Source organism: Mauremys mutica, chromosome 1 (assembly GCF_020497125.1).
Source record: "Mauremys mutica isolate MM-2020 ecotype Southern chromosome 1, ASM2049712v1, whole genome shotgun sequence".
NCBI classification, from domain to species: domain Eukaryota; kingdom Metazoa; phylum Chordata; order Testudines; family Geoemydidae; genus Mauremys; species Mauremys mutica.
The window spans coordinates 53,955,346-54,243,703 of NC_059072.1; the positions used below are offsets into that span (position 1 = coordinate 53,955,346).

Consider the following 288,358-nt stretch of genomic DNA (forward strand, 5'->3'; position numbering starts at 1 on the left):
CTCAGGGAGAAGAGAATGAGGAATTGAGTCAATGGTGGAAAATGTACAGAGTTTCCCTTTTTGAGATATTTTCTAGAAATCTTATTTTGCTGAGAAAACTAGGAATTTTTCATCTCTAGTGTGCATGTTTGTTTTGCTCTAGAATCAGGATGGCTGGCATTTGATCACCCAGGAATGACTGACTGAAAAACCTGTGTAATACAGAAAAGTGAAAACAAATAGCTTGTTCTAATTCACAGGGTTGTGCATTCTTTCCTCTCTCTCGTAGTTGTCGTAGTTAGAACTGATACAGTTGAGAATGTCATTATTTGCACCAAAGAAATAAATTTTTTCACTAGAGGTTTATTATTCAGCAAACTAATCACGCCTAGCTAAATCATGCTGTACAAAATCTGGTCTATTTTAAAATCAGATTTTGATAAATGTTTAAATTGTTTTCTGTTAAGCTGTTTTCAGTTGAAACGCACTTAACTGTGACAATTGTCCACACTGCAGCTCTTTTGGGCTTTTTTTAAAATTTAGTGCAAAGAAAGAGTAGAGTTCTATCTACTATCGCCTCTTAGAGTGTCTTTGGCCTCCTTTTGCTAGTCTAGATCTTAAAGTCTATGTCCAGCTAGGTATCTACAATTGTTCAATCGCCAATTTATCCTGGAGGGCCTCTGCGGTATGCAAGGAACACAGTCTCCACAGGTCCACTACTAATTCAAGTGGGATTCCTTCTTTTCTGCTTCTTCTAGCTCTTAGCTGTGCCTTGGCCAGCTCAAATTGATGCCTACATCCAAACACAATGTTATGGTCTGTATGAGGTCTGGATAACTTGTTCTGTTGACTGGGGCTGAGTTCTGCAGCACTGTGAGAACTGTGCCACTCAATTTGGCTACTGGAAACCCATTTTCTGTCCATCTTCCCAGCCATCCATTTAGGATATAATGTTGAACTGTGCCAAATAAGCCTCCCAGGGAGTTTTCCCCCAAAGTTATCATGTCTAGCCTCCTGCATTGAGGCAGGACCATGTAAACCTAGACCATTCCAGACAAGTGTTTGTCTAACCTGTTTTTGAAAACCTCCATTCATGGTATGACATTCTGGAGTGTGCAATCCAGACTAGTGAGGGGTTGTCACCCCTGCCCTGCCCTGCAACCCTGGATACCGCACAATATGTTGCTGTTGTAGCTTCCAACTTAGGTTGCTCACAGATAGCCTGCCAGCATGCAGGTCATGCCCTGAGTGTCTGTGTATAACTACAGCCCTGGTCCAACAGATCTGACCCCAAAGGCCTGTCAGCGCACACAAGTCACATTCTGGCTTTCTTATTACTTGCTGGGTGACCCCAACACACTCCAGTCCTGAATTCAACCCTTCTCCACCCCCCCCCCAAAAAAGGTGTCCTGTACTGTCCAGATATCTCCTGGACAGTACAAAAATTTAGGTCTGTTGTCCCTGTAAAGGAACAATATACAACAACTTACTCATTTCAAATGGAGTTACCACACAGCCCAGGTTAACCACAACACTTGATTAGTTTTGATTAAAGAATAAAACAAGTTAGGATTTTGAGCGAGTACAAGTAATGAGGCATTAAAGTTAGTCAACGGTTACAAGTCAAAAAAAATAGAACGCTTTCTAAACTTCACCTTAAACTAAGTCTAATTTAAGTTTTACCATATGTTTTCAGTATATTGCTGACCAAGTTTCAGATCAGAATCTGCTCTGAATGACCAACAGCTGTTTTTTTTGGTCATTTTAGGTGAAAAGAGAGAGAGAGGTGGACTGGGAGAGAGAACTTGGGGTGGTTTTGCCTCTCATTGTTATAGTTCAATTACCCTTTGAAAAGTATTTTCTTGACCATGACTCCTAGTTAAAGTTCTTTCCAGCTGAGAGCAAGGAGACCTGGAATCTGGAGGAGGAAGGAGGCCTCATGCTGCTGCTTTTCACCTGTGTATGCTGAAATGCAGATTTTTTTGTCTTCTTTCTTCCCCCTCATGCTGTCTGAACTCTGTTTATCTCAGGTTGCACATAAGTATAAATACACATCCTTTTGTTTAAGATAGGCCTGCTTGACAAGTTCTACCTAATTGGAGTTTGAAAATGTACCTTTAATATCGTACAGGGGGAATTTCATAACTTTACATATAATGGTGCTACATACATCTCACCATGATATTATTGACCAGCAAGTTATTAGTTTTCAAATGATATCTCACATGGCACATTTTGTACAAATATTATTACAATCATGCGTAGGGTGTGGATACAGGGGTGCATTTGGTCACAGCTGGGGGAATTCCACAACCTCCTTTGGAAGCTTATTCCAGAGCTTAACTACCCTTATAGTTAGAAAGTTTTTCCTAATATCTAACCTAAATCTCCCTTGCTCCAGATTAATCTCATTACTTTGTATCTTATTATCAGTGGACCTGGAGAACAATTGATCAGTCTTCTTTATAATCCCTTATCATATTTGAAGACTGTAACTAGGTGCCCCTTCAGTCGTCTTTTCGCAAGAATAAGCATGCCCCATTTTTTAATCTTCTATCATTTTTGTTTCTGGCCTCTGCTCTCTCCAGTTTGTCCAGGTCTTTTCCAAAGTGTGATGCCCAGAATTAGACACAGTATTCCAGCTGAAGCCTCTCCAGTGTTGAGCAGAGCAGGACAGTTACCTCCCATGTGTTACATACAACAATCCTGTTAACATTCCCCAGAATATTAGTCTTTTTCACAACTACGTCACATTGTTGACTCATATTCAATTTCTGATCCACTGTGTTTACCCTGTTTTGGCTTCCTTCCTTCCCCACTGTTAATATGAATTGTGTTGAGTATCTGGTCACCATTAACCTTTTTAGTGAAGAGTGAAGCAAAAGAGGCATTAAAGCCTCAGCTTTCTGGATGTCATCAGTTCTCCTTTCCTGCTAAGTAGAGGGCCTAACCTTTCCTTCATCTTTTTCTTGCTCCTAATGTATTTAAAGAACCTCTCCTTATTGCCTTTTATGTCCCTTGCTATGTGCAGCCTGTTTTGTAGTTTAGTCTTTCTGATTTTGACCCTACATGCTTGTATTTTTCTTCTTTACTCTTCCTTAACATTTTGTCCATGTTTCCACTTCTTGTAGGATTCCTTTTTGATTTTTATGTCATTAAAGAGCCCTTGATGGAGCCATTTTGGCTATTACTGTTCTTCCTATTTTTCCTTCTCATTGGGATTATTTGCAGTTGTCCCTTTAATATTATCTCCTTGAGAAACTGCCTGCTCTTCTGAACTCGTTTTTCCCTTAGATTTTCTTCCCATGAGACCTTATCTAGCCTTTCTCTGAGTTGGTCTGATTTTTTTGAAGCCCATTGTCCTTTATTCTGCTGCTCTCACTCTTTCGTTTCCTTAGACTGAAATCTTTCATTTCATGATCACTTTCACCCAAATTGCCTTCAACCTTCAGATACTCAACCAATTCCTCCCTGTTAATCAGAATTAAGTCTAAAATGGCTATGCCTCTGGTTACTTCCTCCACTTTCTGAAACAAAAGGTTGTTCCTAATACATTCCAATAATTTATTGGAAATTTTGTGCGTTGCCATATTATTTTTCCAACACATGCTGGGGTAGGTAAAGTCCTCCATTACTACTAGCTCTTGTGTTTTGGGTATTTCTGTTATTCAAGAATGGCTTATTCACCCCCTTCTTGATTTGGTGGTCTATAAAAGAATGCCTTGATGTTAGCCCCATTTTTAATCTCTTTTATCTTTACTTGGAGGCTTTCAACTGTTCTGCTTCTCCTCCTTCGGAACCAGTGTATATATTCTTGATGGATAATGCAACACCTCCTCCCTTTTTATCTTGCCGGTCCTTCTGGAACAAGCTGTACTCCTCTATACCAAGATACATCTTGGCTCAATTCCACATCCAGGTGGCTGACTTTCACTTAGATTTCCTTCTGGAGCTCAATTTTTATCTCTTTCAGTCCTTGCTGCAACTCATCTTGGTTAGCAAGTTTCAAACTGGCCAAAGCCTGCTTGGATTCTATTATTTTGATGGAAAAACTTCCAGTCTATGGCAGTCAGGTTACTGGTCACCTCATCAATTCATTTTATCTTTCCAGTTTGGGAATGTTACTGCTAGGTTTCCCAAACTATCTGGGCACTTTGTAGTTGTTGCTTCAACAGAGTTTAGGAACAAGTCATCCCTGAGCCCTTTCTAGGAAAATTCTAGCCCTGGCTTTAGGGCTTCAACTTCTGTTCTAGGTCTTGTTTCAAGTCATTTTGGCCATCTTTGAGTTCTGTGAGCGTTGCCGTTATTTGTTCCATCTTGATTCAACAGCAATACCAACTCACAATTTCTTTCATTGGAAACTGGATCCTATGGCTAACACCAGTGTTCCCTCTTTGACCCATACAGCTAGTCAAAATTCAGGGGTATGTGGGTTGTTCCAGTTGGGAGGAGAAATTAAAGATGGAGTCTGGTACCTTTTGATGCAATCTTATTTATTTACAAAGAATGTACAAAGTCTAGTTTCCCTAAAAAAGAGACTGCACCAAAATATCTTTCAACCATCAATTTCCCCCCCCCCCCAAAATGCTTTCTCTATAGGTTTTTTTCCAGGTTTGTCCTACCAGCTTCTTGTTCAGACTCTCTCTCTCTCTCAGTAACAGCCCCCAATACACACTTACCCAAAGTCAAATACTATCCTGTGGAACCTTCTGCCCAAATGGTCAAAATTACTGGGTGAGCTCGCATACCCCCCTTGTTTCAGGTGGGACTTCTTAGCTGTATCTTACAGATATCTTTAAATGAGGAGTGGCGCTCACAGCTGTTTAAACAAGATTTATCCTAACCCACAACAATCCTACAGCATCTGTCTTGTAACTACTGATTCTTTCATCAAGTATTTTAAATTTTAAAAAAAATCAATATTAATACTTAGCAGCATCTGGTTTCACACTTTTAGTTATTGGACTGATAAGTAATTTATGTTTTAAGCATTTTCTTAATAGCCGTTTCTAAATACACAGTAACAACCCTAAAAAGCTGTTACAGTTTAAGGCCAATTAGATCAATAATAAGAAACTTTATTAAAGACTCCCTAAGTACATTTTTGCCTAATGAATATGGACTTTGAAGGAACTGTTTGGCTCCATGATGTCAGTTATATGAATTTTTAACTGTCTTCTGTTGCAAATGCTTCCACCCAGCACACCCTGGTCTTTTAATCTGTAACATGTTAGGCTGCCAGCAGTCTGACTCACATGCCATGGCCTTATACTCATTTGAACATAGTAGTTTTTTGAATCCACTAAAAGGTTTTATAGGATCTTTTTAATTGATGGAAACAGCAAGTTACCACACACTATTTCAGAAAAGAATGTGACCAAATTAATGAGTTCTAAGTGCACACTTTAGTAATACAAATGTAATAACAAACTAAAATTATTTTTAGACACTTCTAACCAACAAATTCCTAAAATTTGAGAGTTGAAAACTCTCACACTTCTAGACTGTTCCAAAACCTAAGACATAGGTGTAGTGAAGCGGCCTGGTTCCCTGGGGGCCTGAGCTACTGACTTGTTGTTGCCCCATCCTGATCCAGGGCCAGGGCTTGCTAATATTAAACTGTTCGCTCAGCCCCTGCCTGAGGGCTTGAGATGCTGCCTGTTTGCCGCACAGCCAGGCTAATTTCCCGACTCATCGGACCCAAGTAGTGAAAACGAGGAGCCCAGTAGCACCTTAAAGACTAACAGATTTATTTGGGCATAAGCTTTCGTGGGTATGCCCAAATAAATCTGTTCGTCTTTAAGGTGCCACTGGACTCCTTGTTGTCCCTATGCAGAAGAGCGGTTTGATCCACTCCACGATCCCACAAGGAACAGGTCACTGCTGAGCCTGCAGAGAACACCATGGAGACAGAAGTTGCCCTACAGTCTGGTAAGTGTGTGACTCAAATTAAAAATTTATTACTACAGTAATGGGAGGGATTTTTGCTGAAAGAAACAATGCAAAAATAGTAAGCCCTGGCTACCAGTGGCTGGTCACTGACGGTGGATTGTGGCATGCCCCACCCCTTCCTGTCCACATGGAGATCAAAATGGTAACTTGGAATTTCAAAGATTCATAAACAGCTGTAAAGGTTATTTTAACTGTTAAGTCACAGAGGTTTGCTAGGGTCATTCTTTTTTTCCTTTCAGTAATTAGAAATTTGCCATTCTTTAACCACTCCCCCTGTGTCTACACAGCTGCCTGTAAACAGTGAGAGAGAGAGAGAGAGAGTGTGTGTGTGTGTGTGTTTGGGAAACAGGAGTCTGTTTCTAAATCTAGTGCATTTCAGTTAGAGGTAATCTGTGCAGTCTGTGGGTCACAAAATAATTTTCCCCAAGAACGAGTGAGGTGTCAGTTTTTTTCCCAGAACAGTGCAGGGTCGAGTAAAGCTGCAGATTTCAGCGAGTTTGCATGCAGCAATAACAGGGTAAACCATGTGTGAGCTAACACAGCATCATGTTAATTCTACGGTAGATTCTGACCCAGTCCTGGCTGCTGATAGCTGCAAACTTTTCCTGAACTAGGAACTCCAAATAGCTAGTTACATTGTGGGGAAGGACATATTTTCCAGGTCCCCCTATATAGCTGATCAGTCCACTCCACTCACAAATGTACTGTTTGGTCATTATTCGTTCAGTATACTGCAGGTTTTCTTCCAGCAGTTTGGAGTAATATCTTCCTTTGCCAATAGGGCATCACAAGGACAGTTATGTTTCCAGAATATGAAAGGCTGACATGACAGAAAAAGCCTTTTGCAGTGAGAGCACTATACACACCTGTCACCCCTCCATGTGGCAACTAGTTATGATTTTTTTATGAAACAGAATAAAGCTTTTATAATTTTTAACTGACCGTTGTTTCTGCACTTCTGTAACTGTGGTTAACAAGGCTGTGTCCAGAGGCAGTATGAGGACTGAAGCATCCCCTCCACAATAGATGTTGGTTCACTTTAGAGCTGTTACATTTTATGTCCCTGAGATTCCACAATAATTAATTCTGTGCTCTTCTGCGTTAGGCAATAGCCCTATGTTTCTTGTCCTGTTTTCAGGACCCTCAACCTACACTGCCTGCTTCAGGAACTGAGTCCCTGGCACAGTGTTCCTTCACGGACCATTGCAAAAGGAAATGTTTCTGTTGCAAAGCTATTATTGGTGCTCTTGAGAGGGCATCCCAGTAGGTCCAGTACCAGAAGAAAAGGGATTAGAGACTGGAATAACAGCATGCTGACAGGTTGGAGGAAAGGTTGAGGCTCGCCACCCAGGTGGAGAACTGAAGGAAGAGTTAAAGAGAGAGAGAACTGTTTCAGCAGCTCCTGTCTATAGTGGTTGCAAGAGCGCTGGCTCCTGCTGCCTCCCCCACACAACACTAACACCCTGTCCAGCAGTAGCTTGGACAACTCTGTATCAGGGCCAACTAGGCATTCAGGACTCATGAGCAGCTGGGCAGGGCAACTAAACTCCGTGCAGCCTTCCTCCTTCCACGTCTCTTCCTGCCCCTCATCCCCTGCCACCAAGTGAGAGGAAAATGTGTAAAGATGGGAGAACATGGGACCAGGGGACATGTAGTGGTATGCGTATTGTGTCAGGCATGAACTATTTCCTGCCCTTTTTTTTTGGGTGTGTGCTTTTGTAATGGCAGCTGTCCTGCCCTAGACCATGTGAGTGGTTTACTGTATTAAGGCATGTTTACAAATAAAGCATGTTATGTTTTCAATAAAGTTTATTGCTATCAGTGCATCACATCATCCAATCATGATTTGAGGTGATAAAGCTAAAAACAAGTTAGGAGCAACTAAGCATTAGTAAGCAAATAGTATTCCTCTCTGTAGCTAGATACTGGGGGAAAGCTGACAGGTGTGGAGGAGCATGTGGTTTGGACAGAAACATCCCTTAGGGGAGGATCTATTAATTGGGAGTCTCTGTGTCCTAGTAAGAGGGAAAGGATGGAAGATAGGATCTGATGAGAAACAGTCAAATGAAAGAGTCCCATTTAATTACATCATGCAGTGGCAGACAGCTAAAAAGTGTCAACTGTTTGAAGTGCTATTATACAAATGCTGAATAATAAGATGGGTGAACTCGAGTGCCTCATATTAAATGAGGCTATTGACATAATAGGCATCACAGAAACTTGGTGGAATGAGGATAATCAATGGGACAGTAATATGAGGGTACAGAATATATCGGAAGGATAGAACAGGTGCCACTGAATGATTGAGATGCTAAAGGAACTCAAGGACGATAAGGCCATTGTGGCGAAACTAAATGAATTCTTTGCATCGGTCTTCATGGCTGAGGCTGTGAGGGAGATTACCAATTTGTTCCAAAACCTCCTCTAATGACACCTCAATCTGGAACAGTTCTTCAGATTTGTCACCTACAAAAAAAATGGCTCAGGTTTGGTAAACTAAACAGTAATAAGTCACTAGGTTCAGATGGTATTCACCCAAGAGTTCTGAAGGAACTGAAATGTGAAATTGCAGGTTACAAACCACAGTTAGTAGTTCTATCATTTTAAGTCAGCTTCTGTACCAAATGACTTGAGGATAGCTAATGTGATGCCAAATTTTAAAAAGGGCTCCAGAGATGATCCCAACAATTACAGGCCAGTAAGTCTGACTTCAGTACTGGGCAAACTTGTTGAAACTATAGTAAAGAACAAAATTGTCAGACACAGAGATGAACATAATTTGTTGGGGAAAAGTCAACATGGTTTTAGTAAAAGGAAATCATGCCTCACCAATCTACTAGAATTCTTTAAGGGGATCAACAAGCATGTGGACAAGGGGGCTCCAGTAGATATAGTGTTTTTAGATTTTTAGAAAGCCTTTGACAAGGTCCCTCAACAAAAGCTCTTAAGCAAAGTAAGCAGTAATGAGATGAGAAAAGGTCCTCTCATGGATCGGTAACTAGTTAAAAGATAGGAAACAAATGGCAGGGATAAATGGTCAGTTTTCAGAATGGAGAGAAGTAAATAGTGGTGTCCCCCAGGGGTCTGTACTGGGACCAGTCCTATTTAATATATTCATAAATGATCTGGAAAAAGGGGTAAACAGTGAGGTGGCAAAACTTGCAGATGATGCAAAACTACTCAAGATATTTAAGTCCCAAGCAGAATGTGAAGAGCTACAAAAGGATCTCACAAAACTGGGTGACTGGGGAACAAAATGGCAGATGAAATTCAATGTTGATAAATGCAAAGTAATGCACATTAGAAAATATCCCAATTATACATATGAAATGATGGGGTCTAAGTTAGCTGTTACCACTCAAGAAAGAGATCTTGGAGTCAGTGTGGATAGTTCTCTGAAAACATCCACTCAAAGTGCAGCGGCAGTCAAAAAAGCAAACAGAATGTTGGGAATCATTAAGAAAGGGATAGATAAGACAGAAAATATCATATTGCCTCTATATAAATCCATGGTATGCCCATATCTTGAATACTGGAAAAGATTCAGAAAAGGGTAACAAAAACCATTAGTGGTATGGAATGGTTGCCATCTGAGGAGAGATTAATAAGACTGGGACTTTGCAGCTTGGAAAAGAGATGATTGGGGAATATGATAGAAGTCTAAAAAATCATGACTGGTGTGGAGAAAGTAAATAAGGAAGTGTTACTTACTCCTTCTCATAACACAAGAACTAGGGGTCACCAAATAAAGTATTTTTTTCACACAACACAGACAACCGGTGGAACCCCTTGCCAGAGGATGTTTTGAAGGCCAAGACTATAACAGGGTTCAAAACAGAACTACATAAAGTCATGGAGGCTAGGTCCATCAATGGCTATTAGCCAGGATTGGCAGGGATGGTGTCCTTGGCCTCTGTTTTCCAGAAGCTGGGAATGGGTGATGGGGATGGATTACTTGATGATTATCTGTTCTGTTCATTCCCTCTGGGCCACCTGGGATTGATCACTGTGACAAGACAGGATGCTGGGCTAGAAGGACCTTTGGTCTGATCCAGTATGGCCGTTGTTATGTTCTTATGTACAGCAACTCACATTTCAAAAAATTCCATCTGTACAGCCATAGGGATCCCCGCCCTTCCCCACAACCAAATTCATTATTTATCATGACATTCAGACTTGCATTGCATGGCAATCAAGCCCACCCTCCTCTCAAGCACTGCTCCCCCAAATAAATGAGACCATTTCCCCCCACAAGAACATTTATACAGGTACTATTCCCCCCCTTCCATTGGGCCATGCAATTCGGTAATATGAGAACACAAATCATCCCTGACTTCTGCTGCCTGGATGCGACCAGCTCCTGCAATGATAGCTGCACTTTCTGGCTGAAAGTCCAGATCCAGTGTCCCCTTGCTGTCACAGGTCCATTTAGGGGGAAATGGCTCGTGTGGCTTCACAGAGATTGTGAAGAGCACATTAATGTGAACAGCACTGATGACACTGGCATTCAAATGGGCCTGTAGATACCTTCAACGTGATTTTAATCTACCAAAAGCATATTCAACAGTTATTCTACACCTGTTAAGAGTGTAATTAAAGTCCCCCCCAGGGCTCCTGAAATAAGGATACAGTTTCATAAACCAAGGTAAAAGGGAGTACGTAGGGTCCCCCAGAATAATGGTGGGGAACAGTAACATTGCTTATGTCAATGCCATTTGGTGGGAATAGTGTCCCAGCCTGTCCATGAATGTTGACTGCTGAGCGGTGAAAAACTCTGGCATCATGAACTTTTCCTGTACAGTCCACATTGACATTCATAAATCTGCCTCGGTGATCCACTAGTTATGTACTTGTGCTCTTCGAGGAGGGCAAACTATGGGCACGTGAGTCCCATCTAGCCCTACCACAGTACGGACACCCCGTTCTCTCAAAACCAGCAGTTACCTCCAATGTATCTTTAATGCCTGCTGCTTTGGGTAACCACATGCCTGACTGCCTCAGAAACCTCTGCCACTACTTTTCCCCACAGCCAGCTTTTCAGCTCCAAACTGGTTGGCAGTGGATCTGTAACAGTCTGGGTTAGCCAGCTTCCAGATGATTTGCTATTTCATTTAATAATGAGTACACACGTGAAGTGCTGTATGTGTGCATTTTGGGAACATTATGAATAGTTTTGTTCACTAGTGTATATTATATAGTTGATCTTATTTTTTTTTAAAAAGCAATTTAAATACATAGCTGAAGTTTGTTTTTGTTAAGGGAAACCACTTTGAGTGTTCAAACAGTTTTGAATTCTCTATCTGGTGTATGGTATGGGGTGATGCTATGATTATAATTGCACTTAAAATTTAGGATTGGAAAGTTTGGCCTTTTCATGTGTGTGTGAAGAAATAACATGAGCAATCTGACATATACTTTAATGAAGCTTTTTGACTGGGAATAGTATATTATCAGGAGAGGAGATGGTGTTCGTTTTTTGTATGTGTTGGTATAACAAACACACCCACTTTTAGTTTCTCCAGATACTGGAATAAGATTTTTATCTTGTTGCTTTCTCTGGTAAAACTAGGAATCTTCAAATGCTGAAATATCATACAGGTGTTCTAGGCACGTAGAGGCAGAGCCATTTGGGATTCACTGTAAGCCAGATTCCCAATCTGGTCCTGTCTCTGAGGACCAGCAATCTTTTCTCCTTTTAGCAACATCAGGACACTGACTTTTCCTTAACATGTCCAGAACCTCAGGTATAGATGTAGAAGTTAATGGAACAGACACAAATAATAGTGCAGATGGAAAAATGTATCTTGAGCTGAATGTGTTAAGGGAGTCATCAGTTAGTTGAAGGCGCAGTGGATATGGCTTGGTATTTGAGAGAGGATGCCCTTACCAATCTGCCAGTGATGTCATCTGATTTTAAAAGCTAAATAGGATAAGCCTAATTAGTACTTGAATGAGTGATCTCATGCACTGCTGAAACCTAGAACTGAAAGACTTGTTACTTCTCCTTTTGTGTGGTGCTCTGACTCCTGCTGTTTTTATTGTGCTCTTTGCTCTGTTTCTTTTAGTGGTCAACAGAATTTTTTTGGAAGGGTGCTAAGTTGACTCTCAGCCCTGAGTATGGGGAGACATTTAAATTTGCCATCCCAGGAGGAGCTCTGGAACGGAATTGTGACTCAAAGGCATGTTTCAGAGTCACACTTCCTCATGAATGCCTGTATTGCACACAAGGTGCGCTCTTATTCCGTTACTAAATGCAGCATACTCTTCTCTCCAGCACTCTACCCGGCTAGCTGTGCTGGCTGGGCCCAAGGGTGGGGAGTGGAGGGGGGGAGCAGAGAGCTCTGGCCCAGCCTTGTTCCTATTTGCACCCTCCCTAGCTTCTCCCAACCCACTCCCTCCTGGAATATTGGACATGTAGCGCCTGCCTTCTCCCATGCTCAGATTCAAGATCTGGGTCGCTTCTGTTCTGGCCATGGGCTAAGAGTGGGTCTTATGACCTTTGCGTGACAATGTAGTGCTGAATCCCAGTCCAGCTCTTTGAGATAAACTGCTTTTAAATTCAAAGCTTTCTTTGCAATGGGACTATTACTGACAGGCAAAGACATTCTTCCTTAGTGCAACAAGGGCCCAATCCACAAGGTTCTGTGTACCTCTTTCAAGGCTCTGAGCATCATTTTATTTAATTTCAGTCAGTAGGAGCTGAGGGATCTCCGCACCTTGCAGGATTAGCCTTCAGAAACCCAGTTGCTTTCGATATCTAGATCTCCAGTTCAGTCCTCTGGTGGAAAGATTCTTTGTACACAAGGATAATCCTTCGTTTGATGTTTATTTCCTGGGTTGCCTTGCTGAATTACATAATACCCATATCAGGATTTTTAACTTGTAAGCACTTTTGGAGACCCTTGGGTGAAAGTTGCTATTTATAAGTTCAAAGTATTAATTATTCTTGCCAGAATGTAGGTCTACACCAGCCACTTTATTGTTAATGTGACTGCTACTACACATAAACTGTTGTGTGGTTGGATACTGAACAGTGCTGCTGTCGAGCAAAAACAGTGATAAGTTAAACATTAAGTTCCATAGATCATCTGATACTGTAGTATATGAAATCATCTCCTCTTCCATCCTTTTATAAAAAAAAATCAAACAATACTTCCACACTTTCAGCTTTCATACTTTTTAAATTTTTATTAAAGAAAATTATATGCGAAGAAACGTATGTAATGCTAAGTTTAAAAGTGGAATCCCTTCCAAATCAGAAAATTTTAACTTTAACTTTGTCTTATTGCATGTTTAAATTAGGGTTGAATAGTTCATGATGGGATCATACAGAACTCAGCCATGTTGGGGTTGTAGTGGTCCACAAATGGAATTTGAATAGTCAGTGTGATGCAGCTGTAAAAAAAGGATAATATAATTCTGGGGTGGTATTAACTGGGAGTGTTGTTTGTACGACACAGGAGGTAATTGTCCTGCTCTTCTCAGCACTGGTAAAGCCTGAGCTGGAGTGTCCAGTTCTGACCACCACAGTTTAATCACTTATAGCACAAATTGAATATATGTATCATCATTTTGCATTGGTAGAGATGGGGCTGGTGGCACTGCCTATTATTAAGGTTGCTTGGCATGTTCCATGATAAGACCCTGTTTTCAGTTGCCTGTAATTTTGCAAAACTTTAGCTGTTTGGGCTGAAATTGTACACGTCGGGTATCTGGTTTGGGCTGAATTTCTCTGGAAAATTCCAGTCAAAACAGTTCAGCTGTTTCCAGGAATGAAGTTGGATAAAAGTACATTGTTTTACCTTTGTTAAAAAATTCTGACCACCTTTCTTGGAGAAACTAGAGCATACCTATGCTTTGGAGCCTGAACTCAAAACTTGGCAGGGATGTGCCATTTGCCACCCAGGGGAAAATCTGGCCAAATTTGGCTGAGTTAAAAGCTTTTGAGAAATCATAATTAGCACGTGCTCAGTAGAGACTTCTTAGAGCTTTGCAGCTACATTTCCCAAAGATTCTGTCTGCCCCGACCGTGGTCCAGATCAGTGCTGCAGGAGACTAAGTACGTCTTTTTCTGCAATTGCAGGTCTGTAGCCTGGTCTACACTAGGCGTTTAAACCGGTTTTAGGAGCGTAAAACCGATTTAACGCCACACCCGTCCACACTGAGAGGCCCTTTATATCGATATAAAGGGCTCTTTAAACCGGTTTCTGTACTCCTCCCTAACGAGAGGAGTAGCGCTAGTATCGGTATTACCATATCGGATTAGGTTTAGTGTGGCCGCAAATCGACAGTATTGGCCTCCGGGCGGTATCCCACAGTGCACCACTGACTGCTCTGGAGAGCAATCTGAACTCGGATGCAGTGGCCAGGTAGACAGGAAAAGCCCCGCAAACTTTTGAATATTTCCTGTTTGCCCAGCGTGGAGCTCCGATCAGCACGGGTGGCGATGCAGTCCGAAATCAAAATAAAAAAAGAGCTCCAGCATGGACCATGCGGATGTGATCGCAGTAAGGGCAGGCAAATCTGTTCTATCAGCGCTCCGTTACAGAAGACGAAATTCAAAATCATTTTTAAAAAATCTCCAGACAGACGCCATAGCAGGGACTCAGCGCACTGCTGCGTGACAAGCGTAACGGAAAGCCAAAGAATCAAATGGACACTCATGGACTGGAGGACTCAAGCCATCCCACAGTTCCTGCAGTATCCGAAAAGTATTTGTATTCTTGGGTGAGCTCCAAATGCTTCTAGGGTCAAAAACAGTGTCCGCGGTGGGTCAGGGCATAGCTCGGCAATTTACGCACCCCCCCACCCACCCTCAGAAGTGAAAGGGAAAACAATCCTCTCTTGACTCTTTTACATGTCACCCTATCTTTACTGAATGCTGCAAATAGACACGATGCTGCAGCAGTCAACACCAACATCCTTGCTCCCCCCTCCCGGCCATGGGTGGCTGATGGTGCAGTAAGACTGATACCCATCGTCATCATCAGCCTATTGGCACATGGGGCAGTGCAAAAGGACTGGTAACCATGCCGACTAGCATCCGTTAGGTCTATCAAGGGCGCCTGGCCCTAATTTTTCCTGGTAGATGGTGCAGTATGGCTGGTAACCGTCCTCATCATAGCAACAGGGGGCTGAGCTCCATCAGCCCCCACCCTTCATGTGTAAAGAAAAGATTCAATTGCCCCTGGACTAGCAGCGCGATGCTGGGCTCCTCTCCTCCACACTGCTTAATGTCCTGTCTGGACTATCATAGCAGCTGGAGGCTGCCTTCCACTCATTTCTCACTAACAAGTCACTGTGTCTTATTCCTGCATTCTTTATTACTTCATCACACAAGTGGGGGGACAATGCTACGGTAGCCCAGGAAGGCTGGGGGAAGAATGAAATCAACAGGTGGGGTTGTTGCAGGAGCACCCCCTGTGAATAGCATACAGCTCATAATTTCTGCTGGATCTGACACAGAGCAGCTGTGCTCTCTGGTTCTATGATACAGTGGTTCTCTAGTACTCTTGCCCATATTCTAGACAGGACTGATTCTATTTTTAGATACCAAAAAGGAGGGATTGACTCAAGGAGTCATTCCCAATTTTGGCTTTTGCGCCCCTGGCTAAGAGCAGCCAGGGGCACTTATGACAGCAACAGATGGTGCAGTGCAAAAGGACTGGTAACCATGATCATCTTTTTACCAATTTATGGATTGGTAGATGGTACAGTATGGCTGGTAACCATCTCTGCTGTCATGCAAAAGCAAAAGCATGCTGCTGTGTAGCGCTGCTGAATCGCCTCTGTCAGCGGCATCTAGTACACATACGGTGACAGTCACAAAAGGCAAAACAGGCTCCATGATTGCCATGCTATGGCATCTGCCAGGGCAATCCAGGGAAAAAAGCCGTGAAATGCTTGTCTGCCCAGAGGAAGGAGTGACTGATGACATTTACCCAGAACCACCCGCGACAATGATTTTTGCCCCATCAGGCACTGGGATCTCAACCCGGAAATTCCAAGGGGCGGGGGAGGCTGCGGGAACTATGGGATAGCTACGGAATAGCTACCCACAGTGCAACGCTCCAGAAGTCGATGCTAGCCTCGGACCGTGGACGCACACCACCGATTTAATGTCTTTAGTGTGGCTGCGCGCACTCGATTTTATACAATCTGTTTTACAAAACCGGTTTATGCAAATTCGGAATAGTCCCATAGTGTAGACGTACCCTGTGCTGCTGCAGGCCGGGCCAGGCACTGGAACTGAAAGCAAGGAAACTCTCTCCTGTGCTCTGTGTCCCTCTGCTGATGCCCAGGCAATGTGAAGGAGGAACCTGGCTGATTCAAATGCACAGGGTACAAGAGCTGGACCTGGAAGGGGCAACAAAAGGAGTAGATTGCAATAAGGAGCAGGGCTCTGGCTTGATAAGGAGACTAGGATGGGTGTGGGAACCCTGGGCCTGGCCAAGAAAGGTGAATGGGAGTCAGTGGGGGAGGGGAGGGAGGAGAGACTGAGATCAGACAGAGAGCTCTGAGGGTGAGAAGATTGGGGCTGAGATGAGAAGCCTGGGGATTTGGTATTGGACAAGGAGCCACAGGTGGGGAAGATTCATGACTGGGACATAGAAAGGTAGGAGGGAACAAGCTTTTGGGAAATGCACAAGAGTCTCTGCCCCCTAGAAACACTCCAAGCCCCCTCCCCCAAGCCTGGGGTGGAACGCAAGATTTCTGAGCCTCTGCTGTCAGCAGATCTCTATGAAACGCACTGTGAAGTGCATCTCATCCCTGTTTAGTGCTGAACTACATAGCGATGACAACCTGCTACAGCTATCTGTTACTCCATTAGCTCAAGTTGCAGAGGTCTGTGCAGTGGATCTAAAGCAGTGGTCCCCAAACTTTTCAGGATCCTGACCTCCCTTACCCTTGTCCACACCCCCAGGAGCCAGGGCCACACAGACAGGGATAAGGGGGCTGGGGCCTGAACTGGGGGTGGGTCGGGCTGGGAGCATAGCCAGGGGCCAAGGCTGAGGGTGGAGCTGGTAGCAGAGCTGTGGCTAAGGGAGGAGCGGGGCTGGATGGCACTCTCTGCCCACCCCTCATGGGGGATGGCCTGCACAACGCTGTGCCCCCTGCTCTGAAGACAGAATTATTAATTTAATTAATGGGTTTTTCCATAGTGCTCATCACCATAGTAGCTGAGTGCATCAGAAACATTAATTCAGTTTATTATCACAGTATCCTCATGAGATGATAGGCTAGTATTGCCATTTTACAGCTGGGGAATTGAGGCACAAAGATTTAGGTCAAAAGTATCCACTAATTTGAGATTCCTTGGACCTGATTTTTCAGAGTACTTAGCATTATGTAGCGCTTTATGTGGTCAAAGCACAAATGACAATTCCAGCTATGGGTGCTCAGCACTTTTGCAAATCAGACTCCAGGGTCAAGTGTCACCTAGAAAATGAGGAACACACCATTAGTTACCATTTGTAAATAAATTGGTTTAAGAGACTTCTGTCTAGCCCAGTGTCATGTAGGAATTCTGTGGCAGAGGTAGAGTAGAATTCAGTTTTTCCTGGGCCACATTCAGCTCTCATAATCGTGAGACTATCCTTTCTCTTCCTGCCTCATTCACTCTGCAGCTTCCAATTCTTCAGCAAATGATGCAGGCATCTAACAGACAACAGCTTTTTTACTACAACTCTAATCCATCCGCTGAGCTGGTCCATCCTGTGCACGGAATGAGGCAGGAATCTGGTGGAAAAATGTGATCATGTGATTAAAGACTGTCTCATAATGTATATGCTCAAGGGCACTGTATTAAGTTTCCATAGGCCACCTTAATTCTGGCATTTCCTAACTTTTACATGCTTGACTTTGTAACCTTAATATTCTTGTAATGTAACTTTTTGTGTATATACATATTTTGTATGATGTAACAAAAGATCTTATTGTAATATATAAGGATCAACATTAATCTTGCTATGGGAAACTTAGTCAGATACCAAGTTCTATGTGATAAAGATGAACTTTAAGATAGTTTTTCACATATGTAATGTGTATAAGGGGTGTGCAGTTGGTATACAAACTGAAATGTAAACCCAAGCCTTGAGAAATCAAAATCCTGTCTGAGAAACATGTTACAGAAACACATTTCTCAGGCTCAAAATCTCCCTCATCTCAGCATGAAACATTTCATTTTTCTATTTTAAAGTATTCTACTGATAGTTTTATAGGGTTATTTTTTTTCCTCCACTGTCAGCCCTCCAGCATGAAGGGTTCTGCAGCATTGTTAAAATCCCAGCTCTTTGTCTTGGTGACACAACACATTCATTGTTAAGATTTCAAATGCCCTGTCAGCTCTTTTTCTGTAAATCAGTAGGGGATTGAAATTGACAAAAAATCTCCTCTCTGAAGTTTCATAGAACAAGAATCTTGTCACTTTTAATAACCTGCCAACTCACAAGAACTTCTTTTTGGGTTTTCCAGCCTTGTGGCCAGGATTAGCTTCTTGAAGAGCTAAGTTTTTTCACTAAGTGGGGGACACTTAGTTCAGGGGTTCTCAAACTGGGGGTCGCGAGGTTATTACATGGGGAGTCGTGAGCTCTCAGCCTCCACCCCAAACCCCACTTTGCAGCCAGCATTTATAATGGTGTTAAATATATTAAAAAATGTTTTTAATTCATAAGGGAGGGTCGCACTCAGAGGCTTGCTATGTGAAAAGGTCACCAATACAAAAGTTTGAGAACCACTGCTTTAGTTATATGTTTAATATATTCTATTTTTATATAAATAATTAAAATAAAAGTTGGGAGTTAAGGAAACTAATATACATTTTTGACTTGTCACCCTGTCCCATGCTTCTTATAGTAGCAGCCAGGTGGCCTCCGGATTACTCACCATATCAAGCGGTGAAAATTAATTTAATACCCTGCAGCTTTTGTGGATGTCATCTTTTTGTGTCATGCTGCAAACATAGACACTTGCAAATGCAAACGTGGCTAATTGTTACTGTTTTATTGTCATTTTATACATACTATACAAAAGTGAGGAGTGAAATGTTACTATTTCTAGCATGGACATTTTGAGTGGAAGCAGCTGATTAACTAGAAAAGGTTCTGGCTCTCCAGATATCTGATATAACTTCTTAGGTTGAGATGCATTAGCCACTTGCCTTTCAGCATCGTTCCACAAAATTAAAGGGAAAGAATATTAGGGGATGTATCCTCCTTCTCTGGATTTCAAATTTTTATTATTGATGTTAAGCTCATACAATCTGAAAGAGCATTTCCAGGCCTTTGCTGATAGTCAGCAGCTGAACTCTTAAAGTGTCAAGTCTGACAGTCATTTCCCCTTTTAAATATAAATTTGTTCAAAAGGAAGTTAGAAGGGCAAAAATTAAAGTTGAAAGGTAAAAGGAAGGTTGGAGTTCTTCTTTACCTTATTTTTTCTTTCCAATACCTATTTCCACACAAGCGGAACTGGGAATCTGAAACTAAGTCAGTGCGCATGACTTCTGAACTGTCTAATAATTAAAATTCTGGGGAAAAATATTAATTAAGAATTGTTTTGGTTTTAAGGGTCTTCATGGTTTTATAAAATGGAAACAAAGACAGTGAAAAAATATACAGACAAGAATGTTAAAACCCATTTATCATGTTTCAGATACAAAACAATTTTTAATAAGAGTAGAAACATACTTGAAGCAATGGTACTGCTTCCAGGTGAAATAAATGACAAAACTCCCATTGACTTCAGTAGATGCAGGAAAGGGTCTCTCATTAGAGAGAGTCGCGAAAGAATTGTAAACTATTTTGGGGTAGGTATTGTCTTTTTTGCTACCCCACTTGACACAATAGGACTCCAATCTTGGCTGAGATCTCTAGGCACCACTGTAAGGAATAATTATTTAATAATATCTAGTTGCCCAAGTACAGGACTGGGAACTCAGAACTTTGGAGACCTAATCCCATCTTGAACTTTTACTCCCTTCTAGTCTTTAAATGATTTAAACTGTCAGCCTCATCTGTAAAATGAGAATAACACCTTGTGACTAAGGTATCTCAAAGGGTGTTTGTTGTGAGGAAGTTAGTGAAGTGAAAATAAAGTGCCACATCAGTGCTAATATTCAATTATCCTTTTAACTCTCACTTCCCAGGTGAATGAAGGTACTTGGAGTTCAGATTTTTGTCTCATATCCATATGCCTCAAGTGTGTTATCTCACATGCAGTCCCACTGGAAGGATGAGCGGAAACGTGTACCCCTTCCTTCCCACAGACAACTTTCCTCTACCGCATGATATTGCCCTCGTCATTGCAATTTCAGTGGTAGTTATATGGTCAAATTCAGACGGACAGGGCCTGTAGCAGGGATAGAGCAAAACAATGAGAGAGAGGTTTTAATATGTCACTCTCTCCAGATTGGCAATTTATAACACTGGTTTTGAGTTAGCCCCTAGTCAGGGCCCTAATCTATCCAAAATCTCACCTAATTTCATTATTGTTTTGCAAAAATTGACTTAAAAAAATTCTAATGTGCATCTTTTCTGAAGGCAGCTTTAATACATTGTATGGGGAATTCTTTGAATAGATTGTGTCAGCTATATGGTAAATATATGGAAAGTAATTTTGTACTAAAATATTTTTGAGGTTTTATTTCTAAATGATGTGAGATTATTTTATGCATTTGAGTTGACATATTGTAACTATGAAACAAAAAGTGTCTTGATGGCAGAGTTCCTCGAATATTTTCAAGGATCTAGAAGATGAAAGTTTTGGACTTAATACATTAAACTTAAGTATGTGCTAAAAGGAAAGTTTAAATGCTCTTTGATGTCACAGTTACTCATACCTTGTGTCGCATATTTTGATGAAATAGACATCTTGTCCTTTTTTAAGACAAAGTGACATTCAATATTTTTAATAGCACAATTTCAATATACCGTATCATGTTTTAAGCCTAAAAAGTCATCTGATTAGTTCAAACTGAACTGGTTACTGCACCTTCAAATAACTTTAGAGTGGAGCATCTGTAAATAATCTGATTTCTTGAGCAATCCATGCTGACTCTTTTCTGTAATTTTTGTGCATTGCAACGTACATATAGCTTTTCCTGTAATTCTTGTATATTCTTGATGAAACCAAATCCATTTAATCTGTTGTTTCACTTTTTAAGTGTAAATAGTTTTCAATTGCATTGCTTCGCATGGTATTTGTTAGAGTATTGCTTTTTTTATGATAGAGAGTACAGTACATACATGGCAACACTCTGTGTAGATGAACTCTCCAGCATGACAGATTACAAAACCATGGAAACAGGAAAAGAAACGTAATTTTAATTTAGGCAAGGATTCCATAGCAACAGTTGAATGAAATCATAGATCATAGACTTTAAGGTCAGAAGGGGCCATTATGATTGTCTAGTCTGACCTCCTGCACAACGCAGGCCACAGAATCTCATCCACCCACTCCTGTATCAAACCTGTGTCTGAACCATTGAAGTCCTCTAATCACGGTTTAAAGACTTCAAGATGCAGAGAATCTTCCAGCAAATGATTCGTGCCCCACGCTGCAGAAGAAGGTGAAAAACCCCCAGGGCCTCTGCCAATCTGCCCTGGAGGAAAATTCCTTCCTGACTCCAAATATGGCGATCAGCTTAAACCCTGAGCATGTGGGCAAGACTCACCAGCCAGACACCCAGGAAAGAATTCTCTGTAGTAACTCAGATCCCACCCCATCTAACATCCCATCAAGCTAATAATCAAAGATCCAATTAATTGCCAAAATTAGGCTATCCCATCATACCATCCCCTCCATAAACTTATCAATCTTAGTTTTGAAGCCAGATGTTTTTTGCCCCCACTGCTCTAGAAGGCTGTTCCAGAACTTCACTCCTCTGATGGTTAGAAACCTTCATCTAATTTCAAGTCTAAATTTCCTGATGGCCAGTTTATATCCATTTGTTCTTGTGTTCATATTGGTACTGAGCTTAAATAATCCCTCTCCCTCCCTGGTATTTATCCCTCTGATATATTTATAGAGAGCAATCATATCTCCCCTCAGCCTTCTTTTGGTTAGGCTAAACAAGCCAAGCTTTTTGAGCCTCCTTTCATAAGACAGGTTTTCCATTCCTCGGATCATCCTAGTGGCCCTTCTCTGTACCTGTTCCAGTTTGAATTTATCCTTCTTAAACATGGGAGACCAGAACTGCACACAATATTCCAGATGAGGTCTCACCAGTGCCTTGTATAACGGTACTAACACCTCCTTGTCGCTACTGGAAATACCTCGCCTGATGCATCCTAAAACCACATTACCTATTTTCATGGCCATATCACATTGGTGGCTCATAGTCATTCTCTGATCAACCAATACTCCGAGGTCCTTCTCCTCTGTTACTTCCAACTGATGCGTCCCCAGCTTATAACAAAAATTCTTGTTATTAATCCCTAAATGCATGACCTTGCACTTTTCACTATTAAATTTCATCCTATTACTTTTACTCCAGTGTACAAGGTCATCCAGATCTTCCTGTATGATATCCCGGTCCTTTTCTGTGTTAGCAGTACCTCCCAGCTTTGTGTCATCCGCAAACTTTATTAGCACATTCCCACTTTTTGTGCCAAGGTCAATAATAAAAAGATTGGTACCAAAAAACAATCCCTGAGGAACTCCACTAGTAACCTCCCTCCAGCCTGACAGTTAACCTTTCTGTATGACCCATTGTAGTTGGCCCTTTAACCAGTTCCTTACCCACATTTCACTTTTCATATTGATCCCCATCTTTTCCAATTTAGCTAATAATTCCCCATGTGGAACCATATCAAATATCTTACTAAAATTGAGGTAAATTAGGCGTTTCCTTTGTCTAAAAGATCTGTTACTTTTTCAAAGAAGGAGATCAGGTTGGTTTGGCATGATCTGCCTTTTGTAAAACCATGTTGTATTTTGTCCCAATTACCATTGACCTCAGTGTCCTTAACTACTTTCTCCTTCAGATTTTTTTCCAAGACCTTGCATACTACAGATGTCAAACTAACAGGCCTATAGTTACCCAGATCACGTTTTTTTCCCTTTCTTAAAAATAGGAACTATGTTAGCAATTCTCCAGTCATACGGTACAACCCCGAGTTTACAGATTCATTAAAAATTCTTGCTAACGGGCTTTCAATTATCTGGGCCCCCCCGATTTAGTCCCATTAAGCTGTTTGAGTTTGGCTTCTACCTCGGATGTGGTAATATCTACCTCCATATCCTCATTCCCATTTGTTATCCTACCATTATCCCTAAGCTCCTCATTAGCCTCATTGTCTCAATCTTTAAAGTATTTGTTTAGATATTGGGCCATGCCTAGATTATCCTTAACCGCCACTCCATCCTCAGTGTTTAGTGGTCCCACTTCTTCTTTCTTTGTTTTCTTCTTATTTATATGGCTATAGAATCTTTTACTATTGGTTTTAATTCCCTTTGCAAGGTCCAACTCTGAATGGCTTTTGGCCTTTCTCACTTTATCCCTACATGTTCTGACCTCAATAAGGTAGCTCTCCTTGCTGATCCCTCCCATCTTCCACTCCTTGTAGGCTTTCTGCTTTTTCTTAATCGCCTCTCTGAGATGCTTGCTCATCCAGCTTGGCCTACAACTCCTGCCTATGAGTTTTTCCCCCTTTCTTGGGATGCAGGCTTCTGATAGTTTCTGCAACTTTGACTTGAAGTAATTCTAGGCCTCCTCCACCTTTAGATCCACAAGTTCTTCAGTCCAATCCACTTCCCTAACTAATTTCCTTAATTTTTTAAAGTTAGCCCTTTTGAAATAAAAAAAAATGTAATTTTGGGAATATTTACTGGGCAGCTATAGTACAGAGTTAAAGTGATAGACCTGCCATGTATATAAAAACTCCCTGCATGTTCACGACTCATGTTTTCTTTAATCTTGATCATAAGTTTTTCTTCCTTTAAAAAAAATTGTTAGCAACACAGTTCAAAGAAAATCAGCCCAACTTTAAAAGCAATATCAATCAGGAATTAAAAAAAAAATTAGAAACTTTTAACTATGTATTTGAAAAAATAGGAAAAGCAAACTATGATCAAGATGAAGAGGGAGGTTTTTAGTTCTACATTTTATTTGTTGAACTTTGAAATTGAAAAGAAAAAAAAAAGCTGTCCTCAGAGATAGCTCAGTGGTTTAAGAATTGGTTCACTAAACCCAGGGTTGTGAGTTCAATCCTTGAGGAGGCCACTTAGGGATCTGGGGCAAAATTGGTCCTGCCTAGTGAAGGCAGGGGGCTGGACTTGATGACCTTTCAGGGTCCCTTCCAGCTCTATGAGATAGGTATATCTCCATATAATACATATTATATGACACAAACATGTTCATCAAAAGTTGAGTAGATTTATGCCTGGTTTTAGGCTGTCTAACTGTATTAATAGCCCACAAAGTTGTAAATACTATTTAGATTTGTAAGTTTTTCATCTTTGAGTTGGAATAGGTGCTGTTTGCAGAGACGTCTTCAGGAATCCCATATGCTGGTTTGTATTTGGATGATACATGCCTAATGCCAATGAATGAGTGTTTCAGCTATTTCCCCCCCTCACTGAGGTGCAATGATTTGTCAGTACATAGCAGATTTTAGGGATCTTATGCGGACACAAGCTCTCTCTTTGGTGTATACCCTGCAGCTCCCTTACTAGAATTTAGTTCTCTGAGGACAGACTCTAGAGCTTATGCTATTATGAAAATACCCGTAGTGGCAATTATAGCCCTGTTTCCATTGTAGGCTACCCTTTCTCCCTTTCCTGTGACTGTCTAACTCTGTCCCTGCTAGTCTGTATATCCTGACACTGCACTGAGTTCACACTCAGTTTGTGAAGTGTTTGGTCAGTCAACGAGAGGAAGCGCTGAGCGTGGCATATAGTACATGTATCAGTGTGCCACAACGGGAAGTATAATCTAATGCCAGCTCTGGACAGCAGTGGGAATTAAACACTATTTTTTCTCTTCTTTCCCAATGGACATAATTAAGGGGACCATACTAGATCTATCCAAATGCAAGGGAAACCCAGCAGATGTTCTGAAGTTTCCTGGATTAGATTTTTTCTGAGAAGGTGGTGGCAATGGGAGAAGACTTGAGAGGTCAGAAAAGCATATGTGCAAAAACAATGAGGAGTCTGGTGGCACCTTAAAGACTAACAGATTTATTTGGGCATAAGCTTTTGTGGGTAAAAAACCCACTTCTTCAGATGCATGGAGTGAAAATTTGCAAATACAGGCATAAATATATATAAGAGAAGGGAGGTACCTTACAAGTGGTGAACTCCCAATAATTGATGAGGAGGCGTCAATACCAAGAGGGGGAAAATTGCTTTTGTAGTGAGCCTAAATTGATCAAGCCTAAATTAACAGTGTTAAGTTTGCAAATGAATTGTAGCTCTGCAGTTTCTCTTTGAAGTCCATTTTTGAAGTTTTTTTGTTGAAGAATGGCTACTTTTAAGTCTGTTATTGAATGTCCAGGGAGATTGAAGTGTTCTCCTACTGGCTTTTGTATGTTACCATTCCTGATGTCTGGTTTGTGTCCATTTGTCCTTTTACGTAGAGACTATCCGGTTTGGCCAATGTACAAAGCATATGTGGAGAGTCAGATCACGTCTGGGAGCAGTAGCCACAGAGGAAGCAGGGGGAGGCTAAATCTCTGATTGGGCCTGAGATACAACATAGAAATGAAAGAGGTTTTCTGATCCAGTCTCTATTTCCTGACTAAATTCAGTTAAAGTTACATGCTGTGGCAATGGAACTATGTCAGTTTCATCTTTGACACTGCTTTGGATGCCTGTTCTGATCCTGCATATTTCATAGTCAAATGAACAAAACTACCTCTCTTTCCTCCTATACTTTCCTGTTGTATAATGCCAGGTTAAACCATTGCTGGAAATTAACTTAATATATAATAGTGATCTTCCTTTTTACTCCTAGCTACAGATTCCTCTCAGAGTGGTTTCATCTCAGTTCTCCTAAATACTTTCTTTTAATAAAAGTTTGCAGAGTAAAATAGTCAGTCTTTGCCAGTCCGTGTGTTGACTAAATGCTCCTGTCATAAATTTCAGCTGACTGTTTAGGACCAGGAACTAAGTCAGGATAATATACCAATGAGAAGCATTTGGACAAAAAACAGTCAAAGTGGTCTGAGGACTCACCTTGCTCCCTCAATCTAGCAGTCAGTAGTGAGCTTACAAGGGCTTTCATAGAAGAGGCAGAACCTTGGGCAAGCAATGTGAGCACCGTCTTAAATAAACATATACACATTCCTTGATAACACAGATACTTGTGATTCCTAAAGAAGGTTAATGCAGAACATCCCATTCAGGTACATGATTCAGCTCTCTCTCAAGTCAGTAGGAAAATTCTCATTGATTTCAGTGCTGCAGGACCAGGACTCTGTCTTTGTTCCTCTGCCCCACTGAGAATCTCAGAATGAGTTAATAATGATGACCATTAGGGTTTATCCAAAGAAATAAAAATATTGCACTGTGCCAGACATCTATTGGCTTCAAATAACTACCAGCAACCTGCACTCAGTGCTATTTGATGATGAATCAGCCTGTCATTTGATATGCTTTCAGGAGAGACCAGAATGAAATGTCTTCACACCCACCTGCTGCAGCTGGAAAATGACATAAATAGCCCAAATAATTGCTTGCACTGTTCAAATTTCCAGAGGCTGCTTTGTCAGTAAGGATATAAAATTTAAAAAATGTCCTGTCCAACAGACAGCATGCAATGTGTTGTGTGGGACAAGGGGGGAGTGGTCCCATATATAATTTAATTGAAACAGGAGTTTCATTTGTTAATGAGAAAAGGGGTGTTCAGTGCAAAAGATGGAGGAAGATTGGTTTTAAAAAAATAATGAACACAGTTTGCCAAAGTTTTGATGAGGTTTTTAAAAACATTTTTTGGCAATATTATGTAATTTTCTCCTTGGAGTCTTTATTCTTAATTTCCTAACTATATGCAAATAGGAGTAGAATAAAAACAAAGCCGCTGATGCTGAAAATAATTTGGAAGAATGGGAGATGTGTGGGCATAAAAGCTGGATGGAATTTTGATAAATTCTGTGTATGTCCCAATTTTATGGCTGTTGTGACAAAACAGTGATTAATACTAGTTTATTGAATAAAGCCAAATATCAATTCTAGTCGGGCCTTTAGATAAATTCCTCAAAGGCAAAAAGTCCATTCTAAGACCATAATTGATTACTATGTGTATGTGTTTTATAAACTCATCTAACTTGAGCCCTGAGGTTGCTTTAGTAATGTAAACACATTGTCTGCATTTCTGCAGGGATGTAATCATTTCTCTTGCTGAGGCAGATATTTATTGAAATCATACAGATTTCTGGGTCATAAACATTAGGACCTAATCCTCCAAGCCCTTTGCAAAAAACAACAAAACACTCGTTGGCTTTGTAGAGGGTTTGATGAATCTGGTTCTTCTGTGTTTTAGAAACTGGCCATTTATAAAATTCAGTTTTGCGTTTTCTCACAATTCTTTCCCAACGAAAATGATTGGCTGGGCTGGAGCCTAGTCTCACAATGACATAGGAAACTCCAACCTCCCCAAGTGAATTTGAGCCTTCTGATTGGTTGTCTGCTCCAGTTGTCCACCTCCTGGGATAGAATAACCAATCAGGGTTGCTACAGACAGAGCTCTGTTCTCCCTCTCCTCCTCTCAGCAACCTGAAGCTATTATTACAGGAGGGAAATGGGGAGGAGGGAGTTAAGGAGCCCAGCCTTTCAGGACTATGCTGCTCCCTCTTACCCCTTCTGTCCTATGACCACCAGAATGGGATAGCATGCTGCCTCTGCTCCTCTTCTAACTCTCCTGCAGCACCCAGACTGGGAAAGAACGGGGGGTGGGGGTGAAGAATCCTTGGACCCCCCCCCCTGCAAGTCTGCAAGGGGAGAGGGGATCCCACTGCAGCCTCCACCAGGCCTGTGGGGAGGGAGGGGTGAAGAATCTGGTAGGAGCAGGTGTGAGGTGTGTGTGGGGTGGTTTACTGCAATGGGGGACCGAACTGATGAGGGGCCTGATGGGGAGAGCTGTGGGAACAGAATTGATGTAGAGCCTGGAGGAGGAGGATTGATTTGGAGGTTGGGGGCAGAATTAATTGCTAGGCAGGGACGGGGCAAATGTGGGAGTGAGTGCTCCAGCAGTGGAGGCCAAAATCACCTTACTCAAATTTGGGAGAGTGGGCAATACTAATCACACACACACCCACTTTGGGGTGAGCAGGGGTGGGGGGTTTCCAAAAATCAAAAGACCAAAAATCAAAACATAATTTAAAAAAATCTCATGACTTTTGGGGTATGTCTTGTAATTTTTTATCTCTTGATTCCATGAACAAAATTGTCTTTAATATTTTCTTTTGATCCCCCGTCCCACCACCAACAGAAAACCTGAAAAGCAGAAATCTGATAATTATGAGACACCTCTTAACCGTACCCTGATGTCCACATAGCATGTCTCCACTGATAGTAACAGATTCTGCATTGTTTCAAAGAACTTCCTTCTGCTTCAGTGCTATATGCAATGTATTACTCTCTCTCACTGTACATCACAAAATTTCAATTATGGCCTCCCGGAGAACACAGCACACTTCACACTTAACTTGTGCATGTATGTGAAGTGTTGTTAGTGTTGTTATTGAGGATGTATTTAAAATGTGTTATACTCAGAGGGAGATTCATGTGTTGAGTGTATGTGTTTCTATATTAGTTGGAGACAGAAGGAAGTTCCTTGTGACAGTGCTGATTCCATGATCATCAGTAGGAATGTGCTGTGTGAGCATTAGGGTACCATTATGAAGTGTTCCAGAACTTGGCACTTTCGTGCTTTATTATTATTTATTAGTGTCACTGTAGTGCCTCAGTCATGAATCAGGACTCTATTATGCTAGGTGTTATCCAAGCCCATAACAAAATGATAGTCCTTACCTAAGATATCCTTACCTATACTTCCAGCTGGAAGGTGTGAATTCCAGCTTGAGGAGATATACCTGCACCAGCTCTATTAGCATCTTGGACGGATACCGATTTTTGGCTGCTAGCCCTTCCTGCCGTTTATGCTGCTGTTACTACAACTCTATATTTAGCGTGCTATCTTGATCAGAGTTAGTGTGGATATATCTCCTTAAGCTGGAATTTAAACCTCCAACTGGAACTATAGATATACCCTAAGAATAAGACAAGACAATAGTGGATGCAACAAAGAGACGGGGGACAAAGTAACAGTGAGATGATTATCAATAATGTCATAGTCATCCATCACCAGCTGCCTAAATATTATCATGCTTTTTCTTAGGAATCACATCAGAGATGAGTTTTAAGGAGACATTAGAAAGAGGACAATGTGGTAGCTTTGTGGATTTTTATGGAGAGCAATTTCCATGCATAAATGGTGTCATGGGAGAGTGCATGAAGTGGTGTGTGTTTGGAAAATTTAACAAATACGCCATCAAGTCTGGCACTGATGGAGGAATAGAGGAGGGAGTCAACATCTCAGTTGCATAAAAGAGGTGATAGCTAGGCTGTGGCATTATTCCCATTGAAAGCAATAGAAATTGAAAGATGGAGGCCTCCTTATTTGATACAATGACCCACTATTGCAGTAGAGGCTCTTTTTCCTATCGGCACAAGCAGCTTGTGTCCCAATGGATATCTTCAGTCCCAGTTTAGAAAAAGTGTACAGTTTAGAAAAAGGCTGACATTTTGAATAAGGAAAAATTGTAAATATTGGTAAGACATAATTTTGCTTTATTACAACCTAATTTCTTTAAAGGTCACTGGTAATACATTTTAACTGCACGGAAAGCTTGAAGTATAATAACACAAAACATTTTTTAGCCAAAAAAACTTGAAAAAGTCAGAGATTGGAGAAAAATGTCTTTAAATGTAACTCATAAAATAAGTAACAATTTTAATTGACAATCCACCAGAAAATTCAATCTTTACCCACGGATTCAAGTTTGGTGAAGATACACAATTCTTAATACAAAGCAGAGATTGAATCCCAGCTTTTAAGTGAAAAACTGTAGCCAAACTTACTTAATTATGATTATATCTCAAGACAAGACTTTTAAGCACGTAAGCTGATACATTGTAAAATCATATATGCTTTAATAATAATAAAAAGCATTTTTGGTCACAGAATCAGTGGTGGTAGATTTTCACCTTTTTAATTTCCTATTGCTAACTGCCGGCTCCCTTCTTTTGGGTTGTGCATTGTGGTGATGTGTAAAGTACAACTGCCATGTATGCCAACCTTACATTTCAACAGTCAAGTGCACTGGTATTAGAATTTTATGGAGACTTCTACAAGAATCTCATTAAAATTTGTTTATCTGAAAGTAAGAGAAGAGAGAGAGAAGAGGCATTATGAAAAAATAAGGTGACTGACTTTGGTTTAGGTTTTGGAAATAATAAACCTTTTTGGATATTTCAGATGCCTTTGTTTTGTTTTGTTTTGTTTTGTTTTATTTTATGTTTTTGATTTACAGAAAAAAATAAGGCCCCAGTCCTACATTCCTTTGTGCACCAAAACTCAAATCCAACGAGAGTTTTGGGTGTGAGAGGAATGCAGATTTGTGCACAGAGTGAAATGAAATTTCCTGTAAAAGTTCCACATTAAATAGTTGAATAATGACTGCATTTCTTCATGAATCAAACCCTTCTTTTTCCTCTGCTTTTTTATGCCCATACAAATCCTACAGCTTTTTTCCCTCCTCTTATATTTCCAAACTTCATTTACTTGGTGGAAAATTTTTTGCAATTTGTGTGGTTTAATTATTTTTAATCCTCTTTTTCATTATCTATGCTTCCAAATTGCCTTTGCTGTCTTAATGCTGCTGGTAATATATATATATATTATCTGTTGCCACAGAGATAGCAAGATTGTATGCATGTGGTTACTTTTTATTGCTCCTTTAGAAGATATTACATGAATGTAAACATGGAAAACATTTCATTCAAGTAATGTAAATATGGATGAGTAAGTTGGAACAACAAAGGTCTGCTTGCCATTATGGCAGCCTACAAAACGTGGATAAAGTGTACTTTATATGCAGAAGCTGCTGCTAATGTTATTGAATGGGGAAAAATGGTCTTGCTGTTGCCACCAATGTCAGCCGATGATGGAATGAGTATAAATATCAAATGTCACCTTTCCTTTGGTATTAATTAGTAAGATACATTTAAAATAATAAGACTCTGGGGGTAGGGGTGTATGGCTCAGGGATTTGATAATTAAATGTGGAGCCTTTTGTCTCCAGGTCTACAGTTCTAATCCAGTGTCATAGTTCAGGGGCAACTGCACCATATTCCCCTTTGCGGTCCAGTAAGCTCCTCAGCTGTCACATCTCTTGGGTGGGGAGCAGTCTCTCTCTCCCTCCTGACTTGGATATTTTCAGACTGCAAAGCTCCCTGCCAATACTGTGAACTCCTTGTCTCCTCAGAGATGGCAAACAGGGTACTTGCTACAGTTAAGTTACCATACAGATTTCTAAACAGGCACATCTATTCTTAAGGTAAAAGCATTACAGAGGCAACGTGTTAAAAACAATAAAAGAACCTATGTGCATACTAATAAGCTCACCAGAGATCCCCTCCTCACTTCCAACAAGGGCTCTGGTTGATGATTAGTCCTTCAAACTCCACACAGGTACAGCTCAGAACAAGCACCCTCATGAGTCAGTCAGCTACTCCATTATACAGGTTGCTTTTGAACTGTGCTCATGTAACAGATGATCAGAACAAAAGGTTCCCCTGCTCAGGGAGAAGCTTCAGAGACTGAGTCAGGAAGTGGGAGTTTGCAATTCTTTCCTCCTAAGTACTTTCGAGGAATTTCACTGTCACAAAAGATTTGTTTGCGCTACATTGTTGAACATAACTTTTTGAAGCTCACAGTACTTCCCAGAGATTATTCCTGGCTTGTTCCAAAAGATGTTCCATACAATCCCACAGTAGTACATAAACATTTCCATTTGTAATACAATGAACTTCTAAAATACTTAAATGTAATCCAATAAGGTATAACTTAATTCAGTAAGGTTTGTCCAGGATATTGCAGGAAATTGCCATGATTGTTCCTGAAAAATGCTGCTTTAAGCAAAACGATGTTACGTGAATCCAACTTCCCCATAAGAATTAATGTAAAGTGGTGGCAGGAGGTGGGGGGTGAAGTTCCAGGGAAATTTACTGTACACAGAAATGATGATTGTGAAGGTTGGTTGAGGTGGTGAAGTCAGAGGGTGGAACTGGGTGGGATATTTCCCAGGGAATGCCTTACTGCTAAGTGATGAACTAGCACTTGGCTGAGCCCTCAAGGGCTAACACATTGTTAATGTAGCCTCACACTCTACAAGACAGCAGCACCAATGGAGGGAAGAGATACAGCATGGCAGAGAGAGACAGAGACGCACACTGTGTGTGTGTGTGTGTGAGAGAGAGAGAGACACATACACCGTGTGTGTGTGTGTGTGTGTGAGAGGCGTGCATTGCCTCTCCCCCCACTCTACCCACTCTAAGTACACTGCCTTTTTAAGTAGATCAGGAAGTTGACAGTAGCTGCTGCCAACAAGCCACCTCCATCATAAGCCCTGTTATGTCCCCACCACCCCCAGTTTTGTGGAGATGGGGTACAGGAGCGGGGAGAAAGGGACACCCTGACATTAGCACATAGGGTGACCAGATGAGAGACATGAAATATCGGGACACGGAAAAAAAAGAGTCGCTGGAGCATAGGAAAAATTGGGGGGGGGGGCGGCTGAGCTCCCACTGGCAGCTCCCCACCACACCAGCTCACCTCCACCTCCCCTGAGCGGGCTGCCGTGTCCTGCTTCCAGCCATACAGTGCAAGCCTGGGAGGGAGGGAGGAGGAGGAGGAATGCGGCGTGCTTGGGGGAAAAGGCAGGGCCAGGGCAGGGATTTGGGGAGGGATCCAATGGGGCAAGGAGGCGGCGGAGTCGGGGCAGGGCCGGGGCTGAGTTGGGGGCACGAGCACCCTCCGCCTGTGCATTGGAGTGCAAAATATCGGGACAGATAAAACCGGGATGTCTGGTCACCCTATTAGGACCCCTCTTCCCCCTCTGCACAGAAAGCAGGAGGCTCCTGGGAGCAGTTCCAGGGCAGAGGGCAGGAGCAGCACACAGCAGTGCGGGGGGGGCACTTGAACTGCTGGGCAATTGATAGCCTGCTACGTGGCTGCCCCACAGGGAGCTTAGGGGAGCAGATAGGGGGGCTGCCGGTCCACCCTGGTTCCAAGCCCCTGCCAGCTAGCTCCAATGGGCTGCTCTTCCTGCAAGCAGTGAACAAAGCAGGCGGCTGCCAAACAATGTTATAAGGGAGCATTGCACCACTTTAAAGGAGCATGTTCTCTAATTGATCAGCAACATAGCAACGTTAACCTTGACAATGTTAAATGAGTAGTTACTGTAGTGGCTGGAATTCATTTACCATCAGACTTTCTGTGATGTTAATAATGGTCTCAGATCAGTTCCTGATGATGTACAAGTTTCTGCATCATAGCGGCCATTAACTGGCACTGTTGGTGATGGTCTCAGAATTAGCATGGAGACTGACTCATACTTTCACCTCTAGACTTAGTCCCTTGAGAACAGGAAGAAGGCATATTGATGGTGGCCTAGAAAAGCTTGCGCTGCTGCTGTTGTGCTGTATTTGGTTGAGTGCTTCAGTCCAGCACCTTTCAAAAGCATTGAATAAACACAAAAATCACCCTTGGATGTGGTTTGATGACACAGCCCCTGTGCAGGAATATTCTTTTAAAATGTGCGTTGAATATGGCAACTTCAGGGGGCTTGTCTATGCTGAGACAATGAACCAGGTTAAGAAACACAATGCTAAATACAGATTATCACCTAGTGCAGACAGGGGCATTCATATTTTAAAATGGTCGTGGTTCACCGTAGAGATGTACCAGGTATGTGAGGTAGCACCAGAAGTGTTTTGCTTTTTTAATTCTCAATTTCCTCACATCAGTCATTTGTAAAGATGCTAGTTTCTACCCTCAGAACATAAGAACATAAGAACGGCCGTACCGGGTCAGACCAAAGGTCCATCTAGCCCAGTATCTGTCTACCGACAGTGGCCAATGCCAGGTGCCCTAGAGGGAGTGAACCTAACAGGCAATGATCAAGTGATCTCTCTCCTGCCATCCATCTCCATCCTCTGACAAACAAAGGCTAGGGACACCATTCTTACCCATCCTAGCTAATAGCCATTTATGGACTTAGCCACCATGAATTTATCCAGTTCCCTTTTAAACATTGTTATAGTCCTAGCCTTCACAACCTCCTCAGGTAAGGAGTTCCACAAGTTGACTGTGCGCTGCATGAATTTTAAACCTGCTGCCTATTAATTTTATTTGGTGACCCCTAGTTCTTGTATTATGGGAATAAGTAAATAACTTTTCCTTATCCACTTTCTCAACATCACTCATGATTTTATATACCTCTATCATATCCCCCCTTAATCTTCTCTTTTCCAAGCTGAAGAGTCCTAGCCTCTTTAATCTTTCCTCGTATGGGACCCTCTCCAAACCCCTAATCATTTTAGTTGCCCTTTTCTGAACCTTTTCTAGTGCTAGACTATCTTTTTTGAGGTGAGGAGACCACATCTGTACACAGTATTCGAGATGTGGGCGTACCATGGATTTATATAAGGCCAATACTATAGTCTCAGTCTTATTCTCTATCCCCTTTTTAATGATTCCTAACATTCTGTTTTCTTTTTTGACCGCCTCTGCACACTGCGTGGACATCTTCAGAGAACTATCCACGATGACTCCAAGATCTTTTTCCTGACTCGTTGTAGCTAAATTAGCCCACATCATATTGTATGTATAGTTGGGGTTATTTTTTCCAATATGCATTACTTTACATTTATCCACATTAAATTTCCTTTGCCATTTTGTTGCCCAATCACTTAGTTTTGTGAGATCTTTTTGAAGTTCTTCACAATCTGCTTTGGTCTTAACTATCTTGAGTAGTTTAGTGTCATCTGCAAACTTTGCCACCTCACTGTTTACCCCTTTCTCCATATCATTTATGAATAAATTGAATAGGATTGGTCCTAGGACTGACCCTTGGGGAACACCACTAGTTACCCCTCTCCATTCTGAGAATTTACCATTAATTCCTACCCTTTGTTCCCTGTCTTTTAACCAGTTCTCAATCCATGAAAGGACCTTCCCTTTTATCCCATGACAGCTTAATTTACATAAGAGCCTTTAGTGAGGGACCTTGTCAAAGGCTTTCTGGAAATCCAAGTACACTATGTCCACCGGATCCCCCTTGTCCACATGTTTGTTGACCCCTTCAAAGAACTCTAATAGATTAGTAAGACATGATTTCCCTTTACAGAAACCATGTTGACTATTGCTCAACAGTTTGTTTTTCTATGTGTCTGACAATTTTATTCTTAACTATTGTTTCAACTAATTTGCCCGTTACCGACGTTAGACTTACCGGTCTGTAATTGCCGGGATCACCTCTAGAGTCCTTTTTAAATATTGGCGTTACATTAGCTAACTTCCATTAGCTACATTGGGTACCGAAGCCGATTTAAAGACAGGTTACAAACCTTAGTTAATAGTTCCGCAACTTCACATTTGAGTTCTTTCAGAACTCTTGGGTGAATGCCATCTGGTCCCAGTGACTTGTTAATGTTGAGTTTATCAATTAATTCCAAAACCTCCTCTAGTGACACTTCAATCTGTGACAGTTCCTCAGATTTGTCACCTACAAAAGCCAGCTCAGGTTTGGGAATCTCCCCAACATCCTCAGCCGTGAAGAATGAAGCAAAGAATCCTGAGTGGAGCACAGGAGCTGGTCCAAGAGGTAACTATGTCAGGACCACTTGGAAATAGTGACCATAATACAATAGCATTCAACATCCCTGTGGTGGGAAGAACACCTCAACTGCCCAACACTGTGGCATTTAATTTCAAAAGGGGGAACTATACAAAAATTAGGGGGTTAGTTAAACAAAAGTTAAAAGGTACAGTGACTAAAGTGAAATCCCTGCAAGTTGCGTGGGCCCTTTTTAAAGACACCATAATAGAGGCCCAACTTCAATGTATACCCCAAATTAAGAAACACAGTAAAAGAACTAAAAAAGAGCCACCGTGGCTTAACAACCATGTAAAAGAAGCAGTGAGAGATAAAAGTACTTCCTTTAAAAAGTGGAAGTCAAATCCTAGTGAGGCAAATAGAAAGGAGCACAAACACTGCCAACTTAAGTGCAAGAGTGTAATAAGAAAAGCCAAAGAGGAGTTTGAAGAACGGCTAGCCAAAAACTCCAAAGGTAATAACAAAATGTTTTTTAAGTACATCAGAAGCAGGAAGCCTGCTAAACAACCAGTGGGGCCCCTTGACGATCAAAATACAAAAGGAGCGCTTAAAGACGATAGTCATTGCAGAGAAACTAAATGGATTCTTTGCTTCAGTCTTCACGGCTGAGGATGTTAGGGAGATTCCCAAACCTGAGCTGGCTTTTGTAGGTGACAAATCTGAGGAACTGTCACAGATTGAAGTGTCACTAGAGGAGGTTTTGGAATTAATTGATAAACTCAACATTAACAAGTCACCGGGACCAGATGGCATTCACCCTTTGAACTTTGAGGTCCATCAACCCTCTATCTCACAAATGTTAATGTTGAAGTACCATACTGTATGTTTTACAACCAGGCATCTGAGCTGCCTATGTTACCAGCAAACAGCAGGCTGAATTGAAGGTGGAGTGTCAGCCTCAGCTTTCAGTGTCCTTGTGTGTATTGGTTCATTCTGCAACCTTATTGTTACATAGTAGTTCAGTTAATTTTTTTATTTAATAAAAAGAGAGATTCTTTACAAGCAAGTTTCCTTAGATTTTTTGAACACACCCACATCTTTTATGCTAGCAGTTTGCAAACTTTTTGAGCTGAGTCCCTGTTTTGAGTTAAAATTTTTGGTTGTGCTCCCCCTCCCCACCCAGACAAAAATAGACACATGCAAAAGTAAGCTTGATAGCCTACTCATAAGCCTAAGAGAGACCTTATCACAACTTTAATTACCTTACCTACACCTGTAAGTTTCAAATACACAGATTCTTATCAACAGCAAAGCCAAAGCTTCCTCAGGAGCGGGCTGCTTCTACCTTGCAGCCAGGCTGCATGGCATGGGCAGGGCCCCTCTGCCCCTTCCCCCTTGAGTTTTCAGGGTGGGGAAAGGCACATACGATGGTCCCTGGGGTCAGAAATCGGTGCAGACATAGTGGATGTAGACACTGATCCACAGGCTGGATGGCCCTTTGAGTTGAGTCAGGGGGTGGAGGTGACTATCTCTCCTCAGTCCCATGTGGGGGCTGGCCTGGGTCTGTGTGGGACGGCATGAGCTGCCTGGCATCACCACTTGGCCCCCTGAATGTTTCTCCACACCCCCCTAGGGGAGCACTCCACACAATTTGAAAACCTCTGTTTTTTGCTATATTATGTGACTCATAGGTCTTTTATATTAACTGCTGTACAAATCAACTGGTGTCTGGTGCTATGGCAACACAAGCCCTACCATATTAGTAGGGGCTCTGCAGCTACTTGTTATAAAGAGAGAGGGCTGCTGACAGGGCACCTGTTCTCTATGGGTACATCTACAAAGCCTGCAGCAGCAAGCCTCCCAGACCGGGCCAACTGCATAGATATTATGGCTTGGGCTGAAGCCCAGGCTGTGAAGCCTAGGAAAGGGGATGGGCTTTGGAGCCTGAGGTCCAGCACAAACTGCAGTTTCAAAGTAGTATCTACAGAGCTATTTTTAAATCACTAGTGCGAGCCTGAATCTATCAATCTGGGCTAGGAGGCTTTCTGCCATGGGCTATGTAGACATATCCTGTGATGGCTCTGGGACTCTGGAACTTTCTCTTGTCTTTGGTCCATAATAGCCTGAATTGGTGACCTTCCAGGCATGCTATAAAAGAAATCTGCTTAAAACGGTTTTCAGAAGGGACTGAGGGATGCTTCTCAGAACAATGAAAGCGTGGAAAGGCATTTTTGGTAGGTAGCTGGCAAGCAGAGTTCCTGTTTGAAACTGTTATTTTAATGCTGCTGGGATTTTACTGTATTACTAATTACTTGTTAGGGTGCTTAGGGCCTTATTTAGGCATCTTTTTTTATTTAGAAATAAAATGAATAACAAATACTCTTCACTGCCTCTTCAAGATCTGGAGAGTAGATGTTCAAATCCACATCTAAATTAAGGGTTGTTTGTTTTTTTGTTTCTTGGTATATCTGCAACTCTGATGTGGTTGTGTGAAAGGTTGCAGGACTTAAACATTCCTTCCTTCTTCTCCATGAACAAATTCAAATTCTAACAAATTGTAGAAACAGCCCTCAAACAGACTGACATTGAAACTGGAAAATAAGGTTTATTGTATCACCTGCTTTCTGACTGGCATCACTCTCCCACAGTGAGTAGGAGTATGAATAAACTGCTTGGGTTTCCTCTCCAAGGGTAATTTTTGTTTTCCAATATACTTTAATTTTGTCTTTGTTTTGAGTCCTATACCTCACTGAGTACCTTGTCAACAAATAATTAATAGTAATAATTGGGGGTGGAGGGGTTAGAATGTGTAATCGCCATTGTCAGGCCAGGAATTATACATGCAAAAGTGTGTGGACCAAACCTTCTGATCCCGGCCTCCCAACCAGAATGTCCCTGTGTCTCCTGCCACCAACAGCCTTTGGAACAGCTTCCCAGCAGATGTTTGGGAAGCCAGAAGGCGGTATAAAACATCCATGTTTACATTTTCCCTGCAGGTGTCTGGGGTGTACTTGTGTACAGGTGGAAGCCGGGATTTGGTCTAGGGATGATTTGATACCTTTGAAGATAACTAAACATGTTGGTGCTCCCCGAGACCTCTTCCATTCGGTGCTCCAAGAACTCAGTTCAACTTCAGTCTTGTTGCTTAGGTTCCTTTACTTAGCATACATCATGAGTTGATCAGACTCAAGTGTAGGTGTGGGTATAGGGCACACCACACATCCAAAGTTACACAACAAATCTCTTCCTTTATATACATTTACACATTACATTGCATTCACTATACATTGCATCACACATTTTGGAATTGGCTTGGTCACTTTGTAGGAACTAATCCCTGTACAATATGCACTGTCTGTGCACAACTTACTCTTTACCTCATTTTATGTTCCAGGATTATTTTATCCATTGTTATCTTGTCCTTTGTAAATGGTTCCCTGGGTGTTCCCCTTTATTTTAACTAGTATAGACATTCTGTTTCCAGCCTGCTGATCCATTTACCTTCCTAATCCTGTCTCCCAATAAATGAGACCTCATCCATGTCCAATTATTCATGTCAAGCGAGGGCTACAAAATGTTTTGATTCTTGTATGTCCTTCTGTCCCTGTTTGGCCAACTATCCCATACTCCGTAGAACTGGTCAGAGCACCTCTCTGCTCAAAGATAATGAAAACAGGGTAGAGTTTGAGTGTAAGTGAGAGATTTTAGCTGTTTGTCCTATTTACTTCCATTTTTCTGTCTGAAACTCGCATATTTTGGGCACATTTCATGAGCATGATATCTTACTAGAATAAATTAAGCCACTAAGACCCCTTAGATGTGTAGTCAGTAGGGAGCCATCATGTTACATGCAGTAATTTTACACATCTTTGAGCTAAATCACAGATCCAAATGGAAAACCCATCACTCAGGGACATCTTAGGAGTTTGTACATACACGGGGGACATTTGGTTCATAAACCAAAGAATGGATTACACTCACCCATATGTTGTTGTTTTTAATCTTTGACAGATACAATATGGATAATCTTCATTAAATGAGTAATCCAAGTATAATTCAATAAAGATTATTTATCGATTTGTTGTGGCACCTGGGTGCTTTGAAACAGTTGAATTATCACCACATTAGACAACATATAGATTTTTCATCTTAAATTACTCACGTTGAAAAATATTATTTATTTTAGACCTGATCCTATTTCCCATTTCAGTCCAATGGGCGTTTTGATATTGACTTCAGTGTCTTCAATTACTTTACTTTTTTTGCAATGTTTCCCTATGGGAGAACACACAACCAGATGGAATGACTTATCTAAATGTGACAGGGGATGGGAGCATTTTGTGATATCTGGCCCACCTCTCAGATAAGTGAAAGGAAAAGCATGACACACTTCCAGGTTAATATATACCTTTCACTTTGCTAAGGGGCATGATACAAGTTACGATTTTTCTGCAACCCCAAGTGCACTACATAGTGGGCAGGTGTACACTTAAGCTAACTGCAGTACTTAGTGTATTATTGCAACAGTCATGAACATGATATGAGAAAGGGATGAAGAGCATATATATGTATGTTTACATGTGGATACGTTTATTTTTATATCATAACACACATACTCTAGCTTGTTCTTTAAAGCCCACAGTTTCAGGAGGATTGATTGTTTATCTTCAGACTGTTGTAGATCAGTTGCTATGTTGGTCTTCATTATGGCCTGTAAATAAATGGCTAGGAAGTCTGTTACAAATTACGTAGCCAAAATATGGCACATAGTAGACTAAATTGCTCAACAAGACCTGTATGTAGTCAGAGGTAGAGCTGGGAGAAGGGATTTCTTGAGTAATATTAAGCTTTAAGGTACTAATAAATGGAGGTCTGAATATTTTCCTGATATTAGTTTTATTGTGAATTTAAATATTAGTCTTCAAGTGTATCCCTACTGTATGTTGTTTAATAATTTACTTTTATTACCAAGATGAATTGTCATGAAATAAATAATTTTGTTACCTTTCCTAAATAATACCGCTGCAAAAAATGTATCATTCCTGCCTTCCAATTTACCCAGCACCTAAACTAGGCTCCTGGTGCACAGTTTATCACATTCCTTCCCATCAGAAAAATAAACACAAAACCCCTTAGACAACTCAGCAGTCTCAAAAGAGTCCTACACATCATAAATAAGAACACTGTTCTTCAACCCACGCTCCCAGGTGGAAAAAATACATCTGGGCTATTCCTGAATCAGGAATCCAGTTTGAGATAGCAATTGCCTCCTTTTTCTCTGCTGACACAAATGGATTCCTTCTCAAATGGCTCCTTCTAATGTATGAGGCCAATCCAGTTTACTCCTGTGGGAGTTCTGCGCACAGTATTTTAAAATTCTGCAAAATTTATTTGTCAAAACAGTGCAATATAATCACACCGTTTTCAATTATTTTGGTAATTTATTTGAAAATACCTGTCAGCTAGAATGTCTGTAACAATACAGACAGCAAAAAAAGGTTTAGGAAATGTTTTTTGACAGTTTCCTTATTAGGTATATTAGCACATCTGTATGGCTCCACAGAGCAGATGGCAATACTAATATTTCCAAGGATGTCAAGCACAGAAGATTTTAAGGGTATGTCTACATAGCAAAGAAACACTAGTGGCTGGGCTACGCCAGCCGACTGGGGCAGAACTCAGACTGTGGGGCTGTTTCATTGCTATGCAAACTTCTGGGTTCGGACTAGAGCCAGAGCTCTGGGACCCTCCCATACTGCAGGCTTCTAGAGCCCAGGCTCCAGCAATGAAACAGAAAGACCCCAGGGCCCTGTCCCTCTCCACCAAGGGCACCGCGATAGTGACCACGAAGGACAGAATCTCGCATGCATGCCTAGACCTGTCCCCCAATCCAGGTGATTGGGGCTCAGTACAGGGGTCCGGGTATGGGAGGAATGGGGCTCAGCATGGAACCACAATTTGAGGACTTCAGTAACTCAGACATAGGTTGGGGTTTGTTACAGGAGTGGGTGGGTGAGATTCTGTGGCCTGCATTGTGCAGGAGGTCAGACTAGATGATCATAATGGTCCCTTCTGACCTTTAAAGTCTATGAGTCTATGAATGTCTGAGTGCAGGGGGGCTCAGCAGAGGTGGGTCTAGATGCTGGGGGTGTGGAGCTTGGTGGGATGGGGTGAGGGTTCAGGTGCAGCTAGTTGGAGCTCAGTGGGGTGGGGGCCTCAGCAGGGTGGTCCAGGTGCAGGGGAGTGGGGCTTGGTGGCATAGGGGTTTGAGTGTGGCGGGTCTCTGCCTGGGGTGGTCTAGGTGCAGGGCATCCAAATGGGAGAGGGTGTGGCTCAGCAGACGGGGGTCTGTGTCTGTGGTGTGAGTCACTCTACTTCACTTGAATGCATGTCCCCCCAGCCTTGTCCTTCATCCCAATTTACATCTCTGTCGGCTGCTCCAGGCACTCAAAGTGATGCGCCCGCACTGCTGGGGAGGAGTGCATGACCACTCTTACAGCTTCCCTTTGCTTTCCAGTCAGACATCATTTTTCTGTGGGGAAGCAAAGAAATCTGTGGGGGACATGAATTCTGCGTGTGTGTAGTGGCGCAGAATTCCACCAGGAGTACCAGTTGGGCTATTCACTGGGGAAGTTCTGCAGAGGTTGTGGGAAATAATGTCTCCCCTTCTCTCTTATGGCTATAGAGAAGCTCTGCTGCTGGGTAACCTCCACATACAAGGAGGAATAGATGATGGGTTTCACAGTAGCAGAACCACTGTTGCACCACACAGAGGGCACACTTTTGGCTCCAGGTATGCATACCTCCACACATTGTGCAGTGAAACTGTTCTAGGTACTGCAGTCAGGACCCACCACACACAAGGAGGAAGAGCAAAGGATTTGCCTCTTTGTGAAAAGCGTAAGAAAGAGAATAGCATTGGAGGTAATAAACAGTATATTGGAAGCTGATCATGAGAGTCTTAGCACCCACTTCAAAAAGTAATATGAAAGCAAAAGAGAAAACATAGTTCTATCAATTTATAGTAGCACTAAGCTATCTGCTTCAGCTGATAAAAAGTGATAAATACAGAGGAGTTTGAAGAGAGTACTACTCACTCCAGCACCCTGGAGTCAATCTGGGAATATGTAACTATTCTTAGAGACTCCTCTGTGTGATAAACAGCTTAAGCACCTTAGATGTAGGAACAAAGTCTCTGCCTCTGAAAGAATGAGTGAAATCAAACTAGTAAGTCTGCACTCCTAGAGAATTTTAAAAATGATTTTCTGCTACTGGCAAGCAGCCAGCTTCTCTTGGCCATCTCAATGGATGTTAAGAGGAAAACACACAGGAGAGAGTAGAGTGCAGGCATCATAATCACTGCATACATACATACAGCAGTGAGTATGGAGACAGAATTTAGTTATTCAGGTATAATGTCCATAGTGTCAGGATGTTTGGAAAGAAGGAGAATCCCCACCCTAATTCAGGCACCATAAAATGCACTGTAGAAGCAAACAATATATCCTAACTGTGCATGTGCTCATTGCTCTGAGACTGTTGTTATATACGAGTGATAATGCTGATTGACTTGCATGTTGTTAGAGCTGTTGGGGAAAAATGGGATAAAAATCACATTTTTCTCTATATTTTGTCACTTTGAAATTATATGATCAACTTTACTTATTATAGACTGTTGACATTGGATAAAAACTAAAATAATATCAGATTGATACCTAGCATTTACACTTTTAACATGCAAAACTATTTATAGAAGAAAAAGCTAGGAGCAAGTATAAATCTACTAACTGAAGACAGTGGGTTTAGTCAAAAATAGGTCCATGGGGTTTCAATTATGACAGCTATTATTAATTCAACAAAGGCAACTCCATGCTTCATAACTGTTCTTGTGCTTCACTTATATTAAAGTAATTATGTTATCATCTGTGGCATCCTATTGTGCATATCTTTATGTTCATAACCTCAGGACATCTCTACTACTTGATCATTCCATATGAATTGTCCTACTTTGCAATTTATTTACAAGATGGAAAAACATCTTTTCATTTTTAAACCTAAATTAATTTTTAAAAAGATTTTTAAAATAGCCTATATCGAGAATCTGCATATTTCCTATTAATGTATTTTTCATTTGTCACAATGTTTTATATTCAACATATAGTATCTTTCTAATTTATTATTAATCCTGAGAGGAGGTAATACAGAAGACACAACATACGCTTTTCCCCAAGTTACATTTTCCAATAAATCCAGATTTGTACATTTTTAACATCATGTGAGTAACATGGTATAATTGCATTTGAAATAAGTTAATATTTATTAATCAAGCTTTATGATCCAAATCCAGTATCTAATCCAAGTAGCTGTGCTGGGCACTTGGGAGCCAAATATACACAAGAAAAGGGAAATGGCTCTGGAATGACTCTGGAGCTGTTCCAAAGCTATTATTGCGGTAATAGCCCTAATATGGTCCTTACTCTAGTGAAAGGGAGAGTTGGATCTGAGTAGTAGAAATACGCCCAAGCCTACCTTTGCACCACCTAACTCCCTGTGTGCTGATGTTCTGGAGGCTACTGCAGAGCTGAGCTCTTCACTCACAGCAAATGTACATCTTCTCTCCTTCCAATCCTGCATTGCTCCTTATACTGGTTTCATGGCCAAAAACCCTCCTGTGACAGCTCAGCTAAAACAAATTCTAACATAACGCATGTAAATAAGTTGAAGTATATATTTTAATTGCTTACGTGTTAGGTAAAATGTGCTACCTAGATAATTTTTATCATACTCAATCCTTTTTTCACTCACCCTTAAATGTATCATGCATTATCAAGCCCAAGTATTCATACATAATTTAATGCTATTTCCTAATCTGTCTTTAATATCAACAGTTAATTTGCTGATTAACCATAATCTTATAGTTTAATATACTCTTAGGTTATTTTATCCAAATGTTAAAAATTGCAAAATTCATTGATTCAAAGTGTTATTTTAATATCTAAGATGCCTACAATTTAAAGTAGTATCATAGGAACCTTAATTTCCTTTTGCATACATGCTTTTTTTCTTTTTAAATATATTGTTGCATTTTGGACACCATTACTTATTGAAAGGAGTCATTCATGTTCAAATACAGCCAGACTCTGCCATCCTTCCTTACAGTGAATAGAACCTTACTCTACAAATTGCCACACTGAGAGTAATGAGAATAAAGATGGTGGAATGTGGCCCATAGTGTAGAGAATTTTCAGTGTCTCAGTAGTCTTAAACATTTAGTGATTTAAAATTATCCCAAGGACCTAGAGGGGAATTTTGTAAGTGAAACACACGTACATATTATGTAATATTGTACACACACACAAACTATGTTAAAATAACATTATTAAGGTTGCAACGCCAAGCACTAAAAAATCAGGAAATGCCAGTATTAAAGTTGCCAATGCAATCTTAATTCAACCCCCTTATTTATATGCATTATGATACAGTCTTTAACTGCATATCCACATACTATTTTTTTCCACAGGACTCCTCTTTCAGTACACAGAATGGATAGTGTTCAGTTAATGTGTGGCCCCATGCCTTACATACTGCACGCGATTCAAACCAAGCTCTGACGACAGAATTATCACTCTACTCATGGTTTTTTTTTGTAGTACTCATCCCTATAGTAGCCAAGGGCTTCACAAACCATTTATTTTCACAACACTCTTGTGAGATGTGATATTATTATCCCCATTTTACAGATGGGGAAATGAAAAATAGATTAAGGTCCAGAATGTCCACTTATTCTGGGTGCTGAATTTGGGACAGTTAGGACCTGATGATTCAGAGTACACAGCGTTATGTAGCACTTTATATTTTCAAATCACAGCTCCTATTGACTTCAGTTGTAGCTGTGAGTGCTTAGCATGTCTGCAAATTAAATCTAAGGTCTTACATCAGACACCAGGAAAATAAGGAACCCACAATTGGTGACCATTTGTAAAAAGTTTGATTTCCCAGTGACTTGCCCTGCATCACATAGGAACTCTGCATTAAGGTTGCACGGACAGCCTTAATTCTGGCATATCCTAACTTTTGAGTGCTTGACTTTGCAATCTTAATAATGTTCTTTCAACATAGATGTGTGTACGTGTGTGTGCATATACACAATTTACTAAGTTTTTAATAAAGCTAATTAAAAAACAACAACCCAGCAATCACATCGACACCCAGGAATGGGGTATCAACAGGGTTGGGACCTTTAGATCTACTACATAGACCTCTGTCACTTGAGCAAATGGAGTAACGAATAGCAGTAGAAGATTGTCATCTTCCCTGTGGACGTACGTGAAGCTATTTGCAGATAGCAGAGGAATGGTGAAATAGGAAGTTTTGGCTCCATTTCAAGCTCTGGAGGGCTCATTGTCCCCGCTCGGCAGCTTTACCCTTTCTGCCTCATCCCGTCCAAACTGTAACCCCAACTTCCAGTCTCGGGCTTCACGGTCAGTCCCAGTCTCATTCTTATTGCACAGCCAGTCTTAGTTCCCTCCATTCTGGCTCATTGTCTGTTCTTTCTCCCTTCCCCTAAACCCCATCTCTAATTGTCTGCCCCTCCTTTCTACCTACTTTCCCTGTCGGCTCTGGCTCACAGTCATAGTCCCGCTCCTTGGCCCCTCAAGAGATCCTTCTCTCCTCTCACCCACCTCCTTTCCCCAATTCTACTGTTTCCCAGTTCTGGTCTTCTATGCTAGCTCCTCATTTGGTCTTTCTTTCCCCCACCCACTGGCCAAAAAAAAAACCAACCCAACGTTTTTCCCAGAGTCTGTATCAGATACACCTCTACCCCAATATAATGCTGTCCTCAGGAGCCAAAAAATCTTACCGCGTTATAGGTGAAACCGTGTTATATTGAACTTGCTTTGATCCGCCGGAGTCCGCAGTCCCGCCCCCCTGGAGCAATGCTTTACCGCCTTATATCTGAATTTGTGTTATATCGGGTCGCGTTATATCGGGGTAGAGGTGTAGTTGTATTAAATGCATCTTATCTAAATCCCATACAACTGTGAACACCCATATTTTGTTTGAAAGTGCACCACAAATCTTATTTCCCATATCTATAAAATCCAGGCTTATACACTAGATCTGCAAGATACTTGGTTTCTCGGTTTTACAGAATCATAGATCTGCAGTGTGACACAACTAGATATTTTCCAACTTTGGAGTCATTGGGCATTACAGTTTGGTAGAAAAATCTTTTTGTTTGAATGTTATTCCTAGTAGTAGGAAGCATGACGGATAACATTTTAGTGTAGGTATGGGCATACATATATGTGCGTGTGTGTGTGTGTGTATGTATATGTGTGTATGTATATATATATATACACACACACACACACATATAATATAGACACACACACACATACACTATTAAAGCAAAGAGTATTTAAATATTTTAATAAAATGAAAAATTGTACAATGTGTGCAAGTTTTGTTGATCGGCAATATTAGAATTAGTCTAAATAATTCATTATATGAAATAATTGCCAAGTAGTGTAACATTATTGGTATGTATGCAATGAAATAGGACATTTCTAATGGCCATATCAGCTAGTAAAAACTTCCCAGGCTGCAAAGATTTGTAAAATAGGAGGCCATAGAGGATGTTCTGATGACTTAAAAATAAGCATATCACAACGAACATTTTCAGAGACATACATAGAGTGCTTTTGTTGAAGAAGTAATAGATGTCATGATTAAAAACCTTTTCCTAATAAAAATGTATTGCAAGGTAAGAGAATTAGTTCAAAGGACTCTTTTGTAACTCTCCGTCACAAAGAATCTGTTTTATTATGATAGCTGCCATCCTGGCAATCAAGTGACAGATTTTACTGTGGGTTTTCAAATGTCTGTTAAATATAGCGCCTCCATTTTTTGAATGTTTTGAGTAGCCCACTGTGTAGCTACTGTTTGAAAAGTAACGTGTCACAGTGGGAGGTTGAAAGGGAATGGGCCTCCAGAAGCATTTAGTGCTTAATGGGTCTACTGCTGTAGTGAAGCAGTGTGCAGAAATAATTCTGATTAGGCTTGGTCAATCAAGCTACAAAATCAGACCTGTCTCTTTTCCATTCAGCTCTAAACTACAGAAAACAATCATTGTTTAAAATACAATTTTTAAAAGTCCTTGCACTTTTAGTTAAAATACCATTTATTTCTTAGCATCATATGACTGATACTTATACCTCTATCAAATGTAGAGGGGATCAAATAGTTAAACTCGGAGAGGAGATTATTTCTTTCATTTGGGATTTCACTTTAAAAGGAATGAGTAAAACTATGAAAATAGTAATTTTGAGAATTGAGTTTTGCATGTATTGATACTAAATGTGAATAATATTGTACCACATTTGTAGTGTAATAAATAGCTAATTATTTACAGTTTCATGTCAGATAGTACCATTAAAAACTCTCGCACAGCCACATATGTGTAATTAAAAAGGAATAACTTTGAATGATAGGATTTTTGCATAATCATCATTATGTTGTTTTAAAGATAAGTATTTGGATAAAAGACAGACAAGACTTGGCTGTTAGCTTTTAATTTCCATTGTTAAAATGTTTTATATTTTTCAGCTAAATAAGTCATAGCTTTAGTAGTTGTGCAACATATGTGCAGAGGGGGCACAGTTAAGATACTCTGACTCTGTTAAGTTTAAGAGGTCATGTGACTGTGGTCATTGTTGAACCACACTGACAATATGCTTTGAAGTAGATTATATTACATGTTAGTTGTGCTTTTGTGAAGAAAAGCATTATTCTGAACTGGTCTTGAGAGCTAAATGAGTTTCAGTGGAATTGATAAATAGTTATTGTTGCAAACAAACTCTTTAACTAATGTTGACAGGATTTTTAGATTTTTATTTGTAAAATAATAGCAAAAGCCATGACGTTTTTTAACTGAAATTTTCTGCAGCTTGCATTGTTTGCTGTTTCAGAAAACAGATGAATGGTATTTAAACCAACATCTCCGATGTTCCACGTTTCTAAGGAATTATAAAGCTTGAAAAAGAATCGCTGTTCTGTACCTACATTTCCTAAAGGTAATTGCTTGAAAAGCAAAGGTGATTCAGGGATTCATGAGAAGTGACAAACCATGGCTGCCAGCACTATGTATGGTCCAGTCAGCTTTTCTGAACTTTCTTAGTTTATTTTTCAGTATGGATAAATTTACTTTCTGGCACTGGAATCCCATTTGTCATAAATAGAAGGCTTTGCAAGGATCCACATCTCAGGCATGGTGATCAGAAAATTGAGAGCTACTCCATTTGGCAATTCATACAGCAGAATGCAAGGGCAAAGTGAAAGCAGGTCTCTGAGTTAAGAGAAGCAAATCACCATCAGTTGCTTAGGGGAAAATAGTGGATGGGGGAAGATCTGGATGGAAATGCTTGTTGACTTAACTGGTTTTAGTATTTATGTACTGTGTAAAAGCAGGAGGAGCTAGAGAGATTCTGTTTTTTTAGGTAGAAAGTCAGTTACTGTTTAACCTTCCCTCCACCTGCCCCCAAGCAATGCACATCATTTTACATCATTTTAAAGGTTCAAGCAACTAAGCAGATTTTTGCTTGCTTTTAAATAAATACAGGGAAATGTTTAACCCCTATTGTATTGACACAAAGCCTGTGCTGATCACACAGTGAAGCCTGGGAGGTCCAAACACAATGTGATTGGCTGTTTAAAACTGTCCTCTTTTTATACGTTTCTGCACACAGTCCAGCAACAGCAGGGTTCAGCAGCACACAGTTTTGTCAGCAGGATTACAACGTGAGGGGGGGATTTTACCAACTTACCATTTTTTAATAAGAAAATGTAAAGAGGCAAATAATTACATCTGTAAGGTAATATTCTGCAGCTACCTTTTGTACACAATTTTGTTCCTCTTTGATCAATTTATTAAGATAGATTTGTGCATCTAAGTACTGTATCAGCTAGTTTGGTTTATTAAAATATGAGAAATGTGAGGAAGCTGAGTTTATAGCTCTGAGGATGAGGTTAAAAATCGCTTTTGTGCCATTAATTTTATATATTTGATTAGCTTGGTTAAATGTTCTAGAATTTGAAATCAGCACCACTCTAACTTTGTTAAATTGTGTAGAATGGATTGAAGTGGTAGCATAGTGAAGCCCAGATGTAATTAAATGCGGTGTGCTGGAAAGTCTTAGACTGATTTTAATGCTGATTTCTGGGAAAATAGATCCATTATTTTAACGCTTATATCATGTGGCATAGAACTGTTTCTGAAATATCATAAATGTGTTTAATTTTCTTAAAGGATTTTACAGTGCTGAAAGTTTACTTTCATGAAAAAAGGAATTTTTTTTCCAGTTACAAATTTACCATATTAGTTTAAAATGAGTTTTGGGGTATTCCCTGGTTATTATTCTTCCAGAATGAATATTTGAGGAGGATCTAAGTAACAGAGTACTCTGTGTACACAAGAAGAAAAAGTGTTATCACTCACTGATTCTTCTGCTCCTGTTTCATTAAACAGAGAGGAGCATGTTCACTCCTCTCTAAACATTGACATGTGACAGTTCTGTGATAAAATCCCTATAACGACTGTTAGATTTTTGCATATAATCCTCTTTAGAAAATGCTTGGGAAAAAATTCCTGTCAGAAAAATGAATTTTGGTTTTTGTAGTCTAGTGTGCTGTATCTAGCCTAAGAAATCCTGCTGTATAAATATCTGTACTAGTATATCCCAGAGAAGTGTGATTTTACTCGCACACTCCAAAGCAGGAGCAAAATATCTTTTAAAAACCAAAATAACAATTTTAGTCTGGCTCAAGTTTACTATACATTCAGATCCAGATAAGCAAAGCTGAATGTCATATTTTAAGACCTTTTCCCCACTGATTGTATCTATGCCTTTTTCACATGCACTTAAATCAGCTGAGATCTTTGAATTTTTTTTCTTTCTCTGTATTTTGGAACTTTAAAAAAAGTTTGAGCTTTTGTGTATATGTGTGTGGGGGGGGCGGGGAAAGGGGGAATTGAAATAGATATACTGTGCTGTATCTTAGCATTGTAGATCAAATTGCCGTCAGCTGATACTAAAATAACTATGAAATGTCGTTGAGTTTAACTGGGGTACTACATTCTCTGTCAGTTTCATTACAATCTAATTCATATAATAAAAGTCCACTATAAATGGGTGCCAATCTAATTTTGAATTGCACTAAGCAGGGGCGGCTCTAGGAATTCCGCCGCCCCAACCAGGGCGGCACGCCGCGGGGGGCGCTCTGGCGGTCGCTGGTCCCGCGGCTCCGGGGGACCTCTTGCAGACGTGCCTGTGGAGGGTCCGCTGGTCCCGCGGCTCTGGTGGACCTCCCGCAGGCATGCCTGCGGATGCTCCACCGGAGCCGTGGGACCAGCGGACCCTCCGCAGGCATTTCTGCGGGAGGTCCACCGGAGCTGCGGGACCAGCGGACCCTCCGCAGTCATGCCTGCGGGAGGTCCGCCGGAGCCGCCTGCTGCCCTCCTGGCAAAATGCCGCCCCAAGCACGCGCTTGGCGCGCTGGGATCTGGAGCCAACCCTGGCACTAAGTGGGAAGTCTTTTGGTCAGCTCATCATATATATTTCACTTAAGTAAAAGCTACTCTTTATAACAGATTTTCATTTGTTGTAACAGTTTACCACAGGGGTAGGCAACCTATGGCACGGGTGCCAAAGGTGGCACGCAAGCTGATTTTCAGTGGCACTCACACTGCCTGGGTCCTGGCCACCAGTCCAGGGGGCTCCGCATTTTAATTTAATTTTAAATGAAGCTTCTTAAACATTTTAAAAACCTTATTTACTTTACATACAACAATAGTTTAATTATATATTATAGACTTATAGAAAGAGACCTTCTAAAAACGTTAAAATGTGTTACTGGCACACGCAACCTTAAATTAGAGTGAATAAATGAAGATTTGGCACACCACTTCTGAAAGGTTGCCGATCCCTGGTTTACCGTTTGGCTCCTTTGCTTGATCATAGTATGCCTACCTTTAAAGTCTGTTATGTACCAAAAAGGATTGATTGGTTATTATGTTAATGCATTATTTGCAAATAGACCACTGAAACTTTGAAAACATTTATATTTAAAAAGTCATCAACATCATAAACATCATAAAGTAGTATTAAACTCTATCACACTCCACTGTTGCTCCATCTATAATTGAATGGGGAGCATACTCTGTGGTATCTGAGTGCCTCGAAAGTCCAAGATATACACCTTAACATACTTAAAACCACCTTCACCAAACAAGGACACTCATTGTTTCCACCAGAGAAGTAGATCGCATCATGGAATAGGCCACCCAAATACCCCTAGAGAACCAGCTGCAATTCAGAAATAAAAACGCCCATACTTGATGGGGACCCCATCCGCAAATAAATATTTCCTGAATTCCCACTTCTGGCCTTCAAACAACCCCCAACCTCTCCAAGCTCAACAGCAGACGCAAACTGCCCTCAGAGTAGGACGCACCAACTCACAGCAGCACCAGACCCTGTACAAACTATAAACGGCAAAAACTGCAGACACATCTCCACTGCTACAGTGGTCAACCCCCTCCACAACACACCTTTCAAGATCCATGAGTCTTACACAAGCCTATCACAACATGTGGTGTGCCTCATCCAGTGCACTAAATACCCCAGCAATAACTATCTGGGTGAAACCGGATAATCACTATGCTCTTGAATGAACTCACACAGGGAAACGATAGAAGACAAAAACACCCTAACACCTGTGTGTGAACACTTTTTACAAAGCTATCCCTCTACATCTGGCCTACCAGTCCTCATTCTCAAAAGAAACCTGCACAATGCTTTCAAAAGATGAACTGGGAGCTTAAATTCATAACTCTGCTAAACATTAAAAATCATGGCTTGAACAGAGACACTGGATTTACAATTTGTACCCCACTAACCCCCTCTATTTGTCCTATGACTGTAGATGTGTTAACGAACCACTTTACCATAAATGGTCCCTTACAGTATGTGCTAATTGCTTATGCTAAACAATCTGTCCCACCTTGTGTTTTGCTGTGACTCTGGAAGTACCTTTCTCAGATCTGAAGAAGAGCTCTGGGAGGCATGAAAGCTGGTCTCTGTCACCAACAGAAGTTGGTCCAATGAAAGATATTACCTCACCCACCTTGTCTATCTTAAACAAAACTGATATTTGAGCTTTAGAATCTAGAAAGCCACTTTCAAGTATCAGAGAGGTAGCCGTGTTAGTCTGGATCTGTAAAAGCAGCAAAGAGTCCTGTGGCACCTTATAGACTAACAGACGTTTTGGAGCATGAGCTTTCGTGGGTGAATACCCACTTCGTCGGATGCATGTAGTGGAAATTTCCAGGGGCAAGCAAGAAGCAGGCTGGAGATAACGAGGTTAGTTCAATCAGGGAGGATGAGGCCATCTTCTAGCAGTTAAGGTGTGAAAACCAAGGGAGGAGAAACTGGTTTTGTAGTTGGCAAGCCATTCACAGTCTTTGTTTAATCCTGAGCTGATGGTGTCAAATTTGCAGATGAACTGAAGCTCAGCAGTTTCTCTTTGAAGTCTGGTCCTGAAGTTTTTTTGCTGCAGGATGGCCACCTTAAGATCTGCTATTGTGTGGCCAGGGAGGTTGAAGTGTTCTCCTACAGGTTTTTGTATATTGCCATTCCTAATATCTGATTTGTGTCCATTTATCCTTTTCCGTAGAGACTGTCCAGTTTGGCTGATGTACATAGCAGAGGGGCATTGCTGGCATATGATGGCGTATATTACATTGGTGGACGTGCAAGTGAATGAACCGGTGATAGTGTGGCAGATCTGGTTAGGTCCTGTGATGGTGTCGCTGGTGTAGATATGTGGGCAGAGTTGGCATCGAGGTTTGTATTTATATGCATTATGATACATCGAGGTTTGTTGCATGGATTGGTTCCTGAGTTAGAGTTACTATGGTGCGGTGTGCAGTTACTGGTGATGCCAACCTCGATGCCAACTCTGAAAGGTTGCCGACCCCTTGGTCCAAGACTTCTCCACTGACATATCATTTGGGATGGGTGTTCTTCAAGCAGCCATACTGCTTGCATACTTGCATCCTCCTCTCTTAATAGTGTTTGCAAGTAACCCACAGTGGAATACACATAGGGACCAGCACTCAAGGAGGAAAGGGAAATTACTTACCCTGTGTAAGCGGAGTTCTTTGAGATGTATGATACTTACCTGTATTCTACTACCTGCTCTCCTTCCCCTCTGCTTTGGATTCTCTCTCATTCATAGTAAGAGGAGGAAATGGAGAGGCATCGGCCTACATTGCCCACTATACCTTTGGTACAGAGCACAAGAGGAGCAGCTGCTCCGACAAAGACCTATGGACACTACTTACTAGAAATCTCTGGTTTCAGGCACATGGAGTACATGCATACCCACAGTGGAATACACATAGGGAACACACATCATGAAGAACTCCACTTCTTCCTCGATTGCTTGCAAATGTCCATTCAAATGTAGATGCGTGCCTGCCTCGAGCATAGTTGCCGGAATCTGTTGGGTTGGCTCCAGTGCCCATAGCGCTAGTACAGGGGGCCCTGCCGAGAACACGCCCCTTCAGTTCTGAAAGCAGTGCAGGAGTAAAGGTGGCAATATCTTGACCCCCATATAATAACCTTGTGACCCCCCCACCCACGACCCACTTTTGTGTTGAGACCCCCAGTTTGAGAAACTCTGGTTTCTCCTGTGAAATCTGTATAGTATAAGGTAAAAATACACAAAAGACCAGATTTCACTGGGGAGACCAGATTTCATTGTTTGTGGCACATTTTTTATGGCTATGAATTTGGTAGGCCCCTATTCATGGCTGAATCTTAAAGAGCAAGCTTGCTTGGAGGAGTTTCATAGAGTTCTACTGGGCAGTAGAAAACCCTCCACAAGCCAACTTACCTGGCAAAGTGGAAATGATTCTTCCCTTACACAGTCTTCATTGAAAATTATTTTGGTGTACCTTCTGCTCTTGAAACAGCAAGATCTGGCCCTTTCTTCAGTCAAGGTCTCCTGGCAGCCATTTCAGCTTTCTATCCTAAGGTCGACAACAGTTTGGTCTTTTTGCACGAAATGGTAATCTGTTTTCTCAAAAGCCTGGAGAGGGTGTTCCCTCAAGTAGAGTAACCAGTCATCCTTGGGACCTAAACCTTGTCCTGTCAAAGCTGATGTGCCCACCCTTTGAGCCGCTAGCGACATGCTCACTGTTGCACCTCTCCTGGAAAGTGGTCTTTTTAGTGGCCATCACTTCAGCCAGGAAAGTTTTGGAGATCCGAGCCCTCATGTCAGAACCCCTGTATACAATCTTCTCAAAGATAAAGTACAGCTGCTCCCGCATCCAAAGTTCCTCCCGAAAGTGGTTTCACAATTCCAGTGCAGCCAAGCAATTTTTCTACCAGTATTCTACCCTAAGCCTCATGCAGCTACCCTACCCTAAACAACAGAGTCTGCACTCCATGGATGTTAGATGGGCCCTGGTATTTTATATTCAAAGGATGAAACCATTCCACAGATCGGCTCAGCTGTTCATAGCAATAGCTGAGAGAATGAAGAGGCTCTTCATCTCTGCCCAGAGGATTTTGTCGTGAATTACTTCATGTATTCGGGCATGTTATGACATCGTGGGAGTTCTTCCTTCTCCTAACCTGACTGCTCACTCCACAAGAACTCAGGCCCCTCCAGCTGCTTTCCTAGCTCAAGTCTCTATTCAGTATATCTGCAGGGCAGCAACCTGGTCCTCAGTGCACACTGTCTCAGCACACTATGCCATTACCTAACAAGCCAGAGACAATGCCAACATCGGCCAAGCAGTGTTGCACTCAGCTTGTCCTCGAATGCCGAGCTCACCTTCTGTGCAACTGCTTGTGAGTAACCTACATTGGAATGGACATGTGCAAGCACTCAAAGAAGAAAGAACTGTTACTAACCTCTCTGTAACTATTGTTCTTTGAGATGTGTTGCACATGTCCTTTCCAAGACCTGTCCACTGTCCCCTCTCTCAGAGGGTTGGTAAGAAGAAACTGATGGGGTGCTCCAGACAGTTCCAGCTGAATTTAAGTTCTTGCTATAATATTATAAAACAGCATTTCTGTAATCTTATTCTTTCTTACAAAACAATCTAGTTGTATATGATATTTTTGAAAGTCTTCTTTTGAGTTTTTTAATAAACGCCATGTCACTCACCCTTACTCAATTATTCATCTACACTACAATTGCTCCATAGAATTTTGAAACCAAGCATCAGGTTTTAATTTGCATGTTTAAACCTCCAGGGTGTAATCCTGGCCCCACTGAAATCACTGGTAGTTTTACCATTGATTTCAGTGAGGTGAGGATGTCTCCCTCGGTCACTAACATCCTTACACAATTAATACTGGCAACTCTTATTCCTTTTAATGTAGGTTTTAATTCTCAAACTGCAAGAAATGCTATACCGAATATCATTGGTATTAGTTCCAAGTTTCTTCTTGCTTCCCTGTTTCTCTTGAACATCCAAAAACTAATTCAAATATCAAGTATTGTTCTGTAGAGGTTTCAAAGATGATCCCATGGCATAATTTACTTGGATCTTCAAACTTTTGATTAGCTCTCTTATAAGAGACTATTAAGGAAAAAATAAATAATCACACAGTAAAAGGCTAATTCTTGTTATGGATTATAAGTGAGTTCATCAGAAGGGTTCTAGAAGACTCATAGCAAACAGTTGATCCTCAAAGTAGATGGAAGTTAATAGTGACCTAACCAGAGGGTTAACACTTTGACCTTTTTCCACATCAGTTCAGAAATTCAGCAGTTTGATATACTCTTGTTTCATTCCTGTTTCTTTTCTCACAATTAAATGTGAAAAACCGAAATGAATTAAAATGGATTACAATGCATACAAGGCTGTAGACCATAGTTAGTTTAAAATATGATTGTGTGGGAAAACAGAAATTGTTTGTGCAAGATTAAGAAAAAAGCCTCAAAACTGGTCTGTGAAGCTGCATGTGTTTGGCATGCACAAAATGAACATTCATTTACATCAGTCTCTGTACGGTCCAGATTCAGCAAAGCACTGAAGCACCTGTATAACTCCAAGCACAGAAACAGTCCCGTTGACTTTACATGCTTCAGTGCATTGCTAGATTGGGAGCTATGTGCATGCAACATTTGAGTGCAAGTTTGGAAGTTAACTTTGGAAAATTAGATCCTCTCTGTTTTAACTGGCAATTAACTGGTCCAGCTGAAATATATGAACATTTGGGTTTTTTGAACATGGCATTGAAACTGAATGCGGTCTGTAACAGTGAAACAAAAGAGACATGTCAGTCTTCCAGAGTTACTAGATTTGCTTTCTCTCTCTGGTTTTTGATTATGAAGGAACCACAAATTCAGTTTAAAGAACATGTCAAATGATTACATAGTTGTGAGCAAAATAAAACACCTCTAGGCTAGTGCTGGAAATAAGTCAAGGTTGTCATATCACAGAACAGTGTTACAGCAAAATGGACTTAAACAGGAGGTGAAAGAAAGGCAGATGAATTGTCATGTGTGACCAATGGTATCAAATTGAATGAAACTAAAACAAATGAATTAAGTCACTGAAAGGAGTTGTGCATAGTTTTAACTTTTTATAAGTCTCTTCTGTTTTAGTCTCCTCGTTCTCCTCAGAAACACAATGAGATGCAGTAAGTTATAAATCTGTAATAACCTCTTTAGAAATTAAATGAAAAATTGATATTGTAATTTTAAATCTGTACAGTGACCAGAGGTGAAAGTAAGAGCTGGTGCACCGTACTGGGGCAGATTGGCTTCCCCTGGCAGCAAGTTTAAATCACCATCAGAGGAGCTTTAAAGGGCCCAGGGCTCCACTGCAGTAACGGCAGCCAGGAGCCCCTGGCCCTTTAAATCACCTCCCAAGCCCCCGGCTACTGCTGCTACCCCGGGGCTCCAGCAGTGGGGCTCGGGTGGCGATTTAAAGGGCTTGGGGCTCCCACTGCCGCTACTCTCTGGGGCCCTTTAAATCGCCACCCGAGCCCTGCTGCTGGAGCCCTGGGGTAGCGGCAGCGGGGCTCTGGCGGTGATTTAAAGGGCCAGGGTTCCCAGCTGCCACTACTGCAGCGGAGCCCCGGGCCCTTAAATCTCCTCTGATGGTGTTTTAAAGTGCCCAGGGCTCCACTGTGGTAGCAGCAGCTGGAGCCTCAGGCCCTTTAAATCACCCCCAGGACTCCCAGCCGCCTCTGCAGCTGGTAGCTCCAGAGGGCCAGGGGCTCCCAGCTGCTGCTACCCCAGCCCCAGCTCCAGGCCCTTTAAATCCTGATTTAAAGCACCCAGGGATTTAAAGGCCCCGCCTTTTCTGGCACAGGGCTTGATCTTGCAGACATTGCAGGAATAGGCCTGGCAAGTGGGACTGCTCATAGTTGCAAGCCCAGTTGTGTTTGCCATCTGTAAAGTCACATTTCAGAACTCACTGCACTCACAGTGAGAGGTAAGTAAGCTCATTTCTCATAGTTTCGAACACAATAGATTTGAAAGTTCAACTCAGCTTGTATTTGGTTTGATTTCTAGTGAAGAGACACTGGAAAAACCGCAGAAAGAAAACAAATCCGGTCACAGTAGCACCCCTACTTTATGAACCAGTTGGGGATTGAGGAGGGTATACAATAGAGAAGTTCAAAAAATTGAACATCTCAGAATTACAGTAGGTACAGTTCATAAGTTGCATCATGGTGCGTTGTATCACTTTCTTCTTGACTTTCAAACCCACTGCACAGTGATTTCCGCTGTACTGAGCTCATCAGAATGTGAAGTGATCTTGTCTTGTTCTTCATCGACATCACTTTCCTTATGTGATTTCCCCCTCCCTCCAGATTGGGAAAAAATCATGTAACTAGTTATTCATAAGATTGCTGTTCATAAAATCGAAGTTCTGCAGTAAATTATAGGTTTAAAGTATTGGTGAGCAGGTGGAGTAAAACAATAATACAGACAGGATCAGAAAGAAGTAACTAAATCAAAACAATACTGAACTGGGCTTGCTTTACTCCTATGACTGAGCGCTCAACAGGACAGGCTGGGGAAACTGGCAGGGTGCTGATTACAGCTGCCTCATTCTTGGGGCCAGCCAGGGTCCTGACAAAAGGTAGCAGCTCTGTCTTACATTGGTGAAGGGTCACTGTAAACACCTGTAAAGCCCAGGCATGGAAGTGCAGAGCTCGAACACAACTGCACCCCATCCTGACGACTGGTGACATGCCCCCTCCTAGCCCTCCTGCCTCCTATGTTGGGAGAGGTTGGGGAGCAATACACTTGCATCAGCAAGAACTTTCCCTATAACAAGGGAGTTCTCTGCTGGCCAGTTGCAGTTACTTTCCAGCCCATCTAAACTTCCGAAGTGGCACAAAGAAGCTGGATCTCATTATGGAATCCTGTGTGTGTGTGTATGGCACCCATTTTTGCCAGAGTAACTTTTAGAAAGTTGTTCTAGCCCTAAGACATAGCACAGGCATCTCTTTAACCTTAAAAAGTTTGTTTTTCAATTTGGATTGTCATTGGAGGGAGGAGGAAATGGACTTAAATTATGGGGAGAAATGGGTGAATCATTCTAGTTTTAAACATTCGGAATAATTGAGTGATTTGCAAAAACCCCAAATCTCCCCCCTGTGGCCTCATGCCTAATCACAATCCACATAGCATTGCTGCAAGTTTTCACTGCTGGGCCAAAAAGTAACTCTCAGAGAACAGATGTAATTATGAGGCTTTTGATCTACTCATTGAAGTATTTGAGACAGTATCATTAGTGAGGTTAAACTTTTTAGAAATTTTTCTCTGTATTTTACATGCTTCACTAGGTAGATAAAAGGTTTTAATCAGGAAAATGCTTTGCAATTATATGCAGAAATTTTCCCTCTCCAAAACTCCATTTATTTAAGCATTTTACTAATCTACTGTATTACTAAAGGACAGCTGTACTTCCCTCCCTCTTCCCCCTGCCCCCCGAATCTGGGATTTCTAGGAAATTATGTATAAATAGTTGAATTCCTGAATTTTAAATTATTGAGTTATAGCCTTGTGTGTATCAGAGCTTTCAGTACAGATGTTAGTCTTTCTTTATAACAGATATTTTGAAAGTAAAGAATTTTTTTATTTCTTTATCTCAAAATGCTATCTGCTACCCAAAAATGCCAGAGTTTAAAAAAAGAACAAAACAAAAATGAATAATGTTATTTTGGTGTTAAGGGACAGAGTTGAGACGTTGTTATTTATATAGTTCCTAAAGTTTGCTGTTTGCTTTACAAGGTAGTAAAACAGACACAGTCCCTGTCCTGAAGCACTTACAACCTAACTGTATTCGTGACACAAGAGAAAGGAACAAACACGTGGGTATAGGTTTGATGTGGGGGGGGGTAAAAAGAAAGAATGAATGCAGTTGATAATAATAAGATCACATGGTTATTCAAGTAACATGTATACATGTCTTATTGGTCTCACAATATGTATATCAACATTTCCCTCTTCCGTGCTTGTAGATCAGCCATTTTCCTGCCAAGACCTTAAATTTTGCCTGATTTTTCTTTATTTTCTTTATTATTCATTGTATTTATTATCTCTTTATAGCAGAACCTAATTCCTCAACCCTTGAAGCAGAGCCACTGTTTTTTTAAACACATTACATTGCTAATCCTAAAGTGCTGCCTTACCTTCAACCAGCCTCATCCTTATTCCACCATGCAACTCTCCTCTTCCCTCCACTTCAGGTGGTGACCACAGTTTCCCTTTCAAGGCCCTCTCCCAACCCACATTCCCTTCTCTCATCTCAAATCTTTCTCCCATTCATAATGAGCCAATAATACAAGAAATCACAGGTCTGTAGGGAGGCTACTGAAGCTCTAACAAGTAGCTGCTTTATATTACTGATGAAGCTGTCTCTACCTCTTGCGGTCTAAATCCTCACCTGGGATGTAGAGGGTGCACTTCTGCTCCATGTAGTTGCAAGTGGCCATTGGGACTCAGTGCTCCTGTATGAAGGGGAAGAGAAAATCAATAGAAATATTGTTAATTCAGTCCTTACTAAATCACAGTTTTGAATATAATTTCAATCCGGCTACATTGAACTTATTGTGGCAGGCATGTCAAGATGTATTTCTGACAGCTCTGTCTACTTCTGTGCTACAATTTTAATTTCTATTTCGTACCAGGTTATTATTTAACATGATTCAGTGAGAAGGGATATTTACCTATTTAAATGTCTCGTTCTCCAATTTTTTTTCCAGACCAAGCAGTAACATAAAGAAGTCCCAAGAGGTAAGAAGGAAAGAAAAACAGAGACACAGATCATCGTGCTCTGAAAATATTTGTACAAAGGTAAGACATTTTTTATTTTCTTCCTAAACATTTATCTTCCTTTACCAATTAACACTAAGTGAAATTGGATCTCATGGCATACGATACCATGATTGTGTCATGTTTATAAAATGATACATTACATTCTGTATTTAGTTGCATTTTCAAGCTTGATGGCATAAACAGTTTGTGATGAGTAGAAATTAAAAAATGTCAGTTTTTCTAGTTGTTGAAGAGCTCAGATCAAATGTATTAAAAAAGAAAAGCAGAAAAACAGTATCCCATGGCATCTCATGCTTAAGAAATTACACTTAATAAATGGGCAAAACAGGGAACAAACTTCAGTACAAGTCATGCCAGGAAACAAATGCCCCTCGGAAGATATTGAAGTTCAAAGATTCTTGTTATGCGATTAAATAATTTTTTTCCCTCTTCCACACTCCCTTACAGTTTTTATTATGGAGCCATCCACTCATGGGTTCTTCAGTCCCACGGTTTCGGTCACACAAGAGTAAAAGCCTGTTTTGGATGTTTTGAAGTTACTTTGATTCTCCTTTCTGTCCTTTTTGTATTTGCTCTGCACAGGCTTTTCACCACCAAAAAGAGATAGCGTTGCTAGAATTCAGCAGTGGCTGCTGAATAGACATCTGTGTTTTAATATATGACTTTTGTGAAAGAAAAATCTTATTTTGGGATCTCGAATACAGTACTGTGTACTGTCTGTCAGAACAGATGCTGTCTATGTTGTGCAGTTCATAGGAGTGGGTGGCTGCACAGGCATTTTGCTCTTATTTATGTGTTTCAGATTTTTTCGCAACTTGAGGAAATGTATAGTAGACTTAAAGAAAGGAAAGTGTTAGGTAACAAAAAGCCTTGACATGTGAGACAAATGGTGCTGCTGTTCCTAAGAGTCAGCACACTGCATCTTTTCTCTCTAAAGGTTTTATTTTGTATAGTTCAAGGATCTTGTCCAAAATGGTACCAAGTCATTCATGAGCTAAATGAAGTTCCATAAAAGTGGACTGTTACCGTCATTTTTTGAAGCAAGATTGCTGTCTGAAAAAACACTATTAAACATGCGGAAAAGCTCATTTGGATGGTAACCAAATGTTCTCTAGGAAGCCTTCAGGTCCTCTGGCTTTGCTGAAGGCTGCTTTGGTTCACTAGGGTCTTGAGTTGCTATCACAGTGCCCTTGCTGCCCAGTCGAGACCCAGTTCTCCTGCTGGGCAATGCTGCCATGCAGCAGATTCCCGTAGGCCACATGGCTGAGTGACAGCTAGCCATACCTAGGCTGACAGCCATTTGAATGTTGAATTGGCTCATGCACAGGTGCCTGCTCCCCAGCAGTGAGGTGGTCTGGCCTTATTCTGTGACTCTTACTCTCCCTGTGCCTCGCTAGTTGCTTCTACAGTTTGAGATCTTAAATCTTGATGCTCTTTGGAAACAACTTAGATAGGGAGGGATAATGCATTATCTTCTTTTGGCAGGGACCAGTACTGGCCTTACACTTGGACTTGTGACTGTAAAATGGATAGTAGCATGAAGACCTGGAGAAGGGTCAGAATCTGGAGGGAGCATGGGCTGTTATAGCAGAAATAAGGGAGAGACAATACAGGTTTGGGGGTGGGATATCAAATCAGTGTCTTAGATGTCTGTATACTAATGTGAGAAGTATGGGGAATAATCAGGAAGAACTCGAAATGCTAGTAAATAAACATGACGTAGTTGGCATCATGGAGACTTGGTGGGATAATATGCATGACTGGAATATTGGTATAGAAGGATAGAGCTTGCTCAGGAAGGACAGGCAGGGCAAAAAGGGAGGAGGTGTTGCTTTAAAAATGAATACACTTGGACTGAAGTTGACATAGAAATAAGAGACAGACTTGTTGAAAGTCTCTGGGAAAGGATAAAAGGGGTAAAAAACAAGGGTGGTGTCATAGTAGGGGTCTACTACAGACCACCAAACCAGGAAGAAGAGGTGGATGAGGCATTTTTTTAAACAACTAACAAAATTATCCAAATCACAGGACTTGGTGGTGATGGAGGACTTTAGGTACCCAGACATCTGTTGGGAAAATAACACAGCAGGGCACAGATTATCCAACAAGTTATTGGAATGTATTGGAGACCATTTTTTATTTCAGAAGGTAGAGAAAGCTCCTGGGGGGAGGCTGTTCTAGATTTGATTTTGACAAATAGGGAGGAACTGGTTGAGAATTTGAAAGTGGAAGGCAGCTTGGGTGAAAGTGATCATGAAATGGTAGAGTTCATGGTTCTAAGGAATGGTAAGAGGGAGAACAGCACAATAAAGACAATGGGTTTCAAGAAGGCAGACTTTAGCAAACTCAGGGAGTTGGTAGGTAAAATCCCATGAGAAGCAAGTCTAAGGGGAAAAACAATTGAAGACAGTTGGCAGTTTTTCAAAGAGACATTATTAAGGGCACAAGAGCAAACTATCCCACTGTGTAGGAAAGATAGGAAATATGGCAAGAGACCACCCTGGCTTAACCAGGAGATCTTCAATGATCTAAAACTCAAAAAAAAAAAAAGAGTCCTACAAAAAGTGGAAACTCCGTCAAATTACAGAGGATGAATATAAACAAATAACACAAGTATCTAGGAACAAAATTAGAAAAGCCAAGGCGCAAAATGAGATCAAAGTAGCTAGGGACATAAAAGGAAACAAGAAAGCATTCTACAAATACATTAGAAGTAAGAGGAAGACCAAGGACAGAGTAGGCCCATTACTCAGAGCGGGGAAAGACAATAACAGAAAATGTGGAAATTGCAGAGTTGCTTAATGACTTCTTTGTTTCGGTTTTCACCAAGAAGGTTGGTGGCGATTGGACGTCTAACATAGTGAATGCCAGTGAAAATGAGGTAGAATCAGAGTCTAAAATAGGGAAAGAACAAGTAAACAATCACTTATACCAGTTAGATGTCTTCAAATCACCAGAGCCTGATGAAATGCAATACTCAAGGAACTGACCGAGGAGATATCTGAGCCATTAGCGATTATCTTTGAAAAATCATGGAAGACGAGAAACATTCCAGAAGACTGGAAAAGGGCAACTATATTGCCCATCTATAAAAAGGGAAATAAGGACAACCCGGGGAATTGCAAACCAGTCAGCTTAACTCTGTACCCAGAAAGATAAGAAGAGCAAATAATTAAGCAATCAGTTTGCAAACACCTAGAAGATAATAAGGTGATAAATAACAGTCAGCATGGATTTGTCAAGAACAAATCATGTCAAGTCAACCAGATAGCTTTCTTTGACAGAGTAACAAGCCTTGTATATAGGGGGGAAGCGGTAGATGTGGTATATCTTGATTTTAGTAAGGCTTTTGATACTGTCTCGTATGACCATCTCATAAACAAACTAGGGCAGAGATCGGCAACCTTTGGCATGCGGCCCATCAGAGAAATCCGCTGGCAGGCCGGGATGGTTTGTTTACCTGCAGCATCCATAGGTTTGGCCGATCACAGCTCCCACTGGCCGTGGGTTCACCGTTCCAGGCCAATGGGGGCTGCAGGAAGCGGCTTGGGCCGAGGGATGTGCTGGCCCCCACTTCCCGCAGCCCCCATTGGCCTGGAACGGCGAACCAGCTAGTGGGAGCTGCGATCGGCCAAACCTGCGGATGCTGCAGTTAAACAAACCGTCCTGGCCCACCAGCGGATTTCCCTGACGGGCTGCATGCCAAAGGTTGCCGATCCCTGAACCAGAGAAATACAACCTAGATGGAGCTACTATAAGGTGGGTGCATAACTGATCGGAAAATCGTTCCTAGAGAGTAGTTATCAGTGGTTTGCAGTCATAGTGGAAGGGCATAACAAGTAGGGTCCCGCATGGCTCGGTTCTGGTCCGGTTCTGTTCAGTATCTTCATTAATGATTAGATAAGGGCATAGAGAGTACACTTATATAAAGTTTGCGGACAATACAAAGCTGGGAGAGGTTGCAAGTGCTTTGGAAGACAGGATTAAAATTCAAAATGATCTGAACAAACTGGAGAAATGGTCTGAAGTAAATAGGATGAAATTCAATAAGGACAAATGCAAAGTACTCCACTTACAAAGGAGCAATCAGTTTCACACATACAAAATGGGAAATGACTGCCTAGGAAGGAGTACTACGGAAAGGAATCTGGGGGTCATAGTGGATCACAAGCTAAATATGAATCAACAATGTAACGCTGTTGCAAAAAAAGCAAACATCATTCTGGGATGTATTAGCAGGAGTGTTGTAAGCAAGACACGAGAAGCAATTCTTCCGCTTTACTCCACGCCGATTAGGCATCAGCTGGAGTATTGTGTCCAATTCTGGATGCCACACTTCAGAAAAGATGTGGAGAAATTGGAGAAAGTCCAGAGAAGAGCAACAAAAATGATTGAAGGTCTAGAAAACATGACCTATGAGGGAAGATTGAAAAAATTTGGTTTGTTTAGTCTGGAGAAGAGAAGACTGGGAGGGGATATGACAACAGTTTTCAAGTACATAAAAGGTTTGGTATGAGGAGGAGGGAGAAAAATTGTTCATATTAACCTCTGAGGATAGGACAAGAAGCAATGGACTTAAATTGCAGCAAGGGCGGTTTAGGTTGGACATTAGGAAAAACTTCCTAACTGTCAGGGTGGTTAAGCACTGGAATAAATTGCCTAGGGAGATTGTGGAATCTCCATCATTGGGGATTTTTAAGAGCAGTTTGGACAAACACCTGTCAGAGATGGTCTAGATAATACTTAGTCCTGCTTTGAGTACAGGGGACTGAAGTAGATGACCCCTCGAGGTCCCTTCCAGTTCTATGATTCTATGACATAGGTATATGATGACATGACTACACAATGAGATGGTTTGATCAGTGTAAACAAAGCTACAATGGATGCAGCACTGTAGCTGCCTATTAGGTACAGAAACATGTGCCACTAGTAATGGCTAGACATCAAGAAATAGAACTTTGGGCATCACTATGTACATGGGAGAGGTGGATATTGATTTCAGTGGAGCTTCAAGACAAAATTACTCTACAAGCTTTAAACAGCTTGACTTTATGCACTAGGATCCAGTTACAGGCAATGGAGAAGGGACGCGGATCAGTGTTTATCCCTTTTCCCTCATCAGTCAGCCATAGCAGCCTGCCTTGTGGCCTTTTCCTCTAGCTGGTCTGTTCTAATCTGCCTCTTCAAAGGGTGTCTCAGCCAGACATACGCCCACTTCTTCTGTCACATTGAATCCTGCTGGCAGTAGCCATCTGCCTCTGTGAAGGAAATGTTTCTCCATTCAGCATTTATTTAAAGGGACACTATCAGCTTTTTTCAATTGGCTAATTGTAAAAATGCATTTGTCTGGAAGAGCACATTTTAAATAGGATTCATTAAAAATAATATTTAAAATAATTCTTTAAATACTGTTAAATAGGTTTTTATACTCCCTTATTTATATTTAGAAGGGTCTTTTGAGTGGGTCTAAAATGAGCGTATATTCAGACCTATTCCCAGCCCCCTTCCTCTTTTTGCATAATGATGCTTGCTGCTGTGGCCCACTTTCATTTTCAGCTCTGCTGCTACTATTACTGGTAAACACCTACTTTCAGGGCATAGAAAGTTCATGTACCATCAGCAAAACAGTAAAACTAACTAAACACAGAGTGGTGACAAAACCACAAAGCAAAAAAACTAAAATAAGAGAGGGAAAAATATTTCTCTAATCTATTTAATTAATAGAAATCTTAATGGTTTACTTGTAACAATAGTAGGTACAAATAGAAATGTGATTTTCAAATTGAAGGTGTTCCTTTAAAAAAAGTATTTTGAAAATGGTTTCCTATTCTAACAAAACTGGCTCATGACAAACCCACTAGCTAATTTTCAAAAACTTAACAACAAAAATCCTTTTCTAAAAGTTGTGTACGCATTTTTCAACACTTCTGTAGCAGTGAAAAGTACAGTAGCTCTTAAATTTCAGCAAAAAAGATGGTGAAATGATGCTTTGTGAATCACAAAAAATCTCACTAAGGAACTGTCAGCATTCTGAAAAATGAGAGAAATTGAGGAATGATTTTTTTTAAAGAAAAAAAAAGAATCTGAGCTGCCAATTTATCCTTTGTGAAAGCAAAAGTTTATAGACTTCATTACAAATACCTCATTACACTTTCATTTATTAAGTAATAAAATATATTACAGGGAAAGATGTATCTGAAATTAAAATTTTTTTAAAATAAAAGTACTTGTAGGTTCTGATTTATTTGAGAATCTTGGGTACAGACATTCTAATGAGCAAAGCCTGACTGATTCTAATGAGCAGAGACTTCAGTTCTTGGGACCACTTGAGTGTGTGTGAGGGATTTCGGATTGATTAGCTTTTTTTTTTTTTTACCTTAAGTGCATAGAAGCATGAAAGCACAGGAATCAGAGACTGCAAAAATAAATTAAATTCACTGGACCGCGTCCTTCAGCTGCTTGCTTGGTAGCTCTGTTGTAACACATTTCTTCAAGATGGTAAATGCTGAAGAAGGAATAAAAGGAATATATTTTACCCTCAGTGGAATGGCTGATACAGTTTTCATAAGTGATAGGCAGTGAATTAGAATTAACACAATTTTATGCCACAATGCTGCCAACCCAAACATTCAAAAATCATGAGTTATCCCCCCACCATGTAAGTGGTGCAAAAATCTTGAGATTATTTTTCGAAGTTTAAATAGTGTTTTTTGATCTGTCTGCAGCTTTTTGAATTCGCTATGCACTCCCCCACTAGGTGTGCGATGGTTACAGCATTGAAATCTCTCCCAAAATTATTGTGTGTGATGCAATTTTGGCCCCTGTGGCAGGAGCTTTCACTACAGGTCCCATTCAAGATCAGGACTTTGTTGTACAAATACAAAGAGCCAGTCCCTGCTCTGAAGAATTTACAGTGCTAAGCATAGCGATGGTTGTGTGACATGGGAGCAGGAACTGGGACTTGTCAACCTCCTCTCTTATAGGGACCAACAAATATTTTGTAGAAGGGAACGACTTTTAATCCTTGCTGAGCTGGGAATGGCAGTGTTGTCATTTCTTGTTATTTTTTTTGTGAGTGCTGGAGCTAGCACTAGTTTCCTGGTGATGCAGGACGCTCCAGGCATGTAGCAAATTTGAGCCCTCAGATTGGCTGCCTACCCCACTTTCACAACTCCTGGGACAGAATAATCAATCAGAGCTGCTGTAGGCAGAGCTCCCTCCCTCTCACTGCAGCAACCCAAAGCTGTTCTCACAGGAGGGGAGGAGGGAGCAAAGAGCCAGGCTGCTCCACTGCTGCCTCCCCTCCTGTTTGCCCTGGAGACAAGACAGTGCCTCTGCTCTCCCCCCAGGCTTCTCCCTTCCTGCAGCATCCAACCTAGGAAGGGGCAGAAAGGACATGAAAAGCCCCTAGAGTTGTAATCATGTTTTTACCCTACATCAGTGGGACTTAAAGACATATTTAAAGTTGAGCACCTGCTTAACTGTCTGCTTATGCCGATTCACAGCCACAGTATCTAACAAACTTGCCTGACTTGATGTGTAAAGATATTTAAATCAATATCAGTAAAAACACCTTACTACACAAATCCCAGATAGTCTCTATCTTTTGACTTATTTTCCTTTTCCTGTAACAAACATCCTTTCCTCCCCAAGTTTTTTCCATTTCTCGGACTCCCGTTGAAATAAATGACTTCTGCTGTTAACTTCATTGGGGCCAGGATTTTGCCGTTGCTGGCTTAGTCTGTGAAAAGAATGCAGGCAGGTGCAGTAGGTAGCTCCTGATTGCATAATTTTAGTACTGCTACCTTGCCTGAAGGGGAAGCAATGAGAACTGAAGAGAGACTGGGGAAAGAGATGTAGATCAGAAGCGTAGCAGGAAAGAAAGGGTGACCAGACAGAGGGAAGGTGAAACACAGGGCAAAGCGTAAGATATAGACTGTCTACAACAGCGGAGGTTGTAAACACAGGACAGATGGAACAAAACATGTGGGAGTGAGGATTAGAGAAGGAGGGAAAACTGCCCTTCTCTCTCTCTCTCCCTTTACATTCAGGAGGGTGGAGGGCACACTTGATATAGAATTTGAAATGCACATTTACTGTGGGATCCAAGGGATTTAGAACACCCTCAATTTTTGTTTTTAAGATACTGAATTTTTAAAAAAATATGGTATATTAATCCCTATTTAAAGAAGTAGAGCTGCCATTCAGGAACGTTTCTAGAGAGGCATTACTGCTCTTTTCTTCTTCATTTCACTCTCTCGTTTTTTTTTTAGTTTATTGTATTTCCTAAAATTTTTGAATGGCAGATATTTGTATTGCTGAAATTGCTGCAAGCTTGAATGAATTCTTTGCATCATAAATATCTGAAAGAAGCAGGAGATTGTATATACTAGACATAGGGTTAATTTTGCCTAGAGGGATTGGAGTAAAATATGTAATAGTTATGCTTGAAATGTGGGAGGAAAAAAAGATAATTAGGTGATAAACTTCTAGACTAAGGTGAATTATATCCTAGAATTCCAATGAAGCACCATATTAAAAAAAACAATCACCATAAAAGGTAGGATTATTTTACCATAGCATCGCAGCCCAGAGACAGGCAGGCATCCAAATAGAGGCTTTTTGTCACTCAGTCTTGGCCAGACATATATTCAATGGAATCTCTTCTCCCTGAGGCACAATGTCCTATATAACATTAATCCAAATGTCTCTTTGAGCTGCCAGGCAAAAAGCAGGGCTGCCCCTCCCCCACCATCCTATTTCAGTGATCCTAATGGATCCTCTGTGACCGCAGGGGCTGGTCCTTGTAGCATAGTAAAACCTTAGTGCCCATAGGGATTGGGTGGTTCATAAACATGTAGATATAGTTAATACCTAGGCCTTTGGTAGAGGAAGCTTTGTAAATATCATACAGAAGATTTGGAAATGCTGAATTTGTTAGAATAGTCTGCATATGTGTAATCTCATGCATGAGTTTCCTGAAGTGGCAAACAAAAGAGAATCAGTGAACATAATTAATCCAAATTTGAGAAAAGCTTTTGATACTATACTACACAAAAGATCAGTTTACAAGGTTAGTTAGAGGGAGACCCCCGGAATGGATTATAGCAGCATACAAAAGACAAAGGACAGCAGTTCAAGGTGGAGAGAGAGATGAGCTGGTGTCTGCAAGTGTCTCTTTTTTATTATTTTGTTTGTAAACGGGCAAAAAAGGATGCAGTTTCTCAAAGGGCTACGTTTCCTGTTACAGAATTGTAGAAAAGTTAGCAAATATAAATGAAAAAACATGCTAAACTCAGATGATCTGGACTGATTTATAGTGCTTGAGCTCATGCAATATAGCATAGAGTAATGTTGGATAATGAGGCTAAAGACTACAAAGAATTTAGTATTTTGTGTATCCCATCAATATTCAAAGCTGATGTCCTTTCACATAGAATATAGCTAAACCTTTAACAGCAGGAACATTTTAACAAACTTGTATAGTACTGTATGTCTAAATGGGTAGGGAGAATAATACAATACAATATATTGACTTAATCTTTTAAGCATATTTTATCCCAAATTGTTTATGCTTGCAAAAGTCAGTTGTGCATTATAAGCTACTGAGCATAGGTGGGTTTAAAGGGCTGATATTTGTAGTGAAACGAGACATTTCTTTAAAAAGCAATTGCTCACAAAATTGACAGTTCAGGTTTAGATCCCTAAGGCTACATGTACACTGGCAATTGAACGACAAAACTTTTGTCTTTCAGAGGTGTTAAATACCCCCCCCTTCCCCTGAAAGACAAAAAATTTGCTGTGACAAGTGCCAGTGTGAACAGCACATTGTCAGCAGAAGTGCTCCCCCACCAACAACTCAAATGCTGCTCGTTGGGGGTAGAGACTACACTGCACTACTTCTAGCACAGCTGTGGCAACACAGCCATGTCGCTAAAAGCTGTGTAGTGTAGACATAGCCTAAGTCACTCTTTGAGGTGGCTCCACTATGATTCACAAAACTTCCACCAAACCCTGGAGGCACCTAAACTCACCCAGTGCCTAAATTTTCAGTGTAAAAGTTCCCTTGGCACCTAAGTTTCTGCCTGTGCGTATGTGCTTTGCTGCCTCACTACCTTTCCAGGTAGCTCTCTCCTACCTAATCTCCAGAGCAATTCATGAACCAGGGAAGATAGGCAGGGGAACACCTATATCTCATGTCGGGCTCGATCTGGTAACTGTGCTTAGAGGCTGCCAACCAGATTGGGTCCTATTCAAAATGTAGTGGGAGGTGGAGGTGGTCACGGTGATGGTGCTGACCGTATAACTTTTAGCACAGTGGGTAGAGCACTCCCCTGGGAGGTGGGAAACCAGTGCTTGATTTGTAATGAAAGAGGTGTAGGGGCTCAAGCAATTAGGTGCCAGGGCTCAAGCAATTTATTTTACATTCATAACTGATGCAGCAAGCCCAGAGGTGCTGGGGCTATGAATTGCCAAACCTAGGGGCAGGGGCTCAGCCCTAGCAAGCTATGACACAAATTAAGCATTGTGGGAGACCCAAGTTTATTTTCTCCCTTGTGCCTGGTGGGGAGAAAGAGTTTGAGTAAGGGTCTATCTACCACCTCTCAGGAGTGTGGGCTGACCAATGAGAAATAGGTTATTAGGATGTGGGTTCCCTTAGTCTCTCCTGTTGGAACTGTTTCACTGTGGGTAAATCATTAAAAAGTCATTGGAGCAGGGGGATTGGACCCTGGGTCTCTCACCTACCAGGTGGGTGCTCTAACCACTGCATGACACAATTGTTCTCTGTGGACCAGAGGCTCTTTCAATTATGTATCCACAGTGCAAGAGCTTCACCAGGGGAAGTTGAGGAAGCCCCACATTGAATATCCCCTAGCCCAGTGGTTAGACTACAGACTGGAGAGGTGGAATACCCCTGTTCAGATCCTTTCTCCCCTGTGAGTGCTGTAACCACTGGGCTAAAAGTTGTAAAGTTGGGTGATGGGGGTACTGCTACCAGCTGTTATGTGTGGAGTTAGGTGCCTGCTTAAGGTATTCTCACAAAAAACACCTTAGGTGCCTAAGCTGCCTGACTCCAGGAGACAGGTTCCTGGTTGTGAATTGCAAGCAGCAATAATCACCTCCCTGCAGCATGGCCTTAGGCACCTATCTCTGAGAAAGAGGTGGGGCTTAGCACACTTAAGTATGCTCCCCACTCACCAGCATCTCCCATGGGCTAGTGTAGGTGGCTCCCCACAAAGTGTGCTGGCTTTTTGTAGGTCACATTCAGAGGTACCTGTCTCTCCCCATTCGTTCGATAGGTTTTGTGAATCACAGTGTTGTTCCTGTCATTTAATAGGTGCCTAAAAGTAACTCCCTTTGGTGAATCTAGCCCGTTATCACTCAGGGTATGTCTAGACTGCAGTTAAAAACCCGCAGCTGGCCTTTGCCAGCTGACTCAGGCTCACAGAGCTTGGGCTAAGGGGCTGTTTTAATTATGGTGTAGATGTTTAGTCTTGGGTCCTCACAGCACCTTGTGAGTTGGGAGGGTCCCAGATCTTGGGTTGCAGCCCAAGCTCCAAAATCTACACCACAGTTAAATAGCCCCTTAGCCCGAGCCCCATGAGCCCGAGTCAGCTGGCATGGGCCAGTGGCAGGTGTCTAATTGCAATGGAGACGTATCCTTAGTATCTCTGTGCCTCAGTTCCCCACGGAGTTTTGAGGATAACTGTACAAAGGATATCTTTATACCTGGTGCAGTGTACCTCCCCCAGCATGTGTAGGTACACTATACACTGGCCAAAGTTCTACTCCCCACCCATCCCCTCTTCTTGCATTGGGGTGCGGAGGACAGCAGCCTCTACCTATGGTATGGGTAGTCAGTCCAAGGAGTAGGGTGTGGCCCTTTGTCATTGTGCAAGAGGGGCTGTAATCTGGCCCCAGAGCAGCAAATAAATGAATCTGCAGGTGTGGGGGAGAAAAAGCATCTTTCACTCCCTCTCTGGGGAGCAGAGGAAGCACTGCTGATGTGTTCTTGGTAGGAGAAGCCTCCTCATTCATTCCTTTCTCCCACCCTCCGCACCTTTGGAACTGCGACTAGCCATGCTGGCCTGATCAATTTGCAGGGGAACACTTGAAAAGTAGTCTGATCTCAGGGATATTGCCAATTCCAGCAGTGTTCCACATTATATTGTGCTCTCTCTTAATGTGGTTTAGGAACCTTGATCTGAGCATGATGAGAGACATTGTACCGCTCCCCTCCCAGTAGTATACCCAAGGGTTCTGTGAGGATGGCAGCTTGGGCTGGTATCAATGTTCAGTTCTCTAGTGAAGGCAGCTAGGCAGCTCAGCCAGCTATTACTTTCCCTTTGCTTGTCCTGCACACCCTGGGAAGGCTGCCCCTGAATACCTCACAAACTGCTCCAGTGTTGTAACCTTCTCTAGTGGACAGTGCAAGTAGGGGGTGCCCCCTTTCTCCCTTCATCACTGCGCCAGCTGGGCTACCCTCCAGATCTCCATTTTCTTTTGGTTGGTGGAGGTTCTTTTCCCTCTCACCACCCCAAAGTCTGCCAGATGCCTGGGTAGGCAGTACTGGTGCTTCTCTTTCTTCTTCCTACAAACTCTGGCTGCCCTTCCTCTGCTGTAGGGCATAGCAGCTTTTTATGTTCAGGCAGCCACTGTTACTTCCCCCTGCTGTTGGTGTATGAAACCAATTGAGCACAGGGACAGGATGATTACTGGATACAGGAGAGAGTGCGGAAGATTAGTTGCAGGAGCCAAACAACTTAGTGTTAAAGTTTAAAAATAAAACTGCAGTCAATCAACTGGCCATGTGTTCATCATGACCCTCATATTTTCTAATATGCTAGAGCCTGTTTTTTTTTAAAGAATCCATTATTTTCTTTTTAAAAGAGCCACACAAATTCCCAGAATTATTTTAATAATAAGAAAAAGCTAATTTAGGAAACAGCCTATTTTAGTAAGTCGTATATTCTATTCAGTGCCCTTCTCTAGAAAACTCAATAGCCTGCATTAAAAGGTTGGGATTTTGTTTGCTTGCTTGGTTGATTCCATTCAAGGTGATGGAAGATTCTTTTTGGGGTACCTGTAAGCCTGCAAAAAGAGTGGGTATGCAGTCTCAGGAGTTCAAGAGTGGGTATGCAGTCTCAGGAGTTCAAGAGTGGGTATGCAGTCTCAGGAGTTCCAAGAGGTTTCTCTGAAAGGAAAATTGTTTATTGAATCTGTACTCTTTGAGCAATATGGGTCTTACATTATATGTGTATGAGAGTGGCAGAGAGATTGTATAAAGATGTATCAAAGGGGTAGCCATGTTAGTCTGTATCTACAAAACAATGAGGAGTCCAGTGGCACCTTAAAGACTAACACATTTATTTGGGCATAAGCTTGTATGGGTAAAAAACCCCACTCCTACAGATGCATGGAGTGAAAATTACAGATACAGGCATAAATATATATTGGCACATGAAGAGATGGGAGTTACCTTACAAGTGGAGAACCAGTGCTGAAGGCCAGTTCAGTCAGGGTGGATGTGGTCCACTCCCAATAATGGATGAGGAGGTGTCAATACCAAGAGAGGGAAAATTGCTTTTGTAGTGAGCCAGCCACTCCCTGTCCCTATTTAAGCCCAAATTGATGGTGTTAAGTTTGCAAATGAATTATAGCTCTGCAGTTTCTCTTTGAAGTCTGTTTTTGAAGTTTTTCTCGTTGAAGAATGGCTACTTTTAAATCTGTTATGGAATGTCCAGGGAGATTGAAGTGTTCTCCTACTGACTTTTTTATGTTATCATTCCTTATATCTGATTTGTGTCCATTTATCCTTTTACATAGAGAATGTCCACTTTGGCCAATGTACATGGCAGAAGGGCATTGCTGGCACATGATGGCATATATCACATTAGTAGATGTGCAGGTGAATGAGCCCCAATGACATGGTTGGGTCCTCTGATGGTGCTACTAGAGTAGATATGGGGACAGAGAAGGCAACAGGGTTTGTTGCAGGGATTGGTTCCTGGGTTAGTGTTTCTGTGGTGTGGTGTGTGTGTAGTTGCTGGTGAGTATTTGCTTCAGGTTGGGGGGCTGTCTGTAAGCGAGGATTGGCCTACCTCCCAAGGTCTGTGAGAGTGGGCGAATCGTTTTCCAGGATAGGTTGTAGATCATTGATGATGTGCGGGAGAGGTTTTAGCTGGGGGCTGTACGTGATGGCCAGTGGTGTTCTATTATTTTCCTTGTTGGGCCTGTCCTGTAGTAGGTGACTTCTGGGTACGCATCTCGCTCTGTCAATCTGTTTCCTCACTTCCCCAGGTGGGTATTGTAGTTTTAAGAACGTTTGATAGAAATCTTGTAGGTGTTTTTCTGAGAGATTGGAGCAAATGCGGTTGTATCTTAGGGCTTGGCTGTAGACAATGGATCGTGTAATGTGTCCTGGATGGAAGCTGGAGGCATGTAGGTAAGTATAGCAGTTAGTAGGTTTCTGGTATAAGGTGGTGTTTATGTGACCATCACTTATTTGCGCTGTAGTGTCCAGGAAGTGGATCTCTTGTTTGGACTGGTCCAGGCTGAGGTTGATGGTGGGGTGGAAATTGTTGAAATCTAGGTAGTATTCTTCAAAGCCCTCCTTCCCGTGGGTCCATATGATTCATATTCATAGAAAAAGTAGACTCTTTGACCTTATGTGGCCTCTAAAAATATATACCTCTTTGTCCCATTAATCTCATCATAAATCCCTCATGTTCTCTAAAATATCTCTTCATTTTCAGTTGAAGTATCTGCCCCTCAGCCTGGCTTTTATGCCCCTACATTTAAACAATTGAAGGTAGTATGACAGCTGTCTTAAGAAAGAAGGGTGTTACTCACTCATCCAGGCCAAGTCCTGGCATGATGGTTTCCAGGTGGTCTTAATCTGTCTACAGCTGTTTATCCCTCCCATAGTTTCTTCAAGATCTGGAACATCCTTAATAAAGCTCAGAGGAAGGGTTACCAAATGAGCCTAATTACTCCTGCGTGACCATGAGAGCCTGGTTTACTGGCCTACTGCAATTCTTAGAAAACCACTCCCAGACAAACCAGGATACACCTTCACCAAGGGCCTGTCCTCCATCTTGCATCCATAGGGATTGGCCCATTACAACAATATAGCTCATTACAGAACATGGGATATCTCATCATGATACGATTCCCACTGGACTTCAGCTCTCTCACACATTATAGAGTTAAGTATCAGAGGGGTAGCCGTGTTAGTCTGTATCCACCAAAACAATGAGGAGTCCGGTGGCACCTTAAGGACTAACAGTTTTATTTGGGCATAAGCTTTCTAGGAAAAGCTTGTGCCCAAATAAATCTGTTAGTCTTTAAGGTGCCACTGGACTCCTCATTGTTATTATAGAGTTAACATCTTGGTGTTGGCTTGTAATTCCTCCCAACCTCATATTTCATTGGAAAATTAGTGTTGTTCACTTGTCATAGGTTCCTTACCAATATAATCCCTCCTTTTGACATTAATTAGGAAATTTCTAGCTCCAACTTTAAGACCTGGGACCAAGTCCTCTGGCACTTCCTGGACAACCATGGCCTACTTGGTTTCAGAAAGCCCAATTTCCCCTTCCTTCTCTTTGGAAGTGCCTGCAAGAAGCTTAAAGTCCCTTTAATGCCCTGTATCTATTCATGGAGTTCCTTTATTCCAATTCAACTATGCCTCAACAAGCCTCCATCACTCAGTGCACCTTAAAGCCCACTATATCAGAGCCATGGCTATGGCCTATGACACAGATACCATAGAAGAGGAACCATTCACTATGACAATGACCTGTCAAGCAACAGAAAATCAGTTGGCTGGTAAGAAAAAATGTTACTCTGTTATTTCTACCAGCTCTTTGTGAAATAGGAACTGCAGTCATTGAAAGAAAAGGTCAGGGATTGACATTAAGGAAGGAACTAGCATACATTCAGTCCAGACAGAATTTCTTTAGACAAAGAATTGTTTGATTTTTAGAACAAATAGCCAAGGGCAACCATCAGAGAATAAAATATATATCATTCCAAGAAGGAACTGCAAATGTTTCTGGAGTAGGAAAAAAATCAAAAAGTATAACTCCAGAACTGGAGCTGAAACCTTAGAGTCAGGAGTTGTTTTGTTTTTACTGTGGGAAACAATAAGAGGCACATCTGAAAACAAACCATATAAATCAGAATCCCAGGATTAAACGGTGTTATGCCCTAACAGACCATATGATGGTCTGTCTGTTACATATTTCTATGATCCTCACAATATCATCTCTTTTTTTTTGGATACAAGAGCAGGGGGTTATTTATCTCTACAGCTAATACTGAGGTTAATCACAATTCCAAGAAGTGTTTCCCAAAAGTGGTGTCTTTGGTGCAGACCATGTCCTATTACTTATGCGTAGACTGTTCTTTCTATAAGGCAGTGATTTAAAGGAGTCCAGTGGGATGAATTAAGTCTCAATGTCCTTATTAATGTCCACCCGCCTTCTCAAACCCACGTATGTACATATATTCTTCTTGTATTTCCAAAATTAATTAGGGGTACAGAGCCAAAAAATCTGTAGAAGCTACTCACTGAAGCATGCAGACTTGAAGCTTCCAAACTATTTTTTATTTCAGTAAATTCTCCTAAATTATTTTAACACATTTGCAATTCAACCTCTTTATACCTTAAAAAGAATATTTATCTTTTATTCTGTAACATATGCCACTTCATTCTTTTTTTTCTGTTCTTTTTCTAAAACAGCAACTCTGTTGCTTGTGCATATGAAATTAAATGTAAGAGTTTCAAAGCACTGGTTAAGAGACAATGATTTAGAAACTGAGCAATGAGTAGAGCACTAAATTCAAATATTTTTTCTTTCAAAAAAATGTACACAGCTACTAATATATAACTTGAGAAAACTAGAATTTGAGCTATTCCTATTCCAGTGGCAGCTTTGTCCTTAATGTTGGTAAAGCATAACTTTTCTTTGCAAAAATGAAATGTCTCCATTTGAAAAAATAAAATACTTTCTTTACATTACTCCTGGGGCAATTCTGTGCCACTGGGCGCATGCATAATTAATGAGCCATATATATTTTTAATATTTTGCTGGAAAAAAAAAGCTTCTGCTGGAAAGTTGCTGCAGTTCCGCCTTTTGCCCATCAGAGGGCACTGTGGTGATAGCACAAAGCAGCAGCTCCTGGACAGATAGGGAAGAGAAAGAGCCTGCCTTCTTCACAGTACCTGTCGTGCCAGGTCAGGAGACAGGGGTTATGGGGAGACAGCATGGGGCTGCTGGGGGTTCAGACAGGAGCTCATAAGGGCTAGTAGGGGAGGACACTGGTGCAGGGGCTGAATGGGAGTGGAGGTGCAGGGCCACAAGAGGGAGGGAGGTGCAGGGAAACATGGGATGGCTGAGTGGGGGCACAGAGACACTTGGAGATGGGGGGTGCAGAGCCACATGGGGATGGGTGAGTGGATGTCTGAGTGGGGATGAAGGGACATGTGGACAGGGGGTGCAAGGACATATGGGGGTGCAGGGACTCATGGGAACAGGGGCAGATGTGCCTGACTGAATGGGGGAGGCTAGGGGTCAGTCAGGGTCTGCATGGGGGATGCTCCCTAATAATGCCTTCCCGCGCCCCCCCTGCCAAAAAAAAGCCTGTTCCATACTTTTCCCACCCATACCCAATAGCCCTCCAAGTTCACACCCAGGCTCCTTCCCAGCAATTACTTCCCTCTCCTCCATTACCCCTGACTCCCACAAGCCTTTGTACTGCTTCTGAGGGGAAATACGTTTCTGTATTGTAGTTTAAATGAATTATTACTCAGAGTTCTCTATTAATATGCCTAGTAAGGAATCTATTTGTCAAAAAAACATTTCCTGAATCTCTTCTGTTGTCTGTATAGTTACATACCTACTTGCTGACAGGTATTTTGAAATAAATGACCAAAATAATTGAAACTGGTGTGATTATATTGTGTTATTTTGACAAATAAAATATGCAGAATTTTGCAGAATTTGAAAATGTGGGCAGAATTTTTAATTTTTTTGTTATAGAATTTTTATTTTTTGGGCCCAGATTTCCCCCTGGATTATTACATGTTTGTCATTTATAGCAAATATGTTCCAGAAGTTTTCACTTAATCTGAGTTCACTGACTGTTTACTCACCTGTGTTTTGCTGAACCCTGCATTTCAAGACACATTCAATATACATTAGCAATAAACTGTATCATCGGTGATTAACATTCTGTATTGTAGTAAGAACAAAGTATGTTTGCTCTGTAAAACAATTGTTTCCAAACTAAAAAGGTTACAGGGATGTTTGTCTTGTCAGGGAATGTTTACAATCTGATTTTGTTACAATTTAAGTTTATATTCTGTAACTTTTTTTCCTGATATATTTGTTATGCTTTGAATTAGCCAAGCTGCATTTTTTTATAAAGTCTTGCACAATTGGATCAACATTTTTTGAGGAACTTTAACTTGATCTTTTTCTGCTTTCTGCCTTTTTTCCCTTAGTCCTGTAGAGTATACCTCTCAAATAATCTTGAAAGACCTCGCTCATTTTAATTCCCAAGTTACTTGCATACCTTCGTAACATAAATTTGAAGTTTCTTCACTTTCATTGTGGCAAACTATTTACATCAGAAAGAATGATGTAGCTGAGGGGAAAGAATATTCCAGAGGAAAAATAATGTTCATATAAAAGCTTTGGCCAAAATTTTCAAACTTTTAGTCCTTTACAGTTAGGCATGTAAATCTATATTCAGTCACCTAAATAAGTGGCCTGATTCTCAGAAGTGCTGATCAGTTGCACCTCCAAATTGTCTTCTGTGAGAGTTCCTCCCCTTTAATCCAGGCCTGAGTTTAGTTTAGTTTCCCAGTTTAATCAAAATTAGACTCCATCGTTGGTGGCCCACAGTGCCTCTCTGCCCACCTTACTGTGAAAGATGAATTAAGTTTTATTAAGTACTATGAATTGAAGTACTATGAAAGATGAATTAAGTACTATTCCCCCTGGAGTCTCTAAGATTGGTCTCTACTTGAAAGTTTTACAGGGCTGTTAGATTCTCAAGAAGTACACCTCTACCTCGATATAACGCTGTCCTTGGGAGCCAAAAAATCTTACCTCGTTATAGGTGAAACCGTGGTATATTGAACTTGCTTTGATCTACCGGAGTGCACAGCCCCCCCCCAACCCCGCCCCGGAGCACTGCTTTACCATGTTATATCCAATTTCGTGTTATATTGGGTGGCGTAATATCGAGGTAGTGGTGTACTTCAAAGGAACTAGAGACAAATGATGGGTACAAATAGGCAGTCAGGACTGGACCTTATCCAGCCAGAGAAAAGAAAGAAAGATGTTGCAAGCACTACTTAAAGCCTGCGATGTGGACTGAAGGGAGAACCTACTTCCTTTTTGTCTCTTCCCAAAAAAGTCTGTAGGTTTTTTTAAATTACCTAGTCTAGACCAAATATTCACCCCCACTTGTCAATAGCTGTTTCAATAGTCTTCTCCAGTCCTATAGCTGGAGTAACTCTTTCAACCTGCACCATTTCAGCAAGTACTGAAGGCCCTGAGAATCTGCATCAGTGTAACGTATGAAGATAACTTACTTGCACAAGTTCACTTCCTCCAAGTAACTGTAGAGTTTGCAGATGCTCAACTGCTTTTTGGACATGGGGGCCCGATAATATACCACAAGCAAACTGTTCATCTGAGCCTGCTTGCTAGAGCTAGCACCTGCTCTTACAGGGTATGCACAGCTCAGGAGGATGCAGATAGTTATCATGCAAGATAAATTAATTTAATTAAGAATAATTATTTTAGCATTTTTCCTAGATTCATAACCATTCTTTTTAATATGTAATAGGGTCAACATAGCACAATATTTACTAGTGAAGCCACAAGGGGTAGTGGATAGTATTTTGTTCTCTTTAGTGTTTCTTACCATGTTCAGCTTACATTTTTTCTTAAATATTTTCTATCTCACCCTCACATAGGTGGGTCAGTGTGTTACAGATCTGTTACTGCCTTGAGCTTGGGATGACTGAATTATTCATGAAGTGCAAAGTTGTGAAAGAGTTAAGTAGGTCATTCATGGAGAGCTAATAAAAACTGTTTACTTCACCATAATATATTGGTTAGAATGGTACACATTTTAACAGTAAGTCATTTTAGAGTTTTGTTAGTGTGTTTTAAATGCTTTTACGTGTGAGTGTGTGTGTGTGTGTGTGTGTGTTTTCTCGTTTCCATTATTTGAGAGTTTACTTCAATTAAAATTTCACCATATTGAAAACAAAAGACTAAATTAAAAAAAAACACAAAAGGTGCATTTGAGTATACTCTTCCTTGATGCATATGCATGGATTACATACATTAGAAGGAGTTATCTTGAAGTATTTTGGGTAACACTAAAATCTCTTTCGTACATTAGTTTATTATAAATCTAATAAGATGTCTTTGGGGAGTTCATATGCCCATTTAGAAGTGAAGTCAGAATCCTGGGTTATGATTTTAGGACCCTATTCAGCAAGGTACTTATGCATGTGTGACTTTAAGCATACGAGTATGCCTATTTACTTCACTAGGCATAGTCACATTATTAGGTAACTTAACAGTTGAAGCCTTAATGATCAGTCAGGATTGAAACATGGTTAAGTTTATTTTTTGATTAAAGTTAGAGTTGTATAAGATTATATCAAATCAATGAGAAGATCCAGGAGGCTCGGTAAGTGTAAAGAAATTCTGTGTAACACCTTGGATTCTGATCAGTGACACATTTATGAATTCTGTTCATTCACAAAAACTGCTGGTAGGAAGAAAAGGCTCCTCAGCTTGGTGATGTGAAAAGTGGAGGTGGGGTATAAAGAACAGCCATGCATGAATTCTTTTTCTGAGTAAACAATTAAGTTTTGTTCCCTTCTCCCACATGACTCCCCCAAAACAATATCTAGTGTGAAGCACAGATGCTGTTCACAAAACCTTCACAAAGTGTGCTACTTATCAGCTTTTTAACTTATGACCTTGTGAAATGACTATACTCACTAGAAAAATATGCTTTGTTTAGTCAGTTGAAAATTAATCACAAGCTTACATACGCTGATTTTGTTTTTGACTGATTTCCAGCACTGATGCAAATGTGACTGGAAACTATGCTTAAAACTGCAAGGAAACTGTATCAGCTTCACATATGTTGAAGCCAAAGCATGCCCCTGGGTATATCTGATATTTGCTCACTGCTCTTTCAGAATTAAATTGTTAGAAATACAGATCCTGATTCTGCAAACTACTGCTCACATGAATAGTCTTTAATCGTGCAGGTAGCCCCAGTGAAGTTGATGAGATACATAAGTAAGTACTGCTGAATAGGATTTGGCCCATGCATTCCATGGATTAGACAGAAACTATCAAAATCATTTTAAAAGCCCACCACAAAGAATTGTATTATACTTAGTGAAACAGCCATTGCTACCCTTGCAATTACCATTTACCCTGTATTGATGCAATATTTAAATAGTGCACTATGAAACAGGAATGGATTCATTTGGTCATTTAAAGCATTATCTTTTGAAGAGCTGGAGGAGGGGAGGATGGTGTAGGGAGAAGTTTTATGCAATTATATTTTTGTACATCAATGCCTTGTACTTTAAAGGTAAAGAAACACAAAAAGCTTCTGTAAGCAATATTAATAATCTTTATAGTGCTACATGGAATTAAATATAAATTTGTTGTTAATAATTATTTGGGTTACTAGGAAGTTTCAGGAAGAACATTTACAGCATCATCTCAAAAAAAATTAGTAGTAGTAAGTGGGCCAAATTTTGAGAACTCCATGCAATCCTGTCAACTTCCATGGGATAACAAAGAGTGAAAGGTCAATATAATGGAGTAGTCCCCCCACACCTCTCTCTAGATCTTAGAAGGTAGTGTAGTGTAATTGTGGTTATGCTGTTGTTTATAATCAGTCAGCAGAAATAGTCATGCAAATCATTAAGCGGGTACAAAGTAGTTGAACCAGAGGTGCAAGTAGATGAAAAACTGCAAGAGCATCGATGAGAGATTCTGGGGATTAAATTCGATATTAAGGTTAAATTAGATATTGAGGTGGTGGGAAAAGAGAATCTAGTTGCAAACGGTATATCGCCATTCCAAAATGGGGTATTGCCTTTTAAATTATTCTATACAGAGGGAGTAAAAGAGTAGCCACACACAACTAAAATTACTGCCACTACTTCAAAATGCTCCCTTCCTCCATTAGTCCTTTTGAAGCACAACACTTAACACAATTCTTTATCTCCTCACACTAGCCTGTGGTTTGGTAGCAATCACTGTTGGTGCTATAACGCTATGTTCCCACAAACAGATCTAACACATTCAAAATGCTTGAGGAGAAGGGATACGGCATGGGTCAAGTGAGCTTGCTGTGGTGACATGTACACTGACATAGGACAGAGCCATTCTGTAAGGGCATCGTATGGCATGTGCATTTGCACCTTGACAGATGTCTGCATTGATCTCTGTAGTTGTGTGTCGTGCAGTTGCCCAAATTGTCTGTTCAGTGCAGGAACTGCCTCTGACATCTGCTGAGTTTGACAGTATTTTCCCTGGGGGAGTTTATGAGATACAGCCTGCATCAGACCTTGCCTGTCAGTTATACTACTGTGCCCTACCCTGACTTTGCACCCATCGCTATGATAGCGTTATTTTACACCATGCAGTACTTTTCAGTAGTTTAGCATGCCACTATACCTGTTTACATCCTGTGGGTTCATTTTGCATTCACTTTGCAGAATTTGGCCTAGTAATGGCTGTAGCTAATTAAACATTTGGATTGAGGCAGATATACATTCCCCTGTACAACTGGTGGAAAACACTGGGTGAAATGCTGGCCCTGTTGAAGTCAGTTGCAAAATTCCCTTGATCAGGCCATGCAGGTGAATGAAGATAGTCACAGGGATGGATTTAAGTAGCAGGCTTTAACTTTATTAATTTAGCACCCATCCAGAGTGTAATCTGCTCCATCTCCCTGACTCTTGCATACCAGGCATTTAAAGTGGGTCCGTTTTCTGGGTTACAAGGCTTTACCATATAACTCAGAACAAGCTCTGCTCCACTTACCATAGGATTCAGTTCACTCTTCTGAATCCTCCTTCTCCCATAGCCACGAGTCCACCATCAAACTCCCAGGTCTCTTTTAGATCTCGGAGCTGGACCTTTTAGCCTTTGTCCACACTGGACACTATCCACAAGTTGTGACAACTAAACATTCTTACAAATTACTAATATTAATTTCTGAGTCCTGCTCCTGTTCAACCTAACTCCATGAAGCTGTGGAGAAAGCAAAAAAAACCTACCAGGCCACTGCCAATTTAGCCCCACTGGGAAAAATTCCTTCCTGATCCTTAAAACAGGCAATCAGTGAGACCTGCAGCATTTAAAAAAAGCATGCTACAACTATGGGGAAGGAGAATGGGGCAGCTACAGGGAGTCTATAAAAGACCCAAGCAAAGGTTTGTATTCATGAGGGGGAAGGAGGAGTGAGGGACCAATCAGCTCTCATGTCCTTTTGGCTGGCCAATGGCAAGTGAAGAGTCCCTGTGTTAGAATAATAGAATCACAAGGTTAGAGGGGACCTCAAGGGCCACCTAGTCTAGTCCCTGCATGATTTGTTGTGTCTAAGCCATCCAAGACAGATGGCTATTCAGCCTCCTTTTGAAAATCTCCAGTGGAGGCGCTCCACAACCTCCCTAGGCAATTTGTTCCATTGTCCTGCTGTTCTTACAGTTAGGAAGTTTTTCCTGAGTTTTAATGTAAATCTGCAATGCTGTAGTTTGAACCCATTGCCTCTTGTCCTGCCTGCCGTCTGTGGAAAGAGAGAACAACTTTTCTCCATCTCTTTTATGGCAGCCTTTCAAGTATTTGAAGATCATTATCATGTCTCCCCTTAAATTCCTCTTTTCCCAAACTAAATATACCTAGTTCCTTCAGCCTTTTCTTGCATTCCATCTCTTTGATCATCTTTGTCACTCACCTCAGGATCTTTTCCAGTTTCTCTACATCCTTTCTATACACTGGTGACCAAAGCTTGACACAGTACTCCTGCTGTGGCCTAACCAGTGCTGGGTAGAGTGATACTATCACCTCCTGTGATTTGCATGGTATACCTCTGTTAATGCAACCTAAAATTGCATTTGATTTTTTTGCAACGGCATCACATTGTTGACTCATGTTGAAGCTATGATCCACCACAACTCCCAGGTCCTTCTCAGCAGTGCTGCTGCCAAGCCAGTTAACTCCCATTCTGTATTTGCGCATTTGGTTTTTCTTCCTGAAGTGTAGCACCTTACATTTGTCTGTATTGAAATTCACTTTGTTGTCTATTGCAGTGATGCCCCCCTACCAGTAACGGACTCTGCCCCCCCCCCCCCCATTACTACACAGCCAAGGCTTCCTCAGCAGCAGAGCTTGGGCTGAAGGTGGGGCTGGGGGCGGAACTGAGGATGGGCCAGGAGCTGAGGCTAGATGCGGAGCTGGTCTGAGGGCAGAGAAGGAATGAGGGCAGAGCTGAGTGGGGGTGGAGCAAGGGGCAGAGTGGAGCTGGGGCTTGGGGAGTAGCGGGTTGTGGTGGAGCAGGACTGGGGGTGGAGCTGGGCTGGAGGCAGAACAGAACTGGGGGCTGAACAGGGTTGGGGGAGCAGCGAGGCTGGGGGAGGAGCTGTTCTGGGGTGAGCATGGCTCTCCTCCACACCCCCTGGGCCCCACCACACGGGGGTGGCATGAGACACCTGGCATTGCTGCTTGCCTCCCGCAGGCGCACCACTGGTCTTTCATGCCAGCCACCACCTGGCTGCGGGCCCGCAGCACCCGCTCCACCACACGGGGGTGGCATGAGACTGCTGGTCTATAGCCCAGTTCTACAGTTTATCAAGAGCCCTCTGAATTTTTGCATGATTTGTTCTTAGTAAATTCTGCTGTCTGCTAGTGATTACCCCTTCACCCCCCCAGGTATTTGCAAATGGAATGTTTTATACATTGCTCTAGTAGCTTCCTAAGTATCAAAGTCAGGGTCTGTCTCCCAGCTCTTCCTTTTCCCTCTTTTTGAAGATGGGCACTATGTTAACGCTTCTCCAGTCTTCTGGGACCCCTCCTGTCATCCATGGGTTTTCAAATCTTGTTGCTAGTGGCTCCGAGATTTCTTCAGCTAATTCCTTCAGTAACCTGGGGTGAATAGCATCAGGCCCCACTGATTTGAATTCATTCAAATTGGTCAGAAGATGTCCAGTATGAGCTCCTTTCCTCTATATCTTTTCTGGGTCTGTCCACCACACAGCAGGTCTAATCTGTATCCCACCTGGTGAGATGAGTGGGTGGCAGTTGACTTCAGTTGCACCAGGATTTCATTCCATATCTTTTGTGATAAAATCAGAATGACTAGGGAGGTATTAAATTAGAACAGATAGCATGAACATCAATTACGTGAATTTTCTTTTCCTGTTACCTTTTTATTTTTATCAGTCATTTTGATTTGTAGCAGGCCAGTATAAGGAAGATTACACACAAGCCTGTCTTCATTCATTGAAACTTAGTTTATTTGAAATGAGAATGGCAGCTGTGCCATACACAATGGGGGAATTCTCTCAGGAGAGATACCTTGCCCCTCTCTGAATACGGTGGTTGCCATTAAACAGTCAGCAGTCACCATACTGTTGTTTTTGAGATCCCACAGTTATTCAGATATGCCAATAATAGGAAATAACCGTGGTGTGGTGACTGCTGCCTTTCCAGTGATGACCTTTGTACTTTGGTAGTTTCCTTCTCTGGTACACAGAGCATTGGTGTATAGGCCCTGGAATCCAGGAGTGGTTTAAAACCTAGTGACCCTAGCTGTATTTTATGGATCCCAATCTGAAATGTCTGATTCTGAGAGAGGAAACCCAACCCAAGTCTTGTCGACAAACTTGCCAGGCAGGCCAGCTAGCTTCAGTTTACACTACAGAGTGGATTAAAAAGGCTTTATAAACTACTCTCAATAGTGAGTAAAGGAGAGAAACACTATCTAGAGAGGCTGTTGTTAAAGGAGCAGGAAAATTATTTTTTTAATTATACTGTTTGTGCCTTCAGTTGGACTCATTCTTAGAATATAAAACACAGCAGATGATTTCAGACTAAAATGCTGTTAATTGGTTACCTAAGGCTGCAAATCCTGGCTGTTCCACAATGACCAAAACTAACTTTCTGTGATTCTGTCCAAAATTCTCTGCTTATGCGAAAGCTACCTAAGCACTTAGTAAAATAGAACAAGCACTGGTAAACTACTGAAGCACCCAAGGGGTGCTGCGTTCTGTACGGGAATTCAAAGCAAAAACATTTAAATGATGTATCTTGGTATATAAGTATTCTAGTTTTTACTGAACAGTGACTTTTGTTCAGGAATTCACAAGCTCTTATGGATTTTCTAAAATTAAGCAGATGTGTGTATTATAACTGTTCAATAATGTCATCAGGCATCGAGAACCCTATTTTGCAGTAGCGAAGTGTCTTTTCATATTTGACATGGTCCAGTAATGTTGCAGAGCTTTGCTGCTTCACTAGATAGTTGATTACTATCAGCAGTTTCTAAAGCCTTTTCATACTACCGAAAGAATAGATGATGAGTCTACAATGCACAGTGCTAGAACGACAAAACAAAGAATGGATATTTAAACATTGATGCCATTTAGTTTCCAAAATAATTACAATTCATGTGGTTTTAGCGGCTTTTACAAGTTTGGAATATAATTCTTTATTGTTCAACTTGTATAAAGTGTCATTCAGCATGAACACCTTTCAGCATGAAATCTATCAAATGTTTTAATCACAAAAAGTGAAAACACACATTGCTTTGAATATTGTCATCCATTCATTTGTCAACAGACTTGTTGGTTTATGAAATATTATCAAAAGGATCTGAATTAAACAGTGCAAATATTTTGAAAGAGAGCATACATTTCTGGTGTTTAAGTTTGCACTTGAAATGTTTTTAAAGTTTTGCAAATACAAATAAATTATTAACATACTATAGTGGCAAAATGAATCAATGAACTACATATTGTGTTTGGCAAAAATAATATAAAAAGTTACATATAAACAAGCACTGGAGATTAGCCGTGCAAAATAATAATATTTCTTCTGTGTATTTTCTTTGAAAGAATACATGTTTTAAAAGTAAGAAACACTATGAATTTTGTTTACTTATTTTTCATTGAATTCTGTACTAAGTAAAGCTGAGTGTGAACATAAATTTGAGATTTTCATAATGAAACGTTGAGAAAAGAATAATTTAAAAGTATAGATCACAATAGATTTTGTAGACAATTTTTGTGTGTGTGTGTGTGTATATATATATATATAATCTCTCTTTGGTATCATAAATTGTTAATGCACTGTAGTATTTACATCTTAAAGAGAAACAACAGCTGATTGACTTTAAAGTATTTCTTCTACAAAGAAAATAATTATTTGCTGTAGCTTTGTTGTGATCAATCAGTGCTTCAGAGAAAAAAATTCTTTTCTGTTTCAAATAAGGTATATCAAGAGGTAAAATGGAGTTAGTGGTCACAACTATCTCTGATAAACATTTGTTCTCATGTCAAAACTTGTACGTATTTTGTCAGAGTTAGCGCAATTGATTACCAGCAGGAAAAGGGTGACAGTGATAGTACAGGTTATGGCTGAGACACTTGGACTAGTTCTTCCTCTTTTCATCACTTTCTAAACAGAATCTTTTAGTAATGCATAAGCAGTTCTAACCATTTCTTCTTCTCATCCAGAACCACTGCTTCATCACTGCTGCAAATGTGATTTGCTATTTTCCCTTTTAGCAACTGTTTTAAATTTTGGATCACTCCGTGGTTTTTAGGCTATTTGCACCTTAATGTGTGAATAGTTCTAGAATTCCAGACATGTTGAATGTTCTGGGGTACAACTAAATGAGGAAGCCAGGAGTGCTAGGAAATTTATTTTTAAAGGAGCAACAGCAGGACCCAGCAGACAAGTCACCAGACCTACAGGACTCTGCTTACAAATCTTCCAGATATGGAGTATCGTGGCATGTTGCATGCCAGGGGCCTGGATGGCAGAGGACTTATTTACCAAACCGATTTAGATGTGAAAAGAGGTCATTCCTTTATACCGGTATAAGGGAATGATCAGAGTTTTAGGATTTTTTTTATATTAAAAGAATCGATTTTCACGTCTTTGGTTAAAACATTATTTTTCCTCATGACTTAATCTATGGTGTATAGTCTTTCTGCACAGCATCCTAATACATGTGTCTGAAAGTCAATACAATAAATTGTAGCATATTTAAAGAATTATGTGAGGGAAACTTATGCATAATGCTTGCCTGAATCCAAATGAGCTGTAGAAGATACCATGCCTTTATGAGCATTGCATGCCTCAAATATTTTAGAAATATTAACTGAAAACATCTAGGAATTATGCTCTTGGATGATGCAACAGTTTTAAAAAAATCAAATCATTTATTCAAGCTGCTTAGAGTGAATAAGTGCAACAGATAAATGAATTATTAGGCAACTTTCTGAATGAAATATTTTTTAACTAAAGTTAATTCTTGCATTATTTTATGTTTTACTAAAATATTTTATTTCTTTTTGACATTCACTTTATACAGGTTGTCTTAGGTTACTCCTATAACTTATTATAGAAATAGATATTTAGTATTTTATAAGATTGGATAAGGATGCACTTTTTATTAGATATGCATTACTGTGCATAAACTCTGTTGCATATATCTTTTTATGAACAATAAAATGTAAAAGGAGACTAAAATAATTTGGTAATAAGATGTCTTTTCATGTTTTTATAAAAAGGGTATCTGTTGGTTTTTTTAAATTATATTGTTAGTGACTTATCCTACCTATTTTTGTTCTTGAACATAAAAAAAATGTGTAAGCAAACTCTCTATAGGAAATCCATTGAAGGGTTGAGATTCCTTCTTGCATGATTTATTGTGAATGGAGAATATATCCTATCTTCTTCAGGTGCTGTTTTTATGCATCTTCTTGCTCTTGATGGAAATACAAGTTGTGCTGCAACTCTTGTGAGGAAATATGGAGAAAATGTGTTTTGAATTATAAAGATCGTTTAAAAAAGAGAAGCTAATAATGGAGTTCTTAAGAGTATAATGAAATTTAAGAATACATATCCTCTGTTTGTATACAGGAAGTTATAAGAAAAGAGTGAATGTGGAGTTTACATTTTGCTGTTCTGTTTCAGAATGGTTGCAGCATAGTTAAAAATGAAGACGGTGGACTTGAGCCTACTCCCACTTTTTCAGTATACATTAGGAAATATTCCACTGAAGCGAATGGAGTTATACCCATATAAAACTGGTGTAAATAAAGATAGAATTGGACCTAAAATTTGAAGCTATAGTTCTAACTATTGTGTACAGAAGAGGGCATTCCTAGAAACTGACTTGTCATTTTGCCTATGACAAGCAGAAGGGAAGGACAAGTCACATATATTTATGTATAGAATTGTTTACATTCCTAAGGCTCTGATCCTGCAAATATTCATGTACATACTTAATTTTAAACATGAGAGGACCCCTTTGAAATCACTGGCAATAGTCATGCTGAAACTTAAGCATGTGTGTAAATGTTTTGCAAGATGGGGTCTAAGTAACTGCAAGATAATACTATATTGCAAGCCTGTCTTTCTCCCCTTCTCCCCATTCGTACATACCTGTTTATTACCTTTCCTTGTTCCTTGTTGAATTTACATTATGCACTTTTAGGGGCAGTAGCCTTGTCTTTGCGAGGCACCTAGATCATCCTTTGGCAATTGAGAAACTATTAATAATAATGTGTGGAATTCTCACTATGCATTCCTTCAAATGTTCCTCTCCATCTGAGTGGTGGGGAAGCATGGTCAGAGTGGCAGCAGGATGGCCAATTCTTGGGGGGGCCAGGGAATGAAAAGTGCTTGATCCCAAACATGCTAGAGCTTAGCCCTTCCTTGGCCTCAAGTGCACAGGGATATTTGCCTTGAGGAGTGGGAGGGGTTTCTCTGGCTCCTATGGACCAGCCAGGGGAACTGGGGGATCCAAAAGGCTCTCATTTGGGCCCCCTTCTTAATTTAAAGCCCTCCTGGGTATTCATGGGACATTTTGCCACTATTGCTGCCTCGCTTCATTCCCCCGCAGTTGAGATATACTGAGCTGTGTTTCCAGGATGCTGTGGGTCTCACTCATTGCCTGTTTTTTGAATAAAGTAAGAGTTTTTTTCTTATGAGCCAATTGGCAGGTGTCCAGAGGAAAGCTTTTCTTGTACCATTATGAAGGCAAATGTTGGTCAAAAGAGTAAGAATGGGAATTTTAGTGGTGGAGGAGTATAAGAATGTTTAGTTCATTGCAACTTACAGCCAGTGTCTAGTGCAGACAAAAGCTGAAAGGACCAACTCCGAGAGGTAAATGAGACCTGGAATGTGGCTGGGGGATCTTTTTACCTGTAAAGAGAAGGGGAGACATGAAGTCTTCATGGACTAAGATAACCATTGATACCATTTTCCCCATCGCAAGGATAGAGCAAGAGGATTCAGAGATGGTTTGAGTCCTTGGATTAAGCTGAAGAAGTTCAGCTCTGAAATACTGGTTTTATGGTGTGAGGCCATTTAACCTTGCACTGGATCCAGTTAAATGCTCACTGTGGGAGTGAAGGGGATGGACGGCATTGTTCAGATTTGCAGCCCACGGCTTAAAATCCATCCCTCATCTGTGTCTTATTCCCCTGTGTATCCTGAGAAATAGAAATGTGAAAGGAGGTTAAATTCAGTTTGAACTCAATGTGCTATGAAGTTGCTGAATACAGAATAGGAATCCAGCAGAAGTTACATAAAAGTGATAAGACACAGTTCTGTGAAAGCAAGTGTCATAGCCATCAGGTGGTTGAGCTGAATAGACTGCTAGAATGAAAGACGATATAATGCACAGTATGCGTAAAGTTTTTGTGTGTCAAAGTTATATCACAGTGAGAAAAGTGGAGAAATTGTGCCCCAATTGAAAGGAATGAAAAAGAATGACCATACTATGTAATTATTTGAATAGCATGAATACAAGTGAATAGCACAATGAAGTGTGGAAAACATTCAGTAGCAGTGTGATGGAATTCTGTGGGAGATGCAGCAAGTGTGGACTTTTGGTAGGCGACTTTATTTTCCCTACAATAAAAACAAAGCTGGGGGAGGAAATCTGTTCTGTTGGCATCTCTTAGTAAGGCTTTTTAACTCTTAAATCTTTTGAATACTGAATAAACTTTGAAGATTGCTGTATCATTGTTTGCTGTTGATGCCCTAGCCACTCCTGTGTGTAAAGCAAAAGCAGTGAATGGGAACAAAAATACTAAGACGTTTCTTTGGTTAATTTTATTTGTATTTAAAGAACTTTCTTCTGCCTAAATATATACAGCCAAATGTTCCCCTCTACAGCACAGACCCCTTGTTTCTCATCCTTGCAGATGACCCTTCAGAGGTGCTCCAGAGGATTGGGCTCTTGTAGGAGGGAGGGGTGGAGTTAAGAGTTAGGATCATGGTGCCATGAGAATTCTCAGACTGAGCCGAGCTACGTATTGGCTATGGCGGTATTAATTTATAGTAGTTTCTTCACTGAAGAGTGAAATGTACATACCTCCAAAGGGTTAGAGAGAACTGTTAGGATCATAAACACATTGTCAGCGTGGCTCCTGCAGGAATCTTGCTGTGGGGGCAGCTTCAGGCAGAGGGCACATGACATTTGCTCAGATGGCCCTGGCCTCAAGCAGTTTCCCTGAGACCATTTGGTTGGGGAGGAGGTGCAGGAGGCAAACAGTGGTAGATGCCATTCTCAACTTATGGAAAAGTGATGATTATGAAATGGATGACGTTTAGGATGTATGAGGCAGATGTCTCATCTTTCACAAACAGGAGCAAATTCAGTTCAATTTTTGTGTGGTCTCTTTTTTTGTGTCTGCAGTTATTTGCAGACACAGTGCAGGTAACTTGGTAGTTCAAATATCTGACTGCACCTTCAGATCAGGTGCTTTGATAACCAAGTGACAGTAATTACAGGCAAGAGAAAAGCCACCCAGCTTTTGAAATTCTGGCCCTTAATGTCATTAAAAGAGAGAAAGGAAATTGAATAGCTGTCTTTTATTCTGCTCTGTAAGGATAGTTAGAGTTAGTTAGGGTTTAATTATATTTGTCATCATAATCCACACTTCACTAGGTGCTTTTTTTGTACAAATCCCATGACCCAGATACACTGAATGGTTCCTTTTAAAACAGTATTTTAACCATCTTTTTTTTAATCCTTGTGTTGTCTCTCTCTTTTCCCCTATGACATTCGATATCTTGGTTAGTCCAGTGCCAGTGGGTGTTCAGTGGCTTGGGTAAACTATTGCTGATTAAACATTTGGGAAAACATATGTTTGAAGTTCAGAGAGTCTCAGTGATAGCTCTTATTAGCTTTGTAGTCAGAAATTCTGCTTCATGATACTGAACATCAGATTTGTCGCAGTTCCCCCCAACGAACATTGTAGCTATTAACTGATTGCATTTTTAATATTTCAAGACCTATTAGAAGAGAACCATAAGATTAGCAGAGACCAAGGTGTTTCTTGTATGCCCTACTACTGATATGAGGATTCTAAATGTGTTATTTCCTGCCCAAAAATAAGTCTGTTCCTTATAGACTTGGCAAAAATTGTTTTCCAGTGTTATAGTATCTGTTTATTAATCTTAAAAATGGAAATTATTTCCACGGATTTAGAAACTTAAATGGTTTTAAAATCTTTTTCTAATGCACATTTAATTCAGTTGGTGAATGAGAATTTAGCACTTTACATGTTCTGGTAGGAGCATGTATTGCGCTGAACTTGATTCACTCTGAAATAATTTGTAATTTATGTCAGAAAATTTATAGCATGCCATTGGCAAAACACCAGAACCCCAACCCAAAGAGAAAGGGCTAAGAAATCTTTGCAATGGTACAGCTTAGACCAAGTTCATGCCAAAGAGAGATGGGGGGCATTATGCTTAATTTCACCATGTGATATCACCATGCTTTCTCAAACTGTGGAGCCAGACCTCATGGTTGCAGACTAGCCTATGTATGGGTGCATCTTAAAGTCTTGTCTTAATATTGTATTTACAAACTGGACAATAAGAAAATGCAAATCTCTGCATGAGATGTCCTTTTAGATTGCTTGTACTCTTTGTTCCAACTCCCTTATCCAGGATTTCCCCTGTAATGACTATGTTTGCAGGAAGCTGCTGTAGCACTGGCATTGAGAATCTCTCTTGCTCCACTCTCAGCATTCTCACTGCTGGTGTCCAGCCAGCCTGGAGCTGCTGGGAAAGAAAGAGCTGGTTGGAGGAAGAGACAGCAGATGGCAGAGAGGGAAGATGTCATGAAATGCTAACCTGTATTACACTGTTCGGCTACTAGGTAGCACAGTGGGTAACGTACCTTACCTGAGCTGGTAATGGCTAGAGGGAGCAGTGTATTAAAGATTTCTAACGGGAACACATCTGGTGCATCTCTGGGATGGAAGCTGTGTAACCAGTCCATATCTGGCACATGTCATGGTGTCAAAAGTGAAGGCAGCCAAACTGATGCCAGAAGAGAACAGAAACTGAAAGAAAGCCGCACCAAATGTTGCAAGCAGAAAAAAAAACCCAACAAAGTTGATGCCATTTTTCAGTGCCCCAGAGTAAATCAGCTTTGGCAGACCTTCAGAATAAACAGATTGGAAGCAACATTTTGCAAGATTTTGTATTGCTACTAAATTCCACCAGTAAACTGAAAACATTCAGGTATGCTCTTTAATGTTCTTTAATGTATGCTGTGGGGATGGGATTCAGGCAGACAGTATCTTCAAATCCGTTCCTTCACTGAAGACAGTCAGAAAGATCAGCAAAGAATCCTGTGGCACCTTATAGACTTATAGACGTTTTGCAGCATGAGCTTTTGTGGGTGAATATCCACTTCGTCGGATGCAAAGTGTGTTGTATTCACCCACAAAAGCTCATGCTGCAAAACGTCTGTTAGTCTATAAGGTGCCACAGGATTCTTTGCTGCTTTTACCTATCCAGACTAACACGGCTACCCCTCTGAGTCAGAAAGATGATTATGACAGAGTTCTGGCTATGTTTGAGGCATACTTTACATCTCAAAAATGTGGAGACATTCAACAACCAGGGGAATCTATGGCATCTTTTATTACATGCATTGGCTGACATCTGTGATTTGAGGCCTGTAAAAGGTGAAAACATTAGAAATAAATTAGTTATTGCCCTTGCAGGTGATAGTCTTTCATAGCAGCTACAATTAAAAACAGACTTAACCCTATATACAGCTATTCAAATAGCAAGACAGTCCGAACTTGTGAAGCAGCAAAACAAACTTGCCAAACCAGAAACTAATTTAGAAGAAGTAAACAGACACAGCATGAGTGCTAAAAGTAATTATCATAAAAACCTTGAGGCAAAGAGGTAGATCTCCCAGGCTAATTACAAAGCCTGCCAGATCAACTGCACAAGATGTGGGAAAATTCATAGCCCAAGAGATGTACATCCAGCCAAAGGCACAAGATATAATAAATGCACAAAATGTGGACATTTTGCAATTGTTTGCTGACTCATATTACAGACAATCCAGAACAGTAAGCGGAGGCTAACAAGCTCTTATGGGCTCAGCCAGAACTAACCAGGCACACCTCTAAGGCTTGCTCTGCCTGGAGGGAGGAAGCTTAAAAAGGGAATCCTGCCACAGGATGGGGCAGTGACTAGGGTAAGACTGCTGTGCCTCAGAGACTGCTGGCTTCAGGGATAGATCAGCAAAGAAGAAAATGGTCATAGATCCTGCCACAGATGAGAACGTATGGACCAGGTATAAAGCCGGGGTTACCAAAAGAAGGGGCTGGAGGCAGACCCTAAGCCTGATCAAGGACACTAGAGCTTGCAGATAAGCCAAACCCCAAAGGGGTAGCCAAAAGACTGCCTAAAAGATTGAACACCTTTGTCTTTTTCTTTTACTCTGATTCTCCCTCTCCCAGGAGATGGAGAGGGAAAGGCATCTTTTTTGTTTGGAGAATCCCTTGTAGGCCACAAGTCTGGAGAAGGAGCCAGCCCAAATTGTGGTCTGGTGGGGACATGAGGGGGTCTCACCCACCACAGCCTGCCTTATTATACTTTTACATTTGACTTCCCAGAGCTTATGTTCCGTTCTCTTTTCCTCACTAAGATTTGACTTCCAATTTTTAAAAGATGCCTTTTTGTCTCGAATCGCCTCTTTTACAGTGCTGTTTAGCCATGGTGACATTTTTTGGTCCTCTTACTGTTCTCTTTTATTTCTATTATTTGGGGTAAACATTTAGTTTTGAGTCTATAATGGTGTTTTTAAATAGTCTCCATGCAGTTTGCAGGCAGTTCACCCTTTTTATTTCCATTTAACTAGCTTCCTCATTTTTGTGTACTTTTACTTTTTGAAGTTAAATGCTACTGTAGTGGCTTTCTTTAGCATTTACCTCTCCTACAAGTGTGTTCAAATTTAATTACATTATGATCACTATTATAGAGCGGTTGAAGAACCATTGTTTCTGGACTATATCACATTTGATTACACAGCCTTCCTGGAGAGTGAAACTGAATATGCATGGAAAGAGTGTTTACTTAAAATTGATTTATCAGCAGAAGAGACAGTCCTATCATTTCCCAGAGCTGAAATCACCTGACTAGCCCTGAATATATTCTGAACTGCATGGGCCAGTTGACCACAGAAACAACTTACAAAGACAACTAACTTTTATTCCATATGGAATAAAAATATTGCTATCAGACAGACATTAGAAGAAACTAGCTGCTGATTTATGCAGATTCAGAAGATGTCATTACCTGGTTGTAGCGGACTGTTTTTCTGAGTATTTAGAAATAATGTTCTTGAAAGACATAGCATGTCTCAGTGTAATAGAGAAACTGATGTGCACATTTGCTCATTTCAGTATTCCAAAAAACAACTGACTAACAAAGGACCACAATTCACGCAGAAGAATGTAAACCATTCCAGACTAAATAAGATACTGATCATATTACTAGCAGCCCAAATTACCCACAGATGAAAGAGAGACAGAGAGAGTTGTCAACAGACACTACTATGAGCAGTTCTGGCTCCAGTGCATGGCATCCAGATAGGGACCATGCATCTCGAAGAACCTTCAGTTATAGTAAGTAACCTTCTCTTACTTGGGATAGTCAAGTCCAAACATGACGATGAAGAGTTACAAAGAGATCTCACAAAACTGGATGACTTGTCAACAGAATGTCAGATAAAATTCAGTGTTGATAAATGCAAAGTAGTGCATAATGGAAAACATAATCCCAACTATATGTGTAAAATTAGTTCTAAATTACTTACTGCCACTCAAGAAATATATCTTGGAGTCATCATGGATAGTTGTCTGAAAATATCCGCTAAATGTGCAGCAGCAGTCAAAAAAGCAAACAATGTTGAGCATCATTAAGAAAAGGATAGATTATAAGACAGAAAATATCATATTGGCTCTATATAAATCCATGGTACACCCAAATCTTGAATACTACATGCAGAAGTGGTTGCCCCATCTCAAAAAAAGATATATTGGAATTGGAAAGGATTCAGAAAAGGGCAATAAAAATGATTAGGGGTATGGAACAACTTCCGTATGAGGAGAAAAGAGCTTGGAAAAGAGACAGCTAAGTGGGGATATGATTGAAGTCTATAAAAATCATGACTGGTGTGGAGAAAGTAAATAAGGAAGTGTTATTTACTTCTCATAACAAAAGAACTAGGGGTCACCAATTGAAATTAATTGGCAGCAGGTTTAAAACAAACACAAGGAAGTATTTCTTCACAATGCAGAGTCAACCTGTGGAACTCCTTGCCAGAATATGTTGTGAAAGCCAAGTCTAAAACAAGGTTCAAAAAAGAACTAGATAAATTCATGGAGGATAGGTCCAGCAATGGCAATTAGCCAGGATGGGCAGGGATGGTGTTCCTAGCCTGTGTTTGCCAGAAGCTGGGAATGAGTGACAGGGAATGGATCACTTGATGATTACCTGTTCTATTCATTCCCTCTGGGACACCTGACATTGGCCACTGTTGGAAAACAGGATACTGCGCTAGATGGACCTTTGGTCTGACCCAGTATGGCCGTTCTTATGTTCCTTCCCAAACACAAGAACTAGGGGTCACCCAATGAAATTAATAGGCAGCAGGTTTAAAAGAAACAAAGTATTTTTTCACAGAATGCACAGTCAAACTGTGGAACTCGTTGCTAGGGGAAGTTGTGATGGCCAAAAGTATAACTGGGTTCAAAAAGGAATTAGATAAGTTCATAGAGGATAGGTCTATCAATGGCTATTAGCCAAAATGGTCAGAGATGCAATCCATACTCTGGGTGTCCCTAAACTTCCAACTACCAGAAACTGGGACTTGGACAACCAGGGATGGATCACTAGATAATTGCCCTGTTCTGTTCAGTCCCTCTGAAGCATCAGAGGACAGGATACTGGGCTGATGGATCATTGATCTGACCCAGTATGGCCATTTTTATGTTCTTATGAACTGTAGATCAACACTCATAACTACTGGATACAGTCCAGCACAACTCCTGATGGGAAGACAACTCAGAACTACTGTTTCAACTTTGGAAAAGAACCTATTTCCAAAAGACCAGAGATGAAGAGAATATCCAAATTGGATAAAAAGGCAAAAAGAACTTATGAACGTTTTTACAACAGACATCACTCAGAGAAATGCAGGGTCTAGAGCCTGGTGACTGTTTTGTGTCAAACTGGATGGAGAAAAAAATGGACAACTCCAGCTGTCATAAATAAAAATATTTCATCACCCAGATCATACGTGACCGAGACCGACAGTGGAGAGTTCAGTAGAAACTGTCAGCATCTACTGTTGGTTCCTCAGAGAAAACAACTCTACAGATGGCATATATAAAAGAAGAAGAGACTCAAAGATTCCAAACCATCCCCAAGCAGTCATTGCAGCTAATGGGCAGCCGGATGACCAATTTGTCACATGCTGGGGTTGTATATTTAGAAAACCAGTATGATTCAGAGACACCTACCAGACTGATACATACTGAACTTTAAAGATAAAATGATAGGTGTACATTTTGTAAATGGTAGGAATGTAAAACTTAAAGGGTAAGATGAAATGGAAAACTGTATTATATAGTTCAGCCACTAGGTGATGCTGCTTGTAACATATCTTACCTGAGCTGATAATAGCTAGAGCCCACAGCGTATTAAAGATCTTAAAGGGAACACATTTGGTGTATCTCTCTGGGATGGAAGTTCTATAACTAGTCCATAAGGCAGTAGGAGAATATGGATTGTTGTTGCATAGTCATCAGATATTAGACACAAGGTAGGTGAGGTAATATCTTTTTATTGAACAAACTTCTGTTGGTGAGAGGGACAAGCTGTTGAGCTACACAGAGCTCTTCTTCAGGTCTGGGAAAGGCACTCAGAGTGTCACAGCTATATACAAGGTGGAACAGATTGTTTAGCGTTAAGTAGTTAGCACATATTTCAAGGGACTATTGAAGGTCCCCTAAGGATGATAGGGGCTCAAGAGAGAATAGGCTGCGGGGGAGCGTGTCTTCATCTTCCCCAAAACAGTGGCTACCAAAGCTCCTACTTAGAATTCTTGCATCTGGTAGGAGATTTTTATAAACCCATCCCTGAATCCCTCCCGCCCCCCATTGCACCTGCAAACTCTCATACATGCACACAATTGTCATCCCCTGGGTCCTTCTCTCAACCACCTTTCCACACATTTCCCTGGATCTCTGCTTTTGGCTACAGCATTTTCCCCTGCAGGGCCATAGGGAAAAGTTGGAAACAACTCCAAGTTCCCGACATATTGCTTGCCACCATTACTGCTTTGGGATGTAGGTCCTGTAAGAAAGTCTGGCTGAGGATGAAGTTGTGAAGGCTGTGGGAGGCAGGGTCGTTTAGACTAAATTAATAGACAGCAGGTTTAAAACAAATAAAAGGAAGTTCTTCTTCACACAGCGCACAGTCAACTCGTGGAACTCCTTACCTGAGGAGGTTGTGAAGGCTAGGACTATAACAGTGTTTAAAAGAGAACTGGATAAATTCATGGTGATGAAGTCCATAAATGGCTATTAGCCAGGATGGGTAAAGAATGGTGTCCCTAGCCTCTGTTCGTCAGAGGATGGAGATGGATGGCAGGAGAGAGATCACTTGATCATTGCCTGTTAGGTTCACTCCCCCTGGGGCACCTGGCATTGGCCACTGTCGGTAGACAGATACTGGGCTAGATGGACCTTTGGTCTGACCCGGTACGGCCGTTCTTATGTTCTTATGACTGATGAGAGGGCAAAGATGGAAATAAACCAGTGGATGATTTTGGGATTTTTAGGAGCACGATACCAGGAGATGGAGTCAAACAGTGCTGAAGTAGTTTGTTCCTTCTCTCCAACCCCTCATTATAATGCAAATAAGAAATCACAGTTTTCAATAATTCTACACATGTGGATGAATTATACTGAAAACCCATGGAATTGTAATTTTGCATTAAAGATTAAGGGCTACAGTCTGTTCTTACTGAAAATAGTGTTAACCTGGAGTAACTGCAATAAAGCAACTCTGCGCAAAATCAAAGTTCTGTGCTCAGTGGAGTTACTCTGGATTAGTTCAACTGGTATAATTGAGAACAGAATTTGACCTTTAACATTTGAGTGTCAGCCACTGTACATGGTTTACAATTAGAAATCCTGAATAGTGAAATCCAGCACATCTTTGTCATCTCCCGGTCTCACTTCAAACCGGGAAATAGCTGTCTGTCTGAAGTACCATTATTCTGATTATAATTGGGTTGACTAAACCTATTGATTCATTCTAAAAATAAGGTAATAGTGAGAACATTTTAAAGCATAGCGAAGCATGTGATCAAAACCATTTAAAAATTCTTCTATATATTTTTAGGAAGTGTGTTACTTTACAGTGTTGTTTGTGCAGGAACTTACACACTATAGTATATGGTATATATGTAATAAAGAAAATAAACATGGAATTCCACAATGGTGGTTTTTTTTAAAGTATATGATAAAAAAATAATTTCCAGTAACTTTGATACCAGAAATTACACACAATACAATTTAGAACTACTAGTACAGGGAACTGTATTTACAGTGTTACCTGCATATTTATTTAGAAATGCAGGGCTACAACTTGGGTTAGAAGACAAAAGTTAAGAGTGTGGGGTTTCAATGCTAATGATCAGAATAAAAGCATAATTATGGAACTGTATATTTTCTGATTGTGTTAAACATTGCTATGGTTCAAACTGTACTATACCGGCCTTCTCCAGAGATAGATTCGGAGGGTGATCAAGAAAGTATTCTCTCAGTGTATAATTTAAAAATATTTTAAGATTTTTGAACCTCATTCTTAATCTTTCTTCTGCTTCTATATATCAGTTCTCCAATTTGAAAAATAACAGTGTGCCTATCCATGAGCTACACTTAGCAACACATGCTCCAGGTAGAAGTTTATAATCAATTACTTTGGCAGTAGCATCTGAATAGTCCCAAATGGCATTTTTCTTTGGTTTCTTATATGCAGCAACATTTATCCTCTTCTCTCTTGTGGTGCTAGGGAACTGTATTACCTTTTCACATTATTTTCTTTGGATTCAGTACTTACTATGCATTTTGTGAGAATCTATAGTATATGCTTGGCATAAATGTTATATGATGTGGAAGCAAGTATTTTATAGTAGACAATCCCTTTCCCATCTGTTTGATGAGAAATATACTGATCTTCATTTCAATAACCAAAAAACAGACCACAATAAATTCTGTATGTATGCATAGCCTTGTAGAATAAAATTGAAACATACCCTTCTTGTTCAAGAGCTTGCTTTACAAGGACAATATAGGAGTTCTCATCAAAACAATAACGTATGCAGAAAATATCCTGAGGAAAATAGCAGTCAAGCAAATTAGCATTAAACAGATCTGCTTAGTTGAATTGTGGATCAGTTATCTGTGAATTGGAAGTTCATGTCTGCATCTTTTAAATTATTACATCAAAGTGTAATGTTTCCCCAGGGCTGGATTTAGGGGAGGAAACCCACGTGACCACCTGGGGTGCCAGGATTGGAGGAAGCCAGCTCTGGGTGCTGTTTTTGTTGTTAGCAACAAAAGGGAAAATAGAATGTTTGAAGTAACGTTTCAGGTATTCCATATGTGAATTCATTTTTCACTAGCCTCCTAGAATGTTCTGGATCTTTGTAGAATCTCATGGAACCTTCCAGACTTTCTGAAAACTATAATCAGCCTCATGTGATGACAGAAACAGCAGTGAGAAAAATTGCATACCACAAATTGATCCTAAACTGTGCCGATAGTGATCATACAATTTTGAATAGGCCTGGGCAAAAGTGAGTATATGACGTTTCCAGAAAATAATCAGATGTGACACTTCCAAAGCCATACTGTGAAAGAGTGCTTAAGAATGGTCAGAAACTGAATCGGTATTGGCTAGTTTACTCTAAATCAACTGACAAAATGTTCTATTTTTGTAGCAAAATATTTGACAAAAATGCCAAATCACTGCTTGCACTTTCCAGGTACAATTACTGGCATAACTTAGCTGATGCTCTGATGCAGGATGAAAAGTGACCCAGCCATTTTACAGCCTACTCCAAATGCGTGGGGGCTGAGTCCAGGCTCAAGCTGAATAAATACATAGATGCAGAAAAACAGCACATTATTAATGTAGAAACCCAGCACTGGAGGAATGTGCTCGAGCATCTCATCTTAATCATCCTCTTCCTTGCAAAGAATGATTTGGCTTTCCGGGGCTTGTCAGATAAGTTGGTCTCTGAACATAATGGTAATTTCCTCAGTTTGGTAGAGCTCCTTGGGAAATATGCCGATGTCATGAGTGAGCACCTATGCCGAGTAGTTCGTAAAGAAGCTAGGAACCATTTCTGCAGCAAAACAATTCAAAACAAATTGATTGGCTTTATGGCAAGGAAGGTGCTTGAAAACATAATGATGTGGCTTGGCAAAGCAAAGTAGTACAACGTAATAATGGACTGCACTCCCGACAGTAGTCACAGTGAAAAGATGTCATTTATTACAGTAAGATTTGTTGCAAACGAGGATGGCTGTGTCCAAGTAAAGGAACACTTTATCTGTTTCCGGTCTGTGAACAACTCTACTTGAAAAGGCATAATAGAACTGTTTAGGAATGTATTGAATGAGAAAAAAGTAAAGCTTCAGGACTGCTGTGGTCAAGGCTATGCCAACAGCACGAACATGAAGGGAAGAAGTGGCATCCAGGCAAGGATCCTTGCACTGAATCCAAGAGTTTTCTTCATGCCTTGTGGCTGCCATTCCCTCAACCTGGTTGTGTCAGATGCAGCATCATCTTCTTTAGATTCAGTATCTCTGTTCAGAATACTGCAAAGGATATACATCCTGTTTTCAGCATCAACTATCAGGTGAAAGATCCTCACCAACAATGTTACAAATCTGACCGTGAAGCCACTAAATGACTCTTGCTGGAAAGTTGCATTGACAGCGTTAGGCCAGTAAGGTACCAGGTGACTGAGGTTACGAAGCCCTGATGGAACTGGTGCAGTCAAGTAAAGCCAAGGCTGGAATCCAACACAAGGTGCAAAGCCTGGCAAATCAGATCCCTAATTTCAAATGTCTGGTCTCAATTGTGGTTTGACACGATATCCTGTTCCAAGTAAATTTATAAGCAAGGCATTACAAACTCAGTTGATGAACATTGCAACTGCTACTACTTTGATGAGAAGCTGTCATTATTTTGTTGTGGCCTACAGAGACAACGTAGTGAAGATGCTATCTTTGCGGCCAAAGAAATGGCGGAAACTTTAGGAGTTGAGCTCTATCTTCAAGGAAACTCATATTCATTGGAAGAAGAGACAGCTTGGTTATGAGGGCAGAGGTGAGGTTATGGGAAGCTCAAAAGAAAAATTCAAAAGGGGAGGTTTTTTGCTTGCTCATGACACTGCTCATCCATTGAAGAAAAGTTGGGACAAACAAAGCACAACAAAAAGACTTGGGTTTTTGTGTGTGACCCTAGTAAGCTGCTGGTAGACAGGAAAACACTCTTGAGCAATTGTATGGACCTTCTCTGGAAGCTGACCCCTGGGGAATGTTCGGACATCAGTGATAAAGACCTTAAAGTCAAATTGGACAACATCCATCACATTTTGCCACACTGGAAGCACTCTACACTCCATGTTCTCCGGTTCATTCATGATGCAAAGCTGAAGGACACTTTTCCTAATGTGTGGATAGCATTGAGGATTCTGCTCACGCTGCCAGTCACAGTTGCAAGTGGTGAGCACAGCTTTTCGAAGCTCAGGCTCATTAAAACATATCTTCAATTGACCATGGCCGACAAGACACTGAGGTCGCTTGCTATTCTATCACTTGAAAATGCCATTGGCCTGTCTTTGGATCTCTCTGACACTGTGTTTCAGTTTGTGACTGAACTAAAGGACTAGGGTTAACATTCTAAGGCTGTCACCTACTGTAACACTAGTCCACCTAGTGTTGGTGCACAGTTCAATTTCTTGATGTTAATACATTTCTGTTATTCTTAAAATTAAAAAGTTTCTATAAGCTTAGAGGAAATGATTTTTTTTATTTGCTTATATATGGCATGACTAGATACAGATTTGCAGATTGTAGCATGCAAATTTATCCTCTTATATGATAGGGATAAATCGTGCATACAAATTGTGCATCAAAATCGTGAAAATGGTGATTAATACAATAAAAAATAAGGTATTCAAAAGTTTAACAAATGAAGGGGGTGCCAAAGATGTTCCTCACTGGGGCACATTTGGTCTAGGGCCAGCCCTGTGTTTACCTAGATAATATTTATATACTTCTGGATAAGTATGGATAGTTTATTTTTGTCTACGTAAAGCACAGCATTTGCTGCTTCTCACACACACACGCACGCGCCATGGGAAAAGTAAGTTAGAGACGAGAGTGGATTTACCTCTTGATGAATAAATGAATCCTTTTTTACCCTAAAGCTTTGAATTAATAACTTGTGGAAAAAGGCTCACTCAGACAGATCATAGTAATTGGCATTGTCCTGGCATTGAGCTGCTTGATGATGTTGCACCTAAAACTGTATCATTCTAATGGTTTTAAATGACCTTCTCTGATTTTTGAAAACAGAAAATACCATATAAACTAAGTTTAAAATAAGCTTTAATTGAAAGGGAAGCACATTGGGAAAGGATGTTAGCATTTTCTCATTTAGAGGGATTAGTTTGTGATAATGATATTTTAAAAATTCCATTAGATGTGCAAGATTAACATGTCAGAGAATTAAGCTTTGGTTTTATTTTTGATATGTTAAAATATAGGCCTGTTAATCCTTTCAAATTGCTCAAGTCAGAGAAAATATCCACATTTACCTGGGTATGAAACACGTATAAAAATAAACTCATTCATATTTTGGAATTTTTTCTTTCTTTTATAATGTAGATTCAAATAAATGACTGGGAGGAGGGAATTAAGGAATGAAACCAATTTTGTTATTTTGATGCAAGTTTGTGTGTTGACCTTTCCTTAGACTGTAAGTTCTTTGGCGCAGGCACTGTCACTTACCATAAGTCTGCACAGTGCATAATACAATAGGGCTGTGACCTGTTTGTAAACCTGTAGGTACTAATGTGATATGCATGCTTAATACACCTCTACCTCGATATAACGCAACCCGATACAACACGAATTCGGATATAATGCGGTAAAGCAGTGCTCTGAGGGGGCGAGGCTGCGCACTCTGGTGGATCAAAGCAAGTTCAATATAACGTGGTTTCACCTATAATGCGATAAGAGGACAGCATTATATCGAGGTAGAGGTGTATTAACAACATTCTTTTATCACCTAATCCTGTTGCTTCTTCCTGTACAATATCTCCATTATCCATCTTTTTCTTTCTAGTCCTAGAACTAAAATCTAAATCAAAGTATTAGTCATCTATCATCTAAACTATTGCAACTTGTTCATTGTGGATCTCCCAGATTATGTCCTTGTTCCTCTCTGGTCTGTCAAGAACATTGCTGCAAATATAGTTTTTCTGTCCACAGCTCTGATCCCATTGCTTCTTTCTTTGAATCTATTAACTCCCTCTCACTTTCCACATCAAGTTTTAGCTTGTATTCTCCACTGTTAAGGCTCTAAACATCTCTACAATGCCTCTTTCTTCTGTTCTGCCCTCACCCCTGTAACTCATAAAAGATACCATTCCCTTTGTATTTTCTCCCCCTCTTATCTCCATCTCTTCATCCAAGCTGTCCCCTACAGCTAGAATAGTCTATCCATCCTGCTGTTGCAACTATGCACCCTCTCCTCTATCAGGGCCAATCTGCCACCTAATGAAGGGCTGCTAATTATTTTTTTATTCTATTTTATTTTATTTTAAACACCACACAAAGCATATAGACCACTCTGTGCTCTATCCACCCCAGGGAGCAAGGAGAAAATCTGGCAGTTCAGCAAGGAGAAGGTTGCTCTGTGTTTGAATTATTGTTTGTTTGGTTCCTTTGTAAGATCCTCATGGCAGGCAGGCTCTTCTACATTCTCTAGTGCCAAGCAGATAGTCAGTACTCAACACAATAACATGAATGGGCAATGAAGTGCCTTTGTTGTTAGCAGTTCATTGTTCTGAGACAAATATGGTTATTTTGTTTTCAGCTTTCTGTCTGCATTTGCACCATTTGTGCTCTCTCTTTGCTCTGTTGCACATGCTGAATGTTTTTCTCTGTCTAGATTTGCAGAAATCTGGAAGACTTTACTTTGCACTTTATGATTTAAAAAACGGAAAGAATTAACAGTAATTCCCCCACTTCCAGTGTCCTTTTCTACGCAGTACCTGAGACCACCAAAAGCAGACAATCCCCATTGAGGCATACTAAACCATTCTTTCTTACACCCACCCTTTTATCTTCTCATCACTCATTGCTCCACTGCCAGTTATGTACAGAAGGTGTTCATGTTTATCACCATAGTGTAATCTTTCCTTCAAGCAAAGGTACAACAGTTAGTTATAAAGTTCCAGAGACCTATTGTGGTGTCACAAGTTACCGGACATCCTTGAAAACATGCATCTACATGCTTCTCAGGAGCGTAATCTGACCTGGGGTCTAGTTAGTGAACCTGTCATGGCTTGGACATCTGTTCACAAGTATTTCTCCTCATATCTTTCCTAACTGTGCAGTGGCAGTATGACTAGTCTCATTTGTTAAAGTGGAGACGGACTTGATTTACAAGCTTGTTCACTCTCCATTGTAACCAATATTAGAATGAAATGTTGAGAATCCCTGTTCAAAGTCACTTGTCTCTCCCCATTCATACCGCAGGAGCCTAGGCATTTAATTCAGGCTTTGGTGATCACAGTGTTCCTGTGATTTTCTAAGCACCTGAAAGTTAGGTACCATGATGTTCAGCATCATCTTTGTTTTAGGTACTTTTGAAATTTTTACCCTAGTCCAAAAAATTACTGAAACAATGGTATCATGTGGCTGCCTGTGTATTATATATCAATTACTTTTAGAACAAGCATGCTTAGTTTACAAGTAAAAATACTATTTTCCTAACTACCAGTCTTGAGAGTCAGGCTGTGTTTTTCCCTCCTTCCCCATCTGTAAGAAATACTAAATTATGTCTCACTTACACATGTGCAAGTTGTGTTCTCAGTGTCACCAAATGCATTGTCATTGCCTTCTATAGATTTGTATTGGTGGAATCAACTGAAACTTCGTAAGCAATTCTTTGACACACAAGAAGGAGCATACTTTCTTGAGTTGTCCAGACTCTGCAGAACTAACCAAAGTAAAAAGCAGTATTATTTTTATCACAAAGGTCAGCAGAGATGACTGAATATACAGATAGGTGAGAGAGCGCAAAGCTGCTTAGTAAAAAGGTGCTACTTTTACATAGTCACTTTTCAGAGTAGGCCTGCAGAGACTCTTGGGAGGACAGGAAAAACAAACTAAAAGCTTTTGGCTCTTGACACCACTTGTGCCTGATCTGTCAGTGTGGAGCCCAATTGTTTCCCCTGGTCTCCAACTCCATGCAGAAATACCCAGAGGAGAGAGGCGGTCTTTTGAAAATTCTGCAAGAGCCACCTTGTGGAGTTTCTTCAGTCTTGCCTTGAAACCATACCAACAGTTACACTTGGGCAACCCAATCCTGTAATTACCTCCAGGCAGGTGGAAGCCCGGCACCTGTGTAGACAGAGCTCCATTGAGTTTGCTCTGTATTGGTCCAGAGTGCTCAGCCTATTGCAGGAGTGAGCCCACGGAGAAGAGAGTAAATTACAGGAAAAGCTATGTTATCCAGCACTTTACAAACAGAAAAGAGAGAAACCGGCATTTCAGGAGAGGGTGCGGGGCGCGGGCTCTGGGAGGGAGTTTGGGTTTGGGAGGGGGCGTGGGGCAGGGAATTAGGGTGTGGGAGGGGTTTCAGGGTGCCAGATCCAGGCAGTGCTCACCTTGGACAGCTCCCCTCAAGTGACAACATGTATGGAGTGGCGCAGCCAGGTGGCTCTGCACACTGCCTCTGCCTGCAGGCGCCGCTCCCGCAGCTCCCATTGGTTGTGGTCAGTACTCCAAGGTGGAGGAATGGTCTCAGGGGCTCAGTGTGCTGCCCCCCGTCCCAGGCGTTGGCTCCACAGCTCCCATTGGTCGGGGACTATGCCCCGCACCCCCTCCTGTGCCCCGACCCCCAGCCCTGAGCCCCCTCCCGCACCCAAACTCCCTCTCTCTTAATTAACCGAAATTTTTGACTTACCAACACCTCCTATTCGCCCAACATGCCTGATAACAAAGCTTTTCCTCTATGTTGTCGCAATCAGAGTTGTCAGTTACAACAGAATGATACAGAACACAAACAGAATGGGCATATAGATAATAAAAAAAAATTTTAATTATTATTTTACCCTTATATTATAGTAGCCCCTAGAAGCAGTCAGATCAGGTCCATTGTGCTGGGGGCTGTACAAATCTATAGTAAATGACAGTCCCTGCCTCAAAGAACTTGCATTCTAAAGGAAAATAATGTTTTCATCATTGCTGTGAAGGAAGTGGTAAGTGAAATGTTTATGTATATTTCTGTGACTTGTTCATTATGAATAAGACTATTTTCTTGAGACTTCAACACAGAGATGTACAGCTTGCAATGGTTTTTGAGTTCTATGATGTTTTGTGATTTTTTTTTATTCTGTTAATGCTAATTTTATGGTTTTAACTGCAATGATAAAGACAATGTAACTATTGTTCATACTGAAAAGCATAATTTGGAGGAAGCATAATAGTTCTAGAAACACGTCAATATTTGTATGACTTATAGTAAGTTATGCAGTTTATATCTTATCAATTTATTATAATATACGTGTTTTACAGTAAAACTTAAGAGGCCGCAACTAAGACTAGGTCTCGACTGTGCTAGGTATTGTATAAAAACACAGTGGGTAACAGTTCCTGCCTGGAGTGCATATATCTAAACTGACAAGACCGACAAAAGGTGGGATGGCACAGAGGCCTAGCGAGGTGAAGTGGCTTGCCCAAAGTCACTCACTGAGTTACTGGCAGGTCTCCTGAATCCCAATCCAGTGGAACCATGCTGTCCTCCATAAAAATATATATGTTGTCTAAATGGCATGAATATTATTATTAATATCCTGTCAATAATGGCTTAAATAGTCATCAGATTCAGTTATCTGGTTCTATTTGCTTGTAAGATTTTGGATTACAATAATTGTTTCTAACTGGAATTTTTTATTTTAGCTTTATCATTTCAATACTAGGTAATATTAAATGTTACATTTCTTTAAGATATAGACTTGTTTTTAAAAAAGCTATATGTCATAAAAAGTATATTTCCTATTAAAAATTCTGATGGTTTCATAATCGTTGTGTAAAACACAGAAAAAAACCCTGCAAAGATCTGGACTTGACTGATAAGGGAGTTGCTATAATCACAAAAGAGAATATTTTGATTAAACTTTTTTTCCCCAGAAAATATTGTGTTTGATATAAAATGAATATTTATAACGTATAAGCTTTTTATGTACAAATCATTGAATGCTTCTATTTATTAACTCTCTTTTCCCTCATGTGGAAATGTTTTTCTTCATTGTTTCCCTGCGAACCTATATACTGCTGCTCAAAACAGATGAATTTCCCTGAAAAAGCTTCATTGTCCTCTATAGTAAAATATTAATCTACTTGTCTATGTGAAGAATCCAGATATTAGACTGAGGAGGGAAGGGAAAAGTTTCATACTCTATCAGTTTACTTGTAATTTTGCTTGGATTTATAGTGTCTGAGCCTGATCTCCAGTATTCATAAGTACATGTAATAGATTGCACATTTTCCTAAACCCATTATTTTTTTTTATTATTCCTTTCTTGCAGTGTCACAGTCTTTCCACATGTTTAACTTTACATTTGACTCTAATGTGAATACTCTAGAACAGGGGTGGGCAAACGTTTTGGCCTAAGGGCCACATTGGGGTTCCGAAAGTGTATGGAGGGCTGGGTAGGGAAGGCTGTGCCTCCCCAAACAGCCTGGCCCCTGGCCCCCCTATCCTGCTCACTGTCCCCTGACTGTCCCGACCCCTATCCACACACACCCCCACCCCCTGACAGACCCCCCCGGGACTCCAATGTCTATCCAACCGCCCCCTGTCCCCTGACTTCCCCCCAGAACTCCCTGCCCCTAATCCAGCACCCCCAGCCCCTTACCATGCCTCTCAGAGCACTAGGATTGGCAGCCACACTGCCCGGCCGGAGCCAGCCACACCGCCATGCAGTCTAGAGCATCAGGGCAGGCCGGCGGCTCTCACAGCCCCTCCACCCAGCAAGAGCTCGCAGCACCGCCACCCAGAGAGCTGGTGGCACAGTGAGCTGAGGCTGCAGGGAAGGGGGGAGGCAGCAAGGGAGGGGCCAGAGACTAGCCTCCCCGGCCGGGATCTCAAGTGCTGGGAAGGATGGTCCCTCGGGCCGCAGTTTGCCAACCTCTGCTCTAGAATGATGTAAACAGATGGGGCTGTTTGTGTGATGTTATGTGCATATTTGTACATCAAAACTATATTGGCCAGTCAGCAATGTATTGCACACATCAGACATTCTCCTAAAGAGATGGCACAGCAACTGCATTTCCTGGGAGATCAGGGGTGCATCGTGCCTATTCAGCACAGGACTACATTGGAGGTGGTGTGTGGCTGCCCCACCCCAATAGCATCTATGGGAGGCATTGAGTCTCTTTGGTTAGATGGGGACTTGTTCCATTAAACAATGACGTGTCCTTTCAAATATAACCTCCAGTTTACCCCTTCCTTATATGTGCTCATCCTCCCAGCCCCCACCCCTCCTTTCAAAGGGATTATTTGCTTTCTTCTTTTCTTTTCCCAGGTGAAGCTACCCAGATACTTGAAGCCTTGTGAGCAGGTGGCTTCCTGGGAACCATCACTGTGTGCTGTGCCAATACCCAGTGCTCTGCTCCTGAGCCATTGGTGCGTCCAGACCCCTTACTCTAGTCCTGTTCTCCAAATGTAATTATGTCTGTCTTTAAAAGGAACAGTCATTTCCCCCTTGATTTTAAAGATTATTCTTTTTTTCTAAGCATATTTTAAAAAAACGTTCAGCTCTTAAATTGTATTTTGCTTGCTTCGTATGTCTCCCTTAACCCATGTTTAACATACACAGAGCTTAGAGTTTCAGCTCACTCACAACTAACATGTCAGCAAGAAATACAGGAAATGCCACCATAAGTTAGTTTTAGTGGTGTATATATAAAATCTTTTATATAATCTGAAAGTCTATTGAATGGCTCCTGAAGCAGCTGTTCCTGCCAAATTTTACTATGAAAGATTGTTTTCATGTGTTTTCTTGTGAAAGATCTAGGTTGGAGACACTGGTTTATGAGATATTTGATAAAAAGGTTAAGGGAAAAGGTAATTTGTTGTACAAAAACTGGAGATCTGAAATTGAACCATTTATACCAGGGGTCCGAAGCTACATTGCCTCTGTGGGTCTTGGTGGCTTACAGATGATGATGGAGTTCTCAACCCATTAAAGTCAACTGTAGATTAGAACCACGACAGTAGATTAGAACCAGGACTTGAATTTAGATAAAAAGGAGCCACTGTAGTTCTTGGAGCATGGGTTTGAGGTGATCCCATCAATCTTTGTTGCCGGAGAGGTGGACTACTAAGAAGGACTGAGGATATTTTTAAAGGACAGTTTCCACTGGACCTTCATTGCCACCACCATGTCAATGACCATCATAAGAAAAGGGGGTTTGGAAACTGGGCATTAATTGGTGAGGTTGTACACACTTAGGCCTGGGGGGTTCGAACACTACACACTAGCAGGGGGGTTCGAACTAAGATATACAACTTCAGCTACGCTATTCACGTAGCTGAAGTCAAAGTATCTTAGTTCGACTTACCTGGCCGTCCTCACGGTGGTGAGTCGACCGTCATGGCTCCTCCGTCGACTCCGCTTACTCCTCCTGCCATGTTGGAGTATGGGCATCAATCGCCGATACATCGAACACTACCCGCCAATCTAGCGGGTAGTATAGAAGTACCCTTAGTGTAGACTTCTTCAAAACTAGCTGGAGTGCTGAGGGTTTGTCTTCCTTGGAGGAGATATTGATGCTTTCAGTTAATAAAGGGACCAGTTAATAAAGGGTGCTAGCATCCACCAGTAATGAGGAACAACCATCAGGTTCATATATCATGAGTAAGGCTAAGATTTTCTCATGGTTGTTTTTAGTAGAAGTCACAGACATGTCACTGGCAATAAACAAAAATTCACGGAAGCTGTGACCTGTCTGTGACTTTTAATGCTGCGGCTCCATGGTTTGCCCCCGCCACTGTGGAGGCTAGGAGCTGTGGGGTTCCCCCTCTGCCTGTAGCAGCTGGAAGCTGCAGGCACCCCCCGCCTCGTGCCCACGGTGGCTTGGAGCTGCAGTATGATTATATTTCCCAAAGAGAAAATGGGACACCTCGAGCCACTTGCCTGAGGCATCCCCCTGTGCGAGGCTGTCAGCCGTCGCTGGAACCCTGAGTAGGGCCCCCTCAGGAGTCTGTCACCTGTCGCTTGCAGGGGGCCCCTTGTCGCTGCTGTCGCCTGTTACTGGAATCCTGCCAAGGCCCCACTGGCTCCCAGCTCCAGAGTCCCGCAGCCCCTGGGGTTGAAGCAGAGACTTCCATGACCTCCATGACATAAACATAGCCTTAATCATGAGCTAAGTCTTCCTTGTAGCTTTTAGGTTTGCTTTGATGAGTGGCTTAAATTTCACTAAGGCCGAAAGATTGGGCATTGTTCTTAGTCCTAAGTATAATATATGAATTAATTCTCTACTGATGAAACTTCTCTGTAGTATTGTTACATCATTATTCTCTTATTCTTCTCTTCCAGCTTTCTTGGTTACATTTACATAACTATTCCAACATCTAGTTTGGTAAGAAGAAAAGAAAGTTGGGCTTGTTTGTCTCAGTGGGATTTAACTAATCCACCTTAAAATGATGATGACAAAAAAGACCATATCTGCAAGCAGAGCTTTCCTGATTCTCTTTCTGTGCCAGATGATTACTGCATTGGAAGTACCTCTTGATCGTAAGTATTAACTTGTGAAATAAGCATGTTATAATGGAAGATAATGACAACATCTAAAACCAAACGCTGAGAATGTATTAGCAAATGATGGAGAATCTATGTATCAAAACATTTTAATCATTAAGTGTTTACTTTCAATTTATAATGTTTTAAAAGAACTGTACAAATAAAATGGCTTACATAATTAGCCTGAGAATGGCTGATGGAAGATTTCCATAATTATGACAAACTTCTAAAAGTATCTATTATAGGCCGCGCTGGTGGCCCAACAATTCCCATTATAAGACCCTGTCTTCAGTAGTTTATAACTTTGCCAAACTTTGACCATTTTGGCTGAAATTTTCCTTTCCATGTTCAATGCCTGGTGTCTGCCTTAGGTTGGATTTTTTGGAAAATTTCAACCAAAACAGTTCAGTCATTTTCAGGAACAGGCTAGAGAAAAATACATTGTTTCTCCCATGGATCATTCCAGGAAGGAGGTCCAGGCCCAGGACTGGCAAAGGTAATTAAGAGCCTTAGGCAGCGTAGGGGGACAGCTCCCCCAGGGCCAATCCTCCCCTTCTCCCTGTTTGCAGGTGGGGGGGTCGGGGTGCAACAAGGGAGGACCAGGGGGCTCAGATCTCCCCCATTTGGCGATAGACAGAGAGGTGTGGAAAGCCGGCGGGGAGGAGGTCCTGGTTTCTTCAGGGAGATGGGAGTGAGATGAGAGGGTAGTGGGGGAGAAAGAGCTGCAAGCAACCTCCTTAATTCCTACCTATTTTTTTTCATAAATATCTCAAGGTTAGCATCTCTGCCCCAGGCTACCTGGCGCTCCCGGGAGCAGAATGCTTGACTTTGCGACCTTAATAATGTTCTTTTCACAAAGGGGTGTGTGCGTGTGTGTGTGTGTTTAATACTAAAAATAAACTACATAAAAGTAAAAGTATCAATTCACTAAAGAGACCTAATTCAATGAAGATCTCTGCTCAATGTGTAGATGCAGTCAAAACAGCAAACAAGATGGTACAATATATAAAGAATAGGATGGAGAATAATACATAAAATATTATAATGCCGTTGTAGAAATCAGTGGTGCAGCTTTATCCACAGTACTGTGCAGTACTGTTCATGCCATCTCACCTGGGTATTTCAGAATTATAGAGGGTTCAGAAATAGGTAATGAAAATGGTTAGGGACATGAGAACCTTCTTACATGCTGAGATATGTTTACCTTAGAAAGAAAACAAATAAGAAGGGGCATAATACAACTATATAAAATAATGAATGGTACAAAGAAAGTAGATCTGGAGCTTCTGTTCTCCCTGTCTCCTAACATGCACAAGGAGATGTTCAATTAAATTAAAAAATGGCAAATTCAAAAGTGATAAAAGGAAATACTGTTTACTCCTGGGGCATTCTGCGCCAAAAAATTGAAAATTCTTCACGCAATATTTCAAAACAATGCAAATTTTATTTGTCAAAATAACACTACATGATCATACCAGTTTCAATTATTTTGGTAATTTATTTCATGTATGTTTCATTTATTTCAGCAATACAGACACACACACACTAAAATTCCCCCAGGAGTAGAGAGTTAAAGAACCCCCTATGAAAACCCAGTTCCTGTTTCTCTGCCCCCTTTCCTCCCTCCAGAGCCCATCCGGGGGCCAGACACCCAAAGGCCCCCCACCCCGAGCCCAGCCATGGTACCCTTCCAGCCAATACACCCAAACCTCTCCCTTGCAGAGCCCAGTTGCAGCCCCCCCCCTTGCCCAGACACCCCTCCCAGAGCCCAGACATCCACCCTCTCTCCCTCCCAGAGCCAAGCCATGGCTCCCCCAGTCCAGACACCCTCCTCAGAGCCCAGGGATCCAGAGGGAGAAATAGCCTGATGCTTGGTCCCAGGCTTGCATGGAGCTTCCTGCATGCTGCTTTCTCCTTCCCTAAGGGTGTGCTGATAACTCCAGCTGCCAGGAACCCTCTAGCTCCCTCCCCCTCCCCCCAGCAGTGTCTTCTATGTGTGAGCTGGGATCTGTCTGGACTAGTGACCCCTAGTGGTGGCCCGCAGCACTGAAGCCCATTTCTGTGGGGGAAAGGAAATTCTGTGTTCACAATGTTAATTTCTGCAAAATTCTGCATTGTGCAATGGCACAGAATTCCCCCAGGAGTAATTGTTCCACATATGCTACACCAAGGGTTATATGGGCAATTTGCTGGGAGTCTGAGGTAGATTCCTAATTGGTGTAAAACAGCCCCCTTCATCTTCGAGCTAGTGGTGTAGCCTGCAGGGACTAAAAGGCCAAAAGGTAGTTCTGCAACTTTATTCAGGGCATTCAAGGCGTCTGGCTGCACTTCCATTTTGAAGATCAGTATGGTTATGGGCCATGTTTCAGAATTCTGAGCCACAAGTTCCCCCTTAGGTGCTATGCCTGTCTTAAACCAGTTGTCTGAAAGGACAGTTCAGGACCACGGATAACAGGGATTAATACATGAGCAAATTCACGGATGTCTCTAATCTGCATGGTTTCCTTTACCCCAGTGTTGTCTGTAATAAACAGTTATCTACTCTAATGATCTTGGGGTTCATTAAACAACAAACCAGTGAATGAGAAAGGAATAAAACTTTTAATAAAACAAACTAGAGAGATTCTGTGGTGAACTGCTGTACACAGCTACATAATGTTCTCAGTGCCAGCTTCCAGCGCACATCTCTAAATTCCTATGTTCATAATACTGTCCCTTATGAGGGAGCGTCTCTAAATTATAATCTTCCACAAACATATGTCTACATCCGCTACTGTAAATGCTTGTTTTTCTTTAATAACAATACACCTAAATTGCAAGCATTTTGGGTTTTTCCCTACACATTTCCCAAATATTTCAAACTAATGACCTTCGTTTCTATAACAAGATCAATATATCTAAATGAGACTGGACTTGTAAATGCCCTTACAGCACTACATTACTAAACTGCTGTTCTGTGATTTTTAAAGCATGAGGTACAAATAAAAAGAAAAGTAATTCAAGCCCCTTCTTAGGTTTGAAATGTATATAGTTTATTTGAATGATTTTAATGTGCCCATCACAGTGGTATCTGGGCGCATGAAAAACCGTAAAAGCAATGCTTTAGATAGATTAACCTGCCTTCAATAGACAGCACAAATGGCCCTCTTACCTATACCATGCCAGCTCTTAACAAGAAAGAAGTATGCCCTCCTACCTTGACCTCAGTAATTCTGTCTGAGTATATAATATAGAGGCAGAGATTTTTCAGCTGATACAGATAAATATCCAGTAACAAAGAAAATAAAGAATCTGAACAAATGTCTGTAGCTAAATTATTGTTTTTATAAATAATGGTAAAAACAATCAGAAAATTCTTAATTATCTCAGTGTGACCAAGGGATGATCAACAGTGTAGGTAATGAAAGGTTGTTTTAGTCTTTTCACTCTCTGAAATATTATTGAATATGGGGCCATATGCAAAGTAACTGGTATGAAGATGAGATCATATAGTGTAGCATGTGACAGGGAAGATTAATTGTACTTTTCAGTTATTTTTCAAATTGAAATTAATTGCATGTCTGTGGACTAGAGTTAGATGCTTTTGTGTTTGTAAGAGTTATTTTAGCTTTAAGCATTTCCTTTGTATATCCATATGGTCATATGGGTAGATAGATTTTGGCTGCAGCACAAGGGCAATGCACTCTATTAATTCTGATTTCCTGCCTCCTCAATACTTCCAAATCAATGTTCTATGTTCTTTTTAGGTCAATGCCACATACCATGGTTGCCATTAAAAAGTGAGCATTTCAGAGCAGTTTCCTATACAGTGGAATCTGAGATACTGTAGTATTTCCTGACACAATGGGAAATGTTTTTAGTATTTCAGATATTACTGTGTGGCAACTGTTGATAAATGTTCTCTTTATAGATGATCACGTATATGTCAGAGATACTTACCTTCCCTCTCTTCTTACTAACAAATGATTCTCTTTAATCTTTGTTTGCCCATTCACCTGCTGATTCTGATGGGGGGAAAAAGCAATACTTCTCAAAGAATGTAAGTTTCTGTCCAAAAAAAATAGATAGTGAAAAATAAAATGTGTGCTGCTTAAAATTAATACTATTTTGTTGAGCACTAAGTGTAAAATCCAAATAATGTGGAGCTGGTATTTGTTCACAGTTGTGTTTGCTGTGGCAAAATGTTTTGTGCATGCAGTGTTAAGAAAACACTATTGTATATATGTCAGCTTGAAGGTATTTTTATAAAATAAAACATTTAAACACAATTTGATTTTACTTTACCTGAACAGTAAGAGTCTTACAATTTTTTTTAAAAAGCAATTTGCTATTGCTACTTTCAGGAGTAAACACATTTGGTGAAACTAAATTCATTGAGAGATGTCCATGCATAAGGCAGGGACAGTATGACCCACTCATTTTTTTATATCTCTGAAGGTGAGAAAATTTTTATTTCTTTTTAAACAGTGCATACAGTGAATTAACTAGGTCCAGTCTTTCTTCAGGATGCACTAACACGGCCATTGTGCCCATCTTGAGTCCAGTGAGTTAAGTACAATGGGACTCCCCATAGGTTTCAATGTTTTCAGGTCTTGATGCTGGATTGAGGTCTTACATGTGCATCAGGTGCTATCAATATACTGTATTATAAAAGTGCTCAAATTGTACCCCTTTTCAGACAGCACTTTTGCCATCTTAGAACATTGGATGTACTGGTCCTGAGAACTGTTCCTCAGAGGGGAAAAAAACTAGCCTCTGACTGCTTCTCTGCAGGAACATGTGAAGAGTCATCACCCTGGGAAGAAAACCTCCCAATCACTTTCCTGTGTACAGCGAGGTAGGAAAGGAGATGCTAACCCTGAAGGACCTGTTCTGTTCTATTTAGGGTATTATACCGTGCCATGTTGCCATGGTATTTGAACATGTCCACCTTGCTATTCCAGGAAATGGGGATGTGCAACTCCCACTGCAGCCCACTGGGAAGTATATCCTGGAACCGTTGGCCCCTTGTGAAACCATTTCTCTTTCTCTTTTCAAGATATGTATTAGCTAGTCAAATAGAGACATATGCATTTGCAATGAGTTAATGAAAAATTTCCAAAATTTGTAAAAAAGATTGGCTCTCAGAATTTCAGTATCTTCCTGTTAGTGTGACAGGGCCCAGTACTGTGAGGCACTTGAGCACCTCCTGTGAGATGCTGTGCACTCTCAACTCCCATTGTTAAGATCAGGATCCTTGTTACTAAGACTTCTTCTAATTTTGAGGTACTAACCAACTTCTAGCTGGAAAATCATGCATAGATGTTTTATGACTCCTTTGCAGCATGTTTAGCACAATCTTAGGGTCCCAGTGCTACAATCCTTACACACAGAAGTGTCCAAGAGGAACTTTATGGTGAATATTTTTCTCAGTGAACATTTTTTTTTACCTATGTAAGGGTTTCAAGATGATACTCTTACAGATCAGTTCAGATAATTCAGCGGTTAAGTGTATACTGGGGTGTACATGCTTACATGCACAATAATTTACATTTGTTTTCAGAGGAATTTATTCTGGAAAAAAGCAGAATATGTGAAGAAGTCATAGGCCAAGGGATTTCATGGACTTTATTTATTGAAAGCTGAGCATTCAGGGATAGAACTCTGAACTGCTGTAATGATACCCTGGCAGCCCCTGTAGTGTAAAACAGATTGATAGTGAGATATGCAGTAAGACATTGATTGGCACTGTCTGCAACTCCTTTTTTGTCATGAAATTTTGAATTTCTTTCTGTGCAAAGAGAGGTGCAGTCAGTGGTAAATGATTGCAAATTACTTTACATAGATTGGCACCAACTCCTTCGCCAGGGGAATGAGTTTCAAACCATGCCAATCATTCTTGAGCACTTGACTGACCCTGACATCTCTTGTTCATCCTTGGGCAATTCAGCAAAATGGATATTCCTTATTATTTTATGGAAAAGGTAGAAAATGCAAAATCCATTTTAGGTTTGTTCAGTACTAGGAGAATAAAATGGAAAAATTCTACAAGTGCTATTTTTGATACAGAATTCCCAAATGTGTCAGTATCTGGATATACTTATTTTTCTAAACACTTAAGCTATAGTCAAACTTCCAGGTACAAATTTATGCAAAATTTATTTTACTCCTGAAAAGTAGTTTTCCTTAAATTATATCTCAAGTGTGAATTAGTCATGTTACCACTGAAATTTAGTGCAAACTGGACTCCTACTTGGAGTGTTTGAAACACATCCAATGTTTATAAACTGAAGACAATGTACATCACTTTTGATTGGTTTGTATACACTGAAGAGAGCTCTTTTCAAGTGTAAATTAGGGCTCTTGTTTGTTTGTTTTAAAGTATTTGTTGGCTTTAAGGATTCAGGTGTCCTTTGACTTCACAAATATTGAATGAGATCTGTAGTATATTAAACAAGGAATATCCATGAAACCTCTTGGGAAGGGTCTTCAGTTGTGGTAAATCAGCACTGCTTCATTGAAGTGAATAGAGCTAATCTGATTTACAACAGTAGAGTGTCTTGCCTTTTGAATGCAAAGGATACCTTAATACCAATTTTTTGTTGCTAATTTTGTTTTTTCTGCCTATAAAACTGGTGTGTTGGTACCTTGAAAATATCATTGTTTCTTAATGTTTCTTAATTATGTTCTGCAATAAAGTATCACAGCCTCCAACAATAACTCAGCAATCTCCAAAAGACTACATTGTTGATCCTCGAGAGAATATTGTAATACAATGTGAAGCAAAAGGGAAGCCACCTCCTAGGTTAGTACTACTTTCATTGTTTTTGCTGTTACAGAAATAATGTAGAAAATCTAGAATAACAAATATGGAAAGTATCAGGGGGTAGCTGTGTTAGTCTGGATTGTAAAACACATCAAAGAGTCCTGTGGCACCTTAAAGACTAACATGTATTGGAGCATAATCTTTCGTGGGTGAATGCCCACTTCGTCAGACGCATCATGAAAACTAAGAGGAAATGAAGTAATTTTCCAGACTAACACACACAGCTTTAATCTAAACTAGTAACATCAAATCAATGTGAAGTCTTAAGTTTACCATCCTTTTTATTTTTATAATAGTAATAATATCTGCATTAAGTGAGCCCTTCCAGTAGAAGTGCAGAGGACATTGAACTGAACAACAGTACCATAGAAACATCCAAAAAATGTATAGTGCTACAATTTTGAAACATCCTCTTAAAGTTTTCAATAGGAAAATCAGTAAGGGGATCATTATAGTAAAAAGAGTAGTCAGCTGTACATGGGGGGCACTAGAAAGCATATCATAGCACTGGTCTGATCACCTTCTATCCTTGGATATCCTGGTGGAATTTCTAAAATGCAGGTGGTGTTTGAGCACACATAACGGCTAGAACAAGGCTGAAAGTGGAGGTCTCAAATTCATCCATGGTCTGCACCATTATTTGCTTGATTGATGTATTCCATGATTAGTAAATTGTACAGTTTCGTGAGCAAAATGCAATGAGCTAAGGAATGTGTGTCAGCTTAAACTTGAGTGTCTTTAATTTTCTAGGTTTATTTTATAGCTTTCATATTTCTCACAGTATATTAGCGGCAGAGGTGGTGGTGCTGCCTATAGTTAAGGTTCCCCAATAATTCCATTATAAGACCCTGTTTTCAGTTTCTTATAACTTTACCAATTTTTAATAATTCTGACTGAAACTTTCTATGCTACATCTCTGCATGTTAGGCTGAGTTGTTTGAAAAGTTTCAGCAGAAAGAGCTCAGCTGTTTTCTAGAATGAGGGTAAGCAAATATATATTGTTTTGCTAATGTTCAGTGATAAGCTGCCAAAATATTAACAACAGGTTCCCTCCTCCCACCACACGAGGGGGTGGTGGCCTCTCCGCCCGGGACTCCTGCCCCATCCAACCCCCCCCGTTCCTTGATGCCCCCCCGGGACCCCTGCCCCATCCACCCCCCTTCCCTGTCCCATGACTACCCCCTGCCGCCCCATCCAACCCCTCCTCTCATTCCTGATTGCCCCCCGTGACCCCTGCCCCATCCAACCACCCCTTCTCCCTGTCCCCTGACCACCCCTGGAATCCCTGCCCCTGACTGCCCCCCACCACCCTATCCAACCCCTGCTTCTTCCTGACTGCCTCCCCAGGACCCTTGCCACCATTCAATCCCCCTGTTCCCTGCCCTCTGACCGCCCCACCCCACCCCCCCACAACCCTCAAACTCCCCTGCACTCTTCCAACACCCCCTACCTGCTCCCTGCCCCCTTACCGTGCTGCCTGGAGCCGCTTGGCCGGGACCAGCACCGGCGCCACAGGGCCCAAGCCAGGCCGGCCGGGAGCCGCAACCGCAGGGCCGGGACCAGCACTGGCACCGCAGGGGCTGGGCCAGAGCCACGGGGCTGGGACCAGCACCGGCGCCATGGGGGCCGGGCTGGAGCCGCGGGGCCGGGACCAGTGCTGATGCCGCGGGGGCCGGGCTGGAGCCACGGGGCCGGGACCAATGCCGGCGCCGCGGGGGCCAGGCCGGCCTGGAGCCGTGGGGCCGGGACCAACACCGGCGCCACGGGGGTGGGGCCGAAGCTGGGGGCGCGGGGCTCGGGCCGCCCTGGAGCCGGGGTGCTGGGACCAGGAGCCAGGCCGGAGGTAGCCACAGGGCCGGAGCCAGGGGCACTCGGCTGGGGGCGCTCGGCTGGGGGTGCCAGGCTGGAGGGGAGCCGATAAGCCTGCCGCACCACCCCTCCCCCCGCGCCCCAGGTTACCTACGTGCCCGCTGTTTCAGGCTTCCCGTGAACATCTGATTCGCGGGAAGCAGGGGAGGGGAAGGAGAAGGGGTGTGGAGCATTCAGGAGAGGAGGGGGAAGTGAGCTGGGGGCCGGGGCTGAGTGCCGGAGCTTTTGTTAAATAAAGCCCTTATAGAACCAGTTGTCCTGGAACAACCTGTTCTAAAAGGACTTCTAAATTTAACAACCGGTTCCTGCGAACTGGCTCCAGCTCACCACTGCCAATGTTAAAAAAAATCTTACAACTTTTGTTGAGAAGCTCTAATTCCCTCCAGTTTTTAGAGTGGGGTCTTGAAAATATTCAGGGATGTGACTATGGGATCAAAGAGAGGTTCTTTTTGGTGTCCTCATGAAAATCCACCTGAATTTATTCAATTTATAAACATCTGAAAATTACCATTTGTATATGTTCAGTAGATGTTTGACAGAGGCTGGAAGTAAAGTTCACCAAACATGTTGTGTACTGAGCATGCTCCACTCACACAGTGCTCTATGCAAACTACACTAAGCATTCTTCACCGCCACAGAGCTCATTGACCTACTCCAACCCAGGGCTGAGCAGGACTTCTCATGGAATTGTTCCTTCTGGTGTCTGGGGGCAGTTGTGATGCTGCACACCAGACCCGAGAGCAGGGAGATTTTCTGTCCTGTGCTCTCAATGTTTTTATTGTAAGATGTTTTTAATGTCACACATCTGTTGCAGAAGCGCAGTAGCATCTCTAGCGTTAATGCTGCACCAGAATTTCTATTTTAACAGAGGTAATGACATTCTTTAAAAACTCGGTATTGAGTGAGATGATGAATTTGTAATGCTTACTGTAGTGTGTGAAGTGCTTGAATTTTCTAGTGCATTTTCCAAAGGAAAGTGCGGGGAGGGGAAGGGAAGGGGTGACGAGGCAGGGACATCCTGATTTTAGTTATGCCTATTTTCATAGGCACTATGTGACCAAATATTTTTTTTGATTGAGCTAATTGACTTGATCCATTAGGTCAAGCAGTAGAGGCTCATCTTTTAGATCAAGTGGTTCTGGGTTAGATCCCTGCAGACACAAGTGGAAATTAGCACGGCTATGGAACTCTGAAATTCGCTAGGGAGAGGGTTAATTCAATGTACCTCTTTGTCCCTTGCTATTAAATAAACCAGGGATTCTCAAACTGGGGGTCGGAAACCCAAAGTGGGTTGCAAGACTTGCTGGAGCCTGGGACCAAAGCCCGAGCCCCACCACCGGGGTGCCAAAGCCCAATGGCTTCAGCTCTGGGTGGTGGGGCTCAGGTTACTGGCCCCCCTTCTGGGGCTGAAGCCCTTGGGCTTTGCCCCCCACCACCACCTGCGGTGATGAGGCTCAAGCTTTGGCCCTTACCGCCAGGGCGGCGGGGCTTGGATTTTGGCCACCTTCCTGGGCCCAGTGGAGCTCAGGTGGGCTCAGACTTTGGTCCCTTCTCCTGGGGTCGTGTAGTAATTTTTGTTGTCAAAAGGGGGTCGCGGTGCAATGAAGTTTGAGAACCCCTGAACTAAACCATAGATTGAGGCTTCTGAGTATGCTGCTGCTTCTAGCTAACAAGCTGTCTTTTTAGCTCGAGCAACAGAAGCTCATGCTTTTAGATCTCGGTGTTCTAAGTTCAGGCTCCTACCTATCTATCTGAAGCTAAAATTGAACCCCATCTATCTTCCACTCATGGTGCTCATGGATTACAGAAACTCTCCTGCACTGTTCAACCATAGGAGGACATACCGCAGTTTAAGCTGTGTGAACCCTGCTGAGTTGGTTGAATTTCACTTGTACTACATGTATTTAGATTTATATGTAAAAATCTCACTAGTAATCAAATATAAATGTGCAATGTATGGCCGACTTGTGTATGTTTAAGGGTCTGATCCTGGGAGGTAATGAGTATCAGCAGCACCCACTGACTACACTAGGGGTTGTATGTGCTCAGCACTTCATGAGGTGCAGCCATATAATCACAATCCTAGCATTGTATCAATGTATTTTTTGAAGTAAGAGAATATATATTATGAATGCATTTTTAGAGCAGTAGGAGTGGCATACTATGGATCTATTTTTTTTCCTGAAAAGAAATCTTTATGAATTGTAACACCAAAAGTAATGGATTTGTTATGGCCTAGGCGAATGCAAAATTTAATGTATAAAATCACAACTGTTTGCATTAGAATAGTGAAAAGCAATCAGACCAACAATATTACTGTTTTATTCACTCTGATAACTTAAAAAATGGACAAACCGATTAAGAGACATGATCTCCTGCTGAGACCTGATATGACACATTTCAGCCCAGATCAAAATCTTACAGGCTAGTTATAAACCCCTTTGAATAATGGGGTTTATAATGGAAATGCTAATGCAGCTTTAACAATATCAATTCTAGCAGATTTCACTGTATCATCTTTAGTGGAAAATGAAAGCAGTTTTTTCTCTGTGATTAGTTTATCAATCGTTCTGTGTAATTTTATAATATAAATATTATAAATAATTTATAATTTGTAATTTTAAATAATATAAATAATATATAGCAAAATTGCTGACCTTAAAATGGCACCTATTAACAAGTGTAGCCAAGTCTTTTGTCTCAAAGCATGTGTGTTTATTATTCATTTCCCAGTTAAATAATTCAAATATATTGTTCTTAAGCCACATTTTTATGCTACACACAAAAATCTCTATGGTATTAAGAGATTTTCTGAAGTTATTTCCAAATCTTTAGTAATTAGTTTCCTATTCTTGTATTTATGATTCTAGTTTCTCATGGACCCGTAATGGAACTCATTTTGATATAGATAAAGATGCCCGGGTAACAGTGAAACCAAACTCAGGAACCTTGGTAATAAACATTATGAATGGCGGAAAGGCAGAAGCATATGAAGGAGTATATCAGTGTACAGCAAGGAATGAACGTGGAGCAGCAATTTCCAATAACATTGTTATACGCTCATCCAGTAAGTGTAACTCTAAAATTCATCAAACCTGAAACATTTGTACTTATTTGTTTTATTGTGAACTTTTTGGTTTAATTATTTTCTTTTCTCCTTTCCTTAAAAAAAAAAGACATCTTTTTAATCATCAAAGCGATCTTGTTAGAAGGTAATTGTACAGTTTCTGATATTCTGGTTTAGTTCTATACTGCATGAAAAGCTGCCAATTTTCTCCAAAGTTCCTTAGTAAGTTAAACACCCAATATGTTTTCCTGGTTTTCAGTATGTCTGACTCATTTGTCATGTTTAAAATTGGACAGTGTATAAAACATTACAATTAGAAAAAAGAATTGTAAATCTTTAACATATTTCTTTGATGTGGAGTACTTTAAAAAAAATCTGTTCTTGCAAAGTAATTACTTAAAAAAAAACAAAAAAAAACAAAGCCCTAACATGGAGTATATTGAGACAAAAACACATATCCCTCCTGTCCCCAAATCTTAAAATTTATTGTGGTATTATATTGCCGTACTTTTCAAACTCTTGAGCTCAAATGTATTTTCTTGAGCTCCTCTTATTTTTACCATAGTCTTTGTTAAATCTCTCCACATGTAATGCCATTTTAGAACTGTCTCACTTTGTTTTTTTCTAATTGTATGCATTGCTTTTCTACATTATCCAGAATCAAACTTGTTAAATGTTAGTGATTACCCAGAAGAATCCCTTTCTGTTTGATTATTGAGAATAAAGCAATGATTCTCTAAAATGTATAAACAACAATATAATGCAACCTTTCTTTTTTCCAAAGACAACACAACTAGTCAGAAGTAGAAGTTATAATCCGTTCACAGTAAATGTCAGAGGACCGTTCCTTTTAAATTATGTTACACATATCGTTCTTTCGTGGGGTTCTGGAACTTTATCAATCCAGAGTGTTCATGAATGTGAAAATTATCTTCTACAGGATCCCCCTTGTGGACTAAAGAAAAAGTAGAACCAAAACATGTCAGAGAAGGTGATCCTCTAGTACTTCACTGCAGCCCTCCAGTAGGCTTACCACCACCTATAATATTTTGGATGGATAATTGTAAGTTTATATTAAATCTGCATAAATAACATATTTCTTGACCATTTTTATTATGGTTCTAAGTAATTTGTAATTACTTATGAAAAATTGCAGCAGACAGTGTAGTTACTCAGTGAGGATAAAATCCAGTCTCTCCTTGTGCAAGGCTGCACAGTTCCACAGAACAGGAAGGGCCATGCCAGCAGAGAGGCTGCTCATGAGCAGTGTGTGCAGAGGGTTGGGGCTGTCTGCATGTGTCTTCTGGTTTTATATTTGCTGAGGTATTTTTATGGGAGATAAGGAAGCAGCTGAGAGCACTTACAAAAAAGATGAGACATTACAAAAGGCAGAAGGTAGGTCACATCTGGGGTCCACAGATCACTAATGTATTTCTTTATGTATTATAATGAAAATAAATGTATCCTTGTTTTTACTTAGCTTTCCAAAGGCTGCCTCAAAATGAAAGAGTTTCCCAAGGTCTAAATGGAGACCTTTATTTTTCTAATGTAAAACCAGAGGACACTCGTGAGGACTATATTTGTTATGCGAGATTTAATCACACTCAGACTATACAGCAGAAGCAACCTATTTCTGTGAAGGTGTTTTCAAGTAAGTATTATTTTTCTTAATTATACATTTATATTGTATTTATCTAGATTTTTCAATTGCTGGCCTACAATTAAGTAGTTGTATGAGACAGAGAAATTGTAATCTTCATCACAATAAATAAGAAATAATTTCAATACAACTTTAAAATATTAATATCCAGTTTTCTTTATAAATACTTTGCAAAAACATGAGCTATCCTGAATAATACATGTTGTTTTACTTTCCATATTCGCCTTTAAATATTTTACATTAAATACTGATTTTTTCCTTTTCAATAATATCTCACTCAGATCACCTATATTTTGTAACATTTTACTTATTTAAAAATTATAGTATGATAAATACTGAATTTGAATTGGCAATCCTATGTGCGTACACCAGTCATAATGATCATGACTGTTCAAATGAATTAATCAGCAGACAGCTGCAATAACATATTGCTTTCTGCTTGTATTGTTAAATCGACTTGGCCATAGTGATTCACGTTTGATGCCCAGTAATCTGATTTACCCCACTTGTATGCATTCTTCATGATATTCTGTTTGTTTCAGTGGATTCATTGAATGAAACTATATCTGCTAATTTGAGTGACACTGATTTTTATGGTGGTGAGTTATGGTGATCCCCACTGGTATTCCCTCTTTCATAGTAGAATTTAGTTAACTAACTTCACCTCCGTGGCTACTTACTTTTGACTCCCCTTTCCAATTTCTAATAAATATATCCATTAGTACTGGTGATAATATACACTTTACAAAGGGACGAGACAGTGTGAGCCTTTAAGAATACTTAAATAATTTTGATGTAATGTCAAAAATATGACACACAACAAAAATCTCAGCTTTTACAGCAAATGAATCCAGTCACACTGGCAGATTTTACAGATTATTTGTCTAATTGCTTCTGTATTATGCTGTTCATTTATGTTTTTCCTCTAATTTAATTGGTAAGTGGAAATGTTCATTATCACTGGGACTAGTCAATATTACATGCTATATCATAAGCATTAATAGTAGATTTAAATATTTTAACAGATGCTCTTAATATTTATTTATTTACTTAATATACCATTCATTTTTAATCTGTTTCATAAATGTAAAAGTCTAATACTTTTAAATGTATGTGTAAAATTAACTTAAGAGAAACGAAATTCTGGATATTTTTCTTTTAATAAACTTTAATTCAGTCCGTGTTCAATGGTCTGTTTTTCTACATTGTAGGCCATATCCTCAACTGGTATAAATCTGCTTAGCTCAGTTGACTTTGATGGAGGTACACAAATTTACATCAGCTGAGGATCTGGCCCCACAATTTTACATTCTATGTGATGGATAGAAAATAGGTAAAAAATACATTATTATTTTATTGTATTTATCTTGAGGCCTTTTCCATAATTGAGATTCTATAGACACTAACCCTCAATTACTGAAAACCAAAATATAGCAGGAGCATGACAACTTTGAATTGTCTAAAGTTAAATTTAGTTAGAGAGCAAACCATAAGGGTGGGATTTCTGCAACAGGATAACAATGACCTGCAAATAGAATGACATATCGAGTACGGTTATTAAAAATCCATTCAATTGGCACATGACACAAGACTGCAGAAGTCAATTTGCCAGGATTTTTAACAGCCTTGAGTGGGTTTTTGCAGTGCATAAAATGGGCAGATTGTTTATTGTAGTCTGGCCTTTTTCTATGTTCCCGTTTCTCTGTCTCTTTTCCTTCTGAAGAGGCACATTTCATATACTAGTATTTGAAGTGCTCTAGGTACATCCTAAAATTATTTTAATGTGTTCTTTATGACTTAATTTAGCAATAAATCCTATGTCCAGATAAACAAGGCATATACATCTTTATATTGCTGCCCATATAAAAAAATACCACAGCAGACTGCTGTGTTTTAAGCTATTATAGTAGAATACCGAAATATTTTTATAATGTTTATTTCCAGAAAGCAGTCTGATCCAATTTCTGTATCATTAATATTTTAAAATGGAGTTATGAAATACTGTAATAGACTTTGAATTAAATCAAGAAGTTCCAAAGGTTTTGGAACAGATATAGTAATCTGTGTATAAATTTGGGTTTAGATTTATGTCTATATATTGGCCATGTTATTTAATTTTTATTATTGTAAAGAAAGCAGTTGATCATATAGTTCAGATTTGCCGAAACATTCAAATTAAAATTATGTCTTAAAGGAACAAGACATGGGTGTGGTTTATGAGAAAAGTCCTTTGTGGATTGGAAGATTCTGAGCAAAGCATATTTTAAACTGCAATATATCTTGTCACTCTCATTATGTTTTTGAATATAACAGGTTTAATTTGGTTCAGTTTTTTTCTGTGTCTTATTTGTGGTGTTAGTGGAAGTACAGAAAACATCAGATGTTGAATATGATTCCTGCAATATGATTCCTGCATCTATGCAAAGCCTAATTGAAATTTGTGGGGCTCTGCACAGATGTAAGGGTCCGTATGAACCAATCACATTGCAGAATCAGGGCCTATGCAAGTACAGTATCGAACAGGTTGGCTGTTTTTAATGTCTGTGTCCAAAACTACAATGTTTCTTATGTCCAGATAGGATTCTAGTATGCTGAGCAAAACCCTAACCCTTTGTAGCTCTGTAAATTCTTACAAAAGGATTTTTGAATTAAATGAACAATACACAGAAAAACTCCTGAGCTAAATTCTGGAATGCCCATATGCATGAAACTGAGCCCTCATTTTAATATTAATATATATGCTATCATCTTATCTGAGTATAAATATATTTACTGTCAGTATCATATGTATTGGAAGCAGATGGATTTTTGCTGGGTTGGGAAATATGTTTGAAAAATATCTTTCTGATTGTTTTCATTATTCTATTTTTTTTAATCAGCCAAGCCATTGACAGAGAGACGACCAACTCTTCTAACTCCAGTGGGGAGCACAAGTAATAAAGTGGAACTAAGGGGAAATGTACTTTTGCTGGAGTGCATTGCAGAAGGATTGTGAGTTGCTCTTTCAGTCAAAATGTTCTTTAAATACAAAGGTAGAAATACTGAGAAATATTTGAGAAAGAACATCAGTGCCGTAGAAAGTACTCATAGCATAATGCTAGATGTCATAATGATAGACGTTGTTAGATGCACAGAGACAAGCAGATAGAAACTAAAAACCAAGGTGTTTGTTTTCAAAACATGACACATATATTTGGATACTGATAGATTAAAAACATATTTAGCACATAAATGAAACAACCCTTATTATGCTGGCCAACCTTTACACATCACAAAACTGCTGCACAAACTCAGTAGTATTGATTGTTTATGTACAAGAGAGGCCTGATAGTAGAATAGCATGGGTGCTTCAGGCTACACTTGGGATGCATCTGCAGAGGTGTAGGGAAGAGTCTGTTGTCATGTTCCTGCTGCATGCCTGACTCAAGCCAATGCTCGTGTTCCCTCACGTTTGTGATAACTAAACTCTCCGAAACTACAGAGACAAGTAAGAACCTCCTGACTTGATCTTCATCTACTGACAATAGCTGGCAAACCAGTTGTGTGGGAAACCTTAGGACCACATTCTATTCCTATCTCTGGCTTTTCTTTGTAAATTAATTTGTTAATTGGTATGTATTTATGTTTCTTTAATATAGTGTTCGGTGGCCGCCACTGGTACCTGTGTGCATAGTAAATCACAAAATAATACTGTTATCAGTGAGTCTACCAATTTGATAAATGAATTTTACATAACACATCCACTTTTAATAAGCAATTTGCAGAGAAGGGTACATAACTGATTTGGTGCAGAACTAGAAACATTCTATCACTTGTTGAGACTTCTGTGGTTCCCCAAGATAAAAAAACAGTCAGTGGCCCATGTTAGCATAAAGTACACGCGATTGCATCAAAATGGGGTAACATTTTGAAATCTTAACCAAGTACATTGTGTCATCATACGTTTTTCTCTCTTGTCTATTTTCATGGTGGTTTTTTATTAGTAGATAACAGTGCATGTGGAGCCAAATTCTGCTCTGTTAAGCTGGTGTAAATTAGGTTCTTCTGGTTAACACCATCATTACTGAGAGCACGTCTTACTGTATATAATTTTGGATACTAGATTTCTAAATGGATATCTGTCTTGAATTATTTATATTTGTTTCTTCAGTAGAATGTCACCTCTTAAATATAATTTTTTACATTTAAACATTTTAAAATATATCTCCATAAGTTTGATCAGCTCAGATGTGGTGTTAAAACAAACAATTTGCTATTAGCATTTCAAAATCTCAATACACTACAGAGCATCTGATATTTCAGAACTTCAGCTGCAGCCAAAGAGCACTGAGTGCATCTGAAAAGAAGGGTGGTTGGCCTCCCCGAATACAGGGGCTGCTCTGCAATGGGCTCATCCCCAGCACATTTAGGCCTGGTCTACACTACGAAGTTAGGTCAACGTAAGTCACCTTGTGTCAACCTATTTGTGCATGTGTCTATGATCAGTTTCTTTCTGGATAATGTAAGTGCCCTGCTACAGTGAAGCAGTAAAACTACCTCCCTGAACAGTAGGGAGCCCTAGTTGACCTACTGAGGTCAACTGGCAATGTGAGTGTAGACCAGGAGTCGGCAGCCTTTCAGAAGTCGTCTGCCAAGTCTTCATTTATTCGCTGTAATTTAAGGTTTCGCGTGCCAGTAATACATTTTACATTTACAGTGGCTGGTGGATGGACAGGGGTGGCTCTAGGTATTTTGCAGTCCCAAGCACAGCAGGCAGGCTGCCTTCGGCAGCTTGCCTGCGGAGGGTCCGCAGGTCCCGTGGCTTCGGCGGACCTCCCACAGGTATGCCGCCGAAGGCCCTCGCGGCGACCGGCAGAGTGCCTCCTGTGGCTTGCCGCCCCAAGCACGCGCTTGGCGTGCTGGTGCCTGGAGCCACCCCTGTGGATGGAACGCTCAGCCCACTGCCAGTCTGGGGTTCTGTCTGATGGCCCCTGCCAGCCGGGGTCCTGGCCACCGGCCCCGCTCAGCTCGCTGCCAGCCTGGCCGACAGCAGGCTGAACAGGACCAGCGGCCAGAACCCCAGGCCGGCAGCAGCGTGCCACGGTAAATCAGCTTGCTTGCCACCTTTGCACACATGCAATAGGTTGCCAACCCCTGGTGTAGACAATGTGTGACCTGTGTCAACCCTAACAGACTTCCAGCAGCTGTCCCACAATGCCCCATTCCCTGTGACAGTGACTGGTCTGGTTACAGTTGTAAACTCTACTGCCCAGGGGTCACAGAGACAGCAAGCCACTCCCCTACCCCTCCTTTAAAACTCTCTGGATGTTTTTGAAATGCCTCTTCCTGATTGCCCACCTTTGCAATACACCTATCAACTCATCCTTGTTGTATGCAACTGTATCCAAGTTACTGTGTTGGCTCCATGCACTGCTACCTGGAATAGGCAGGAGGTATTGAATCTCCTGGCCCTGTGGGGAGAAGAGGCTGTGCAAGCACAGCTATCGGCCAGCTGTAGAAACATGGACATCTACAAACAGATTACATGGGGGATGCTGGCAAAGGGGTACAACAGGGATCAGCCACGGTGCCATGTGAAAGCAAAGAAACTTCTCCAGGGATATAATAAGGCCAGTGAGCACAACATTTGATCTGATGGTGCCCTGCAGACCTGTCCCTTTTACAATGAGCTGCATGCCATACTTGCTGGAGACCCCACCAGTACCCCACAGACCACCATCGATACCTCGGACAAGCCTGACACAGAAACCCCTACTGTGAACATTGAGGAGGGGTATATGCAGCGGGGGGCTCCAACCATGCTGCAAGCCAGGACCTGTTTGAGACTCCGCCTCAGTCTAGCCAGTCCCACCAGGCAAGCCCAGATGAGCCTGATGAAGGGAAGTGATCTCAGGTAAGTGTGTGCATACATCTTTCCTTTAAAGTGTTTAAATTTAAAGATGGAGCCCATCCCATCCCCAAGTTAATAAATCACAGGTATCAACTTTCCACTGATTTACTCACATGAGAAGAGGTAGAGGTACAACAAACAAGTTGAGATGGCAGCTGCATTTTCATTCCCCGGTTGGCTAAGGCAAGTGGGACAGGGCAGGATGTGAAGCACTTTGTTTATGTATGTAGGAATGTCCATTTTATCCTCCTGAGAGAGCTCAATGAAACTTCCAGGGGGCTACTCTGCAATCCTCTCCCAAAGGCTTCTAAGGATGGCTGCGTTATTCCTTCCTCCGTAATAGAACTCTTTCCCATGCCACTCTGCAATGAGTTTTGCAGGCACAATTGAAGTAAACAGGCTAATGGCACAGGGACCTGGGCAGCTTCTGAACACCAGTAGTAGCTGTGCTCTGTGCCTTTGTTACCCTAAGGAGTGAGATATCAGCTAAAATCACCACCTCCTGTGGAAAATAGTGCAAATATTCAGTGCCATTGCCCTGCACTCAGTACCCCTGGAATAGGGACTGAAATGTTATTGCTTCAAGTATCAGAAAATCCTTCCCCCCCGCCATCCCCAGCCCCTGGCAGGCCATATTCACCATGGCTGAGTAAGGACAATGGACTTCAAAAAAGCAGTTTAACAAACTCAGAGAACTAGTAGGTAAGGTCCCTGGGGAAGAAAAGCTAAAGGATAAAGGAATTCAGGATAGCTGGCAATTTTTCAAGGAAACAGTATTAAAGGCACAAATTGGAGAATTGGTCTGAAATCAAGAAGATGAAATTCAACAAAGATAAGTGCAAAGTACTTCGCTTACAAGGGAAAAATCAAATGTACAACTACAAAATGGGGAATAACTGGCTTAAGTGGTAGTATTCCAGAAAAGGATCTAGGGGCTATATTGGATCACAAATTGAATATGTGAGTCAACTGTGTGATGCAGTTGCAAAAAAGACTAATATCATTCTGGGGTATATCAACAGGAGTGTATGAAATGGACGTAATTGTCCTGCTCTACTCGTCACTGGTGAGGCCTCAGCTGGAGTACCGTGTCCAAGATGTGAACAAACTGGAAAGATTCCAGAGAAGAGCGACCAAAATGATTAAAGGTTTAGAAAACTTGACCTCTGAGGAAAGGTTAACAAAACTGGGCATGTTTAGTCTTGAGAAAAGAACACTGAAGGGGACTTAATAACAATCTTCAAATACATTAAGGGCTGTTATAAAGAGGACAGTGATCAATTGTTCTCCTTGTCCACTGAAGTTAGGACAAAAGTAATGGCCTTAATCTACAGCAAGGGAGATTTAAGTTAGATACTAGGAAAAACTCTCTAACTCTAAGGATAGTTAAGCTCGAAGAACAATTTACACTAGATATATTAAATGAAGAAAAATTATAAACTATTGGTACAAATTGAAAGGGTAATGGATATTTAGGTGAGAACTGAGTGGAGCAAACAAGACAATCTTCTGGACTCAGCGCTGACAGGGACTGGTTTCCGCTGACCTCCTGCACCCAGTAGGCGGCGAACCAAGTTTGTAGTCCACCCTCTCCTAAGGGCTCCGTGGGCAAAGATGTTGTGAGGGAGAGCAGTATAACAAATACAAACCAACTATAAAATTAAACCAAAATAAATTTTAAATACAGATACATGCAAATACTTTGAGGGTATTTGAGGGTATACTTTTATGATGCTTTGTTATGTTTGGGAGCCAAAGGTGGAAACCTGTTGAAAATGTGGAAACCTGTTGAAATTGTTTGGTTAGCTTTATGCATAAATTGTTATTTTAAAACATTTTGGTTCTAATTAAAAGTGCAAACAAGTTTATAAAAAGCCCAAACAAGAAATTGACATTTGTTAATATTATCTTTACCTTAATGTTGAGGTTTCCCCTTACATTTTTTTTTGAACAACAAATTAAAAAAAAAACTTAAAAAACAAAACTGTGATTGATAAAAGATAATTCCTTTGTTTGCAATTGCATTATTTGTTGAGGCAGAAATATATGTACATATATTTGTAACTGAAACCTTTTTGAACTTTGCACAAAAAATTGGTGTTAATATACTATGATTACACCCCAACCATGATTTTAAAATAGTGTGGTACCACATCTTATATATATATTTTTAAAAGGGTATAAAATTGACTTTTGTTGCAACAAAATAAAAATAACGTTTTGAAAAAAAAATAGTCACGTGACACACACAACATAGACACAACACACACACATGACATACAGGACAAACTTACAATTAAAAACAAATGGTGCCAAAATTCTATTCATATTTATACAAAATAACACAACCAAAAATAAAAAGCAAAAGGGTTAAACATTTGAATAAACAAATTATTACCTTATTTAAAACTTGTAGCATAAATTTGATAAAAATATATTAGTATTTGCCAAATGTATTATATTAATTAAACAAGGAATTTTGCATTACTTTATATTTAACATTATTTTAAAACTTTGCTATATGGAAATAAGAAAAGCCCATGTTTCAAATATTAGTTAGTGGTTAGAATAAGAAGCAGAGAGTGCACTTCTGTTGCTTGGCAACCATATCTTCAAGAAAGTTAGGAATAATTCCAGCTGTTGCATTCCTGAAGGGTTAAAATAATTAATTTACTGGATTTAAAGTTTTTACCTTGTTTTCTTTTTGTTTCTTGTTTTGTTCTGTTTTCAATTGCTTTATTTTTTGGAGGTTTCTGTAAAAACTATAGCTTTTAATTTTTAAAACAAAAAGAGAGAGCCGAAGTGAGGAGAGGCAGAGGGGTGAAGAGCAACCTAGGAAGGTAGCGAGACCTGAGCCAAGAAAGATTAACTCCATCAAGGTTAGTTATCGCAATAGGCAAAGCTTCTGCTACAGTTTTAGATTCAGTAAATTCTGGGGCTGTTGGCAGAGCTGGATACAGAGGAGTTTTAGGAGCTTCATATGGGGGTGGCAAAATTTTCTGAGAGGGACTTGGGGGGGGTAGTGATGGGCTCTACCTTTTCTGTCTTCTCCTCATTATCATCTTTAGGAGAGCCTGGGGCTGCCTGTTTAGCTGCAAACATTGTGCCCCCGTGGAGGACAGAGCACAGATCAAGGGCCTTGCATATCATGCTAAACAGGACGGTGGAAACATCCTCAGAGTATCTGCCAGGGTTAATGGCACAGTATAGCCTTTTAGAGTTTTGCCCGAGCCAAGGGAACAGATCCATTCTATTTTTGGATTAGTCGAATTCTGGCTAGTAAAAAGGTGAAACTGCAAATGTTGGAACTGTTCAGTTTCATCATCTGCGCGGTCTGCAGCATGCCACAGGCATGGCCCAACTCCCTTGCATCCTGTTCGTGACGCCATGTAGATTGCCACGGACTCGCAGGGGCGAAAGAAAATGCAGGCCTGTTATTTACCAGGCTGCACGTGGCAACAGACTATATTGGTAAGGGATGCAAGGAGAGTATGGGTCACGATGCAAACTGCAGACACACACACACACACACACTCAAATTAATCAATTTAAAGTTTTATTGGGGATAATTACAAGGGGTAAGGGAGGAGCGTATGATTAGCTAATAGAGTTAATGAAACTTAAAACACACAACGACTAAAATATCTACTAACAATATTTATAAACAAAGATGCAGCATTTAGTAATAACTGATACTTACAAATACAAACCAACGCATAACGACCGGCAAACGTAGAAGCTCTGTTTGAAACACGTGAGCCGAGAGAGAGGCTTCGAGGTGATCAGGCTCGGTTACGGGTGTACACAGGATACACAGGATTCGTTTTTCTTTCTCCTCTCCCTGCCTGCACATGGCAGGCAGGCCTAAAGTACCAACTATGACATCATAGAAGTGTCATAGGGGACGGGGCCCAAAACCTGTTTGTCTTCGTTTCTGATTGGCACAAGCAAAGTTTACACCAAGTAGGGGAGCAGGTGCCTTAAAGTCTGGCTTCGCCGCCAAAAGGTGAGGAAATGCATATTGTCTTAGAATGCGTTCAACACTGAATGACAAAAGAAGAGGCCAGAGCAATACCGGTATGGGCAAGTTTTACAGGATGCAAACAGGAACTCATCTCAACAGTAATGGCCTTAATCTACAGCAAGGGAGATTTAAGTTAGATACTAGGAAAAACTCTCTAACTCTAAGGATAGTTAAGCTCTAGAATAGGCTTCCAAGGGAGGTTGTAGAATTCCCGTCATTGGAGGTTTTTAAGAACAAGTTGGACAAACTCCTGTCAGGGATGTTCTAGGTTTACTTGAGCCTTCCTTAGTGCAAGGAGCTGCACTAGATGACCTCTCAAGGTCCCTTCTAGCCCTACGTTTCTATGATGGGTCTTCTCAGGCAGCAAACCCAAATGCTGCAGACCCTGGCTGACCTACAGGTCCAAAAATCCAAGATTTCCCACCCTGGGTAGTCCTTGGAGAACTCTATAGTCACTGCTCCCTGCACCCCCAACATGGCATCATGGGCTGCATTTCTATCCCTACCACTCCAAGCTGGGGAACAGCAAGAAAAATCACAGAATCACATACATTGACCTGTAAGAACCATGGTTAGTGTTGTGTAGCCACAATGGACAGCGTGTGTGCACTCAAATGGACAGAAATGTTACCTCCCTTTCCAATGTTAAAGTTCCACCCCTTTAATTTATGTTAAACATTTGTGTTACATTGTCTGGGTTTCCCCCCCCCATTGTTTTTCTGCACTGTTTTTTCCACTCAGTAAAATTCTATTTTGGGATAATAAAATTATCTTTATTAGTTCACAACACGTATTGCAGAATTCATACACAAAGTAATCAGTACTTGTAGATTTACAGCATGTACCATGTAATTCATAGCTTCAGGAAAACATCCTGTTGTACTTATAAATGTACAGCCAGCACTACACAATTCTTAGCAGCACCCAAAGCTCTTGGACCAGAGGACACTTCAGTACAGAACACTACTGTGCCTGACCGTTAAAGTGCTCTTTCAAATCCTTCCTCGACTATATAGCTCCACACTGGGCTCATGTAAAGGCCCTTGTGTCTGGCTGTTCAAACTCAGCAGATAGCCACTCAACCTCCATCTTCTACCCTGGAAGCAGCTTTTCCCCTTTGCCTCACAGATATTATGCAGGACACATTGGGATGTTTTCCTCACTGAGACCCAATCCTGTGAGTAAACACCACCAGGGTCCCTTCAGTCTACCAAAAGCACATTCAGTTGTCATTCTGCACCTGCTGAGCCAGCAGTTGAATCCTTGGTGCTGTCAAGGTAGCCAATGTGCAGCTTTGTGAACCAGGAGAGCAAGGAGTAGGCTGGACCCCCCAGAATCACTGTGGGCATTTCAATATCACCAATGATAATCTTCCGGTCAAGAAAAAAAGAAGTTCCTGCTTGCAGCTCTCTGAACAGTCCTGTGTTTTTAAAGATGCAAGCATCATGCACCTTCTCTGACCAGCCCACATTGATATCAGTGAAGCTTCCCTGATGAGCCACCAGTGCTTGCATAACCATAGAAAAGTAGCCCTTTTTGTTGGACTCTGTGGCAAGGTGGGCTGATACCAAAATAGGGGCATGCATGCTGTCTATTGCCCCATTGTAGTCAGGAACCTCATTGCTGCAGTGGTGGGAACTTGACCTCTGTCTCCCAGAGATGCCTGAGCAAGTCATTTCTATCCCACAACATGATACAAACATTTCCTAAAAGGTATTGTGCTGGATAGCAGCTTATGGCACACTGGGATACCTACTCATGGAGCACAACACTTTGCATTGACACAAGCATTCCTGGTGAGTATGTGCAATAACTGACATAAGCCACCAAGTATGCACTCGCCCAAATGATATACAGACTTCAGCAGCTGTATGCAAAGTAACTTGTATTGACCCAAGTTTGTAGTGTAGACATGGCCTTTGTGGGGCACAGGAATGGCTTACTATGTCTCCTTTGCTCTGTCCATTTCCTCTAAACCAGCTTTCGAGGAGTGGATGATATCAAAACTAATACTGTGGCTCTGTACTACTCGAAGATCCTCCCTCTATTGATGAAATCCTTTGGTGAGCCAGATCTGTCTGGTAGGGTTGCCATGGGCACAAAATGTCTGGAATACAGCCAAGTATTGGAGCTCTGGTCCTTATCCAGAGTAATGCCGGTTGATCTGATCAGCTCTCACAAGCTAAGCAAGAATGATCTGGCCTGGTCAGCGCTCAGATGGGCGACTTACAAGAAATAAGTATCACCCTTCCTTCTGAGTCAGTTGTGACTCAGTGCCCTTTAATGGTGTTAGGTGATATAGTTGTGCTGCAGTTGCAGTCTTTAGGATGAGACTTAAAACTGAAGCCCTCCCCAGTTAAAATTATGTGACACTTTTTACAGAAGATAAGGGTGTTAATATTTCTTTTTGGCCAGGGCAAATTTAGGGTTAGATAACTTCATTTGGCCTACCTAAATTCTTCCTGCACTTTCAATAAGATACAATATTCCTGGTAAAACTTGTGCAGATATTTGCAGTGTGCTGTTAGGCCTACTACTAACGACTCCCATTGAAGTCAATAGTGGTTTTGCCAAACAGTTCCTGTGGGTTTAGGGCCTTAAACAGCTGTCACAAACCACTCCAGAGGTGCCTTAATTTCAGTATCAGTGAAGTGATTTCTGGGTGTACACAGTAGTTGAATTTTTTTCCTCAGAAAAATACAGTTTTGTCAAAATAGACATTTTTTACAGGAAAATATAAATTCTGATGAAAAATTTCTACCTTCCTATGGGAAATGTCAAAATGAACATATTTTGTTTTGAATTGACATTTATGAAATGAATTTTTTTGTTTTAACTCAAAATGGCATTTCATTTTTGCTATTTGGCTTAAAAACATAGAAAATTAAATTTTTAGTCAAAATGAAATGAAAATTTTCAAAGATTTTCATTTTGGAAATTTCTTATGTGAAAATTTTCAGGTTTCTGACCTGCTATAGTATAACTTATAAAGTACAACAAATATTATGGGTTTGCTTAATATAAGGAGACCAAGTGGTAAGTATGAAATATCAGGATTGGGGATTGGGAGCAATAGGCTTCTGTATAAGAAAAAGCCCTATCAGGACTACCGCTATAAAATCGGGACATATTGTCACCCTAGCTCAAGAAGTCAGATGCTGCATATATGTGATATCATTATTGGAAGCTACCTTCTTTTTTGAGTAGTGTCCCTACGGGTGCTCCACTGTAGGTGTGCATGTGTCCCTGCACTACTGATCGGAGACCTTTGGTAGCAGTGTCTGTTAGGCCCGCACATGTCCTGTGTCCTGTCTCTCCTCTTGCCCCACCATGAGGCTACCTCCCCCAGTTCCTTCTCAACTGTCCCTGGCAAGAGATGGTGCCATTTGCAGCCCGTTTGCTATCGTTAATTTCTTTAGCATTCCTAGTAGTTAGTCTTAGCTGTAGTCTTTCTTTTTGTTTTCCATATCCCAGTCAAAAAAAGAGACTTTATTTTCCCCCTTTTTCATTGGGGACCCTTTTCCCCAATGGTATATGCCTGATTCACCAGGCTTCAAGAAGTGCCCTCCTGCAAAGAGGCCATCACAGTGGCAGGCAAGCACTCTCACGTCATACCATGCCTTAGGGAAGGCCACATCCCACAGAAGTGTGGTCTCTGCAGCAACTTAGACCCAAGTCTCAAAAGGACAGAGAGTTGAGATAGAAAATCATCTTCATGAAGGCAGCCTTCCAATCCTTGGACCTATGCCAAGAGTCACCTGGCAGATGTGCCCACCACACAACCCTCAACATCAAATTACTGTGGATTCAAGTGTTCAGCCATGGACCTCTCTCATAAGTCATCATAAAAGAGAGCAGTGAGTCCCCAGAGTGAGCCCCAAGCTATCTGCAAAAGATCTCCGACATGTATGGCATCATTGACACCGAGACAATTCCAGCCCAATATCCATGGCTCATGAAGATCTGGAGCGGCAGATATCGTTGACTTTCCTAATGACCTGATGGGCACAGGCACTGAGTCAACAGTAATGACCAACAAAGATAGAAGCAAACTACACTCCAGCAAAAAGATGCTACCGGTACACAGTGCACCTTCAGCACCATCATCAATGCCCCATCTGGCACTGGAACAGTCGATACAGGCAAGATCCCCAATGCCCTCTGTACTACCAGTGGTACCAGGTCGGTCAGCACCACCGGTATTTAGGCACTCAAGAGACTTCCAGGTATCTGACATATCAGACTCTTCTCTTCTCGGCACTGGGACTTCAGACTGAGTCTCCTATTAAGGCGGGAATATTCTCCGGTACCCTGCCATGTACCCCCACTTTCAAGTGAGGAGTCAGACAGCGAGCCAGAGGAGATCGTTTCCCACTACTCCTCCTATGCTCGCTATGAGCCCACTACAAAGAGGCTCCTTAAGTATAGCCTTGGTATGGCCAGCCATGGGCACCCCCACCAGGCTCTGTTCCACCACCCCAGTGGCCATACTAGGCTGCATATCGAGCACCCTGCCTCATTCATGAGCCCCCAAAACATTCCCCTGCGTCTATGGCATCTAGAACCTCAGAACTTCCAGAGGAGATTGCTGAGGAGCAGGAGGGTGGAATTGAGAAAGAGTTGACTCCGAGGACCAACATATCCTGCTCCTACCCAGAAGAGGCATCATGCCCCTGCCACTGTCCTTAGCTGATGATTTTCAGTTTTTCCAGGACTTGGAAAAAAGGGTTGCAGATACACTGTAGTTACCCTTGGAGGAAGTCAAGGACACCCACCACAAATTCCTTGACATGTTACGCTCTTCCTCGGCCTCTAAAATAGCCCTCCCCACCAACTAAGCTCTCCTGGACCCCAAAAACCGTATGGCAGACCCCAGCATTGGTGATGCCTACTTGTAAAACAGGCTGATAAAAAAATATTACGTGCCAGCTAGGGAGACGGAATTTCATGTCTCTCACTCTCGCCCCCAACTCCATAGTCGTGGACATGGTAAACTCTTGGGGCTCCCATCACCAAATGAGATCCACCCCCTATAATAGGGATTGGAAGTGCTTGTATCACTTCAGGAGGAAGGCCTATTCCTCGGTCATGCTATAGTTTCAAATAGCTAATTATCACACCTTAATGGTGACATTCGACTACATCAACTGTTCAAAACGTAAGAACTTTATTGATTCACTTCCAGAGCCACAGTATGACTAGTTCAAAGCTATCATCCAGGAAGGACAACTGGTAACCAAAGCAATACTACAGTCTGCCTTCAATGTAGGCAACATTGTGACCCGGTCCATCTCCACGATGGTGGTTACGCGATGTTCATCATGGTTACACCTTTCTGGCTTGCCTAAAGAGCTTCAATCGACTGTTGAAGACCTTCCCTTTGAAAGCACCAAGCTCTTTGCAGAGAAAATGGATGCCTCCCTCCAGACCCTCAAAGATTCCAGGGCCACTCTATGCTCATTAGGGATCTACACACCTGGACAAAAGAGAAAAATTAGTCTGCAGCTCCAACACAGATAACACACCACTCAATAGCCAACCCAGCACTTTTATGAACCTGAGAGGAAGAAATCTAGGTTCCCCAAGTGTAAACCGTCAGGCCCACAGCCATCCGCATTACCACTTATCCACCTCCAAACACCAAATTTGACATGTGGATTGAGGTGCCAGCGGGCCACTCCCCTTAACCACTACAGCTGAACAACCTATCCTACCCATTTGGTTACCACCTTGCCATGTTCCTAGCAACAATCATTCCAGCATTGGAATGGGGGGACTGGTTTTGGCCATTAACCTTCAGGATGCCTATTTTCATATCTCAATCCTACTATCCCATAGTCAGTTCCTCCGATTTGCCCTAGGACAAGACCACTACCAGTACAGAGTACTTCCTTTTGGGCTTTCGTGAGCCTCAAGAATCTTTTCCAAGGTTCTCTCAATAGCAGCCACTCACCTGTGCTCCCAGGGGATCATGATCTACCCCTACCTGGACATTTACCTCCTCAGAACCTGTTCCTTTGCAAAGGCTCACTGAGTTACTGAAACATCAGTAGACATGTTTATGGCACTGGGCCTACAGATCAATACGCAGAAATCAACCTTCACTCCAGCACAGCATCTGGAATTCATTGGGGCTGACTTTGACTCGCTACAGACCAGAGCGCTCCTACCTCAACCCAGGTTCCACTCTTTGGCCACATTCAAAGACTGTACATAAGAGTCCCCAAATATCAGCCAGACACTACCTCCAACGTTTGGGGCATATGGCGGCAGGCACAATGGTACTACCACATACCAGGCTTCACATGCAATGCCTCCAGATGTGTTTCAGCTTGGTGTGCAGACCAAAAAGAGACGCACTAGACAAACCTCTGTCACTGCCCACCAAAATCAAGATATCCGTGGTTTGGTGGAGATGTTTTCAAAAAACATTTCCAGTAAATGTTTGCAAAGGGATCCTTTTTGCACAAATTTCTCCGTTGTTGTTTCTCACCACTGACACATCGCCTATAGGATGGGGCATGCACCTAAATGGCCTTACAACACAAGGTAAGTGATCATCCACAGAGCCACCCCTACACATCAACCTCCTCAACAGAGCAACATAGCATGCATGTATTACATAAATCAACAAGGAGCCCGGTTGCCCTCCCTCTGCGCAGAAATGATAAGGCTATGAAACTGTGCATCTCCCACAACATTACATTATCAGCAGCTTATCTTCCAGGCACACAAAACTTGATAGCAGACAGCCTAAGCTGCAAGTTCCCTCACAACCACAATGAGAAATAAACCCAGCAATACTTCCCAACCTATTCAGCTGTTGAGGGACCCCTACCAGAGACATGTTCGCTACTCACCTGAACAAGAAATGTCCATGTTACTACTCCAGGGAGTGTTGTCTGATCTCTGCTCTGGGTGATGCTCTCCTTCATGGGACAGGGGCCTTCTTTATGCCTTTCCTCCATTCCCCCTTGTAGCAGGCTGACAACTCACCACAGCGGCGCCTCCTGCTGGTCATCCAGGGAATTAGCTTGCCAGCCTCTGGAGCGCCCTCTGCAGGCCAGTGTCTTGCTTTGCTGCTGGCCCTGGTGCCCCTTCTCTCAGGGTTCTGCACCCTGCAGTATCCTGCAGTCTTGCTGGTCTCCCCTCCCCGGGGAACCCCCAACCCCCTATCCCCAACTTGCCTCAGTCTTTGGCTACTGCCAGTCATCATCTAGCCCCCGCTCACTGGGGCGGACTGCAGTATAATTGCCATTCATCATTGGCAAGGAAGCTTTGGACCTGCTGCCTCTGCCTACCCTTGGGCTGTCCTCTGCAACCCCAGTACCTTTCTTGGCCTTTAACAAGGTCTGCAGCCTGGGGGGTTGCCAGGCCGGAGCTCCCCAGCTCCTCTGGCCTTTCCCCAGCCCTGCTCAGGTACCCTCCTCAGCTCCCAGCAGCCAGACCCATCCTTCTCAATATCTAGAGAGAGACACTGTCTTGGCTTCTGACCCCAGCCCTCTTATAAGGGCGAGCTGGGCCCTGATTAAGCTGGAGACAGCTGTGGTCAGCTACCCACTCAGCTTCCCCAGCCATTCTTAATGCCTCTTACTCAGCTGCAGCCCTCTCCAGGGCTGCTTTCACCCTTCCAGGGTCGGAGTGGGATGATTACCCCACTACACCCCTAATGTTGAAAGTTCTGTTAAAAAGGGAAGGAGCATGTCATATTGATTGCTCCCACTTGACCGAGACAGACTTGGTACCCTTATGTAATGGGGTCAGGACTCACCACCATGGCGCCTCCTGCTGGTTGTTCTGGGAATTAACTCCTTCCAACCTTGGAGCGTCTCCTGCTGGCTGGTGTCTTGCCCGTTGTCTGCTCTGATGTGTTATCTCCACCACCAGGACACGTGTCGCAATCTGGACCGTAGTGTCCTCTTCAGGACACGGCCCTCCAGCAGTGCCCACCACCCCATTCTCCCCCCTTCCAGGGGCATATTAGCAGTTCTAGACTGCACCTGTCTTCATGGGCACCTGCCACCCCAAAGTCTAGCCCCTTACCTCAGGGACAAGGTGCAGTCCACGGACCATGTTCCCGCATGGCAAGGTGCGGTGTTAAGGGGGAGGAGGGGACACGGGCCTGCCCATTACTCTGGGCCCGAGCCCAGGGACCCTTGAGTGGCAGCTGCTTGCTGCCTTCCTCTACTGCCCGTCACTGCCTGCTTTCCCTGGGCCACTTCCCTGTAGCTCTAGCACCCACTCAGCCCTTGTTTCAAGGCCTGCAGTCTGGCAGGGTGAGCCAAAGCTCCCACTGCCCTGGTACCCTGCCCAGCAGCGCTCTGTAGTGCTCAGCAGGGTGCCGCTCCTTCTACGAGGAGCCAATCCTCCTCCCTTGCTGGTCAGGGAGAGACTGATCTCCCTCTGTGCTGCAGTCTTTATATAGGCCCTGATTGACTGCCCATCTGCGCAGTATCTCTGGCCTACTTTAACCCATTTTCTCCTGGAATGGAGCAGCCTCCTCACTACACCTTACCTGTCACAACTCACAACATGCCCACCAATCTCTCTCCGATACACTCTATACCTCCTCTCACAGAATGAAGGACGCACTCTACATCCCAACCTGGAGATTCTTTGCCTCAAAGCTTGGCTGCTTCATGGTTCCAACACATAGACTCCTCCTACTTGATGGAGATACAATACACACCATACTTACCTGCAGAAGTGGTCCAGGTTTTGGATTTGGTGCAATTCCCAACAAATCTCCCCAACATCCCTGACCTTTCCAAACATCTTCCATTATGTACTGACTCTCAAAAAAAAATAAAAATTAAAAAAAAAAGGTAAATATCTCTGTTTGCTCAGGGTCCACCTAGTGGCTATAGCAGTCTTCCACCAACAAGTAGAAGGGTACTCAGTGCTATCACACCAACCACTAAACAATTCCTCAGGGACATAGTTAACCTTTTTCCACAACCCCGACATTTTGCACCTACATAGGACCTAAACCTTGTATTGAAAGGCCTGACTAGACTTCCCTTCGAACTCAGGACCACCTGTTCGCTTACATGCCTGTTAGTGAAGATGACCATCCTGATAGCAATCACCTTGGCTAGGAGCATAAGAGAAATAGCGGCTCAGATGGACATTCCCCCTACACGATATTCTTTCAGGATGAGGTAACACTCAGGCCACACCCAAAATTCATCCTTAAGGTAACTTCCCCGTTCCATGTGAACCAAATGATTCACCTCCTGACTTTTTACTCTAAGCCTCACTGTGACAATAGGAAGGCTATACTTCACACACTATATGTCAGGAGGGACCTAGCCTTTTACCTGGATAGAACAAAGCCTTTCCTGAAGTCCCCGAAGCTGTTCCTCCCTATTGCAGAAATCTCCTAGGGCTCAGCAATATTAGCCTAGAGACTCTCTAAGTCAGTCTCAGGCTGCATTAGACAAAGTTATCAGATTTGCAACATGACGTCTCCAGATACTATTTGCACGTACGCCATGAGGTCGATCTCTTCATTCGTCACCTTCTTCAAGAATGTCCCTATCTCAGAGATCTGTAGAGCAGCGGTGTGGCCATCAGTTTATCTTCACAGAACACTATGCAATCACTGGAGATTCTGTCCTCCGATGCCATCTTCGGCTCCACAGTACTGTCATCTGTAACTGACCCGACTCCGAAGCCCCAACCCTCCAGCAGGGATACTGCTCAGGTATCACCTACAGTGGAGTACCCATAGGGACACCACTCGAAGAAGAAGAAGAAGAAGAACAAGAATTTACTCACCTTGTGCAGTAATGATGGTTCTTCAAGATGTGTGTCCCTATGGGTGCTCCACAACCCATCCTCCTCCCCTCTACTTTGGAGTTCTTGTCAATGGCTCTGCAGTAGAGAAAGAACTGAGGTGGGTTAGCCCGTGTGCACGTTAGCCTCAAGACAGAGCGTGAGGGGAGACTGTGCATGTGCAGACCTAATGGACACTGCTGCCAAAGTTCTGTGATCAGCAGTGCAGGGACGCAAGCACACCTACTGTGGAACACCTGTAGGGACACACATCTTGAAGAACCATCGTTACAAGGTGAGTAAATTCTTCTTCTAAAGTAACATGAACATCAAATTGCCACCACAGATAAATAATCATAGCTAAGATAAAGGACATTTGCGTATGTATTTGAATCTTTTATTAGAGTCATTAAGGATTGTAAATTGCAATTGATTCAACAAAAATGTATTCTGTAATTATTAAATCAAGGAAGTTTGTTGATGTTAATGACTCTACGATTTATTCGAAATGACATTTTTCACATTTGTTGGTTATCCCCAAAAACCCAGGCCAAAGTTCTCAGTACAATAATTAGCTTTACAATACAAACATGAAAAATTAATCTCATCTGTGTTTTTCTCATCTTTAATCTCATCTGTGTTTTTCTTTCTGTAGACCCACACCAGTTATCCGCTGGATTAAAGAAGGTGGAGAACTGCCCATCAACAGAACATTTTTTGAAAATTTTAAAAAAACTCTCAAAATCATAGAGGTTTCTGAAGCTGATTCTGGAAAATACAAATGTTTAGCAAGAAATCCATTAGGTTCCACTCACCATACCATTACAGTAACTGTCAAAGGTAATGCTAAAATAACCCAAAATTTTACGTCAGCATCCCAATGCAAGGTTACATAGTAATGTATTTTATCAGGAAAATATATTACAGTAAATATCTACAAGGATGAATAAGTGTAAAAGGAACTGAGTAAAATAGTCATTAAATCGACTGAGGTTTCCCACAAGTCAGACTTTACCATGTCTAGTCTTTAATTTTTATGATGGCCTCATATTAGTATGTGGTGGTGGTTTTTTGCCAAACAGCTCTGTGGTGCTAAATTGAAGCTATCCCTTAGAACAGTGGTTCTCAAACTTTTGTACTGGTGACCCCTTTCAAATAGCAAGCCTCTCAGTGTGACCCCCCGTTATAAATTTAAAAGACTTTAAAATATATTTAACACCATTATAAATGCTGGATGCAAAGCAGGGTTTGGGGTGGAGGCTGACAGCTTGTGACCCCCTATGTAATAACCCTGCGACCCCCAGAGGGTTGTGACCCCCAGTTTGAGAACCTCTGCCTTAGAAAGAATTCCATTAATACAATACTAACTGGTACCTGTGGTAAATTTAGTCTAGGCTTTCTTTCAGTGTCATAAGAGACTGCTCTCCCACTTCCTGTACTGCTCCTTTCCCTTCTCCTCCTCATCCTCCTCTCTTCATTTCTCTCTTTTCCTTCTCTTCATCCTCCTCTGCCTCCCATCCCCATTCTCCTTCTCTTTTCCCTTTTCTCCCCTTCCCCTCTTCGCTCCTTCTTTTTTCATATCCCCTTCTGGTTCTACCGAACTAATTTTTACTAAGTTTTATCTGTCCAGTGGTATTATAGCCCGGGGATTAAAGACACTTCAAATATGTTAGTATTTGAAGTGTGCCTGAGGGCTTTTGTTTGAATTAGCTAATGAGAGTTGATTATTCCCCAGGTGGCAAATGAGTCACTTCTTTTAAGTAAGCTGTTAGTGTTTGTGCACAACTCTTAACACCAGTTTACATTGATGTTGACTTTGTTTGGTTCATGATGGTTCTGTGGATATCATCTACTTCCTTTTTAAAAATAAAAAGATAAATTCTCCACGCACCTGTGTCCACTAATACAAATGCATTATTTATTTATTTTTATACAAAATGTGACAAATATGCGGTTTGTATAGACTTACTGCAAAGGATCTGCTGATAGGGCATATGGAAGTTATTTTTATTATAAGGAAATCATCTCTTGTCCATTTTGTCTCTCTCTTTCTCTATGTTTCTCAGACAATCAGGATTAAATTTTGACCCCGTTAAAATCACAGGGAGTTTTTGTATTGATTCAGTGGAGCCAGGTTTTCACCCTAAATCTGTTTCTCCTCCCCCACCCGCCTGAGCCGCTCACACTTTTCTGTTCCCCTATTATCAGTCCCTCTCTTCCTCTTCTATGGGTGGCCTGAGGACCAGGGATGGCTCAAAACTTATTAGAAAGGCTACTGTACTAATCCTTTTACAGAAGCCAGAGTCTGTTATCTTTTGCTGTCTTTAGAAATACAGATTAGGATTAAAGCCATTGATGTGTATTAATCGAATTTACTTACATTCAGTTAAGAATCACTTTTTGTTTACTTGAAAATTTTGATGTAGACAGCTATTCATTCTTTATGATTTATTGTCCATCTATTTAACAGCCTAATGGCTTGTATCACTTGTAACCTGAGCTAATCAAAACATGATTTTACCAGTAAGTTATTCAGATATAAAAATCAGCATTTTTGCCAGTTATAGCTACTGTGCTGTATGACCTTCTGATTGTTGTGTTTTCTTTCCTGACCAAAGCTGCTCCATACTGGATCACAGCACCTAGAAACCTTGTGTTGTCTCCTGGAGAGGATGGAACCCTGATCTGCAGAGCTAATGGCAACCCCAAACCTAATATTAGCTGGCTAACAAATGGTGTGCCCATAGCAAGTAAGATTTTTAATCATCTTAATGGAGGATGAATAAAAACACAAACCAATAAAGATTAGGGACACATAAGGGATATGAAACTTGTTCACATATGAATAATTATTCCATATTTAAGGATGTTTTGCCTGATGAATAATAAATGTGTATGATGTGAAAGAAAAATGCTACTGTGTATGAAGATGAAACAGCAGAAATTACCTCCAATGTGCACCAATGTGCTGAAACTTCCAAATATTACTGTTTTGAAGTGGACAACTCATTATCCTGTTCTGCTGTCTGCTAGTGTGATACTCATGGAGATGAGGTCTTAGTAACAAGGCTGTGATGTGTTCCACTGACTGGAGATATCAGAGGGATAGAACTGCTAATCGTATTGCCATTGCAATATATATTAGTTCTCTTAAGTTTCATATCTATTCAGTTGCATCCCCACTGGAAAGTTGGTTCTGTGTAAGAACTGAAAAGGGGGTAGGAGGTTAAAAATAAACCTCTGTGGTTGTATTAAGCACCTCTGTAGGGGTTAGAATTTGGAATATTTTCTAGCCTTCCAGCTCTCAGCAATCAAAGGCTGTAGTAAGGCTGTCTGAATGAATCAGCAGCTGTCTGGAAATCAGCTTGTGGCACATAGGTGTCAGAGGAGATGAACCCCTAAGGCAATTAAACAACTGATTCTGTGAATTTGGATAAGAAAAGCAGCTGTGAATTGATGCCCCAGTCACTCATTTGTTAGCAATGTTACGACTGGCAGCACAATATGAGGGATGCAAGACAACAACTATCTATAGCACATCTGTACTTGACGAAAACTTACACACCAATATTGCAATATGCTGTCAAGTCTTCTAATATTCAGCGTATATTATATCATCACTGCTGGTCCTTCACCCTTATTCCTCATCTTTCCCAACATAACACTTAAGACAAAGCCAGACAACCTAACCAGCTGCTTTGTCAGAAATGATGATAGTGTTCTAAAATTCTGCCATTTTGTGCTGGCACTTTAAAGATTTGAAAGTGTAGTATGAAAGGGAAATTGCTGAAGAAGTTAAAAAAAAGTAAGAAGTGGTTCAAGTAAAGATCAGTGAAAGAGACAGCAGGACTTCCAGGAGTCAGCGTCCATCCCAGGAAGTTGCAAAAGAGAGAAGTAAAACCTCTTGGAAAATGAAGACAGACAGTGGGTATGGGGAAACAGCTAATAATGTGGCTGAAAAGGAGAATATCAGGAGAAGTTGAGGGATAATGCTGTAAGCTAGACATCTGTAGGGGAGAAGGTAGAAGCACTCAATCAAATCATATTTATCACTCAGGGAAGGTGAGTGATAAATATGATTTGATTAAGATTGTAACATAGGTTTTAAAATGCTGGGTCACGATGGCTAACTCAGTCACATAACCTTGAGGTTAAACAGTAAATCTCAAAGCATTCATAAGTGTACTGGATACACTCAAATAGGTCAATAGCTAATAAAATAACAAATTTTTATACCCATTTCATAATTTTCTTTCTTTACTTTCTCCTGCTGTTTCATTTCCTTTCCTGCCCTTTTTTTATGTAGATTTTTTTGTTCTGTTAGCCCTTACAGTTCATCTAGCTCCTCCTACTGCAGACTCCACTCTCACCCAGTTGTTCAACTCTCTCTTCTATCCTTGATTATTCCAGCCTTCCTCCTCTGGTAATCAGAATCTATCTCCCACCTCTATTGCATACTGATGAGTCACTGATATCTTTGGAAGTTCCAGATCTCTCTCACTCCTTAGCAGGGTTCTGTCCCCCCTCCACCATCCTTCTTCCCTTAGCAGCTGCAAATATTTAACTGGGAGTTTAGCTGACTACTGCAGTGCAAAGTGTAACTAAATGACAGGGCATCTGAGGGAGTGCAGAAGATAAATGGAGGCAAGTGACAGAGTGCTATACTTACAAATTCTGCAGCTTCTAAAAGGAAAATGTTCCAGTTTAAAATAGCTGAAGCCAGTCTGTGGGATTTGCAAATGCAGCATGCCCTCTTTTTCACTTGGTGTAGTAAATATTCATGTGGGCGGGGCCCCACTTGCTTCCAGTTGAATTTTTAATGCATCATTGTAAAATTATTAAACTAAAGCAGGTGGTTGGGCTGCAGGGCAGTGCTGGGAGAGCTACCCCAGTGGCACCATTTCAAAGCAAAACTGCTATATTTGAATTTCAAAGACATTTTGTCACCATAGATCCCATGATGCACCTCCTGTGGCCCAATCATCTGTTTGCAGTACTTTAGTTTTCTATTGGAAAACACAACTGGGAGATGCTTAATGCTTCCAGCTTTTTTTTCCTATTATAGTCAGACAAGGGATGGGGCAGTGTTGAAGAGAGAGCCTCTCACCAGTGCTTCAGTTAAAGGAAAGGTCCTAACATCAAGGAGTAAGATGGGGGAGAGGGAGAAAGTTGAAAGGCAACATCATGCAAAAAAGGGGAAAAATAGTGGGAACTTAAAAAAATTAATCAAAAAAGAGTCTGTTACCTGGTGTAAACATCTTTTTTAAAAGAAATAAATTTTAGTTCATTTTTAGTTAACGATCACATTTTTAAGAAGAAAACAATTGTATAATTACAGTAATTTGCTGGAATGATAAGGGCCTAATCTTGCAATGCTTATTCACATGAGTAATCTTTATATGAGTATCAGAGGGGTAGCCGTGTTAGTCTGGTTCTGTAGAAGCTTTGCTGCTTTATATGAGTGGTCCAGCTGAGGTCAAATACGATAACTCGCATGAGTAAGGGCGTCCAGTTCAGACCCTGACTCTGCTTTGCCTTGTGCTTCAATTAACACTTGAGTTCTGCACTATTCATACTTCTGCACAGTCTTTACTGTTTTATGGTTTAAATGTTCAACCTGTGTTTACAAAAGGGAAATCATGCATAAAGTGCCTCAACTTTTAAGGAAGTAACTATCCAAATTAATTGGAAAGGGAGCCACTGACATAATTGGACTTCAGAAAGGTACTTGCAATACTGCACAAAAGACTAATTTATTGGTTCAGTGGTTTATAGTACAGGCTGAGCTATTAAATATTAAACACACTTCAAAATTAGAGGACATAGTGTACTGAAAGAAACTGATTATCTTCACTTGATATGTTCTTTACATGCTTATATCATTTTTTTTTCACATTAAAATGATATTTTTATTCAGTCTCTCTTTGTAATCACATAATACGTTGAATTGAAGACAGAAAAGGATAACCCTTTGATCTCTGTTCGTGAGAATGTTTCATAATCCTTGGTTAGGAAAATTCTTAGTTATTATTTTCCCTGAATTTTTACACACGCACATGCACTCTGCTGGTCCCAGCCACATGAGTGTGGGATGGAGGCTACTGGGCTCTGATATTCTGGATTAGACCAGTCCCATAGGAGAATGAGATTGGCTGTCAGTGTCAGCACGCACTCCCCACTCCAGCCATCATTCCTGCTGGAGTTGTGCAGATGGGCCAGGATCTGGCCTAATGAATATAAAATGGATGAAATCCATTGAAGCTGAGTTTTATTTACTGCATACAGTGTACCCAATGGACAGTGGTTGCTGGTGCCCAAAATACATGGTGGGGCTGCAGGTAACAATCTGTCACCCTATAGCCTCCACTCCACATCCCCTGTAGATTGATACTATTTTCAGAGTGAGAACCTGGGTACCAGTTAGGGAGGTCTCAGGGAACTATTTTTCAGGCGAATAAGGAAGGGTTGGTGGGAGAAGAAAGAAGAAGATAAAAGGTCACTGTCTTCTGTCCTCTCTCTCTTGTAGAATGAAAACTTGTGCTGGCTTACAGTAAAGGGCAAGATGAGAGAAAACAGTATTTATTCTTCTTAACATTGTGTCTCCTTGTTGTTCTCTCCCAGTCCCAACTTCTGCCCCTCCAGTCTGGCTCATACCAAATCACCTCTCAGCTACTGTCTTCACCGCCATGCACATCAACTACCAGTTCAACCACACCCTCATTCACCAAGTAACTTCTATACTCCCTTCTCTCGACCCTGCAAACTTGGCCCTTCCACTGCCCAGCTCAGAACTTCTCCAAGTCCTGCTTAACTACCTTCAACACTTACCCTACTCCTCCAAAGCACACAATCCAATTACAGGCCAAGAGCTTCTCTGTCCTAATTTCCCCACAGAACATATGCAATTAAAACAACATCTTGAGTAAACCCACCAAAAATACTCTCGTCCCATAATATAGTCTAAATACATAATGTGACATTTAGCCACTTTGATCAAAGGTCTGAGAAAGTAGATTTGCACAAAGGAGCTACAGATTTTGGTTACAATGGACAATGGAGAACATTCGGGGCTCTCAACCATCAGCCCGTAGACATTTAAATCTAGGCACCATTACTCAGGATCATCAGTCTTAAACCTCGGGATAGCATGTAGGAGAGAGGCAGCCTTTCAAGTTTCCAGGCCCAAACTATGTAAAGTGAATTATACATTGTCACAGGGTCCACTCCTGACAGGTGGCACCTCCCCCTGGTGGCTTTGGGGATTAGCTCCTTCCAGGTGCTGCACCTGGGATAGTTTGCCTTGGAGGATTTTGATACCCCAGAAGGGGAAGACCAGAGTGACCTGGCCGGAGGGCAAGTCACGAAGAGGACACTGCAGCTCCTGGAGTGAGATTGTCCTCTCTCACCCTGCAGCCTATGTGTGAAGAGACCTCCTCTGGCTGTCTCCTCTGGCTCTTATTGCTCAAGGTCCCCCACCTTGAGGAGCAATCCACATTTCTCCTTGATGGTGTCCTGATACTCACTTCACTGCAGTTCTAAATCCTCTACAGCTTCTTGTAAGGTATGCTTGGCTGCTCCCAATTTCTCCTGCAGCATCTTTACTTGCTCCGCAGAATCCCCCAGCTCCCTTTCCCTCAGGGTCTAAGTTCCCATCATAGCCTCCTTCACTTCTGTGTTCGTTCCTATGTCTGTTTGGGCCTTCTCCATCCCAATCATTTTACCTTGTGACCTCTTTTTTCCTATCTCACTGGGGTCCATGCTATCCCCTTTGCTACCCTATCCTTGCTTAACAGGGCAGTGCCTTCTTATATGGCCGATCTTGTGGAACCCAAAACAAACCTTTTTCCTTGCCTCATCAGCCAGCCATGCTTTGTCCTTATTTTGTCTAGTCCCCTCTCGTGGGCTTGCCTTCACATTACAGCTTATATATGGGTATGTCCTCCTTAGGTGCCCCTGCTGACCACAGGCAAAACATGCCCCTCCCTTTCCTGTTCTCCCCACAGGTTGGACTCTTTGGGGCTTCCTTCCCTATACAGGTAGGGGCACTGTCTTTTCAGGTGTCCCCTTCACATGCAGGCATACCATTCCTTTGGCCAGGCCTCTGCCCTCCTGGCCCTGGTACCTCTTTTCCACTCTCTGCAGCATCTTCTAATTTCTTCACGCATGAGCTTAAATAAATACAGTGCTGTTCAGCCAGCTGTGTCAAATAGTTTTGCAGGTAACAATGTGCCTCCCGCTGTCTCTGCTCATTCTCCAGCAGCTGCCTCAGCAAGATCTGGCTCCGTTCTGGCTGTTTCTCAGTCCTCATCTGCAAGGGCGATGATTCTGGAGTCCAGGCTGGGAGGGTATAAGTGCCTTAATCAAAAAAGACTTTCACATACTATGACTCCTTTTTCTCTTTCCTTTTTTTCTGTTATTGCCTCCCATACTTCCCTTGTATCAGGGGTAACCGCCTTATACTGTCCTTTATGGTCCACCACAATCTCTTACACAATCTCTTTTATAAGGGGTAATAGCCTGTCTGCATTCTCCACCAAACTGTGGAGGGGCAGGTGACACCCCCTCCTGGCGGCTCTGAGGATTAGCTCCTTCCAGGTGCTGCACCCTCCTCTGTCAGGCTCTTGACTCATCATTATCTCCCATCCTGTGGCCTTTCTCACTCTAGGAGTTGCAGCTTCCTCTTAGTGACTCAGCCCTCTGGCCAAATCACTGAGGACCTCCCCTTCTGGGGTATCAAAGTCTTCCAAGGCAAACTGTCCCAGGCAGTCCACTCTCTGCTGTCTGGTCCACGCCACTTCCCCAGTGGCTGGTAGGGGAACCTGGGCCTTCGCTCTACTCCAGGTTCCAGCTCAGGGGCACTTCCATCAGCAGCCAGGGTCTGCCCTATCCCATACCTTGTTGCATCTCCCCTGAGCCTTTCCTGTCTTTCTGGCTCTCCCACCTCTCTGGTTTACCAGCCCAAACTCCTTCCAACCAGGGAGCAACTGTAGGCTTCCTATCTCAATAGCCCCAAAGACACCTCTCTTCTCCCAGAAAGTGACTGCAGACTATCTCCCTGCCATCCCTTTGTGCTCTCAGATCCTGGGCTTTATACAGGCCCTTCCTCTTCCTGTCCAGCTGAACATCATGGCTAATTAATCCCATTTCCCTGGCTTCTCCAGGTGCAGCCTAGGCAGCTAATTGGCCTACCTGGCCACTTTGACCCTTTCAGGCCTTATGTGGGTGGATACTCCATCATATACCTGTGTCGTGTCTTGAATTGCAAGTACAGTCTTTACGTAATATAAATGTAACGTAATTGCAGCTACAACCTATATGCAGGAGAACATTCACATCCAGCACTAGCTGTAGCTTTTGGGTAGTCTTCAAAGTTAGTTTCACGTAGAGCATGTGAGAAACCTGGAGGTCCCAAAGATATGGATTACTCTGGTTATGATGCCATCTTGATTCAGCCAGTTACCAACAGAATTTACTTAAATCTAATAAGCACTAGGACATTCTTCTCTTACGCTGTACTTTATTTGGTATTTACTGTCTTGTCCCCATTCTGTCCTTGCAAATATAGCTAATAAAATGCATAGTGTCACCACAAATATGCAAATAATTAACTATGATCCTATTTGACTGTTATGGTTTCAACCTCCTTCAGCAATACCGGATCATACATTTATAACTTTAACTAGGGAAATGACTGATAAGTAATGGGTATGATTGCAACTTTTACATATTGGTTATGAATGTGATCCTCTGGAGGAAGAGGCATGTAGGATGAAATAAATAACATTACTTTTAGCATTAATGGCTATAAGACAGATGATATTTTGATTGTTCTAAAACTTGCAAAGCCTACATGAGGACCAGCAGCATTTTGTATGAAGGCTAGACGGGCCAAGTATTTCAATTCATGTCAATAAGAAAGACTGCTTATCATTATTATATTATCTCAGCAGAAACAACAACAGGATCTACTGTGTCTTCAGAATATGCTCATGTGTTAGTTATCTCTGGTTGGTCTTCAGCACCATCTGCTAGGGATCACGTTTATAAGACCTGTGATTGATATGCGCCATAGTGTTTACATTCACTGCAAAATGTGCATAAGCTATGAGAAATATTTTTGACAATCTGGGCTCTACAGTTATGATGAAATATGTTCAGTGTCAACATTCATATCAAGTATTTGTTTCTTTGAATGATTAATTTTCTACCCTGATGCAAAATTATACTACAACAGCTTTTTAAAAAAGATGAACAAGAGATTGTGAATTATCACAGTTTAACGACATTTCCTTCTGTTATGCTGTTAGTATCATGCATCGAGTATAAGTATACCATTATGAGTCCCAACCCTATCTTACTGGACTTTATTTGGGGGTTGAAAAAATAAAAATTTATTTCTGAAAGGTTTATCAGAAATCATACCTGCTCACTTTAAAAGCATGGCAGAAATGGTTGCTCTTGATTCGTAAATGTACCGTGTTAAAGAAGATTTTGGCATCTAAAGGCACTTAGAGTAATTAATTTTGCTATTCCGTCCCAAAGAGAAATTCTTCTCCACTTTTACTGTGTATTCTTTATGACATCTTATTGATCAAAGTAAGATTACGCTCCAAGATGAGTAGAAAGACAAGGTGTACATATTGTCATTGATATGTGAAAAAGCAGTCAGGTTACTATGTTTATTTTCCTTCTAGTATGTTGGGTTAGCTTTTAGCTCAAGGGAGTCTCCAACACAGCATCTGAGCATGTCATCAACATACTTGTTATCACCTTCCCTATCAAATAGAAACACAGTTAGCAGCCTACCCTACAAAATATGGTTGTGTTCCAAGTAGCATATTTCTGACAATAATTTGTGTAGTATCCTGGGCCTGCATTGCACTTTACAGGCAAATAAAAGACAAGGACCCTGCTGTGGGACTAACAGTTTAAATAAACATTGCTGAGAATATTTAATACCAGCTGTTCTGTGATGTTACTATTTGGTGGCTTCTTCATTTCAGACATGGAAATCACAGAATCATAGAATATCAGAGTTGGAAGGGACATCAGGAGGTCATCTAGTCCAACCCCCTGCTCAAAGCAGGGCCAATCCCCAACTAAATCACCCCAGCCAGGGCTTTGTCAAGCCTGACCTTAAAAACCTCTAAGGAAGGAGATTCCACCACCTCTCTAGGTAACCCATTCCATATGAGGAAGTCACTTAGTGATTCTGGGAACACTCAATGGCTTGACCATTATATTATTAGTAATAATAATAATAATAATTAATAAATCATAAATTCATAGAAACCAGAGGTGGAAAAATACATCTTCGGCCATCCAGCCCATCTCCATTCTCGGGGTTATTCTCTAATAGACATCTATTACATGTTTGACTAGTCGAATGTTAAATATGCCAAGCAATGTAACTTCCCCCCTTTCCTTGGGAAGACTATTCAACAACATTTTAGGGCCTGATCCAAAGCCCATTGAAATCAATGGATAGACTTCAATTGACTTCAGTGGGCTTTAATTCAGGCCCTAATATTTTATTGTCAGGGATTTTTTTCTTGGTAATCAGGGTAAAATTTTCTTCTTTTCTTCTTTTGACTGCTAGTTATCTACGTTTATAAGTACTGGACATGCAATGTACTCAACTAACTGTTGCTCTGCGAATCATAAATCTGAACTTCCTGAATTTTGTACATATACAATCTAAAGAGTAAATACACCTCATCAGAAAAGTTTGAAATTTCAATGAGAAATGGCAAAAACAATTCTGTGGAATTTTTTTTCCATTTTTCACCCAACTCTAACCATAATGTTGCTTTTAATCAGTTGTATCTATAATGTTGCATTTACCTTTTTAAAAGAAAATAGACTGGCGCTACTAGGGCCAATCAAATAACCATATTATTGTAAGAAATTTCCAGTGCTATTTAGGAGATGGGGGATATCATGCAAAAGTGGAACTGGATGTGCAGTCTAATAATGATGATAGATTCAGATCAACATAGGGGAGACTTATGGTGTGGAATGACTAGCTAAGATGAAGAGAGTGTCTGACATAATATATAGCTTTCTTTGTATTTGAACGTGCTGTATTTATTTGCATATTTGGAGAAGCACATAAAAAGCAGATTCAACATACAGAAAGCAAATATGCACCTAAGGATACTGCAAATATTGGGAGTGGGAAAGCATTCAGGTCTCAGTCCTGCAAATATGTAATCATGTGAGTAAGTATTTGCAGGATTAGGGTTTCAGTAACGTTGTGGGAGCAAAATGTGGGCTTGTCAGGGACAGATATTTACGAGTTTGTCTAGAGCAGCAGAATTCCTCGAGCAAGTCCTGATCATTCCTTTAGCAGAAAGTTGCACACTGTGTTTAAACAATATGTAGCTTCCTGCTGCTTTTGCTATCAATGTTTCTAACTCAGATTTTGTCTAACATGCCAATAATCCATGTTCTGTTTGTGAACAAAAGTCATGATTCTGCTTGAGGTCAGGGGTCTGTCCACATGGATCAGATTTCAGGATTGGGGTTTAAGTCCATAGCTTCACTGAAGTTCTAAAAATTAGCCAGCTTTTAGATAGGAATGCAAAAAACAGTCACTTTTGACTGTTCTTTCCACACACTGACATCTCAAACACATCTGAATGGAATTTTAACAACCCCCTCACCTCACCCCACCCCACTCTCCTCACACAAGTTAACTTTTGAACTGAGTCTTAATGTGAGAAATTTCATCCGAAAAAGTAATTTGTGGGGAAAGTTATAAGCAACAGAAAATGGCACATATATTAAAAGTGGCTTTTCAATGCTACCTATAGCATCATTGTCATAAAAGTGTGAAAATTAGCTTATTTTCAGTTGCTTCCTTCCACAGTGGTGAACATGATTTACAAATTATCAAATAATGTAACAAAACTGATCTTAAAAGGCAAATCCTTCCTCCTGCTTGCAAAAAATAGTTCATTTCCAAAAATAATGTCATCTCTTTTATGTGCTACTGCTACATCTTTATAAGTCTGTGGTAATTGCCCAAAGACAGTTAACTGTTGAGGAATACAGTAAAAGAATCATAAGTTTCATGAATATTACAGAAGCTCCTAAATTATATGCCAGTATAGTCAATCTTTGATTAAATGAATTCCTAAATTAATCACACAGAATATACATATTCCATATAAAGAAGATTTGTTTTAAGTACACAGGTATGTAAACTGATGTGGTTTTGCCAGTCAACTCAAAGTATTTCATTCTGTAAAAGGGATCTACACTGGCAGAAATATGTGCCTGCAAAAGTTCTTTTGCAGGATCAGGGCCTAGCACAGTAAATATGCCCTCGGAGATTATATTGAGACCTTGTTTAAGCATTTAATTTCAGGGGATGGGAGGATTTGTTTCACTTTGTGAGTTTGAAATGTCCTCATAAAATTAAGATCTTTGACATAGCATGTGAACATATGAAATAGCATGGCTCCTTCACATTTTTAGTAGGGCCAGTATTGGCAACCACAGTTGCCAACTTTCACATGGTAAATAAGCACCCCGACGTTCACAATAAGCCAAAAATCAAGTTAATCCCATTTCAAAACAAGGCCAAACCGAGCCAATCCCTAAGAACCACAACACTTTATGTGACTAGATCCCCCCTGGCATGCAGTCTGGGACTGTGGTGGGCCCGTTGTGCACCCCTGACTGTCTCCCCCCTTTGCCCCTGCTTCCCCCTCGCCCTTGCCCCTGCTTGCCAGAAGCAACAAGCTACAAGACAAACAAGCTACAAGACAAAAACTAGCCAACAAGCAACTCACAAGCCAATTAAGCCAAAAACAAGCCACATTTCTGCATTGTTTTTCACGGGTTTGGCATGTCTGTTGGCAACATGTTTTGAATCAGGAGTACTTAGTAGTAAAGAGAGTGGGATTCTCTGAAGTACAGGCAAGTGTTGATGTTGTGAACAACCAAGCAGCCAGGTAGTTAAGTCAGTTGAAATATAGGTGATGGGCAGAATTAAGGTAAAAGGGGTCTTGAAATAGAATATGAGAAGACCGGGAGCTTTTGATACAAAAGGAAGCAAAGCAAAGGCGATTACCCCCAACAACAGAGTGATGGTGGCCCAGAAATAGGAATGGAGGTGGACTGGGCTTGAGAAGAAAACCATTCTTCAGCCAGGAATTGGATGAGAAAAATGTATTTAGAAAATGATTTAGTTAAATTTGGTGCAATTTCCTTGTGTAAACTAAGCCTTGGAATCAGAGTGAGATGAGAGCCATTTGAGCAGAAGAAAGTCGGTCATAATGAAAGACAGAACTGGACCAGAGATATTTCTAGTCTACTATCTTGTCTGTCACAGTTGTCAGTACCAGATGTTTTAGTATAAGGATCACAAGGAAAACAACCCATATGATAGGCAGTTGTGAAATAAACTATATGGGAAATTAATTCCTAATCCCTTTCAGTTAGAAGTTAGGTTATGCCCTTAAGCATGAAGATTTAGATCATTTAAAAAAATCCTTGCTAATTTAACAGTGGATGTTCTTATTATGGTTTCTTTTTTTTATTTCTCTTCAGCTCTTGGCCTGAATTATATCTTTGACAATGCATTCTTCAGGCTTAATTATGCTCTCAAATTCACAGATAATATCAGAGGATGTAGACCTGGGAGATATTGCCAAAAATGTGATGTCTGCAAATACATTAAAACTGTAGTTTTGTGTATTTATATGCAACAAAATCTGATAGGCTAGATTCTATTTATTGTGGTTGTGCAGGGATAACTGAGCAATATTTGGTCCAGTAACTTCAATAATATGTCTGTCATTTACTCGGCATTATATATTTCATCCCACAGCATCCCATGCCACTTCTAGAACTCAGCAGCTGTTTAATACCATGCAGCAGCACTACAGAACAGTTTACAACTGGCAGTGGTTCAGTACTCATTCAGAGGAAAGAGTGCCACCTACTGAATCACTAACACCACTTCTGTAAATGCTCCTAGCTTGTTCACAAAGAACTCGTACCCAGTAATGCATCTGACCTATTATAGTTTAATTTGAGGTAATTTTCATGTGGGGAAAGCTATCTTTTTTTTATGTTTTTATGTTTTTAGACATATTTATGGTTAAGAATAGCAGAACATGTGAACAGTTTGAGTTCCTATAATATTCTAAACTTCCCCCATCTTTATAAATTAATTTTCTTTTGGCATTAAGAAGGTGTTTTTTTCTTATCCCAATCTTACATATCTGCGTCTGTATCTTTGTTTGCCTGAATCGTAAATACATCAGTATATTTTTGTATGTTTTCCTCTTCAAATTACATGGATCACATGCTTTGGCGTTAATCATAAAAGAACAGTGGACAATATCCAGTTTGCACTGAATAAGTATAGAATCTGGATAACCTTCTAAATCACTTCATGATATAACGGTGAACCACTGAAGGGAAGTCTGGGAACATGGAATCAAGAAATACTTCTGTCTTTCATAATATTTCATTCCCTTCACAAATATAGTACTCATCATCTTAATAACAATTTAAGAAAGAATAAATACACTTTTTTTAACCCATATAGTTGCCCCGGAAGATCCTAGCAGAAAAGTGGATGGTGATACCATTATTTTCTCTGATGCGCAAGAAAGATCAAGTGCTGTTTATCAATGCAATGCCTCTAATGAATATGGATACTTGCTAGCAAATGCATTTGTGAATGTTTTGGGTAAGATCAATCTTTCATTTTTCATCTGTAACTTAATTAAGAGTTGTTGATTAGTAAATTTTCCTGATATTGTTTAATTTAATCCAGACTTTCTGCAATGGTAAGTAACAGAAAAATATTGCTGGTTAAGTCAACATAAATGTTAATAAAATAAATATTTTATATTACAAGTGATTATGAATACTAATAAACCCCTATATTACACAGTTCTTTCTTCTCCTTCATATATGGTCTCCACAGAGCCCCACTGTAGGGGTTGCATGCCCAGCCATACAGCTACAGAACTTTTTTGAGTAGAGTGTGAGCATATCCCTTGAGCCCTCACTCTATAGATGAAGAGCATAGATACCCTACTCTCTCTAACTTCCTCCCTCCCCTCTGCTGAAGCAGGCATGAAAGTATCTTGTCCCCTTTGTCTGTTAAATCAGGCATACAATAAAGACTTAATTAGTACTTGGTTTAAATTAATGTTTCATTTTAATTTTTTTAACGTTCTGTTAAAAAAAATTGTTTTCTTGATCCACATAAGAACTGGGACTTCAGATAGTCATGAAAAAGGTAAAGGACACTCAGCTAAAGCCTGCAACACCTTTAAGATCTTCTCAAAAAGGATCCAAAAGGATGTTAAGACGCTGTTTCAGAAGCTGCTCTTGCAAGATGATCTGGTTATGCTTGAGTCAGGGAGACCTTCTCCTAAGAAGGTATCTCCAGCCATGAGTAGTATGGCCTTCAGTGCCTCCCTGTGAGCTTAAGCTTGTTGTAAAATCTAAGTTGGAAAGAGGTCACCTTGTAAAGCCTCACCATGAGGAAACAACAGAATCAGTTCCAAAGATCAGAGTTCAGCAGTTGGAGCCAAGGAAAGACCCTCTTTCATTGCAAGATGCCTCAGAGGAAAGGAAAGGTGCTTCACCAAAGAGTTTAACCCCAGATCCTGGTGTGTGCTGCTTCCCTGCACACAGGGGTTGTAGAACATCCTAGTAATTGTGTGTTCAAATCAGTTATCTGCATTGGGGCATTGATATTTGGCCCAATGGACCTTGCTTCCTTTTTTGAGCATTTTCTGACTTGAATTCTTCTAGTGAAGTCACATGCTTTGGTGCCTATCACTACTGCTCACTGCAAAACAAGAAGGAAGTATTTACTTGTAACAGGGAGATTCCCCTGTATTACAGCTTCTGCAGACTACCAGCAGCAGAGCTAGATAGAGCCCCTAAGTCACCTCAGAGAGAGATGTAAATGTGTAATTTTATAGGCTACTCCTGATCTTCGTAATCAAATATGCCTTATATATAGATAAATAAAATAAAATGTTGTGTTGTCTTTTTAGCTGAGCCACCAAGAATTCTGACTCCTGCTAATAAATTATATCAAGTCATTGCAAACAATCCTGCGTTGCTAGATTGTGCTTTTTTTGGTTCACCTGTGCCTGAAATTGAATGGTAAGTCATTGTGTATAAGTACTTCTGAAGAGGCATACACTTTCCTTGAAAGCAATCATTTAAATGTTTTTGTTATTCTGTATTTCTTTGTCTAAAAATAAAGTAGGGCACTCTTTTTTTTAACATGCACTGATTACAATATTGATACATTAAATTATTTATGTAATTTAACATTTAATTAAATTACTGATAGATTCCCTTTTAAATTTCACTACATGGATTTACTTGATATCTGTATTTTCTTATGTAGTACTCTAAAATGTGCTTTTCTCACACTAGATATGATTGAATTAGTGCATGATATTGGATAATGATACAATTTTTAATATAAAGGTTTAAGGGAGTAAAAGGGAGCATCCTGCGCGGAGATCTTTATGTTTTCCATGACAATGGAACTCTGGAAATTCCTGTGGCACAAAAGGATAGTACTGGCACATATACCTGTGTAGCAAGGAATAAATTAGGAAAGGTACAAAATGAGGTCCATCTAGAAGTCAAAGGTAAGAAACCAGTCATCGTTGTAAACCATTTTAATCACAGTTTAACCCAGAATTTCAAACAATTTAAATGTCTAATAGCAACTTTAAATTTCAGATCCAACAATGATTATTAAACAGCCTGAATACAAAATCATTCAAAGGGGTGGCCAGGTTTCCTTTGAGTGTACTATAAAGCACGATCCTACTTTAATACCAACTATTACGTGGGTGAAGGATAATGGTGAACTGCCAGATGATGAAAGGTAGAGATAAATTATTTATTTTGTTTTTTGTAATTGTATTTTTAAATTCATTGTTGTTCATGTTTCTCCTGTTCATCTGAAATGTGCAAGGCCACATATGTTGAGTAACTCTTCCACAAGAAGACTAATCAATAACAACATCAGACCCATGTTTGTCTTTGCCTAAAAGCCCATCCTAATACAGTGGCAAAGTGAAGGCAGCAATTAGAAATGCAAAAGCAACATTTAACCAATGGAAAAAATGGAAAATAGCAATCAAAATAAATTAGAGGTTTGAATAATAGAAATTTGATAAGGGAAGCTAAAGACATCAGGGAAAAATCCATGCTTGGTGCTAAGAACAATAAGGAAGAGGTTTTAAAAGTATATTAGGAGCAAAAGAATTCATAGCAATGGTATATTGCTATGGGTGGGAGGGATAGCTCAGTGGTTTGAGCATTGGCCTGCTAAACCCAGGGTTGTGAGTTCAGTCCTTGAGGGGGCCACTTAGGTATCTGGGGCAAAATCAGTACTTGGTCCTGCTAGTGAAGGCAGGGGGCTGGACTTGATGACCTTTCAAGGTCCCTTCCAGTTGTAGGAGATAGGATATCTCCATTAATTTATAATTTAATTTATATGCCCATTAATAGATAGAGATGGTAAAATTGTTTGTGATGCAGGCAAGGCAGAAGTGGTCAATAAATATTTCTGATTCTGCATCTGGAAAGAAGCGGAACGATGTACTTGTATCACATCAGGATGATGAAGTAATTTCTAATCCATTAATAACTAAGGATGTCATTAAACAACATCGGCTAGAAACAAACATTTTAAACTGAATAGAAAAGTTGCACCCAGGAATCTTGAAAGTGCTGTGTGAGGAGATCTCTGGCCTGCTGATTTTCATTTTAATAAATCTTGAAATACAAGGGAAATTTCAGAAGACTGGAAGCGTGCTAATATTGTGCTGATATTCAAAACGAGCAGGGGAGTGATGAGTAGGAGCAGGGAAGTGATTTGATTTCTGTATACGGATTGGTGAGACTGGTCCTGGAATATTGTATACAGTTCTGGTGTCCGCATTTTAATAAGTACGTTGAAAAATTGGAATGGGTGCAGGAAAGAGCCATAAAAAACATTTGAGGGCCTGAGAAAATGGCTCATAGTGTGTGATTGGGAACTGAATCTGTTTAGGTTTTCAAAAATAAGATTGAGCGATCCTTTGATTACAATGTATAAGTACTTTAACAGGTTCTATAAGTACTTTAAAAAATACCTGGTACTATAAGGCTCTTTAATCTAGAAGAAAAAGGAATCGCAAGAACCAATGGCTGGAAGCTGATGCCCAACAAATTCCAATTACAAATAAGGCACAATTTTTTAACAGTGGGAGTGATTATCTATTGGAACGAACTACCAAGGGAAATGAAGGATTCTCCTTCTCTTGGTGGCTTCCATTGAAGATTGGATGCCTTACTAGAATATGTGCTTTGGCCAAACACAAGTTATGTTTTAGTAAAACAAAGGTTATTGGGTTCAATACAGAGGTAACTGGATAAAATGTAAAGGCCTGCGGTATACAGGAAGTTATATTAGGTGAAGTTATGGTCCCTTCTGCCTGAAATTCTAAATCACCACAGAGAGAGTAATTTTTCTGTTCTTGATCCAGAAAACACTAGAGCTTTGTAATCATGTGGCCGACTTTAGCAACTTGTATGAGAATGGAGGACTTTTCTGTTGAGGGCTTCCTAGGCTAAAACGCTACATTTAACTGCAAGATAACTACTGTTAAATCATACTGGCAGATGGGTGGGTGAAGGAGCTTGGGAGCTAGGAGAGAGGAGGTCCTGTAGGGAAGCCCTAGCAACAGTCAAGCTTGGGTAGGGTTCTTAGGCTGAAGTTTATATTATGCTAATGTTAACCTTCCAATACAGACAAATTCCACAAAGTAAGTTCTTTGTTCCAAAAGTGAAAAGCATATCTTTGTATGGATTTGGTTGCGGTGGGGTCTGCCTATTAATGTTTTTAGCAGATTCTGTCAGTGTTTACCCTACATTCATGACCATGCATGGGTGAATCATTTCTAGGATCCCAAACATGATTTTGGGCAGAAACATTGAAAGGTTTTATTTTTAAAAGTTAAGGCAAATAGTATATGCAAATATTCCACAATTAGGCATATTACACAAGTACATGTAAGACTTTGCAATTCACTTTCTGTGAACTTTTATTCCAGTAAAACTGGATCAAACAAGTGTTTGAAGAAAGCAGCTACAAAAGATTAGCAAACTCAGAATAAGTGAATTCATTATAAATCTGATCAGATGTTCACAGCTCTAGTTGTGTGTTTGTGATGTGTCCTGTCTTGTCTATTGGGGGACATCACTATCCTGTTGCAGTGACAGTTAGGATTGAAGGCTTCTGCCAGCTTCTGAGATGCAAAAGCAACACTTTTTGGTGCTACACATTTGCAGATCAGAGGTCCGAATCAACTGCTAAGAGAGGTGTCGTTCAGAAAAGAAAACACATTTTAATACTGATGTTACCTATTAGTAAAAATGTAGTTATCGTGCAAATGTTGAAGATACATTAAGCCATGGAGATGTTGCTGGTACCCACAAAAATATTAAGCCATCATTAGGATTTGGTAATGTTTATACACAACTTTTTATAACAATGAAAATTCCACGATTGTATTATTTACAGGTTTATTATTCATAAAGATAGTTTGGCCATCATGAATGTAACTGATAAGGATGATGGAACCTATACATGTGTAACAAATACTACCCTGGACAGCGTTTCTGCAAGTGCCGTACTCACTGTTGTTGGTAAGATTGCTTTTAAAATGTTGTAAGGGCAAAGCTGTGTTTGTGTTGTATATATTGTTAAAGCACTATTAGATTTGATATGATGGACACTAATAGAGTTTGATAAAATAAAAACACCCCAATTCATATACGCTCTTTGGGCGTTCGGTTCAATTTTAAGATAAAAAATAAATGATATTCAATCTTGCCTATATTGTCTGATATTTTTAAAGTAGTGTATGAAGCAGAAGATAAAATGTGAACAAGCAGTTCTGGTTTTTTGAACAGAAATTAGTGTCTCCAATGGGACAAGGTCAATCTCATAGTAGGTGGGATTTTACCTGTGTTGTACTTGAGCTGATGCAGTTGACCAATGACTCTGCAGAGTATTTCAGCACCAACACCGGTTGTCTTAAGGTTCTTGCCAGCTTCTGCAGTTGCATTCTGCTTCAAACAAGTTGAACAATATGCTTGTTTAACTTTCACTCTTGCTTTCAGGATTTCTGTTAGACTAGCTCAGTGGTTTGAGCATTGGCCTGCTAAACCTAGGGTTGTGAGTTCAATCCTTGAGGGGGCCATTTGGGGATTGGTCCTGCTTTGAGCAGGGGGTTGGACCAGATGATCTCCTGAGGTCCCTTCCAATCCTAATAATCTATGATTCTATAACTAGTTTTCTTTCAGTTTAGCTAGGCTTCCTGTTATTAAGAAATAGCTATGAAGTCCACCAGCCAGGAACTGATGGAGTGCAGTGTACTGTGGATATATCTCTATGCATGCCTTCTGCTGACTGGGGACACCAATTGTGTCAATACCCACATAAGGAGATCCTCCTGCTTACCAGCACTCTAGTTCAGCTCAGGATCAGTCCCCAGGAGTTTAAACTCTTCTGGTAGCTATTGACTCTGCTCACTGAGTGTTTGAGAAGGCACCACTACTTCCTTTATTTCTCTAACCATCTTTACTTCAGTCCAGTATCTATCATCTCCCACCTTGTAAGTATATTTTCAATATATAGTCTGTGTGATTCTTAGCTAGAGAAGCTAGCAGGAGTCTCAAACCAAAATCTACTGGTGTGCTAACATTCTACAGTGGTCTTAATAACTATTCAAGGGTGAGATAAGCAAAATGCCAGTTTTAGTTGTTATTGACCTTGTCCATATGAAAAATAAGGGTAAAAACCTTTGTCCAATTTGTGTAAGAGTCTTTTACTGTATTTATTTTCTTGATTTAATTTTTCATGTGAAAAAACTTGGTTACTTTTTCTTGCAAAAATAAAAAATTATCAATGCATGATTTAAAATTGACCCTTTCTTGTAGCAAAAATAACTTTTATTATCGCTAATAAATATAATCTTTAACTATGTGTAAGATCATGTTTCTTTGGCTACTAATTTTGATTAAATCCTTTATATTAATGTCCTTTTCAGCTGCTACCCCAACTCCAGCTATCATTTACGGTAAACTAATACAAAATCTGTCTGCATCATCTACCAAACATATTTCACACTTTTGCCTATTGCAAATTGTGTCATCTTTGTTTTTGGTTTTTCTGTTTCATGCCTTTTCACCAACTTTTTTTTGTAAAGCAGAAGAGAATTGTGTGCAATCATACTATTTTCTTATTAGCTATTTGTTCAAACTGTTTCATTACTATAGTATTAGCCTTTAGAATTTTACAGCAAGGCTATTTTAAATTATTTGGGAGCATACAATTTATAGAAAATGAAGTTTTTAAACAATTTTTTAATTTGTTTACAGTATTATTAAATTTCTTTATACTAAGTACAGTAATGCAATATATTTTCTGTAATAATCTGTAATACAGAACAAATACTGGAAAAACAAAGTTCAATAGTGTCCTGAAGGCTCACATCAAAAACAAGTACAGGTCTGATCTTGCATCATTTAAATTAGAGGGAGTTTTGCTGTTGACTTCATTTTGAGAAGCATCAAGGCCTTTAATCTAGCTTCCACAGTGCAGAAGCATAAGCTAAACGAACCCTGAAAATCTAATTGCAGCAGTTTACATGGCCCTAGATAGGTATTTGCCAAGTCAAAAGGCATCCTGTTTTCTCTATGGAAAGGGGTCTTTAAAAGTGGCCAAAGAATAGATCTCATAAGTGTCTTGATTTTATTCCACACTGGAAATGAAATCAGATTTTATTACCAAGGTTCTTTTCTGCTTCTCATTAACATTTTACATGAATTTTAAAGTTTTGGCATAAGAGTGCCTAGATTTTAATCTTTTACAATATCCTGAATAAGGCGTTTAGTTTACTATCATATTCTTTGAATTTGCGTTGCAAGGCAAAATATGGTACTATGGACTTGATACTGCAAACACTTTAAAAATGTGAGTAACTTTATTCACTTTAATAAGTCCCATTGACCTCAATGGAACTATTCCGGTCTTTCATTCCAAATGATTATTAATATAATGAATGATTTTCAGCAATTTTGGATGAAAAATTTCTTAGTTATGCATTCAGAGTATTGTATATTAACAGTTTAGTTCAGGGTTTCTCAAACAGGGGTTGCCACTTGTGTAGGGAAAGCCCCTCACGGACCAGGCCGGTGTGTTTACCTGCCCCGTCCATAGGTCCGGCTGATCGCGGCTCCCGTTGGCCGCGGATCGCTGCTCCGGGCCAATGAGAGCTGCTGGAAGCAGCGGCCAGTAAGTTCCTCGGCCCACGCCACTTCCAGCAGCTCCCATTGGCCCGGAGCAGCAATCCGTGGCCAGTGGGAGCTGCGATCAGCTGGACCTGCGGACGGAGCAGGTAAACACACCGGCCTGGCCCACGAGGGGCTTTCCCTATACAAGTGGCGACCCCTGTTTGAGAAACCCTGGTTTAGTTTATATTTTCAGGCTTCTTAAAATGTGTAGGTTAAAAGTAAAATGTCTGTTTTTCTTATTGCAGAGCATCTTTCTTAAATTGACGCATGAAATAGTTGTAGTAATTCTGAAACAGTTTCTTTTTAATATCTGCGCTTCTTTATTTTCCATGACCAAAGATTTTATTTCATATATAATAGCTAGCTACTCATATTCATTAATCATTAACTGAACATGATGCGGAACCATGAATTTCATATTTCTTTGCTTTTCATTACAGTAGCTTTTATATTGCAAAACAATCAGGCATAGCGTTTCTGTCAGTAGTATTTGCTTGTTACAAATGTATTTAGAAAGTTCCCAGCAACATCAGTTCTTATCCATTCCATTACAATTGCATGCAAATGGCCACTAAATCATCTGCATAATGAAAGTAGATCTCTTTATTGTTGTTCTTTTTGGAAAAGTTTTGTTTGAAACGTGAGAATTGTTGCCAGGAAGAAACTGTTTAATCTGTTATATTTAATTACTATGTATTTATTTGGTTTACAGATCGTCCAAATCCACCCTTTGATTTAGAATTAACAGATCAGCTAGAAAGAAGCATACAGCTGTCCTGGATACCAGGATATGACAATAACAGCCCCATTACAAGTATGTTTGGTTATATTTACTGGAACAAAAATTCATTGTTTTAATTTTTCAGATTCTAAAGAGTTTTGAAATATAACTTTGTGTAGCAAGCTTAGCAAATACATTCTTTCATTGTTACTATTATTTACCAGTATTACAGTGGTACCCAAAACATGTTGCATGCCGTTCAAACATACGGAAGGACACATTCCCTGCCCCAGAGAGTTCAGTCAAAAGCCCTTAATCCTGCAGTCACAACCAGTAGCACAGACACTTACATCCATGTGAAACCTCTTTTAAGGGCTCAGTCCTGCAAACAGGAGTACATTTTTAATCACATGTGTAGCCCCACTGAAATAAAGTTACTCCCATACATTTGTGAGGGTATATGCCCTTAAAATCTTAAACTAACCTGTGTGACAGTTGAATTTGAAAGCTCATAGGCAGCAATATCTTTGTGTTATTAATCTTTGTTGACAGAAAGGCATTAACTTTCTCAAAATTATAAACCAGATGGTTCTTCTGATCTTTTCAAAGCCAGACTTTTGACAGAAATAAACATCTTGTTTTGGGCCCTGGAAGCAGTTCATTCAGGCCTAGTGCTTGGGGTGTGCCAGTCTCTATTCCAGCAAACAGGAGCTTGCAGGTTTCCAGACCAGGTTCTGTTAGTGCCTCTCATTGGGGCCCTTCTGCACTGGCTCCCTCCGAAGACACTGTTGCTCCCCCATAAGTCCCACACAGTTTGCACTCAGCTGTAACATCCAGCGGTCACAGCCTGTTCCACACATGGAGCCAGCGGCGGCTCCAGGCACCAGCACTCCAAGAGCGTGCCTGGGGATGCAAGCCGCAGGGTGCACCCTGCCGGTCCCTGCGAGGGCAGCAGGCAGGCTGCCTTCGGTGGCTTGCCTACAGGAGGTCTGCCGGTCCCGCGGATTTGGCAGCAATTTAGCGGTGGGTACGCCGAATCCATGGGACCGGCGGACCTCCCACAGGCAAGCCACTGAAGGCAGCCTGACTGCTGTTCTTGGGGCGGCAAAAAAGCTAGAGCTGCCCCTGCATGGAGCTATGTTCATTTCCCACAGATTCCTCTCTGCATCCGATTTCGCTGCAGCTCCTGGCTTGGCAAACAGCCACCGCTTCCCAGTTGAGCCCGGCCACTTCCTCATTCAGGACCCTTCCCCATACCTGGCCAGGAGGATAGGGATGTGCAGTGGGGAGGGCTGACGGGAGTTATAATCCCTGTTTAGCAGATCCATCACGCTACATATACAATTTCCAATGTTTTCTCTCAGTGCTTATTTCTGTGCTGAAACTTAATCTGTTGTGTCTTTCTCTCAGTATGGTATTTCTAAGGCTCCTGTTGTGGCAGTATCCAAGCAGCTAAGACAGTTACAATAGAATTATGCTTACTTACAGTTAGGCCTGGTCCACACTAGGACTTTAATTCGAATTTAGCAGCGTTAATTCGAATTAACCGTGCACCCGTCCACACCAGGAAGCCATTTAATTCGACCTAGAGGGCTCTTTAGTTCGAATTCGGTACTCCACCCCGACGAGGGGAGTAGCGCTAAATTCGACATGGCTATGTCGAATTAGGCTAGGTGTGGATGCAAATCGAACTTACTAGCTCCGGGAGCTATCCCACACTGCACCACTCTGTTGACGCTCTGGATAGCAGTCCGAGCTCAGATGTTCTGATCAGCCATACAGGAAAAGCACCGGGAAAATTTGAATTCCTTTTCCTGTCTGGCCATTTTGAATCTCATTTCCTGTGTGGACGTCGTGGCGAGCTCAGCAGCACTGGCAGCGATGCAGAGCTCTCCAGCAGAGGAGTCCATGCAATCTCAGAGTAGAAAGAGGGCCCCAGCATGGACTGACCGGGAAGTCTTGGATCTGATCGCTGTGTGGGGCGAGGAGTCTGTGCTTTCGGAGCTGCGCTCCAAAAAACGGAATGCAAAGACCTACGAGAAGGTCTCCAAAGCCATGGCACTCAGAGGATACAGCCGGGATGCAACGCAGTGCCGCGTGAAAATCAAGGACCTGAGACAAGGCTACCAAAAAATCAAAGCGGCAAACGGACGCTCCGGAGCCCAGCCCCAGACATGCCGCTTCTACGAGGCACTGCATGCCATTCTCGGTGGGTCTGCCACCACTGCCCCACCAGTGACCGTGGACTCTGAGGATGGGATAGTGTCGAGGGGCAGTTTCTAGGCGATGTTCGCCGATGGGGAAGATGAGGAAGGGTTTGTGGAGGACGAGGCAGGCGACAGCGGTTACAATACTGCTTTCCCCGACAGCCAGGATCTCTTCATCACCCTCACAGAGTTCCCCTACCAATCCTCCCCGGCCGTTAACCCGGACTCCGAATCAGGGGAAGGATCAGTCGGTAAGTGCTATAAACATGTAAACATTTATTTCTTAACAAAACAGGAATAAAAACTATATAAAAAGAAGGTCAATGCATATAGGGATCGAACAAAAATCCTCTTGGGACAGTTCAACGAAGCTCTCTGAGAGGTACTCGAAAAGACTCCGCAGGAGGTTCCTGGGGAGAGGTGCCTTGTTGGGTGCTCCGTGGAAGCACACTCTTTCGCGCCAGGCCATCCTGAGGTATAATGGGAGCATCGCCTCGACCAGCATGGCAGCATAGGGCCCTGGTCTGTGCAGGGATTCACGCAGCATTCGCTCTCTGTTTCTCCTGGAGACCCGCCTCAGTGTGATCTCGCTCGGCTACTGCTGCATCTAATTAGGGGAATTACTTTAATGTTACTATTGTGAATGCTTGACTTTTCCTTTGCATAACAATGACCGTAGTTTAACAGCCACGTGTTGTAGGCTGCAGAGGAAAAGCATACAGGGATCTTTCCCGGGGACAGCCGCGAGGGGCTGGAACAGGGTCAGACTTTATGCTTTCCAGATTGCCTGCAGCAGGAGGGCACTGCTATCCATTAACTGTTAAGCAGCCTAAAGTTTACGGCTTACCAGGCCTGGCTGCCACATGGATTCTGCTGTCCTGCCCCGCTTGTCCGATCTCCAGTGCAAGACCCCAGGCAATGAAAGCGAATGCCGAAAATTCGAACTTGTCCTGAGAGCACATGAGATTAGGTGCCCTGTATGGTCTTGTTCACAGAAACTGAGTAGACTGTGTTCAGTGTTCGCAAACATGTATCTTTGGAAGGAAATCACTTCCTTTTTCCCATCACACAGCTGCGGCTCTTTCCCGAACTGCCCCGGCATCCCCCTCACAGAGGCTGGCGCAGATTAGGCGGCGAAAGAAAAAGACTCGGGACGAGATGTTCGCTGAACTGATGGCCTGCTCCAGAGCCGAGGCGGCCCAGCAGAGCCAGTGGAGGGAGACCCTCTCTCAGCAGCAGCGCTCACACAGCGAACGGGAGGACAGGTGGCGGCAGGAAGACCAGCAGGCGACTCAAACGCTGCTTGGACTAATGAGGGAGCAAACGGACACGCTCTGGCGCCTTGTGGATGTTCTGCAGGACCGCAGGCAGGAGCAGATAGCCCCCCTGAACTGTATCTGCAACCGCCCTCCCCCGCCACAAAGTCCTGTCCCCCCCTCACCCAAAATCACAAGAAGGAGGGGCGCTAGGGGCCGTGAAAACTGTCACTCCACCCCAGCAGAGCGCTCATGTACCAAACAGCTCTCATTCCCTAAAGTATGAGCATTGCTTGCCTTCCTGGCTCATCCGATCCCAAATCCCAGTTTCATCCCCCAACTGTGTAGTTGAGTATTAAAAATAGTTTGCTGTTCATTACTGTTTCCGTCATGTTTCTTTGCAGAAGACTTTGTGTGAAGGGGGGGGGGAGGGGTTTGTTAATTGCATAGGACAGCCACCATTAACAGGGTACAGACATGGGGGCAGGATCAACAGCAGGTCACACACAGAGTGCAGTCACTAGGCACCCGGGTCACTCTGCGAGGTGTCTGCTGCCCCAGGTCAGTCTGGGAGGTGTATGTTGCCCCAGGGTCCGAGCGCCTGGCATCCACAAATGGCAAGGCAGGCTGCCCTTACCATGCCCTTCCACCCTAGCCATGAACCTCTCCGATGCCCTGAGCCCCAGCCAGAGCCATCATCCCCCCACACCTACTCACCCTTCCCACACACCCCTCACCCCTTCCTGCAAACCCACCCCTTCCTGCACACCCTCCGGTAACCGTCCTCCCCCCAGAGACCGCTGTAGGAGCAGGAGCCTGTCAGTCCTCGAGTGTAGAAGCGGTCTGTACATCACTGCACACCGTACCCACCACAGTCTGCGTCCCTGTTGGAACCCTTGAACGAGAATTCGTTAGTAAAGAATACTTTGTTAATTAAAAATGTTCCAATAACTTTATTTTTAAACGTCTGTTGGAAGGGGGGAAACCTGGTGAACGGGGTATGTAACCGCTGAAAAAAGTGAATAGTAACTGAAACAGGGGCAGGTTCAGCTTCTCTGTAAAGAGACTGGACAGTCATAGGTTACCCTGCTCTCTGAGGAACCTAGCTTTCAAAGCCTCCCGGATGCACAGAGCTTCCCGCTGGGCTCTTCTAATCGCACGGGTGTCTGGCTGAGCGTAATCAGCAGCCATGCGATTTGCCTCAACCTCCCATCCCGCCATAAAGGTCTCCCCCTTGCTCTCACAGAGATTGTGGAGCACACAGCAAGCTGCAATAACAATGGGGATATTGGTTTCGCTGAGATCCGAGCGAGTGAGTAAGCTCCTCCATCTCCCCTTGAGACGTCTGAAAGCACACTCCACCACCATTCTGCACTTGCTCAGCCGGTAGTTGAAGAGCTCCTTGTCACTGTCCAGGGCGCCTGTATAGGGCTTCATGAGCCAGGGCATTAGCGGGTAGACTGGGTCCCCGAGGATCACTGTAGGCATCTCCACATCCCCAACACTTACTTTGTGGTCCGGGAAGAAACTACCTTCCTGCAGGCGTCTAAACAGACCAGAGTTCCTGAACACACACGCGTCATGAACCTTGCCCGGCCACCCGACGTAGATGATGGTAAAACGTCCCTTATGGTCCACCAGTGCTTGCAGCACCATTGAAAAGTAGCCCTTTCGGTTAATATACTGGCTGGCCTGGTGGGCCGGTCCCAGGATAGGGATATGAGTGCCATCTATAGCCCCACCGCAGTTTGGGAATCCCATCGCGGCGAAGCCATCTATGACGACCTGGACGTTTCCCAGGGTCACCACCTTTGAGAGCAGTAGGTCAACGATTGCGTGGGCTACTTGCATCACAGCAACCCCCACGGTAGATTTTCCCACGCCAAAGTGGTTCGCTACTGACCGGTAGCTGTCTGGCGTGGCAAGTTTCCAGAGGGCTATGGCCACTCGCTTCTGCACACTCAGGGCAGCTCGCATCCGGGTGTCCTGGCGCTTCAGGGCAGGGGCCAGCAAGTCACACAGTTCAAGGAAAGTGCCCTTACGCATCCTGAAGTTTCGCAGCCACTGTGATTCATCCCAGAACTGCAGCACTATGCGGTCCCACCAGTCCGTGCTTGTTTCCCGGGCCCAGAATCGCCGTTCCACACCATGAACTTGACCCATTGCCACCATGATCTCCGCGGCGCGGCGTACCATGCTTTGTGAGAGGTCTGTGCCACTCTCACACTTCACGTCCTCACCGCGCTGCCGGAGCCTCCTCGCCCGATTTCTCAGCAGCTGACTGTGGAAGAGGTGTTCGATAAGGTGCGAGGAGTTGACAACGGCCATAAGTGCAGCGATGATCGCAGCGGGCTCCATGCTCGCAGTGCTGTGGCGTCCGCGCTGTCACTGACCAGAAAAGTGCGCGAACAGAGTTCCCGCCGGCGCTTTCAAGGAGAGAGGGCGGGAGTGACGGTTGAATGATGACAGTTACCCAAAACCACCCTCGACACATTTTTCCCCCAGAAGGCATTGGGGGCTCTACCCAGCATTCCAATGGGAAGCGGGGACTGCGGGAACTGTGGGATAGCTGCCCAGAATGCACCGCTTCCAATGTCGACGCTTGCCCCGTTAGTGTGGACTCACAAAGTCGAATTAGTGTCCTTAGTGTGGATACACAAATTCGAATTCATCAGGTCAAATCCACAAATTCGACCTAAGTTAAATCGAACTACTCTTGTAGTGTAGACATACCCTTAGACTGCCAAGGAATGCTCAGTTGTGTTCTCTAACTTATTTATTTTAATTTCAAGTTTATTTTAAAAATATTTAGTGTAGATTGGATTGCTGACTTATGATTATTTCATTCATAAATGACTGTGCTAGTCTCTGATACTTAGGAATGTTATAGTTCGGGACGTATAATTGAACTCAATTTTTTTGATAGATTTTGTCATTGAATATGAAGATGGAATGCATGAACCCGGGGTATGGCGTTACCAGACAGAAGTCCGTGGGACTCAGACAACTGTACAGTTAAAGCTGTCTCCATATGTTAACTATTCATTCCGTGTCATAGCTGTCAATGAGATTGGTAGAAGTCAGCCAAGTGAAGCATCTGAACAATACCTAACAAAAGCTGCAAGTAAATAAACACTACTATTTACCAGTAATCAATTTACTCTTTAGATGCCATTGAATTATTGAGAACTCAAAGAACAGTCGGACCTTACTCAATTATAAATATTTAACTTTTAGAGCCAGATGAAAATCCTTTTGGTGTTCAAGGGATAGGATCAGAACCCGATAATTTGGTGATTATATGGGAGGTAAGTTTTTTAGCCTATCAGTAACATCTTCTAGAAAATAAAAATATCAACTTTGAACAAATTAATAGATGTTATAGTTGGTGCTTGTTTGAGACAAAATAAAAATCCACTAATTTGTCTGAACCTTTCCCCTTTCTTAAATAGGGGGGGAAATGTAAATAAATACTCAAAGTGAGAAACATACTTTCAAAGGACTGTTTTTGCCTTGGCTAATTAGTGGTTTCTCCATCTTCCTGACAAACTCATTAATTTAGGATAACTTGAAGAGTTTTCATGCATTAAGCTTAAAATATATACATAGTATCTTAGATCAGTTAGCCTCATAATTTTAGAATGGATTCAGATTTAAATCCTAACTCTTCACTAAGCTTTATTATAAACTAAATTATCATTATATCTTCCTACTTCAAGCTGTTTGTCGATGCATTGTGCTGACACTTACAGGGCAAGAATTCTGATTCTGTTTCTAAACACAGATTCCCAACTACCCATTACTGCAAAGTCAGCTTCCCATTACAGCTTTGAAAAGGTTCCAGCTCTCTGGGAAATATGATTTATAATAAGTTCTTTTAGCTCTTTCGTAGTAGCTTTCTTCCACGACTGAAGAAAACTGACAACAAGAATATATTTACATCAGTTTGCTTGCATGATTAAAACACTTACTGATTAGGTTCTCTGCTTTTCAAAACGTTCCAGGTGATACACAAATGCATTATTTCACTTTGATGCCAGTGTAACTGAAATTACACCAGCATAAAAACGAAACAGCATAATACAGAAGTTTCAATAGCATTACACTGGTATAAAACTCGGGGAACCACATGGTGAATCAGGCTCATTTTTACACCTTGGTTCTTCTTTAGAAGCCTATGATTTTGTTATGATCCTGGATTGCTCTTCTTTACAGATGTTATAAAATAATTTTAATGCATTCATTTCTTCTTTTTTTTCATTTTAGCCTTTAAAAGGTTTTCAGTCCAATGGACCAGGTCTTCAATACAAAGTCAGTTGGCGTCAGAAAGATGTTGGTGATGAGTGGACTTCTGTTATAGTTGCAAATGTTTCCAAATATATTGTATCTGGTACACCAACCTTTGTTCCATATGAGATAAAAGTACAGGCTTTAAATGACTTAGGATATGCACCAGAACCTGCAGAGGTGATTGGACATTCTGGGGAAGACTGTAAGTTTCTCAAACTGACAGACTTGTACTAATTAAAAATATCCAAATACAAAGTAACAGAGGGATTAAAAAAAAGCTATTGAAAATTTGTGGGAAGGAATTTATCTCTCATGTAATAAATGAAAATTGTAAACTTCAAATCTTTGGAGGATAGTCAGAGGCTTCATAAACCTCAGCGGGATGAATATTGAGGCCCACTTCAACAAACAGTTGTTAAATGAGCCAACAGTGTTACCCATTCCTTTATGAGTGTATTATCTGTTTATATAGTCTCTGATTATAATCTGGGATTCGTTGCATCTCTCTCCCACACAGTACCAATGGTTGCTCCAGGCAATGTGCAGGTGCACATTGTTAACAGCACATTAGCCAAGGTGCACTGGGACCCCGTTCCACTAAAAACTGTCCGAGGACACCTTCAAGGATACAGGGTAAGTAATGGTAGAAGCTTTTATATCCTCATCTATCAAAATAAAATTCTCTTAATGTGTATATGTGTTTGGGAGGGAGGTAACTGCAAATTAAAATGAATATTTTAGGTTTTTTTATTATATCACAACTTTGGTTGATAATTTGTTGACATAATATACTTAAGGCAAATATGTAAGGCAATTAACTTATTCCTGCATGGAATTTTGGTTAAAAATAATTATCACTGTGCAAAATCAATATAGTCCATATTTCAAGGATTAAAATCTGGTTACCTACTTTAATGCCAATCTGCTTCCAGGTTTTCATGGACAGGTCTGGGTTCTTTTGGATCCCGCCACCCACTCAGCAGAGTTAATCTTCTTTCTTTTTGTCATATGAAATTATTTGGCGGTGCCTCCACCCCCCTCGCTCCTTCCTGGCAGGGTCACCAGGGCAGCTTGGGCAGAAAATTCTAACTACAGAGGAATCCCCACTTACTTGCCAGATAATTGGAGACTTCCAAGAATTAACACAAACACATAAAAATATATTCAACACAATAATTATATTAAACAGGAGACAAATACAACATAACAGGGTGAAACACTATTTTTAGGGTCACCGGTGCCCACACTGAAAATACCTGTGACTTGATGTAGCAAATGGAAAATTAGTGTCCTGTTGGTACGTGTACTTTGCTGGGGCCCTTGATGACCTATAACCACAAAATTCTTCTCTGCAGTGGTTTAGCCGTGTGGCTGACTGTGTTCGGTACAGCCCAAAGGACTCACAAGTGGAAGGAGGTGGTAAATCCCTCCACAGGTGTAATATGCAGCATGTTATAAAATCCTCAAACCCTTACTCCCTGACTTGAGGACACAGTTCAGGGAGTAGGGGGTCCCCAAAACAAATTCCCTAACTAACTAAAAGACAGTGCACTCACAAACTCCATGAATGATTCTCAGGTTTGAGATGACACTGGACTCCTCAGTCACTGCGGAGGGGCTGCTGTCTGCTGGCTGGGATCCTCCTCAGGCAGGAATCAGGCTGCATCGGTCCCAGGATTTCCCCTCACCACAAAGGGGTGCAGGGCTCAAGGTGTAGGTTATACAACTACCCTAACATCCAAACTGTAGCCTCCTAGCCCAGCCTGCAGTCCAGGGGCGTGCTTGGGGCGGCATGCCGCGGGGGGCGCTCTGCCGGTCGCCAGGAGGGTGGCTGGCGGCTCCGGTGGACTTCCCGCAGGCACGCCTGTGGAGGGTCCGCTGGTCCCGCGGCTCTGGTGGTCAACCAAAGCCGCGGGACCAGCGGACCCTCCGCAAGCAAGCCTGCGGGAGGTCCACCGGAGCCGCCTGCCACCCTCCCGGCGACCGGCAGAGCGCCCCCCGCAGCATGCCGCCCTGCTTGGGGCGGCGAAATTTCTAGAACCGCCCCTGCCCCAGTCACACACTCAGCAGGCAGCAGCCCTGGACTAGCAGAGCTGACCATATGGTGACTGGTCTCACCTAGGGAGCTGGAGGGCGAACTCAGCCTGTCTGGGGAAATTTCCCAGCAAACACTACAAATTGGGAATCATCAGTGGAGAAGGAAAAACACAGCTGAGGGATCTGCTGTCATGTCCCTAGAGACCTGTCCTCAGGGGGAACCCTGCTTGCAGGCCTGTGTCTAACCAGCTCCCCACACAGCCAGTCCTGCCCTTTTCCTGGCTGGCTCCAGACTGACCAAAATGGCTTCTCCCTGGGAGGGCCTGTCACTCCCTATTGGTTGCTGGGCTGACTCTGAGTCTGCCTTGGCTCCCCCTCCCTACCAGGGACAGTGTGCCTCTCCTGAGCTGCCAGCAGACAGAGTCCCAGGAATCTATGCCATCTCCTTGGGGGTTACATAAGGTTTCAGAGTGGCAGCCGTGTTAGTCTGTATCAGCAAAAACAACAAGGAGTCCTTGTGGCTCTTTAGAGACTAACAAATGTATTTGGGCATAAGCTTTCATGGGCTTGAACCCACTTCATCAGATGCATGGAGTGGAAAATACAGGAGCAGATATAAATACATGAAAGGACGGGAGTTGTCTTACCAAGTGTGATATATGCCATCATGTGCCAGCAGTGCCTCTCTGCCATGTACATTGGCCAAACCTGACAATCTCTATGCAAAAGAATAAATGGACACAAATCTGACATCAGGAATCATAACATTCAAAAACCAGTAGGAGAACACAACTCTGGTCACTCAATAACAGACCTAAAAGTGGCAATTCTTCAACAAAAAAACTTCAAAAATAGACTCCAACATGAAACTGCATAACTGGAATTAATTTGCAAACTGGACACCATCAGATTAGGCCTGAATAAAGACAGAGTGGTTGGGTCATTACAAAACCTAAACCTAATTTCCCCAATACTAATTTTCCCCTACTGTTACTTACACCTTCTTGTCAACTGTCTGAAACGGGCCACTCTCATTACCAATTGAAAAGTTATTTTTCTTCCCTTGTTATCCTGCTGTTGTTTGCATTGTCTCATAAGACTGTCCTCACACTTACATAAGCCAGTCCCACTTATGACTGGTTAGCTGTCTCTCAGCTGCGGCTCAGTAAAGGCTCTGTTTAAAAAGGGGGAATACAGGGAGTGGGGCGGAGGGGTTCCTGTGATAGTCGGCCTTGGAGGAGGGTGATGGTATGGAGGAGAACTGAAGGGGATCTGCGGGGAGCAGGGAAACTTCAGGTAGAGAGGCACCAGGTTGCAGAAGGACACCAGGATGGATCTTACATCTAGTTGGCACTCTTGAAAGAGTGGGAAAAGCCTGAGCAAAGTCCAGGAGGATTGAAGAGTGTTAGCTAGCAAGGATAGACCCTGAGAGGAAGGGCTGTCACCAGCTAAAGACTGGGTCAGAAGACACTTTGGTTTTTATGTGGGTTTTGTTTGTTTTTTGGACTTATGCACGCAGAAGGGGTCGGACTGTTATGTGACTCAGTGGGAGGGTTAAGTCACTCCCTATTGGAAGCTGTGTGGCACATTGAAGACCCAGGATAGAAAACTGAAGCAGGCTGCCTTTAGCAGCGTGCCATAAGGGGTATTCTCAAAGACTGCATTCTGAAACAATCTGGAAGAAAATACAAAATCATTACTGGTAAAATTTGCAGTTGGCACAAAATAAATGGAGTGGCAGTCAGGAGTAAGACTTTTGGATAACACTGCATTGCATGGTAATACTTCCCAATAGGCCTAGTCCAACTCCCAATGAAATCAATGGAAAGCCTCACGTTGACTTCAGTGGGGGTTGGAGCAGGCCCAATCTGAATAACTACTTCACAAAGACAGTGCACTTCAAATGTCATAGTTATTTCTATGGTTTACAGAGCAGTCAGTTACCTTTCGTGAGACAACAGCAAAGTCCTAAAGCCAAATTCAGGCCTTTCTGGAAAACAAAATGACTTTTATATTAGGATTACTGCATGTATTTACTGGAGCTGATTTCAAACCTTTTGGTCATTGGATGTGCAGCATTACATTAGGAATGAGTACACGGCTCAATGGAGAAGGTGTGCCCAGGTGTCACATGACTGAGAGCCAGCCAGGGAATAGAAAGTCATGTGGGTAGCTGCAGCATGAAGCAGGTTACACCCAGCTCACCCTTGCACATTTGCAAAATGGCAAGTAGATCAGGCCCCTGGTTAATACCATTGAGTGCAGTGAATCATTCTGATTAAATACAAACACACACATTGTTTTAAGTGGTGCTGCTCCCCTTCTCCCTATTACTTTAATTCATTTTTTCCTGGCTGAACTATGTGAATAATATAACATATTCTCTTTGAACTTCACATTCCCCTACCAAATCACCTTTTCTTCACCAATCAGAGCTCTGGCACCTTGTATTGCAGAGCCAGCACTGGTATGAAGTAGTGATCCTGTCAGTTTCCAGATGAATAGACCATCTATTTGATCTGTTCTTAGTAAGGTTGTTTTGCATCACCTGGTAGGATGTCCTCCAAGTTCATTTCAGTCAGAGATAATTTTCAGCCTGACTGCTGACATTCCCATACTAAGGTGCTTTCAGAAAAGTTTGTGACTTCAACATTTCTGAAAATTAACATGTCATGACTCAGCCCTGGTTTAATGTTGATTCTATTACTACCAGGAGTTCAAGCTAAACTGGTCAGGAGAGTGAAAATTACCAGCATTTTTCGACACTGAACTTGTGTGAAAGGCTCATGTGAACCAAAATATTAGTATATCCTTGTTTGGGGTTTTCTTCTTCTTTTTACTCTAAGTATTTTTATTTCATATCTTCCTCATAGCAGATTTTATAACATTTGTAACTCTCCTTCTCTTGACCAATCTTTTTAGTCACATTTGCCACATACTCTACATGCCATTGCTCTCATTTCTTTCCTTTTCTGTTACCTAATAAACTTTGGATTTGTAAAAATGCTGCCAAGCTGTTCAGAACAGATGCAAAATCCAAACTGATTACAACCTCGTCATAGGCTAAACACTGATTGATATACTCATTCTGATCATAATACTTTTGTAGCAATACTACAGAACGGAAGACGTTTCAAGGTGTTTCAAGAAATGCTGTTGCATGAATCTGGTCAGCCAGGGTGCAGTTTGTTGTTTTCCTACCTCAAATTCTGCCAACTTTATGCCCAAAACTGAAGGGCATAAAGAGTTATCCTTTCTATTGAAAACCAATAGAACCAATCTCTTTCCTTCAGAAGGAAGCCTCTTGCTCTGTAGACACTCTTTTTATATTGTAAATCTTCCCACAGTACCTTATGCTGGAATAACAAACAATATTATCACCTGAAAATTAATAAAAACAAGTAGGTCCTGTTATTACTATAATTGAAATCAATCCAACATTTACAGTTGATGTAATTGAAACCAAGATCAAGTTACATGAGCTTGATAAACTTAAAATCCTGATAGCAATATATATAACCTGATCCCTGACAGGATAGCATGACATTAGCACCTTTAAGCTGACCCTCTAAATAAACTAAAACTAAAACAAATTAGAAGTCACAATGACAAAAATAAGATTCTTAACCAAAGGCATCTGATATTGCATAACAGATTTCTTTGTCTAAATGGGTTTTCCAGTACTAACAAAGTCCATCTTTTCATATTCTTAATGGGTAAAATCCTGGCTCCATTAAATTCAATGGGAATCTTGCCATTGATGTCACTGGAGCTAGGATTTTACCCCATATACCTTACTCTAGTAATTTTAGTGTGGGATCACACACACAGCCTAACAGTAACCCTGCAAAATAAATGTTGATATATTTGAGGGTGATGTTCCTAGGAGTAAAACAAAATTTAAAGGGGGGGGCAATTTTTGACACTCTCTGGAGAATCATTTTAAAGAGACTGAAAGGTAAAGTAAAAGGTGCCAAGGAGAATCTCAATAATTATGCCAGGGAAGCTCACCTTCATTCTGGGAAAGTCTGAAGCCTCTAATCAAGAGAAGAGTGACACAGCACTAAAACAAATATACTCTGAGGGGGATTAAACCATCACATTTGTTAAGTCTGAAAGAACACCATTAGGCTAACTGAAATGTTTTGAGTAGTACTTAGCACACACCAAAGAGTATGTGTTGCTAGAGACACCCCCCGTACAGTGAAAATCTTGACCTTTTGCTGAGTAAATGAATAGAGGTGAATCTCCAGCTCTGTCAATCCAGTTCCTTTCATGAGCACCCATGTTAACACCTTTGACTCTTTGGGGCCATGTTTTCCATCAAAATAAACACAACATGTCCCTACCAGCCATGTACATTCTCTTGTGTCTGCCCCCCCTCCCTCCACGAATGGACACTGCCTACTTCCCCTGCTGTCCGCTCAAAGTTCTTTCACAGTTGACTGCTGGGGAAGGTATTTCTGACATCCACCTTCAACATTTTAGAATGTTACATACGGCAAACAACTATTGTGCTCTCTTGAAACCTGATCTGGTGAGGTGCTGAGCAAATTCAGTCTCTTACCCTGTCCTTTTCAGGTGAATATGAACCCAGTTTTGAATACCTCAGTCCTGATTCCTTCAAGCGCTTCTCCTGTCTTATTCTCATCATGTTTTTCCTGGGTGCTCATGAAAGGAACTGGATTGACAGAGCTGGTATTTGGGAGGTGTATGCACCACCCTCACAGAGACTCCACTGCGGGACACAGCAACAAAGGCTGTACAGGCTTCAGCACTCATTTTTGCAGCCCTTCCCCCTCGAAACAGCAAGACTACTCCAGGAAGAGGTACAGGTCTCATAAGAGGAAGCACTCAGTCTTGAGTGCCCTCCTTTGGCGCCTGCTAAGCAGACATTTTGACTTGTTGGACCAGAGCACTGTTCCAGTTGTTCTTCCTCCCATTCCTTTGAGGACATGCTGGCCCATTTTTACAATGCCTGGGTCTTGATTACCTCCGACAGTGGGGCCTAGACACTGTCAGATCAGGCTGTGCTATCCAGTTCTTCTCCAAGCCCACTCGCCACCCCCTTCCCCATCCTTCTTAAGGGACCCCCTCTCATGAGACACTGCTCTTTGAGCAGGTCAGCTCTCTGCTAGCATTGGGAGCGGTGGAGGAGGTATCCTCCCTGCTTTGTATCAGAACAACTGGTTCACTGCTCTGGACGTTCAAAATGCTTATTTTCATGTGGCCATTCTGCTGAATCACAAGAAGTTTCTTCACTTCATGGTAGGAGACTGACAGTTTCAGTACACAGTGCTCCCGTTTGGCCTCTCTTCTCCCCCCCTCCCCACCCCAAGTCTTAACCAAATGCATGCCCATAGTCATGGAAGAAAATCCATATCTTCCCCTACCTCAATGCCTAGCTGCTGAAGGATGGCTCCAGAAAGGAGGTTCTTTCCCATATTGATACTGTGAAATGTTTACTCAACCTCTTTGGACTCATTTTAAACACCATGGAGTCAGCCTTGGCTCCCACTCAGCAAACAGAGTTCATTGGGCCCTGCTAGATTCCACGAGGTTAAGGACATTTCTGCTGACCAACCACTTCCAGGTGATTCGACAGATGTGTCTTGATCTGCATTCACAACCATTTACAACAGTCGGCATGTGTCTGAGCCTGTTGGGCCAGGTGGTTGATACAACTCACCAGGTTGTGTTTGCGCCCTCTTCAAATGTGGCTCAGGATGGTTTACTGCCCTGCCCTGCATTCTCTGGATAGGTTGGTTCACCTTCCTCCATCATTCCTGGAGTCCCTGTGCTGGTGGGAGTCCCCACGCATGTGTGCAAGGCATCCCCTTCACTTAGCCCTCTCCGACCAAGTCACCGGCTACCAATGCATCCCTTCTGGGTTGGGGGAGCATCTGGACTTGTTGAGGGTGCAGCCTCTGGTTGGGACAGCAAGTCTTACTCCACATCAATGTGCTGGAGCTTTGGGCCATCCACAATGTATGTCGTGCCTTCTGGGACCATATCAGATGTTCAGCGTTTCACATACTCACCGATGGTACCACCCCAACTTACTGTGTGAACAAACAAGGGGGAGCTCACTCCAGATCACTCTGCCTGGAGGTGACCAACCTGTGCCAGTTCTGCATTGAAGAAATCACCCCAATAGCTGTCTACTTACCAGGGATCCAGAACCACCTCGCAGATCATCTCCGCAGGTTTTTCTCCCCGAGCTACAAATGGTCCCTGAAGGCAGAGGCCCTTTGGATGGTTTTTGCAATGTGGGGCATCCCCACGATCAACCTCTTTGCAGTGAGGAAAAACAGGAAGTGTCACCTATTCTGCTCTTGAAAGGACTCAGCCTGGGCTCCCTCTCCGATGCTTTGCACTACAGCTGGCAGTCAACGCTGCTGTATTCATTCCCCAGGTCATTGCCAAGCTCAAGGTGGATCAAGTCAGGCTCATCCTGATCGCCTCATCATGGCTGAGACAGGGCTGATTTTGGGACCTCCTCACTCTGTCAGTTCAGCAACCCATGCCACTTCCTTTTCTTCCCAACCTCCTCACACAGGATTGCAGCTGCACCTTGCATCCTGCGATCAGCCTCTTGCACCTTATGGTGTGGCTGCTGCATGACTGAACAAGGAGGAAAAGTGTTGCTCGGAGGTTGTCTAACAGGTCCTACTTAACAGTAGGAAGCCTTCCACTAGAACAGTCTACTTGGCGAAGTGGAAGAGGTTTTCCATGTGGTCCTTGGCCTGTGGAGCCATCCAGCAGAGACTTCCATCCTGGACATATTGGAGTACCTGCTACACCTTCACAAATCTGGTTTAGCACTCAGTTCTGTAAGAGTGCACTTGGCAGCAATATTGGCATTTCATCCACCTCTCCAAGGAAAATTGATTTTCTCCAATGCCATGGTGATGAGATTTCTGAAAGGATTTCTCCACCTGCATCCTCCAGTACAAGAGCCAGTTGTGGGACCTGAACATAGTTTTAGCAGCTCTACTGGGGCCTCCATTCAAACCACTTGCTTCCTTTCCACTGCCTTTCCTGTCTCAGAAAACAGCATTCTTGATGGCCATTACCTCTGCCAGGAGGGTGGGTGAGTTGCTGGCCCTAATGGCAGGGTCTCCTTACATGCAGTTCTCCAATGATAAGGTTATGCTCTGTCCACATCCGAAGTTTGTGTGCTAGGTGGTCTCTCAGTTTCAATTGAACCAGGCGGTGTATTTGCCTGTATTTTTCCCCAAGCTGCATTCCTCCCCTGAGGGGCAATGCCTCCATACATTAGACGTTAGATGCTGTCTAGCCTTTTATCTGACCAGGACCGAACAATTTCATGCTTTGCCTGGCCTGTTTTGTATCATATGTGGACTGCATGAAGGGACAAGCAATCTCTTTGCAGACCATCTCTAGATGGATAATGTCTTGTATCAAGACTGCATATGAGATAGCATCAGCTATACCTCCTCAACAGATATGGGCATGTTCAATGATAGCACAGGCAATGTCAGTAGCATTACTCAGTGACATTTCCATATCGGACATTTGTAGGGCGGCCTCAAGGGCATCCATACATACACTTACGGATCATTATACAATCACTGCTTCTTCCGGAGCGGACACTAATGTCAGAAGAGCGGTCCTGTGATCCTTACTCAGATAGACTCTGAGCCCCACCTCCAGATGGAGGTACTGCTCACTGGTCACCTAGTTGAAATACACATCTACATCTACTCAAAGAATACAAATAAGTGGTTACTTACTGTAATTGGGTTCTTTGAGATGTGATGCAGATGTATATTCCACAACCCACCCTCTGTCCCCTGTGCTTTGGAGTCTTCCTTGGATGTTCAGTGTGAAGAAACTGAGAGTGATTGAGGCAGTTCTGCCTGATATAGGGGAGGGACTGCGGACACAAGGCATGAGCACCGCCCCTTTACGGTTACTGATAGGCAAAAGTCTCCAACTCTGGCACATGGGATTGTAGTGGGGGACCTTTCACTGATGGAAAAAGGGGAGACCTGAAGTCCTACCCTGGGAGCCTCTTACCCCTCCATGTTGGGGAGGTGGAGCGGATTCAAAAACGAGCTGTGTCCTAGGGATGAGCTTAGTTATTAGTTCTGTGGTGGGAGTTCTGAACACCACAGTGTTAAATGCTTAGTGTGAGTGCAGGGGAGGCAGGGCACATAACCCCCCTCATCACTGTTAAATAAAATGGCTGTCTGCTTAAAATTCATCCCAAGTGTCTGTTCATTCAGTTCCATGTATCCATCCCGTATTAAAGAGGGTTAAGCATTCAGAAGCAAGAGAACATGAATTGATGTGAAGAAAGAACAGCCTCTACAAGAGCTCAGGGGGAAAGTTCCTTTTTTAAAAAAAAGATTTATATGTAAAATGGACTGCAAAAGAAGCTTCATTGGTCATCCTCAGCCTGTCTCAGACTGAGACCCAGATCCTGCAGTGAGATGAAGGCAGGCAGACTCCTGCACCTGTGTGTAGTTCATTGCAGGACTGGATCGTAGGTCTCCTTTGATGATTTGCCTATCACTCCAGACTAGAAAAATCCTTTCTGTCCTTCACACACAAACATGTCTGCAAGATTCTGAAAGTCACAGTTTGATCCTTGGTCTGCTTCTGGGACAGTGCAACTATGCACTGCCCCTTACATGGAGCTTGCTGAAAAGCCACTTTCTAGTCCTAAGTAACCACCTTTTAAAACGTAGTGAGGTATTAATGAAAAAATCATTGCTACCAGTTTGCAAAACTGGAACACCAAAATACTCACTACAGATTTTTTTTTTTTTAATGCTTAGATTTACTACTGGAAAGTACAGAGTTTATCTAAAAGAAGGCGGCGGCATGTGGAGAAAAAGATTCTGACATTCAGTGGAAACAAGACACATGGAATGTTGCCAGGACTGGAGCCTTATAGTTCTTACAAGCTGAATGTTAGAGTTGTTAATGGTAAAGGGGAAGGACCAGCAAGCGCTGACAAATTATTTAAGACTCCTGAAGGAGGTATGAAATGAGGAAATTAAGGTATAAAACTATGCTTAGTAATAAGTTCAAAAATAGCATGTTGTAAGATTGTTCTTAAATTTTAAACTTTCTTGGGTAGCTGAAAGAAATAAAATTGGGGGTTTATATTAGACACGATATTAAACATTATGTTTTTATGTACAAAAGTGAAAGCAAATGTAAGGGTGATACAGAAGTTATGCCATAGTATTTTATAAGACATTCTAGTGCCATATACTTAGCATTTACCATATATTCTTCTTACAAGTTCCTAGCTCACCTTCCTTTCTGAAGATTACTAATCCAACACTGGACTCTCTCACTTTGGAATGGGGTTCACCTACTCACCCAAATGGTGTTTTGATAGCGTATACACTAAAGTTTCAACCAAGTAAGTAAATAATGGTAAAATCAAAAACCTGTCTCAGACCTGCCTACTGAATACTAATTTATATTCTTAATTGAGTAGTTTTTTCACAATTTACAGCAACTCTGTGGTATACCTTCTGTAAATTAAAAATAAACCATACTGAATGTTATATTTGTTAAAATATGGTAAAGGTTGATCTACATTGACAGTGGTCGCAAATGAAAGAGTTCATCCCCTGGGCTACAACTGTGGGATTTTTTATTTATTTGTACTTCTCTACAATGAATTGATCCATGCTTCATCCCAAAATGCAAGTAAAAGCTGATGTGTAATTGTCAGCTAAGCAATAAACAAGTCATGGAATACCCTCTCAATCTAGACTGGAAAGCCACTAACCTGTCCTCCTTCAGATCACCACTTCTACAGTAAATAGCCAACTGATAATGGTTAGGCAGGTAGCTGGTGTTTTCAAGATTTTCGTTTTATTTACATCTTAGAACTAAACCCCTCAAAAACCAAAAACTTTTGAATGACTCAAATCCAACTAATTGTCCTCCCTCCTCCATTCCTTCCATTTATTTGTCACATCTACTTCATATGTTTCTATCTTAAGTTACATGTTAGGTTCTTTGTGGCATGAACCATTTCTTTATGTGTATAATATGTCCTTGACCCTGACTTGGGCTCCTGGAAGCAATGTAAATCTTATAAATGATAGCAGAAATACAGTATTGTTACTCTAATAAATACAGTTGAGCTCTCTGCTATGATCATGATAAATATCTGACATGTAGCATATATCATACACTTGGATCCCTTTATAAAACTTACTAACTGATTTTACATCGAATATATAGTAATCACTTTATCCACCACTGGAGATCAGAGAGCTCTGTGATAAAATGTAACAACAATGGTTCAACAGAACACAGTACCATTACACAACACTTCTGGGATAGAAAGTACTCTCCCCAGTTGACATGTATGGGGAATGTATGTAGGCAGAATATAATTTTACAAAAATGTTCAGATTTATCATGACTGCAAATGGTCTGGAATTGTTTCATATATTTTCTGAAAGACTGAGTCCCTAAGAGTCATCTTGTTTGTCTTACAAGTACAGTTGAAAAGTAACGACCTCTTTTACCATGTGCGTACAAACCAGATGGGGCAGCATGGCTGGCGTCTGTGACTTGAGGCGGGTTGCGCCGGGAGAGCATGCCCGCAGTGATCTGATTGTGGCACTGACTACTGCGTAGAGGCAAGGGGGCCTTGGCCCTGAGAGGGAAGAGCGGGAGCTGGGTGCCCTCCTCAGGCAAAGCAGCCTGCGGTGCCTTTGCATAAAAATATAGTTCTCTGGGTGGCCACCTCTGCTTGGCAAGAGATAAATAGAAGAGTGGAGGGAGAAACCTGTACAGCAGAGGGCAGCACCCATGACCCCACCCTGCCCTGGGGCAGAAGGCAGACCCCAGGAGAGGGGCACCTTGATGATGATCCAGCGTTCTCCTGAGCAAGGAGGTGGCATGGTGAGGAGCCGGGGGTGGGGAAGGCTGACATATTCAAATTGGTGGCAGCAGCGATGAGCTCCTCAGTGGGGGCCTGCAGGTTGTGACTGGCCAGGACTTCTAAGGCAGGGCAGGTTGTTCTGGGCAAGCCAAGTGATTTCAGGCTCTGATTAAGGGGGGATTGGAAGGGGCTGAGGCAGTGCCACTGGGAGGCAGTAGTGCCCTGTCCCCCTCGCGAACTGTCAATGGAGGGAGACTGGGGGCCCCCACGGCTGGGATTTAGGGGGGCTGTGCCACAGTTCACCCCACATGGCTGCAAAACATGGCTGCAACAGGCTCCGGCAGTCAGAGAAGATGGTCAGTTCTACCGTAGGAGCTGTGAGACTATGATGGAGGGGCCCTGACCCCCCTATCTCCCAAGCATTGGGATCAGAAGGAGGGCCTGGCAGGAGGTTGACCAGGGCTGCTAACAGAGAGTTTTGCAAGGGAGTTCTCCAGGTGAAGAAGGAGCAAATACAGGACTCTTGGGGTAAGTGGCTGTAGTGTGTGTTTGTGTTTGGGGGTTACTTGCTGTGTGCTGAGCTTCTGTTTGTGTGTGTGTTTGTTTGTTTGAAGGACCGTGTGCTGTGGCTGGCAGTTGGAAGCTGGGAGCTTCAAAGTAAAGTTTGAAAGCTAGAAGCCTGTGTTAATTGGCTGAGCCTATGTCAGTGGGCAGGGCTATCAAGAAGGCCAGGGTTTTATAAAGCAGTGAGCAAGCGACCAAGGAGCTTTGTGACCAGGGCTGCTAACAGGGAGTTTCGCAAGGGAGTTTGGAAGGGGAGTGGGAAGGGGGGCAAGGTTCACTTGCCGTTCTTTAAAACCTGTAAACTAAACTATATTCAAAACTTTTTGATTTAAACAATATCTTTTCATTAACTTGGTAGCTGTAGTAGAGAATGCAGGCAGAAGCCCAGCAGCAGAGTGGGGGCTACCCAGTTTATTGCGCTGAGTGTGGCATGTATGATTACCTGCCCTGTGGGTGGGTGGCATATGTGTGCATTCAGTGCAAGGAGCCAGGGTGACAGAACTGGAGGAGCTATGGGAGGCAGAGAGGTATGTTGATGAGGCTTTCCGGAACACTGTAGAATTGTCTCACCTCTGGTCAGACAGCCCCTGCATTGTTGAGGAGGATGAAAGGTCCAGGGAAGTAGAGCAGTCAACGGGAGCAGAGGGAAACCTTCCTATAGTCGGGACCCTCCTTCCAAATGATGTTGGGGTATCCTCTTGCACTGAGGTTATCTCTTCTGGGGAGGGAACTCCAGTCACTAGGAAAAGGCAGGTGTTAGTAATGGGAGATTCAATCATTAGCAACATAGATAGCTGGGTTTGTGATGACTGGGAGAACCATATGGTGACTTGCCTGCCTGGTGCAAAGGTTGCGGCTCTCTCGAGGCATCTAGATAGACTTATGTGTAGTGCTGGGGAGGAGCCGGTGGTCGTGGTACATGTAAGTACCAATGACATAGGGAAGGGTAGGAGAGATGTCTTGGAGGCCAAATTTAGGCTGCTAGGGAAGAGACTGAAATCCAGGACCTCTATGGTGGCATTCTCAGAAATGCTCCCAGATCCACGCGCAGGGCCAGATAGGCAGGCAGAGCTTCAGAGTCTCAACGTGTGGATAAGACAATGGTGTAGAGAGGAGGGGTTTAGATTCATTAGGAACTGGGGAAACTTTTGGAATGGGGGGAGCCTATACAGGAGAGATGGGCTTCACCTAAACCAAAGTGAAACCAGACTGCTGGCACTTAACATTAAAAAGGTTGCAGAGCAGTTTTTAAACTAAGAGATGGGTGAAAGCCGACTGTTTCAGAGGCGCATGTGGATCGGACAGAGACTTCTCTTAGAGGAGAATCTATTGATAGAGATTCTTTAGGTTTTAGTCAGGAAGAGGATGGAAGAGGATAATCTAGGGGCCAGATCAGATGAAAAACATTCACATAAAAAAGAATCGGACACATCAGAAAAGGGCAGACAAATAAACAGTGACAATTTTTTAAAATGCTTGTATATAACTGCTAGAAGTCTAAATAATAAGATGAACTAGAGTGCCTCGTGATAAAGGAGGATATTGATATAATAGGCATCACAGAAACCTGGTGGATTGAGGACAATCAATGGGACACAATCATTCCGGGGTACAAAATATATCGGAAGGACAGAACAAGTTGTGTGTGGGGGCGGGGAGAGTGGCAATATATGTGAAAGAAAATGAAGAATCAAACGAAGTAAAAATCTTAAGTGAATCCACATGTTCCTTAGAATCTCTATGGATAGTAATTTCATGCTCTAATAAGAATATAACATTAGGGATCTATTATTGACCACCTGGCCAGGACAGTGATAATGACGATGAAATGCTAAAGGAAATTAGAGAGGCTATCAAAATTAAGAGCTCAATAATAGTGGGGGATTTCAATTATCCTCATATTGACTGGGAACATGTCACCTCAGGACGAAATGCAGAGACAAAATTTCTTGATACTTTAAATGACTGCTTCTTGGAGCAGCTGGTACAGGAACCCACAAGGGGAGAGGCAACTCTCGATTTAGTCCAGAGTGGAACGCGGGAGCTGGTCCAAGAGGTAACTATAGCAGGACCGCTTGGAAATAGTGACCATAATATAATAACATTTAACAACCCTGTGGTGGGAAGAACACCTCAACAGCCCAACACTGTGGCATTTCATTTCAGAAAGAGGAACTATGCAAAAATGAGGGGGTTAGTTAAACAGAAATTAAAAGATACAGTAACTAAAGTGAAATCCCTGCAAGCTGCGTGGATGCTTTTCAAAGACACCATAATAGAGGCCCAACTTAAATGTATACCCCAAATTAAAAAACACAGTAAAAGAACTAAAAAAGAGCCACCGTGGCTTAACAACCAAGTAAAAGAAGCAGTGAGAGATAAAAAGGCATCTTTTAAAAAGTGGAAGTCAAATCCTATTGAGGTAAATAGAAAGGAACATAAACGCTGCCTAATTAAGTGTAAAAATGTAATAAGAAAAGCCAAAGAGGAGTTTGAAGAATGTCTAGCTAAAAACTCCAAAGGTAATAACAAAATGTTTTTTAAGTACATCAGAAGCAGGAAGCCTGCTAAACAACCAGTTGGGCCTCTGGACAATCGAAATACATAAGGAGCACTTAAAGATGATAAAGTCATTGCAGAGAAACGAAATGGATTCTTTCTTCAGTCTTCACGGCTGAGGATGTTAGGGAGATTCCCAAACCTGAGCTGGCTTTTGTAGGTGACAAATCTGAGGAACTGTCACAGATTGAAGTGTCACTAGAGGAGGTTTTGGAATTAATTGATAAACTCAACATTAACAAGTCACCGGGACCAGATGGCATTCACCCAAGAGTTCTCAAAGAACTCAAATGTGAAGTTGCGGAACTATTAACTATGGTTTGTAACCTGTCCTTTAAATCGGCATCTGTACCCAGTGGCTGGAAGATAGCTAATGTAACACCAATATTTAAAAAGGGCTCTAGAGGTGATCCTAGCACTTACAGACCAGTAAGTCTAACATCAGTACCGGGCACATTAGTTGAAACAATAGTAAAGAATAAAATTTGTCAGACACATAGAAGAACATAAATTGTTGGGCAAAAGTCAACATAGTTTCTGTAAAGGGAAATCATGTCTTACTAATCCATTAGAGATCTTTGAAGGATTCAACAAACATGTGGACATGAGGGATCCAGTGGACATAGTGTACTTAGATTTCCAGAAAGCCTTTGACAAGGTCCCTCACCAAAGGCTCTTACATAAATTAAGTTGTCATGGGATAAAAGGGAAGACCCTTTCATGGATTGAGAACTGGTTAAAAGACAGGGAACAAAGGGTAGGAATAAATGGTAAATTCTCAGAATGGAGAGGGGTAACTAATGGTGTCTCCCAAGGGTCAGTCATAGGACCAATCCTATTCAACTTATTCATAAATGATCTGGAGAAAGGGGTAAAAAGTGGGTGGCAAAGTTACTAAAAGATACTAAACTGCTCAAGATAGTCAAGACCAAAGCAGACTGTGAAGAACTTCAAAAAGATCTCACAAAACTAAGTGATTGGGCAACAAAATGGCAAATGAAATTTAATGTGGATAGATGTAAAGTAATGCACATTGGAAGAAATAACCCCAACTATACATACAATATGATGGGGGCTAATTTAGCTACAGTGAATCAGGAAAAAGATCTTGGAGTCATCATGGATAGTTCTCTGAAGATGTCCACGCAGTGTGCAGCAGCGGTCAAAAAAGCAAACAGGATGTTAGGAATCATTAAAAAGGGGATAGAGAATAAGACAGAGAGTATCTTATTGCCCTTATATAAATCCATGGTATGCCCACATCTTAAATACTGCATACAGATGTGGTCCTCATCTCAGAAAAGATATACTGACATTAGAAAAGTTTCAGAGAAGAGCAACTAAAATTATTAGGGGTTTGGAACAGGTCCCATATGAGGAAAGATTAAAGAGGCTAGGACTCTTCAGCTTGGAAAAGAGGAGACTAAGGGGGGATATGATGGAGGTATATAAAATCATGAGTGATGTAGAGAAAGTAAATAAGGAAAAGTTATTTACTTGTTCCCATAATACAAGAACTAGGGGCCACCAAATGAAATTAATGTGCAGCAGGTTTAAAACAAATAAAAGGAAGTTCTTCTTCACACAGCGCACAGTCAGCTTGAGGAACTCCTTACCTGAGGAGGTTGTGAAGGCTTGGACTATAATACCGTTTAAAAGAGAACTGGATAAATTCATGGAGGTTAAGTCTGTTTATGGATATTAGCCGGGATGCGTAAGGAAGGGTATTCCTAGCCTCTGTTTGTCAGAGGGTGGAGATGGATGGCACTTGATCATTACCTGTTAGGTTCACTCCCTCTGGGGCACCTGGCATTGGCCACTGTTGGTAGACAGGATACTGGGCTAGATAGACCTTTGGTCTGACCCAGTACGTCCGTTCTTATGTTCTTAGGTGGCGGGGGTTACAGCAACTGGCATGAGTTCTTCTTGTGCCCGCACTTGGTCTGCAGGGCAGCCCATGTGGCCATCTCAAACACCTTGTGCACCCCATCCTTCCTACTGGCTGAGCACTCCAGGTGGCCGAAGGTGTATTTAATTCATTATCAATGTGAAGGGAAGACTTCCACCTGCTGCATCACAAACACTCCTTCATGTAGAGCTGGAGTTTTCTTTGCTGGTATCTCCTAGAGCAACTGCCTACGCCTGATCCTGCCTAGCTAGTGTAATATGAAAAGATGTCTGTATTGAGGGGCTCTAGCTGCAGGTTCATCTGAGTGGTTTTTTTATTGTTTAGTTGATAATTGCACATATATACCTTTTTATTATATTTTGAAAGGAAGCATGGATCAGTTGCCAAAAAATAAAAAACCTGTTGGACCATATATAATATGTGCATATATTTACAGTTTATGAATGTTCAAGTAAATACTGTGAATATAAAAAAACCTAGTGGTAACATGATGCTTGTCCTATTTGGAATATTTTATTCTCTGTATGGTAACAGTATGGGGTTCATTTGACTGTGAAGTGTGTGTGTGATTACAAATGTGTGTTTCAGTAATGACAGTAATGAGGACCTTTAATCATATAATCATCTACTGATATCAGAAAGTATCTTAATTTTAATTCATCTCCAAGATGACTTCTCACTCAGCCCTGCCCTTGGGATGCACTTGTCTCAGGCTATGCACCTAGAATCATTTGGAGCCATAAGTGCCTCCCACATAAAAAACTCCCAGCTGCCTCAATTTCTGTTCAACTGCTGCAATAGCTTGGCACCAGTTAGCAAGAATTTTACTATTTTGTACCAACATTTAGTGTGTTTTATTCTTAGGTAGGTAGTTTAGCATATTCATTCGGTTTTAGCAGTTTTTTAGGATATATTTTTCAAAAGCACATTAGTCCCATTTTCAAAAATGACACAGGTGTGTCAGTTTCATAAGTGACTTTCAAAGTGACTTACACTCCTAAGTGCCTGAAGGTCAGATTATTCAAAGGCATTTTAGGCACCTAACCTACGTAGACATTTTTGAAAATCCCACTAAACAAAAATCTTCATCCTTAAGCCCTGAAATACCTTTGAAAATCTGGCAAAAAATCATTTTTCAAAATGGGGCTTAGGCTCCTAAGTCACTTAGGTGCTTTGGACAATGTTGCCCTTAGTCTTTTTACTGGTAAAAATATCTCCTTGTCTCCCTGCCATTCTCAGGAGGGAGTAAACTGCACCTTATGCCCCCTACACAGCCACACAAGCCTAGCCTCTATCCAGAATATAGCTGATTTATCAAGTCAGATAGCAGAAAATGAACAGCACTGTAGAGAAATTTGAAAAGAAAGGCAGTACCTGGGTATAAAATGTTTTAATTAACACAACTGTAATATAGATTGTGTTCCTAATTAGATATTCAAAGATAAACCATCTAACTCTTTATGCTTTTCTCACAATGACAGTTAACAGCACTCATGAATTAGGCCCCTTGGTAGAGATCAGAATTCCTGCAAACGAGACCAGCTTGATATTAAGTAATTTAAATTACAGCACACGATACAAGTTTTACTTTTATGCACAAACATCAGTTGGAGCTGGAAGTCAAATAACTGAGGAAGCAGTAACAATTATGGATGAAGGTAAGATGGGTATGTATAAAGAAAGTCCATTTAAGTTTAAAGAATCCTATGTGTTTTATTCAAAATGTTAGTACTTTTTCCATGTTGAAGCACTCTTTATTAAAAATTATCTAGCGAATATCTAGTTTTAGTGTGCACTAATATAAACTATTTAAAACAGATTTTAAAGAAAAGATGTGCAAAATTTTTCTACCACAACTGACGCTTAAAAAAATTGGTGTAAAGAGCCACCTCTGTATATCACTTTCCTTACAAGGCCTAGGCTACTTGCTTTTCTGGGCTAGGCCGTGCCTTTCAAAGTTTTATGCAACTTTACATACTCTTAAGTGCCTTTCCCAGTCATCTATACTATATCTGTATTATTCTGCTTCCATGACCGCTTCTGGTCACAGGTACAATACTTTGTTCTGGTTATTATCCTTCATCCAGTGATAAAGCCATGAAATGCAGCCTGCTACAGTTTGGCTAGTAGAAAATCTATAAAATCTAAAACAATACAAATCTCTAAATCACAATAACTTATATACAGTCTAAATGTTCTCTGATGGGCCCAGTAGGAACATGAGTGTACTGTAAATGTGGTACCACAGCTAGGACCAAGACCAGTCCAGTATATGGTCACCAGTTAAAGAGTCTGGGGCAGCCAGGGTTAATTTAGGACTAAGAGTATTGCTTTACAAGCTTACATTGTTTTACGCATTTTAGATTTAGGATCTGAGACAAAATTCTTCTGTTGGGAGTGCTATCCTTTAAAATATTATGGACATTCAATTTAAATAATTAAAATCACTGTGGAAATTTTGTGATGCAGCCTTTGATAATTTTGCACATCGCTAATATTAAATTCTGTTTTATTGCAAGCTTTAGATTTACTTGTTTCATACTTGGTAAGCTTATAGTTTGTTGGAACTGCCATAAATTGGTTGGTATGAAACCCAGTAGATCTAATAGGTGTATTCTGGTTATATCATAAAATATAACTTTTTAAAAAAAGTGAATGTTAACAAGCATGAACAGTAAAGATTAATAAATGCATGTATATTAACTTTAGAATAATCAGTGTTCAACATAAGTATGTATTTAATTTCTTACTCCCTTGATCTAATATATTTCACTTGCGCATGCTTTTATGACAATTTATATTTATATATATGTTCCCTCTGGTGTTGTATCTAATTATATAGTGTCCTATTTTTATTTTCCCCCATTAAAGCTGGTATTCTCCCTCCTGCTGTAGGTGCAGGCAAAGGTAAAATAAAACTCTGCATGATTTTGTAAGTGTGTGGATTTTTGCAGTGTTATAAATGGGGAAGTTTCTGCTGGTAAGGAGAGAAAACACTGGCCTATATTTTGTTGTATTAACTATTCATTGATATTGGGGAAACTGTTTATTTAATAGGCTGCCTTGCTGATAAAGATGCACCCTACATATTTTGCTACGAAGTTCCAGAGGAATTTGTTAGCTTTACTTCTGCAAACTGTAATTCTTTCTCTGCATTATGAAGTTGTATAACACTGTCCTGTATGTTCAGGGTCTAGGTGTGGTATCACCCTCTTACTAGCATGGGGTAAACAGGCATTATTTCACACAAGCTCATCTACCTTATACAGGTTAGCCTTTATGGGTACGTCCATCCAGCCCACGGCAGTGAGTCTCTGAGCCCAGCTCAACAGACTCAGGCTTGCGGGGCTCATGCTACAGTGCTAAAAAAATCTGTGTAGTTATTTGTGGAGGGCTGGAACCAAGCCCCAACCCTCTGCCTAAGCTTCAGAGCCTAAACTCCAGCCCAAGCACCTACACAGCTATTTTTATGCAAGCCGGAGTCTGTCAACCTGGGCTCTGGGACTCACTGCTGCTTGCTGTGTAGATGTAATATTGAAAGTACTCTGCCGAGCATAGGTACACAAACTAGGGGTGCCGAGGGTGCTCCTGCAGCCCCTGATTTGAAGTGGTTTCCATCAGATACAGGGTTTACAGTTTGGTTCAATGGCTTTCAGCATCTCCACTATAAAAACTGTTCCAGCACCTATGCTGCCAAGTATACGTTATCTGGGAAGAGGAACATCCTTTACTCCTGGGGGAATTCTGTACCACTGTCCATGAGCAGCATTTTTTTGCTTCCCTGCAGAAAAATGACTTTCTGACGGAGAAGCAAAGGGAAGTCACAAGAGTTGTCATGTGACCCTCCCCAGCGGTATGTTTTGGGTGCCCAGGGAAGCTGGCAGAGAGAGAAATCACTGTGGGGAGGCGGGACTGGGGAAGACCCGGCTGGTGGCTTCTACCCTGTGCCAGGCTCAGCTGTTGGTCCCGGCTGGGCTCGGGTGGACGGGACTTCCTCTTCCCCTGCAAAGCACCCCCAGATTTCTCCCCCAGCAGCAGGAATCTCTGCAAACTCCCCCACACCACCCTATCCCGCTTCCTGCATCCATTGCTCCTCAGCTGCAGGGGGAGGGATCCCGGTACAGGGAGCTGCTCCCCCATCTGCCCAACCCCTGTGCATCCAGACCCCCTCATACCCAGACCCTCCTGCCGAGCCTCCCCATCCCCGCACTCAGAACCCCGCCCCCATGAGCCCCACTCCCCCTGCACCTAGACTACTCCGACGAGTCACCCACACCTGGATCCCCACTCTACCAAGCCCTATGCAACTGCACCTGGATCCCCCACTCCCCCAGAATCTGGACCCCCCCCACTAAGCCCCCAACACCCAGACCCGCCTGCCGAGCTCTATCTCCCCAACACTGAGACCCAACCACCTTCACCTGGACACCTCTGCAGAGTCCGATTACAGTTGCACCCAGAGCATCCAGATCCCCCCCGCACCCAAATCCACTACTGAGCTGCCCACACCTAGATTGCCCCACACAGAACCCTCTCAACCCACACCTGCATTCCCCCCACTAAAGCCCTCCACACTTGAGTCCTGCCTTGCTGAGCCTGCCTGCCCACACAGAGAGGCGATGCCCTGGGGTGTTTCTGGAACAGGCCTGGTCCTTGCGCTGTGTCAGGGTTGGGTGCAGCCTTACCACTGAGTCCACATCTTGTGGGGGAGGGGAGGGAGAGGAGCTCCATAGTGATCTCCCACCTCTATGCAGCCAGTGCCCTGTGCTCCCCAATGCCAGGCTGGAGCCTCCACATTTATTTGACAAAATTTGCAGAATTTTAAAATATTATGCACAGAATTTTAATTTTTTGGTGCAGAATGCCCTCAGGAGTGATCCTTTTTCTGAACCATAGTCACTGTTATCCATTTGGTCAACTTTCTTTCACTTACAAATTAAATATGGATAGGAGTTAGATTACTGACAGCACCTTAGGTGAATTTCTCTTCTGCTATATGTCTGTTCACAGAGAGAGGGTATAGAGGAGGTAGCAGATTGAACATATAGGCAACAACTTTCTGTGTCTCCCTTTTCTTCTCTTTCTCAGGCTCTCAAATTTTATGACTGAGCACTCAGGGCTATTTTCTTCAATTGTTGATCTACTGCTTGAGGCATATGTTCATCTTTGGCTTTGGCTTCAGCGCTATTTATTCCTTTGTGAGGTAGCTGGGCCCTTTGTCAGACACAGAATTGCCTTTGTGCAGAGATCTTGAAGATAATACCTTCCTATTCCATGCATTTTCACACGTATAGTTCTTGTAATAGCTTTGGAAAAGGGAAGCAATTGAGACAGTAGATAAGAGCAGAGCCCATTATGTGCATTTTCAATATGCAGCTCTAAACATTTTAATGTACTTATTAGTTGTAAAGATGTCTATGCATATGAGTGATTTAACTATACAGTTTACTGTGAAGACATAATTAACCCTGATGAAACTTCCCTGTTTCCTAAGGAAAAGTAATGGATTCTCAGAATCATAAATAAATGTGTGCGGTAACCTATCAAACATTTTTATACATTTAACAATATAAAAACATTGTCCAGTGGAAAATATATCTAAAGCAGTCAGATATGTTTAACGATATCAGTCAGTGAAGAACGTACTTTAATTCTAATCCAGTATCAGGTGACTCAGACAAATTTAATTTAAAGTGTTTATACTCTGAAATTGGATTTATAAAAATGGTATCTTCTTACAACAGATGTGTTTCTGTTGTGTATACAGCTTACTTTAACATCAGTTTCTTTTTACTGCTTTTTTACTCTATTTATCACTGAAAGGTCAACACAGCTGGGAGCAAGGGAACTGCATTCTTGTTCTTCTTGGTCATCATAAACTAAGTACCAATGAGTTCCAACTGTACGAACCCACTGAAGAAAAATAAGATTCCACATGTATAACTGAGGGTCTAATTTCAACCTTACTTATAAGAACTAGAGACTTTTTTTTTTTTATTTCAAAGAAAACTTTGAAAACATGAACCAAATATAACAGAAACCAAGACATCCAAGTAAGTTCTCGGACAACCTGAAATGACAGCTGTGAAATGTGAGCTGCCTCTTTCATCTCAATGGCAGTTAACTCAGATAGTAATGATGATAATTGATATGTCAACGTGGTTAACTGTTTCCACAGCTGAGACAGCAACACTTGTTTTTTTCCCTCCATCAAGGAGGAGCTAACCCCAAGGAGCCCAGCAATGCATTGAACCCCACTGACGGAGAGCCAAGCCCCAAAAGCCCATTAGATCATTTGATCCAGTTTTCAGCATCTGCACAGTCTTTTGAAAGCAGCATTTCATTTTCTCATCTCAAGTGGGTGGAGCTTATTTTCCAAGCAGAGCTTGGAAGAGTACAACTATTCTTTGTTTTTCCTACTTGACCCCCTGAAGATAAGCACATGTGTGGTGCAAGTCAATGGGACAAGTCCCATGATGCCATGTTCACAGAGTAGAACCACACCTTAAAATGCAGGATCAAGCAAAGCTGTGATAAACTAAGGATCTTTATAATTCCTCAAAATTTTTACCATAGTCTCAAAATAAATCCTCTACCTTCTGAGCCAGTACTTCTCTTACTGTCTCTCCAAGCAGAAATGAACTCTGAAATGGACTGTATACAACTGTTTCTAATCTTTTAAACAACCATAGTATCCTTGTTTTCTCAGTTTCTCTTAGCTGTTGATTGCTAAACTTGAGATTCTTTAAATTACCTCTAGCTGGATTGGTCAGATTTGAATGGTAGTGCTTGTCAGGGGAAGATAACTGCTTCAGGCATCCCAGAATTTTTAAAATCAAAATGAAGAGACGTAATTGTTCTGCAATTTTCACATAATGTAAAATAGATATTTTAAATAGGAAAAAAAAAAGAAGGGTTGGGGGAAGAGACGGCTTCATCGCCCTGCTGTGAGAAGTTAGAAAGACAGAATATTGCAGCAATTTAGAGAAAGTAAAAGGGAGAAAGAATTGTTCAGACTTAATATCCTGTACATATGAACCCCTATAACCAGATTCTCAGGACTTGCTAGACTATTACATCAAGTAGGAAAATCCCTGGGGCCTTGGCAAAGCATAAATAATTGAGCTCCCATTCCTGTCAATATTACCACTCTCAAGAATCCTTAAACAAAAACCAAACAAAACAAGGGAGAGGCAGGATATTCAACACCCCCTTTGTCATGCAAATCTGCCTTTCCCCACACCTGCCCAGATCACTGAAGGGGGAAACAGTCTTCACTTAACTGGATAAATCACCCTGTCACACTCTGTTTACATTCCAATTTAAATTTACATGATCTTTGCCTTTCCTAACCCTAAAACACAACAAGGAGTCCAGTGGCACCCTAAAGACTAACATTTATTTGGGCATAAGCTTTCGTGGGTAAAAAAACTCACTTCTTCAGATGCATGGAAGAAATGAGGTTTTTTTACCCATGAAAGCTTATGCCCAAATGAATCTGTTAGTCTTTAAGGTGCCACCAGACTCCTTGTTGTTTTTTGTGGATACAGACTAACACGGCTACCTCTCTGATACTTTCCTAACCTTGTTCTGTTTGACCTTCTCCATGACTTCTGTTTACTCAGAATATGCAGCTCCTTATAAAGGTGATTTTTTTTTTAGCTACAGCTGGTTAAAATGCATGAATCTAAAAACTGCATATATAAAACACATTCACCACATCAAATATTGGCACTTAGAAGATAGATAACTACATAAATGTGTATTGATGCTTCTTTTGCAATCCATCAACTGGCTGGACTTGAGGCTACTGAAATAAAAGAGAAGATTATCGACTAAGAAGCTGGATACATATACATTATTGAAGCAACCGGAAATACATCATTGTAATTACTTGACTTCAGTCCCACCAAGCCCCTTCTATCATCAGGTCTTACAAATAGGTCATTAAGGAAGGGAGAGAGAATGAAATTTGAGGAACCAGCAAGATAAATACCACCAGAGCATATGGGATGTACTGACATAACACTCACAGAGAGGCACAATTATTTGCATAATCTTCAGCACCATTAGCACTAGAATGCTAACACTTCTAATCAAACAAATACATTAGGATAGTATCTTATTCTCTGTATTAATCCCGTATGATAATCATTAAAATATTACTTTTGTTGTTGCAAAAAGATAAGGTGGGCACTGAGTTTGAAACTATCCCTTTTAAATTGTATCACTTGCATATACAATATGTAGCTGTTTGCTGTGGACTAAAAATTATTTTCAGCAGCATTCTTGTCTCCTAGTTTCAGCTAGAGTGTTGTTCATCTCAGTAGAAGCATCAGCAAATTTGTGCTTGCAGGAAGAGATGAGACTACTTATTAAGGATGGTCCTGTTAGGGCACTTGCCTCCGGAGACCCAAGTATGATTCCCTGCTTTTCCACAGGCTTCCTGCCTGAATTGGGCAAGTCACTTAGTTTCTCTGTGCCTCAGTTCCCCATTTGAAAAAAAAATGGGGCTAATGGTATCTGAGAGGTGACAATACACTGAAAAATGGTGCAGTGCTCAGGTACTAGGATAAGTACTTAAGATAGATTTCCTGCACACTCAGCCTTTTCTCCAATATGACTTGCTGTTGCTAGTTGTTTTCTCTTCAGATCCCAAATCAGGAGGTATTTAGTATATAGAGAAGAGCACTAGTCCGGCCAGAAAAAAAAGCCAGTCATGAGCTCTTAGCTCACATGTGGAGTACTGTAGTGGAATTGCCTTTACAGGAGCTTGTGAAACCATAAAAGAATGCCTGATTTGTCAGTTTGGTCTGTCAAATTAGTTATGCCTTAACCACTTTGTTTTTCCTTCAGCTAAAACTCTATATTCAGGTGCCTACCATCTCCTGTTTTGATTATTGTAGCATCCTCCTTCTCTTTGGCTTCCCTGACACCATTGTAGTCTATCTCCTTTATTCCATATAAAATGCTGCAGCTAAGATCATCCCTGCTCCCTCTTTCAGTCCCTTCAGGGGGCTCCCCCTCCTTTACTGTACCAAATGCAAGCTTCTTGACCTTGCCTTTAAGGCTCTGCATAGCTCTGTCCTAGTATCTTTTTGTATTACTCCCTGTCCACTGGTTCCATCAATGAGGCCAGATTTAATGCACTGTGTGTCCACTTTCTTATGGAATGTCTCCATGATTTCCTCCATCCAGTCCCTATGTGCTGAACACTCATCAGTAGCTGGTCAACATGGCCACTTCATTCTCCTTACTCAAATCCCCTTTCAATACTCATAATAATTGGGAGAGTAGACTAGAGAAGATAGTAATGACTTCTTGGTAATAGCATGCAATCATTGCTTCCTTGCCATAACTTTTCATGGTCCAGACAGGATGTGTAACAGGAAGGTGACTTTCCTGCGGCACTCTACTAGAAGAATATCTTCTCAGCAACTCAAATAACATGAGAGTAGCCTAATACTTGCATCTCCTAATTCTAAAAAAGCAATGAACTCTTGAGTTTCATTGTGCAATAACTGTCTTTTAACAAAAATTCATTTTCACACAATTCTTTGTTTGCTCTGTCAATTCGTGGCAGAATCTGCTACCTGTCGTCTTTTCTTGTTTTATATTCTTGAGGCTATTCCTCATCTACCTATAATTTTGTAATAGTGCCTCATAAAAGGCAGGTCTTATCAATACGGCAATAAACAGAAATAGTATGATGCAGTTGTATAGATATATTCAACATAATTTCACTCTACAGAAGTCTAGAGATGTATGTTTCCTTCTCACCCACCACTTTCTTCATGGAGTAGTAGTATACTGCTGCAGGACTTAGGGATTTCAGGATCCATATGAAGTCACGTTTGATGGTGAGTTTGTCACATGATTGGATCATTACTGAGGGTATTTAATTAGCTATTCAGTTGAACTAAATATTGAAAAAATTATCCGCCTCAGTTTTAAAACTTTGTTATATCTCATTACTCATCTTACCGATTGTGTATTCTATCTGTATCTTAGTTATCTAGAGGAACTGTGTTAGTGAATGGCTGGAAGGTTATATATGGCTATACAGATTAATTAAAAACGGGTTGTCATTGATTTTAAAGAAAGATTATTATTAGTTAGGTCCTGGTCCTCTGATCCTACAATTAGATCCAGGCAGGTAAATGTTTGTACCCAAGAGAGTTCCACTGAAACTAGTGGGGCTCCAGACAGTGCTTCCCATTTCAGGATTGGAGCCATGGTCACTGATAGATGCCAGCTATATTTTAGCATCATATCAGTGCTACAGAGTGGTTAACAGAGATTAATTTGTTGGAGGTAGCTGAACAATAATCAATCAGCCTGTGTAAACTGGTTCGCTTCATAGTAATCCAGTTTCTTCTTTGTGGAGCAAATGTACTATCAAATTACTGCTTGTACTGCACTATTGTATAGTTGCAGGGGCACAGAATTTAATGCACATTTACTGTTTCTTACTGAATAGGCATTTCTTCACAAGAGTACTAAGCTTTTTTTTTTTAACCAGTTGGCATCGGTACAGTTTCAGAGCTCATGCCAATTGTTTTTTATGCATTGATGATGAGTGCTGAGAAACCTCTGTTTTCAGAGCCAAAGGTTAATTGCCATTAGAGGTGTGCTGACCCAGAAAGCAAGAATTTGGATAGATTTACGACAGGCTCTGGGTGTTCAACCACACAGATCCCTGGCTTTCATCACCTCAGGCTGCAGAAATCATATTGTATTATGTAACATGCAGTATCATACAGCATGAGAACACGGTGCATGAGACAGACTTTACAAAACAAAAGAATCCCCCCAATTTTTCTAAAACTTATAGAAAAATGTTAATTTAAAAAAGGACAGGTATAAAATTAATGATGCTGTGTAACTGAACTCTTCATTCAAAGTACTGTCTTCAGTAAGAAAAACCTAGAAAAGAAATCTGAACAATTAGTAAGCAAGGAAGACCGTATAAAAATAACCATTTATAAGAATCAGATGAGAGTATATGTGGAGAATTTGATCATAAATCAGACAGTTGGGTTGATATTGAACCTAAAGTACAAAGAGAATGAAGAACAGAGGCAACTTGGCCATTGTCTACAATTATGTATACGAGGAGAATTTACCAATGCCAGAGGGATTTTAATCTAGCAGTTCTAGCAGTCTAATTAGATCAAAAGCTCTCAACTGAAGTTGGAGAAGTTCAAAAAGGAAATAAGATGCAAATTTTTAACAGGGAATATAATTAGCGATTGAAATAGTCTGCCAAGAGATATAGTAGATTCTTTATCATTTGGAGTCTTTAAATCAAGATTAGAAATCTCTAAAAGACATGGTCTAGTTCAGCCACAAGCTATAAGACTTGGTCAAGGGTTTATTGTGTGAAATTCTGTGGCCTGTATATGCAGTATATATATATAGTCTTTTGTCTGGTGAAAAAAAATTCCCTGGAACCTAACCCCCTCATTTACATTAATTCTTATGGGGAAATTGGATTAGCTTAACATCATTTCACATAAAGTCGCATTTTTCAGGACCATAACTACAACGTTAAGTGAGGAGTTACTGTACTAAGGACCAGATTGTGGCTGACCCCTGTTTGAGTGCACAAATGAGTAAGGACCATTATGTATCTTGCATTCTGCCTGCCAGGGCTAGGCACAGTCCCAGTCGCTGCACTCTCCTAAATTCAAAGACTGCTTAGTATTAACTCACTATATTCTCATTATATGCTCTAGCTACCTCAAAGTGGGTATGGAGGAGTCAGGACTGCAGCCTAATGCCCTTACGTATATGCATCATGATAGTATGTGATCATGTAATTAAAAACTGTTTTCCCCAGGCAACAATAAATCTGGCATTTGCTAACTTATGAGTACTTGATTTTGAAATCTAAATTCCTTTTTTTAATGTAGATTTTTTGGGTCAGGGTTTGGTTTGGGATGTAATATATACAATATAGTCTGGCTGAGAGATGATTTGGGAAGGCATGATCAAAGTCGACCAAAACGTTAATGAAGTAAACAAGAAGTATGGGAGGAAGGAGAGTAGTGATGTGGCTGGATAGTGTGCTGAGGGATTTAACTAGAACTAGTTGGATGAAATGAAGAAAATAAAACAGTAATATAAATATCAGAAAAAAATTCCTGACATGGAAATTATTAGGCTGTGGAATAATCTCATGAGAGAATAAGAGTGAACTCCCTCACTAGACTGGATTTAACAGCTGTAAATGAATTGCAAGGAACTCTGCTGCATTGGGAGGTAGGGGGATTGGCTCATCTTTTATCACAAGAATCTTTCTATCTCTTCAATACTTTTATGATTAAAAGGATCTTGCCAAAAGAGTGGCTTAAAGAAAAAGACTATTTTAAACCACTGTTCTAATTACTGTAAAAATGTTTTTCTATCATTTAGTTGCTTTGTACATCTTTGAGAGATTTTCAGAGAGAATGATCCCAAATGAGTTTGTATGTAATTTTCTCTCTCAACTTGCAGCTAGAAGTACTGTATGAAATGGGTATTTCAGATTTTAAGCCTCCCTAATTTAAAAATGGTGCCATCTGTTTAACAACCTGACTTGATACCCATGGAAGTCAATGGGATTCTTTCCATTGACTTCAGTGATCATTGGATCAAGTCCTAAATGAGTTCATCTGTTATTGCAGAGTTTTGGTGCAGCAGATAATTATAAGTTCTTGCAGTAGGTATTCAGGTGTTTATTTCACATTAGTGAATTAAATGTTATACTAAAGTGATATTTAAGGAGATACTGCAGGTGCTACTTCTGCTCTAAACTGAATAAATGTACGGTCTTGCTTTAATGGAAATAATTTTTGTCCATTTATGAATAGGTGTTAGATGTGAATTTCAGTTAGGAATCCTGTGTTGTCAGCTCTTTCTTGTTCCTTTGTATACCTTTATGATGCAAACAAGGTTCTGTAGTAATAGCTTCTTCTGTTTTTTGGAGATACTAAGATGTGGAAAGGACATAGAAGGGTAAAAATGTTAACCTAGTAAACAAAGAACAAACAAAGAAGCAGCAAGAAGATATAGATACTTTTTAATCAACTAAATTAAACTCAAATTGGCCAGCCGTTAAGAACCACACTGACTTCTGCAGACACTGGAAAATAAGAGATGTAGTTTTAGGGTGTAATTGAAACCTTACAATGAAACTGTGTGAGAGAGTGAAACAAAGGGGAGCTGCTTTTTTATTCTGTTTGGGTTTTTAAAATTATTTTGGGGGCGGGACAGAAGGAATATTAAATATATATTAAAAACTGGACCTCAGATCACGTTTTCCTGGGATTACTTGCACAAGTCAGATGAACAGGCTGCAGGGTTGGGTGTGGAATGCCAGTGTGCTACATGTGATCCTGTATCTTTCATCATTGAACTTTAAAAATATTAATATCTTTTCAGAGAAAATAATAATTTAATTTTTTTCTGCCTTAAAGGATGGTAAGATTTTCTAACCAGTTTCACTATTATTTTTCACTCTGAACAGATCACCCACAAACATATTCCTCGTACATGTATTGCTGGAATGAGGCATTTTCTCTTTAGATTTAATTTGGAGAATTAATTTCACAAACTAAGAGAGGAAACTTAGAATGAGATTTTCACACAAGTCTTTAATATTATGACTATTTTAAAAAATTGGCTATCCTCAGCACATTTTGAATGAATTGCATTATTCTTCAAGATGTACAAAGCAAATCCATAAATATTTGATCCTCCGAGTTAACAGAGTTAGGAACATGGGAAAAGAATAAACTTGGCAGGATTTAAAAAAATGTGTGATAGCACCTGAGAATTGCACCATCAAGATCCTGTGGCCTGTTTGCAAAACAAATTTCAGACATATTTTCATTTACAATTTAATAATATTAATTTGGCAAAGATTGAGTGCCCTCATATTTGTGAATCTAATTTGTAGAGTATTAGTCTGTCTGGTTCCACATGAGGGGTGAAATCCTGGCCCCACTGAAGTCAATGGGAGTTTTTCTATTGACTTTACTTGGGCTAGTATTTCACCTATGGTATTTTGTTGGCCTTTGAGAAGTATTCTTGGTATCATATCTGAGAGAGAGAAAGTGCCTTTTTACTAAAAGTGGAAACCTCAATGACAAATAATACTACAATAGCAGAATATCTGCACAGAAAAACAATTTCATGGATTGCTCTCTGAAGGAAAACCGCTTAGTAAATGCATTGGTCTGGATTTCTATTTAGATGGATTTCAGGATGACATATGTTGTGAAAAATAACCTATTTACTTAATAGCATTGAGCAAACAAGAATACTGAAACTAGGTTTTATTTATGAATAGCCCAACTGAAGAACTATAAAGTAAATATATTTATTTAAAAGAAGTGAGCCAAAATATAGCTATTTAAGGATCCACAAGAAACTGGTCCTACTTGTAGCCAAATGCCTTCTGCTCGTCCAGGGAAAGCACCTCATGTTGAAGGGAATGTCTTTTTGGCAGTGTTTATAAGATAATACCATAATATCCATAATATCAATAATTCTTTCCAATGAATCTTTCTTGACTATGCAAAATATTGATTTCTACCCTTCACACCAGACTATTTTGGTAGTGATTACACCAATATGTGGTTCTTGCTGGTTTTTTCAAGTAGTACAGTCATTTTCCTGCAAAAGTGAGCTTTTGAAGTTTTGGGCCTCTGTTTCTCTTTTTTGTTTAGCCACTCACTTTATATTGTTCAAAAACAGAAACAAAAACCATCCACTTTTGACTGAGTCCAGATTTACTATAGTTGACTAGCTGAATTTCTATTTTTGACTAAGGTCTGAATTAACAACCTGGATGCTGTAACCTACAGATTCAAAAGTGTCCACTTATTTTGGGTACCTCAATTTTAGGGTTACCAACTTGAAACATGAAGGGCCTGATTTTCTGAGGTGCTCAGCACTGCAGCTTCCACTGAAGTCAGCTGGAGTTGTGGATGCTAAGTGCCTCAAAAATCAAGTTCCTAAGTATTTTGAGGCTGGACACCAAAAATTGTGCTATTGAAAATAAATGGAAAATTGAAAATGTAGGTCTCCACCTCCTAAATCATAGAAATTAGAGAGAGAAAAGGATAATATCTCCCAGAGATTCTCAAGGAGTGTGTAGGATTGTCCTACCTCACTCAGTTTTCCAGAACCAGAAAATAAAATTATATGGCTCTTGGTTTTTTCCCTTGAAGTTAGTGTCTGCATACTGATTACTTGCTTCTCAAGAAAGGGTTAGAATTAAGACACATTAACTAGAATCTAAAAATAGTTAATTGCTCTTTTGGTGGGGGAGAGTTACTATTGATGGCTAAATTGTCAATAGAGTATTTAAAATAAAAGTCTGAAATGTTAATTAAGATTATTTAAGAAATGCTCATCTATAAATGTTAGGGTTTAGCACATCTGTAATCTGGCTTGCTTTCAGAGTAATTTACATTACCCTGTCTTTTTCATATTTTATCAAGTACAATTATTTGTAAAGAAACCTGCATGAACTTAGAGTATGCATGTGTTGGTTCACTTAACAGGTAAGATTCTGTTGTCTGCTGTGTTATTTAAACATTATTTTCCTATGTAAAACTGTTTTTACTCTTTTTATGTTTCTTCTTTTCTACTATCTCTGGTGATGAAGGATACTCAGAAACCCTTTTTGCAACATCCCCTGTCATACATACTGTCCATCCAACATTTTATAAGGGTATTATGATCCTTTTTATCATTATAATTTCAGTAGAGATAGTTGAAAAGCAAAATTCTATGCAGGGCCTGAAGTGAGGAATGTTCAAAGTCTGTGAAATACCACATGGAATCAAGGAAATTGTGTACATTTATTACAATACATCTTCTCCTACAGTTCCCAGTACTGAGTGACCTGTAGAATGCTCTTCACTTTTCAGCTGTCTGCATTGTACTTCAAGAGATTTAAATGATAGTATTTTCCAGGGCTTTGGCAATTTGGTATTTTAAAGTGTTTGGCAATTTTAGTGGTGTGGGCCATGCCAATAGAGTTCATAGATTTAGTTCTCCTTTCTAATTTAATAGTGTAGTGACTACCTGCTGTTCAACTACCACATGTGCTAATGCTGCAATTTAGTCACTAATTTTCAATAATGGAAACAATGAGTATGTATGAACCGTACATTCCATATATGTGGTCCAAAGTAGCATAGTGGATTTTATTATATGCATGGAGCCACAATTTCATATTTTGCTTTGTTTTTCTATTGTGTATTCAGTGCGACCAGTTTATCCAAGGATCAGAAATGTTACTGCATCTGCTGCTGAGACCTATGCCAATATCAGTTGGGAGTATGAGGGACCAGATCATGTGAACTTTTATGTTGAATATGGTGTAGCAGGCAGTAAGAAGTCATTTCATTTAATTATTCTAAGTGCTGAGATATATTTTAAAATATTTGAATAACTGAATTTGGCATATATGGATCTAACTTTATTGATAGTTTTTTAAATGTCTAGAAAAAATCTTGTAATTTGATCTAGCAGACTGAGTCATATTAATATAGTAATAAAAATTCCTGCTCTTTGGGATACATGATGCTTAGAAAATAAGCCTTTGTTCCCTTGTGTTACTTTATTAACTCTTGTGAACAAGAACCATTACTACCTTTAACTGCCTGAAGCTGTTCATCATGCAGTGATTACAATCCTGCAGTGAAAATAAATTGTGGTGGTTCTATTAAATGTCCTAAGAAAATTACAGTGACAAAAATACATATATCAAAATAAAAAAGAATCAAACAAAAACAAATCTTGTTAAGTTATCCCTTAAAATAGCAGCAGCCAAATAGCATATTAGGAACAACAAACTTCTACCCAGATATTAGCATGTAGGTAGTAACAAAAATAAAGCTGTAATCCTTTGTAAGGGCAGTTTGATTTAGTTCTCCTTATGCATTAACATTAAGATGCTGAGTTGATAAAATGGAGATACTTCCAGTAAACTGTCCTTATTAAGTGGTGAATAAATTCCAAAGACAGTGTACAGTAGAACCTCAGAGTTACGAACACCAGAGTTACGAACTGACCAGTCAACCACACAGCTCACTGAGAACCAGAGGTACGCAATCAGGCAGCAGCAGAGACAAAACAAAAACAAATGCAATACAGTACTGTATTAAATTTAAACTGCTAAAAAAAAGAGATTTTTTGTTTAAAAAAAGATTTGAGAAGTTAAGGAAACTGTTTCTGTGCTTGTTTCATTTAAATTAAGATGGTTAAAAGCAGCATTTTTCTTCTGCATAGTAAGGTTTCAAGGCTATATTAAATCAATGTTCAGTTGTAAACTTTTGAAAGAACAACCGTAACATTTTGTTCAGTTAGAACATTTCAGAATAATGAACAACCTCCATCCCCAAGGTGTTTGTAACTCTGAGATTCGACTGTAATTTTAAGCCTGCTTATGAAAAGGTATAAGTTTTGTTCTGAACTTTGCTAAGAATCACTTGAGATGATTTTAGAAAAAGATGTACACAAATGTGAGGAAGACATTCAGAATAATCAGGAACTATTTCCACATCATCTTCAGCATTTAAAGAGAATTTCTCAACAAAAGTAAATGTTGATGAAAAGTGCAAGCAGTATTATCAAATTCAGTGAATACATGTTTTCTTTATATAATTTATAATTGCAAATTCAAACACATTTCTTTAAATAGATGCAAAATAATTATCTGTAATGCAGTGGAACAAAAGTACAAAATAAGCATTCTTATTTATATAGTTTTTTCCTTTGATATTGCATGCAGTATAGTACTGATAATCATTATTTTACCTAAAATTATATTCTTTTTGGAGAAAGCAGTTATTTGTTCAGCAAATCCAAGTTTAGCCAACTGACTATAGAAAGTGTTCTGACTATAACATAGAGTAGCAGACAGTAACTTAAAATATTCCAACTTGTTGTTTTCCTAAAATTTTTATAGGCAAAGAAGATTGGAAAAAAGACATTGTAAATGGTTCTCGGAGCTTCTTTGTGTTAAAGGGTTTAACACCAGGAACGTCATATAAAGTCCGGGTTGGTGCTGAGGGTCTGTCTGGTTTTGTGAGTTCAGAGGATGTGTTTGAGACAGGTCCAGGTGAGGCACACCATACCAATTCTGTCTCACATTCAGAATTGTGATATGCCAAGTGCTGAAACACTAGTGGGGAGATATTGTAGCTAAAACATATTGCTATCGTTTTCTTCAGTAGTGCTAAACTACTTTGTAAACTTCTAGACATGCCAGCCTATCTACTTTGTAGACTATGAATGTTTTCCTTCTTTCAGTTCACTTGTTTCCCTGCCATTTATGTTATGGGAAAGAACACTTAGTGTTCACATTCATTCTGAATTCTGTGTACTTAAGCTGAAATTGTTTCTAATTCATCTTTGAATTGAATTAGAACCTATTGTGCAATATTTAAATAACATGGTGTACTGTAACACAGCAGAATATCTATTTTTCAAACTAACAATCTCAATATCAGCAGTTTAGTTTCTAGAAGCATGATGTAAAATTGTTATGAGTTATCAGGAGTTTAGGTATCTGAGTTAAGTAAATATTTCATGTAATCCTTGAATATATCATATGCCAGTAGGATGAATGATAAATAAGAAGATCTCTAGTTATAAATGTTTCTTTTTCCATCAAACATTGGCTCCCAGGTGGTGATTATATCACTTAAACTACAAAATACCATAATTAGTAAGACAGTTTTAAGTATTTGAAGTGTTCCATACATATTTTCCATAGAAAAATAATAGATTTTAGTGCATGAACGTTTGCAGCAGTTGTGTCTTCATATGAGAATAAATGATGTTCATTTAACTCAGAGAAAGGGTTTTATTGGAAATGTATTGATGTCATGATGAAGATGGTGTTGCAATATCAGCATGTTCTTGATGAAATGTTATTGTTTGGTTTGTGTTTCCTAGGCACTCTTGCTCATTCCAAGCAATGTGGGCCATGGACAGTTATCCAACAGATCTTACTTTGGTCTCACCTACTACACAAACATTATGATTTAAGAAAATAGATTGCTAATATGTAAAGTAGTTTGATCAATATGAAATAATGATCCTACAGATAACAAAGCAAGTGATTCACATGCCAGTTTGAAAGAGCGTTCACTTTCTAAAATCATAATGTTTTTGTTTTGTTTCATGTTTACAGTACATTAATGCTCATAGTGTTAAAGTGTTGCTATAGGAAAGCTTTTGAAACATAATGCTAAATAGCAGTGCCCCACAAACATTTGCAGTTTCAGTAAAAAGGTTTTTATTAGTAACCTTTTAGCCAGAGGAGACTAGTGATACCAGAAAACGGGTATGCAAAATTATATATGTAGGTGTGTTCAGAACCAGTAAGCACCAGAGCGCAAAGATTGTATTGTAACTCACTCAAAGTGGCGGGGGAGGGGAAGTCCAAAACTTTCCCAGTCAACATTCCGCTTAACAGTAAAATTTCAGTAATTCAAAAAGTCAAGACTCCTGTATGTATCTGTGAGTAAATTAAACACCTTGGCTCCATCCTTGAGTCTTTTGAGGTTGGGAACACTAGAGGCAATGTTCTCTCTCCCTGGCAAAGGTTCAGTATAAAGCATTGCTTTTGAGTCTCCCATCAGATGAGTTGTACAGCAAAATTCTTTCTAAAAGAATCTAGCTATGTCACTTTCTGAAATCTGGGCTAATGCTGCTAAACACTGGGGAGGGGGACAAAAGAGCAAGATACCTTTTTAGAGTACTCCTTGGCAAGGAAGGAAAACCCTAGACTGGGTATGTGAGGCCTCTACCAGAAAATGTCTGTCTGTTCTAGCAAGCATTCCTATAGAGCATCTTCATAATGTGTGATTTTTCTCTTCTTGAGTATGTCCAGTATAGTGGGTTACGTTTTTTTTCTCACATATTAGCAGCTTCTGTGTTCATCCAGAGTAAATATCTTTCTGCCAGAAGCAGATAATTAGTTTAAACAGGAAATTTTATTCCATTTTTTAAAGTTATACTGGGCTTTAGAAACCCCTCCCTATTGGATATACAATAAGTCAAAGAATACAAGAAGCTGCATAAGTAAGTTTTCATCTGTACTCTTATCATCTCTCTTGCATGTTTTTATGCATGGATTGTTTTGTTTGATACTATTTTCTTACTACATTTGAATGTTAAATGTGCTTGTGTGTTTGCTATAATATTTGCTACTAAAATTTTAATGCCTCATTATATATGCATGTTTACAAAAAGCAAAAATCGCTCTAACATAAACGTAGACAAGAAAAGAAAACTACTGGTATAGGTTATTTTATAATTCAGAGCGAGATCACCTTTTTGCTTCTATTTGTTTTTTTCTTGTAAATATTATCCTGACATTTTTATATATTAAAGTTTTAGGTTTTTAACCTCCACTTTATATAAAAAAGAGAGAAAATGGGTTTGTTTTATTTTGTCATGTGTATTAGCAGAAATGTTGGGATCAGTTCTGTAAGAAATATTATTCAACTTCTAAAAATCAGAATACAGATGCCCCACCAAAGGCTTTGAAAGCTACAAAAATCAATCCCACAGCAACCAGACTCATCCAATGATCAAGAAATCAAGTGAAGGGCAAAACATACCCTCCCCCAGTAAAACCAATAGGAGGATACTAAGAAACAGGCAAACTCATCCCCAGAACTTCCGATGGGAACAGGATTTGCACTCTAGGTGGAATGAGCAGCAGGTCCTGCCTCCAAACTTCAAAGATACCCTGAGTTTGCCTACAGATCCTGGGGAATCCACAAAAATCCAGGATCTGGAGAGCGAGACTGTACCATGGAGGTGGCTGATCCCCTTTCATACAGAGGCAGAGCAAGGGAGATTCATGTGTGGATCTTAAGACATAAACTACTCTTATGTAGAGTTTCTACTGAGATTGGATGTGAGATGCCACTGGTCTCAATAGTAATTCTGGGTAACCTCCCTGAGACATGGGCTCACGTGGAATGGAGCACAGGAATCTGGAAATTCTGGACAAAAATCTCCCATCATCTGTGCAGAGAGGGGACTTTGTGCCTGGGCTTTCCCCATCCTTGTGGATTTGTTGTCTCTACTAACCCCAAATCTCCTGGACTGCTCTTCACAGGCCAGGGGTTCTATGAGTGAGGAGCGGCAGGGAGCAGACAGGCTGATGGATGCACCCCTCCTTTTCATCTCTCAATTGACTTCTCTACAGGGTTCCCTCTCCCTTTAAGGGGAGTCCTCAGGGCAGCTGGCTCCACAATTGTCACATGTGAGAGTGGGAAAACACTGTGTTCACTAGGAAAACTCGTCCTGTGTAACAGGATAGGAAGCACGGGGCACAGCACTCAAACCACAGATTTCTGGGATGCTCTGGAAATGAAAGCTCCAATCCTGCACAAAGGCCCTCAGTGTCTGCTCTATAATTGATGTCTCTTCTGAATGTCACTTTCCAAAGTCATGGTAGACAGTCAGAGGAACTCACTCAGAAAGAGACCGAGGGGGGGGGCTGCCCAGTCACATGCCACCTAGTCCTTCAGAAGCTGAAAAGGGTTGTTATAGCAATCGAGATGTACTGTCTGATAATATTTGGCTTGGAAGAGAGCAGAATCTGCTCTAAATGGTGCTCAAATGCTGATTTTTTGTTCTAATTGAATGATGGAGTCTTAAATGACCTACCGTCTCCCTTGTTTCAGTGAAATTGGCCTCCGCTAGCCAAAGAGTATTTGCTTTTTTTTAGAATACAACCCAGATGTTTTATAAATTATAAAACACAATTCCTTTTTTTACTATGTATCAATGTAAGTTTGAGAACAATTTTAACATTTGTAAAAAGTGTATATGTGTAGGACATGTACATGTTTTACAGTGAATTATTAAACTTAAATGATAAATTAAATTAGTAAAATACAGGAATATTAGACATATTCAAGAGTCAGTTCTAAGCTTTTTTACTTGTAAACCTACAATTTTTAAATTTAAACATCTACAAACTACAGTGCTGCTTTATCCCTCATGATTGCTAATTGCCACTTGTTATTGCTGCTTTAATAAATTATACATTATTTGTGCAAATAATAATATAATACACATTTAAATGTGTATCAGATCATCTAATATTTTTTCCCTTTCATTCTTCAGCAATGGCAAGCCGGCAGGTTGACATTGCTACTCAAGGATGGTTCATTGGTCTTATGTGTGCTGTTGCTCTTCTCATCTTGATTTTGCTAATTGTTTGCTTCATAAGGAGGAATAAGGGTGGCAAATATCCAGGTAGGATATACATCAATGTAAACTAAAATAATAAACAGGTGTGACTTCTCCTGCATGTTATCAGCTAGTCATAGTGGACATTGACTGCATAACATCATGTGTAATAGCCAGTTAGAAAGCTTTCTTTGTGCCAGTTGTTTAAAGCTATTTCAGAATAAGTTGTACTCAATGCATTACTTAGCCACAGATGTGTCTGGATAGTCACTATGGTGTAGTTTTTCAACAGTAAGTATAATTCCATAAATAAACTGACATACGTAGCACACAATTACTAACTATATTGGGTATTTTGATTTTAGCATGTCACGTTGAGCTGGCTTGTGGTGAAAGAAATCAGTTATTTCAATATGTAACTATAAGAGCCGGAAGTCACTACTCAAGATGACATGCATTATCATAATTTTACCATCTGAAAATACTACCAAAGATGATTCACATCACCTTGTATAATGGAATATAAACTAAATATGTACCAACTAAGTATGAAAATAGTTACTAGCGTAAAAATTTGATACTATAAACCATATACCCATAACTACTATATCAGGATAACATATTAGAATAATAACTAGCAAAACAGTAATGAAAAGACTCAAACAATATTTTTAAAAAAAAACTTGTAAGTTTCATAATATAATTTCCCACAGTTTATTGGCATATGTACTATATTCACAATTTATTGGCGTATGTACTACAGTAATACCTCGCTTAACGTTGTAGTTATGTTCCTGAAAAATGCTACTTTAAGCAAAACGATGTTAAGCAAATCTAATTTCCTCATAAGAATTAATGTAAGTGGGGGAGAGGGGGGCTAGGTTCCAGGGAATTTTTTTTCACCAGACAAAAGACTATATACACAGTATAAGTTTTAAACAAACAATTTAATACTGTACACAGCAATGATGATTGTGAAGCTTGGTTGAGGTGGTGAAGTCAGAGGGTAGAAGAGGGTGAGATATTTCCCAGGGAATGCCTTACTGCTAAATGATGAATTAGCACTCGGCTGCACCCTCAAGGGTTAACACGTTGTTAATGTAGTCTCACACTCTACAAGGCAGCACAAATGTAGGGAGGGAAGACAACATGGCAGAGAGAGACAGAGACACACACCATGTGTGAGAGAGAGAAAGACGAGCATTGCCCCTTTAAGTACGCTGACCCCCCCCCAAGTACATTGCCTTTTTAAGTAGATTAGCAAGTTGAGTTAGCAGCTGCTGCCAGCAAACCCCTTCCATTCTGAGCCCTGTCATGTCCCGCCCTGCTCTGTGGATGGAGTACAGGAGGGGGAGGGGGACACCCTGACATTAGCACCCCTCTTTCCCCCCACCTCTGCACAGCAAGCAGGAGGCTCCCAGGAGCAGCTCCAAGGCAGTGTGGCGGGGAGGGACAGCTGAACTGCCCAGCAATTGATAGCCTATTGGGTGGCTGTTGCAGAGGGAACTTAGGGGAGCAGGGAGCTGATGGGGGGGCTGCCAGTCCACCCTGGTTTCAAGCCCCCACTAGCTAGCTCTGATGGGCTGCTCTTCCTGCAAGCAGTGGACAAAGCAGGCGGCTGCCAAGCTATGTTATAAGGGAGCATTGTGCAACTTTAAACTATCATGTTCCCTAATTGATCAGCAACGTAACAACAAAACAACGTTAACCGGGACGACTTTAAGTGAGGAGTTACTGTATTTAAATATCTATCTTCTATGTTAGTTATTCCTAGGCTTCTGTCACCTTGGTATCAAAGGCCCCAATATTGCAAATATATGTTAATATCTTTACATGAGTTAAATAGCACTAGTCACATGCATAAAGTTAGTTAAATCTCTGAGTACTTCCAGGATTGGGGCCTCAGTATACAAAGAAGATGTATTCATTGAAAATAGTATTTTTAGGAAAAATATTTTACAAATACAGTTAACTTTGAGAGACAAGATTATGTCAAATTTATCCCCAAATATAGGGGATTTTTTGGTTTGGTTTTGGTTAGCTTTTAAAAAAAGAAAGTTACAACAACAAAAATTCTTCCAATAATTAAAAAAATCCAATGGAAACATTGTTTTAAATAAAAATAAACCATTCCCTGTGTATTGTTTGTAACCCAGGCATTCCTGCAATGGTGCTAGTGGATAAGAAGGTGAAAGCAAATTTACTAGAAACTGGCTATAATCAAAAGAAAAATGAACTAATCATTTTCATTTATTAGTATGAGAGAAATGCAGTCAACTAACAGCATAAATAAATAACACTAATTTATTTAAATTTTAATAATCTAACTTTTTTATTAACCTAGAAAATGAAAGCATTTTTAAAATCGGATTTTAAATCTGAAACTGTCCCTTTTAAATCACATTCAGAAATGGCTACAACAAAGGACTTTCACTACTACCAAATGATGTAGAGTATCTTGTCCTTCAGTAAAGATATTTTTAAACTACCACATATGTATTTTATTTAGAAGTAACAATCTAAGGCCCCAGTTTTACAAAGTGATCCTGCCAAATCCATATTATTCATATCCACATAGGTCATTTTGCAGGATCAGGGCCTTAAATATTTAGTCCTAAAATTTAATGATAAAAATCCCAATTTCAAATATTGTAGTGAAGGAAAAGGAAGATGCACATGCTGATCCAGAAATACAGCCTATGAAAGAAGATGATGGAACATTTGGTGAATACAGGTAAGCAGCTGACACACGTTTCCTTTTCTTGTTACTTTTTGGATTAGGAATAAAATATAGTTTATAGAACATGACATTTATTTTATTAAAATGAAATTACAACTCTTTGTAATGGTGCAAATTACTTTGCATTTAATGTTTTACAGAATTAATTATAAATGTATCTTTAATGAGACTGGTAGAAAAATTTAAAACATCAAGAATTATGCTAATTTTATCATATGTTTTAGTAATGAGCCATCACTGTAACATTCAGATCCAAATTTGAATGTTGATGTCTCAAAATTAAGGGCATTTCCATACAGAGTTTAGTCTCTGGCCCATCTTTAATATATTGAAAAGCTCAAATACTTGGCAGCACTGTTGCCCTGTTCTGCAGCACATATAAAATACTTTGTCTTGGAAATGAGCTTCTCATATAAACACAGACAACAGTAACTTATATGCCATTCATTGGAATGCAGGTTCTTTTAAAATTGCTGCCAGTACCAATACAGAAACAGAAAAAAAATCAATTAAATGACAGAGAAGAGGGACTATAGCTTAGGAAAAACACAACACTCTAGAATTCAGTGCATGAGATACAGCAAACTGCTTCAGACCATGCCACTGAGCTGACTATCATTCTTGCATGCCATTTTTTACTGTAATTCTTATAGAAACATGTGAGCTCAGTCTCCTTGCAGGACAAAAAAAAGATGCTCTTTAAAGAAGTCTTTTCATAATATTTACATATGGTGTGTTTTAAAGAGAGCTGTAACATGATAGTAAATACATTTTGATTTAGTACAGAAAAGGATTTGATTATTTCTTTCACAGGTCAGTGTTACATTTATTTTTCCATAGGTAATATATTCTTTATAGTATATTCCTATGTAAATAACATTTTAAAAGACTTTAATTTTTGTATGCAATCGATTCTAGTGCATGGAAAGTCTGTTCTTTCAAATGGGGTTCACTGGACTGTTGTTATATTTTTTGTGTAGTGGAATGTGCATCTCATCTGGCTGGAATAATTTCTATATTTTTTCACTGTTCTGAATGCCAAAGAGCAATTTCTGTTTACTCCTGCGGCTATTACAATTATTCTAATCCCTCATAATATTCACCAAGTCAGTACAAAAACATTTTAAACTTGGTGTTTGTTTTTAATTTTAAATGCCTATTGGGTTAATTTAGTTGATTTTAGCTGACAAAAATGAGAGACTGAAAGCATTAGCTGGAAACAGGCATAATACAAACAAGTACTATACAAGCTTCTCTATACAGTCCAGCTACTGTATCTGACTTCTAATTTACAGCCCCTCTGCTTTTCTATTCCTGGACATTTCTTTAGCAGAAATTGACATTGATGCAGAACTGTGCCAAATTATGTGATGGCTTTGTGATTTTGACAAATACTCAGGTTTAGGATGAGACCAGTGAATTCGCTTTTTATGTGTGACATGTACCAGGGTCTGAATGTATGTATCCATATTTAAATGGCTTGTGTGTTAACCCACAGAACCATCTAGTGCTTTGTTAAATGGTTTTATAATGCATTTTAAGAAAGATATTACCAACTCAAGGTGTGGTGTATATGGAGAATAACATGTGCAACTTCTATAATTGTTCACAGGAAGGGAGTTGCTCAGCTAATTCACCATGCCGAAAATTTCTTTCTAAAATGAATTTCTGAGCCATTAGCCTGTGATGGGCTTTCCTCTTTTTCTCCTTAGCAACAGGGCATCTACAGCAACCAGTCAGACTGCAGAAGATGTTTTGGCTCCCTCTCTGCTGCTCAGTATCAGTGCAGCCAATTAGTTCCCAGTTTCCCTCTGCCTCACACAGCTCTGGTCATGGTGCAATGTTTCTTTGAGGAAAGGTGGTTTAGGTTCTTCCTAAAAATTTCTCTAAGAAGTCGAGTATTTTGAATTTTTTCATCACTTCAGGTCCATGTCTACGTGGACAATAAAGAAATTGGACAAAGACAGAAAGAGAAATGGTAACTGTGCTACCAAAACTCCTGAAGCAAACCCTGGCTTTACCAAAGCAGCGTCTGTGAAATCTGAGCAATCCAGCTTTTCCAGAAGATCAGCAGATGAATCATCCAGGACCAGATCAGAATCCCTCTCCTCCAGGAGCAGGGCTAAGCAGTCTTCAAAGCTCTCAAGGGTTAGTTCGCTCTCCTGTTCCCTCTGTCAGGAGATAAAGAGATCAGATGCATGGAAATCCAGGGATGGCTTTGGACATCATGTTTCTCAGCAACGGATAATGGGGACAGAGGAGGGGTTAGATTCTCAGGCAGGATGGCATTCCCCCTTTCAGCAATGGTTCAGCCGGGCCTTGGTTTGTGGGTCACTGGCAGGACAATGTTCCTCACTCCAGCAATGGGTCAGCCATGCGCCAGTCCACAGCTCAGATTCAGTGGACAACCATGGGTCCCATCACAAGACGGTAAGACCGTCTATTACTACTACTACTACTTCTACTCATTTCTCTGATTCTGACAAAAATTCACTAATGAGAGCTGTAATATTGCCTGAGATTACTGCTATTCTAAAGGATGCACTTGCCATGGCCAGGCACAGTATTGCTTCTGCTACGCAGGCTGGACCCCCTCCAGTAAAGAATTCCAGGGTACCACACACAGCAGTTGCACTGGTTTCCCCTGAAGCAGCTGGGCACAAGTCCCAGGTCTTGGTCTCTGAAGGTATGGACAGTTTAAACATGCTAGCAGCTTCCAAGAAAGAGGAGTCTAAGGCTGACAGGGCGTTTAAGGATGAGTCACCCTTGGAAGACGGGGAAGTGTCTTCTGCTTGCTCTGTGGAGGAACAAGAGGAGCCTGAACCTGCACATAAATTTAACATGGAGAATCAATATTACTTATCCAAGCAATTAAGAGAGTACTAAACCTAAAAAAAAACAGTTCTGAAGAGCCTTCAGAAGAATTGCCTATCCTCTCTGAAGAGGACAAGGTGGATAAGGCCCTTCCCATCCATTCAGCAGTGCAAAAACTGGTCTGTAGAATTTGGAGTAATTCTGGAGCAAAACTTGTAGCCCCAGCTGTTCTACGTAAGCTATACCCTCTTCCAGCGGATAAAGCTTCTCTGTGTGGGGCCTTGCCCAAGGTAGATAAGGCAGTGGTCACTGGTGATACTAAATCTTCTTTGCCTGTTAGTGTGGATGCTGTCCCCAAAGATCCTACTGATAGAAAGGTTGAGGCTGCAATTAAAAGATCTTTCAACTTAGCTACAGCCCAACTTGGAGCGTCCATCTATTCCACCTATGCTACTAGAGCCTTACTAGTCTGGCTGGAGGAAGAATTAGCCAGAGATAAAAAGGAAGGGGTCCCAGCCAGAGCCATGCCGAGAACACAATATCTGTGTAGAACTGCAGCTAATTTAATTCACGATGCAGCAGAGGATTCTCTTAGACTCACAGTTAAAAATATGGCCTGCCTCACAGTAGCCAGGAGGGCCATCTGGCTAAGTCCCTGGTCCTCAGAATTAGGTATAAAATATCAGCTGTTATCTTTACCATACAAAGGAGGCATGTTATTTGGAGATTCCTTAGATCAGGCACTTAAGGGTTTCTCAGAGCGCAAGTGTTCCCTCCATCACCTGAAAAAGAAAAGATCCTTTCGATTGCTTCACTGCCTTATCCCCAAAAATGTCAGACTCCCTGTCGTTCTCCCCCTAAATTTAAAAGGGGGAAGGGAAAGTATGGGGTCTCTCAATCCTTTCATGCCAACTACATAAGCAAGTCTGGTTTTCAAGGAGACAATAGATCCATCAAGAGGAGCCTTCTGACTTTATAGGGCTGTTTCCCAATCTTCCAAGAGCCAAAATAGATGGAAGAAGTTGACATATTCAGTGACTGGACTATGATACTGGACATGTGGATCCTTTTGATAGCCCTAAATGGATACAGCACAGAATTTGTAGAAATGCCCTCCCTTCCTACTGAATTCCATCTCTGTTCCACAGGAAAAAGCAGAGCGTTTTATCAACTCTCTCTCATTTGTTATCAGCCAAGGCTGTGATTTCAAGCCCTGCTGAACAAAAAAATCTAGATATCTACTCTCTGAATTTCATAGTCTTCAAATAGAGACCAGTTCTGGACTTCAGGTGACCCAATCTATTTGTAATAAATTAAAAATTGAGTAATCCAGAACTCTCCTCACAGCAGTATAGTCAGGAGATATCAGTAGATACACAAGATACTTATATACTATGCATGTCACTATAAATCACCAGTATCTCAGTTCTTATTTTATCAATCAGCACCATCTTCAGTATCAGACCTTCCATTCACTTTGATTTCTGGCCCGACAGTGTTCTCAAAGGTCATGGCAGAAGTGTCTCTAAGAAGGCACAATCCCATATAGAAAGAATTAACTGTCTCAAAGCAAGGTGCAAAGGATTCTACCACAAATTAATACTTTCCAGAAAGGTCACAGATGTCAGATTTAAGAAGATTCATTGTCCCATTCACATTCTAGTCTTCCTAGTATCCTGTACATATGTGATGTCTTCGACTGTTTTCAGTTTAGACCTCTTCAGTTGTGATTTTTTGTGTGAGGGCACACGTGAGCTGGTTTAGCCTCTTCAGCTGGTGAATGTATTTCCTGCCAGATGAATCCAATGAAGGGAATGCCACGTCGGGAAACCCAGCAGCACACAGTGACTGGGGCTGCACACCTGCTCTGATGGGGAGCATACTTGGACCATCACAAAGTAGAAATGAAATTGAGCCCCTCCAGAAAGCTATTTTATATCAACATACTGTAGTTAAGAGCAGTCAGGAAAGCCCTGTGACTCTTCTGAGTCTTGGAAGAAGATTAGTCTAGGTCAATATGCTGTGAACAGAAAATGTCTTAGTAGTGACACAAGCAACTAAGCAGGAGGTATGAGAAATTAGTGACTGTGTAAAGAGACCTGAAGTCAGAGACTATACAAGGATCTCCTGTTCCCCTCAGTGCAAAAGTACCAAAGAGGTGTTAACCTTTCAGGAGAAGCCAAACTTCTATTCTAGGCAGAATATTCATTACTCTAGGGAAGTGGGAATTTTATCCACATCTGCAAACCTGCTGATTCACAGGTGGGGAAAGGTCATAAGTGCACATTCATCACTCAAGACAATAGAAAACTTCCAAGCTTCTTCAGTCAGTACAACTGTTTGATTCTTTCTGTTCTCTGGACCCAGAGATTGCTGTACTATTTATTTCCTCCAATCCCAATTCTGTAAAAGGTGCTCAAAAAGACCTATAGTACTCTATACCCTAGTAAGAGTGCCAGTGTGATCATCCCAGGGACGGTCTGGAGATGTCTTAGTGTTCCTCTGCCTGTTTTCCACAACATCTTGACCCACAAGCAAATGTTTCAACGAGACATTCACACCTGGACTGTGAGAGACTTGCTTGGGAATGGTTGACTCTGAGTGCTTTGTTTTATTAGATAAGGCGTTGCAATCCTTCTTTATTCTCCAGGACAGAGCAGCAGGGATATATTCTAAGGCTTACAATATCATTTTCCTCTGTTGCAGTTTTAAGGTTTTAAACGAAGAAGAATTCCCAGTGGGGAATTATCTCTGCATTGTCAAATTGGTTTTGGTGGGTCTTGCTTTGTCCCCACTTACACTTACTTTGAGGAATATTAATTTGAATCTTAAACTTCTTTATCACTTTTCTTTTGAATCACTGCTTTTGACTTCTCTGTTAGAAGTCTTTTTTCCCTAGTAGTCATAGTATCAGGTGAGAGGGTCAGTGAATTGTCTGCCATTTCTTGTAAATTTCCCTAATATTTTACTTTCACAAAGACAAGTCTTTCTAAGAATAGTTCCTTGACACTTGTCAAATGTTTCATCTGATCTTGACTTAGAACAAGAGCTTAAACTTCCAATTTTTTTCCTGCTTCTGCCACAGTTGAAAAAAGCTCTGGTATTGCTGAGATGCTAAGAAAACATATCTAGACAAAACCATTTGTTTTCTTTAGTGAGATTAAGGAAAGGTAGTAAAATCTCTAAAATCTGCATAGGCTTCTGGATTGATTTATACACGTCTAGTGTACAGAGAAGGATTTCCTTATCCTTTTCATCTTCCGACCACTTGTCTTGGGATCATGAGCAGAAGGGGAGCGGGGGTGTCTCCAGGTCAGGTTTACAGTGAGGCCATACCTATCTAAGGTACACCTCTACCCCAATATAACTCTGTCCTCGGGAGCCAAAAAATCTTACTACATTATAGGTGAAACCGAGTTATATCAAACTTGCTTTGATCCACCAGAGTGCGCAGCCCCACCCCCCGGAGCACTGCTTTATCACGTTATATCTGAATTCGTGTTATATCGGGTCATGTTATATCGGGGTAGAGATGTATTTATATGGCCTCTTATACCCAATCATTTCAGGCAGTTGATCTGAGGGCACGGAAAAAGGAATTTATTCCCTACAAACTTCATTTTCTGCATCCTCATATCCATCAGCCTGGAATGTCTCCCCCTTCTAGTCTGTTTAGCATCACTCTGCATGTAAGAGTTACGCTAGAAGTGAAAGAAGTTGCGTGTTACCAACTAGACGTTGCTAACCATATTTTGAGTTATTTTGCATGTCTATGACTATGGAAGAATATACTGGGAATTGATTGGCTGCTGAGCTGTACAGAGAGCACAAAAACCTCTTCTGCATTCTGACTGGTTGCTGCATGTACCTATCTCTAGGGAGGAATAACTAATATGTAGACACAGAAAAGATTTGCAGGTAATACGTTCCTTTAAAAAAATGTGATGAACTTGTGAAGCTGTTCTGTGTACTTCACCTTTCTAATGTGTTTTCTTCAAATATTCTTAAATTCACTACAGTGAAGCTCTTTGTTGTCACCTCCCCACTTTTTCACTCATCTCAGCCATCAGCTGCAAGTTTGCTATTTGTTTCATGAAACCAGGAAGAAAAATAAATTAGTTTTGTTATATGATTGTTGCCATTTTATTCAAGATGTTTAATTTGTGTCTCCAAAATATGCCTTTTAATTTTAAAGAGCAAAGGTTCCTAATATAAGATAATAGGGAAAAATGTATAGCCATCCATTAGTATCAGTCTTTATTAAACAGCTAGGAACTTAAGGTTTGGTTCTAGCACAACAAATAGCACACATGTCATTGGGCTTACTATGATAGCAACCTCATCTCAGTGCAAAATCCATACATGTTCACACCTATTATTTTGTTCCTGGTAGTTATTGTCTCAATGTTAATTATATGTAGTGTGTGTGTAAAACATTTCAAAATACTGGTTTTAAATTTTTCACTACAAATTTTTTCAGTAAATTTGTAATTTATTTTCATGTTAAAAATTACAGTAGGTAAGTATAAGTCAGTGAATAAAATCATTAGTAAAGAAAGAAAGAGAGGATTTTATGATCTGTCATGATTGTATTTTGGAATAGTTTTATAAAGCTCCATAAACAAGAAGAGCAAGTCTCACAGATACTACATCAGAATTTCTGGCTTTAGCAATCTGTTTTTGCAGAGAGTTATTAAACATTCTAAAGCTGATATTCTACAGCTCTTTGGGCTTCAGAATTCATAATGAGACAATTCAGCTGTTTTGTGAAATATGCTTCTTGGCAACACATTCAAAACTCATTCATTTTCCCCAGAGCACCAGGGTCCCTTCTCTGTTTTGCACCCCCAGGGTTATAAAAGCACTGTATGAAACATGAGTGTTCTCATGTCCTCTCCGTCTACCCCTCCATCTCTCCTTGTCCCTTCTTTCCTTCCTTTTTTCACTCCCTCACCCTCACTTTCTCTCCCTTCCTCCAAAATTTTCATAGTTACTCATCTAAGCACAAGTCTTGACCATAATCCAGGTTGATAAAAATCACATTATTCTTACTTTCCCTCCTCCCAAATGAGGAGTGGAAGGCTCCCTGGGTACCCCAACTGCTTTTTCCACTGCCAGTACTTTGGCAGAACTTCTTACTGTACTTCTGTGGTGCAAAAAGGGAGGGAATCCCCATGCCCAGATTTGATTTTTGCATATGCTGTAACTGTGCATTCACGCCAGCGTCCACCTCCATGCAGGTACACTCCTGTGTAAATCTGCAGTTTTGTTTGTTTGTTTGTTTTAATTATACAGACAATAGAATCTGCATCCTTACTAGCATATAGAAAAATCACAGACCCAATGCAACCAACTGTGTAAGTATTTTTTCATTATTTAGATTATAAATAAATTTTGTAACCCCCTCCCCAATAAAATAAAATAAATATAAGTTACATAAAGGAACTTATAAGTAAAAAGATCCTGTTTTGTTTTGTAGGAAGTACAATAATTGTATGAAGTCAGTGCTGTTACAAATGTTTCTGATACAATTATAAAGTATTTATTTACTTGTATGCCCTAAAGTAATGAACTGAGCTACCTGTGCTCACGTGTTGTTCTGCACAGAGAACTTCTTCAGTTAAGTCCAAATATTTTGTTATCATGGAATTTTAAGTAAAAGGTGTTACAGTGGAATAGGAAGCAATAAATAGTTTCTCCATGAGCTTTCTTTGCTGCTTATTGTACCAGGCTGTGTAAAATTCAGTGCCATAAATACCATCATTATTGCTCATTGTCATCCCACAGTGAGTAAATTTAAACAAACAAAAAAAAAGATTCAAAGACTTTGGCAAAGTATTAAGCTAACTGAAGCACAGCTTACAAAATATTTGGATCTGTAGGTCAGCAAGATTCTTACTAGATGACAAGCTTGTTTGAGCATAAGAATTAAATTGATCATACGCTGTATAGTACAGAACTTTTAAATGATTTACTTTCTGAACTCTTGAGAAGGAAATTATCTTTTTGTCATTTTTAAATTGGACAGAATTTCTGGAACAACTAAAGACCCTTTTGTGCAGTGCTTATCAGCATTAACAAAACAAAATAGTTACATATGCAGTAATGATTTTGTTACATTTTTAAAGGTTTGTTGTATTATATGGATTGTTTTATCCTGAAAATATTGCAGTTGATATGATCATGTAAATATTGACCAAGATTTTCACAAATGGGTGCTGAAAGTTAGGATACATGCTGAAAATCAGTCCCCTTTAATATGTCTCAAGCTAAATGCCCAAAATTTGAGACCCCCAAATCACCAATCATTTTGGAAAATTTAGGAGCCTGTGTATAAGAGGTGACCTGATTTCTAAAGGAGCTGAGTGCCTAGATTCAGTGGGAACTGGCTGATCAGCACTTTGAAAATCAAACCACTTATTTAGATGTCTAAATATACATTTGCGAGCCTACCTTCAGGCATCTCTATTTGTAAATCTTGACAGCAATTCTTACTCACCCAAATCTTTATTCAGGTGAATTCCCAGTAAAATCAGCATACTGTACCTCACTGTTCTCACTGTATTAAATGCACATGTATATACACACAACATATATTTTGTTGTGGTGACTCATTAGCTATTTAAAGACATTACAATAAGCAAGTTTGCATGCTTCACTGAGAACCTCACAAAAGCATGTAATATTTTCTGACTGAGTAGCTTGATTTTACATTAGTATAAAATGACTGCTGGTACTATACTATGTATTTTAATTTATATCTTTGTATTTTGTAACTGTAACCCTGTTTTTTGCATTGCAGCATGTATGTCAAACGTTTAAATTATATTGTGTGTTTTATTACATTTCAGCCAAGATTATCTGAACATTTGGAAACAGATACATTCATGAAGCATGAGGCATAACCTCTGATACTCCCTTTGTTCCTGAACAGGATTTTCATACTAGATATACAACAAAATTATGCAGGATCTCATTTTGCATTTGTAAAATGTCAATCTAGAAATGAATTGGGCTGCCTAATATTTATGGAGCAGTCACTATTCGTGACTACCAACTTGTCAGGTCTTAGGCCTGGTCTTCCCTGGGGGGTAGGGGGAAGGAATCGATCTAAGTTACGCAACTTCAGCTGTGTGAATAACGTAGCTGAAGTCGACGCACTTAGATCTATTTACCGCGGTGTCGTCACTGCGGTAAATCAACGGCTGACGCTCTCCCATCAACTCCGCCTGCGCCTCTCACCCTGGTGGAGTACCGGAGTTGACAGGAGAGTGCTCGGTGGTCGATTTATCGCGTCTAGTCTAGACGCGATAAATCGACCCCCACTGGATCGATCGCAGCCCATCGATCCAGCGGGTAATGTAGACAATGTGGCACAAGAAACTCTTTTTTTTTTTTTCTGTTTTCACACCACATGTTATGTAGCAAGTGGTGGTTATGGATTTAATGCTTTAGAATTAAACAAGAATTAAACTGGAAGATCACACATGCAGTATTCATTACTAACTGCAGTTACATACAGACCATTGCAAACTCCACAACAGTATTTCAGAAAAAAAACAGGTTCTTTAAAATTGAAGTGGTGAATGTATCTGTCTCCTAGACAGCAGTTCTAATAATCAAATTCACAAATGTGAGCTATATGTCATGAAAGAATGGAACAAGGAGGGTGAAGAGATAGTCTTCTATGTGGATACTCAACAGATTAAAAATATATATATGTTTGTTTCACCAGATATAGTAATATTACCACTAGAGATGAGGCTGACTATAAGCTCTAGCCACATAAGGCTCAATTAGGCTGTAGCCTGTCTGACTGTGGATCTGTCGCTTGCATTCAGATATTTGACTGAAATGGAAAAGATTAATGCAGTATTATTGCAGCATGATATAGTGCTACTCAGAAGTGATGTGTTGCATCTTAAGTTGATTCAGAACATACATTTGTAGTGTTTGTTGAAAATGGCTAAATCACATTATTGTTAGCTAGCTAAAAGGATATTCAAGTATAAGATGTGTAAATATACCGTTCCCTCCTCATCCCTGCCAAAATGAGAGATCCAACAAGAAACAACTCAGCATGCTGGCTGTGTATGTAATTACAGGCGCTTGCATGCATGATGTACCATGAGCCCACCACACCCACTGCCAACTCTGTTTTTGTGAGCAGTCCTGCTGTTCAAATTGTAGAGTAGAATTCTTGTCATTGTTAATACCTTGTATGCTCACGACACCAAAGCAGGCAGAGAAAATGGATGATATTATTTGGATCCTCATGCCGTGTATGTCTAGGTAGCCACAAATGAAACTCCTTTGTCACTTGACTTTTTTATTCTAACATTAAATCCTTAAATGCACATATATGATACAATAGCACTCCTCCTCTCTGTCTATGTATAGATATAAAAACAAATACAGTGATGTATTTATTTGTAAATATAGGTCTGCATATAGATAACAAATTTTCTTAAGATGCAGCCATTTGGGATGGCTAAATAGAGGAGGTGATGGCTAAATAGAGGAAGTGATAATGTAAAAAGTATCTTGTGTGACAGAAAGTTGGCTTAATGGTTTGTAATGACGGTAAAGTGCATTTCAGCAGAATATTAATCAACAGAATCAATATCTGTGTGCTCTTGTGCATGCTGTACAATGGTACATCCTTGGTTATTATATGATGATATCCCTTCAAATAAGAATGGAACACAGATATTGTGAACAATTAAATAATTTACTAACAGGAATTGTGCAGCTAATTCAAAACACTCATTGCTGAATATATGTCCAAAGTTAACAAGCCATTCTGGGTTACTATGGCACAATGTAAGTTTTGCTTTTCCTAATAACAATTTATTTTTCACCCCCGTAATTTGTGAATCTGTGAATAAATAAATAAAACACATTTGTCGACCCCTTTTATGCCCTATATGCATATGGGTTTGAGTGTTTTATTATATGTTCAGGTTAGATTTTTGCATCTGAATGTGCAGCTTAACCCAACAGCTACTAAGTGGGAAGTCACAGCTTGAATTACTGCTGATGTCTTCAGTTTCAAGGTCATCCACAGCCTGTTTAATAGAAAAAAAAAAGACAGATCTAAACACAGCCCCATAAAGTTGGCTGCACTAAATTTGGACCCTATCATATGTAGATTGTATTTGAGTCAGGAGTATAATAGAGAGCTAACCTTCTAAGCAGTGAAAACAGACTTTTTCTATGTGCATACACCCACAGGGTGGTGGTAGCAAAGATAAAAGAAATAGGGTAAAGCATTTCTTCCATAACTGCAAAAAAAAAAAAAAGTCTAAAATATTTCTAAGATCTTTAACATGCTTTAAACTGCTCTGTGTTATCAGTATTCAACTAAATAGTTTCTGTGTCTGAACATATTGAATGTTTTAGCAATTATAAGCTCAAATTCCTATTAAATGAATACTGATCATTATCAGGATATGGACTCTGCTTTTCTTCTTAGGCTATTTTCATTTGTTTCTTCTGCACCCTTTTAATGGAATATATAGGTCTCTTGAAAGGTAAGGTTGAAAATTGCAAGCCTAGCCTGCATAATGTAACAAATTATTGAAATGCAGCACTTTTTTTTCTTTTTTACTAGCAAAAAATCAATGTATTTCATTTAACCAAATTCATTCTTCATTCATATTCAAGAAATCAGTGAATTACGAAGTTTAACAGACTAACTTCATGGCACAGCATAAGCTTTTTCTTTGAAGAACAAAGAACTTGCTCTTATAATGTTAACAACCCCCTTTTTAATGCTTGCAGTTCTTTTGCTTCCAAATCAAGAGCAGAATATCTTATAATTGAAAAACCATGCACGATGGAAAAAATGCACTCCCTCTACTGAAGACATTATATGTTTAAGCCATTTCTACACCCTGTATTTATCATATCAGTTGTTTTCAATGGGATTGCAGGATTGTAGGACTGGGCACATGCTTTTTAAAAGTCTGCATGCATGGTTTGTTTTGGTTTTGCTTTTGTAAATTATGATATGTCTATTAATTATTTGAATTTCCTGTATTTTTCCAGTGACGCAGAGGATCATAAACCCCTAAAGAAAGGAAGCCGAACACCTTCAGACAGGACTGTGAAAAAGGAGGACAGTGATGATAGTTTAGTTGACTATGGCGAAGGTGTAAACGGTCAGTTCAATGAGGATGGCTCCTTTATTGGACAATACAGTGGTAAAAAAGAGAAAGAACCTGCAGAAGGAAATGAAAGTTCTGAGGCTCCTTCCCCTGTCAATGCCATGAATTCCTTTGTTTAATCAAGAAACTCAATTCCCTTCCTACAATATTTTCCATTGTGTTTAAAGCACTTGTGCATCCTCCTTCTCATACTAAGAACATACAGGTGACAAAGCTCCTAGCAACAAGATGTTTATACTATGAGAACATATAGGTCAATACAGTTACACACTATAAAAACACAGTAAGTGATGTGTTAGTGTGAATCAAAGTGCAAAACTCAAAAATTTTGCTCTGAATTTGAGTATTTTTGCTTTTTTTAAAAAGAAACTGACAAAAATAATATAACATCATCTGATAATGTTATTTCCTGTCGAAAATACAGTATAATGCATGAAAAATGCTACACATTTCACAGATAAACCTGTGTATGCTATTAAAATCTGGTTTGATACTTTGTTATGCAGTCCTCAGCTGAATCCCTGGATATGAATTCCGTTTTCATTGTCAGAGTGTTATAGTAGTGTTATATAGAACTTCAATGTCTTTGTGGACATTGTTGTGAAATTGGTGACTTAATGTCTAGCTATCATATGTCTTTTTGCAAGACAGTTAGGAACAGTATGTATGGTATATAATTGCTAAATGATTTAATTATGACACTTGCATTTGCTGATGCTTACTGAGACCCTGTTATCTGCTCTTTGTTCCTATTACTTTATAGCCTTCCTAATCTATCAAGTATTACAGCACTACAGTGTTCCATTTTTACATCGTGTATATGTTGGATTGATTTTAAGACATAAAACAATATCCGTTGCAATGCATTTTGGAATTTGTACAGTCACTGAAGTGAAATTTTAAAATGAGACAAAATATTCCAGAAGACACAGGGCAAAATACATTCAGTGCCTTTATAGAATATGCATTCCATAATGCACTGTACTGCTAAGTTGGTGCAATAAACTGTGATTAGTGAACTACTATCATTGCCAAACAAAGTAACTGGTAAAAAGCAGAGATGTTATGAAACTGTTGAGCTGCAAAATGCAAGGTTTAACATTTTTTAAATTACACAAAGCACAATATGATTTTTTTCCTTGAAGATAAAATAACAGCTTTTAGACAATTAGAGCACAACGTGATGTCATGGCCTTCCACGGTTTATACACAAATGGCTGAATTCAGATATTTTACTAATGCTGCAAAAACCTAAAACTCTCTTGCAAAATATGTTAAAAAATACCATGCCAGCAACAGCACATTTTCCTCTGAGTCATTGCTTGACCCATGTGGCAGCTTTTGAAATTATCTACAGCATGAAAGCAGTGTGTAGATTACTGCTCAGAACCACAGAATTCAAGGAATCTGACAAATGCTAACAAGGTTTAATGGTAAAGGATTACTGTTATCAGTTACAAAAATATTCTCTCACATACTATATCAATCAAACGGTTTACCTCCAAATATGAAATTTTATAACAACCTATGGTTGAAGGAATGCTCAGTTTCATTTGCCAATAAATTGGTTTTTCATAACTTGCATCAAGTTTAATTTTAAGTATGCTTTTTATATGTAGATATTTGTTGAATTTGTAAATACACTTAAAGTGTAGATGCTATATGCTTCTAGGTGTTACAAACAAATAAACAAAACAAAAAAAGCCTATGTTGTACTGTGTAAGAAGTACTACAGTCAATGGAGTGCTTGGTATTTTAAAGCATCTACTTAAATATATATTTTTTGCTGTGAAAATGAAATAGTGAACTGTTCTACTTATTTACTGAAGATTTCTAGATATTATCTTAAGAGCTTGTGTCTGTGGATTACATTAGACCATAGTACACCTTGCAGCTTTTATGTATGTATTGTAGGTAAAGCACAATTTGAAGTAATCAGAAATGGAAGTCAGCCGTTCAAGCTTCTTTTGCACCATTAAGCTTTCCATAATCCATTTTCCTTATAGAAACAAAAACAAAAAATGACCTATATAACACTGATTACAAAGCACAAAGAGAGTTTCTTAATAAGATTTCCCAATGGTATTGGTAACAATGAAGTGAAATTTTACTCTTCTTTAATTGTAGATGCTGAATTTATCTGTGCATGTAAGAGTACACATACAGGCTCACTTCTGTAATAGTGCAACAGATTTTGTATTAAAAATAAATGTGGTTTTAAAATTTCATTGTTTGTTCTGTTCACAAAATATTTAAAATCTGATCTGATTTACCACATATTTAAGAACTTTTTAAGTGAAAAAACATCATAAATGAACTACAACCAGGTTATTTTCAGAATGTTGCAGTTCATCATTTCTGTAATATCAGTTGAAAAATATTAATTATGGGCCTGATCCTTTTTCACTGAAATCAAGTTCTATTCAAGTTCCTTCACTGTTTTCTTTCCCTAGATACATTATTTGATTAAAACTGAGGGCATGCTGCAAAAGAGAAAATTACATCCCCACATTCACCCAAAAAGAGAGACATTCCATACTCATTTGGGCCACTCCTAAATACAGATTTGGGCTCCAAAATAAATTGTCTGATTTTCAAAAGTGCTGAACAGCCAGCGGCTCTGATTGACTGTTGAAATCTAGGCAGTCTACAGTAGACAAGATCCATTTCAATGGACACTTCATACCTGGTCTGGACTGGGTGTGAATAGAAACAGATTAGATAGGTGCCTGCCTATGAGTTGTTATGGAGAAAGTAGATAAAGCTGTGGATTTCATGGGCAACAGGAAATAAAGAGAATATATGATTCTTGGCCAGGCTAATTTGGAAAAACAATTCTGCTTGTGGGCCATAAGTCCCTTTACCAGTCCTGTCAACCAGGTATGTCATTTGATTACCTGTGGATATTCCAGTTTCCAGTATATGTGCACAGTCACAGTTCTGGCACATACAGGTCAGAACTGAGGTATAGAATTGTGCTCCTTTTTCTGTAAATGGGCCTGTTCTTTTTTCAAGCCGTATGCATTCAGGATACATATAAGGGGGAATTTAGGTACATGCAAGATAGTCATTTCTGTTTTGATGTAAATGTAATTCCTGGAAAGAGCTATGGATCTTTGAATTGTGGTGTTTGAACAAGAGATCTCTTTTTATGATTTTGTTTTATTTGGACGCTTGCAGAAATTAGTGTTCAAACATAAAGTTTTAGTATTTTACCTTTTCTTTTGGCTGTGTTTTTATTGAAATGGTGGTAATTAGGGAGATAATTAGGGAAAATTACCCCAAGTAATTCCTTTTGTTGTAGTCTTCTCTCCTGCTGCCCATCCAAGGAAGAAATATTCAGGACAGATTCTTTTTTTGGCTCCACGTACCAGAGGAAAAGTGACAAAAGATCTATCAACCAAACTTTCTATATAAGCATCTGGCCTGCCTCAGTCTTTCCAAACAGCAAATTCCAGAGCTAAAGAAAGAAAGCACTACGAGACATCCTGGACTATAGTAAAAGAGATGAAAGCATATTGCCCCAGAGAGGGGAGTAGATTATGATGCAGGTTAGAAGAAGAGGAGATTTCAAGAATTTCTGGTGAGTAAATTTCCCTATTTGCATATATCTCTCTCTTCTTCTGTCCTAGGAAAGAACATTTCAGGTAAATGGCAGATGCAGTGAACAGTATTGAAGGAGGGAGAGACTTACCTAAGTGTCAGAGTAGCAGCCATGTTAGTCTGTATCCGCAAAAAGAACAGGAATACTCGTGGCACCTTAGAGACTAACACATTTATTTGAGCATCTCTAAGGTGCCACAAGTACTCCTGTTCTTTTTACCTAAGTGTGCTGCTCGTAGGACTTTGCACTCGAATGGTAATACTTTATGAATCTGTGTGGGGATGAACATGTTGCCAGCTGCCTTTTATATCAATGAAATGGAAGCCTTAGCTATGCTGCCCAGGTGGTGAATATATACCAATGGGCTTTTGACAAGCTCTAGATATGATCTACCATGATTGTTAACCTACTCAAACCCATTTAAACATAATAAACAGGACATCAGAACATGCTTAATGTGTAAAGAATAGAGTCTTCTGTCTCGTGACGCAGGAGGAAGAGTAACAATGGGTTCCTTGTCACAAAATCCAGAGTTTGCCTTTGATATTAATTTTAGGAATAAATGGAATGCTGCCTTATCTGGAAAAAAGCTTAGAGATTTGGCAATGAAGAGAAAGCTCAGTTCCCCCTGCTGTCTAGCAAAGGTCATTACAGCTAAGATGATGACGTGTAGGAGCATTTCCCTGGAGAAAGAAGAGATGTCACACGAGGACATACAGTACTAAAGATAATTCCCAAGGATGGACTACTTGTCTGTAAACAGATCTTTGCAGTAGAAAAAGTTGAGGGAGTCTTTAAGTGTTTCTACCTGCAAAGGGTCCTCTGATAGCTGACAGTGCCCAAGCATAAAGTCTGTCTTTGCCTTCTGTGAAACTTCAGAAGGATAAAGTTGAGGCCATTTTACAAGGAACAGGGTTTGTATTTCTCTACATGCTTTATTTGAAAAACACCTTCCAAATACAAGAGAAAGACTTGTCAATAGATGGCTACCTTCTGCTCATCAGGAACTCCATGATCTCATGGGACAATCTCTTTTCTAAGAACTAGTTTCACTCAACTATTGTCTCTCAACTGAGGTCTTCAGAGTGAGAGAAGAGAACTGTGCCTTCCAATAAAAGGTGGTCTTTTGTATTTTGGATATATACTAAGAGGTGGAAGGAATATCCCAGCTGCTGACTCCCAATGATACACAAGCATATGTGTGCTTAGGGCTTCCGGCTTGACCATCTGGGAGTAGAATCAGGGAAGTTTAGCCAGTGTACTGCTGTTGTCCCCATTCTGCACCTGATCTGTGAAAAATTCTGGGACTGAAACTCCATTATCTAGAAGTGAGCTAACTACAGCTGAGCCAGTCTCTGATAATATTGCTCTTGCTCTGGAAATAGACATCTTCCACAGAAAAAAATTAAAACACTGCCCAAAATCCCAGCCCAAGGTCCTCCACCAGGAGTATTTTGCTCTTGGTTTTCTGCATCTATTCCTGTAGGTAGCAGCAGTTCTTTTCTTGCATTGAAACAAGTTATATCTGTGAAGAATGAAGGGTTTCCAGGTTTTGAGGACTAAGGAGGTAGCCTAGTGGTCTAGAAGTTTGATATTCAGACTCTGTTTGACCGGAGCCTATATGAGGAACCCAGTCTGAAAGACTGACATCTTTGGTCATGAAAGAAAAGAGAGATTTGCTGAAACCTGGAAACACTGGAACCATCAGGAGAAAGAAAGCTAAAGGAGCTGAGAGAGCTATAGGTTTCCTTTGGAGATTGGAGTAGGACAGAAGGTCTGAACAGGATCTCTCTCAAAAATATTTGGCTACCAGGACCACTGTCATCTTTGTAAAGACTCCAGAGATGGAAGAGTCCAAAGGAGAGACGAATTAACTGAAAGGGCATGGCAAAGGAATAACTGATGACAGTGGTGACTTAGGGCGTACAAGTAGCATCCTGAAGTCAACTGAAAAAATAAAATCACCCTGGGAGAAACCATATAGGATAGACCTGAGGGGATGAGAGTTTCCATCTGATATTTGCCCTTCCAGAGATAGCAACTAAATAGCCAATGGTTCATAACTGATGGAATCCACCTATGAGTTTACACACCAATACAGTGTGGCAATAAAATCTATTCCCTTTAAGGGATCTGAGAACTGCCTGTTTTAGTAGAAGTGCTGAAACCTCAGAGTAGTGGGCCAGGAATTTTAATGTGTGAGAGTATACAGAGAAAGCAAAAGGGGAGAAGGTCCAAAAGAAACTTGACAGATTAATCTGCCTCGCCCAAGTGTCCAGAATGAACAAGGCCCAGACTGCTGTGGAGTTGCTGGGCTGCAACAGGAGATAAATAAGAGAAAGGAAGCTGGACTAGATGGATGTCAGGAGGGCCTGTTGGAGAAGAAGGCAGCAGAAGAAGGGAGAAGCCAAAAAGTGGCTCTAAGTGGATATTGAAGGAAGAAGAAGAACCCTGAATTTCAGTGGAATATTGGCAGAAATGGTGATATACACATGTTGAGGATCTGGCCCTCTGTGCCCCAGGCTCATGGAAGCCGAGGAGACAATATGAGCCTAAGTGTCGAAAATGTAGTAATTCATTTGATGTTGGGAGAGTAAAACAGGATATGATCTCTCTACCTTTGAACAGAAGTATACAAACTTTGGTTTACAACAATGGGCTACCATATATTTTTTCATTAGTGCAATAGAAACATAGTGAGAGTTAGAAAAAATCTAATATAAAAGCCATGGAGGTTAAAAAAAAAGAAGACAGAATTCTGCCCTTAATAGCAGCTGCGCACAGCACAACTCAGGATTATTTGCAAAGGTGGATTTAAGTCTCCTCTCTGCCCCCCAATCCTGGAGCCATCTGGCCAAATCCTTGATATAAGGGACAGCAGTGTCAATGTATGCCAGCTTCCCACAATACCTAAAGAGAGGGGCTGCACGGGTGTTACTACAGTTCTAGCAGCAGAAGTGGTGAAATTTTACTTTCCCAAAATGGTGGAAATGCACAATTATGTCCCAGCTAATTCAACGCAACAGAAACTCTCCAACTGGGGCCATCTCAACAGGAAGGTGCTGAACAAGCTGAATTTCTCCATCCCGGAAGACATGATCCGGAAGATCGTACAGTGCACTCCCGGTGTGGTGGAGCTGATGCTGCTCCCACTGCGGCAGAAAATCGAGGAGAAGCAGAAGCAGAGCAAGGTGGCATCTGGCACATATCAGGAGCTGGGCACACGCTATGCACTCCATGAGAACGGCCATATGGAAACAGGCTATTCGTCGAAGCCAAAGACCAATGCCGCAGGGCTCTACGTGCAGCAGTCCCCACGAGCGGAAAGGATGAACAAGGGCCAGCAAGGCTATGCCCAGGCACTACCGGGAGACGCCAGCTTTCGCATTCAGTTAGCGGAGAGGGAGCAGGCTCTGCTGGCTTGTCAAGAGACAGTCCAGATCCTGCAGATGAAGGTGCGGCGGCTGGAACACCTGCTCCACCTGAAGAACGTTCGGATTGATGACCTCACAAGGCGCCTACAGCAAGTGGAGCAGAAACAGAAATGAGGCGGGGCTCGGTTTGCCTCCCGCGCCCTTCCCTGTGACTCTCACACCCTCAGAACCTCTCCCAGGCACATCTGTAAGAGCCGCCGTTCCTGTGCCTCTCCCACTGCTTCATGCCTTGAAATCAATAGGAGGCACACATACTCATCCAAGTGTAAGTTTTGATCAAAAATGTTCTATTGTTCATTTAACTGTGTACATGAACACAAAAATTATATACAAATCAAACACTGAGCTTCAATCTTGTGCAACCAAAACTTAGATTGAAATCAGTGAGAGTGTTGGTTTCACAAGGAGTGCAGGATTGGACACTCAACTTAATGTAAATTTTACTTCAGCAAAACAGTGACTAGCGTTTGTCTATATCTTGGGTATAGATTTCTTCGTGGGGTGGTGCCTATTAAAATTATTAAGTACAGAATTGCATGTTTGTGTCTCAGAGAGAAAGAGAAATTTAAAAAGAATAAAACTGTCAGGTTGCCCATAGTCTTTTTTAGGATTGGTACTCTATAGACAATAACACTAGCAGTCTTTTTTCTAACTTGGCTCTTGTTCTTGCCATGATGATCAATTACAGGAACACCTTGCTTTATTTCTCAAATAGCAATTATGACCATTGTGAACTGCACCTTGTGTAGGATCCACAGGGTGCTTAGATCAACAAACAAACAAACAAACAAAAACCACCTCTAGCAAACCCAAAAGAGTCCTTGACTGAGTTACCTACCAACAGCAGGAATGTCACTGTTTCTAAAACTGACATGGAGCACTTGGAAGTACTTCACAAACCACTAGTGGTCTGCAGACCAATCCGAGAACCACTGGGTCAAATTTCCTTGTGCGAATGAGAGCTGTTCCAACAGATAAATGGCAGAGCATTTTTCTTGGTAAGCTGGTGACATGGTGTGAAGACTTGGGGAATCTGTCTGTGCAATTTATGAATTCTGGTTGATATTGTGAAGTTGTTCTTTTGAAAACTGCTGTATCACAGAATGCCTCTGTGTCTATTCACCATTGCTGACAAGGCTGTAAGCATGTCTCTCCCAGACTAGATGCAATGGAGAGGAGTTAACCTTAATGACTGTCACTTTGACTGGTCAAGAGATATGCTAAGGGGTTTGGCAGGAGCTAAGGGAAACAACTTTCTTCATCTTGTCTGGATGGTGCTGAGGTTCAGAGAGTAGAAAACTCACTAGCAGTAGGACAACGGGGACTCACACGGCTGCACAGGAAGCTTTGGGCAGGAGAGAGGGGAAAATACTGGCAGTCTTTCATAGCAGTGGAGGCTCAGTTTAGCTGCAGGACCAACTAAGGTCAGAGAAAGCAAGCTGAGGGAGAAAGAGAGGTTCCATAATTGAGATGACAAGCCATGCCAAAAGAAGAACACTGGATGGCTACAGAGGACCCCAGCCCAAAGAATGCCCAGGAGCAGTGAGAAAACTGACACGGGGAAACACATGTAGAGTTTATTATTTTTGTATATGTCTGTGTATTTTCTTGTGTGATTAAGTAAAGAGCAATGTTTTTAGAATCCTATGGAAAGTCTGTCTACAGCAGGGATGGGCAAACTTTTTGGCCTGAGGGCCACATTGGGGTTCCAAAACTGTATGGAGGGCCAGGGAGGGAAGGCTGTGCCTCCCCAAACAGCCTGGCCCCAGCCCCCATCCGCCCCCTCCCACTTCCCGCCCCCTAACTGCCCCCCTCAGAAACTCCGACCCATCCAACTTCCCCTGCTCCTTGTCCCCTGACCACCCCCTCCCGGGACCCTCTCACCCCTAACCGCCCCTCCAACCCCACCCCCATCCAACCCCCCCTGCTCCTTGTCCCCTGACTGCCCCGACCCCTATCCACACCCCCACCCCCTGACAGGCCCCCCAGGACTCCCACGCCTATCCAACCCCAGATGTTCCCCATCCCCTGACCACCACCACCCCAGAACCTCCACCCCATCCTCTGCCCCTTACCCCCTGCTCCCCGCCCCTTGCCATGACACTCAGAGCACCAAGACTGGCAGCCGTGCCGCCCGGCCAGAGCCCGCCACGCAGTCTAAAGCAGCGGGGCAGGCCAGTGGCTCTCGCAGCCATGCTGTCTGGCAGGAGCTTGCAGCCCTGCTGCCCAGAGTGCTGGCGGCAAGGCGAGCTGAGGTTGCAGGGGTGGTGTGGCAGCAGGGGAGGGGCCGGGGGCTAGCCTCTCTGGCTGGGAGCTCAAGAGCCGGGCAAGATGGTCCCGTGGGCCATAGTTTGCCCACCTCTGGTCTACACCTATCATATCCCCTGGAAGAGTTAACCTGTGGACCCAGGACACTCACACAGTTGACGTTCCAGGAGAGGGTGTGTTTAAGCTACAGGGAAGACTGAGGGGTCAGCATTGGTGACAGGTTTTGAGTCGTTGGACTGTGAGGTCTCAGCTCTCAGGGGAGGGTGCTAATGAGAGTGTCTGCACCACAAGAGTGTGCCTAGGGATCCCAAACCATGGACCTAGACTTGGTTCAAGCTCTGGGGGCCTAAAGCACATGAGGACCAGTGAGGTGGGTCCCCTCACGGAGATTGGGTGTGTAGCCAACGAGGTCTGTGACACATGGTTCTAGTCCTATCAGCTAATGCCCGCTCATTATTTTGTAGGTACTGTATGTTCATGGGTTACTGTGTGTATGTGTGATAGCTAGCAACTGTAAGTTTGTACAGACAAAAATGGTGCTAAGTTCTGGGCTTTTGCCTGTGGCCAATTAGCTCATATTTTGTGGTTCACTTGAAGGCCCTAAACTCAAAACATGGATACAAGTGGGTGATAAATTGCTCCAGGCTGAACATGCAAAAATAAAAGTGACGCAGATAAGCTTTTGGCAACCCTAGGATTCAGGCTTGCACTTGTTAGTACATTAATATAGGTCAATGCTTTGTCTCACCAGCCCATCACACTTCATCTGCCTTAGAATTTGTCCTGTCTATTCATGGTATCTGTGTCACAGAAGCCAGGATTAAGGTATAGAAGCATGAAGACTGGCATAGCCTCTCACACTGGTCACTGGTCCAGGTCACTGCTGATGTCATAGCTGTGAAAATGAAGATTGGCTCTCTCTCTCTCCTCTACCTGCCTCATAAGTATGACATTTATTTTTATAATGCATTTTCAGTCCTTTAAAATGTGATCCAGACAGTTATGATCATTAGCACCTGTGAGTAGCATAGCACTGACAGTTTAAATACTTGTCACAAGGCAACCTCAGGACATACATGCTGAATTTACTGATATCCTGACATCAGAAGGTCCCTTTATATGAAATTAGATGAGGAGACAATGAAGTAATTTGCTCTGAACTAATCAAATTGTCAGACAATATTATTGTCAGCATGACTCTGCCTTCAGTAACAGTCTAAGGGCAGTAGGACCCTGTTTGTGTGAGGGCAGAGGCTGTGCCCCTTAAGATTAGCATCATGTTGGCTGTGTGACAAGGGATGGGAGGAGAAGACATCCATAGTACATGAACAGCAGGGTAGCAGGGAGACTTGTTACACAGGGAGAGAGAGGCAGCAAAGGGTGGTGGATGCTTAAAGTATGGGAGAATAAAAAGCTTGGAGTGGAGAGTCAAGTTTCTAAAACAATTGTTAAAGCTTTTGGAAAGAGCACAGTGTGAATGTGTACCAACAGTTGGGGTTCACGATAGGAACAAACAAGGCTTAATGATTAAAAATGAAGTAAATTTACCAAATTATTGCTAATTCCTAGAGGTTACGAGAACAGTATTAGATGCTGTTGAGAACAGAAAATTCAGGATCTGCCACGGGAATCTAGTGATAGTCTTTACAGAGATTGGCATCGTGATCTACAGTGTACACCAGTAGTTCTCAACCAGGGGTATGCAGAAGTTTTACAGGGGGTACATCAACTCATCTAGATACTTGGATAGTTTTACAACAGGCTACATCAAAAGCACGAGCAAAGTCAGTACAAACTAAAATTTGGTAAAATATGGTAAAAATGAGAAAGTAAGCCATTTTTCAGTAAAAGTGTGCTGTGACACTTTTGAATTTGTATGTCTTATTTTGTAAACAAGTTGTTTTTAAGTGCAATATGAAACTGGGGTACACAAGACAAATCAGATTCCTGAATGGGGTACAGTAGTCTAGAAAGGTTGAGAGCCACTGGTCTATACAAATCCATTTTCTGCAGAAGTGTATAATACAGAGTCAAGCATTTTCCCACTAATGACAGCAGCCTGCAGCAAGGAGCTCACAGTGACAGCTAATTTCCGTACTGTAAGCAGCAAGATTCCGGTACACCATTCTTGGTTTTCTGAAACATATGCAAAATTACAACTGTCATAAACAGACAGTAAAGGGTTAAGAAGTTCACCTAGCCTAGCTGACACCTGACCAGAGGAACCAATGCGGGGACAAAATGTTTCACCCAGGAAGGAGGGAAGAGTCCTTTGTTCAGTCAGTTCATTAAGTTGTGTGCTGGAGAGAAAAGATCCAGGAATCAGCCTCCTATCAGGGTAGTGAGTATTAGAGAAGGAATGAATTAGCTTATGTGTATTTCCTTCTGTGACTTTGTCTTTTTGCATTAGAGGGATAATCAAATTGGGTTTTCTTTTGTGTAACTAAGGGTTTTGCCCAGGGGAACATCCTCTGTGTTTTGAATCTGTTGTCTGTGAGAGTAGCTTGTATGCTAATCCCGCAGAGGTATTTCTTTTACCCCTTTTCTTTAATTAAAAGCCTTCTTTTTAAGAACCTGATTGATTTTTTCCTTGTTTTAAGATCCAAGGGGTTTGGATCAGTGTTCACCAGGAAATTGGTGGAGAAGTCTCTCAAGGTTACCCAGGGAAGGGTTACAGTACTTGGGAGGGAGAGATTTGGCGGGGGGGAAGACAGAGTTTCCCAAATGACTCATAAACAGCTGTTTTAAACAATTTGGGTGGTGGCAGCAACCAAATCTAAGCTGGCAATTAAGCTTAGGGGTTCTCATGCAGGTCCCCACATCTGTACCCTAAAGTTCAGAGTGGGGGTGAAACCTATGACAACAACCCATAACCATGTTATCACAGATATTAAAAGCAAAGTCGTGTTTGCTCTGTAGATAATTGTGGTCATGTTCTTAGTGATCAGATGATCACTAAATACAGATATTAACCAAAAGGAAAAGGGATGCTGGAAAACAATATTCCACATTTTTGAGGTGCTTGTTTTTGAAGTACAAGTTCTTAGGCTATACTGAGAAGCTAGGGGAGGGGCTTTTGTCCACCATCTCATTTAACTGCTAAATAAAATTTTCAGTTTGGTGGCTGGGGGTTGTTCCTCCCAAAAGATAAAAGAGGAAACAAGATTACCTTGTCTCTAACATAAACTGCTGCTTGCAGGGGTCCCTGTCATTCCATGCTGCTCTTTAGCTGCCTCTCAAGCTGTCCTTTTTCCTAAATCATGGAATTTAAATATCAGTCTTAATTAGATCATTTGTTTAAAAATACTTGGAAGGGTTATCAAGAGACAGTAAAACCAAATGAGAATTGAGAATTAACATAATCTAAACCTAGATTTAGCATAGGATTATAATAGCTAGAGATGAAAGATACATATTGGAGCATCACTGCATCCATAGTATGGAGCAGCACCTCCCAGCCTACCTGCTTTAGTTACAGCCCTCACAGGTGTGAGAATCGTTGGACATGTGCTGTGGAAGGCAGTAGCGCTCTTTCAAGAACAAGCTTAGGCTCAGGACTCATGGAGGACAGGAACAAGGGCAACATAAAATGGTGTAGTAGCAGAACTTACTTCTTAACATGCAAGTGATGCAAAATGCCACCCACCTGCCTCAACAGGTAGGGTGAACTTGAGGGATCCAGCAGCGCAGGGTGTCAACTCCAGCAGCGAAGCAAGCTGATGAGTAGGCTGAGGAGAACCTCTCCTGAGTTATGGGTTATATGGGAGGATTCCTGTAACCCTCATGCTGAAACCAATTAAATGGGCAAATAGTGTCCCTGCGCTGTGTTTAAGTTTAATAAAGTTGAGACCTGCCATTTAAAATCCATCCATGTATCAGTCCTTATTTCACCCCTGTGTCCGGATCAACAATTGGTGACACAGAAACCAGTGAAAAGCCAGTTAAACGTATGGCAGAAAGAACCTAAACAAGTTAGAGGAGCAACACAGGGATCCAGGTGTAAAGGGAACTGTAAAATATCATCTCCCTGCAATTTGTTCTTTATTTTCAATATAAATTTTTCCATGTGACAACTAAAGTGATTCAAAATACATAGATAGCAGGACTGAAAGGCTTATTTTGCTGCCCATGAGAAAAAGGAGGGCTTGTGTGTGAAACATGGGGATTGTTACTAGTTGAGTGATAGAAGAGGTGTTGAATTGTCAAGGGTTGAACTCTGTTGGGGAGTATTTAATATGAAATCTATAAAAACAGGTGAAAACCCTGTGACTGAACAGATGTGGCCATAACATTGTGTCTCAGGCTGCCTGGCATCAGAGTCATGTTTCCTCTTCTGTATGCCTATTCCCCCTTGCAAAAAAAGTTATTTTTCTGATTACTTCTGGGCATTACCACATTCTCCACTGAGTCAACATCAGGAGGTGCTATATCCCACAAATAGGAGTTCACAAACATGACACAGAAAGAACAATGGTTATGAGTGAGTAACCTTTCCTTAATAAATGCTATGCCTCAGTGGCATGATAGAACCCATTGGTGAGATAATGATTCTTCCAGCTTCCACTCATGAAATGAAATCACTTAATGAAAAACCAGAAGTGATCATTAATGGACACGTCCCAGTTAACTTGCTACATTTAAAGCACTGCACAACCATCTGATGCCTCCATCTTCCCACCTGCAAAATAGGGATTGCAGTACCGCATTTGCTAAGGCTTAATGTGCTATGACATGTAAAACACTTCGGAGAGCCCTAGATACAAGGTGCAAGGAAAGTGCAAAGTACTGGTTTGATTGTACTATCCCCCAGGAAAATCAAAGAGGAAGGAAACTCTGTTTCTTCTCAGTTCTTCTGGGTGGACAGAGTTTCCCCACTAGCAGGAAAAAAATGGGGTTTCAGCCCTCAAACTCTCTCCCTCAGAAGTACAGCGTTATCTGCATTGAAGGCCTACTCCTCCACAGTGGCTGCTTCCTGCACACCTGGCCCCCTGTTGTTCTGCCTCAGCTCCAAAGGTAGATTTTTCAAACAGCTAAAAGTGCCTTTAAAGTGGGGTTTCAATGAAAGTGCTGTCTCAACAAAAACAATACCACTGCTTGCATGCCAGCACAACAGGGCATTCTTAGATACCCGTATTTCATCATTGCCCTTACTGCCCTTTATTTCAATATCTGCAGCTCTGTCACAGTGTATTCCCTGCCAACACTGCAGTTGCACACATATATTTGCTTATGTCTAACTAATCCTTACAAATCTGGTATTTTCATGCAGCCCAGCCAATGAGGTGACCTTGTGCTCACGCTAATATGTATATTTGCACATACCCAACTTATGAGGTATGTAATTATGTGCGCTTCACTTTTGCAATCTTATTGTTAATGCCAATTTCTCTGATAAGGAATTTGACCATAGATGATACTTTAAGAAAGGCAAAAAAAGCAATGATCACGGGTTGTATTATACAAAGAGAGTTTGCAGATGAGTTTAGCAAAATCCTATATGCAGTTAAATTATCATTCTTTTCTGCTTCTTTTATATTGCCATTTATTTTCAGCAACAAACTACGACAGGGTTTGTGTGTGTCCTGCAAAGAAGGCTAAAAAAAAGACACAATAAGCATGCGAAATAGTGTGAAATTCAGGCGGGAGAGGTAGGCCAGGAATAGGATTGCGGAAGGGGATGCAAACGGTCCTGCCCTTCGTCCCCTTTGGGTCTCTAGGAGCGGCTAAGACTAAGGAAGTGGAGCTCTGGAGGGCCACAGAAGGGGCCTTTAACCTGGCAGCAAAATCAAGCCCTCTCTGAAACCAGAGTGTGGAGGAATGTCTCTAAGAGATTCCCCATGGACACTTACCCTCAAAAATCTTCCACCTTTGGTTTTTCACATAGCGCAGAATGAGAGGAAACAATCTAGCCCATTATAATTAAGTATAGCTAGGATTTAGTGGCAATAGGAAGCCACTAAATCAATTGCACTGAATGAAAATCACTAGGCAATTTATAAAAATGGCCATCTTTCCTGACAGATAAATTATAAAGTTTGTAGTCATGTGGCTTCACATGTTGTTATTTTGGCACGATATTCACTTTTATTGGACACTCAGATGAAGATTGTCTTGTCTGCCTTTTTTGCTTTCTGGTAAATAAGAGAACACCATTCAATGTTCAATTCAGAATGAGTAATATACACAGAGGGGAACTCTATGAATGTTCTAATCAGCCTTTCTGCTGGCTGTGGTAGGAGTGTGAGTGGCACTGCTGTGCTTTTGATTGGCTTTTTTGGTATTTTGTCCTTTTTTGACCTTTGAAAGTTAACGTGATTTTTTTTACAGAGATTCATTTAAAAAACTAAAGATTGGCCAGTCTGAGGCCATTCCAAAGCAACTGTGGGATTCATGGCATCACCTCTACATACAGGCATTTAAATAAATTCTTGGTGAAGACCACATCTAAATGCAATAAGCCAATGCACATGATTCCATTAGGAGCCAGCTGGCTACTTCAGTTTTTGCACAAATGCAGGATTAGAAAAACGGTCAGGTTTCTAAATTACATTAGGCCTTGGACAGAACAGTAGGTACAGGATCCAAGCAAAGTCTTTAATACTGGTAGTGTTTTCAGGGAAATGGATCACAAAAATAATCATGGGCAAGCACTGATGTTTTTTGACACAATATAGGCTACTCACTAAAAACGAGAGGGTGTTTTTGAGCATGCAAATAGAAAAGGCCCATGTGCACTTGTTAAGCAACTGAAAACAGTAGCATTTATAGTATCAAGTTACTACCACTCCTCCTTCATACGAAGTTATGCCGGTTTTGTATTTAGAAAAAAATTATTTGGGATTGGCCGATATTATGGCGATTTTAATTAAAAGAGATTTAAATGTCACCAATTGATTTGGTTAAGGAGACAGCTCTGTTGGGATAAAACTCCCAGCTTAGATGTGTGTGCAGTGTGCTACGGATATTAATACCTTAGAGACAAGAAGATGAAAAAAACAATGGTGAGATTATTTTAGGACGTTAAATTGGCAGTGGTTCCTGAAAAGCTGACTCATGAACCATAATATAATTGAAGCGGAGTACCTGGGGTTATTCCATCTGGATGTTGCCCCATACTGAAAATTAGTAATGTAGAAACCATTAGCAGTATCAGTATAAGGGCTGGACTGATATGGTTAGAGTGTTTTTGTTAGGAGTGGTTAAAAAACACCAGTAGATGTAATAGTACCCCTGAAATGTGTAATAAATGGCATATGACTATAGCCAGCCTGTGATGTATCTTTGGGATGGATTCATTTTGACTTGCCATATGAAAGAAGCTTAGGCAGGACTGGAGTCTAAGCTTGTTTCCTGCAGTAGGCACAAAATTAGCTTATGTACCATTTAGTGTCTCAACTAGTAGAACAGAAAGTTCCATGTGTGCCTGTGTTGAAGAGCAGTTTGCAAATGGAAATAATCAAATTGGCATGTTAACTTGTCTGCTGACCAGAATATAAAAGAACCATTGAAGCCTCTTGAGGTTGTTGATTGTCCTTGGCACAAGGCTGGAGGATACCTCTCTGAACTGAATAGGAAAGATTACTTTTTACAGGAGGACTACTAGTTGATTTTTTATTTTGGAAGTGAGCTATTGCACAACTGCAATGTAATAATGTATTAACACATTGTAAATCACTGTTTGCTTCAAAATGAGTTAACAGATAATTGCACAAAATGTACAAGTCACTCATTTCAGTGCTTATCTTTGATATATCCTGTCAATTGTTTACTATGCACAGTAAAATGGATTAGCAGAAAAGTCAGTATGAGTATCAAAGGTCTTGATTTTTAAAAATGCCCTGGTGAGTTCAAAGGATCAATACTTATCATGGTTAAAATATCACAGCACACTTTGCAGTGTTTCATTAGGGTCACCAGTTCAGAAACTCAGGGACGGGAGGACCAAAACCTTAGTGCCAACATTTAACAAGCTTCTCGAACCAAAGATTATTAGTTTTGAATAGTTACAAAAGAACGAAGTGTCAGGGGAACGGGAACAGGAGAAAACACCATGACAAAATGCCATAATTGCAAGTAGATGAGAATGTTGGATTTAGAACAAAGTGGCTGACAATTTGCCAAGATAACAGCAATGCCATCAGCACCAATGTCAGATATCAGTCTACAGAAGGAACAAAAGACAAAATACAGGAGGATAGTTGTTTCTTTTGGACATACAGGATCATAGAATCATAGAATCTCAGGGTTGGAAGGGACCTCAGGAGGTCATCTAGTCCAACCCCCTGCTCAAAGCAGGACCAAACCCAACTAAATCATCCCAGCCAGGGCTTTGTCAAGCCTGACCTTAAAAACCTCTAAGGAAGGAGATTCCACTACCTCCCTAGGTAACCCATTCCAGTTCTTCACCACCCTCCTAGTGAAAATGTTTTTCCTAATATCCAGCCTAAACCTCCCCCTCTGCAACTTGAGACCATTACTCCTTGTTCTGTCATCTTCTACCACTGAGAACAGTCTAGATCCATCCTCTTTGGAACCCCCTTTCAGGTAGTTGAAAGCAGCTATCAAATCCCCCCTCATTCTTCTCTTCTGCAGACTAAACAATCCCAGTTCCCTCAGCCTCTCCTCATAAGTCATGTGCTCCAGCCCCCTAATCATTTTTGTTGCCCTCCGCTGGACTCTCTCCAATTTATCCACATCCTTCTTGTAGTGTGGGGCCCAAAACTGGACACAGTACTCCAAATGAGGCCTCACCAGTGCTGAGTAGAGGGGAATGATCACATCCCTTGATCTGCTGGAAATGCCCCTACTTATACAACCCAAAATGCCATTAGCCTTCTTGGCAACAAGGGCACACTGTTGACTCATATTCAGCTTTTCGTCCACTGTAACCCCTAGGTCCTTTTCTGCAGAACTGCTGCCCAGCCATTCGGTCCCTAGTCTGTAGCAGTGCATGGGATTCTTCCGTCCTAAGTGCAGGACTCTGCACTTGTCCTTGTTGAACCTCATCATATTTCTTTTGGCCCAGTCCTCTAATTTGTCTAGGTCCCTCTGTATCCTAGCCCTACCCTCCAGTGTATCAACCACTCCTCCCAGTTTAGTGTCATCTGCAAACTTGCTAAGGGTGCAGTCCACACCATCCTCCAGATCGTTAATGAAGATATTGAATAAAACCGGCCCCAGCACCGACCCTTGGGGCACTCCACTTGATACCGGCTGCCAACTAGACATGGAACCATTGATCACTACCTGTTGAGCCCGACCATCTAGCCAGTTTTCTATCCACCTTACCGTCCATTCATCCAGCCCAGACTTCTTTAACTTGCTGGCAAGAATACTGTGGGAGACTGTATCAAAAGCTTTGCTAAAGTCCAGAAATAGCACATCCACTGCTTTCCCCTCATCCACAGAGCTGGTTATCTCGTCATAGAAGGCAATTAGGTTAGTCAGGCATGACCTGCCCTTGGTGAATCCATGCTGACTGTTCCTGATCACTTTCCCCTCCTTTAAGTGGTTCAGGATTGATTCCTTGAGGACCTGTTCCATGATTTTTCCAGGGACTGAGGTGAGACTGACTGGCCTGTAGTTCCCTGGATCTTCCTTCTTCCCTTTTTTAAAGATGGGCACTACATTAGCTTTTTTCCAGTCATCCGGGACCTCCCCTGATCGCCATGATTTTTCAAAGATAATGGCCAATGGCTCTGCAATCTCATCGGCCAACTCCTTTAGCACCCTCGGATGCAGCGCATCCGGCCCCATGGACTTGTGCTCGTCCAGCTTTCCTAAATAGCCCCGAACTACTTCTTTCTCCACAGAGAGCTGGTCACCTCCTCCCCATACCGTGCTGCAGAGTGCAGCTGTCTGGGAGCTGACCTTGTCTGTGAAGACAGAGGCAAAAAAAGCATTGAGTACACTAGCTTTCTCCACATCCTCTGTCACTAGGTTCCCTCCCTCAGGATGCTTCCATGCTGACAAAAGTAACACATGCTCACCTACTCAGACAATAAATACAGTGACCTGTTTTATCCAAATGGTATGAGGGCTTGAGAGTGATTTGTGTGTATGTATCTGTTGTAGATGAGACTTTTTAAGACAGTAAGTGAAAAAATTGAAGTTATGTATGTGATCCTAGGCACCCCCGTATTCATACCCTACATCCTATCGCAATGATATTTGTACAAAATATGTCTTGGGAGGTATCATTTGAAAACTAACACCACACTGGTCATTAATATAATTGTGAAATGTATGTGGCAGTGCTGTTCATGCCGTTATGGATGTCCTCTGATGATATGTTTTAAAGTCTGTATTTGAACAAAGTAAAAAGCAGATCTGCCCAGATCTTGAATATAGATGAAGCAGTATGTGCTCCACCCAGTACCAGCTGAAAGGCACTGAGCCATGACTATGATCCCTGATGAGTCTAGCACCACTACAATGCTTGTGTCTTTTTGCTCACAGAACAACAAAATGAAGGATTCTAGCTGCTTCTTGGGCTGGCGCAACAGCATGGTGAAAGCAGTGTCCTCTTCCACACTGTCAACTTGCATATCTCTGCCAGGGGAGCAAGATTCTGTCCCTAAACTTAAATGTTAAATAGCATAGAAGTTCCACAAAGAAGTATTAGAAATATTAGATCACCATTTGGAGAAAACAGGCTTTTTATATACATACGACAGCCCACATTTAAGACCCCAAATTTTAATATTCTAGTCCTTAATATATGCCACTTGATTGGGATAAATCAGCATCTAAGTTTGTGGACATTACAGGGGCGGCTCTAGCTTTTTTGCCGCCCCAAGCACGGCAGTCAGGCTGCCTTTGGCGGCTTGCCTGCAGGAGGTCTGCCAGTCCTGCGGCTTCGGCGTACCCGCCACCAAATTGCCGCCAAATCCGTGGGACCGGCGGAGCTCCTGCAGGTAAACCGCCGAAGGCAGTCTGACTGCCGCCCTCACAGAAGCCAGCAGGGCACCCCCCATGGGTTGCCACCCCAGGTACGCACTTGGAGCACTGGTGCCTGGAGCCGCCGCTGGACATTATGGCTAAATCCTGCGCCTCTCTGAAAATTTAGATGTCACAGTGCAACTAAGTGTATTCACAAAACAAGAATTAGCCAGAGTCCATTTACTCCGCATCATTATTATTTATAAACATATTTAACATCCTTCACACCTATCAAGTGTTTTTAAAACAAGTAAAGGGTAAAGGAAATGTGGCTTTCAAGTATAAAAGACAAAACACACAAAAATGATATTATGTAATTAAAACAAGTTTTAAGTTTATTTTTTAAAGAGCTAATATCAACTGCACAGCTATATTGAGAATGGGAATTCCAGCGGAGTGTTGCCAAATAAGCAAATGTGTTTTCATTTGGGAAAACAAGTAGCAACAATGGACAAAGCTAAACAGAAAGGAGCATATGTGGGTCAGGCAAATATACTGTAGATGTGAATCACAAACTGTGACTACTAAGGGATCAACTTTTGAACAGAATTTAAAGGCAAGGATAACATGGTTTTCATTTTCTGTGGTAACTGATGTAAAAGCCAAAGAAGAAGACGTGGGAAGAATGAGGCTAATGGTTAATTAGATGAACAGCCGAACTGAGAAAATCAGCAGTGAGAGCATGACACTGAAGAGGCAGGGAGACCAATGTGAACAGTTTAAGTAATCAAGCCAAGACCTTCTAAAATATGAACCTAAGTTTTTAATCATAGATATAGTTTGCTATAGATCTTTGTAAGAGAGGCACCTAAAAGGTCTTAAACTGAAGTAATGTGAACAGCAAAGGAAAACCCAATCTAAAAAGGCTTTCTTGCTACTGAAACTGGCATAATGCAGAAACAATTAACCTTGAGGAAACAGAAAATAGAGATAGATGGCTGATTGCCCAAACTTAAAACCACACTTCCTGTCCATTGCTGCATGTGCATTTGTATGAGGTATTAACATGTTTTTGTTAGAGGAACAAACTGTTTAGGAGCCAAGTAATCATCACTCATTTATTGAATGGGAATTAATAAGACAACTGGGGAGAATTAGATTGGTTTAAATACTTCATTCCACAGTGTATTCAGAAATCATGTTCTGAGTAAATGAATAATCAGTAGATCTCACTTTCACTTAAGGAAATACTTTTAATGCAATTGGGCCTAATATTTGAACCAATGAGAGAACCCAGAGAGTAGTGTTGGCCATTGACTCCAAACTCCTAAGCAGATTTGGCGCCCAACTCCAATTCAAAACCAATGGAAATTGGATGCCTAAATCACTTAGGCACTTTTATAAATCTCACCAGGAATCTATCGGCACCATTGGCTGCCCGAATACCTTTTAAATCTGTCCCAAACTGTCCAAAAAAACCCAAACGTTCATGCAGAGACCTTATAAGCTTATGACAGTAGGGAGCATTTTGAAACCTGGATTATAGTGTTCATTACCAGAAATTACAGCTAGAACTATATTGTTTTAGAGAAAAATATTTCAAATATGACTTGTTTATATAGTACATAAACTGTTTGTTTATTCTACCTGAAGCAATGTGTTTGGTTTGAAGTGTGTCAGAGACTCTCCTTGGGATAACAAGCCTGGTACATATACATTTTTTGGTTAAATGTATGAACTTATATGAGCTTGCAGGGTCCAGTGGGCATCACTGGACACTGCAAGATGGAGGTTCCTATGGTTGTTTGGGACCGGAGATATTGGCTAGTGTCATTCGGTTGTGCAATCCAAAGAGCAGCTTACATGCAGAGCTGGGTAAGACTGGCTCCCAGAGTCAAGGATTGGAGTGACATAGCAAATCACCAGTCCGGATAACACCACAGGGGAACGTCACAGTGCGTAGCTCTGCTAATCAACTCTGCGGCACTTGAATCTGTTCTGGGTTGCCGCCGAACTGTGCAGCTTATAGGGAACATAACATGACAACCGCCCCCCCCCCAAAAAAACCCCTCCTTTTTGGGTTGGGACCCTTACAATTACAACACTGTGAAATTTCAGATTTAAATAGCTGAAATCAGGAAATTTACAATTTTTTAAATCCTATGACCGTGAAATTGACCAAAACGGACCATGAATTTGGTAGGGCCCTAATAATCAGTATTGTGTGAGGACCCTAGAATAAAAGTAATAGTTGAAATGGACTGGACTGGTAAAGCATTGTATTTGGCAATGAATTTGAATAGTAGTTTAGTGTTGCATTTGAACTATTTGTTCTTAGAGGAATTTATTATTAGAGCGGGGCAACATTTTTCAGACAATAGTGCATTTGCCAAAAAATGAAGTTTTGGTTGACTTGAAACTATGTGAATTCATCATAAATTCAAGGATAGTTAAATATGCATTGGAGCAAGGCCTGGAACCCAGGTGAATACCCTAACCAGCAGGCTACAGTCATTCTCACACTCTGGTCCAATGAATAGTTAATTTATGCAAAGTGGAACAGCTTCAACAGGAGAGATTGAGACACTGGATCAGGGATCTGAACTCAGGTCTCCCTACTGCCAATGTGTGTGCCCTATTCAGTAGGTTATTGGGTACAAGGGTGATGACCGCCACACCACCTGTTTTGTGAAGTATATTTCCTTTGATTTCAATAGAAAAATAGTTTAAAATGCCTGAAATTGAAATATTTTTGTTTGTTTTACCAAGAAAATTGAAAAAAATAATAATTTTGGGTTGATCTGAAATTGAACCCCGCCCCTCAAAAAAATCAGTTCTTTGCACAGTTCTGTTTCTTATGTAAGCCTAGAAATGGGAGCTCTTTAAGAACAGGATGGGTGTGTGGCTACCACATGGGCTTGTTGGAGGTTTTGATCAGTGTGTGTAACTGACTGACTGTCATGCAGCTCCTGAGCCCTGAGAACCTAGCTTCTTTCATGTCAAGAAAGCTCAGAGCTTGGTTTAATAAAACATATTCTTCACGAAAACAAATCACGTTCTTGAATAAATGCTAATCCAAAACTAGGTTAAAAACTAATGGTGGGATTTAGGGTTGCATTTTAGATTAGCAAAGGATCTGTGAGTCACACACCTGAAAACTAAAGCATCCTCGGGTGAGGAGTTAATAGCATAGTAATAGAACAGGATCTTAAGGCTGAAATCCTGTGCAAAAAAACAGAAGTCAATGGGATTGTACAGGGTGTAAATCAGTGTAGAATTTAGCTCTCAGTACAGATACTTAAGCTGGCATCAGCAAAACTAAGTAATATCAAGTAGGTAAGATAAAAGGGTTAAATGCCTCAAACATAACCAACACTCTTTTTACATCTATCAGTTTCTACAGGAAGTCAATGTTATACCTTCAAAGTAGGAGAGACAGACATGGGAATATATTTTAGTCTGTTAAAATCCTGGCAAGGGCAGTTTGAATCAATTGTAGCTGCTGTAGTCCTCCTGTTAGAAGAGCTCCAGAAAAGAGATCATCAATAATTCAGGCAGGAAGTAATAAAAGCAATTCAACCTCCTTCAGGGAAAGGTAATATCACAACATCATGATGTTCTTGAGATGATAAAACATCAGGCATATTGATAAATGACAGACTGGAGCCCATGATTTCTCCAGGAAGTTTTTTGCCAACTGAAGGAGCATGCATCACGTCATTTACCTGAAAAATAGCATGAAAGGACTTCCAGTAAGGTCAAATGGCTGCTGAATGCAGCTGTGGGGTCAATGTATTACCAGCATCAGTGTGAACAGTTTTAAGACTACAATGGCAGAAATACATCTGGCAGCAATGAGATTTCCCAGTGTAGTAGGCTATACCTCTCTAACACCCACTTGGGAAGAGGATGGGCACTGGTCCTTTCTCAGCATCTGTTCAAGATATATGCCCACTTGTGGGAAGAGATTTAAGTAGTCCAAACAAAAGCAAAGTCCTAGGCATTTTGGAAGCCAAAGAAAGAAAGGTGGAAGGGAAATACTATCCCTTCTTCTTTCTGAGAAAGCCGGAGTGGCCAAGGACTGAAATAATCATCCCAGTCAGTGAGGCCTGCTTCCAGGGGCCAGAGAGCTCTGGGCTGCTCTTTCAGACTGCCACACTGCACTGAGCAGGGCTCAAGCCTCACAGGTACACTGGGCTGAGGCTGATTGTGCCCAGAGCAGCTCTTTAACCCTTTCTTGACTAGGGAATATTTGAGTTGAATGTACATTAGCCTCCCTGTGGGCCTGATATTAGAGGACAATATTTCAAACACAAACACAAAAGCAGTACATTACAGCATTCTCTATCTATCACTTAAAGAGAATATCTACTCACAAAATACAAACAGAAATGCTCAAACTAGCTGGCAGAAAACCAAGATGAATATAAACAGAAAGGCAGATATTAAGGGTAAATCAATCATGGCAATGTAAAAAAGTATGGACAAAAGGACAGATGATAATGAATTGACCTGTTTCTGTAAGTACTGAGTGGGGTTACTATGATATTATAAAGCTGCAGAAAGGTTTTTTTAAAAGTACTGGAAAACATTATTCTGCTTTAATTGCTCTGAGCAGAGCCTTGCATAACCATAAGAGGCCAGACTCAGTGCTGTGATGACAAGACCAAATGACTATCTGAATTTTTTTCATAGTGATACACAATAATTTCCAGAAAGATGGGTTACAGGACGTAAAAGGATTCAGCATTTTTACATTGTGACTGAGGGTACGTCTACACTACAGGATTATTCCGAATTTACATAAACCGGTTTAACAAAACAGATTGTATAAAATCGAGTGTGCGCGGCCACACTAAACACATTAAATCGGTGGTGTGCGTCCACGGTCCGAGGCTAGCGTCGATTTCTGGAGCATTGCACTGTGGGTAGCTATTCCGTAGCTATCCCATAGTTCCCGCAGCTTCCCCCGCCCCTTGGAATTTCCGGGTTGAGATCCCAGTGCCTGATGCGGCAAAAATCATTGTCGCGGGTGGTTCTGGGTAAATGTCGTCAGTCACTCCTTCCGCTGGGAAAGCAACGGCAGACAAGCATTTCGTGCCTTTTTTCCCTGGATTGCCCTGGCAGATGCCATAGCATGGCAATCATGGAGCCTGTTTAGCCTTTTGTGACTGTCACCGTATGTGTACTAGATGCCGCTCACAGAGGCGATTCAGCAGCGCTACACAGCAGCATGCTTTTGCTTTTGCATGATAGCAGAGATGGTTACCAGCCATATTGTACCATCTACCATGCCATAAATTGGTAATAAGATGATCGTGGCTACCAGTCCTTTTGCACTGCACCATCTGTTGCTGTCATAAGTGCCCCTGGCTGCACTTAGCCAGGGGCGCAAAAGCCAAAATTGGGAATGACTCCCTGAGTCAATCCCTCCTTTTTGGTATCTAAAAATAGAATCAGTCCTGCCTAGAATATGGGCAAGTTTACTAGAGAACCACTGTATCATAGAACCAGAGAGCACAGCTGCTCTGTGTCAGATCCTGCAGAAATTATGAGCTCTATGCTATTCACAGCGGGTGCTCCTGCAACAACCCCACCTGTTGATTCCGTTCTTCCCTCAGCCTTCTTGGGCTACCGTAGCATTGTCCCCCCACTTGTGTGATGAAGTAATAAAGAATGCAGGAATAAGACACAGTGACTTGTTAGTGAGATTGAGTGGAAGGCAGCCTCCAGCTGCTATGATAGTCCAGACAGGACAGTAAGGAGTGTGTAGGAGAGGAGCCCAGCATCCCTCTGCTAGTCCAGGGGCAATTGAATCTTTTCTTTACACATGAAGGGTGGGAGCTGATGGAGCTCAGCCCCCTGTTGTTATGATGACGATGGTTATCAGCCATACTGTACCATCTACCAGGAAAAATTAGGGCCAGGTGCCCTTGATCGACCTAACAAATACTAGTCAGCATGGTTACCAGTCCTTTTGCACTGCCCCATGTGCCAATAGGCTGATGATGAGGACGGATACCAGCCATATTGTACCATCAGCCATCCATAGCGTGGGGGGAGCAAGGATGTTGGTGTTGAGTGCTGCACCATCGCGTCTATCTGCAGCATTCAGTAAAGATAGGGTGACATGTAAAAGAGTCAAGAGAGGATTGTTTTCCCTTTCACTTTTGGGGGGGCGGGGGTGCGTAAATTGCCTAGCTATGCCCTGACCCACCGCGGACACTGTTTTTGACCCTAGAAGCATTTGGAGCTCAGCCAAGAATGCAAATGCTTTTCAGAGACTGCAGGAACTGTGGGATAGCTTGAGTCCTCCAGTCCATGAGCGTCCATTTGATTCTTTGGCTTTCCGTTACGCTTGTCACGCAGCAGTGCGCTGAGTCCCTGCTATGGCATCTGTCTGGAGATTTTTTAAAAATGATTTTGAATTTCGTCTTCTGTAACGGAGTGCTGATAGAACAGATTTGCCTGCCGTTACAGCGATCACGTCCGCATCATCCATGCGGGAGCTCTTTCTTTATTTTGATTTTTAACTGCATCACCACACGTGCTGATTGGAGCTCCACGCTGGGCAAACAGGAAATATTCAAAAGTTCGCGGGGCTTTTCCTGTCTACCTGGCCACTGCATCCGAGTTCAGATTGCTGTCCAGAGCGGTCAGTGGTGCACTGTGGGATACCGCCCGGAGGCCAATACCGTCGATCTGCGGCCACACTAACCCCAATCCAATATGGTAATACCGATATTAGCGCTACTCCTCTCGTTAGGGAGGAGTACAGAAACCGGTTTAAAGAGCCCTTTATACCGATATAAAGGGCCTCTTAGTGTGGACGGGTGTGGCGCTAAATCGGTTTTATGCTCCTAAAACTGGTTTAAACGCCTAGTGTAGACCAGGCCTAAGAATAGCATCTAGCTAGGATAAAAGCACAAGGGCTATCAATCAGTCCTCATGCTTCAGGTAATAAGCTGATTTTCAGCTGGGATCAGAAAGAAATTTCCAGCCATGAAATGGCATTGCACAGTTTTGTGCGCTGCTAGGAGGTAAGTGTGTGTTAAGATTTAACATCCACAGATTCCATTATGTGCTGCCTACGTGATCCAGGACTGGTTATTCTCTGCGAATTTTGTGACATCTGTATATTTGAGGACTACGGCCCATGCCCACTCTATGGCTTCACAAAGGATGCCAGGTTCCCTGAAGGAATGATGGTATTTTATATGGAAGATCAAGTCAGTATTATATTCATATGGATATCAGGCATCATATTATCACAATTAATACCAATAAAGTCAAGGCACTGTACTTCATTTTAGGGAATACATCATTCTCTCCAATGAAGAATCCCAGAGAAACTCTAACATGACATGCATGGTTTCTATCTATTCACTGAGTACCTTATGGTATGATTTTCTAGGTGCCATCCAGACATAGAGAGACAACTGGATCCCTGCTCCAAAAAATTTACATTCTAAATGGCACATGACTCAAAGATGGGGTGAGAATACACAGGGATGAGGTTGGAGGATGAGAAACACTTAATATTTAAAAATAATAGATAAGTTTGGTTGACTCACTTCTTATAACCATTACAGCAGAGAGGGGTCTTAAATTGGGATTTGTGCTAAGAAGGGATGCACACAGTGCATCATGCTTAAAGGTGTGGGAGAAATTTGTGACAGACGTTTCTGAGGCTGGCAGAATTAGCAGAATGGAGTTTGGGGCAGCAGAGAGCATGGCACAAGACTAACATAAGTAATTGGAGGCAGCCTTAAACATGGACTTGCGGAGGAGGACAAAAACTCAAATGACAAGAGAGAGCCAGGAAAAGGATTAAAGAGTGGTGTGATGTCAGTCAGACTGGCAGACAAAGAAGATACTTGGGAGCTGCATTTTGTATGGTATCTGGAAGTCTAGAGAGAAAGAGGCTGCAGTAGTCCAGATGGGAGATGTAGGCCCAGAGAAAGGTTTTTGTTCCTTTTCAAGTGCTTGCCCATATATATTACACTCTTGGTGCACATGCACCCCATGCACTTGAGATCTCAGTGTCTGTTGGGGCTGCATAAACGCCCTGAATATCCTTGTTCTGCCGTACAGGGCGGAACTGGCCCGACCCCATTCAGTTCCTTTTCATTGGCCATGGCTGTAAGATGGAGCAGCTCTCTGTCTATATTTCAAAACAACCTTTTCACAGTCTTTGTAGATCATTGTCTATATATTAGCGAAAGGTAGGGATAGTTAAGATAGTTGCCTATTGACAATTTTTGATAGATTTATTTTAATGTTTTGAAAGTTTTTGCCTTCCTTATTTTGATTCCTTTTCTGATCAGATCTTCCTAGTGTTAGGGCTTGGAGATGTACCATCCTAAGTCCCCTGGCTTTAAGCATTGCTCCTCTCTTGCAGCAGCAATTGCAATTAAAGATAGACACACCGAATGCCTTTTTTGTCTTGGGGAAGCCCATCTCCTTGACAAATGTTCAGTGTGCAAATCCTTTCCTAAAAGGACTTTTAAGACAAGGTAAGCACTCCTTAAAATGTTTTTGTTCATGTAGTCCATGCATCCAGCCTCTGATGCAGTGGCAGATTATGGTTTTGTGGGGCCCTGGGCCAGAGCAAGTGAAGACCCCTTGCCAGCCCTTCTGCCTGCAGTCCCTCCCTGCCCCCTCCTAGGGAAATGGAGTTGGGGTGCAGTGGCTCCCCCCACTCCCCGGCAGGAGCAGAGAGGGGTAAGCCCTTACGCCCTGACCCCACTCCCTGGCAGGACTGCCAGGCAGGCACAGAGGTTCGAGTGCAGGGGTGCCCATTTTTCCAGGTCCCCCCGATTGGACAGGGCCCCTGAATAATTTGCCACTGCTCTGATGTAGTCAATACTTACCCCCCCGGACAACTTCCCCCTCAGACCCAAAATGACTTCCAGATCCCAGTCTCCATCTTTGAAGACCATTCCCACTTTTGACTTGGGTAGGACTGTTAAAGCCAAGTCCTCATAGAAAAGGATCATTGTTCCTCCGGGAAAAGAAGGAGCAGATCCACAATGGAAATTCCAGTAAACCAAAGTCCAGATCACCTCAAATGCTCCTGCTTGAAGGAGAATCAAGCTGGGTATCACACGAGCTCTGAGGGAGCACAGGACTGGTACTCCAGCACCATTTGGGGATTCCAAGTTTTAGCTGTCTCTGGTACCAAAGCCAGAGCATCGGGGGCTGCCTCAGCACAGAGTACCTCAACTCCAGCTTTACATTATCAGCTCCATCTGTGTCCTTCTATTCAATGCTCCTCAAGTGTGTTGGTACCTGGCATCTCAACTCTATCAACCCTGATCCTTTCTAATCCTAGATTGAGGTTTACAGCACCATCCCTCCTGGTATCGAGGAATTGTGTGATACCAAGGGATCTTCAGATTTGGGAAGAACCAGAACATCCACTGCTCTCTACAGGGCTGAACAGCCCTGCCACAGTACCAGTGCCCTTTATCTCATCAGTACTGAGTACGTCCCCAAGAGTGACTATTTATGGACTTACCATGCAGCCTAGCAACCTGGTTTCAGCAAGAAACCCTGCACCCTGGAATTGTTTTTTTTTATTTTCCAATTCATGACACAGTGGGGAGGGATCCCTTACTTATTCTCCAAGACCCCCTTCTTTTGAACATTATAAGTCCAAGAGTTGAGGGCTTCTGTCATATCTAGACCTCATACGGAGTGAGGGAGTATGCCTGCATCCTGGTACACTTCTCCTTGGCTCCCAGGCTCTTTTCTTTACAATGTTCCAGTATGGTCCTACTGGAACCCCTGGTGTCTTCACAGTCCAAGATGTCACACTTCTGCGCTACCTCCTAGGATGAGACCCTTCTCCCCTACACCATCCCAGGAATGTAGGGTGCCTCAGCTTGCAGCCTATGAATCTGAGCCCCCCAAGGAAGGGCACCCTCAGGCTGAGGCTCAGTCAATACCTCATCCCGAGATGAGATGGTGATCCCATATACACCGTCTCACCCAGATGACTACAAGAGCTTTCAAGATCTGTTCAGATATTATAACCAATTCACTTAAGATACCAGTGGAAGAGCTACAAGAAACCTCATATAAGTTTTTACCTTCCTTACCATACCATACAAGGCTGGCTAAAGGCTGCATATGTGTCAAGCAGACATATCTTTGCTAATCCCCCACAACATTCTGACATCAATATATTAATGGAAACACCCAAACCCCTAGCCCAAGCAGGTACGTAGAGTATCCTTTTCTCCACCCCTTCCAACTGAGACTTAAGTGACACATATGACCCGTCTGAAGTAGGGAATGCATCTGGACCATCATCAGGCACAAAGTGTATGGACCTGCAGAGATTTGACTACTTATAAGTATATTGCAGCTCACAGTGGTGCACAAACCCTGTGCAAGGACTGACTATTCAAACTATGACTGATAACATGACGGCCATCTTTTATATATGCAGGCAGGGAGGTATTGTTCATCCCTGTTATGTCAAGAAGTGGTTTGGCTATGAAACTGGTGTATTCAGCCCTAAATATCTCATGGTGATACATCTACCAGGTCTACAGAATGCTCTAGCAGACCATATGAGCAGACATTTTTCATCAGAGAATGAGTGGATGATCAAGGATTCCGTTATCTGTTGCACTTTCCTGGAGTGGGGTCATCCTTCAACTGTCCTATTTTTAAAAAACAAGAACGAGTGTCTCAGATTCTGTTCCTGAGGGGATCTTAGCTTAGGATCCCAGTTGGACGCATTCCTCATTCTGTGGTTTTCACAGATAATGTATGCTTACCCTTTAATTCCTTTGATTCCAACGGTGCTCAGGAAGTTCAAAGAAGACACTGCCATTGTCATCATTATAGCTGCCACTTGGCTGAGGCTGGTTCACAGAGTTGATGCTCATTGATATCTCCACCAAAACCCTTACCTCTTCTATCAGATTTAATATGTCAACAAAACAGCAACGTCTTACATTCCAAACCAGCCTCCCGCCACCTCACTGCATGGCTACTGGCAGAATGTCAGATGCTAAGAGATCATGTACTTCAGATGTCCTGAAGATTTTGATCTAAGTGGATAGTCCACCAGACTAACTCATGCTGCTAAGTGGAAAAGATTTGGAATTTGATGTGAAGTGTCAGCTACAGCCTGTTGACTGCTAGGTCACTATTATTGTGGATTACTTGCTCTCTCTAAAGAGTATGGGACCATAATCTGTTAAAGTGCAGCTAACAGTCATTTCTGGCTTGTCACCCTCTCCCCCATTTAAGATTACAATTTTTTTCCATTCCACTATGATGAAATTCCTTATGGGTCTTTTCCATATTTTTCTATCAGGGAACTGAATGTGGTTCTGGCAGTTTTAATGGGCCTGCCACTTGAACACCTAGCAACCTACTCCCTGTTGCACATAAGCATTCTTTTTAGTGGCAAGTACATCAGCTGGAAAAAATGGAGAAAGACAGGCTCTTTGTGTGACCTCCCTGTACCATATACCATAGAGATAGGGATAGGGATCACCCAGACCCCATCCCAAGTTCTTGCCCAAATTAGCAACACATTTCTATTAGAACCAAATTATTCATTTACCAGTATTCTTCCCCATGTCACATACTAATCAGGGGGAGGTGAGGCCGCAAACCTTAGAGGTATGTGTGATGCTGTATGATTGAATATGGCCATTTATATCATTGATATTACCACTGTTATACAATTGCAACAAAACTTGTACAAAGTATGTCAATGGGAAAGTTATGATTTGTTAAGTATGATTATCCTATTTATATGCATGTATCATCTTTGTATCCAAAGTTATGAACATTAGCTATATACCGGTATCTTACATGTGTGTTGTGTTCCTGGGTAGATAGAATTCACATATGTGTTGATGGCTCATTAAGGACACTTAGCTCACAATGAGCCATAGAAGAAACTCATTCCACCTAGTAAGCCTTTCCTGTGGACGCTTCAGAAACTATATTGGCAATGGCTGCCTCTGTGAGTCATCAAAGCATGTAAGGACATGTGATATGCTCATGTGACCCTAGCTTTCATCTTGGCCCAGTAATTTTCCATGCACCTGGGTTGTGGGCTTTGTTTGGAACAGTAGATTTCCATGCATATGGCTGGGGATATAAAAAGGCACCTGAGACATTTCCATTTTGTCTTCATTTCCTGCTTCATTTCTCTGGACTGGATTTCTAACAAAGAAGCTTTGAGCTGATCACACACACACACACGCACGCACGCTGCAGGAAGCCCCGGGCCCTTTAAATCCCTGCCAGAGCTCCGGCAGCTGGGCTCGGGTGGGGATTTAAAGGGCCCGGTGCTTCAGCCACTGCGGGGATCCCGGGCCCTTTAAATCCCTGCCAGAGTTCCGGCAGCCAGGCTCCTGTGGGGATTTAAAGGGACCGACTCTCCGGCCGCTGCGGGGAGTCCCGGGCCCTTTAAATCCCCGCCGGAGCTCCGGCAGCCAGGCTCCCATGGGAATTTAAAGAGCCCGGAGCACTGCGGCGGCCAGACCCCCAGGCCCTTTAATTTGCCCCTGAGCCCCGGGGCTCCCAGCTGCCCCTGCAGCTGCCAGCTCTGGGGTGATTTAAAGGCCCTGGGTCTCCCAGCCACAGCTGGAGCCCCAGGGCCTTTAAATCTTGAAAAGCCCCACCTCTTCCGGTTGAGGCCATGCCCCAGCTCAGGACTCCGGCATACAGGTAAATCCTTTAAGTTACTTTCACCCCTGGGTATTGCCCTACCTGTGTGTGTGTGTGTGTGCTGCCAGAGGCTGGAGAGCCTAATTCAGCAAAGCAGGGAGAGGGAACCCTGGCTGGTTGAGCAGGAGAGGCTCAGTGAAATCCCAGTACATCAGGTGGCACCCCAGAAGGGGAGTACAACCTGTCACACCTATATCTGATTAAAATGGGTTTCAGTAACTACTCATCATAAAGTCCAGTGTCTGTGTGGTAAACCAAGGGCTGGAATGCATAAGGGGACAGCACTTTTGACTTCTTATTAACCAGTGTGGTGATAGAGAAGTTTACTGGCTTGGTATAATCTAATGATAGAATGACCACCAGTTTGGGGTGAGGCTGCTCTATTTCTCAGCAGTTTGTCCTGAATTTGGCATTCTCAGCTATGACCCATTGAGGCATGGTGACAATATGCATGGCCCTATCCATTTATTTGCAAAGGACTAAATCCTTCAGGACTTCCCTGAAGCTATTTAAAGTATTTTCTGAGAAAATGAAAGGTCAATAAATATCAGCTCAGATGCCATTCAAGTGGGCACTGGGTTGTAGTAATATCTGTTCTGAATTAGCTAGTTTAGATCCCACAGCTCAGATTAGGGCTCACTGCACTAGGAGTCAAGCAGCTTCTGCCGCTTCCTTGCAGAGCTTGCCTATTTCAGACATCTTGCAAAGCATCTACTTGGGGTTTAGTCGATATTTTACTAAACATCATTCTGTGGTAGAAACATCAAGGTCTCATGCTTCTTTTGGCAGAGCTGTGCTGCAATCTTTAACTACGTCTACACTACAAGGTAGGGGTGTGATGCGAGGAGTGTGCAGTGAAGCTCATGTAGACAAACTCATGCTCATTCTTGTCTGAGCTAGCACACTAAAAATAGTAGTGTAGTCGCAGTAGCACAGGCAGTGGTGTCACAAGCTAGCCACCCCAAGTATGGACCCGCAGGGTTCAGGTGAGTTTGTGCTCAGGGCAGTCATCTGTGCTATCATGGCTAACCAACTATTTTTAGTATATTAGCTCAGATGAGAGCTAGTGGAAGTATGTGTACATGAGCTGGGAATCACACCCCTAGCTTATAGTGTAGACATAGCCTGTGTTTAAGTAGCCTCTGAATATCAGTCACTACTCCTCCTTACACCAGGGTCACTGCTTATGGGTCACCAAAAGTGGAATATGTATGGAGGGCATTTGAAGAATGTATTTACCCTTACAGTAGCTAGAGTTTTTTGAGATGCGTTGTCCATTTGCACTGCACAACCTGCCCTCCTTCCCCACTACCATGGAGTCCTGTAACATCTGGAGTCAGCAGTAGCAAAGTAGTTTGGCCAACTCTGCCTTTTATGCCCTTGGCATGGACACATGAGGACACTCAAGATGCATGAATGGCCCTAGTGGACACTGCTGGCCAGGAATCTTGAATGTGTGCACACCAGGAGTTGAATACATATGAAGAATAAAACTCAAAGAGTTCCGGTTACTATAAGGTAAGTGTTGGGGGGGTTAAAGTCCAAACCTGGCAGCACCACCTAGTGGTGGTGCTCTGAGCTATAACACACAATGGCGAGAGTCAATGGCAATGTCAGTGGCGAGGCTCCCTGGCTGTGTCCCCTCAGTAGCAACAGTCATTGGCTGGGGGTAGGGAAATGTGGGCCCTCCCTGCTCCTCTGGGTTCCAATCCAGGGTCCTGAGAATAATAGTTCAAATATGTGGCCTAGGTGCGGGCGCTCTTATGCCTGTTCCCTGGGCCACTTCCTACCCCAGCTTCGGGTCCTCCATCAGTGCCACTGGTCAGTTTCTGGCTCCAGAGGGTCTTCCTCTATCAGTCGTGTCCTGTCATTCCTGGCTTCCATGGAGTGGAGTGAAAGTCCTTTTGTGCCTTGGCAGTGGGGCCTGTCTTGGCCACATAGACCCCAGCAGCTTCTCTGCAGGATCCTGCAGCACATGACTGCGCCCCTACTCTGTCAACTCAGACTGAGCTGAGCTGCTCTCTTTTGACCTCTGCCTCCAATAGGAGCATGCCCAGCAGGTGCAGCTGGGCGGGGCCTTCTGGGCCCAGAGTTGTTCTTTAACCCTCAGTTCACCCGTGTGGGGCTCATACAACCCATCACAGCAAGTAACTTCTGTTTCTCTGGACACAGGGATATGCTAGAGGAAGGATGTGAAAGATAGGATGAATGTGAAAGATTGTTAGAAGAAGGAGTGGGTTGATCCAGAGGCAGATTGAGTAGATGGAATCCTTTATTGCGACACTTGTTCCCCTTGACTCAATTGTCAAGTAAGCACTGGATTAGTTACATCACATTCTTTTTATTTAAGTATGTAAATGCCTACATCCACTACAACACCCAAAAACCCTTATTAAGTAATAGAAACTCCCATACTATGATTATACCCACCCCATTGACTGATTACAGAATTACGCATATTATACACACATCTTTACCCTGAAAATACATTTCTTTGCAGTAATTTGTTGCTACAAATTCCCTTAATTGACAGTTCTAAGGGGAGGGAGGAAGGGGCAATGACCCAGGGCTTGCTTATTTCGCTGGCAGGGCTGGCTCCAGGCACCAGCGAAGGAAGCAGGTGCTTGGGGTGGCCAATGGAAAATCGCGGCACGTCCGTGTCTTCAGCGGCAATTCAGCGGCAGGTCTCTCAGTCCCTCTCTTCCTCTTTGAGCTGCCGCCAAAGTGCTGCCGAAGAGGAAGAGAGGGAGCAAAGGACCCGCTGCCGAATTGCCACAGAAGAATGACGCTGCCGCCGAAGTACCGCCGATCTGCTTTATCTTTTTTTTTTCCCGCTTCGCCGATTGGGGCGGCAAAAAAGATGGAGCCGGCCCTGGTAGCTGGGAAAGGAAGGGAGGAGGAGATAACACTTCTTTACCCAAAAGGTATTCTTTAGATCTCCACATTTCTTATGCAGCTGCAACACATCAGTTCTTAACAAGGAGAAAGGAGGGGGAAGGGGTAACACTTTATCTATTTGGTGAAGGAATAATGCGTGCCTGTGCCTACTCCCTGATACCATGCCAGGAGAGCAGCGGTTTCCATGTCTACCTAACCCTTACATATCCCAAAAAAGATGAAAGAGAGGGAGAAGTAAAAGATGACTCACAGGTTATGAAACTCAGTGGTGGGGAGAACAATGAGTTTTAAACAGTGCCAAAGAAAGTGGAGCCTGTGGATAGTTTGGCATGAAAGACTATGATATTCCAAGGTGCAATCCAGACCAGTGAGGGGATGTGTCGCCATTTGCCCTGCAACTTGGGCTCTTCACAAACAGCCAAACAGCATGCGGGTCACACCCTGAGTATCTGTGTATAGCTGCAGCCTGCCAGCAACACTGACCCCAGCAGCCTTTATTTAAGCAGTACAGAAGATGACGTGTAGTCTGGGGTGAAAATGGCCCCATGCTCTTTCTTCTTCCCTGTGTATGCTGAAAAGCAGATGTGCCTTGTCTCCCTTTTGCTGTTTCAAGGACCTTGTTTATTACTTATATGTAAATTGAGGCAAACACACATTCCTTTGTTTAAGACAGACCTGCTTAACCATTCTCACCTAATTGGGGCTACATGGGTTTGATCATGTGCTACCAACATACAGGAGAATTCATAACTTTACATATAATGTTATTATATACGTATCACCATGATATTATTGAGCAGTGAGTTATTAGTTTTTAAATTATACCTCACACGGCACATTTTGTACAAAGATTATTACAACAGTGTGTGCCATGTGAATATAAGGGGTGCATTTGGCCACAAAGATGAGGAGTTCAGTTTTGAACCTGGGTAAGTCTCAGTTCTTGGTGAGCTCTCAAGAAGAGGTCAGAGGAACTGGTTGAAATGGTTTGGAAGGACAGAGAGATGACAGGAAAAGACGTAAAGCTGGGAGCTGTCAGCATAGAAATGGTGATCGAATCCATATAACTAGATGAAATAATCTAAAATGATCAGAAGAAGAAAAGAGGGGTTGGGACTAGGAGAGAGGAGGAAGCTCCACCAAAGGAGACACTGCAGGAGTAATCAAAGAGGAAAACCCAGAGAGAACAGTATCTCAAAAACCCAGGCAGCCCTGTCAAACAAAAGGGTGTGGGGCTACTGAGCTGAAGCAGCAGGGAGGTCGAATGAGATTGGAGTACAGACTGGGAGTTCTGAGATCAGAGCAGGTACAGCTGAGTGAAGAAGTCAGAAATCAGACTGGGATCAAGAACTGAGTTGGAGCTCAACACAGCACATTCCATAGAGCCACGCAATCTGTTAAAGGTAAAGGGAAGATAGAGTAGTAATTGAAGAGGCAGGAGGAGTCAATGGTTGTTTTTTTCTTTCAGGATGGGTAGAACAGATGCCTATAATATCTATATACACAACTCAAAGACACCTCCAGTTACTGTAAGATAAATGTTGTGGGGAGGGGAGAGGGCTGAAGTCTGAACCTGGTAGCACATTTGCATTTTATCATTGCTAATGCATTAAAATATATAATGAAAATATGTTACAAATTGTATATAATACAATGGCATTATTTCATACAGTAGAATAGTTCAATCTCACAGAAAGTGATTTCATTTTGTAAGTATTGGGTGCTGTGAAAATAACCACATCTGGGTATAAAGTAAGCAGCTGTCATATAGAAATAGAAATATTAGAATATTGTACAGGGAATTATAATTGTGCTTGCCCTGTGTAATTAACAACCACTCATCACCATACTCTAGTCCTAGCAATGATGGTGTTTTCATGAGGCTGAAATGGATATTGATAGCTTCCCATATCCTCAACATCCCCTGGGGCATGGAGAACCCTTTGACAGATGTGTGCATTCAGGACTCTCTGATCAGATGTGCAGAAAGCGTGCTTGAGGCCAGTTAGAATAATGATTTTGAAAAACTGAACTCCAGAATTTGAACTGGTTATATAAAATACATTCAGCTTAGGAGGCCAGCAAAATCACACTTTGGCACAATGTAAAGGCCATGTTTTTAGTGCACATAATGAGGAGTCAGCCTCAGAACTCTAATTAATGTTAATAGGAGTCACAAAGTGAACCCTGTGCATTGCTGCCAAAATGTACCAGTAAGTATCGGTGTAGATTTTTTTTCACCCAGATCCCAAGGCACTGTTTAAGGAAATCAATTACTCATCCACCACCAACTCTTAAATATGGTAGATGTCACAGCTCTAGATGTCATGTGGATTTGAGAGCAGAGCAAAACTCAAAGTGAGAAACTCAATAAGTGTCACAGAGATTCAATGCAAAACTATAAATGTGCCAAGCTTTGCGTTTAACAAAATCAGGAGCTGCTGGGGTTTTGCATATGTTGAAACAAAGAACAAAAGTTCCACACAGCTTGATGTAGTGTGTTGTTGTTGTGCACTGTTTAATAAATTTAGCCTGCCCCTTTAGCATGCAATTACACCAAGAGACCTCTAGGAGCCAGAGTTAGCAGCATGAAATGTAATCCTTTGGTAGTAGCATAAATGCAGCTATGAATGTCTGTGTGGGGGAGGGGCACTGAAACTATTTGCCAATTTGGATCAAACTTGGCAAATAGTTTTGTCTGGGGGAAAAAATACCCTTGAAAACAAAAATTTCATAAATGTCAACATGGTTTGAATAGTCATTTTTGTTTAGAAAATATCAATCTGAATAGACGTTCAAAATGTTTCACTTGGCCAAAACAATTTTTTTTGTTCCAACAAGAAAAACTGGAAAAACACAGTTTGGGTTTGAAACTAACTGAATTTTATGAGATGTTTTGGTTTTGTCATCAAATCAAAAAATCAATTATTCACTCAGTTCTAATCACGGTATATATCATTTTATGATGTTGCATTACAGTGTTCACTTACTGGCATAATATTTAGTTAATAATTTTCATTTTGTGGATTAATTAATGAGCTCAAATAATAACCTACACTAGTCTATTTGCATAGCATATTTGTGCTATTGCAAATACATATGCATTATTATGTATCACAATTTCATTAGAGTTGTTTGTGTGGTCCAGCAAGCAAGCAGAGTTACTGGGCCAAAAATCTTACGAGGTACTTTCATACAAAATTCTCATAGCATGACTCTTTTCGGGTCATACTGGTTGTCTATAGAGTCCCTATACTGTAGTGCATAATGGTAAAATTAATGCCCATACTGGAGATATTCAAAGACGGAGGCCAGTAGCTGGACCAGCAGAGTAATGACACTGCATTACATACACATCATGAAGAGAGAACTACATATGGGAATGACTTTTTGACTTGTTTTCAGGTTATGTAAATCAGTGCCTCCGGAGAGTGGCTCACACCTCTGTATAGTAACTAATTGTAAGACTCTAATGTTAATCTCAGGGAACATTTAGACTGACATTTTCAAAACTGCCTCAGTGACTTTGATGCCCAGTTCTTATTAAAATTAATAGGGATTTTTGTGTGTCCAAATCCCTTAAGCAGCTTGGAAATCCAAGGCTACAGAGAGGGAGCATGCAGGGGTCACATGGCCCCCCCATATTTGCTGCTTGGCTTGTACCAAGCATGCTCAAATGGACTGAGCATGTTCAGTAACACTGCTGAAGCTGGCTGCCCTCACTCTGTGCCCCCACTATCCGCAGGCATGGGTCATCTCTGCAAGTCTACCTCTCTTCTGCTTCAAGGATAAGTTCTACAGGAGCAGATATACTCCAAAAGATAAGATATACAAATTGCTAGCTATAACCTGAAATGCTGAACTTGGAAAATGTGAGAATACTGAGAGAGCTTCTGCAGGGAGCACAGATCTATGATTCTCAGTGGAAACCTGCATTACAGCACATAAGGTGAAAAAATGCAACAGAAATGTAATCAAGTTACATAGGTAGGTTAATAGGCTGGCTGGCTGAATGAATGAATGTTTCTTGGTGTGCCCACAGCCAGTCCTTAAAGAAGCTGGCTCCTCCAAGATGGGAATGACCTCAGTCTTAGGTAGTAACTGAAAGGAATTTCAGAGTTGTGTCTTTTTCCTGCCTCTGGGATAAATAGAAACTGGTAACAGCAACACCAGCAGCAACAGGTGGGTTGCCTCTGTATCCTTTTCCAGTTACATATAGGCATGCTTTTGTTATTTACCTGAGCTGGTGCCTGTCATTATTCCAGGGACTGTATGTGCTCATGTTAACCCATCAATAAGTTATGTGATCTCATAGTCCACTACCAATATAAGGCACATGCAATAACTAAAAAAGGTGTGTCCTCCGTTTTGGAGAACTCAAACTCTGCTCTTGACACAGAGAGCAGTTATGTACATTTTAAACAGAAGAAAGTGAAAGGGAATGGGGAAAGGGCTGGCAGTCAGCAAAAGAAGGAGGAGAGAGTATAGTGTTGACCCGCTGAGCAGTAGCCAAAATCTGAGGCACTGTATGGTGATTTCCATTTGGATGAGAAATTGGTTTGTGGAGTCTGGGTATTTTTTTAGAACAAAATGTATACACATCCTGTTTTCTGTATAGCAGGAGGAACAAAACTGCCAGTATCCAGCTCTCTTTTGCAGAAGACTTGGACCCAATTCTTGTGCTGTTCCCCCAGAATCAGGGCTCTGTCTCTCCTTTTCTCCAGGGACTCTCACAGACTCCCAAGAAATTGTAGACTCTCTGCTGACTGCCCACCCAACAGTTAAGTCACAGCCCTCTCCCCTTGAGTTTGAAACATAGGAAGCCCTGTTAGCACCACACTGCTCTCTAGGTCACATGGTCTTTGTAGGCAGCTCCTATGTCAGCCCCTCCTTTGTCTGCCCCTGTTTTTACTGCACAAATAGGGTGACCAGACAGCAAGTGTGAAAAATTGGGACAGGGTTAGGGGGTAATAGGCACCCATATAAGACAAAGCCCCAAATATCGGGACTGTCCCTATAAAATCAGGACATCTGGTTACCTTATGCACAAATGAGCTTAGGCCCAGTTCCACAAAGTTACTTAGGCATGTAAATACCACACTGAGCCACCTAAATCCCAGTTTTGGCTCCTCTGTGATCCACAAAACTTCCTCCAAATCCTATAGGCCCCTAAACTCACTCGGCTCTTATGTTTTCAGGATAAAAATTCCCTCCATGCCTACATTTCTGCCTCTGGACATGCATGCTGCTGCCTCACTACTGGTGTCCCAAAGCCTGTCACCCCTAAGCCCCAGAGCAATTCACAAATCAGGGGAAATCCTTCAGCTGCCTAAATCATGTGCCACGCCTGATCTGGTAGGCATACTCAGAGGCCATCTACTGGAGAAGAAGTTAGTACCCATTTTATAACTTTTAGCCCAGTGACTAGAGCATTCACCTGCGGGAGACCCAAGTTCAATTCCTCCCTCTCTGCTAGAAGGGTGGAAAAGATCTGAACAGGGTCTCCCACTTCTGGATATTTACAACTTGTTAAATGCTGAAGGCTGGAATGTCGTTGCCTCAGTAACGCTGTTCAGGCTGCTCAGTACTTCTGTACTAACAGCAAATAATGCAGTCTGCTAATTCAGCAGATCTCGATGTTACTCATAAAGAAAGACCACAGGCACAGTTCGATGACAAAGGCACTCGGCCAGGTTTATTGCCCGTAAGGCACAATCCTAGTGCGTTGGCTCTGTGGTTACAGGTACCCTAACACATAAGTGCCCAATGACAAGGAGTGGCTCAGTCAGCAGTGGGAGTGTCTGCTGTCTCCTAGGCCACACAAAGGGTTAAGGCGAGATACCCCAACTTTAATTGACTGAGACAACCATCTGGGGTAAACAACTTATGCACCACCTTACGTGTTTCATGATGTGTGTTTGTTACCTCCCCTTGTTCTTGGTATCTTGGACAAAACACCCCATTCATTATTTTGTCAAACCATCTTATCTGTAGTAGCTGGAATATATTTACATAAATATCTAATGCCTAGTACACCAGTACATGAACTTGGCAAAGTTGTTGCTAGACAGTAAACTTATCAGTACTTTAATACATGGCCTGACTTTGGTTCATATCCTCTGGTTCAGGCCTCAGATCTTGCACCACGCTAGGTGCTCCAGGCTCTCTCTCTCTCTACCACACAACTATTTCAATATTTATCCACAGTGAAATAGTCATTCGGCCAAAGAGAGAAAACAAACAGGAATGGCTCTGTAGACAGTGGTTAGGGCACCCAACCAGGAGGTGGGACACCCAAAGTCCAGCCCCCCTGTGCTAATGACTCTTTAATTATTTATCCACAATGGAACAGCTTCAGCAGGAGAGACTGAGAGGAATTAAAAACCCGTGGCTGGCCTGGGCCAGCTAACTCAGTCTTGTGGGGTTCAGGCTGAGGGCCTGTTTACTTGTGGAGTAGATGTCTGGGCTTGGGCTGGAGCCTGGACTCTTGGACCCTGCGAGGTGGGAAGTTTCCAGAGCTCGGTCTGCAGCCTGAGCCCAAACATTTACACCTCAAGTAAACAGCCTCATTGTCCGAGCCCCATGAGCCAAAGTCAGCTCCCCCAAGTCTGGGGGAAATCCGGCACAATGCTAAAAGAATTGCAGATAAAAGAGAAAGAGAAAGAAGCTGAAATCCAGAAATTAGCACATCAAAGAGTTCTGGAACTCCACTGTGATGGACTTCCCCGGGTGCAACCTGGAACTGGGGTACCGCTGAGCCCTTTGGCATACCCGTCTGGCATAGCCCTTTGGGCCCCCTTTCCAGCTGTGAGGCTGTGACAAGCCACAATCCTCTCCAGACCTTACACTTACCCAGCCATACATAAGTAGGGACACACCCAGCTGCAGTTACATGAAGGCTTCTCCTAGCTACTCATGAACTAACAATAGAGAGACTCCAGCCAGCTTGCCCCCCGCCCCCTCGCTTCACAGCCTAGGACCTCTGAGCTGTACTGTTTTGCCCTGGTCAAAAGCCTGACCAGTGTAAGTTTACCACCTAGTCCGCCCCTCCCTCAATGTGGAGAGGACAATGTGCCAGTTTTTGTTCCTGAGATTACCCAAATACTTCTAGCAAAACACACTGTTTTAGGTAAAAAAATATAAAACAAATGTATTAACTACAGAAATAGAGATTTTAAGTGATTATAAATAATAGCGCACAGATCAAAGTTGGTTACCTAAGAAATAAACAAAATCATAATCTAAAATTTATAAATTAGATGGGATTTGAAATAAGCAGTGTCTCACCCTGATGGTACAAACAGTCCACCAATCTTCCATACACAGGCAGGGCTTCCTTCTTTCCCGCCTGGGGACACCCTTCCCCAGTTCATCCTTTGTTCTTCAGGTGTTTCCAGCTGTTGTGTTGTAGGGGGATTGAGGCCCATTGTTGATGTCACTTCCCCCTTTTATAGTGTCTTCCATGTGGAGGGAACTTCATTGTCCCAAACAAAGTCCCCAGTACAGTTTGTGGAAAAGTACTGGGACAAGATGGAGTCTAATATCACATAATCTAGTCACATGCCTTTGCATGCTTTGATGAGTCATAACAGCCATTACCCATATATTGGCTGAAGTGTCCACAGGAAAGCTAATCAGGTGAAGATAAGCTTTTCCCATGTCCATTGTTTTTGTTGATGGGCCATTACCTTGAATAGACCCTTCACACTGTGCTGGCTAGACTGGATGGAAACTAACTTGTGGGAGTTACCCAGGAACAAGCACATATGAAATATGGATGCATAGTCAATATTCCTAACTTTGGATACAAAAATGATACATGCATACAAATAGGATAATCATAGTCAGCAAACCATAACTTTTCTATTGACATCTCACATGACATATGTCATACAAGATGCACCATAATCATATCACTATAATGAATATGGCGTGCAGAGCGTCACAGCGGGTTCCTGTTTGTGCATCTCTAAACAAAGTTAGGTGTCTCCCTGCAGCCCACACTTAGGTGTGTATCATTGAGAGAGGGGCAGGGATTAGGACACATCTCTGATGTCAGCATCTCCTAATGGCTAGATTAGGTTACTCCCTGCCTAGCCTTCTGATTTGTGGTTTGCATTCTGTGGATTTGTCTACACTGCAAATAAAACCCCATGGCAGTGAGGTTCAGAGCCTGTGTCAGCTGACTCAAGCTCATAGGGGTTGCACTACAGGGCTAAAAATAGCTGTGTAGACATTCTCACTCAGTCTGGAACCCAGACTCTCTCCCCACTCATTGGTTTTTCAGAGCCCAGATGCTGAGACTTGCTAATTTAAGGGTTGTTTTGGAAGTGTAGCAGTACCTTAAAGCCCCTGTCTCTCCCCATTCATTGAATAGGAGCCTAGGAGCCAAAACTCAGGCATTGTGAAACACTGTGTTGTTCTTGTGATTTTCTAGGCACCTAAAAATTAGGCACTGTTATGTATCACAATACTTAAGTCCTTTTGTGGAGCTAGGCCTGAGTGCTTAACATGCTCATTTACTTTAGGGAAGTTTGTCATTGGTTTTGCTTCCAAAGCCACTAGTGCAGCAATTAACTTTTTCATAACAATACCCTGAAGCAAAATGTACCCTCCATCCAACTACCTACAATCAAATTAGAAAGGAAAAGAGGAGAAAAAGAAAGAGATCCTTTTTGTCCGATAGAGGGTTGCTGTAGCCATGTCAGGCCCAGAATATTAGAGATATAAGGTGGGTGAGGTAATATCTTTAATTGGATCAACTTCTGTTTGTGAGAGAGACAAGCTTTCGAGCTTACACAGAGCTCTTCTTCAGGTCTGGGAAACACAGTGTCACAGATGAATACAAAGTGGATCATATTGTTTAGCATGAAGAGTTAACACATAACAATCTATAACCCACTAACAACCCTCCTTCCCGCCATTGTCTTTCTCCCCCCTCTATTGTTCCCCCCCTATGACTGGAGGGATGTTCACAGTCCACGGACCACTTCACCTTGAATGGTCCCTTGAAGTATGTGTTAACTGTTTATACTTAACAATCTGTTCCACCTTGCATTTAGCTGTAACCAGGGCCGGCTCCAGACCCCAGCGCGCCAAGCAGGCGCATGGGGTGGCATTGTCCTGGCAGGGCGGCATTTGGCTCCGGCGGACCTTCCGCAGTCATGCCTGCGGGAGGTCCAGCGGAGCCCCGGGACGAGCGGACCTGCCGCAGTCATGACTGCGGAGGGTCCCCTCTTCCCGCGGCTCCGCTTGAGCTCCCGCAGGCATGACTGCGGCGGGTGCGCTGGTCCCGCGGCTCGGACGGAGCTCCCGTAGGCATGCCTGCGGATGCTCCACCGGAGCCGCGGGACCACGGGACCGTCCACAGCCACTTCTGCCCCGGCCGCGGGACCGGGGAAGGGCGGCTCGAGCGGCGCAGCCGCCGCCCTGCTTGGGGCGGTGGAATTTCTAGAGCCGCCCCTGGCTGTAACACTGTGTGTATGTTTTCCAGAAGAGCTGTGTGTAAGCTCAAAAGCTTGTTTCTTTCACCAGCAGAAGTTGGTCCAATAAAAGATATTACCTCACCCACCTTGTATCTCTAATATCTAATATCTAATACTCATCTTGTATCTCTGACAGAGGGAGCATTTCAGGCCTCCATCTCTCAGGTTGTTTCTCTCACCTAAGGAGTAATGGGGAGCTCTCTCCTGCTACCTATCCCCTAATAGCAGAAAATCTGTGGTCCTTAATATCATTTGGGATGGAGTCACAAGCATATATGAGTGAACTGTTGACCCCTTCCTGAAACTTACTTGGGGTGGGAGGGGTTGGTTCACCCTCTCCCAGTACCAATAGAAAGGGGAAGGGCCAATGACAAATCAAGACCCTGAGACTGACAGTCCCCATGGCCAATGGGGAAAGGCCAATGCTTTAGATCAGCCTGATTGACAGGTCAGGCAGGCCAATGAGTGAGTCAGGAACTTGGAGTCTCATCCTCTGTGTGAACTGGAGCTGCCTGAGCCAGAGTGGGGCTGAGCTAAGTAGTGAGCAGTAACCTGAGCTGAGCTGGGAGCAGAGCAGCAGCAGCACCTAGGACCAGAGAGAAGAGCCGAGCTGGGAGCGGAGCAGCAGCCAAGACCAAAGGGGCAAGAAGAGCAGCCCAGAGAGCTGAGCTGAGCTGGGAGCAGAACAGCAGCAGCGCTGAGGCAAAGCTGAGCTGTAGCTGGAGCAGTCTGGAGCCAAGTACGGTGAGCAGCTGGGGGGACCCTGGTCAGCGAAGGCACAGCTCAGGAAGACACCACCCGACAAGAGATTTGCAGGCCGAACATGAAGGGGGATCATAACACTGACGGGAGGGCTGATGCTGGGAAGAAGGGTCCATCCACCTAGAACCTAAGGGCATGTGGCCACCACCAGAGCAAATGTCTGACTCACATTATCACTGCAGCACAGCCATGGCCTGGGAAAGAGGCCTGGGACATTTGAGGAACAGATTGTGAACTTTCCTTATACTTCAGAGATTGCTGGTTTTGGTGCCCTGTGCCCAGAGTGGGGTTACTTTTCTCCTTTAACCTTTCCCATTTTTTCCTTATTTTTTTAGTTGTTGTTTAATAAATTGTATTTGCTTTGAACTATATATAATGATCAGTGGGTCAGGGAAGCATCTGGTGTGAAGAGAGTACCCTGTAGTGGGGACACCCTAGCCTCTGTCCTAATTGACCACAACAAGCTTGGGGGTTAAGCCTCCCAGGAATCCTGGGCCCAGCCTTGTCAGGGTTACAGGGACTCTGCCACACGGGAGAGTGGAAGGGGAGCCCTTGAAGTCAGACAGGCCTCTAGGTAAAGAGAATTGGAGTGAGGACTCAGATCCTTTCGCTAGCCAATTCCACCATGGTAGTGAATAAGCCAGGAAAATTCCCCACAATAGTGGGACCAATCCACCACTTACATATAGAGTGTGGAATGGGAAAAAGCTGAGTTGTTTGTAGCGTTTTCCTCACTAGAAAGCATCTGTAGGTGACACGTTCTCACAACCACCCTGGGCTTGGCTCAAGGTAGGCCTCAGAGTCTTTGAAAAGCCGTGTATCTTTGACTGGTAGTAGGGAGTTCTGTGCTGCTGCCCTCAGTTGTCTGCAGCCAGAAGTAGTCCACGCTTCCAATTCTGTCTCCATGCAAAAAACTGCAAGGAGAAGAGGCATCAGGAAGATTAGAGAAAAGCCAGCTGCCCAATTGTGAAGTGCATGCTGGCGGGTTGCCTGGTGAGTGCTGGAGGTATGGTGTAGGAATGAGGGAGAAGAATGCTGGGTCAGGTTGTTGTGCTGCAAAACACAGGTGGGCTGCTGGGATCAGGTGGGCATTTATTGTGCTTTGAGCTGAAACCAACTTGAGACTCTGTCATGTTATCCTACTAGCCAAATTGCTAGGGTTTTTGGGTGGGGTGGGGGAGGTTATAATCAGCTTTTTGCCTTGATATATTTTAAGATCTTCTAACATGAAGAAATTTGCACTGTGTACTTAAAAAGAGGCCAGGAGGAAGAGGGGTCTAGACTCCCTTGGTTTCGTTTCTTTCTACAGCCTCCTAACTTTATCTTGGATCTAGTTTGTAGAGAAGTATTCTGGACTGTAGTGGAAGTAGAGCCAGCACAGCTGATTAAGGCGCTTCTGCTTGATTCAGGCTCCTGTCTGTGATATCTGTAGCGTGGAATCTGACCCCCTCTATCCAGCACTGTGTTCTGGACTCCCATACAGTGCAAGCTGGAGGAATTTCAAAAGATGGGGAGAACACTAGGAAATCTTTCACCTAGAGACTTGTGTGTGTTTGTGAAAGGGTTTAGGCTTTAGGGGAATAATGGATGGAGTGTTTCTGTAAACCTGGAAAAGGAGGAATATGTGGTGCACCCCAGCCAAGACTGTGATAAAGGGTCAGACATCCTGATTTTCTCCAGGGTGAGGTGTATATAGATTAGTATCATTGCAGAGCTCTGTCAGCACAGAGCAGTTTATATTAGTATAAAAGAATACAGAATGCCCACAAGTTTGTTTCTAGAAACACATTCTAGAAATGAAGTTTTGTAAGGTAAGGCTGCATGGGGAAAAGACAAAATATAAAATGACTTCTTTTTATTTAGCATTTAACTTATTGTATTTATTATTAATCTTATAACTAATCCTCACCAATAGTTATTAGGAGTGCAGTCTTCTTAAAGATGTAGCATGCATGATGCATCAACCCCTATCTTGGCTAACCACTAATGCACTGAGAATGTGGCCACAGTTGATGTGAAATTCTAATTGTAGATGTGAACATGGAATTCTTTCTTCCATGGGGGAAAAATTATACTGCCTGACACCCATCTAGTGGTATATGAACCTAGGTGGGTTGTGCTGTATTCAACTGCTGCACAAACTGATGTTTGCCCACTGAGGGGATAGGCTGCATCCTGCTAAACATGTTCAAACACTTCCAAAAATAAGAAGAAAAGAGATGCATTGTCAGGAGATGGTGCTATTGTCTAATAGCGATGTTTATCCTTAGCCTAGTGGCAGGACTGCCATTTCGTCAGTGTTTCTGACTGTAAGGGTACGTCTACACTACGGGATTATTCCGAATTTACATAAACCGGTTTAACAAAACAGATTGTATAAAATCGAGTGTGCGCGGCCACACTAAACACATTAAATCGGTGGTGTGCGTCCACGGTCCGAGGCTAGCGTCGATTTCTGGAGCATTGCACTGTGGGTAGCTATTCCATAGCTATCCCATAGTTCCCGCAGCCTCCCCCGCTCCTTTGAATTTCCGGGTTGAGATCCCAGTGCCTGATGCGGCAAAAATCATTGTCACGGGTGGTTCTGGGTAAATGTCGTCAGTCACTCCTTCCGCTGGGAAAGCAACGGCAGACAAGCATTTCATGCCTTTTTTCCCTGGATTGCCCTGGAAGATGCCCTAGCATGGCAATCATGGAGCCTGTTTCGCCTTTTGTGACTGTCACCGTATGTGTACTAGATGCCGCTCACAGAGGCGATTCAGCAGCGCTACACAGCACCATGCTTTTGCTTTTGCATGATAGCAGAGATGGTTATCAGCCATATTGTACCATCTACCATACCATAAATTGGTAATAAGATGATCGTGGCTACCAGTCCTTTTGCACTGTTCCATTTGCTGCTGTCATAAGTGCCCCTGGCTGCTCTTAGCCAGGGGCGCAAAAGCCAAAATTGGGAATGACTCCCTGAGTCAATCCCTCCTTTTTGGTATCTAAAAATAGAATCAGTCCTGCCTAGAATATGGGCAAGTGTACTAGAGAACCACTGTATCATAGAACCAGAGAGCACAGCTGCTCTGTGTCAGATCCTGCAGAAATTATGAGCTGTATTCTATTCACAGGGGGTGCTCCTGCAACAACCCCACCTGTTGATTCCGTTCTTCCCTCAGCCTTCCTGGGCTACCGTAGCATTGTCCCCCACTTGTGTGATGAAGTAATAAAGAATGCAGGAATAAGACACAGTGACTTGTTAGTGAGATATGAGTGGAAGGCAGCCTCCAGCTGCTATGATAGTCCAGACAGGACAGTAAGGAGTGTGTAGGAGAGGAGCCCAGCATCCCTCTGCTAGTTCAGGGGCAATTGAATCTTTTCTTTACACATGAAGGGTGGGGGCTGATGGAGCTCAGCCCCCTGTTGCTATGATGACGATGGTTATCAGCCATACTGTACCATCTACCAGGAAAAATTAGGACCAGGCGCCCTTGATCGACCTAACAGATGCTAGTCAGCATGGTTACCAGTCCTTTTGCACTGCCCCATGTGCCAATAGGCTGATGATGAGGACGGTTACCAGTCATTTTGTACCATCAGCCATCCATAGCGTGGGGGGAGCAAGGATGTTGGTGTTGAGTGCTGCACCATCGCGTCTATCTGCAGCATTCAGTAAAGATAGGGTGACATGTAAAAGAGTCAAGAGAGGATTGTTTTCCCTTTCACTTCTGGGGGTGGGTTGGGGGGTGCGTAAATTGCCTAGCTATGCCCTGACCCACCGCGGACACTGTTTTTGACCCTAGAAGCATTTGGAGCTCAGCCAAGAATGCAAATGCTTTTCAGAGATTGCAGGAACTGTGGGATAGCTTGAGTCCTCCAGTCCATGAGCGTCCATTTGATTCTTTGGCTTTCCGTTACGCTTGTCACGCAGCAGTGCGCTGAGTCCCTGCTATGGCATCTGTCTGGAGATATTTAAAAAATGATTTTGAATTTCGTCTTCTGTAACGGAGTGCTGATAGAATAGATTTGCCTGCCCTTACAGCGATCACGTCCGCATCGTCCATGCTGGAGCTCTTTCTTTCTTTTGATTTTTAACTGCATCACCACCCGTGCTGATCGGAGCTCCACGCTGGGCAAACAGGAAATATTCAAAAGTTCGCAGGGCTTTTCCTGTCTACCTGGCTACTGCATCCGAGTTCAGATTGCTGTCCAGAGCGGTCAGTGGTGCACTGTGGGATACCGCCCGGAGGCCAATACCGTCGATCTGCGGCCACACTAACCCCAATCCGATATGGTAATACCGATATTAGCGCTACTCCTCTCGTTAGGGAGGAGTACAGAAACTGGTTTAAAGAGCCCTTTATACCGATATAAAGGGCCTCTTAGTGTGGACGGGTGTGGCGTTAAATCGGTTTTACGCTCCTAAAACCGGTTTAAACGCCTAGTGTAGACCAGGCTTAAGAGATGTGGAAAAGCGTGTGGGGTGATGGTGAACCTATACTGAGTTGTGTGCCTGTGAGATAAGGGGACAGATTTTATTAGTAGGGAAGAATCTGGTTTTGTCTCATGACATGTGCATGGATAATCCATTTTTTATGGAAGTGGGCTTTTGCATTTAAAGATTCTGAAGTAATTACTGAATGCCAGATGTGACAAAAATGTAATCATCCTGAGTTTAGACCCTGTTTTTAATCTGTTAGCTTTTTATTTTAAAGATACTTGTGGTTGATTTCAAAGGTACTGTATAACACTACTGCCACAGAACATGTGCATGTTATATCTTCAAGCCTTAAAACTGAAATATGAGCCTCTGATTAATAATTAACATTTAAATGCAAGCTTTGCACCATTGCATTAAAAAGCTTGCATCATTCTGCCTCAATCCCTACATCTTATTTATTATCTGTATGTCTCCCAGATGTTTCCATTATTAAGTAAAAATAGACTATATTAATTAGTTCATAGCACATCTGATTTAATTCTTAGAACATTAGAACCCATAATCTCTATTGTATCTGTTGCACTAGTTGTACATCACATCTTTCTTAGCAGAAATGAGAAGCAGTGTTGAAGGGCATTCTCCATGTCACCCTTGTGCGTAAAATCAGCAATGGCTCCCTGAGCACTGAAATTGCATAGATTCTAGTAGGTCGTCCAGTGCAGTAGTCCAAATAACCTCTCTCAAGACAGTCACTTTTAAAATAACCTCATAGAACCAATGAGCCCATTATTCTATCAGCACATCAGGCTTTTTGTCAATTTTCTCTAATATATCTATTGCCATTTGTATTGGACTACTGTCAAATGATAGCAGAGGGTACCTTTGTAATTAATTCCAGAAATGAGAACCATGTCTTAGTCAATAATTCATTTGTTAATTCTTGAGGCCATTCTCTGGTTCATTCCTATAGCAGTAACTAATACAAATAAAATATGGTTTTGCATAAACAAAATTGTAAATGTCCTGCTCTAGATGAAGGATGTTCTATGATGATTTTTTTATTTGAAACAAACAAATGATTCAAGTTGCTTAAATGCAAACTGAATTATTTGTAGATTATAATCATTAAGAGCTGGATCTTATGCCCACTGAAGTCAATGAAAGTCCTTGAATTACACTGGATCAGGCCCCTAATTGTTTAACTGGGAATATGTCATAACTAAGCAGCTCACATTTTTTATTTAAATTCTCCATCTCTAGCACCTGAATGGCAAAAACGATTTCCATCACATTTATGGACCCTGTCCAATCCCAGAAGGCCAAGAGAGCCAGTTCCACACAAGCCCAGCCTATTTGCCTTTTCATTCTCTCCTCCAATCTTGTGAGTTGAAGAACTGTTTTAGAGAAGGGGCGTGTGTGTATGTATGTATATATATAACTCACACAAAAACTACATTAAGAAAATATTATTCAGGTTGCAAAGAGAAGCACTCAGAAGTTAAGAAATGATACAATGAAGCAACCCTTAATTCAACCTTTTGTGCATATGCACAAATAAACAGTCTTTACTTACTGGACCACATACTATTTTTCCCACAGTACCCCTAAATCCTTCTTTGGGAAGCCTTTTTGAACTACAGGTACATCATATACAAAGGGTAAATTATTCCACTGGGAACCACACCAATGGTCAGTGCTATGGTAACACTTGTGACTTAGGAAAATTGTTGTCATGCATCAAAATGTCTCTAATTGAATTTTTCTTAAAAGATGATTTACAGGTTCAACATGAAGGAAAAATGGAAAAATCTATGTATTTTGGTGCTCTAGATCTATTGGTACTGTGTATTCTAATTAAAGTTCCTGGATGGGACTGAAGATCCAATGGGATAGGATGAATTGGGATCTCAAGATGAATAAAATGACCCTTGAACACAGCACATGGCCGCTCTGGCCCTGATCCTTGCCTGCTTTAGGATCACTTGCATTATTCCATCTCAGCCAACCACAGGTGGCTCATCCCTCTACCACACACATCTGTTCTTGGTGCAGAGTGGCAGGGCCAGGGGAATAGGGGCATGGCTGGGCCACAGCAATGTCTGGTATCACACCCTTCAGGTCATAGAGAATAGGCATAAAACAGCTTTCAGGCTGTTCTAATTTGTGTCAGAGAACTGGCCAGGCACACAGACAGCCCAAGATCAGTGAAGTGCACAGGCAGTTTACAGTCATCTTTGCATCCCATTCTGAGTTGGGCTGGGTATTCCTCAGCTGCAGCCTGGATGGACTCCTTCTCTCTATTTCTTGCTTTCTTTTTTTTAATTATTATTACTGAATGTCTTCTCTGGGAGAAGTATTCAGGAACTCTTACTGTTACAGTACTGTCTGTTGTAGCACTTATTTGGTATTCATAGTTAAGGATCTACAGTAAAAGCTTTGTTATCTGGCATATTGGGGGAATGGGGAATGTCCGGTAAGTCAAATTCTGGTTAACTAAGAGAGAGGGAGTTTGGGTGCATGAAGAGGTTCAGGGCTGGGGGTTGGGCACAGAAGAGGGTGCGCTGCCTCCACCCACAGGAGCCACTCCCACAGTTCCCATTGGCTGTGGTCCCCAGACAGTGGGAGCTGTGGAGACAGCACATGGGGCAGGGGCACAGCATGGAAGTCCCCGTGGCTGTTCCTCCCGCTAGGAGCATTGACCTTAGCCAATTGGAGCTGCAGGGGCGGTGCCTGCAGGTGGAGGAAGCACACAGAACCACCTGGCCACGCCTCTCCGGATATGTCGCCCCTTGTGGGGAGCTGCCCAAGGTGAGCACCGCCTGGATCTGGCACCCTGAAACACCTACGGAGCCCCAACCTCCTGCCCTGAGCCTCTTCCTGCCCCCAAACTCCCCCCCAGAGTCTGCGCCCCGCACCCCCTCCCAAAGGCCAGTTTATAGAGCTTTCCAGTTTGTAAAGTGCCAGATATCATAGCTTCATTTTGTATATATAGTTGGGATTATGTTTTCCAATATGCATTACTTAGCATTTATCAACATTGTATTTCATCTGCCATTTTGTTTTGTGAGATCCCTTCGCAGTCTAGACTGTCTCTCACAGGTGAGTGTATGTGTGTCTGTGATGGTCTGTACTCTCTCCGGGGTGGAGCAGTAGGGGTATTGCAC

At 41.4% G+C, this 288,358-nt stretch overlaps 2 protein-coding genes and 1 long non-coding RNA gene across 8 annotated transcripts; 2 read left to right on the top strand and 1 right to left on the bottom strand.

Annotated features, from left to right (window-relative positions):
• The first annotated feature begins 49,524 nt into the window (after nt 1–49,524).
• NRCAM (neuronal cell adhesion molecule) lies at nt 49,525–236,956 on the top strand. 6 transcript variants are annotated; one of them, XM_045031888.1, is made up of 33 exons: nt 49,525–49,642; nt 61,076–61,166; nt 111,690–111,790; nt 113,706–113,903; nt 120,588–120,693; nt 125,454–125,650; nt 126,591–126,713; nt 127,131–127,301; nt 127,853–127,909; nt 130,190–130,301; nt 147,657–147,841; nt 149,620–149,751; nt 162,567–162,710; nt 164,038–164,149; nt 164,483–164,649; nt 164,744–164,891; nt 167,577–167,701; nt 169,108–169,137; nt 171,066–171,167; nt 177,464–177,661; nt 177,775–177,845; nt 178,804–179,029; nt 179,345–179,460; nt 189,672–189,876; nt 190,145–190,267; nt 198,266–198,451; nt 199,656–199,691; nt 212,443–212,508; nt 213,047–213,172; nt 214,753–214,905; nt 218,940–219,071; nt 221,661–221,739; nt 234,610–236,956. In XM_045031888.1, exons 4-33 carry the CDS (start codon nt 113,810–113,812, stop codon nt 234,845–234,847), a joined length of 3,960 nt encoding a protein of 1,319 aa, XP_044887823.1. In that variant the 5' UTR covers nt 49,525–49,642; nt 61,076–61,166; nt 111,690–111,790; nt 113,706–113,809; the 3' UTR covers nt 234,848–236,956. The 6 variants fall into 6 exon arrangements, with proteins under 6 accessions (XP_044887823.1, XP_044887790.1, XP_044887795.1 ...); XM_045031855.1 differs by lacking the exons at nt 169,108–169,137; nt 199,656–199,691; nt 212,443–212,508; XM_045031860.1 differs by lacking the exons at nt 169,108–169,137; nt 199,656–199,691; nt 212,443–212,508; nt 213,047–213,172; nt 214,753–214,905.
• On the bottom strand, nt 58,467–102,391 carry LOC123378295. The gene is made up of 4 exons (XR_006582552.1): nt 102,108–102,391; nt 67,525–67,653; nt 60,757–60,820; nt 58,467–58,666 (listed from the first exon to the last, which is right to left on the bottom strand). It is a non-coding gene; the product is annotated as an uncharacterized LOC123378295 (long non-coding RNA).
• A 1,314-nt stretch (nt 236,957–238,270) lies between the features above and the next one.
• Nucleotides 238,271–241,978, top strand: LOC123360055 (sperm flagellar protein 1-like). The gene is made up of 3 exons (XM_045001174.1): nt 238,271–238,279; nt 238,361–238,375; nt 241,104–241,978. Exons 1-3 carry the CDS (start codon nt 238,271–238,273, stop codon nt 241,878–241,880), a joined length of 801 nt encoding a protein of 266 aa, XP_044857109.1. The 3' UTR covers nt 241,881–241,978.
• Nucleotides 241,979–288,358: the final 46,380 nt, after the last annotated feature.

Coding starts and splice junctions, on each gene's coding strand:
- NRCAM (XM_045031888.1), top strand. CDS start 113,810: ATGATGATGACAAAAAAGACCATATCTGCAAGCAGAGCTTTCCTGATT. Junction 126,714..127,130: donor AATATTTTGGATGGATAATT/GTAAGTTTATAT, acceptor GTTTTTACTTAG/CTTTCCAAAGGCTGCCTCAA. Junction 130,302..147,656: donor GAGTGCATTGCAGAAGGATT/GTGAGTTGCTCT, acceptor TTCTTTCTGTAG/ACCCACACCAGTTATCCGCT.